At 44.5% G+C, this 244,296-nt stretch overlaps 1 protein-coding gene across 2 annotated transcripts; it reads left to right on the top strand.

Moving 5' to 3' along the window:
- The first annotated feature begins 704 nt into the window (after nt 1-704).
- BAK1 (BCL2 antagonist/killer 1) lies at nt 705-127,302 on the top strand. Of its 2 annotated transcripts, none has more exons than XM_044286309.1 (6): nt 705-809; nt 25,380-25,483; nt 56,821-56,938; nt 63,004-63,147; nt 123,682-123,862; nt 126,764-127,302. In XM_044286309.1, the coding sequence occupies exons 2-6, from the start codon at nt 25,432-25,434 to the stop codon at nt 126,872-126,874; spliced, it is 606 nt and encodes a 201-aa protein (XP_044142244.1). In that variant the 5' UTR covers nt 705-809; nt 25,380-25,431; the 3' UTR covers nt 126,875-127,302. The 2 variants fall into 2 exon arrangements, with proteins under 2 accessions (XP_044142244.1, XP_044142245.1); XM_044286310.1 differs by lacking the exon at nt 705-809 and adding an exon at nt 5,084-5,170.
- Nucleotides 127,303-244,296: the final 116,994 nt, after the last annotated feature.

Here is a 244,296-nt window from a genome sequence, read left to right as displayed (position 1 = left end):
CATATTACATGCTGATTTTCTGATTAGATTTTCTTTAAGCAAATCCACAGCATAATACCATACCAGCTAAATAGATGTGGGTTGTGGATTTTCAGTGCAGATTTAAACCTTTACAATGCAAAGGTAAGATCTGGTGCAAAGTTGTGCCAAAATCCGGTGTGAAAAAACTGCAGTATACATTTCACTGCTCTGTGCATATAGCCTTATTGTCCAAATTACTCCTGCATGCTGTAACACAGTGAGAGGTTTGGTCTGGGAAAACAGGTATATTCCTCCCAGCATGTGCTGCTGGGCTGATTTTCAGCGAGGTGAGGTCAAAAACCGGGATCTAAAGCCTGTGCTGGGCTGGAGGGCTGAGACCCGGGACGTTTTGTTTTTGGCACCATGTGTGAATGAATAAACACTCAAGTTTGAATTGCGAATTTGTATTTGCCTCTGTACTGCGCCGGCTTAGCCTAACCTACCAGAAAGAATCCCAACAATGCATAAGAGTTATTTCAATTATTTTATCAGGAAATTAAAATTTTAATAAAGTAATTATTAGTGTAGATTATCTTTAAAGTAATATAAGCCTGGTTTATATTAACACTTAATTTGCTGTAAATACCGTGTACAGTATTTCATTTATAGCTATTTCTTTATAATTGGGTTATAGTCACACCGACAGTTTTCATTTTTGTGCCTTACATGAGTTATATATTTCAGGATCCTTGGAGTACGTTGAACCCTTCCCTCGGTCTTGTTCCATCTATAAGTCATGGCAAATGGAGGTGGAGATAATACTAATGCAGCTGTAGTTGAGGAAGAAGGTGAGTCAGCAATCAAAACATGCATAACATAATGTAGGTTATATAAACACTTACCGTACATAGACAGGCAACATGTTAGGCCAGGTTCACATCTATGTGATCTATAATCTGTATCTGTTTAGTAACATTTTTGGTCTGTCTAAAAGCCGGCATAGCAGGAAATCGGCCAGTTTACCTCTGGATCCCATTATAGTGAATGGGGACCCGACGGTGCACGGTGGTTTCCGGCTATGCCAGATACGATGAACTCTGGCAGTCTGTTCCTCTGCCGGAGTTCATAGCACAGATCTGAATCCAGCCTTGTTTTCAAGCTAAACTGCTATTTAAAGTGAAACATATACTTTGTAACGTTGTGCTGATGAGTTATAATAAGTCAGTTTTAAAGCATTTAAATATTTTCATGTATTGTCATATCTACATTTACAGTAGGAGTATACCAGAAGTGGATCCAAAACAAGGAGATTTAAACACTTTTCCTTTCATATTTTATTTTTATTTGGTGGTTTATTTAAAGAGAACCCGTTGCCTTTCCAGACATTCCCTGTAAAAAAAAAAAAAAAAGTTGTATGTTTCAAGTGTTTTTACATACAAGATTATTGTAATATAGTTTTTTCCTGCCATATTAGAAGTTACAGTATATGTAAAAGCTCAAGAAAAAATCCCCATGCTGTGCATGGTCCATCTTAATACAAATTCCAGTGACCTCAAGATTCTGCAAAAAAAACAAAAAACGCATATAGAAGAATGTATTATTTTTGTACACCAGTTTTCTGGCATACAAAAGGCATCATTTTTGGCATAAGTTACAGTGGCTATGTGGTTTGCATTGCTGCCTTGCAGCACTGGGGTCCTAGGTTCGAATCCGTATTATGGAGTTTGTAGTTTCCTCCCCGTGTTTGCGTGGATTTCCTCTTGGTACTCCAGTTTCCTCCCACACTCCAAAGACATACTGATAGGAAACTGTCTGTAAAGCGCTGCGGAATATGTCAGTGCTATATAAGTATAATAAATAAGTCCTATTTTATACTCTCTCGACACTTTTACAAAAAATGAGCATGTAGCCCAGTGGGATGTCCTCAGCCCAACTAATTTATCAATATGCGAAAAGATGACAGCATTCCATGTTCACACGAAGATTCTTCTTTATTTATGTTATATCCATCACAACAGCAATGCAACTTCTCAACCCCTAGGGGTTTATCACATGTGGACCAGAAAAATGGTGCAAATTAGACCAGAAATCTACGAGGTCATTTATTATACTGAAATATACCTATAATAGGCATATTTCAGGTGCAGATGGCAGGGCAACTTTACCCCGCTCATGCCAGTCTAAAAGTGTGGGCGTGGCGGCAGCAGGCCCATCTCATTCATCATTTTCTACGCCTATTTTAAGCGTAGAAAATTGTCTAAATGTGAGACAGTTAGGAATCTGTCTTACATTTAGAAGTGGCGCTGGAATGCGCCGAAGTTATGGAGAGGCCTGTGCCTCTTCATAACTTCGGCAGATCCTCTGCCAGCACATGGTCCTAAGACGCCAGTCTTAATAAATGTGCCCCTATGTCTTTAGCCTTTCAGGACATTGAAGAGGAAAAATAGCAGCTGTGCCCACATAGTGCTCCCACACAGTATTATAACCCCACAGTGTCCCTTACACAGTATTTATGCACTAATAGTGCTCCCAACAGTAGTTATGCCATCATATTGTCCCCACACCGCAAGTCATGCCCCCATAGTGCCCCTATACAGTTGTCATGGCTCAATAGTGACCCTGCACAGCAACTTATGCCCTCCATTGTGCCTCTACACAGTATCTTTTCCCCCCATAGTGTTCCGCCACACAGTAGTTATGCCTGCATAGTGCCTCCACAAAGTAGTCGTGCCCCCACACAGTAGTCATGCCCCCATAGTGCCTCCTATAATGTTACTTAGTTTTCAGCTAACTGAGCAGACACTCTATGGTGTAGATGAGGAGGACATTAGCAGTATGGAAGACTGGGAAAGTGAGGTAGGTAGCTGGATTACATTTAAAAAGCGGAGTAGAGGGAAGAGTGCCAGAAAGGCTAGCCCTGATCTGACACACCTCACAAGTTTTCAATGTCACTGTTGCAGCAAGACACTTCCTCTGTCAGCCCTGGAAATGTCCGTTTCAGTAAGCAGAGGACCAGGAGAACTGGTCAGGCCAGACAGGTGCTGGTAGTGGGAGACTCCTATTCTTATGGGTACACATAAGACAATTTGTCGCAAAGACAGGACTCATAAATGGTGTGTTGTTTTTGTGGCCCTCAACAGGGAAGGTGCGCTTTTTTGGGGGGGAGAGATGCCTAGATGGTTGGAGGAATGTTTAAACTAGGGACTGGAGGGGGGTGGGGGGTAATTAATAGGGGTGTAATGGAGGCAGGGACTAGAAAAGATACAAACTGTGTAGGGTAAAAAAAAAACTTTTACTTGTATGTATACTAATACCAGAAGCCTGACTAATAAAACTGGTGAACTGGAATTAGTAATTAGCAGCAATTTTTTTGCCAAATCCTACTTGGCAGTTTATGACTACATGTGATGTGTTTATGTAAACTGCAAAATCAGGCTGAAAAATATTGAGGGTTGTTTGACTTTTAATCCTTGCTGTGTTACAGGAAAAATGAATCCAAATGGAAAATCTGGAAAAAAAATGAAAATGTCAAATTTCACCTCAATTTTCCGTTAATTCTTGTCCGTTAATAGTTAACAAAGTTTGCAAAATCAGTTTTGTAAAATCAATGTGTAGTTTATAAAATTCGGTCATTTATGGGTGGTTGCTGTTATGCAAGTCCCACAAAGTGACTTCTTAACTGAATTGTTCCTTTAAAAAGTGGGTTTTGGAAACATTCCAGAAAATGTTAGAGTGCTTCTAAAATTCTAAGCCTTTTAAAGTCTTAACAAAATAAAATATTTACAAAACGATGGCAACATAAAGACATATAGACATAAAGACATATAAGGAATGTTAAGTAGTAAATGTTTTATGAGGTATCACTCTCCATCTTAAAAGCAGAGAAATAAAAATTTCAATTTTTTTTTCTTTTTTTCAAAATTTGTGGTAAATGTTGTATTTTTTATTTATTTTTTATAATAAAGGTGAAACATATTGATTCAAATTTACCACTATTAAAAAGTACAATGAGTCATAAGAAGACAGTCTCAGAATAGCTTGGATAAGTAAAAGTGTTCCAAGTTATTACCCCATAAAGTGACACATGTCAGATTTACAAAAATCAGCCTGGTCCTTAAGGTGAAAACTGGTGTTAAAGGCTTCTTTATGAATAATCTTTTGTGGCTTACCCTCCTTGTGAAGGTAGTCAATGACGGTCTCCTCCACATGATTATGTAGCCTACTGAAACAGACTGAGGGACCAGGAAAACTTGGCAGATGTTTTGTGTTGATTAGCTGATTCAAATTTGACACCACGAGTCTACAATATTGAACATTTTCACAATATTCTAATTTTCTGAGATACTGACTGTTGAATTTTCATTAACAGCAAATAGGTAAACGATTGAATCTATATAATATGAGTTTCACTTTTTGAACTGTATTACTAGAATAAATTAACATTTCTATGATATACTAATTTATTATTATTAAAATTCTAATTTTTATTGAGATGCACCTGTAGTTATGCCCACATTGTGCCTCCTCACAGTAGTTAAGCTCATATTGTGCCTCCTCACAGTAGTTAAGCTCATATTGTGCCTCCTCACAGTAGTTAAGCTCATATTGTGCCTCTTCACAGTAGTTATGCTCACATTGTGCCCCCTTACAGTAGTTATGTTCACATTGTGCTCCCTTTACACTAGGAATGCCCACATTGCACCCCTTCACAGCAGTAATGCCTATATTGTGCTCCCTCATAGTCATAATACCCACATTGTGCCCCTTCACAGTAGTTATGCCAACATGGTGGAAGGAATTAGGTGGACATGATTTAAACTTAAACAATGCACTCTTTGCTTGACTCACGTGGGGTAACAAGCCTCTCCCTCTGGCTTGAATTTCACCTAGCTCTCAGAGTTGCAGCAATGAAGACGGCTGTATCTGCAGTTATCAGCATAGTTGTATCTTCATGTGCTGTTGTATCACACAATGTGGATCATTTACGAACAGTTTAACACCTATTTTTGAAGCAAATTTGTTACACAACCCCATTTTTGAAACTTTTTACACACTTGTGCCAAATATTTGTTGCATGGGCCTTTTTACGTTGCGGGTGTAAAAGTTCATATATATTTTGCAGGCGCAAAAGATGTGCCTAATTTATGAAGATGCCCATGCCCCATCATAAATTAGAATTATCTTCCGGCAGGAACTCCAGCGTAAAAAGGTAAAAAATGATGGTCTTAATAAATAACCCCCAATGTGCACAGTGTCTAACAGGTGTTTTCCCCAGTCGTCTCCATGACACCACATCCTAAGACTGACTTCCTCTGATAGGATAGGAAAAACACAAAGGTTGAAATCCGACCCCCTCCCCTCCATCACCAGTGTTTTTCCTGTCCTACCAGGAAGGAAGACTGGAGAGGTGCATGAAGGCTCACATGGGGCCTACCTTACTAATGAAGAGTCAGGCCAAGGTTGGATCCGTAGGTCGGTTCTCCCTCCTCTCATGGTGGCCTGGGCTCAGGCACCATTAGCTGGTGACCCCTGAGAAATGTCCTCCTGCGGCAGTCCCATAGGACTTCATGCAGTGGAGGCAATTTGGCAACCAAAGGGCCGTTGTGATGAGCTCCCTCCGGCTGCCGAAGTGTGACGTCAGATGCTGGGGGTGAACTGGACATTGGGACGTTACTTCCAGGTCCTTGAAGGTCACAGGAGCATAGAAGACCCCAGGACCTGCATAACGGCACCCGGACAACAAAAATTTATCCCCAGTGGTGGACGCTGTATACTTGGTGGAAGGGTGCGCTTTGAATATGAGTGCCCCTACCATGCCGGGCTCTGGAGCTTAGTCTGCACCAATCCAGGGAGTTGAGTAGCCTGGTATCAGGCCACTGTCTATATTGATATGTATAATAATGGGTTGACTGATCCTTCTCTCCCTTGCATGTTTTAGGGAGAAAAGGATACATCCTCAGCTCCTAAAAAAATTAGTAAATGTTGAATATGTTATAAGCACTTACCCAGTACTGGAATTAAGCCCTTAATTCGAGGACCAGAATAGGATATGTTCTATGTTTTGTGCAACTGACATACAGAAGTGGAAAGCACATGGATGACGTCCATGTGCTTTCCGTATCCATATATCCTTTCTGCAAAAGACAGAAAATGTCCTATTTGTTAGCATACAAGGTTTGTATTGTATAAGCAACAACCACTGTATGTCATTGCTATATGCCTAGTGTATTGTATGTTCACTAGATGGCAGTTAAGTGCTCGTGCATTTACCGAGCAGAGGTCAGTTAGACCTAAAAGACTGTCTGCCTGTTCTTTGTTTAGCCTCAGAAAGTATTTCTAACACTATTCGGGTCCTCAAAATGTGGAACTCAAACACAATAAAGTCAATGGGTCTGCAAAAAAATGTGGATCTTACATGGATGGTATTCTTATTTTATGGATCTGCGATTCACAGACTGCAAAACGGATACGTTCGTGTGCGTTAGGCCTTAGATACACACTTCAGCAGGCAGTATCACACATAATAATCTTTGATACAGAAATAGACTGTATCGCAGATGATAGTTTTAGATGCACAACACACCAGACATTATCATTCAAGATAATATTAAATGCACCACTAAGCAGGCAGTATCACACACAACAGACTATGTTACAGGCTCAGCAGATTGTTTCGCAAATGATAGGATTATATACAGATGTGTTTTGATGTGCTAGTTTATTTAAGCTGTTTATTGCACTCTGAAGATTTTGAGGGAAGAGTCTGTGTCATGTCAGTGATGTGATGCAGCAAGAGACAACTAAGAAATGGCAATAAGCGGGACACTGGGTCAGTGGGGTTGCTATGCAGAGGGTCAGTTTTATATGTGTATAAGTTCGTGACGCCAGTTGCAGCTTGCGCAGGTACTGTAGCAGGGCCCTTTTAAGTTGGAATAGCTCATACCAGGTGAGGAATGCCAGAGGGGGATAATGTCTTTATGCAGTGTCAACGGTGTATCCTACCTTGGTATGGCTGGACTCCTGTATCCCAGCTCACATGCAACAAAATGAGTGCTGTTAATAGGAGTTTTGATGGAATAATTAAGATCCAGACAGGGAATATCGCCCAACTCGTCTTTACTTAATGCAGCTTTAAATCCATACAAGTTACAGCTTCAGTCTTGGGTCCCAGCAGGTTTTGGAAATATGTGGCAGGAATTTATATATATATAGCTGTAACGGACCGTTTCAGCAGACAAGGGGTTAAAATCCATTTAGGCGATATGCCCCTTTCTGAGAGACAGGCACAGCTACTGCAGAACACCAAACTCCCGAACTGGATACAAAATAACACTCAACTGGAACCTCGCGAATAGCTGCTAGCAGACGAACAGGAAAAGCATACAGTCAGCTTACACTCCTGGCAATCAGTCTCCAACAGCATACAGGGAATCCCCCCAATGACGAGACAAGGCTCCGTGTTGAGGGTCAGCAGTGGTCTGACTGTACTTCAGATACAGCCTCTTTTATTCATAAAAAACAAACATGGTACTGCCCACAGGGTTTTGAAATCCAACCAATCAATATCTTACAACACACACAATGCAAGTACAGCAACCAATCGCTCACGCCCCCTAGAGGACCAGAAGGGAGACTGCGACACAGAACAGATACAACACATCCCCACAATGCATCATGGTTTCCTCCTCTCTGTCCCGGAGACGACCGAGGGCAATCCAATTATCTCTCAGGACAAAGGGGAGATCACCAATACACATGTGGAGACAACAGGACAGACATCACCATTTAAACTCACAATGGGACAATGGGACAATAGAAACACACCCAGCATATTCCTCCCAAGCTGACAAGTTACACTTGTTATAAATTGCTACAACTTTGTGAGATTACATTGTCCATACATATAACTTACATCAATTTAAACAGTATAACTTGGGGACAAACCTATCCAAAATTCACTTGAATAGGTTCAGGGGTTTAAAAGTTAGCAAAAGTATCTCAAAGGGCCCTAATCCTGGGGCAAGAGGCTGGCAAACCGTGGCGAGGTTGGTTTCACCACAATAGCAAAGAAAGGTTCGCAGCACTCCTTGAAAGATAAAATGTGCTCTTTTATTCACACATATCAAATGACAACGTTTTGGTTCTCTCACAGAACCTTTCTCAAGTCAGGTGAAACATAAAGTGCAATAGTGCCAATATAAATACATAGTAAGGTTGTTACCAATCAATTCATCAACCAATACAAAAATGGTACACTCCCCTTTTGTGGACATATAACAATTCACTCATCTGTGACTCATATCCATGTAAACAGGCTAACAAGCCCATTCTACATATATCATAGTGCTATAACCGTGCTATATAGTCATAGTGTATGTTTAAAGTGCCAATAATAATAAAGTGCACAGTGCATAAAAATTCCTAATTTCTATACCTTGCTGGGGGTATATATACAATAAGCTGAATAGATGGCTGGCGTCTTGTCTCGTGTAGGTACGCGGTGCCTCTGCGCGTCTCGTCCTCGCCACTACGCTTGTGCCAATCACTCACCAGCTGTTCGGCCGCACACAAACTATATGCGTCACCAACAGGCGAGGTTAAAGCGCCGTGGCGTACTGCGTCACTCACGACCCGTGCATCACGTGCCGGCACGTTCGTAAACGCATCAGCCAGCGTCACTTCACTTATCATTTCTGCCATTTTACAGCAGGGCAATCTTTTGGGCAATACCTCTATATACCATCCTACCCATCACCATTACTTTCTATAGCCCTAATTGCCATCCCAGCAAGTTAAGATAACAATGCTGCTACACAGTTAAACAAGTAACATAATCGATCATATTATAGTGTAATTAAACAGTATGATTTTCCACGGGATTCACCCAATACAGCGTTCTGGACATACAAGAAGAATGGACAACAGAGACAGGGTATTAACCCACCATCCCCTCTGTTACCCTAAATTTGACATTTAGTGCTTTCGGTTTCAAAGTGTCCAAACAGAAGATCCATCTGAGCTCATTTTTCTTTAAAACAGTTAGCCTATCCCCTCCTCTTTCTAATGGTTTAACATGATCCAAGATCATAAATCTCAAATCACTTTCTTTATAAATCTTCTCCACAAAATGTTTTGAAACCGGTAGATCTTTTATTTCTAATAGATTGTCTGTGGTTATTCAACCTCGTTTTCAGATCACATGTGGTTTCACCCACATAAAGCTTTTTGCAAGGGCACCATAGCACATAAATTACCCACTATGAATCACATGTGAGATAATATTTAATATTGAATATCTCTCCCATTTCGGGATGCGTGAATGCAGACCCCTTATGCCTGAGTCTGCAATTCACACACCCCAAACAGGGGAAACATCCTGTACATTTCGTTTTTAAAAAAGTTTGTCTTAATTGACTTTTCTCTGGAACTTTGGAGTGCCCCACTTTGTCCCTGATATTCCTTGCTCTTTTGTATGCCATCATAGGCGGTTCCTTAAAGGCCGCTATGGTAGGATGACCGCTGCTTAATATTCCCCAATGACGCCTAACTATGCGCTCTATATTTGGACTTAATTCATTATAAAATGACACAAACGGTAACCTCTCACTAGCCTGTTTTGGTTTAGTAGCTAACAACTCTTCTCTGGACATGCCTCTCACTTTATCAGCATGTCTTTTCACCAGATTTCTGGGGTATTCCCTATTCACAAACGATGAGCATTTGACTAAATGGTAGCTAACTCCTTACTCTGAGCATTTGACTAAAAGGTAGCGAATTTATCATTCTTCTTGGATGTCCACTTGCAAAATGTAACAATGTGTTCTTATCAGTGGGGTTTATATTCAAATCCATGTGTATTTGTTCATCTTCTACATAAACCTGGGTATCAAGATACTGCACCCGGTCCACCGATGCCGTTAATGTAAACTGGATCTCCTTATCCAAGGAGTTCAAGTGTACATGAAAGTCCATCAGTGCGTCCATGGTGCCGGTCCAGATAAGGAAAATATCATCTATGTATGTCCACCACGTCAAAACTTGGTTGAATTGGGGAGATACATAGACAAGACGTTCCTCAAATGACCGCACAAATATGTTTGCATAGGTGGGTGCGGCGTTGGACCCCATCGCTGCGCCCACCATCTGCAAATAGAACTGTACTTCGAACACAAAATAATTGTTCCGCAGCGACAGCTCCAATAGTGTCAAAATAAACTGGCGAGTATGGGCTGGATACTGCGAATCATGCAGCATCTCCGCGACTGCCAGTAAGCCCTTTTCATGATTGATCGAGGTATACAGTGATACAATGTCAAAAGACGCTAATATAGCCCCCTTCGGGATCCGTATCCCTCTCAATTTGGTGATGAAGTCTCCAGTGTCCCTGATATATGATTTAGCACCCATGGCATATTCTCTTAATACTTTGTCAAGAAAGACATTAATATTTGAGAAAATCGAGTTCCTGCCAGAAATTAGAGGCCGTCCCGGAGGGTCTTTTTAACCTCTTATGTATTTTGGGTAATACATATATAGTTGGGGTAACGGGAGACTTCACCACCAAAAACTCCTTAAGTTGTTTGTCAATAATGCCCTTTTCCTCTGCCAAACTCAACTGAGCCTCTATTTTTCTGACAATCTCAAACCTGGGGTCCTTACCCAATGGTTTGTACACACCAGGTTCTGCTAATTGTCTGTGTATCTCCTTTACATATTGAGAGGTGTCCATGACCACGATCCCACCCCCTTTGTCAGCGGGTTTTATGGTGAGATCGGGGTTCATGGACAGACTCTCTAGGGCAGACATTTCTTGCACAGTGATATTTGGTTTTACAAATGCATCAGATTTAGTTTTTCGCCTTAATAAAGCAATATCTCTTTTCACTGCCTCAATAAAACATTCCAGGGCATGTGAATTCACAATGGGAAAAAAAGTCACTTTTTAAATGTAAACCAAATTGTCTCAATGTTAAACCCATCTCTGATGAGACAGCCTCATCTGCAATAGAAGTATCAGTGGAACCAGAGTCGAACCACACCCTCAGTCCAAGATTCCTGAAGAGGCGGTTCAAGTCCAGTTCCAGCTGAAACCAATCAGGCTTAGCCTGTGGACAAAAGGAGAATCCTTTATTCAAAACTCTCAATTCATGTTCAGTCAATATATGTGAAGAAATGTTTACCACTACATTCTTCTCTATTTCTTCTTGGCATTCATTTGTCTGGAATTGTTGGTCCTCGTCAATCTTTGAGCTCTCGTTTTTCCCAGATCTTCTGTGTCTTCGACCTCCTCTTCTTGTGGGGCATCTCCCATATTGTAATGTGCTCCTAAAAAAGTCCCAGAAGGAGTAACATTGCTGTTCTCATTTATTATATCTCTATTGCTCACCCATTTCTTCATATCCTTATTCTGTCTGGGTATCTTTCTTGGAATTATGTTCCTGACGGCATGCCAGGGTTGTTCCCAAGTATAAACATGGCCAGACTTGTAAGCACTCTGATCTCTGTGCCACTTAGACCTCTTGATCTCCTCAAGGTCTTTTCGCATCTTCTCCAAAAATGCCTGTTGTTTTATCAGAAACGCTTCAGCATCGTTGGTAGTCAAAATAGATTTAAGCTGATGTTCGGCCTCCTGTAGTTTACATTTCAATGCAGCCATTTCTTTCTTTGAAAATTCAATGTTTAATAACATAACATCCATCGAATATTTGTTTGCAATAGCTTCAAATCGTGATCTAAAATCAATATCTTGTGAAAACATATTGGGTATTAGGTGGGAGCGCATTCCCCTTGGTATGCGCTTATTTTTATAATATTGCGCTAGTAAGCAAATGCAGCTCAATGGATACCAACTTCTTCGTGATACTTTCATAGTCCCTTTTTATGTTAATAGCCGAGGGAACATTGAGGAAGGCAGCGTCCCCCTCCACATTGCCCATAATCCTCTGTATATCCACATCGCTGTATGAAAAGACATGTGCGTCAATGTCCCTTTGTTGAAAAGTACTACCTTGTATTTTGGTAGGATTGGGTGCAGAGCCTTCAATCGTAAGTAGATCCGTAATGAAACTGTGGCAGCACTCCCTTGAGAACTTGTGTAGAATGTAGGGTGCTCGCGATAGTCCCTCGACTCAGGACAGCAAACAGCAAAGAAAGGTTCGCAGCACTCCTTGAAAGATAAAATGTGCTCTTTTATTCACACATCAAATGACAACGTTTCGGTTCTCTCACAAAACCTTTCTCAAGTCAGGTGAAACATAAAGTGCAATAGTGCCAATATAAATACATAGTAAGGTTGTTACCAATCAATTCATCAACCAATACAAAAATGGTACACTCCCCTTTTGTGGACATATAACAATTCACTCATCTGTGACTCATATCCATGTAAACAGACTAACACGCCCATTCTACATATGTCATAGTGCTATAATCGAGCTATATAGTCATAGTGTATGTTTAAAGTGCCAATAATAATAAAGTGCACAGTGCATTAAAATTCCTAATTTGTATACCTTGCTGGGGGTATATATACAATAAGCTGAATAGATGGCTGGCGCCAGCCATCTATTCAGCTTATTGTATATATACTCCCAGCAAGGTATACAAATTAGGAATTTTAATGCACTGTGCACTTTATGCACTGTGCACTACACTACTTTCACCGTTTATTGCTCGGTCATGCAACTTACCACCCAAATGAATTTTACCTCCTTTTCTTCTCGCTAATAGAGCTTTCATTTGGTGGTATTTCATTGCTGCTGACATTATTTTTACTTTTTTTGTTATTAAACGAAATTTAACGATTTTTTTGCAATGACATTTTTCACTTTAAGTTGTAAAATTTTGCAAAAAAAACGACATTCATATATACATTTTTCACTAAATTTATTGTTCTACATGTCTTTGATAAAAATAATTGGTTTGGGTAAAAAAAATTGGTTTGGGTAAAAGTTATAGCGTTTGCAAACTATGGTACAAAAATGTGAATTTCCGCTTTTTAAAACAGCTCTGACTTTCTGAGCACCTGTCATGTTTCCTGAGGTTCTACAATGCCCAGACAATACAAACACCAGACAAATGACCCCATTTTGGACAGTAGACACCCTAAGGTATTCACTGATGGGCATAGTGAGTTCATAGAACTTTTTATTTTTTGTCACAAGTTAGCGGATGATTCATTTTTTTATTTTATTTTTTTCTTACAAAGTCTCATATTCCACTAACTTGTGACAAAAAAAATAAAAAATTCTAGGAACTCGCCATGCCCCTTACGGTATACCCTCAGGTGTCTTCTTTCCAAAATGGGGTCACTTGTGGGGTAGTTATACTGCCTTGGCATTTTAGGGGCCCATATGCGTGAGAAGAAGTTTGCAATCAAAATCTGTAAGAAATGACCAGTGAAATCCAAAAGGTGCTCTTTGGAATGTGTGCCCCTTTGCCCACCTAGGCTGCAAAAAAGTGTCACACATCTGGTATCGCCGTACTCGGAAGAAGTTGGGGAATGTGTTTTGGGGTGTCATTTTACATATACCCGTGCTGGGTGAGAGAAATATCTTGGCAAAACACAACTTTTCCTTTTTTTTTTATACAAAGTTGGCATTTGACCAAGATATTTATCTCACCCAGCATGGGTATATGTAAAATGACATCCCAAAACACATTGCCCAACTTCTCCTGAGTACGGCGATACCAGATGTGTGACACTTTTTTGCAGCCTAGATGCGCAAAGCGGCCCAAATTCCTTTTAGGAGGGCATTTTTAGACATTTGGATCCCAGACTTCTTCTAACGCTTTCGGGCCCCTAAAAAGCCAGGGCAGTATAAATACCCCACATGTGACCCCACTTTGGAAAGAAGACACCCCAAGGTATTCAATGAGGGGCCTGGCGAGTTCATCGAATTTTTTTTTTTGTCCCAAGTTAGCGGAAAGGGAGACTTTGTGAGAAAATACAAAAAAAATAATCAATTTTCTCACAAAGTCTCCATTTCCGCTAACTTGGGACAAAAATTTCAATCTTTCATGGACTCAATATGCCCCTCACGGAATACCTTGGGGTGTCTTCTTTCCGAAATGGGGTCACATGTGGGGTATTTATACTGCCCTGGCATTTTAGGGGCCTGAAAGCGTGAGAAGAAGTCTGGAATATAAATGTCTAAAAAATTTTATGCATTTGGATTCCGTGAGGGGTATGGTGAGTTCATGTGAGATTTTATTTTCTGACACAAGTTAGTGGAATATGAGACTTTGTAAGAAAAATAAAATATCTATTTCCGCTAACTTGTGCCCAAAAAAAATTCTAAATGGAGCCTTACAGGGGGTGATCAATGACAGGGGGGTGATCAGGGAGTCTGTATGGGGTGATCACCCCCCTGTCATTGATCACCCCCCTGTAAGGCTCCATTCAGACGCCCGTATGTGTTTTGCGGATCCGATCCATGTATCCGTGGATCCGTAAAAATCATACGGACGTCTGACCGGAGCCTGACAGGGGGGTGATCAATGACAGGGGGTGATCAGGGAGTGTATACGAGGTGATCACCCCCCTGTCATTAATCACCCCCCTGTAAGGCTCCATTCAGACGTTCGTATGTGTTTTGCGGATCCGATCCATGTATCCGTTTATCCGTAAAAATCATATGGACGTCTGAATGGAGCCTTACAGGGGGGTGATCAATGACAGGGGGGTGATCAGGGAATCTATATGGGTGATCACCCGCCTGTCATTGATCACCCCCCTGTAAGGCTCCATTCAGACCTCCGTATGTGTTTTGCGGATCCGATCCATGTATCCGTAAAAATCATACGGACGTCTGAACGGAGCCTGACAGGGGGGTGATCAGGGAATCTATATGGGTGATCACCCGCCTGTCATTGATCTCCCCCTGTAAGGCTCCAATTAGACGTCCGTATGTGTTTTGCGGATCCGATCCATGTATCCGTGGATCCGTAAAAATCATACGGACGTCTGAACGGAGCCTGACAGGGAAGTGATCAATGACAGAGGGGTAATCAATGACAGGGGGTGATCAGGGAGAGTATATGAGGTGATCACCCCCCCTGTCATTGATCACCCCCCTGTAAGGCTCCATTCAGACGTCTGTATGTGTTTTGCGGATCCGTTCCATGTATCCGTGGATCCGTAAAAATCATACGGACGTCTGAACGGAGCCTGACAGGGGGGGTGATCAATGACAGGGGGGGTGATCAGGGAATCTATATGGGTGATCACCCGCCTGTCATTGATCACCCCCCTGTAGGGCTCCATTCAGACGTCCGTATGTTTTTTGCGGATCCGATCCATGTATCCGTGGATCCGTAAAAATCATACAGACGTCTGAACGGAGCCTGACAGGGGGGGTGATCAATGACAGGGGGGGTGATCAATGACAGGGGGGGTGATCAATGACAGGGGGGGTGATCAATGACAGGGGGGGTGATCAATGACAGGGGGGTGATCAGGGGTTCATAAGGGGTTAATAAGTGACAGGGGGGTGTAGTGTAGTGTAGTGTAGTGGTGTTTTGTGGTACTTTACACAGCTACCTGTGTCCTCTGGTGGTCGATCCAAACAAAAGGGACCACCAGAGGACCAGGTAGCAGGTATATTAGACGCTGTTATCAAAACAGCGTCTAATATACCTGTTAGGGGTTAAAAAAATGCATCTCCAGCCTGCCAGCGAACGATCGCCGCTGGCAGGCTGGAGATCCTGTCTCTTACCTTCCGTTCCTGTGAATTCGCGTGCCTGTGTGCGCGCATTCAAAGGAAGTCACGGCTCTCGCGAGATGACGCGTATATGCGTCACTCTGCGCAGAGCTGCCGCCTCCGGACTGCAGATCTGAGTTAGGCGGTCCGGAGGCGGTTAAAATGATGGGCACTGTGGAGTTCACTGTTAAAAGGCGGGCCTTGTGGAGGTCATTGTTAAAGGGGCAGGCATTGTAGAGGTCACTGTTAAAGGGGCGGTCACTATTTAAGGGATGGGCAATGTGGAAGTCACTGTTAAAGGGGTGGGCACTGTGGAGTTCACTGTTAAAGGGGCGGGCACTGTGGAGGTCACTGTTAAAGGGGCTGCCACGGGGGGCATGGCCAACTGCCGGCATGAGAGCACGCGTTTGAGAGCAGCTCCGCTTACCCTCTACAATCCTGCACCATCCTGACAAACTGCCGACTCCAGGCACAGAGTGGATTGTGTAGACGCAGGAGGAGACCCCGCACACAGATTATGGGGCCCAACAAAGCACAGACAGCAGCTGAGAGGCTGAAAGAGTTCGCCAGATCTGAGGCCCAAAATGGCGCCGCGACTGCAACTCCAACGCGCGCTGCAGTCACCCGCGGGCAGGCTGCCCAGCAGGCAGAGGCTGAGGACAATATCGAGCCAGAGTTTACCCTCAAAGCTGCCTACGATCAGCTGCTGGTGGCGATATCATCATGCCAGTCCTCGCTCCCCGGGAAGCTGGAGGAGGTGAGAGTGGATGTCAGCCTGCTCCGCCATTATATGCAGCAACTGTGGGATCGGGTCAAGACTACTGAGGACTGGGTGTCTGCCCTGGAAGACCTGACCAGACCGATGGAAGGGAGAGTGCAAGAATTGGAGCAATCAGTGGGTCAGTGGCAACAGAAATGCGATGACCTGGAAAATAGATCACGTCGCAATAATGTGAGAATCCTGGGCCTACCTGAGAAAGCTGAGGGCAGAGATCCGGCGGCATTCTTGGAGACCTGGTTTAAGGAGCAGTTCCCTGAGGCGCCCTTCTCTCCTACGTATGCGGTGGAGAGGGCCCATCATGTTCCAGCCAGACACCCCCCACCCGGGGCTCCCCCAAGACGACTCCTGGCGTGCCTTTGGAATTGGAGGTATCGCGACCTTATTCTTAGCCAGGCTAGGAGCAAGCAGGATATCATGCATGATAATGCAAGGGTCTCCCTATTCCCAGATTTCTCGGCCGATCTCCAGAAGAGGAGGGCCACGTTCGTGGAGGTTAAACTCCGTCTCCGGGAACTGAACCTACAGTACTCAATGGCCTATCCAGCTCGCCTCAGAGTAATAGACGGCGACAAAACAGTTTTCTTTAGCGATCCCAGGGAGGCTGAGGACTGGGCCTCGAGGAAGTCTGCGTGTCCTCCACAGCGTTGATCTACTCACCGTCTCTCCACAGCAAGTATTACTCATTCTCTCATGTCTATTACGGATGGGACTTGTCCTGTGACTCCCTGACTTTATTACGAGATATGGTGTTTTCCGGCCACGTTTTAAGAAGGCTGCTTCAGTTTGCTGGCTTCCAGGGAGGGCACACTTATTCCTTAGGGGCCTCTTTGAGTAAATTCGAGGACGCTATATCAACTTGTCCCACTATCTTGTGTTAAGGCTGGCAGTTTTTATGACTCAGCGGTAATGAAGAAAGGGGCACTACCTGTGTGGTAATAACACCTATCTACACTATGCAGGTCTCCGAGTTAAGGATCACTAAGTTAGTTGGTTCTGTACCTGACACACTCAGGTCACCTATGTTATTGTTATTTGTTGTGTTACTGCATGCTCAAGCTTACACTTTTCAAGTATGGCCGAATTCTTCCATGATGTTAGCAGAGGATCAACTGTATCATATGGTTCTGGTGTCTGCACTGTTGGTATATGTATTATGTGAGGGGATATAGGTCTTTGATTCAATACTAGTGTCACCATGGCCCCCTTGAGAGTGATGTCATGGAACGTGAGAGGTTTGGGCGACCCTAAAAAGAGGATTGCAGTGTTTTCCCAGATTAGATCCTTTAACCCACATATACTGGGTCTTCAGGAGACCCATCTCACCCCGGAAACGGGAAACAGGCTTAAAAAACCATGGGCCCAGCATTTTTTTGTGCCTACGGTAGCTCTCACTCCAGAGGAGTTGCCCTGCTGTTTCATAGAAGCCTCAGATGCGAGGTTCATCATTCAGTGGTGGACCCAGGGGGACAGTACATTTTCATATTTGCTCATATTGACTGTGTTCCCTATGTGATTGTTAATTTGTATAATTCACCTCCTGCATCTCTCTCCCTGTTGCAAGCAGTCGTGGGCTTCATGGCCAATTATCCCGCTGCCCGCTTCTTGTGTATGGGGGATTTCAACCAAGTGGAGAGCGAAGACCTGGACAGATTTAGCTGCAGGGCTGACAGAGGTGAGCTAGGTGGGGAAAACACCATCCTTGCTAGGATCTCCCAAGAGATGGGATGGATAGATATGTTGAGAGCCAGGAACCCACATACTAGGAAATATTCCTGTTTCACCCTCTCCAGAGGAGCTCTGTCTAGAATAGACTACCTATTCGGTAACTCCATAGTGTATACTGACCTGGTAGACATTCAGCATGGGCCAGTATACACTCCGATCATGCCCCGCTGCTGGCGGAGCTGGCAATCTCTACCGCACGGGCGGTAAAATGTGCATACAACCTTTCTGGTTTAACCGACAGAATCCCAGATCAGCTGAGCATGTTTTTTGAGGTCCAGGATGATTTTACTGATCCCTTACTGTTGTGGGAGACACTGAAGGCGTACCTCAGGGGGTGTCTTAAGTCCTCCATATCATATGTCAAGAGAGACGCACATCGCAGGGAGGATGATTTACATGCCAGTTGCAGGGAGGCTGAGAGGGAGTTTACTGAGATCCCCACTGAGGAGCGCAGGGTGGAGTGGATGTCTAGGGGAAGGCAGTACATGTTGGAAGAAAAGAGTAAGAGAAAACTTTTTTTCCTTTTAAGCAACAGTCGTTCGAAACAGGCAATCAGACTGGAAAGTTGCTTGCGCATATAGCGCGCACCAACACTATGGCTCCACCAGTACTTTGCTTATGAGCGGCTGATGGACGCATAGTGGAGACGGTGCAGGATATATTGAAATGCTTTCACATATTTTATGCGGATCTATACAGGTCGGCGGCTAGTTACTCGGGGCAGGAGCTAGAATTGTACCTCAGTGAGGTTTCCTACTCTCGGCTGAATGACCTGGACAGGGGTATTATGGAGGAGGATATCACTTTGGAGGAAGTGGAGAGAGCCATTAAGGAGTTACCGTCAGGGAAGGCTCCTGGTCTGGATAGCATTCCGGTGGAGGTGTATTCTAAGTATGGGGAGAGTCTGGGCCCACAGCTGTTGAAGTTATATAAAGCGGCGCACTCCTGCGGATCATTGCCGGACTTGATGTACAATTCCTCCATTGTTGTGATTTTGAAACCCGGCAAGGACCCGTTGGACTGCGGATCTTATCATCCAATTTCCCTTTTGAACTTGGACTATAAAATCCTGACTAGGATTCTAGCCAATAGATTGAACAAGGTGATCACGTCTGATTCTTTCTGACCAGTCTGGCTTTATGTCTGGGAGATCCACCTCCGATAACATTAGGAGAGCAGAAGTGATTGTGCAGGTGGGAGTTGCCGAGAAAGCAAGGTGGGCATTACCCTCCCTAGATACAGCTAAAGCTTTCACCTCTCTAGAATGGCCCTTCTTAACAGCTGTGCTGAGGAGCTTTGGCTTTGGTCCCAATTTTATTAGATTGATTGGCATTCTTTATAGTAATCCCTCTGCATGTATTCAGCTAAATGGTTCATACTCTGACAGGCTTTCCCTACTTAGGGGTACAAGGCAGGGCTGCCCGCTCTCGCCTCTGTTGTTCGCAATAGCGATAGAACACTTGGCCATTAGACTTAGACAGGATCCAATCTACACAGGGGTGTCTGTAGGAGGCAGGGAGGATAGGATAGGATTGTATGCGGATGACTTGATCCTGTTTGTCTGATCCGGAAGTGTCTCTCCCGAGAGCGATTGTAGTCATAGTCTTTTGGGCAATACTCTGGGTAACACATAAATTGGGGCAAGTCTGCCATTATGTCCCTATGGGAACACGACTGGCCGGAATGTCACCACAACCTGCCTGTAGTTGATAGGTTCAAGTATCTAGGGGTAATGATTACCAAGGTACCGCAGCTCTCATACGCTTTGAATATTGAACCCCCAGAATCCATGTTTCAAGATAAAGTAAGAACATGGTAGTCCCTCCCATTGTCAGTTATGGAAAGATTGAATCTGGTGAAGATGGTGCTGCTGCCCAAGGGTCTGTACCTGTTGTCCCACTCGTGTACTCCTGTCCCCCAAGGCTTCTTCAAGCGCATTCACGCTCTGATTGCAGCCTTTGTCTGGGGCAAATCCAGAAGAAAGCTTTCACTCTCGGTTCTTCAGAGATCAAAGCTGCAAGGGGGTGCTGCCCTTCCTGACTTTTTCCTATACTTTATAGCAAGCCAGATGAGATTTTGGAGGTACTGGTTCACTGAGGCTCCACGGCCTAACGCAGAATCCTATTTGCGTGACTATCTGCAGGTATCTACGTTGTGGCCTGTCCTAGAAGGCTCTTGTCATTTACAAAAGGGCACACTTCCATTTCACAAGCTAGCCCATCAGATATGGCAGGCGTCCAAACTGAATGCCTACAAGGATTTTCCCAGTGAAGTCCCCATATGGGATAACTGTATGTTCCCACACCTGTCACGGTTGGAAGGTGTGTCTGAGTGGAGGAGGTATGGGGTTCTAGTGTTGGGGGATCTATATGAGGGAGGGCAGCTGATCTCATTCTTGCAGATTCAGGAAAGATTTCTCGTGCCGCGTACCCTCTTCTACAGGTACCTTCAGTTGCGACATGCGCTGCAGGCCCAATTTCAAGGTGGGAATATGTGCATATCTAAGTACCCTATCATTGGGGTTTTGAAATGCCAGGGCCCTAGAGGGATAGTGTCAGCCCTCTACACATATTTGCTTGACTTTCGTATGCTGGTGACCCCGTTGGCTGTCGAGGACAGGTGGAAGTTGCTCATATCCTTTTTATCTTCTGGAGAGTGGGAGGAGGCTTTAATAGCCCTAACCAGAGTGTCCCCCTCTATTAACAACAAGATGATTCAGCTCTTTATTCTACACTGCAGCTATCTTATTCCCACTAGACTTTAAACGATGGGTAGGATTGACCAGAGTGAAACCCCACAATTGGTGGAGGATGCGGTAAAGAGCAGTGAGGCTGGCGTGAACGTCGATATTTTTGGTTTCTGCCCTTTTCAGGCACGGTTGTATGTCGTACATTAAACCAGCTGTATTACAACCAGTTCCCCAAGACAAAATGGAGGCTGTTGTGAAGGCTCTCAAGGAGGCTGATCTGCAGCATTGAGAGACAAACCTGCAGCAACGCGAGGCTAATAAGCAGCAGCAGGAGACTAACCAGTTGCTGCTACAACACGGCTTTGCAGACAGCAGGAGCAACCACGAGCGTCCACCATTCCCAGAAAGCAGTCTGTGCTGCGATTCCTAAGATGACCCCCGCAGACGACATCGAAACCTACCTGGCGATGTACGAGAAAGTGGCCATCAGGGAAGAGCTACCCCGAGACCAGTCTGCTGAGGTCGTCGCTCCATTCCTGGCATCCGATTCCCAGCGGGTGTATTTCTACTTGCCGGATGATCAAGCAAGACTGGGGGTGAATGTGCAGCATGCCAGACCTGCTGGGTATAGCGATAGTGAGGTCACGGTTATGGGCAATCGAGGGTTACTCACTTTTTAGAGCGGAACCCTGGGCAGGCATGCAACAGTGAAGGAGAGGTAGACACTAGTTCCTCTGGGGCACACTCTGTAAATAGGGACCAGGCCTGATGGTGTGTGAGGTGCCCTGGATGTTGCAGGTATTTTGAGTGCCTGAGGTAAGGTCCCTTTAAGAATCGTGATGCCAGTGCCTGTAACGGTGGCACATCGGTTTGCAGGAGGATTAATAGAGTACACAGATGGTAAACCAAACATTGCTTTACTTTGGAAAAGAGTCCAACTTTATACAGGCAATTTCAGTAGAGTATAATGCAGTCCTTTACAGTATAAATGCACAGCAGGTTCACTTTACAGCACGGCAGGTTTAAATCTTGCAAGATACTTGGAGGGTATACAGTTAATGCGTTGAAGTACAATGCTGCTCTATCCCCTCAGCTATTCTAGCTGGCTGGATCCCAAGGCCCGCATGCCTAATTGCTGGCTTGAATCCTTGGTATATATAATTCCTCCTCCAGTATTGGCACTTGCTTTAAATATTACAGTACCTCTGCCTATTAGCTGACTTCTCTGCTGGATTGGAAGGTGGCTGCAGGTTTCTCCCAGGAGGTCCTCTCCTACTACTGGGGTATCTCATCTGTGTTTGCTGGATTACTGGTCTCCAGGCAGGCTGTACTCCTTCTAGCCTCCTGGTGCAACTGGAAACCAGGACTATCTAGCTGTATGTCAGGAGGAGGCCCTCAGCATATCTCTGGCTGGTGCCTTCTCACTTCTGTCTTCACAGACTCCTGACTATGACCTGACCACTCCCTGTCTGGGCCTGGACATTTATCCTAGGGGCTCCATATCTCCCTCTAGTGTCTGGGATGTCTAATTACACCCAATAGGCCATCTGAGCATTAACAGGGGAAACATACAAATGTAAAACACAAAGAAAATACATTACAATGCATAGTTAAAAATAATATCGCTGTCCCTTGTGAGCAGAAGTAACACGTTACCCAATTGACCCTTGTGTAGTGCCCACTCCTACCTAGTGGGACACTACAAATGTTTTGGTCTGGGCCCAGTGGGTACATCAGTGGGGGTTTAAGCCAGCTGAGCCTGCGAGGACCCAGTATTATGACTTACAAAAGTGGCTACAGCCTGATGTGCTGAGTCCCACGGCTATGCTGGATAGACTATTGGCTGATATGTTCTGGGGGGCTCTGCCACCTCCTCTCCAGCACTGGATCAGCCAGTTGTCTCCTGGCAACACCTTTTCGGGATATTCAGCGGTATCCAGTACTCAAGACACACTCGTTCCCTCTGTAATACTCTGATTGCAGCTGCTAGATTAGTGATTGCGGTTAATTGGAAATCTATTGATCCTCCTACAAAACCACAATGGATACAGGAGTGTGATCAAATACACCGACTTGAACAGATAGCCCATTGGTATTCTAGAACCATTGGTAGATTTGAAGAGATTTGGGGACCTTGGAGTAAATACAGGAAATTCTTTGTCGCCTAAAGTGGCTGGGAGCTTTTCTAGTGATGAAAGTCTCAGGTCTGTGGTATGATATACCTATGAAATAGATTCGCCCTTAGCATATAACTACAATATCTCACAAGGTAAAATTGACTTACTACATTATTTTTACTCAAGGCCCCTAACCCATGAGAATGGTTTCATACAATGTCATACTTGCCACAATACGCTTGCACAATATTCTGCCTATAACTGAAATTTACCCTAAGACCATCCAGATTTCCAGAAGATTTTATCAATCTCTCCATCCCTTTCCCACCTCCTTTCCCCCTGCTCCCTTAAAATTCCATTATTTTGTTTGTTAATGTTTTGTGTAATTGTATTGCACTTTTGGTCTGTTGCACAATTTTATACAGTCCTGTGAAAAGATATTTTGCTGATACAACTGGATACTTCACTGTATTATTTCCAAAAATGATGTTATCAGTTTAATGTCAAAAAAGCATAATGTGTATGCGTGTTATGACTTAACCCAGGGACCTGGGAACAGATTTCAGTAGAGACATGTTTAAATCTGATCAAGAGCATGCCCAAAAGGATTCAGGCAATGTTGAAAGCGAAAGGTGGATTTACAAAATAATAAAAATGAAAATATAGAATTTTAGGAGCAAAATTGTAACATTGAGCAGGACAAGAATCTGCATAACTAATTGTATGCTAAATAGTTGCAAGTCCAATTTATTTATGAGATAGCCAAGAATGATTGTCTATAAAATGATGGTAGTCATTGATTTTTGGGCCAGTAAGACTATGGTTACTCCATGTGTACACTGACGAGCAAAAGGGTAACAATGTGTTTAACTTTTGACTTTCACATTGTTACCTTTTTGCTCGTCAGTGTACACATGGAGTAACCATAGTCTTGACCAAAAAATCTATATGCCATTTATAGCTTATGGTGAATGCCATAACCTCAAAAACCAAAATAGAAAACGGAGAAAAAACTGTTGAAGTGCCCCACTAACCCCCCCCCCAATAAAAATTCATAAAGCAAAAAAGCCCCATTGGTGCTCAAAATTGAATTACTTTTATTTAAAACACAAATGTTTTGGGTCCTATTCATAGGAAGACAATTAACTGTGGGGCAGATTTATTGTTGCAAATGTTCCAGAATTCTGGTGTAGATGCTTACACCGCAGTTAAGGGTTTTAGATACCGGTACTTACCACCGTGTGAGACAATGTGTAATTTGTTGATGGAAGGTGAGTGTATTTGGCAGAAACTTCTGGCACAAAGTAAGCCAAATAATAGGTGGTATAAATTTAGACTAGACAGTGGAAAGGCGCACCAGATTTATCATCCAGCATCAGCCACTGTTATAAATCTGGTTCATCATTAGACTGACTGTCAAAAGCTTAGCCGGTACTAATACATTTGTCCCACAATTTTTTTGCTGTGTGGGAGGAAACCCATAAAGTCTGAAGATGAACATAGAAACTAAATTCAGATATTATAAATTAAATCAATTAGAACCTGAAAAGTGAAAATAATATACTAATCAATTATTAGTGTTATTATGTACAGTCAGTTCACATAATCCAGGCTACAATAAAAGGAACATATATTCTGCCAATAAAACAGTAGGGGATTTGATTTCCACAAAGCCCTTTGGGCTACATTCATACAATGCATATTACATGCTGATTTTCTGATTAGATTTTCTTTAAGCAAATCCACAGCATAATACCATACCAGCTAAATAGATGTGGGTTGTGGATTTTCAGTGCAGATTTAAACCTTTACAATGCAAAGGTAAGATCTGGTGCAAAGTTGTGCCAAAATCCGGTGTGAAAAAACTGCAGTATACATTTCACTGCTCTGTGCATATAGCCTTATTGTCCAAATTACTCCTGCATGCTGTAACACAGTGAGAGGTTTGGTCTGGGAAAACAGGTATATTCCTCCCAGCATGTGCTGCTGGGCTGATTTTCAGCGAGGTGAGGTCAAAAACCGGGATCTAAAGCCTGTGCTGGGCTGGAGGGCTGAGACCCGGGACGTTTTGTTTTTGGCACCATGTGTGAATGAATAAACACTCAAGTTTGAATTGCGAATTTGTATTTTGCCTCTGTACTGCGCCGGCTTAGCCTAACCTACCAGAAAGAATCCCAACAATGCATAAAGAGTTATTTCAATTATTTTATCAGGAAATTAAAATTTTAATAAAGTAATTATTAGTGTAGATTATCTTTAAAGTAATATAAGCCTGGTTTATATTAACACTTAATTTGCTGTAAATACCGTGTACAGTATTTCATTTATAGCTATTTCTTTATAATTGGGTTATAGTCACACCGACAGTTTTCATTTTTGTGCCTTACATGAGTTATATATTTCAGGATCCTTGGAGTACGTTGAACCCTTCCCTCGGTCTTGTTCCATCTATAAGTCATGGCAAATGGAGGTGGAGATAATACTAATGCAGCTGTAGTTGAGGAAGAAGGTGAGTCAGCAATCAAAACATGCATAACATAATGTAGGTTATATAAACACTTACCGTACATAGACAGGCAACATGTTAGGCCAGGTTCACATCTATGTGATCTATAATCTGTATCTGTTTAGTAACATTTTTTGGTCTGTCTAAAAGCCGGCATAGCAGGAAATCGGCCAGTTTACCTCTGGATCCCATTATAGTGAATGGGGACCCGACGGTGCACGGTGGTTTCCGGCTATGCCAGATACGATGAACTCTGGCAGTCTGTTCCTCTGCCGGAGTTCATAGCACAGATCTGAATCCAGCCTTGTTTTCAAGCTAAACTGCTATTTAAAGTGAAACATATACTTTGTAACGTTGTGCTGATGAGTTATAATAAGTCAGTTTTAAAGCATTTAAATATTTTCATGTATTGTCATATCTACATTTACAGTAGGAGTATACCAGAAGTGGATCCAAAAACAAGGAGATTTAAACACTTTTCCTTTCATATTTTATTTTTTATTTGGTGGTTTATTTAAAGAGAACCCGTTGCCTTTCCAGACATTCCCTGTAAAAAAAAAAAAAAAAAGTTGTATGTTTCAAGTGTTTTTACATACAAGATTATTGTAATATAGTTTTTTCCTGCCATATTAGAAGTTACAGTATATGTAAAAGCTCAAGAAAAAATCCCCATGCTGTGCATGGTCCATCTTAATACAAATTCCAGTGACCTCAAAGATTCTGCAAAAAAAAACAAAAAACTGCATATAGAAGAATGTATTATTTTTGTACACCAGTTTTCTGGCATACAAAAGGCATCATTTTTGGCATAAGTTACAGTGGCTATGTGGTTTGCATTGCTGCCTTGCAGCACTGGGGTCCTAGGTTCGAATCCGATTATGGAGTTTGTATGTTCTCCCCGTGTTTGCGTGGATTTCCTCTTGGTACTCCAGTTTCCTCCCACACTCCAAAGACATACTGATAGGAAACTGTCTGTAAAGCGCTGCGGAATATGTCAGTGCTATATAAGTATAATAAATAAGTCCTATTTTATACTCTCTCGACACTTTTACAAAAAATGAGCATGTAGCCCAGTGGGATGTCCTCAGCCCAACTAATTTATCAATATGCGAAAAGATGACAGCATTCCATGTTCACACGAAGATTCTTCTTTATTTATGTTATATCCAATCACAACAGCAATGCAACTTCTCAACCCCTAGGGGTTTATCAACATGTGGACCAGAAAAATGGTGCAAATTAGACCAGAAATCTACGAGGTCATTTATTATACTGAAATATACCTATAATAGGCATATTTCAGGTGCAGATGGCAGGGCAACTTTACCCCGCTCATGCCAGGTCTAAAAGTGTGGGCGTGGCGGCAGCAGGCCCATCTCATTCATCATTTTCTACGCCTATTTTAAGCGTAGAAAATTGTCTAAATGTGAGACAGTTAGGAATCTGTCTTACATTTAGAAGTGGCGCTGGAATGCGCCGAAGTTATGGAGAGGCCTGTGCCTCTTCATAACTTCGGCAGATCCTCTGCCAGCACATGGTCTAAGACGCCAGTCTTAATAAATGTGCCCCTATGTCTTTAGCCTTTCAGGACATTGAAGAGGAAAAATAGCAGCTGTGCCCACATAGTGCTCCCACACAGTATTTATACCCCCACAGTGTCCCTTACACAGTATTTATGCACTAATAGTGCTCCCACACAGTAGTTATGCCATCATATTGTCCCCACACCGCAGTCATGCCCCCATAGTGCCCCTATACAGTTGTCATGGCTCAATAGTGACCCTGCACAGCACTTATGCCCTCCATTGTGCCTCTACACAGTATCTTTTCCCCCATAGTGTTCCGCCACACAGTAGTTATGCCTGCATAGTGCCTCCACAAAGTAGTCGTGCCCCCACACAGTAGTCATGCCCCCATAGTGCCTCCTATAATGTTACTTAGTTTTCAGCTAACTGAGCAGACACTCTATGGGGTAGATGAGGAGGACATTAGCAGTATGGAAGACTGGGAAAGTGAGGTAGGTAGCTGGATTACATTTAAAAAGCGGAGTAGAGGGAAGAGTGCCAGAAAGGCTAGCCCTGATCTGACACACCTCAACAAGTTTTCAATGTCACTGTTGCAGCAAGACACTTCCTCTGTCAGCCCTGGAAATGTCCGTTTCAGTAAGCAGAGGACCAGGAGAACTGGTCAGGCCAGACAGGTGCTGGTAGTGGGAGACTCTATTCTTATGGGTACACATAAGACAATTTGTCGCAAAGACAGGAATCATAAAATGGTGTGTTGTTTTTGTGGCCCTCAACAGGGAAGGTGCAGCTTTTTTGGGGGGGAGAAGATGCCTAGATGGTTGGAGGAATGTTTAAACTAGGGACTGGAGGGGGGTGGGGGTAATTACATAGGGGTGTAATGGAGGCAGGGACTAGAAAAGATAACAAACTGTGTAGGGTAAAAAAAAAAACTTTTACTTGTATGTATACTAATACCAGAAGCCTGACTAATAAAACTGGTGAACTGGAATTAGTAATGTCTGAGGAGGATTATGACATAGTGGGAATAATTGAGACAAGGCTGGATGATAACTGTAACTGTATGTTTAGAAAGGATCATCAAGAGGGTGAGGGGTTTGCCTTTATGTAAAGTCCTGTGTATATCCAACGCTCCGGGAAGATATATGTGAGAGAAATGAACACGTAGCGTCACTGTGAGTAAAAATACATGGAGGCAAAAACAATAATAAAATAAGGATAGGAGTTTGTTATATGCAAACTAATAAACCAGACGCCACAGAAATTCTACTACTAGAAATAGATGATGTGGCAAATCATAATGAGGTCATTATCATGGAGGATTTTACCTACCCAGATATAGACTGGGACACTGAAACCTGTACATTTCATAAAGGAAACAGGTTCTTGGCAATAACCAAAGACAATTACCCTTCTCAACTGGTTCAGGATCTGACTAGAAGGAGAGCCATACTGGACTTAGCACTTACTAATAGACCTGACAGAGCAACAAATGTGCAGGTTGTACACCTGGGAAATAGTCACCTTCTATTTGTCATTCAAAAAAGTGTTTCCTCAGGAAGGCACCAAAAACAGAACTTCAAAAAAGCAAAACTTGACCAGCTAAGAGAAGCCATTAGTCTCACTAACTTCTACAGTGTCCTCAAAAAATGCAGCCACAAAATGGGATATTTTTTAGAACCATCCTAAACTCTAATTGTGAGAAGTACATACTGTATGGGAATAAAAGGGTGAGGAACTAGAAAAAAACAATGTCGATAAATAGAAACGCAAAGGATGACAAGAAAAAAAAAACACTTAAATCACTAAAACAGGAGGGGGGGAGGAAGCATTGAAAAACTATAAGTAAAAAAATAGAATATGTAAAAGACAAATAAAATCAGCCAAGCTAAGACAGAGAGGCTCATTGTCAAAGAGAGTAAAACTAACCCTAAAATATTACAATTATATCAATCATAAAACTTGTAAACCTGAAAGTGTTGGCCCTTTACAGAATAATAAGGGACGAGTTGTAAAGAGCAATGAGGAGAAAGCAAATCTATTTTTTTTTTCTCCACTGTACAGTATTCACTCAGGAAAATAAACTGTCAAATGAAATGTAGAGTGTCAAAGTAAACTCCCTATTAAAAATGGCCTGACAAATCGCCAGGTCCAGATGGAATATACCTCCGCATCATAAGAGAATTAAGCTGTCTCTTAGACAGACCCTTATTTCTGCTATTTAAGGACTCTATAATGACAGGGAGTGTTTGACAGGATTTGACAGGATTGGCGCTTATAATGTGCTGCCAGTATTTAAAAAGGGGTCAAAAGCAGAGCCCGGGAACTATAGGCCAGTAATTCTAACCTCCCTCGTGGGTAAACTGTTTGAGGGTTTTCTAAGAGATGCTTCTCTGGAGTATTTCAATGAAAAGAAGCATATAACATTGTGTCATCATGGCTTCATGAGTGATCGGTCTTCTCAAATTAATTTAATCAGTTTCTGCGAGGAGGTAAGTTCTAGACTTGTGACATCCATTGGCTCACCCTGTTCATTTAATACTGTGAATAAGTAGAATAAGCCACGGCACTCCAAATGGATCCAATTGATTTTCTTTATTACACCTTGTGCAGCAACGTTTCAACCAAACGGTCTTTATCAAGCTTGATAAAGACCGTTTGGTTGAAACGTTGCTGCACAAGGTGTAATAAAGAAATCAATTGGATCCATTTGGAGTGCCGTGGCTTATTCTACTTATTCTCTGGCTATTACGGGAATCCTGGGACCAGGATTCAACGCTACGGGCACCACCATGCATTGGAATCATTGCAATAACAGTGAGTAGTGCTGGCCTATTTGCGATTTATGTACATTTAATACTGTGATACATAAAAGTACATTAAAATAGAATGCTTGACATAGGGGGGAAATGTGGCTCAGTGAAAACAGAGGGTGATTATTAACAGTACATACTCAGATCAGGGGTCATCATCACTAGTGGGGTACCTCAGGGTTCAGTATTTGGCCCGATTTGCTTCAATATATTGGGTTGCACAGGAAAATATAGATTTTTGCAGATGACACTATACTGTGCAAAGTAATTAACATGAAAAAGGATAGTACACTGCTACAGATGGATCTGAATAGATTGGAGGTTTGGACAGAGAAGTGGCAGATGAGTTAACACTGATAAATGTAAGGTTATGCACATGGAACGAAAAAGGGCACCAGTACATACTAAATGATAACATACTGGTTAACACTGACATGAAAAAGGAGTTAGGAATTTTAGTAGACAGCAAACTTAACTGTAGAAACCAAGAGGAGAGTGGTCTGAGAGAGATCTGGGGAGATACTCTGTGGAGTGCACCAGAGGAAATGCAGCTGCATTAATCAAGGCTAAATCTATTCTCGATAATGATGCAAAAGTGGAGGAATTACAGGAATGTATCCTCCAGATGTCTAACAGTCCCACCTCCGTCATTATATTATTAAGAGGAGACTCTCTTTGACACCTACCAACATCATGAACTCTGCATCTATCCATTCGCTCATCTGGGACATTATTAAAATCCCCAATTATAAACCAAGGGACACTAGTATATTGCGCTAAAATATCTAATATTTTCCTTAAAGGGACCACCGAAAATGGAGGAGGAATGTAAACTGATACCAGAACCATGCGTACCCCATCTATTTCACAGAATATACATATAAACCTGCCCTCTTCATCTACATGTTCCTGTAAACATAAAAAACGTATACTCCTATGGACCATTATGCTCACTCCCCTGGAATGTGAGGAGAAAACCGCGTGCGATGAAAAGCCTGCCCAGGCCTTACTCACAGTGTGCAGTGATTGTTTAGTCAAATGAGTTTCCTGCAAGCAGTATATAGCCGGGTGGAACCGCATCATATAACTAAACACACTTTGACGTTTCGACGCATCCAGGGCCGGCCTTAGGTGTTCAGGCGCCCTGTGCGAGATAACCTTGTGGCGCCCCCCCCCCCCCCAAAAAAAAAAAAAAAAACACTGCTTGTTGCTGGCATCATGGCATAGGCTGGCTGACTATCCAACCAAGTAGTTACCAGCCCTCACACCCCAAAGGCCGGTGTAATGTTATACTTCCCTAGTTCGTGAGATTTCCCTACCCTCGTCACTTCCGGTCGCACCGGACATGACGTGAGGAGGTGTGCAGCGCCGTGCAGGCGCACAACGACAGGTTAGGGAAATTTCACAGCAGAGTGCGCATGCGCCAGGAGCCTCGCCGGCGGTTAGGGTAGGGAAAAACTATGGGCCAATGCGCAGGCGCAGTGATCGGATGGATGTTCTCAGCTGAACACCGGCCGACACTGCGCATGCACTGGGAGCCTCACCAGCGGTTAGGGAAGGGAAAAATTACGTACGGGCCTGTGCTTTTTCCCTACCCTAACCGCTGGTGAGGCTCCCAGCGCATGCGCAGTGTCGGCCGGTGTCCAGCTGAGAAAATTTGTTTCCAATGTAGTATTAATAACTAAACAATTAAATAATAAACATATTGCATTGTCTACTTACCACCAGGACAATAAGATGATCTGGACTCTGGCTGCAGTCTGGCTCTGGGGACTCCATTGTCACTCTCTTCCCCCCCCCCCCCTTCCCTTGTCACTCTCATTATCCCCCCTCTCCCTTGTCACTCTCATTATTCCCCCCCCCCTCTCCCTTGTCACTCTCATTATTCCACCCGCCCTCCCTTGTCACGCTCATTATTCCCCCCCCCATCACTCTCATTATTTCCCCCCCCATCACTCTCATTATTTCCCCCCCCATCACTCTCATTATTCCCCCCCCATCACTCTCATTATTCCCCCCCCATGACTCTCATTATTCCCCCCCCATGACTCTCATTATTCCCCCCCCATGACTCTCATTATTCCCCCCCCATCACTCTCATTATTCCCCCCCCATCACTCTCATTATTCCCCCCCCCATCACTCTCATTATTTCCCCCCCCCATCACTCTCATTATTTCCCCCCCCATCACTCTCATTATTTCCCCCCCCCATCACTCTCATTATTTCCCCCCCCCATCACTCTCATTATTTCCCCCCCCCATCACTCTCATTATTCCCCCCACCATCACTCATTATTTCCCCCCCCATCACTCTCATTATTTCCCCCCCCCCATCACTCTCATTATTCCCCCCCCCCATCACTCTCATTATTTCCCCCCCATCACTCTCATTATTTCCTCCCCCCTTGTCACTCTCTTTCTTTCCTCCCCCTTGTCACTCTCTTTCTTTCCTCCCCCCTTCCCCCCTTCCCCCTTGTCACTCTCTTTCTACTCCCACCTCCACCTCTAGTGTAGCGTGGCCGAGCTCTGTTCGATCCGCGGTACAGGAGCATTTGTTTCCTGTACCCGGCCGGACTGACAGGAAGTGCACACTAAGTGAGCACTTCCTGTCAGTCCGGCCGGGTACAGGAAACAAAAGCTCCTGTACCGCGGACCTAACAGAGCTCGGCCACGCTACATTAACAGGCGCAGGATTCTTTAGAGCGGCAAGCGCTCAGCCTCAGCCACTCAGGCGGCGCAGAATGAGGGGCGCCGCCAGCCGCCCCCAACTTATATAAGCAACTTTTTTTTTTTTAAACCGCAACGGGCGCCGGGGGGGGGGGGGGCGCCCCGTGGGAAAACATAAGTGCCGCCTCGCCTGCCCATATTACATTGCGGGCTGTCGGCCGCCCGGCGCCCCTGTTGCTATGGCGCCCTGTGCGCATCAGCTAGGCCGGCCCTGGACGCATCAGCTAGTCCCCGCACATTCCAGCTAATTAATTTAGTCATTGGAGTCATTGACCAGGGCCGGCCTTAGCAACAGGGGCGCCGGGCGGCCGACAGCCCGCAATGTAATATGGGCAGGCGAGGCGGCACTTATGTTTTCCCACGGGGCGCCCCCCCCCCCCCCGGCGCCCGTTGCGGTTTAAAAAAAAAAAAGTTGCTTATATAAGTTGGGGGCGGCTGGCGGCGCCCCTCATTCTGCGCCGCCTGAGTGGCTGAGGCTGAGCGCTTGCCGCTCTAAAGAATCCTGCGCCTGTTAATGTAGCGTGGCCGAGCTCTGTTAGGTCCGCGGTACAGGAGCTTTTGTTTCCTGTACCCGGCCGGACTGACAGGAAGTGCTCACTTAGTGTGCACTTCCTGTCAGTCCGGCCGGGTACAGGAAACAAATGCTCCTGTACCGCGGATCGAACAGAGCTCGGCCACGCTACACTAGAGGTGGAGGTGGGAGTAGAAAGAGAGTGACAAGGGGGAAGGGGGGAGGGGGGAAGGGGGAGGAAAGAAAGAGTGACAAGGGGAAGGAAAGAAAGAGAGTGACAAGGGGGGAGGAAATAATGAGAGTGATGGGGGGGGGAAATAATGAGAGTGATGGGGGGGGAAATAATGAGAGTGATGGGGGGGGGGAAATAATGAGAGTGATGGGGGGGGAATAATGAGTGATGGGGGGGGGAATAATGAGAGTGATGGGGGGGGAATAATGAGAGTGATGGGGGGGGGGAATAATGAGAGTGATGGGGGGGGGGAAATAATGAGAGTGATGGGGGGGGGGAAATAATGAGAGTGATGGGGGGGGGAAATAATGAGAGTGATGGGGGGGGAAATAATGAGAGTGATGGGGGGGGGAAATAATGAGAGTGATGGGGGGGGAAATAATGAGAGTGATGGGGGGGGGAAATAATGAGAGTGATGGGGGGGGGGAAATAATGAGAGTGATGGGGGGGGGGAAATAATGAGAGTGATGGGGGGGGAATAATGAGAGTGACAAGGGAGGGCGGGTGGAATAATGAGAGTGACAAGGGAGAGGGGGGGGGAATAATGAGAGTGACAAGGGAGAGGGGGGATAATGAGAGTGACAAGGGAAGGGGGGGGGGAAGAGAGTGACAATGGAGTCCCCAGAGCCAGACTGCAGCCAGAGTCCAGATCATCTTATTGTCCTGGTGGTAAGTAGACAATGCAATATGTTTATTATTTAATTGTTTAGTTATTAATACTACATTGGAAACAAATTTTCTCAGCTGGACACCGGCCGACACTGCGCATGCGCTGGGAGCCTCACCAGCGGTTAGGGTAGGGAAAAAGCACAGGCCCGTACGTCGTAATTTTTCCCTTCCCTAACCGCTGGTGAGGCTCCCAGTGCATGCGCAGTGTCGGCCGGTGTTCAGCTGAGAACATCCATCCGATCACTGCGCCTGCGCATTGGCCCATAGTTTTTCCCCACCCTAACCGCCGGCGAGGCTCCTGGCGCATGCGCACTCTGCTGTGAAATTTCCCTAACCTGTCGTTGTGCGCCTGCACGGCGCTGCACACCTCCTCACGTCATGTCCGGTGCGACCGGAAGTGACGAGGGTAGGGAAATCTCACGAACTAGGGAAGTATAACATTACACCGGCCTTTGGGGTGTGAGGGCTGGTAACTACTTGGTTGGATAGTCAGCCAGCCTATGCCATGATGCCAGCAACAAGCAGTGTTTTTTTTTTTTTTGGGGGGGGCGCCACAAGGTTATCTCGCACAGGGCGCCTGAACACCTAAGGCCGGCCCTGTCATTGACAATTATGTTCCTAGAAATATGCCACACAGTTATTTGAACATGTTAGTTCCCTAATCTCTCTCCTCGCCACCACCGCCATTTAGTGCTGAAGTATGAGAACCCCCCTCCCCCCACATTAACTCCCCATTGTAACAACAGGAAAATTGATTCCTTATACATAACAACATTTCCCACCCTAGAAGGTCAGCTACAGCAACCGCTGCCTAGCTTGCGATGCGGCATAGTCTATCACCGTGTTAACTCCACACAGGCCAGAGTCCTTAGTAAGGTGAAGCACGCTGCTCGCGCTCCTGCAATCAAAGTGACGTCGTCAGCAGACAAATAACAATAAAAATGAACAGTAAAACTAAACAGAGTCCGCACTCCTTGATACCAGAGTTCTCACTCCCATCTTATCAAAAAAGAGTAGATAAGGAAAAAACTGCTTCCAAGCCTCATGGGAGGAACAAAACAAGGCCGGCCAGAAGACTGTCCACCCCATAGTGAATGCGGGATCTCCCCAGTTGCAAGGTAACCAGGAGTGCAAACAAAAGAGAAAAATAAATTTTTTGGGACAACATTACCACCAGCATTCTCCTCTTCAAGTGTCCGGTTCTTTATGCTTCAGACGCTTTTCATGTAGATCCAGCCACTTTAGCGCGTCTTCCGGGTTTTCAAAGAAATGAGTGTCTCCCATGGCCGCCACCCTCAATTTCACTGGGAACAACATAGAGTATGGTACTTGAAGGTTTCTCAGCCTTTGCTTGATATCCAGGAAACGCGCCCTGCGCTTCTGAACTTCTGATGAGTAGTCCGGGTATATTGAGATCATCGCTCCATTAATGGATAGCTCTGGAAGATCACATGCTTTTTTCAAAATAGTGTCTCTGTCTTTGTAGTGCAAGATCTTAGCTAAGATCGGACGTGGGTGCCTCCCTGGAGGAAGCGGTCTAGTGGGCACCCTGTGTGCTCTTTCCACAGCATACAATGGAGACAGCCCTTTATCTTGAAAGTTTTCCAGCAGCCACTTTTCAATAAAATCTGTGGAGTTAGCTCCCTCAGCTTTTTCAGGGATACCCAAGATTCTAATATTGTTGCGCCGCAACCTATTTTCAAGGTCGTCCGTTTTAGCAAATAGTTGTGCAATGTCCCGTCCAGACGTCTTGGCAGCCATTTTAAGGGGTGTCATTTCATCCTCCAGGCCAGACACTCTTTTTTCCACCTCAGTGGTTCTTTCAGATATCTTGTGGCGGTCATTTCTATAAATCACCAAATCTTCTCTAAGTCCCTCCACTTGCAATGTCAGGGACTTGAGGGTGCTGCTGCACTGTGTCACTGCTCTCATGACATCCTGGAGTGTTGGCTCTTTATCATGGGGCACTTTCCCCCCTCAGCTGCATGGCCCTGCTTACCCGATCTCACAGAAGCCTGGGCTCCCTCCAGACCGCTCTCCCCCTCCACTGAGGAGTCTCTCTCCCCATCTGAGGATACCTCCTCTCATTCTTTAAGGCCCGCTCGTGCTGCTCCCGAATCGCGGGCATACTTGCTGAGCCGCACCGCCACTTTCCGGCTCATCTCTTCTTGCGGGTCCTCCCCCTCATCCTCCTTGGCGCCATATTGCTGCCGTTCCTCCCGCTCCTCTCTTAAACTCATCCGTCTCCCTCTTGACATTTTCGCCGACTTCTGCGAACTCCGGACCATAGTCTCCACGTCCAGGCAGCTAGTACACCGCTGCAGGGGTTCGGTAAGTGTCCTGGTGACTATAGTCACCTCACGGAATCCAAATGCGTAAACATTTTTAGACATTTATATTCCAGTCTTCTTCTCACGCTTTAGGGCCCCTAAAATGCCAGGGCAGTATAAATACCCCACATGTGACCCCATTTTGGAAAGAAGACACCCCAAGGTATTCCGTGAGGGGAATATTGAGTCCATGAAAGATTGAAATTTTTGTCCCAAGTTAGCGGAAAGGGAGATTTTGTGAGAAAAAAAAAAAATCTATTCCCGCTAACTTGTGCCCAAAAAAAAAAATTCTATGAACTCGCCATGCCCCTCATTGAATACCTTGGGGTGTCTTCTTTCCAAAATAGGGTCACATGTGTGGTATTTATACTGCCCTGGAATTTTAGGGGCCCGAAAGCGTGAGAAGAATGATCCAAATGTGTAAAAATGCCCTCCTAAAAGGAATTTGGGCCCCTTTGCGCATCTAGGCTACAAAAAAGTGTCACACATGTGGTATCGCCGTACTCAGGAGAAGTTGGGCAATGTGTTTTGTGGTGTCATTTTACATATACCCATGCTGGGTGAGATAAATATCTTGGTCAAATGCCAACTTTGTATAAAAAAAATGGGAAAAGTTGTCTTTTGCTGAAATATTTCTCTCACCCAGCATGGGTATATGTAAAATGACACCCCAAAACACATTGCCCTACTTCTTCTGAGTATGGCGATACCACATGTGTGACACTTTTTGGCAGCCTAGGTGGGCAAATGGGCCCACATTCCAAAGAGCACCTTTCGGATTTCACAGGCTATTTTTTACAGATTTTAAATTTCAAAATACTTTGCACGCATTTGCACGCATTTCGATTAATAACAAAAAAAGTAAAAATGTCAGCAGCAATGAAATGCCACCAAATGAAAGCTCTATTAGTGAGAAGAAAAGGAGGTAAAATTTATTTGGGTGGTAAGTTGTATGACCGAGCAATAAATCGTGAAAGTAGTGTAGTGCAGAATTGTAAAAAGTGGTCTGGTCATTAAGGGTGTTTAAGCTAGGGGGGCTGAGGTGGTTAAAAACTGAAACACAAATACAAAAAAAAAAAACTTTGGAACACATACAATTGAATAGGTTCGCCTCTGAGTTGTCCTAGGATTTCTGGCACCGACACATGGACTCCGTTCACCCTAGTTAGACCTCAGGAAAAGAAGTAGTAGTGCGAGGAAAAGGGCTCTTGGCGACACAAAGCGGCCCTCAGAGTCTCCTAATGAGATATACCAGTCTCGGTTTTGGTTCTGAATAGTGACCTGACCACAGGATAGGACTTCCAATTGACCTGGAGTGCAATGTGTGTACAGGAAACACACAGTACTCCTGTGGAAAAAGGGGCACACAGAGAACACACAGTACCTTCTGCGGGGACGAGAGGCGGACAGGAAACCCACAGTACTCCCGTGTGTGGAAGGATTAACAAAAAACACACAGTACCAGCTGTTGGAAAAGGGGGGTCATCACAGAGAACACACAGTACCTCTGTGGAGACGAGGGGTGCACAGGAAACGCACAGTACTCCCGTGGGGAAAGGAGTTACTCACACAGCTATTGGTATGCCCGGATGATATATGCCACCTTGTCTCCTTAAAAAAAAACTCAACTCACTTTCCTTTGCCGATATGATTCTATATAGTCAAGCTGAACAGCACACAAAGCCCTTTTTGCAGTGACTAATCAAAAACGTCGCTCAGCAGCAACCCTTGAATTCAAACAGTAGTTCCCACACAATATCACAAGACCCCCAGTAACTAAAGGTCTCCCAACCAAATCTACAGAGAAGAGAAAGGGATAAAGAGAGGGAAAAAAGAGAAGGAAAGAGAGAGAGAGAAAGAAGAAAAATATTTTCTTACCTTATGCCGGCCTTTTTTGCTTTTTGAAAATTAAGCTGTGTCTCCTTTTAAGTTCTGCTGATAACTGGAAAAAAAATTAGCTCCCTAATTGTGCTCGCCAATTGATATCGCCGTTTGCTCCTTTGTCTCGTTCTCACAGCTGAAAACGACCGCCAGAAGTACAATCGGGAAATCCTTGGTGTAGTGTGCGTCGATGTGTGCGCAATTCCTCCAAAATAGCGTCACAGAGACGTTCTCAAGTAGGATCCAATAATGTGCCTGCTTCCAACAGCTAGGCAAGGTTTATTTATACCAGAAGATGGAAGTCGGTCTTACAATCGTGACCATTCGGGAGACAGGTGATTGGCTGGAAGGCGGTCTAACAATCATGACCAATGGGGAGGCAGGTTATGGTATGAAGTGATTGGCTGGCGAAGATGTGAATGATTGCGCAAACCTATGTTTGTGCGCTCGCACACCTATTTGCGCCCTCATTGCCGCGCTCATCCTCGTGGATGAAGAAACCTTTGTTCGACGGTCCCCATCCCTCCCGCCTCAGCCGCCGCCATGACACTGTTATCCTGCAGTAATACCAGGCCGGACACAAATCAGCTACAGGTCGAGACGACCACACCATCGTTCGAAAGTTTCTGCACGATGCAAACAAATCTGCGCATCTCCATAGGATAGATGGCGACCATACGGTGAACAATAATTTTTCCACAACAGTAGCCAAAAGCAGTAGTGGGTACAAAACACGGAAGACATGCAAAGATTCCATTCACGTGTCATCTCTGTTTTGCATCCACTTCTGTTTTTTTGACATTAGCAATACTGATAGTTCACTGACCAAATGCTAACTGAGTGAAGGCGGATGCTCAGCAGACAGGATCCTTTTTTGGGGGGTTATTGTTCTGACAGATCAGAGGATGGGTAAAATAATCAGTGATGTGAACACAAACTTACTCCTGACACCCTCTCCACTCTTCGCAGAAATTCTCTCTTGTGTCAATATGCTTGTTTTTATTCCATCAGTTCAAAGGATAATAGTATAAGGACGCCTTGATGAAGCTGATGAAGGCTATATGGGCCGCAACGCGTCCTTATATTATTATCCTTTGAACTGATGGAATAAAAACGAGCACATTGATACAAGAGAGAATCCACTCCAGAGCAGTCCCTGAGTCAGTGGCAGCTGGCCAGGGGGTCAGAGTACGCGGTGCAAGCACCGAGGGGACGTGCATTTCCAGGAGGATCCGGGTCAGTAAGCAGAGTCCGAGGTCAGAGGCAGGCGGCACACAGGCAAAGTCCAGGAGTTCAATAAGCAGAGTCCTGTACACAGTGAAGCAGACAAGAGAAACACCTTTGCACATGAAGATAGAAAAGCTAGAGTCCATGAGTTGCTCAGGCATCTTCCTGTGGTAGGAAGCACCTTTAAATACCTGCTGCCATCCAGCCATAGGCTGGTCAGACAGAGGGCATGTATGTGCTGCTTCTTCATAGGTGAAGAGAGACACATCTATGCAAGCTCAAACACCAGTACAGGTCTCCAGCAAGAAGGAAACTCTGGCATGGATCACAGATACCATATTTAAGTTAGGCTACTTTCACACTGGCGTTTCACGGATCCGTTTGAAACGCATTTAAAACTGATCCATAAATAAAATGACTAAATGGAGACGAATGGAAGCCATATAGACGGATCCGTACAAACTGATCCATCTGTAATGCGGATCCGTTTGTCACGTTTGTTTCCGTTTTTGCATCTGTTTAGCGGATCCGTTTTGTATTGAGTAGCATCTCTAATTTGCTATGACCCGTTCTCTAGCATGATCTTAAACTCATGCAACTGTTCGGGTGTCATTGAGTCCATGAAATTGATTATGCTTAGCCCATAATGGCAGTTAGGGCTGCGTTGAAGCACCGACTCTGCCCCCTCCCAGGGGCGACTCAAGTCAGCACTAAACTCCTTTTGATGTTTGGCAAAACCTTCCAGAGCGTTAGAAACTACCTCTACAAGGTCCACATAATCATTTGGATATGGCCTATGGGATCTCTGCCTGCTCACCAGGGCTCTCAAATTTGGCCAGAAAACTAAGAGCCTCTGTTGAGCTGAGGGATCCGGTGTCGATGCATGAGGGACAGTAAGACTGGCGTTGGCGATCCGTTCCGGTTCTGCCTCAGGAGGTTGTTCAGGCTCCTGAGTGCTGCTGGTAGTTCTGTAGTAAAAAAAAAAAAAAGAAGGAAAGTAAAGAATTGTCCTTTAAATACAGCATCCATGTTCTATGCTATGGCTACCTTATACCATAGGGGGCAGGCCAAAACAGAAGAGCAAATGCTCCACTGTCTCAGACAGCCCCTTACAATCATACGGAGAGAACAGTTGTACCTCTGACTGTAGGGGGCTGGCCAAAACAGGGGAGCCAAACTCTCCGCTGTCTCAGACAGCCCCTTTAAATATATATTTTTTTACAGTCCTTAAAAGAATTTACCTTCTTGGTGCCATTGTGCGTTGCAGGAACCCCAGGGCTGCCATATAGATGTATGTAGGCCCTTAGGTTGCTCCAGAGCCACTTGGGGCCTGAACCTCCTTGTTATAGTCCCTCCTGAAGCAGTCCCGGATAGATTGCCAATGAGTGGTAACCTGTTTGACTGTTTAAAAAAACATTAAATAAAAAATTTGCATGATGTAAGGTTAAGAACAATATGAATGTTGTAACATAGTAACATAGTACATAAGGCCGAAAAAAGACATTTGTCCATCCAGTTCGGCCTGTCATCCTGCAAGTTGATCCAGAGGAAGGCAAAAAAACCCTGTGAGGTAGAAGCCAATTTTCCTCACTTTAGGGGAATAAAAATTCCTTCCCGACTCCAATCAGGCAATCAGAATAACTCCCTGGATCAACGATCTCTCTCTAGTAGCTATAGCCTGTAATATTATTACGCTCCAGAAATACAACCAGACCCCTCTTGAATTCCTTTATTGTACTCACCATCACCACCTCCTCAGGCAGAGAGTTCTATAGTCTCACTGCTCTTACCGTAAAGAATCCTCTTCTATGTTTGTGTACAAACCTTCTTTCCTCCAGACGCAGAGGATGTCCCCTCGTCACAGTCACCGTCCTGGGAATGAATAGATGATGGGATAGATCTCTGTACTGACCCCTGATATATTTATACATATTAATTAGATCTCCTCTCAGTCGTCTTTTTTCTAAAGTGAATAACCCTAATTTTGATAATCTTTCAGGGTACTGTAGTTGCCCCATTCCAGTTATTACTTTAGATGCCCTCCTCTGGACCTTCTCCAGCTCTGCTATGTCTGCTTTGTTCACTGGAGCCCAGAACTGTACACAGTACTCCATGTGTGGTCTGACTAATGATTTGTAAAGTGGTAGGACTATGTTCTCATCACGGGCATCTATGCCCCTTTTAATGCAACCCATTATCTTATTGGCCTTGCCGGCAGCAGCTGCCTGACACTGTTTTTTGCAGCTTAGTTTGCTGTTTATTAAAATTCCTAGATCTTTTTCCATGTCAGTGTTACCGAGTGTTTTACCATTTAATAAGTACGGGTGACTTTCATTATTCCTTCCCATGTGCATAACTTTACATTTGTCAGTGTTAAACCTCATCTGCCACTTATCTGCCCAAGCCTCCAATCTATCCTGATCGCTCTGTAGTAGTATACTGTCCTCTTCAGTGTTAATTACTTTACACAGTTTAGTGTCATCTGCGAAAATTTATATTTTACTGTGCAAGCCTTCTACAAGATCATTAATAAATATATTGAAGAGAATAGGGCCCAATACTGACCCCTGAGGTACTCCACTAGTGGGATAAAGGAGATAAAAAAAGGAAGGGGGGGGGGGGGTTAATCTCTAGTCTTCCCAAAGGAAGTTCGAGAGCATCCAGCAGGGCGCCAAGGGAGGGACCTGAAAATGTATTTGACCAAGGCAAAAAAGTTATGTACTTTCGTATTAATGCTGTTGGAGGGATATTAGGCTGCCAGGGGGAAAAGAACCAACAGGGGAGCCCCCTAATGGATGAAGTATAAGCACGCAAGGTAGAATTTTTTTTTTTTCACCCCTTTAGACGGCGCCAACGTCCCTTAGATGAGAAATATGTAATAAAATGTCCGCTTATAAATAAGTTATTAGAATTTAGGGTTGGTATGTTATTAAAATTCATATATTCAAAGGCTCAAATAGCGGCTATGATGTCATATTATAAATAAATAATAAAAACAATTTTAACTCACTTCACCCAGGAGGTCCCGGATGGGATAAACTCAAAACACCCACCGGATCACCTCCTGCGCCTGGGTCGCCTGTAGGATCTCACGAAATGACAGCAGTCCAGTTTCTTGTCAAACGTCTTTATTTAAACCACAGGGTGGGGTGAAGGAATCTTGCTCTACACGTTTCGGGGTATAAGAGACCCCTTCATCAGGAGCATATGACATCAACCATCCTTTGAGGGGTATAAATACATAAAATGTGTGCAGAAAAGGCGCCAAAAAGCGATGGAAAACGCCACTTCCGGTTTGCGCTCCAGAGTGGAACGCACAGGAAGTGACGTCTCCCACTACATGCAGATAATGCTCTATAAAAGTCACAAAATATAATTCAATTATTACAGAATAAGGCCCAATTGTCAGAATATATACTATTATAGTTTTAGCATGGTTTGAATTATCCTGTAGTCTGGGCTGAGTCCTGGGCGTCACTTCCGGTTTGCGTTCCCTTCAGGAACGAACGGAGGTGGCGCTTCTCTATTTGGGCAGGTTTGGGGCTAAAGTAATCTAATCTCGGTGGCTCATACTTATAGCATTCCAATGAGTGCTGTGTCTTGATCTTGAATAACTATCGGCTGGCATCGGGGCGTCACTTCCGGTTTGCACTCCAGCGTGGAACGCACCGGAAGTGACGCTTTCCCCATTCTCGGCCAGAAAGATGAAACTACTTTTAGATTTTCTCTGATTTGATAGGATGAGAGGTGAAAAAAGATTATATTTTGCTCTGTAAACTCTCTCCATATATATTGCGATTTGGAATAAAACCAACTTCCGATTTGTGTCTCATTATTCTGCCATTTGAAGACATAATTATTTATATATTAGGGTCTATGTTTCCATATTTATATTTGCATTTTCCAGACATAGGAATACACTGGGGGTTATATACCATGGGCAGTATAGGCTAGAAACAATGGTTAGGTGTTACAGAGAAACCATGTATATATGTATATGCAAACACGCACATCTGGCCCATATCTACATACATGCGCACATATACATAGATACATCAGCAACAGAAAATGTATTTATAGTATATAAAATATACAGAAAATATATATAAAAGAACATAATCTACATATATCAATAAATAATTTGATACGTATTAAGAGAATGTGTAAAAAATAGTATTAAAAAGGTGTGAAGAAAATATACATATACACATATATAAATATATATAAAAAAATATATATATAAAAATGTAAAAACATAAAAATTATATATATAAAAAAATAAATTTTTATATATTACATATATATATACATACACATTCAAAAGGTGCTGCGAATATTTCTATAAAACATATTTTCCTAAAATGTGCTAAAAATATCTTGGATACCAGTCAATATTTTAGATGGCAATATAAAATAGTTTTCTACGGTGTTCTAATAGTTCGAGTATTCGAGGGTCTCATTAAGTCCAAAAGGGACAAGAGTATTAAGTTTGTATATCCAGTGCATTTCTTTGCGACAAAGTTGCTGATAGGTATATGTCTGTTCTAGTATTGATACTCTTAGGCTCGATGGGTCACTGTTGTGTGTCTCTGTGTAGTGTCGCAAGATACTGCGGGTGAGGATGCTACGTCTAATGTTTGAGCGATGCTCATTCATCCTTTCTCTAGCTGTCTGTGTGGTTCTTCCAATATACTTTAGACCACACGGACAGTAGAGGAGGTAGATTATGTTTTTTGACCCACAGTTTAGTTCCTGTTTGATGATCCAAAGGGACTCATCTTTGGTTTTAAGATTAGGGATACTAACTGTTTTAACTCCATGTGTAATCATAGGGCAACAGAGACATTTTTTTGAGGCACATTTACGTATTCCCATTTTATCTGTAGGGTCGGTATGGGTGGTCTTTGGATTCATGGTAAGTTTAGGACATGAAGGTGCAATTAAATTTTTTAGTGTTTTGGCTCTCCTAAATGTAATGGAGGGTTGTTTTGGTAAGATATTTTTCAGGATAGGGTCTTTGAGGAGGATGCCCCAATGTTTATTGAGGGTTTGTCTGATCTTACTGTGATGGATGTTATATCGAGTGATGAGGTTATATTGATATCTATCGTCTTTAATGATTTTCACTGGGGCAGGTTGCAGCGCGGTATCTTGACTAATAGAAACAGCTCGTCTGGCGGAGCTGTTGATCAATCCTTTTGGATAACCCTTATCCCTAAACCTGTCTTTCAGGGTTTTTATTTGCTTTTCCATTATTTTTGTATCTGAGCAGTTTCTCCTGACTCGTTTCATTTGTCCATATGGTATATTGTTTCTCCATTTTGAATAGTGACAGCTGGAATAATCTAAATAGCTGTTTGAATCTACTTTTTAAAAATGGGTTCTGGTAGTAATTTTATTTGCTATAATTTTAATGCTGATATCAAGGAAAGTTGCCTCTTTTGAATGGTGTTCGGATGTGAATTTTAGGCCCCAATTATTCTGATTAATTTCTTCAATGAATTTTACTAGAGCCTCTGTACTATTGTCCCATATGAATATGATGTCATCTATGTATCTTTTAAATATTACAATATTTTTATTTGACATCAGTCCTATTTTTTGTTCAAAGTGTCCCACAAACAGATTGGCGTATGATGGGGCAAATTTTGTCCATATGGCTGTTCCCTTCTTTTGTGTATAAAATTGTTGATTAAAAATAAAGTAATTATGTTTCAGGATAAAAGAAATTGATTCTAAAATAAACTCTTTTTGTATTGAGGACATCTCTACGTCATTGTCTAAAAAGTGTCGTGTTGCTTCCAAGCCTAGGGTGTGTTGAATATTGCTATACAGTGAAGCTATATCAAGTGTTACCCAAATGTAATGAGGCTTCCATACAACCTCATCCAATATATTAATCAGGTGGGAGGAGTCCCTGAGGTAGGAAGGGAGTTTCAGAACATATTTCTGGAGCTATTTGTCTATGTATGCTGAAAGGTTGGAAGTAAGAGAGTCAATCCCTGAAATAATTGGCCTACCAGGTGGACAGGTGATGGATTTATGGATTTTTGGAAGAAATAAAACCGGGCTATTGTGGGATGGGGGTTGGAAACAAAGATTTTTCATTTTTATTAAGAATTCCTGTGCTATATCCTGAATCAATCAGGATTTGCAATTCCTTTTTAAAAGATGGAGTGGGATCTTCCTTAATGATGCTATAGTACTCGGTATCTGATAGAATTCTCATTGATTCTTCCAGATAATAATTTTGGTCCATGATGACTATACCTCCTCCCTTATCAGCACTTTTTATTACCACTTCTTTATTTTGTTTAAGATTTTTCAGGGCTTTATTTTCCCGTCTAGTAAGATTGAGTATTGGTTTGTCTGTTTGTGTATCTGTAACTGTTTTTAGGTCCTCGAGAACTATATTAAAAAAACTCTCTAGATGCGGACCCCTACTTTCTAAGGGATAAAAGGATGATTTCAATTTTAGGTTGGATGGGATCGGTGCTGGTTCAGATGTTTCTATAGAGGGGGAGTTTATTGATGGTATAGTGTTGATGTTAGGAATGGGGCTTATACCGTTTTCTTTGTTCAGATTTTTTATAGTAAAGTGTCTTTTTAAAGTTAGTTTGCGTATGTATTGGTTACGGTCCACAAACAACTCGAAAGGATCAGGATATTGAGTGGGGCAAAACGATAGGCCTTTGCTCAAAACTAGTATTTCATCGGATGTTAAGTTTATATTTAGAGAGGTTAAATATGCCTTTCTTTTGAGCTATTATATTGGGCTCTTCAGTTAGTGTTGATGTCTCTAAAGAGGAAGTGGTGGGTCCTACAGATTGGGTGTAGTCTGGAGGGGAGGAGTGCGATTGGGCTTTTTCTTTTTTGGTGTTTTTTGGACTTTCCTCCTCTGCACCCTCATCTTCTTTTTTGGGTCTTTTTCTTGTTAGTGGTATGGAACTGAAAAATTGTGTGATTTTTTTGGGGGGACGGTGGTTTGGGACTGGTGTTGGACCTGTCGGAGTGAAGAATGGACTGAGGATCTGAATGCTGAATGTGTTGTTTCTCAATGGGGTATTCGAAGGTGTTATGGGCCGTACAGGTGAAAGCTTCCCTAAAAAAGGACTCTCAGATTGGGAGGTAATGTTAAAAACGTCTCGGATTGATCGCTGGAATGAGAGTGTATCGATGCATTATTTTCTGTATATTTTATATACTATAAATACATTTTCTGTTGCTGATGTATCTATGTATATGTGCGCATGTATGTAGATATGGGCCAGATGTGCGTGTTTGCATATACATATATACATAGTTTCTCTGTAACACCTAACCATTGTTTCTAGCCTATACTGCCCATGGTATATAACCCCCAGTGTATTCCTATGTCTCGAAAATGCAAATATAAATATGGAAACATAGACCCTAATATATAAATAATTATGTCTTCAAATGGCAGAATAATGAGACACAAATCGGAAGTTGGTTTTATTCCAAATCGCAATATATATGGAGAGAGTTTACAGAGCAAAATATAATCTTTTTTCACCTCTCATCCTATGAAATCAGAGAAAATCTAAAAGTAGCTCCATCTGTCTGGGCGATAATGGGGAGAGCGTCACTTCCGGTGCGTTCCACGCTGGAGCGCAAACCGGAAGTGACGCCCCGATGCCAGACGATAATTATTCCCAATCAAGAACTCGGCACTCACTGAAACGTTAAGTATTAGCCACTGAGATGGGACTACTTCAGCCCCAAACCTGCCCAAATAGAGAGGCGCCACCTCCGGTTCGTTCCTGGTGGGAACGCAAACCGGAAGTGACGACCAGGCACAGACTACAAGCCAGGCAAAACTTTAACAGTATATACCCTGACAATTGGGCCCTATTCTACAACAACCGAATTTTATTTTATTTTGTGACTTTTATGGAACATGATATGCATGTAGTGGGAGACGTCATTTTCGGTGCGTTCCACGCTGGAACGCAAACCGGAAGTGACGTTTTTCATCGTTTTTTGGCGCCTTTTCTGCACACATTTTATGTATATATACTCCTCAAAGGATGGTTGATGTCATATGCTCCTGATGAAGGGGTCTCTTATACCCCGAAACGCGTAGAGCAAGATTCCTTCACCCCACCCTGTGGTTTAAATAAAGACGTTTGACAAGAAGCTCGACTGGACTGCTGTCATTTCGTGAGATCCTACAGGCGAGCCAGGCGCAGGAGATGATCCGGTGGGTGTTTTGAGTTTATCCCATCCGGGACCTCCTGGGTGAAGTGAGTTAAAATTGTTTTTATTTATTTATAATATGACATCATAGCCGCTATTTGAGCCTTTGAATATATGAATTTTAATAACATACCAACCTTAAATTCTAATAACTTATTTATAAGCGGATATTTTATTACATATTTCTCAAGGGACGGTGGCGCCGTCTAAAGGGGTGAAAAACAAAAAAAAAAATTCTACCTTGCGTGCTTGTACTCCACTAGTGACAGTGACCCAATCTGAGTGTGTACCGTTAATAACCACCCTCTGTTTTCTATCATTGAGCCAGTTACTTACCCACTTACAGACGTTTTCTCCCAGTCCGAGCATTCTCATTTTATATACTAACCTTTTATGTGGTACAGTGTCAATTGCTTTGGAGAAGTCCAGATACACGACATCCATTGATTCGCCGCTGTCAAGTCTAGAACTTACCTCCTCATAGAAACTGATTAAATTTGTTTGACATGATCGATCCCTCACGAAGCCATGCTGATATGGCGTTATTTGCTTATTTCCGTTAAGATGCTCTAACATAGCATCTCTCAGAAAACCCTCAAACAGTTTACCCACAACATACTTACCGGCCTATAGTTTCCAGGCTCTGTTTTTGGACCCTTTTTGAATATTGGCACCACATTTGCCATGCGCCAATCCTGTGAGACACTCCCTGTCAATATAGAATCTGCAAATATCAGAAATAAGGGTCTGGCTATGACATTACTTAATTCCCTTAGGATACGGGGGTGTATGCCATCCGGTCCTGGCGATTTGTCTATTTTAATCTTTTTAAGTCGCTGTTGCACTTCTTCCTGGGTCAGACAGGACACTTTTAATGGGGAATTTATTTCAACATTCGGCATGTCATCTGACAGTTTATTTTCCTCAGTGAATACATTGGAGAAAAAATTATTTAACAGCTTTGCTTTCTCCTTGTCGCTCTCTGCGACTCCCCCCTCATTACTCTTTAACGGGCCGACACCTTCAGATTTATACTTTTTAATATTTATATAATTGAAGAACATTTTAGGGTTAGTTTTACTCTCTTTGGCAATTAATCTCTCAGTCTCTTGTTTGGCCGCTTTTATTTGTTTTTTACATGTTCTATTTTTTTCCTTATAGTTTTTCAGTGCTTCCGTGCTACCTTCCTGTTTTAGTGTTTTATATGCTTTCTTTTTGTCATTTATTGCTTTCTTTACAGTTCTGTTTATCCACATTGTTTCTTTTTGTTCTTTAACCTTTTATTCCCATACGGTATGTACCTCTCACAATGAGATTTTAGGATGCTTTTAAAGATATCCCATTTTGTGGCTGTATTTTTATTTGTGAGTACTTTATCCCATTTAGTTAGGCTTATGGCCTCTCTTAGTTGGCTAAATTTAGCTTTTTTGAAGTTTGGTATTTTTGTTCCTCCCTGTAGAAACGCTCTTTTGAATGATAATTGGAAGGTTATTACTTTGTGGTCACTATTTCCCAGGTGTCCCCCAACCTGCACGTCTGTTGTTCTGTCAGGCCTATTGGTTAATACTAAGTCCAGTATGGCCGTCCCTCTAGTCGGGTCCTGAACCAGTTGGGAGAGGTAATTGTCTTTGGTTATTGCCAAGAACCTGTTTCCTTTATGAGATACACAAGTTCCAGTTTACCAGTCTATATCTGGGTAGTTGAAGTCCCCCATAATAACCACCTCATTATGATTTGCCACCTTGTCTATCTCGTAAAATACATATTGCTCGTAAAATACATATTGCTGTACTTGCCACATTTCTTCTGAGCTGCTGCATTTAGATCTTCCCCAGGTCTCAAAAAGGTCAGAACATATGTCCCTCCAGAGCTACTGGGTCCGATGATGATCAGAGTGGTGGCGGTCGGAGTGGTCCCATAAAGATGGATGCGCCTCCACCAGTTGGATGAGAAGGTCTTTATCAATGGTAGGGACCCTGAACTCCTCATCATCTCTGGTGGAGCCTCTGGAACCCCGAAAGAAAAAAAATACAAAATTAACAGAAAATCAGAATACAAAATACAAATTACAACTACTTAATCAAGACTTACACGTCTACTACCGCCAAGCACACTCCCGCGAACTCTGGAGGCGACTGGGGGATCCTGGCCACTATACCTTCCTCTGCAAGATTGTGGGCATCTACCAGGCTGTTATGTGCACTAGTGAATTCCTCTATTTTCTCTTTAAGGTGCGCTGTGCTGTCACCTATAGCAACCAATTTAGATCATATAGAGGATAAGGCTCCTTGAAAGTCATTGTGTATAGCCTTTTGGAGATCGCATGAAAGTTCTTAACCATGTGATAACGGAAAATAACAAAATCTACATAACACCTAACCCAAACCCGAACTTCAGTGAAGAAGTCCGGGTTCGGGTCTGGGTACCACAATCAGTTTTTTCTCACGCACGTGCAAAACGCATTGCACCTGAGTGGAAAAAACTGAGCAACACAATGCAATCGCAGTCAAAACTGACTGAAACTGCGTACTCACTCGCATGATTTCTCCCTGATTTTGCCTAATCCGGACACGCTCGTCTGCAAGGGGCCTAAAGCTATGTACACCTTTTTGGAGTCAATTTTTCTTTTTCATGATTGCATTTAACTTGTTTTTGGCTACAAATAATATTTTCAATTGACCTTTATTAAAAAATATTGAACTGTTCTGTCACAAAAGGTTAACTTTTTCCAACTATGTGACTGGTACTTTCACTTTGTGATGGTCATCTAAGTACCTTCATATCTAAACTACTAAGAGGTCATAAACACTTATTTAAGCCACATTCTTATCAGTGAGGTAAGGATTGAGCTTTAACCCCTTAAGGACTCAGCCCTATTTCACCTTAAGGACTTGGCCATTTTTTGCAAATCGGACCAGTGTCACTTTAAGTGCTGATAACTTTAAAACTCTTTGACTTATCCAGGCCATTCTGAGATTGTTTTTTCGTCACATATTGTACTTCATGACACTGGTAAAATTAAGTAAAAAAAATAATATTTTTTTGCATAATAAAATACCTAATTTACTAAAAATTTGGAAAAATTTGCAAATTTCAAAGTTTCAGTTTCTCTACTTCTGTAATACATAGTAATACCCCCAAAAATTGTGATGACTTAACATTCCCCATATGTCTACTTCATGTTTGAATTATTTTGGGAATGATATTTTATTTTTTGGGGATGCCACAAGGCTTAGAAGTTTAGAAGCAAATCTTGAAATTTTTCACGAATTTACAATAACCCAATTTTTAGGGACCACTACAGGTCTGAAGTCACTTTGCGAGGCTTACATAATAGAAACCGCCCAAAAATGACCCCATTCTATAAACTACACCCCTCAAGGTATTCAAAACTGATTTTACAAACTTCGTTAACCCTTTAGGTGTTGCACAAGAGTTATTGGCAAATGGGGATGAAATTTGAGAATTTCATTTTTTTGCCTAATTTTCCATTTTAACCCATTTTTTCCACCAACAAAGCAAGGGTTAACAGCCAAACAAGACTGTATCTTTATTGCCCTGACTCTGCCGTTTACAGAAACACCATATGTGGCCGTAAACTACTGTACGGCCACACAGTGGGGCGTAGAGTGAAAGGTGCGCCGTATGGTTTTTGGAAGTCAGATTTTGCTGGACTGTTTTTTTGACACCATGTCCCATTTGAAGCCCCCTGATGCACCCCTAGAGTAGAAACTCCATAAAAGTGACCCCATCTAAGAAACAACACCCCTCAAGGTATTCAAAACTGATTTTACAAACTTTGTTAACCCTTTAGGTGTTGCATAAGATTTAATGGAAAATAGAGATTTCAAAATTTCAAAATTTCACTTTTTTGGCAGATTTTCCATTTAATATTTTTTTTCCAGTTACAAAGCAAGGGTTAACAGCCAAACAAAACTCATTATTTATGGCCCTGATTCTGTAGTTTACAGACACACCCCATATGTGGCCGTAAACTGCTGTTCAGGCACACGGCAGGGCGCAGAAGGAAAGGAATGCCATATGGTTTTTGGAAGGCAGATTTTGCTGGACTGGTTTTTTTGACACCATGTCCCATTTGAAGCCCCCCTGTTGCACCCCTAGAGTAGAAACTCCAAAAAAGTGACCCCATTTTAGAAAGTACGGAATAGGGTGGCAGCTTTGTTGGTACTAGTTTAGGGTACATATGATTTTTGGTTGCTCTATATTACACTTTTTGTGAGGCAAGGTAACAAGAAATAGCTTTTTTGGCATTTTTTTTTGTTATTTACAACATTCATCTGACAGGTTAGATCATGTAGTAATTTTATAGAGCAGGTTGTCATGGACGCGGCGATACCTAAAATGTATACAATTTTTTTTATTTATGTAAGTTTTATACAATAACTTCATTTTTAAAACCCCAAAAATGTTTTAGTGTCTCCATAGTCTAAGAGCCATAGTTTTTTCAGTTTTTGGGCGATTATCTCGAGTAGGGTCTCATTTTTTGCGGGATGAGATGACGGTTTGATTGGCACTATTTTGGGTGCATATGACTTTTTGATTGCTTGCTATTACACTTTTTGTGACGTAAGATGACAAAAAATGGCTTTTTTTTACACCGTTTTTTTTTTACGATGGTCACCTGAGGAGTTAGGTCATGTGATATTTTTATATAGCCGGTCGATACGGACGCGGAGATACCTAATATGTATACTTTATTTTTATTTATGTAAGTTTTACACAATGATTTCATTTTTGAAACAAAAAAAATCATGTTTTAGTGTTTCCATAGTCTAAGAGCCATAGTTTTTTCAGTTTTTGGGCGATTATCTTGGGTTGGGTCTCATTTTTTGCAGGATGAGATGATGGTTTGATTGGTACTATTTTGGCGTACATGCAACTTTTTTGATCACTTTTATTACCTTTTTTGGGAAGTAAGGTGGGCAAAATTGCAATTTTCTCATAGTTTTTATTTTTTTAATTTTATGGCGTTCACCGTGCTGGGAAAGTAATATGACCGTTTTATAGATCAGGTCGTTACGGACGCGGTGATACCTAATATGTGTAGTGTATTTTATTTTTTTAATTTTTATTCATTGATAAATGTTTTTTTTTATCTTTACTTTTTTCACATTTTTTTTACATTTTTTTTTTACCCAGACCCACTTGGTTTTTGAAGATCCAGTGGGTCTGATGTCTGTATAATACAGTACAGAACCCTATATAGGGTTCTGTACTGTATTTTACTTACACTGAACAGATCTATGCTTTTAGCATAGATCTGTTCAGCACCATGGACAGCAGTACGCCTGAGAAGGCGTCCTGTTGCCATGGGAACCTTCCCCGTCTGCCACAACTTCGCAGACGGGGAAGGGTAAGCACAGGGCTGAGGGGGGCTGTCGGGGGGCTCTCCCCCTCTCCATCGGGGGGCTGCAAGGCACAGCAGCCCCCCGATGGAAAGGGAGGGAGCTCCCTGACCGATGACAGTTAACCTTTTCCATACAGCGGTCCGTACGGACCGCGGTATGGAAAAGGTAAACGGCTGACATCTGCGCAGATGTCAGCCGTTTACACCAGGGTGTCAGCAATGTGCTGGCACCCTGGTATAACCCACTAGAAGCCAACAAATTTTCAAGGGGAGGCGGGCGGGGGATCGCGATCCCGCCTGCCGCACCGCACCGCCCGCCTCCCGCAACGCCCCCACCGCCTGCGACACCCCCCCCGCACCACCCACCGGCATAAAATCGTGCAGGGGGGGGGGTGAAAAATCTCTAATTTAGGCACTCAAAAGTCTCTGATCCCCGCGGTCAGGGACCGTGGGGATCTGAAACAGCAAAAAGCGCAGCAAACCGTAGGTCTGAATTGACCTGCGGTTTGCTGCGATCGCCGACACGGGGGGGTCACATGACCCGCCCTGTCGTTGTGACAGGATGCCCGCTGAATGATTTCAGCCGACATCCTGTTCAAATTAACCCCTGGGGCGCCGGAATCTGCATTTAAAGTAAGGACGTACCGGTACGCCCTGAGTCCTTAAGGGGTTAATGAGCGTTTATAAGGTCAGAGAGCAGAGATAAGATGTCCTGCTCTTCAGATGATGGAAAAGACAAAAAATCTGCAGGCAGCTAGTAGAGCATCTCAGCTATGTACACAAAAAAGGATTCCATATTGTTAATAAAAAATTTTTAGCTCAAAATAAGTATAATACAATAATTTAAAAAATTGCCCCCAAAGGTGTACATAGCCTTTAACTGCTCAATGTAATATGGATTTAAAGTAATTTTTGAAGCAATGGATCGCTAAGTGAAAGGAATCATTACATTCAGCTGAGCTAGCTCTACAAGTCATTGCACCTGGTTTAACAATTGAATTTCCTTTTGACAGAGTCCCTTTAAGGCACAAACCTCCATTTAACCCATATTTTTAAAACCAGCTCAACCAGATTTTTGGAAACAAAACTAGTACTATACTGTATATACTGTGTATGCTCTGCTCCTCAATACAGTACTATTCATCAGTTAGATACCTGGGCATTTAACTGAAAGATAGGTCACACGATACTTGTCACGTTCTTGTGATGCCTCACATGACTGACTCCATGGTTAGTCCTATCCAGCTCTCCTGTGTATGCATTTTACAGGACTAAAATGGGCTATGCTATTTTTTTTCTGTAGGAAGAGGCTACAGGATGGATATAATAAAAATCTGCGAGCAAAATATTAAAAGAATGTATATTAGTAAAATTGTTCAACATCCTAAATCTCTAAATAAATGCAATCATTAAAATGAGCGGAGTGGATTTGTATTAGAAAAATCTGCACTAATACAATACCAGCTAAGTATAGTAAATGAGACTTTAAAAAATCTCATCTACATGTTCTGGAAATTTTTCATGTGTAAATTGACTTGTAGTATGGATTTTCGCAGCATGTACATTTTTTCAGCAAATTTTTATTCTGGATTTTACCCTTTATAATGCATAAGGTGAAATCCTTGGCAAATTAACATCATGTGCATGTAAGGGGGAGTTCACATCATGGACGGATCAGAAGAACAGAAAAATAAAGAAAAAAAAATGATTCTTTGCATCAGTTAAAGATGACCTTTCGCCGATTATGACAATGTGAACTAAGTATACAGACATGGAGAGCGGCGCCCGGGGATCTCACTGCACTTACTATTATCCCTGGGCGCCTCTCCGTTCTCCCGCTATGCCCTCCGGTATCTCCGGCCACTAAGTTATAGTAGGTGGAGATTTCAGTCACTAAGTTATGGTAGGCGGAGTCTGCCCTTGTTCTGCTCTAGCGCTGGCCAATCGCAGCGCAGAGCTCACAGCCTGGGAGGTTATTTTCTCCCAGGCTGTGAGCTCTGCAATGCGATTGGCCAGCGCTACAGAAGAACAAGGGCAGACTCCGCCTACCATAGCTCTGTGACCGGAGATACCGGAGGGCATAGCGGGAGAACGGAGCGGCGCCCAGGGATAATATTAAGTGCAGTGAGATCCCCGGGCGCCGCTCTCCATGTCTGTATTCTTAGTTCACTGTGTCATAATCGGTGAAAGGTCCTCTTTAACTAGTTTAGTGCTCTCATTAAGAGCAACAAAATAAGAGTATTGCAGGTTTGATGCCTTTTTAATGGCTAACAAAAATAGCTTTATTGGCAGGACTAAATACATTTTTTAGCATTGCCAAAGCAAGTGGGAAATAATTGGGTAGGGTTGTGGGTGGGGACACGTCCAGGGTGGGGGTATAGGAGTCCATGGTATATCAGGCTCCTCTCAGTCTATGGCAGGCAGTGATATATTGTGCTGCTATGGCCGTTGTGTTTTCCTCTTCCCCCAGCAGTATGGAGAGTCTCTCTTCCTCCTCCATGTAGGTGAAGTCTGGGCAGAGATCAGACAGTCTCCTGAAGTGAGTCTCCCTCACTGCTGAGTATTTGGGGCACCGCAGCAGGAAAATGAGCCTCATCCTTCACGGTCTCCTGGTCGCACTGCTGGCACAGTCTGCTCTCCCTGGGCATGTACCTCTGTCGATGACGCCCGGATTCAATGAGCAGGCTGTGGGCGCTCAGTCTGTAGTCTCTTGATCAGGCGTACTACAAGAATATATGAAGAAACAGCAATATCTATATATATATATATATATATATATATATATATATATATATATATATATACAATAAGAACAGAGACATGGGGGAATGAATGGACATTTGAAATACAACAGAACAACAGAATATCAAAGTCCTTGAGAATGAGTCCTTAATTATCTTACAGATAAGGGGTGTGAAAGTTTTATGGTCTCTAAATTGATGTTCTCTCAGAGACCTGGTGCCCTGACTATGTCTGTAGAAGACTCTTTAGATCTTGTAGTGTGTCATAAATCCTGGGGACAAATTCAGTCCAGTGTTATACATTTGTATTCCCAAATTCTTCTAGCTTTTTGGGATTTGAAGTTACCTTTTAATATGAGAACTTTCATGTGTTCTTCATTGTGTCCTGGGCTACAGAAATGCTTAGCCACAGGAAAGTGTAGCTTCTTCTCTTTAATTGTGAGGGGGTGGGACCTTTCTGTCCTGTTTCTCCAACGTAGATGCCTCTAACAGGACATTTAGTGAAGAAAATCTGATAAACAACATATCAAAGATCTTGAGAATGAGTCCTTAATTATCTTACAGATAAGGGGTGTGAAAGTTTTATGGTCTCTAAATTGATGTTATCTCAGAGACTATGTCTATAGAAGACTCTTTACATCAGTTATGCACATTTGGCATTTCCGTCAGAGATCCGTTATTTTAAACGTAAAAAAAAGTCTTGCGTGCAGGACTTTTTTCTATCTGAAATAAAGGATTTCTGACTGAAATGGCTCAAATGGATGCTAAATGTGCATAACTGATGCACAGGATCCATTTTTTTACCAGATCCATTTTTTTTTTCTTCTGACAGATCGGAAAAATAACGGTCATGTGAACTCCCCCTTGTGTGGATTTTGCAAGAAATTTGTTGGAGACAATATGCATCAAATTCATTCCCATGCGCATATGGGAATGTTTCATTCTGTTTTGATAAAATGAAATATTTTCTGTACTACTGTAAACCATGTACTGAATTTTGATGACTACTAGTTTATTTTTTCATTATTTGTAGCAACATCATGATGATGCTTTCTCGACCCAGGGCTCATATATTTTCTAATGGTTTTGTTCTACAGAGCAGCATGCAGAGGCTGTTTTCCTTAGCTACACATTTCACATGACGGCAATGAGAAGTGAAAATGAGGAGTCGAGGCCACTAAGTTCTGAAATAGAAGATGCAAGACAAAGTGACCGGTACCTGTCTGATGCTAACATCTAAATGCTAACAATTATATATTTAGAAATGAAAACAAAAAATATAAGCATAATTTGCTAATATTATAGTGGTTTTCCAAATGCATTTATTGCACAGGCCAGCCAATATAATCTTTCATCAGGGATCTGCCTTCTCAAACTCAATCTCGGGACCTCCATAATCCGTCATCTTGTTTCTGCCTGTCACTGTGTGAGCAGATATTTGTATGTATATCATGCACAGTACAGTGGGCTCCCAGAACAAATTTTTGTGGTGGGCCCTAGGCACACCAGTCTGACAATGCAGTAAGTCTCTATTAGGGACATATACAGGTGCTGTTGATGGATACATGTCCTGTAAGTGACCTGGAGCAGATGAATATCCTGTGTAGCGGTGCTCAGACTGTCACAAAGGGATTTTTTTAGTTTTTGGACTGGATTCGATTATTGTGATAAATAATAATCACTTATTGTGTAGTATGTGAGACAAATGTGCTGCACATCTTTCTTTTTCTTAGAAGCAATATACTGTTACCTTAATGGGGTTGTATACTTCAGTAAGTGGCACTTATCATGTAGATAAAGTTAATTCAAGCCACTTACTAATGTATTGTTACTATCCATATTTCTTCCTTTGCTGGCTGGATTCAATTTTCCATCATATTATATACTGCTGGTTTCCATGGTTACAGACCACCCTGTAATCCATCGTGGTGGTCGTGCTTGCACACTATAGGAAAAAGCGTCAGCCTCTCTGGTGGCCAGGACCATGGGAGCGGACATAGGCTAGTGCTTTTTCCTATATTGTACAAGCACGCCCACTGGTGATGGATTGCAAGGTGGTCATAACCATGGAAATGAGCAGTGTATAATGTAATGGAAAAATCAATCCAACCAGCAAAGGAAGCAATATGGACAATTACAATACATTAGTAAGTGGCTTTTATTAGCTTTCTATACATGATAGATGCCACGTATTCAAGTGACACAACCCATTTAAAGTGCCATTTCAATAACATATACATTCAGAAAAATAAAAGCATGAATAAATTGGGACACTTTTTAGCTTGCATACAATGTATGAAATACACAATAGGTATAAAGTGAGCATTTTAAAATGTGCAATTTCTAGTGTTGATTGAGCACCAAAGTGCTCGGGTGCTCTGGCTCTACACATCGGGATGCTTGGGTGCTCTACCGGGCACCCGAGTATAATGGAAGTCAATAGGAGAACCCAGGCATTAAACTAGGCACCCCCCCTGCTCTGAAGAGGGGAGGGTGCCTGGTTCATATGGTTCATAGGAAAAGGTCAGAAATTGATGGAAACACCACCAAAATGGTTCAGAAACAGCATGGGGAAGATGTCTTGATGCATCTTGGACTCCCATGTCGCTGCTGGGAATGATGTTGTCTGAGTAGTACGCCACTTTGTTAGGAAACATTCTTTCCTGTATATTTACTTCTATATAAAGTGCAAGTGCTGCCAAAAATGGAAGAGGCACTCCGATACAACCTGTATATCACATAAAGGAGGGCCTCATTCACATTGTGGTACAATTGTTCTGGTAGTGGGACTCCTACACCCATAAAGCCTATGCAGTGAAAGGGCTGCCAAAAATGACAAGGAACTGACACTCCCATACACCCTTTGTTACACACAAAGGAGGGCATCATACACAGCCTTGAAAAATTATGATTGATGGCCTGCTGGTCACCCTCAAAAACATTTGGAGCAAGGGCCTGCTTATCTGACCATCTAAAACATTATGGGTGAGGGCCTGCTGCCGCTTTGGTGACTCTAGATAACCTGGGGCCATCCATTCGGATGTCTGCCCTATCAACTTTTGATGTTATTTTCAGCGCAAACCATGGTGACCATGGGTAACTCAGTGTTCGATTCCGGAGAAGGAGCCTGAGAAATGACTACATCTACCACATCCAAGCAAGGCAAAATGCCTGTAAATTACCTATTAAGTATAATTAGGTAAGAGCCTGCAGGTGAGCTTACCCTGTAAAAGATTTCAGGTGCGGGCCTGCTGGTGAGCTGACCCTGTAAAAGATTTTAGGTGCGGGCCTGCAGGTGAGCTGACCTTGTAAAAGATTTTAGGTGAGGGTCTGCTGGTGAGCTGACCCTGTAAAAGGTTGTAGGTTAGGTCCTGCAGGTGAGCTGACCCTCTAAAAAATTATATGCGAGGGTCTTCAGGTGAGCCTACCCTGTAAAAGATTGTAGGTGAAGGCCTGCTGGTGAGCTGACCCTGTAAAACATTGTAGGTGAGGGCCTGATGGTGAGCTGACCCTATAAAACATTATATATGAGGGCCTGCTGGTGAGCTGACCTATCTAAAAAAAATTATGTGCGAGGGCCTGCTGGCGAGTTGGCCCTGTAAAACATTGTAGGTGAAGGCCTGCTGGTGAGCTGACCCTGTAAAACATTATATGCGAGGGCCTGCTGGTGAGCTGACCCATCTAAAAATTTATGTGTGAGGGCCTGCTGGTGAGTTGGCCCTGTAAAACATTGTAGGTGAGGGCCTGCAGCTGAGCTGATCCTGTAAAACATTATATGCGAGGGCATTATATGTGACAAATAAGTATGTTGATATGATGGAAGAGGAGAAGGAGGATGAGAAAAGGAAGATTCAACCATATACCCTTGTTTGTGGTGGAAGGGGTGTATGGGAATACAGTGCATTCAGTACATTATAAAAGCCACATTTAAAGTGCCTTTATGTTCATCAGCCTTCCTCTGGTGGAGTTGAGAAGTCATGGTCAATCCAGGCCTTATTCATTTTTATAAGAGTCAACTTGTCAGCATTTTCAGTTGACAGGCGGATTCACTTATCTGTTATAATGCCACCAGCAGCACTAAATACCCGCTCAGACAGAATGCTGGCTGCAGGGCAGGCCAGCACTTCCAAGGCGTAGGGTTTGTGCCATGTGTCCAACTTGGACACCCAGTAGTTGTAAGGCATTGAGGGATCATTGAGGACGCTGACCCGGTCTGCTATGTATTCCTTCACCATCTTCCAAATTTCTTCCCTCCTTGTGACACTAGGCCGCTCATCAGGGTGAGGGTGCTGGCGGGGTGTCATGAAGCTGTCCTAGGCTTTGGAGAGTGTTGCCCTGCCTCTGTTGGAACTGCTGTGTGTTCCCCTTGTCTCCCCTCCTCGGTTGCCCAAGGAACTACGGATCCTGCCGCCAGCGTTGTCAGATGGAAATTTTTGGAGCTATTTTTCAACAAGGATCTTCTGGTATTGCACCGTTTTGCTCATCCTCTCCACCAGAGGAATGAGAGATGAGAAGTTCTCTTTGTAGCGGGGGTCAAGAAGGGTGAACAACCAGTAATCTATGTTGTCTAAAATGCGAGTAATGCTCGGGTCACGGGAAAGGCAGCCTAACATGGAGTCAGCCATGTGTGCCAGAGTAACAACAGGCAAGACTTCGCTGTCATCATCAGGAGGATCACTCTCAATCTCCTTATCCTCTTCCTCCTCTTCTGCCCACCCATGCAGAACAGGTGAAATTAAACTTCCATTGGTACTACCCTTTGTAGTGGTGGCAACTGTCTCTTGCTCCTCCTCCTCCTCCTCTTCATCATCCAATTTGCGCTAAGAAGACAAACTGAGGGTGTTCTGGCTATCACCCTGTGTAATGTCTTCCCTCATTTCCACCTCTTCCACATGCAAAGCATCTGTGTTGATTCCTCAAAGTTTCTTAAAACCTCACAGACGTCAGACATCCATGCCCACTCCTTGCTTGTGAATAGCGGAGGCAACACCAATGTTGCAGCTGGTATTCCACTACTGCCGTCTGCTGCTCACAAAGCCTGGCCAACATATGGAACATAGAGTTCCAGCGTCTGCTCACGTCACGCAACAGCCGATGAGCTGACAACTTCAAGCGCTGCTGCAGCATTGACAGACCGGCTGAAGCTGTCGATGACTTTTGGAAATGTGCACACACTAGTAGCTCAGGCAAATTGGGGTAGGTTTTGAGAAATCGCTGAACCACTAAGTTTAAGACGTGGGCTAGGCATGGGATGTGTCTGAGCTTGCCAAGCTCCAAAGCCGCTACCAAGTTATGGACATTATCAGACACAACCATGCCTAGTTCTAGATTGAGTGGCAAGAGCCACAGCTCAGTCTGGTCTCTTATCCCCTGCCACAGCTCTGCGGCGGTGTGCTGTTTGTCCCCTAAGCATATCAGCTTCAGCTCGGCCTGTTGCCGCTTCCCCACTGCAGTGCTACACTGCTTCCAGCTACTGACTGATGACTGATGGTGCTGCACGTGGATAATTTGTAGGTGAAAGTAGAGGAGGCAGAAGAGGAGAAGTGGGAGTTGTAGCCACTAACGTAGGTGGTGGTGGAAACCCTGATGGAATTAGAGCACGCAATCCTTGGCGTTTGTAGCACCTGTGCCATCCCAGGCTACGACTCACTCCTGGCCTCCACTACATTCACCCAGTGTGCCGTCAGGGAAATGTAGAGTCCATGGTTAAGTGGACCTTGCCAGGAACTGCGTTGGTCAGGGAACGTGTGATGTTACGGGACACATGTTGGTGTAAGGCGGGTACGGCACACCTTGAAAAATAGTGGCGGCTGGGGACTGCGTAACGTGGGACAGCCGCCGACATCAGGCTATGTAAGGCCTCAGTGTCCACAAGCCTAAATGGCAACATTTCCATGGCCAGTAATTTGGAAAGCTGCACATTTAGTGCTATGGCCTGTGGGTGGGCGGCTGGGTATTTGCGTTTAAAGGCCTTTGCTAAGGACATCTGTATGCTGCACTGGGATACGGAAGTGGATGTGGTTGCTGATGGTGCTTACAAAGGTCCAGGTGCAGGGTGGGAGACATCCGGGCCTGCATCTTGGAGAGGAGATTGGCCAGCACGTAACACAGGGGAAGAGAAGGCAGTGGCGTGACCCGCAGACACTGATTGTGGACCCAGGCGTTTGTCCCACTTTATACAGTGCTCGGATGCCATGTGGTGGATCATGCTGGTGGTGGTGAAGTTGCTAGTGTTCACGCCCCGGCTCATTTTGGTACGGCACAGGTTTCAAACTACTATTCTTTTGTCGTCCGCACTTTCCTCCAAAAAGCGCCATACTGCAGAACACCTTTCCCTTGGCAAGGTAGATTTCCACAAGGGGATGCTCCATGGAACAGTTGCGGGCCTGTTTGGATCGGGGTGAGGATTGGGTTGAGCAGACTCTTGGCTACTGAGACTGGACTTGGTGGAAGACAGGGTGGTGCTTAACCGACTGGAAACATTATCTGCTGCAATCCAACCGACCACCTGGTCGCACTGGTCTGACTTCAAGAGTGGTGTCCTGCGCCGCCCTGCAATCTGGGACATGAAGCTAGGTATCGTGGTCGATTGTTTTTCTTGTGCTGTGACAGCAGGCACAGTTTTACCGCGCCCAGGCCCACGGCCTCTGCGTGCACCATCAGCATCACGACCACTGCCACATCCCTTACCTTCTTCATATTAAATGTTATATATGATTGAAAGTCTGTCACACGTACAGTAGCATAGGATTTGGAAGTGTATGCGCAAATAAATTTAAAATGGTATTTGGGATGTGGAAACGTCACACAGGAGATATTCTGCGGGTAATGTCAATGCTGTCACCAGCAGCTAATGAAAAATTACAGGGAATGTCACAGGTATTTGGGATAAGGGAAACGTTATACAGGATGGGTACCACCAGTAATGTCACTGTCTGCAGCGTCTCCGCAAAAAAGTACATTGTGACAGATACATTTTTGAAGTGCACATGTTACACTGCAGATGTGGCCCTGGTAATATCACTGTCAGAAGCGGAGACCGTCTATTGACAAAGTACACTGGATGTCACAGATATTTTTTTTTTATGCGCACACTTTACACTAGAGATGTGGCACAGCTAATGTCGCTGTCTGATATGGGATGGAGGCAGTCACAGCGGTATGGAAGAGGCAATCCTTTTGAGCAAGGAATCAATTATAATTATTGGTTTCAGTTTATGAGTAACAAAAAATGCTTAATTCATAAAAATAATAATATTTCTGTTTTTCCCTTTCCATAGAGATTTAGACAATTTGGGGAAGCAATTAGCTGCAATTGGTGATGACATATATAAGCGATATGAGACAACATTCGACAATTTCCTTAAAGACTTGGACCCCAACCTGGAAAATGCTTACGATATCTTCAAAAAAATAGCTTCCAGGTAATAAAGAAAATCTATGAATCTGCATTGCAACTAAAAGAAACACATCTCTGCAGTTAAGCAGGTCTCAATTAATTCACGTTTATCCTGTTGCTTGAAATAATGATCTTGTAGCAGAATCTGTATGTATATAGCCAGCAATAGGTTAAAGGCTATTCTCACCACAGATATTTATTGTCCATCCACAGTATATGCCATATGTCTTACCTCTGGGACTCGCACCTTTCTCTAAAACAGGGGTCCCTCGCCTCATCTCTCCTCACCCTATCCTGCTGGCCACTGCATTCAGGCTGCGCAATGTGACTGGGTTTACAAAAAAAAGCCATGCTCACTATACCATGCTGTTTTTGTAATTGCCATTGCATAGCACATTGTGTCTCTCTGTAACTTGTGAGATAGGAATTACACAAACAGTATAACACAGCGAGCTCAGCTGTTTCCATAAACCTGGCCAATTCAGCCTGGATGAGGCATTCTCCATGAGGAGGTTATGGGACTACCATTCTAATGATAGATGTAGGTGCCCACGACAACATCTATCAGACATTTATGGAATATCCTGGGGCTAGACTATAAATGTCTGAGATGAGAATACCTTTAAAAGTGTAAAATAAAAAATATTCTTGTGGTTGATAGGTCATCAGCATCATATTGGTGGGGGTAGCAACACCCAGGACCCCTGCCAATCAGCTGTTTGAGAAGGCACCATTGCTTGTAGTAGCACCGCAGCCTTCTTGCAGCTAAACCTAGGTCATCGGTTGGACATGGATAGGTCATCAGTATAAAAGTCACGGAAAACCCTTTTAACCAGCAAACACTAATGCTACTGTATTATGTATGCAAATTACATCAGGGTTAAGAGTGCTTGTATAACTTTTCTTTTCTCTCTTCTGCCTCCCAGCCCACTTTATGGGCTAGAATTCTGCCTTCAGCTTCAGGTAATATTATATTATATAGTATCTGTTTTCTTGTTCCTTTAATTCTTTGTATTCTCGAGCCTATCATGCTTATCCTCACTATTCTTTTTAATTCTTTCATCTATTTCATTTATATATTAAAAGTACCGAAAGCCTAGAAGGAGCATAGCAGAGGATGGGAGTCATAGTGGTTCTGGCTGTAACAGTCAATCACACTGGTAATCCCCACAACAATGCTCCCTAGGGCCAGGGCAGTGTTTTTTTAGGGTATATTCCCTTAGGGCACACCTTCTTAGGGTATATTCCCTTATATATTCCAAATAATTCACAGTGCAAATCCTCCCAGATAGCAATGTATAGATATGAGTATGGGAGGGAATTTTTGCACTCTTTCCTCTATGTCTTCCGAGAGTCTCTCTCTACAGAATCTACGGCTGGCAATATTACACTTGCAATGGTTTTGTAATTTCCAACTGAGGGATACGAGTTTAAAGTTATGGTTAACCAGACTACGGTAGGTCCAAGTGTGAAGGGTGTATCAGCCATGTACCTCTCACAGTGGTAAAGTCTAAAGCAGTCTTAAACAGCAAAATACCTTACTGATTCCAAAGCTCAGCCATGCTGATTTGGGACCTTTTTGGTCCTTTCCTTTTTTTTTTCTGTTTCTGGGGTACTGTAGAAATGGTGAGGTCTTTCACAGTACATAACCCTCAGAGAAGGTGATTCTCTAACTTCGATCTGGTCCTGTCAGGAATGAAGCAAATGGAGCCTTCCTTCCTTCCCTTCCTTCCCTTCCCTCCCTTCCTTCCTTCCTTTCCTTCCCTTCCTTCCCTTCCTGTGAGTAATCCATGCAAAAGATATACTTGGCACAATACAATGCATTATTACATTAAATAACAGAAAATATCAAGAACAGTTTGCAAGTACCCTGTTCTGGGGTACTGCGAAAGCAGAATAATTATATATTACTTTTTGCATATTTGCCACTGATTTTCCTTAACAGATAAACAAATATAATCCTTGTACATGATTTAATAACATGCTCTTTGCTGTTTTGCCACAATATGTTTGTAAGCGCTCTAGGTATTTGGTGTGATGCAAATTGAGACCATTGAAAGGTAGGATTAAAACAGAATATAGTCAGCCAGGGTACCCGTGAGCATCACCTCAGAATAAGAATGAAAATACAGTGGTACAGAATGTCTTTGATTTTCATGCTGTGCACAGAGTTGGATTAATTGTGACAGTATTGAAGTTGATTTATATAGAACCCGGGGAGGGACTGTTCCTGTAAGTAATGTTTGTAGAGAGACACACACGAATAACAAACTGCAAGCAAGCGTAATGGGTTGATTCAACTACATAATGAAAAATAATTATCCCTTTTTAATTTGTAATTACATCCACACAGAAAAACTGAAAGGCTTTTGAAACATTTATGAGCTACATTAAAATCATGGTGATAGTTCTTAAAAAGTGATGTCTAGTCATTCTTTCAAACACAAGCAATTTACAATGCAGTATTCTCTTTATTTAATTGGAATTAGAAAAAAAAAGATTATTTTTACAAAATATGTCCATATAAACTGACAGTAAGTCTTTATGCTTGCTTCCCTCCATATAATGGGTCAGGCATACGGAAGTACAATTGGACACCATAGACTTCTATGAATGCCATATTATGGCTCATTGCCTCTAAGAATATGTTCACATGCCACAGTTCTAGTACAAAAAAATTGAGAAATGTTTGTTAAAGCTGTACATATTAGAAGAACATGGTACCAAACCCTGGGGTGCACCTAGCCTTTCTGCCACCTGAGGTGAAAAGTAAATTGGTGCCCACCACATTCCATATCACCACTGCCTGTGTTGTAGATTTCAAATGTCCAGAGCAAATGCTGTATATTTTGTGGAATTTTTATTAAAACCTGGCCTTACTTTGCATTGCAAAGTGTAAAATGTATCTTAGGAAGGGTGCTAAATTTCCTTATAGAGACCAATCCTGTATGGAGACTTAACAGAAATACTCAATGGAGACTTAGTGGTAATGCTCCATCTCTTCCCAAGGAAGAGAATTGGCTAATCAGCGCCACCTCTTCAAAGTGGCTCCCTATAAGTCAAGTTTCCAACAAGCCTTGGAATTTGACAAGGGAATATAGCCACGCCAGATATCCATCTGTAGACAGCTGTTTGTGACCGGTTGGGTGTGATGCCTTAAATGCAACTTAGACAGGGTGCTAAATCTCCTTTACTGGAATTACTCCTTGGTATGGAGACTTATTGGCTATGCTGTATGGGAAATTAATATGCAAATAGGTATCTCCCAAGGAATGGTACCATATTGCCAGCTCCACCTCTTGGAAGTGTCTCCCTATGAGTTAAAATCCAACTTTCCAACAAGCTTTGGGATTAATGTAGCCATCCCAGATATCCATCTGTTAGACAGCTGTTTGAGCTGCTTAGGGATGCTTGCTCCTCATCAGAAGGGAGTACAATTGTGGCTGGCTGGGTGCGATGCCTTGAATGCAAGGTGCTGAATCTCCCTAAAAAGACCAGTTCTATATGAAGACTTACTAGAAGTACTCCATGGTATGGAGACTTATTGGAAATGTGCAATGGAAAACGAATAGGCAGTGGCAAGATGGTTCTCTTCCTTGAGAGATGCCTCTTTGTACATACAATGCAAAGTGCAAAATCTGTTGTCAGATTTGGGAAAAACTCCATGGCAAAACCCAACCTAGAACATTCAGACTTTGCTGCATATTTATGGGTCTTGTCCTCAGCAAAACTTATACTATGTGTATTATTATATTTTGTATTTGTTGAGAAGGGGTTAAGGGTCTATGGGAGCCAAGTGACTAGTGTCCAGTATTTACTCATCTCAAGCTCTAGTGCTGTCTGCTGCTCCAATCTTTGGTCCACAACTAGGAGATGAATCCAGGGATCCTCCCATACAGACAAGCAGGAATATATTTGTCTGAGGGACAGTCTGTGACAGGCTTATACATGCAACAGGTATACACACATACCATATATCCCCTTAAGGACCTCTGCCATATATGTATGGCGGAAGTCCAGTCTCTGAATATGGCGCCCACTCGCATGTGCAGTGGGTGCCATAGCCGCAGGGTTTTTGCTATTTTAAATAGCAGAGACCCGCGGCACATGCTATTGAACCTTCAGAATCACAGGTGCATATCCATGAAGCAAACATAATTACAAAACCAAAATGGCTGCACACCATTATACATACAAACAATAGAGCTAAGAAATGGGGGTCATTCTAATAATATTTAGAATGACCCCTATTTCTTAGCTCTATTGTTTGTATGTATAATGGTGTGCAGCCATTTTTTTTATATAACTATGTTTGCTTCATAAATATGCACCTGTGATTCTGAAGGTTCTAGTCTAAATTCTCTTGTAGTATATATTGAGGGTAGAGCCTCTTTTAGACTGAGCAGAGTACGTATGTAGCTGGTCTCTACACTGCCCTGAATATTGTAGGCAAAGTAAGTCCAAAGAGAGGCAGTATATTTAGTGTTAGGCAGGGGTGGGATTCAAAGTTTTAACAACAGGTTCCCTACTCAACCGCTGACACGCGTCGTCATGACACATGTTTACCTATACATACACCATATATATGCCACACACGTACACATAAATACACTATATACATGGTACACATACATAAATACACCATATATACACTACACACACATACCACCCAACTTTTAAAAAGCCTAAAGAGCCATGACCATCACCCTGACGAAGGCCGCACAGCTTGGTTTTGGCTAGAAAGGTCCGATCCGGATCATCATAGATAAAACCCAAAGCTTCGAAAAATGTATCTATCAACCGGAGAGACTGCTATCCGGTCGGCAGAGAAAAAGCCCATGACTGCGCATCCCCCTTAAGCAAGGAAATGACCACACCGACTTGCTGTTTCTCATCCCCAGATGAGGTTGGACGTAGCCTAAAATATAGTTTGCACGCCTCCCTAAACAAAATGAAATTATCACGTCCCCCAAAAAATCTGTCTGGGAGGTCAACTTTATGCTCCAGATAGGCCTGGTCTCCACCACTACTACCAGGATCAACATCCTGTGATCTCTGCATCTGCAAGACAGTGGTTTGGAGGTCAGCTACCTCCAAAGACAGCCCAACAGGAGCAATGACTGCACACAAACAAAAAAATTACGGTTTTGGCAGTTTATAATGTCACGCTTTGGTGTGGGAGGGAAACACCACACTGAGCATAGGAGGGAAGGGGGGGACAGGGAATCAGGCCTGAGAACTAGGGAAGGAAGATGGACACCTCCTAGTGAAAACCCTAACCAAAATCCTGACTGACTACCAGTATGAACAGACCCCAAAGGTAGGTGAGTTTATATGCTCTCCCCTTCCCCATAAAATGTCCCCATAGTGCTCCTTCCCCTTTGCCATAGTGCCCTCATAATATGCCCATATATTATGCCACCCATAGTGTTCTCCCCCAACTCCATAGTGCCCCCATAATGTGCCAGAATAAGATCCCCCCATAATGCACCAGTATAAATGCCCCTTCATAGTGCCCCCACAATGTGCCTATATAATATGCCTCCATAGTGTTCTTGCCCCCCTCTAACACCATAGTGCCTCCATAATGTGCCAGTATAAGATGCCCCCATAGTGTCTCCACTGATGTGCCAGTATAAATGCTCCCCATAATCCCTCATGATGTGCCAGAAGATGCCCCATAGTGTCCCCCATAATGTGCCAGTAATGCACCAAGTAGATGCCCCCATAATTTCCCTTTTGATGTGCCAGTAGATGCCCACATAGTGCCCCCATGATGTGTCAGTAATTCCCCCAGTAGATGCCCCCATAGTGTCCCCCATGATGTGCCAGTAATGCCCCCATAGTGTCCCACATGATGTGCCAGTAATGCTCTCATAGTGTCCACCAGGATGTGCCAGTTGATTCCCCCATAGTGTCCCACATGATATGCCAGTAATGCCCCCATATTGTCCCCTATGATGTGCCAGTAATGCCCCCATAGTGTCTCCCATCATGTAGCAGTAATGCCTCATAGAGTCCCCATCATGTGCCAGTAATTATCCCATAGTATCCCCGATCATGTGCCATTAATGCCCCCATAGTATAACCCATCATGTGTCACTAATGCCCCCATAGCATCCCCCATCATGTGCCGGTAATGCCCCCATCATGTGCCAGTAATGCCCTCATAGTGTCCCCATCATGTGCCAGTATTGCTCCTATAGTATCCCTCATCATGTGCCAGTAATGCCCCCCATAGTGTCCCCCATCATGTGCCAGTAATTCCCCTAGTTGATGCCCCCATAGTGCGCCATAAAAGAAAAAAAAACACTAATACTTCCATGTTGGCAGCGATGCAGGCCTCTTCCGGCCTGTGTCCTGCGCAGTACAAATGTTGGCTCAGGCGGATACAATGATATCACTCCGCCTGCGCCAGCCTCTGATAGGCTGCAAGCGGAGGAGCAGGAAAGGGATACGCCTCTACCTTGCTCTGCTGCAACATTAATCTGTATCGCTGATCTCACCCTGACCTGCTGCCGCCACTGCCGAGCTCCGGATCGGGATTCAGCCAGCAACACGGTTCTCCGATCCAGCTGTAATTTTAACAACCGGATCTGGAGAACCGGAGGGAACCGGCTGAATCCTATGCCTGGGATTATGTATGCAAATTAGATGTCATCTAAATTTGTCAATGCAACTTTTTTTTTTTTTTTTGCAAAATCACACAGTAGGGGGTGATGCAGGATAACTGGCATAGCATCTCTAGACAAAAGTCTTAGATTTAAAGATGGTCTGACTTTATCAAACAATAATGCGACTTTTGAAAAATCTGGCGCATCGTTTACCAAGGCAAACTAAAAGCAAAACTGACTTCAAAAAGTCCCATCTATTCCCCACACAGTGTATAATAAAACATCCACATTTGTTACTAACCCTATTTTATCATGTAATCAGGCTGCCAGCTACAGTATACAGATTTCTGTTCAAGCAGGAGAAGAAGCTAGCTACTTCCTCACTCACCAATTTCTGTTCAAGGATGAGAAGAAGCTAGCTACTTCCCGACTCACTAATTTCACTCACATCACAGCATTCATTGTAAAGAAAATATGGGAATAGGAGGCTTCTTATAATGCTACTGTAAGGAAGCCAAGAAAACGAGGGTGGGTGACACTGCATGACCAGGGACAGGAAAATCAGCTGCAAGTAAATGATAGGTTTTAGACAGCTACAGTACTTTTTTGTCCTAGAAGCTGAAGGCAGGAAACGTCTGGAGTACAGATGGCTGAGCTTACGAGCAAGGGAATGCAAATACAGATATGGATTCAAGAGCACAGTGTGAATGTTGTATGTTTGGTCACACCATGTTTGGGGTCAGTATTCCACATATACCATATGCAAGATGGATGCCAAATTGGTGTCATTTTAGCATATGTTTTGCTGGTAAGTCCTCTCTTGTACTGAAAAGCACTGGTTGACTGCACTTTTCAATACAATAGTATATAAAAAAAAGTATACCACCCTATATTTTTTATGGATGCATAACTATAGGGGTACAGAGAATGTGGTTGCAGCTGAATCCATGAGCTAAAGGGTGCATATAAGGTCTCTTTCCCCCATATGAGAAGACCTGTACTATAAATAGCAGGATAGGTGGGGTCCCTCTTAATGATTTTGCATTGGTGTCCAGGAACTACAAGTTAGGCCTCATTCACAAGTCCATGATGTCATCCAAGACAAGATGGTCAGTGGTTCATCCATGAGGATGTCCATGAATGATCCATGTTTGGACCATGTGTCTGCTTATTGCCCTCCGCGTTTCCTCTATATTTGACAGACACTGCTAGGCCGACAACTGCTGGAATCGCGGCGGGGCCCTGTGCAGTCACTCTACTCTTACAGCGGGCCCTGCCGCTAACAGCAGTATTCATATGTTAAAACTGTAATCCTTAACCTCTTCTTAACTTTAGCTTCAGTAGCCCTATCCCGTGTACTACTACTTACTATCAATCTCCCGTAGCAGGCAGAGCGGCCGGCAGCTGTAACGTCACTCACTCACGTCATGTGCCTGCTCCGCCTGCTTCATTAATGAAGCGGGCGGATCAGGCTCGTGACGTGAGTGAGTGACATTACGCTGCCGGACGCTCTGCCTGCTATGGTAAGGGAGATTGATAGTAAGTAGTAGTACACAAGTTAGCGCTACTTTAACTAAAGTTAAGAAGAGGTTAAGGATTATAGTTTATATGTGAATACTGCAGTGAGAGGAGGGACCCGGTGTATTGGGGACACTGTTATGGGGGGATCTGTGGATGACACATACATAGCATACAGAGGCGGACATAAGTTGGTGCAGCTGCACAGGGGCCCGGCGTGTAAAGGGGCCCATTTATACTAGTGAGCGCTTATAGAAGCACTCACTAGTATCATACTAGTAAGCACATCCAGAAGTGTTCACTAGTATGCAAGAGATCGGCGATTACTTACCAGTCTGGCCTGACTGCGTACAGCGCGCACTATGACCTGACACTGTATGCAGTCAGGTCATGTGACTGTGCAGCACGGGCTGTTGAAAACCAGCAGGGCAGGCACTCCCATCAGGCCACGGAGAACAGCAGAGCAGAAGAGGTAAGTTTTAATTATTTATTTTTAGTCTGATGTGAGGTCTGATGGGGCCCTGGGGGTCTGTCACATCTATATGGGGGGCAACTGAGATATGGGGGGGGCTGAACAAATAAACAACTGATATTGGTGGGGTCCTCCTGAGTAACTGATATGTGGGGGTGGGGTCCTGGACAACTGACATATGGGGGGGCTGAATAAATAAGCAACTGATATTGGGGGGGGGGGGGTTCCTCCTGAGTAACTGATATGGGGGGGTCCTGGGCAACTGGTATATGGGGGGGTCTGAGCAACTGATATGGGGGCATGAATGGGCATCTGATAGGGAGGTCCTGAGCAACAGATATGGGGGCCTATCTGAGCAAGTGACATATGGGGGGGGGGCCTGAGCAATTGACATATGGGGGGATACTGCCTATTTTATATACTGTAATATGCAAAATAACTGTTTATATACTGGCAGACATGGGGGGCACTATGGAGGGGGAGGAGCACTATGGGGGCCTTATCTTATATACTGGCACACATGGGGCACTATGGAGAAGGGAGGAGAGGAGCACTATTGGGGTCATTATATAGGGAGATTATACAGGCACACATTATGGGGGCATTTTATTCTGGCACATTGTCGGGCACCATGGGGATAAGGGGAGGCGCACTATTGGGGAACGATACAGGAGTATTTTATACTGGCGCAAAATATAGGGCATTATGGGGACCTTGTCTCAACTGGGGGCACTAAGAGGATGTATTTTTTATACTGCCACACAACAGGGCACTTTTATTTTTACTGTAATACATTTGAAAGAGAATTATTATTACCAGGGGCATTATGGTGGGCTTTATTACAGTTGAGGGACTATGAGGAACATGAATACTAGTATGAGCACAATGGGAGCATTATTACTTCTGGGACACAGTGGGATTGTATTACTGTAGGGGCACTATTACTACTATGTGTTGTCTGGTAGATATTTATTTCTATTGGTGGGACTTTAAAAAGCAGTATTACTGTGGGGGGCACCCTGGCACGGTATCAGCTTAGCACAATTATTTCTGGGGAACATTATGTTTACACTATTAGTGTTTCCTGGGCACAGTTATTTTTTAGGACACTGTGTGCCAGTAATTATTGAAGGGGAACTATCTGTGTGTAACCTGTATAGGGAGCACAGTGGGCACAGTATTGGGGTGGCAGGATAGGGTGTTCAGAAGGTGGGAGGATGATGGGATCTTTCAAACTCTGCAGAGAGAAGAGATGGCTGAAAAATCATCATGGCGGTCTGGTCTGAAAGGAGAAGATGAGGATAGAGAACATCTACATCAAAGGAGACGTCACTGGATGTACGAGGCATGTGGACCTGTATTAGGCTACTATCACATCTGCGTTAGTGATTCTGGCAGTCTGTTCCAGCAGAGAACAGCCTGCTGGAATTCACTGGATCCGGCACTGCTGGATGCAGAAAGAATGCCCGCCGGCCCTATTGACTATAATGGGGTACAGCAGAGATCCGGCCACAATCTGGCAAAAATGCTGAGAATCAGCAGAACCACATGCTGCGCTTTGTGTCCGGCCGATTCCTTGCATTTTCAGCCGAATCAGGTGGCCGGAGTGTAGTGTCGCAGGTGTGAAAGTAGCCTTACCCTGTATGTTTTGCATTTCTCTAAGTAATGTTAGGATGGAATAGGTTAGGTTGCGAATTTGGCTTGGGGGGGGGGGGGGGGGGCAAAGGCACATTCTTTGCACAGGGGCCCTGTGCTATACGAGTCATCCACAGATCCCCCCCCCCCCATAACAGTGCATCCACAGATCCCCCTCTCCATAACAGTGCCATCCACAGATCCCCCTCCCCATAACAGTGCCATCCACAGATCCCCCTCCCCATAACAGTGCCATCCACAGATCCCCCTCGCCGTAACAGTGCCATCCACAAATTCCCCATAACAGTGTCATTCACAGATCCCCCATAACAGTGTCATCCACAGGCCACTATTAGTTCAAAACACACCAGTGAAACACATAAAAGGCTAAAATGGAAAATCTCAGGGTCCTGAAGAGGTTAAAGCATATACTCACACACTACATAAACACACAGAGTGGTGAAAATAAGTATTTGATACACTGGCAATTTTTCAATTTTTCCCACCTACAAAGAATGGAGAGCTCTGTAATTTTTATCGTAGGTACACTTCAACTGTGAGAGACAGAATCTAAAGAAAAATCCAGGAAATCACATTGTACAATTTTTAAGTAATTCATTTTCATTTTATTGCATGAAATAAGTATTTGATCACCTACCAACCAGCGATAATTGTGGATCTCACAGACCTGTTACTTTTTCTTTAAGAAGCCTTCCTACTCTGCACTCATTACCTGTATAAATTGCACCTGTTTGAACTCGTTACCTGTATAAAAGACACCTGTCCACATACTAAATCAATCACACTCCCACCTCTCCACTAGTGATTAGCGGCAGGGGTCATATTCGAATTCGGGATATTTAGCGAATATTTTGTAGACTATTCATCATATTTTCGCAAATTCGTATATTCATTATATTCTACATTCTTTTTTTTTTTTACGTGAAATTTGGCAAAGTAATGATCGCGTAATATGCGAATATTGAACAATCAATACAGGTGTGGGTCAAAAACAAATATATAGCACTATAGAATATAGTGCTATAGATTTGTTTTTAGAATATTCTGCATTTTTTCCAATGCAGAATATGACTTCATTGACCCACAAGCAAGAAGTAGGGAGGAATCATGTGTTCAGATTGAAAAAAATGATGAATATTCGTCATTACGAATATATAGCACTATATTCTATAAGTGCCGATATATGCGATTAAAATTCGCTATTCGAATATTCGCACTTAACACTACTCTCTACCATGGCCAGGACCAAAGAGCTGTCTAAGGACACCAGGGACAAAATTGTAGACCTGCACAAGGCTGGGATGAGCTATAGGACAATAGGCAAGCAGCTTGGTGAGAAGCTGTTGGTGCAATTATTAGAAAATGGAAGAAACACAAGATAATTGTCAATCGTCCTCGGTCTGGGGCTCCATGTAAGATCTCGTGTCGGATAAGGATGATTCTGAGAAAGGTCAGGAATCTGCCCAGAACTACTGTACATCTGGTCAATGACCTGAAGAGAGCTGGGACCACAGTCTCAAAGATTGCCATTAGAAACACACTACGCCCTCATGGATTAAAATCATGCAGGGCAGCACATGTCCAGGCCCCTTTGAAGTTCGCCAATGACCATCTGGATGATCCAAAGAGGCATGGGTGAAGGTCATGTGGTCAGATGAGACCAAAATAGAACTTTTTAGTATCAATTCTACTCAGAGTGTGGAGGAAGAAGGAGGAGTACAACCCCAAGAACACTGTCCTAACCGTGAAGCATATGGGTGGCTACATCATACTTCAGGGGTGCTTTTCTGGGACAGGACGACTGCACCATAGTAAAGGGAGGATGGATGGTGCCATGTATCATGAGATTTTGGCCAACAACCTCCTTCCCTCAGAAAGAGCATTGAAGATGGGTCGTGGCTGGGTCTGCCAGTATGACAATGACCCAAAACACACAGCCATGGAAACTAAGAGTACTTTCACACTAGCGTTTTTCTTTTCCGTTATTGAGTTCCATCATAGGGGCTCAATACCGGAAAAAAAAAAGATCAGTTTTATCCTAATGCATTCTGAATGGAGAGCATTCCGTTCTGAATGCATCAGTTCAGTCAATCTTGCGTTTGCATGCTGCGTTTTTCTCTCCGGCCAAAACTCCTAAACTTTTGCCAGAATGCCAGGGCCGGCATTAAGAAGCAGAAGAAGAAGAAAATCCCTTTATTGTTCCTCAGTGGGGAAATTTGGGCATAACCACAGCAATCACATTCACAACAGGATCAAAATAAGAGTAATTAGAAATTAACCCCTTCCCGACCTATGACGTGTATACTCGTCATGGAGCACTGCTACTTAGTGCTCCATGACAAGTATAAACGTCATGGCATTAAACTGTGACCATGTCTGCAGACATGGTGACAGCGCTGAGTGACGGCTGTTACACACAGCCAAGCACCCAGGGTCAATGCCGAGGGGGGGTCCTGTGACCCCCCTGTATCGGCGATCGCTTCAAACCGCAGGTCAATTCAGACCTGCGGTTTTTTAGCGCTTTATGTAGTTTCTAAACCCTGTGGTCCCTGACCGCGGGGATCAGAAACTTTAAAATTCCCCAAATAACATTTTTTTACCTCCCCCCTGCACCCCTGAATGGTATTATGTGGGCGGGTGGTGCAGGGGGAGGGTTGCGGGCGGTGCGGCAGGTGGGATCGCGATCCCCCGCCCGCCTCCCCTTGAATAATCGTTGGTTTCTAGTGGGTATACCAGGGTGCCAGCACATTGCTGGCACCCTGGTATAAACGGCTGACATCGTTGATGTCGTACGGACCGCTGTATGGAAAAGGTTGACAGCGCAGGGAGCTCCCTCCCTCTCCGATCGGGGGGCTGCTGTGCCTTTTCAGCCCCCCGATGGGAGAGGGAGAGAGCCCCCAGACAGCCCCCCGACACCCCAGTCCTCACCCTTCCCCGTCTGCGCAGTTGTGACAGATGGGGAAAGGTTCCCATGGCAACAGGATGCCTTCTCAGGCATCCTGCTGTCCATGGTGCTAAACAGATCTATGCTGAAGGCATAGATCTGTTCAGGCAAACTGTAAGTAAAATACAGTACAGTACTGTATAGTATATTGTACTGTACTGTATTATACAGACATCAGACCCACTGGATCTTCAAGAACCAAGTCGGTCTGGGTAAAAAAAAAGTTTAAAAAAAAGTGAAAAAAGTAAAAGATAAATTTTTTTTATCACTGAATAAAAAATATAAATAAAAAATACACTACACATATTAGGTATCGCCGCGTCCGTAACGACCTGATCTATAAAACAATCATGTTACTTTCACCGCACGGTGAACACCATAAAAATAAAAACTATGAGGAAATAGAAATTTTGCACACCTTACTTCCCAAAAAAGATAATAAAAGTGATCAAAAAAGTTGCATGTACACCAAAATAGTGCCAATCAAACCGTCACCTCATCCTGCAAAAAATGAGCCCCTACATGAGACAATCGCCTAAAAACTGAAAAAACTATGGCTCTCAGACTATGGAGACACTAAAACATGATTTTTTTTTTGTTTCAAAAATGATATTATTGTGTAAAACCTAGATAAATTAAAAAAAGGTAGACATATTAAGTATTGCCACGTCCGTAAGAACCTTCTCTATAAAAATACCACATGACCTAACCCCTCAGGTGAACACTGTAAAAAAAATTAAATAAAAACGGTGTCAAAAAAGCAATTTTTTTGTTACCTGACATCACAAAAAGTGTAATAGCAAGCGATCAAAAAGTCATATGCACCCCAAAATAGTACCAACCTAACAGTCATCTCATCCCGCAAAAATGATACCCAATCTGAGAAAATCGCCTAAAAACTGAAAAAACTATGGCTCTCAGACTATAGAGACACTAAAACATGATTTTTTTTTGTTTCAAAAATATTATTGTGTAAAACCTAGATAAATTTAAAAAAGTAGACATATTAGGTATTTCCACGTCCGTAGGAACCTGCTCTATAACAATAGCACATGATCGTACCTGTCAGATGAACGTTGCAAATAATAAAAAAATAAAAACAGTGCCAAAACAGCTATTTTTGGGGAAATTTTCCATTTTAATCCATTTTTTCCCGTAACAAAGCAAGGGTTAACAGCCAAATAAAACTCAATATTTATTGGCCTGATTCTGTAGTTTATATAAATGCCCCATATTTGGTCGTAAACTGCTGTATGGCCACACGGCAGGGCACAGAAGGAAAGGAATGCCATATGGTTTTTGGAAGGCAGTTTTTGCTGGACTGGTATTTTTGACACCATGTCCCATTTGAAGCCCCCCCTGATGCACCCCTAGAGTAGAAACTCCAAAAAGTGACCCCATTTTGGAAACTACCCCCCTCAAGGTATTCAAAACTGATTTTACAAACTTTGTTAACCCTTTAAGTGTTCCACAAGAGTTAGTGGCAAATGGAGATGAAATTTCTGAATTTCTATTTTTTGTTACTTTGCCTCACAAAAAGTGTAATATAGAGAAACCAAAAATCATATATACCCTAAAATAGTACCAACAAAACTGCCACCTTATCCCATAGTTTCCAAAATGGGGTCAGTCTTTTGGAGTTTCTAACCTAGGGGTGCATCAGGGGGGCTTCAAATGGGACATAGTGCCCCAAAAAACTGTCTAGCAAAATCTGCCCTCCAAAAACCATATGGCATCCCTTTCCTTCTGCGACCTGCCGTGTGTCCGTACAGCAGTTTGCGACCACATATGGGGTGTTTCTGTAAACTAAAGAATCAGGGCCATAAATAATGAATTTTGTTTGGCTGTTAAACTTTGCTTTGTAACTGGAAAAAAAATAGTAAAATAGAAAATTTGCCCAAAAATTGAAATTCTGAAATTTCATCTCTATTTGCCAATAACTCTTGTGGAACACCTAAAGTGTTAACAACGTTTGTAAAATCAGTTTTGAATACCTTGAGGGGTGTAGTTTCTTAGATGGGGTCACTTTTATGGAGTTTCTACTCTAGGGGTGCATCAGGGGGCTTCAAATGGGACATGGTGTCTAAAAACCAGTCCAGCAAAATCTGCCTTCCAGAAACCATATGGCGCACCTTTTCTTTCTGCGCCCTGCCGTGTGCTCGTACAGCAGTTTACAACCACATATGGAGTGTTTCTGTAAACTACAGAATCGGGGCCATAAATAATGAGTTTTGTTTGGCTGTTAACCCTTGGTTTGTAACTTGAAAAAAAAATATTAAAATGGAAAATCGGCCAAAAAGGTTAAATTTTGAAATTGTATCTCTATTTTCCATTGAATCTTCTGCAACACCTAAAGGGTTATCAAAGTTTGTAAAATCAGTTTTGAATACCTTGAGCGGTGTAGTTTCTTAGATTGGTACACTTTTATAGAGTTTCTACTCTAGGGGTGCATCAGCGGGCTTCAAATGGGACATGGTGTCAAAAAAACTGTCCAGCAAAATCTGGCTTCCAAAAACCATACGGCGCACCTTTCACTCTACGCCCCGCTGTGTGGCCGTACAGTAGTTTACGGACACATATGGGGTGTTTCTGTAAACGGCAGAGTCAGGGCAATAAAGATACAGTCTTGTTTGGCTGTTAACCCTTGCTTTGTTAGTGGAAAAAATGGGTTAAAATGGAAAATTAGGCAAAAAAATGAAATTCTCAAATTTCATCCCCATTTGCCAATAACTCTTGTGCAACACCTAAAGGGTTAACGAAGTTTATAAAATCAGTTTTGAATACCTTGAGGGGTGTAGTTTTATAGAATGGGGTCATTTTTGGGTGGTTTCAATTATGTAAGCCTCACAAAGTGACTTCAGACCTGAACTGGTCCTTAAAAAATGGGTTTTGGAAATTTTCCAAAAAATGCTTCTAAACTTCTAAGCCTTGTAACGTCCCCAAAAAATAAAATGTAATTCCTAAAATAATCCAAACATGAAGTAGACATATGGGGAATGTAAAGTCATCACAATTTTTGGGGGTATTACTATGTATTACAGGAGTAGAGAAACTGAAACTTTGAAATTTGCTAATTTTTCCAAATTCTGGGTAAATTAGGTATTTTTTTGTGCAAAAAAAAATAAAAAATTTTATTTCATTTTACCAGTGTCATGAAGTGCAATATGGGACGAAAAAACAATCTCAGAACGGCCTGGATAAGTAAAAGTGTTTTAAAGTTATTCACACATAAACGTACACTGGTCAGATTTGCAAAAAATAGCCTGGTCCTTAAGGTGAAAAATGGCTTGGTCCTGAAAGGGTTAAAGAGCAAAATAAGAGAAAAACATAACACAGAATTTACTTAAAAAATTCCTACTGGGTTTCTGGGAATAGTGGTGGTTATAAATCCTAACCGCTGCCGGGAGGAAGGACCTCCGATAATGTTCCTTCGTGCACCTAGGATGCAGCAGTCTGTCACTGAAGGAGCTCTCCATCTCCACAACAGCTTCGTACATGGGGTGGGAGATATTTTCTAACAATGATGTTAATTTTGTTAGAGTTCTTCTGTCACCCACCTCCTGATCTGGATCAAGGGGACAACCTAGGACAGAGCTGGCCTTCTTAATAAGCTTATCTAATCTCTGTCTCTCAGCCACAGATAAGCTGCTCCCCCAACAAACCACACCATAGAATATGGCTGATGCCACCACAGAGTCAAAGAAGGTATTTAGGAGCGTCCCCTGCACTCCAAAGGACATCAGTCTCCTTAACAGATAGTCTGCTCTGACCCTTTTTGAAAAGCGCATCAGTGTTATGGCTCCAGTCCAGTTTGTTGTTCAGGTGAACACCCAGGTACTCATAAGAGTCCACCACCTCAATGTCTGTTCCCTGTATGTTCACCGGAACCAATGCAGAGGGCCTGTGTCTACGGAAATCCATCACCAGCCCCTTGGTTTTGTCCGCGTTGATCTGGAGCTGGTTCCGCTGACACCAGTCCACAAAATCCCTGTGTCTGTACTCTGAGTTGTCCTCACATGTGATAAGGCCAACTATGGCAGAGTCATCAGAGAACTTATGTAGGTGGCAGCCTGGGGAGTTGATGGAGAAGTCTTCAGTGTAGAGGGTGAAGAGGAACGGTGCCAGCACCGTTCCCTGTGGTGCCCCCGTGCTGCAGATCAGCTTGTCAGAGACACAACCCTGAGATTTAACAAACTGAGGGCGTCAAGTATACAATGTGACATGTGGTGGTCCACTCCTGCCATCTCCAGCTTGTCCCTCAGAAGTCCAGGTTGAATGGTGTTAAAAGCATTAGAGAAATAAAAAAAACATGATCCTCACAGTGCTTCCAGACCTCTCCAGGTGAGTTAGAGCTCGGTGTAGGGGGTAGATGATGGCATCATCCACCCCGATGCCAGGCTGGTAGGGAAACTGCAGTGGATCCAATGAAGACCTCACCAGGGGGTGAATATGGTTAAGAACCAGCCTCTCAAGGGTCTTACTCAAGTGTGAGGTCAGTACTACCGGCCTGTAGCTGCTGGGGTCTTTTGGATGTGAGGTCTTTGGCACTGGTACCACACAGGAGGTCATCCCCAGCCTCAGACTCATGTTGAACATGTGGCCCATGATGCCACACAGTTGGTCTGAGCAGCACTTCATGAGCCTGGAGCTAATGCAGTCTGGTCCTGCAGCTTTACACACCTTGATTTTCTGTAATTCCTTCCTCACCTGGAGTGTGGTGAAGGACAAGGTGGGCATGTGGGGAAGGGGGTGAATGATGGAGTCCTCTGGTGTAGACGGGGAGAGTGGTGGTAGGTTGCTAAGAGGTGAGTGATGGTAGTGGTGGGGGGAGAAGATGGGGGGTGTTTGTAGCAGCATGGGGCATTGGGTCAGGGGAGGGGTGGGTATCTGGTCAAGCTTATTAAAGAACTTGTTCAACTCATTAACCTACCCCAAGTCACCTGCATTCTGGATTTGACCCGGTTTGTGACCTGAGATGGCTTTCAGGCTTTTCCAGACCCCGTGTGTGTTATTAATTTCCATTGAAATGTATTAGTGCCATGTATTGGCATTAAAATTGCCGCATTGATGGATCCGGCCTTCCGGTCCGCGCATGCGCAGACCTTTAAATCTGTGAAGAAAATAAATACTGGATCCATTTTTCCGGATAACACAGGGGAGACCGATCCGGTATTTCAATGCATTTGTCAGACGGATCCGTCTGACAAATTCCATCCATTTGAATCTAGATTGCCGGCTCCGGTAGGCAGTTCCGGCGTCGGAACTGCCTGCCGGAATCCTCTGCCGCAAGTGTGAATGTACCCTAAGAAGTGGCTCCGTAAGAAGCATTTCAAGGTCCTGGAGTTGCCTAGCCAGTCTCTAAACCTGAACCCAATCAAAAATCTTTGGAGAGAGCTGAAACTCAATGTTGCCCAGTGACAGCCCCGAAACCTGAAAGATCTGGAGAAGATCTGTATAGAGGAGTGAACCAAAATGCCTGCTGCAGTGTGTGCAAACTTGGTCAAGATCTACAGGAAATGTCTGACCTCTGTAATTGTAGACAAAGGTTTATGTACCAAATATTAAGTTCTGTTTTTCTATTGTATCAAATACTTATTTCATGCAATAAAATGCAAATTAATTAAAATCATAAAATGTGATTTTCTGGATTTTCTTTTAGATTCTGTCTCTCACAGTTGAAGTGTACCTACGATAAAAATTACAGACCTCTCCATTCTTTGTAGGTGGGAAAACTTGCAAAATCTCCAGTGTATTTATTTTTCCCACTGTACGGATAGCATATACATACATATATAGTATATACACACAGATACACCACCATTCACTATTTTTCACCAGTTGCATCAGAGAGATTAGATCAGAATGTGGGTTAGGTAATGCACTATGCCATCCATTTACATATACCCCAAACATTGCTATCTTAATCACAAGTGTATTCAGGAACAAACCCCAGAGTAAATACAGACTGCAGACAACAAAATAACTACAATCACTAAAACAAATAGACCAGACAGCAGTGCAGGGTTGACATCCTACTCAATTTTTTTTCTAGACAACTGAACCAAAAATCATGGATGGCCCAAATTTTGGACAGACATGCAACCTGGCTGATTTTAATGACCACAACCCCACATCACACCCTCAGCATAATGCCTTGAATAGAAAAATATCCCGAAATTAAAGAGGCTGCTCAGTAAATAAAGAAACTGGCATCGCCTATAAAAAATTCCTGCTCAGTCCATTTAATTCAGATCCCTTCTTTGGAGCCCTGGTTGCAGAAAAGGTGAAGCATCTGATTTGCACTGCACACGTCATGTATTGGCATATGCATAGTGGAACCTGAAATAGTAAATCAAGGATAGGATTTTTTTTTTCTCCTGCCAGATTGTACAGGCAGGGAAAAACACCTGCTTGTGGACTGTAAATTTACAAATGGTTGGCAGCCTTTCTGTGCAATGCCCCAGAATTTAACTAAGCAAATAGTTATGAGCCTCCTATTGGATAATTACTGCATGGGTGATTATCTTTCAGCTGGCAAGTTATTTAACCCCAACTGGTGCAATGAGTGGATTCTTATTTCTTAAACAACCATATCTAAAGACCCATCTCGTGGTCGTGGAAAATATAGTAGTCTGTCTGAGAAGGGTCAAATCTTTAGCATGCATCAAGCAGAGAAAACATCTAAGGAGATTGCAGAAACTACAAAAATTGGGTTAAGAACTGTCCAATGCATTAATAAAAACTGGAAGGCTAGTGGGGACCCATCGTATTCGAGGAAGAAATGTTGTGGGAAAAAAATCCTGAATGATCGTGATCCGCGATCACATAAACGTTTGGTGAAATCATATAGAAGAAAAACAACAGTAGAACTCAGGGCTATGTTTAATAGTGAAAGTAAGAGCATTTCCACACGCACAATGCGAAGGGAACACAAGGGATTGGGACTAAACAGCTGTGTAGCCGTAAGAAAACCACTAATCAGTGAGGCAAACCAGAAAAAAAGGCTTCAATTTGCTAGGGAGCATAAAGATTGGACTCTGGAGCAATGGAAGAAGGTCATGTGGTCTGATGAGTCCAGATTTACCCTGTTACAGAGTGATGGGCGCACCAGGGTAAGAAGAGAGGCAGATGAAGTGATGCACCCAACATGCCTAGTGCCTACTGTACAAGCCTGTGGGGGCAGTGCTATGATCTGGGGTTGCTGAAGTTGGTCAGGTCTAGGTTCAGCAACAGTATGTGCTCCAAGAATGAGGTCAGCTGACTACCTGAACATACTGAATGACCAGGTTATTCCATCAATGGATTTTTTCTTCCCTGATGGCACAGGCATATTCCAAGATGACAATGCCAGGATTCATCGGGCTCAAATTGTGAAAAAGTGGTTCGGGGAGCATGAGACATAATTTTCACACATGGATTGGCCACCACAGAGTCCAGACCTTAACCCCATTGAGAATCTTTGGGATGTGCTGGAGAAGGCTTTGCGTAGCAGTCAGACTCTACCATCATTAATGCAAGATCTTGGTGAAAAATTAATGCAACACTGGTTGGAAATAAATCTTGTGACATTACAGAAGCTTGTCGAAACAATGCCACAGCGAATGCGTGCCGTAATCAAAGCCAAAGGCGGTCCAACAAAATATTTTTGGTGGTGACTTTTTTTTGGGATGGGCAGTGTATATATAGTATAAAGGCAGATACTGAGAATTGCCACTATACAGGTAAGGAGAAGTAGTACTGTGTAGTGTCCATTTATACAAAATAAGAGCAGCTACTGAAAATTACACCAAGTATATAGGACAAGAAAAGTGGTACTATGCAGTGTCCATATATATACAGAATAAGAGCAGATACTGAGAATTACACCCAGTGTACAGGACAAGAGAAGTAGTACTGTCCGGTGTCCATATATACAGTATAAAAGCAGATATTGAGAATTATACCTACTACGCAGGACGGGAGAAGTGATACTGTGCAGTGTCCATACTTACGGAATATGAGCAGACCCGAATACAGGACAAGAGAAGTGATACTGCACAATGTCCATATATAAAAAATAAGAGCTGATACTGAGAATTAGACCCAGTGTGGAGGACAGCAGAAGGGGTACTGTGCAGTGTCCATATATACAGAATAAGAGCAGATACTGAGAATTACATCCAGTGTACAGGACAGGGGAAATAGTTACTGATGAGCGGACATGCTCGGCCGAGTACCGATTCGTCTCGAGCATCGCTATGCTCGGCAGATCCGAGCACTTGGCCGAGTACCACCATGCTCGAGTCTCCTCCCCGCACGTTTGGCGCCTTCTAAGCAGCCAATAAACATGCTGGTAAGTATTGCCATCACTGTAATGCCATTAGAAATGTTTTTTACTCGCATTACAGTGATTGGCTGGCCGGAAAACGTAATCGGGTGCTATATAGCACCCGGTCAAGCGGGTACGGCTCATTGCGAGTCAGGGAGAGCTGCTGTTAGGAAGGGACAGAGAGTGTAGAGAGAATTTGATCGCAAACTCTATACCATCTGAGTGTTCAATCCCATATATTGGGAAAAAGTGAAAATCAATATACAGGGAGTGCAGAATTATTAGGCAAATGAGTATTTTGACCACATCATCCTCTTTATGCATTTTGTCTTACTCCAAGCTGTATAGGCTCGAAAGCCTACTACCAATTAAGCATATTAGGTGATGTGCATCTCTGTAATGAGAAGGGGTGTGGTCTAATGACATCAACACCCTATATCAGGTGTACATAATTATTAGGCAACTTCCTTTCCTTTGGCAAAATGGGTCAAAAGAAGGACTTGACAGGCTCAGAAAAGTCAAAAATAGTGAGATATCTTGCAGAGGGATGCAGCACTCTTAAAATTGCAAAGCTTCTGAAGCGTGATCATCGAACAATCAAGCGTTTCATTCAAAATAGTCAACAGGGTCGCAAGAAGCGTGTGGAAAAACCAAGGCGCAAAATAACTGCCCATGAACTGAGAAAAGTCAAGCGTGCAGCTGCCAAGATGCCACTTGCCACCAGTTTGGCCATATTTCAGAGCTGCAACATCACTGGAGTGCCCAAAAGCACAAGGTGTGCAATACTCAGAGACATGGTCAAGGTAAGAAAGGCTGAAAGACGACCACCACTGAACAAGACACACAAGCTGAAACGTCAAGACTGCGCCAAGAAATATCTCAAGACTGATTTTTCTAAGGTTTTATGGACTGATGAAATGAGAGTGAGTCTTGATGGGCCAGATGGATGGGCCCGTGGCTGGATTGGTAAAGGGCAGAGAGCTCCAGTCCGACTCAGACGCCAGCAAGTACTGGACTGGAGGTGGAGTACTGGTTTGGGCTGGTATCATCAAAGATGAGCTTGTGGGGCCTTTTCGGGTTGAGGATGGAGTCAAGCTCAACTCCCAGTCCTACTGCCAGTTTCTGGAAGACACCTTCTTCAAGCAGTGGTACAGGAAGAAGTCTGCATCCTTCAAGAAAAACATGATTTTCATGCAGGACAATGCTCCATCACACGCGTCCAAGTACTCAACAGCGTGGCTGGCAAGAAAGGGTATAAAAGAAGAAAATCTAATGACATGGCCTCCTTGTTCACCTGATCTGAACCCCATTGAGAACCTGTGGTCCATCATCAAATGTGAGATTTACAAGGAGGGAAAACAGTACACCTCTCTGAACAGTGTCTGGGAGGCTGTAGTTGCTGCTGCACGCAATATTGATGGTGAACAGATCAAAACACTGACAGAATCCATGGATGGCAGGCTTTTGAGTGTCCTTGCAAAGAAAGGTGGCTATATTGGTCACTGATTTGTTTTTGTTTTGTTTTTGAATGTCAGAAATGTATATTTGTGAATGTTGAGATGTTATATTGGTTTCACTGGTAAAAATAAATAATTGAAATGGGTATATATTTGTTTTTTGTTAAGTTGCCTAATAATTATGCACAGTAATAGTCACCTGCACACACAGATATCCCCCTAAAATAGCTAAAACTAAAAACAAACTAAAAACTACTTCCAAAAATATTCAGCTTTGATATTAATGAGTTTTTTTGGGTTCATTGAGAACATGGTTGTTGTTCAATAATAAAATTAATCCTCAAAAATACAACTTGCCTAATAATTCTGCACTCCCTGTATATATGTGTGTGTGTGTGTGTATATGTATGTGTATGTATATATATATATATATATATATATATATATATATACCAAAAAAGAGAAAACCAGCAGCACAAGACAAAAAATAGAACGGGTGCAAAAAATCCTCAAAGCCGCAGGCTCAGACGGCTATACGTAGATATAAATAGCAAAAAAATGAGGCAGCACTCCAACGTCAGGTGAAAGAAATCGTGGATCCTTTATTCCCCTCTGCAACGTTTCAACCGCTCATTGCGGTCTTTATCAAGCATGGTTTACAAGTGTCATCCAGGGGTATATATACCCAGAGTGCATTGTGACAATACAAGAGAAAATTATTCAATTTGAGAGTCTGCCGCGTGGGGAGCCGATGCTGCCAGGCAGAAACGTTCAGGTGCGGTGGTGCTATGCTCCATCTTAACTAAAGGAGCCGACACACCGTCCGGCTGGACTGAGAGGACGAAAGACCGCAGCAAGTCACTTACCCACTTACTTATTCAATTACATCAGTGTAAACATAGAAAAACAGCTTAATATAACAAAAATTATCACTGGAATAAAGCCAGCATTTATTCCGGTGATAATTTTTGTTATATTAAGCTGTTTTTCTATGTTTACACTGATGTAATTGAATAAGTAAGTGGGTAAGTGACTTGCTGCGGTCTTTCGTCCTCTCAGTCCAGCCGGACGGTGTGTCGGCTCCTTTAGTTAAGATGGAGCATAGCACCACCGCACCTGAACGTTTCTGCCTGGCAGCATCGGCTCCCCACGCGGCAGACTCTCTCAGGTTGTAATGTATAGCCGTGCTCCTAGTAAGGCAGGGGTGCTTGCAAGGCTGTTTGCTTCTGGTAGGCTCTTGATTCATCTGGTCTGCTGGAGCCTCCAGGCAGCAGGTGATAGTGGTTCTTGAAAAAAAAAAAATATATAGCAGAACTATTTGAAAGTTAAAAAAAAAAAAAGGGAGAATATATAGGGGGTATAGTATTTAGTAGAAACGTGTTGGATGGGGGCACAGTGTGGGAGTTTGGGTTGTGAAAAATTTAAAAAACAAAACAAAAACCAGGGGACTCTTTAAGGTTCCGAGCATGTGTCGCAAGGTTATCGCCAATCATCTTCTTTTAGGTTGCAGCTTCACCTTTTCCGTGGCTTCGGTATTTCCGTTGCATCAGTTAGAAGGAAAAAAATATATATATCTCTGCATGTGCAGGTGCAGGGGCCGCTACTACTTCTTAGTTGCGTTTTTGTTGTTATCATGTCCGTTATAAGTTTTTTGTTATTTAATTTATGCAAGTTCTTTCTGAAGTCTCGGTAAGTCCACATCATGACCAACGTTGGCATGGTTGTTGTCAGTTCCTACTTCCAGGCTTTCCTCGGTCTTGGCTTCACGGTATTTGCCTCGTCATGAGTTCAGTGTCACATAGGTGGTTCTTGTGTCAGGGGCGAAGGTTCACGTCACGGTTCTACAAGTTGCTTCCGCGCCAGCGCACGCATGTTCCACTCATGATGGCACGCATGGTTGTTCACTCAGGTGACGGAGCACCTCAACGCTGTACCGTTCTAAAATACTGATGTTTGTCCACAGTCAGGAATGTCACATGTGTCTGCTATCGTGGAGGGTTCTGTGGATGAGAATGTCACCAGGATGTCTGAAGTGGACAGCATTCCATCACGGAGTTGGACTGTTCCTAGGCTTACTTCTGAGTTATTAAGAAAGGGGTATTCCCTTCTCGGCTTCGGCTAGGAAGGCGGAACTGTACCACAGGCCCACAGCAAGAGGAAGGGTCTATGTCGACAACTTGACTTCATCGATTAATAACATCCAGGCACAGTTAGAGACTGTAGAGGCCTGGGAGGTCCCCACCAGTAATCCCTCTCAGTATCTTCCAGTTGCCTCCACCTCAGCCACAGGTTCCTCAGGTATCATGCCCATCATCACACCGACTCATTTTATCCAGCTAACATCAAGAAAGACATTCTAGAGGGCAGAGATGTGAATCTTGCATCTTTATTGATTGCCACCAGGGACATTTCTGACAACAAGGTCATTGCCTGTGGTGATGTTTCCGTGGTACTCAGGAGTCGTGACCATAGGCTCAATAGGAAACTCACCATTCCTAAGTTTGTTCTGGCATTTAGTCTGTATCAAGATGTCATTTGCTCAGTACACCCAGATAGAAGAGAAGAGCTAGATCTGTATCTTTACAAAGTGATTCACTTGGGGCATAAGTATGGCGGTACCGCATTTTATGATTACCATTGCTCTTTTTCTGCAAAAGCAGCGGAAGCCCTTTGTCAGTTCCAGTTCTCCACTAACTGGGCCAATATTGACACTGAGCCTCAAAGCCCCATCTTGTGCTTGGTGTCAATCTATTTTTCACACCGCCGACTGGTGTCACCTGGCAGTATGAGGTATGGAGATAACCCCCAGTACCTCTGCTGCCGGCCTGTCAGAGGCCCACAAGGGCATTGGCACAGTCGACAAATTGGGTCGTCCTGTCAAATTTCTAGGTAGATCCCAAATATGTAAAAATTACAAATGGTGTTGCAGAAAACTAGAAGATACAAATACAGATCCGACTGACTTGATCCCAAACTAAGGAACATAAGGGTGAGCCCTATAAAAGCCCTAGAGCTCTCCCTGACTGCTCAGCCCATGCAAAGATCTTTATGATAGATAATTGCATGCCTAGACTGTGTGACACCTGAAAACCCTATAATAGTGAGGGGACACGACCACCGGCTCCCTACACTTAATACGGAGGGAGTCAGGGTCACCTAGGATCAAGCCAACAGGAAAACACAAATAAAGGAACAGACTTATCTGAGGAACCAGCAGTTGCTGCATCTGGCAGTGAGCACAATCCAGGAAGTTGTATACACCGCAAAGTGATGCAGTATGAGAGGGGATATAAAGGGATGCAATCAGTGCAACTAGATGACAGCTGAGAGAGGGAAACAAGATGACAAACGAAACCAAAACAAAAGAACCTCAAGCAAGAGGTACTGAAGAACGTCTGTCAGAGCTTTTCAGAGTTCTGGCGGTGACAGTACACCTCCTTCTACGCGTGGACTCCAGACACTCAGAGCCCACCTTCTCAGGATGGGACCTATGGAAAACCCTGATGAGACGAGTGGCCTTAATGTCCGCCACTGGGACCCACATCCTCTCCTCAGGACCATAACCCTCCCAATGAACGAGGTACTGGAGAGAACCGCGGATAATGCGAGAATCCGCAATCCTAGAGACCTGAAATTCAAGATTACCATCAACCACAATCGGGGGAGGAGGCAAAGAGGAGGGTACAGTGGGTTGGACATAAGGTTTTAACAGGGACTTGTGAAAAACATTATGGATCTTCCAAGTCTGAGGAAGATCAAGACGGAAGGCAACGGGATTGATGACGGACAGAATTGTGTAAGGCCCAATAAACTTAGGACCCAACTTCCAGGAGGGAACCTTCAATTTGATATTCTTAGTAGACAACCACACCAGATCACCCACATTCAGGTCCAGACCAGGCACACGTCTCTTATCCGCCACACGCTTATTTCTCTCACTCATCCTCTTCAGATTACCCTGAATCTTTTGCCAAATAAAGGACAAAGACAAGGAAAATCTCTCCTCATCAGGTAAACCAGAAGACCCCTCTCCAGAGAATGTCCCAAACTGTGGATGAAACCCATATGCCCCAAAAAATGGTGACTTATCAGAGGACTCCTGGAGACGGTTATTTATAGCAAACTCAGCAAGGGACAAAAAAGAACACCAATCCTCATGATTCTCAGTCACAAAACAGCGCAGATATGTCTCCAGATTCTGATTGACGCGCTCTGTCTGGCCATTCGACTGCGGGTGAAAAGCAGAAGAGAACAACAACCGAACCCCCAAGTAAGAACAGAAGGCCTTCCAAAATCTGGAAACAAACTGCCTGCCCCTATCCGAGACTGTCTGAAGGAATGCCATGCAGTTTGACAATGTGATCAACAAATGCCTGCACCAGCGTTCTAGCATTGGGTAACCCAGGAAAAGGAATAAAATGTGCCATTTTGCTAAAACGGTCTACCACTACCAAAATAACAGTCTTCCCCGAGGAACGAGGCAGGTCCGTAATGAAGTCCATGGACAGATGTGTCCAAGGACGGGAAGGAATGGGTAACGGGAGGAGAGGACCCAATGGCCGTGAATGAGGGACCTTGGCACGATCGCAGGTCTCGCAGGCTGCCACAAAACCCTCAACCGTCTTGCGAAGAGCCGGCCACCAGAATCTCCAAGCAATGAGATCCACAGTGGCTCTGCTCCTCGGGTGCCCAGCAAGGACAGTATCGTGATGCTCCTTAAAAACCTTGTGTCGTAAAGCGAGAGGCACAAACAACCTCCCAGGAGGACAAAGATCAGGAGCCTCTGCCTAAACCTCTGCCTCCAAATCAGTGTAAAGAGCAGAGACGACCACCCCTTCATCCAAAATGGGACCTGGGTCTTCAAAGTTCCCCCCTCCCGGAAAACAACGTGACAGGGCATCGGCCTTCACATTTTTAACCCCAGGGCGGAACGTGACAACAAAATTAAACCTGTATAAGAATAAAGACCATCTGGCCTGTCTCGGGTTCAGAAGCTTGGCTGACTCCAAGTAGGCCAGATTCTTATGGTCGGTAAACACGGTAATAGGGTGTCTGGCTCCCTCTAGCCAATGGCGCCATTCCTCAAAGGCTAATTTGATGGCCAACAACTCCCTATCTCCCACATCGTAATTTCTCTCTGCGGGGGAGAGTTTCTTTGAAAAAAAGGCACAAGGTCGCCATTTGGCAGGAGAGGGACCCTGAGACAAAACCGCACCCACACCCACCTCAGAAGAGTCCACCTCAACAATGAAAGGTAGAGAAACATCAGGTTGTACCAAGATGGGAGCGGTAGCAAAACTCTCTTTGATACTAGAAAAGGCCTTACGCGCATCTACCGACCAGGAGGAAAAATCCACCCCTTTTCTAGTCATATCAGTGAGTGACTTAACAACAGAGGAATAATTCAAAATGAACTTCCTGTAATAATTGGCAAAACCCAAAAAGCGCATCAGCTCCTTCTGATTCTCAGGAAGCTCCCAATCAAGCACCGCGCGGACCTTCTCAGGGTCCATGCGAAAACCAGAAGCGGAGAGAAGAAACCCCAGAAATTGAATTTCTGGAACCGCAAACACACATTTTTCCAGTTTAGCGTACAATTTATTCTCCCGCAGAATGAGCAAGACCTGACGCAGGTGGTCCCTATGAGTTTTGAAATCGGGAGAAAAAATCTAAATGTCATCTAGATACACTAGTACAAATTTCCCCATTACATGATAAAAAATGCTGTTCACAAAATTTTGGAAGGCGGCTGGAGCATTCATCAAACCAAAGGGCATAACCAAATTCTCAAAATGGCCCTCAGGAGTATTGAAGGCCGTCTTCCATTCATCCCCTTCCCTGACCAGGTTGTATGCCCCTCTCAAATCTAACTTAGAAAAAACTTTAGCCCCAACAATCTGGTTAAACAGATCCGGGATCAGAGGAAGCGGATAAGGGTCACGAATTGTGATAGTGTTCAGCTCCCTGAAATCCAAAAATGGTCTTAAAGAAAAATAAAACAGCGGCAACAGGTGACTTCGAGGGTCGGATTTGTCCCTTTCTCAGGCTCTCAGAGATATAAGTACGCATAGCGACTCTTTCAGGTTGAGAAAGATTGTATAAACGAGATTTAGGCAGCTTGGCTCCTGGGATGAGATTAATAGGGCAATCATACTCCCGGTGAGGGGGCAGCTCCTGGACACCACTCTCTGAAAACACATCCGAAAATTCAGAGAGAAAAGATGGAAGAGTCTTGGTAGAAACCTCTGAAAGAGACGCCGAGAGGCAATTCTCTCTGCAAAAGTCACCCAAATCATGTATTTGCCTTGCTTGCCAATCAATGGTGGGATTATGTTTAGTGAGCCAGGGTAGCCCCAACACTAGAGGCGTAGGTAATCCACTTAGGACGAAACACGAGACATCCTCAACATGAGCATCACCCACAGTCAAACGGATATTGTGAACTATGCCCTTTAAAGATTTTTGAGAAAGCGGAATCGATAGCAAAAACAGGTATATCTTTTCCCAAAGTGCATACCTGGAAACCATGTGTTATAGCAAATTGATTATCAATGAGATTGACAGCTGATCCACTATCTACAAAAATCTCCCAAAAAATGTTCTTGCTCTCTAGCGCCATCCTGGCAGGTAGGACAAAAGGGGAACTACAAGAAAACGGAAAAGCTTCAATTTCTGCATCAACCTTCTTTATTACCCTCAAAATTCTCCCTGAATCTTCTAGAGGGGTAAACATTTGCCAAATGATTTATACCTCCACAACAGAAACAAACCCTGCCCTGAGAGCTGAATCTTCTACTATCAGAGGCAAGCAAACCCATCTGCATGGTTTCCTGCTCAGAGGGGATTGAGAGAGACTGAGACCCCTGCAAACTGAATGAGACCGCCCCACTGTCCTTGGACTGAATATGACAGGAAGGAGTGATCTCTCCTCTCTCTAAGATGCCTGTCAATACGAACAGCCTGAGACATGGCAGACTGCAAGGAGGCAGGTCTTTTAATGAAAGGCAAATGCATCTTTCAATCCCTCCGAAATACCATAGCAAAATTGACTTCGGAGTGCAGCATGATTCCAACCAGTATCAGCTGCCCATCTCCTAAATTGTGAACAGTATATCTCAGTGGACTGTTTACCCTGGCATAAAATACGCAGTTTAGATTCAGCCAGAGCAATACGATCCGGGTCATCATATATCTGACCATGGGCTGCAAAAAATTCATCCACCAATCGGAGGGGCTGTGCCCCCACCGGCAGCGAAGCGGCCCAATACTGAGCGTTATCCCTGAGCAGCAAAATGATGATCCCCACCCTCTGATCCTCATCATCAGAGGAATGGGGAAGTAGGCGAAAATGGAGTTTGCAAGCCTCTCTAAATCGAACAAAATTCTCACTACCCCCAGAGAACGTATCTGGAAGCGAGATCTTAGGCTCAGAACAAACTCCATGAACGCAAGCTGGAGATACAGTTTTACGGAGATCTGCTACCTCCAGTGAAAGACCCTGCATGCATTCAGTCAAGAGTGAAACCGGATCCATGCTTAAGACTGTTTTGGCTGTTTATAATGTCACGGATTGTGAAGATACAAATACAAATCCGACTGACTTGATCCCAAACTAAGGAACATAAGGGTGAGCCCTATAAAAGCCCTAGAGCTCTCCCTGACTGCTCAGCCCATGCAAAGATCTTTATGATAGATAATTGCATGCCCTCGTACCTAGACTGTGTGACACCTGAAAACCCTATAATAGTGAGAGGACTCGACCACCGGATCCCTACACTTAATACGGAGGGAGTCAGGGTCACCTAGGATCAAGCCAACAGGAAAACACAAATAAAGGAACAGACTTATCTGTGGAACCACCAGTTGTCAGCATCTAGCAGTGAGCACAATCCAGGAAGTTGTATAAACCGCAAAGTGATGCAGTATGGGAGGGGATATAAAGGGATGCAAGCAGTGCACTAGATGACAGCTGAGAGAGGGAAACGAGATGACAAAACGAAACCAAAACAAAAGAACCTCAAGCAAGAGGTACAGGAGAATGTCTGTCAGAGCTTCTCAGAGATCTGGCGGTGACACTGTAACTATGGTCAATGTCGCCTTCTCCACGTGTGCACCAATTGTTTCCAGGCTCAACCCAAGGTGGTGTGTACATTAAAACCAGATAAATCCTACCTGAGCGTAGTGGACACTGATTATTTACAGCACTGTCTGCAGGGTCATCACGACCCTGAGTTGGTTCATTTTCTCATCTTGGGGTTCAAGAAGGGCTTCCATACAGTTTGATCACACTTCCTGAGATTACATACGAATGCGGCAACTTACAGTCGGCCAATAAAGCACCCAACGCCATAGACACATTGATTCAAACCGAGCTCGGAAAAGGTTTTCTTATAGGGCCTTTCGCGACCTCACCGTTCGATTGCTGGATGGTCAGTCTGGTAGGGCTAGTGACGGGCAAGTTCAGCAACAAAGAAAGATTAATTTACGAACGGTTCCCATATCCCCAGCCTCAATTCCCTAATCCCTTCCGAAGAAGTGGGCATGAAATGCTCAACCATTGACCACATTATAGCCACCATAATGCAGTGTGGGCCCCGCACCTACTTGTCTAAAGCTGACATATCCAATGCTTTCAAACTCCTCCCTATCATGCCTTTGCTATGGCAATGGCATGGCATCAAGTAGAAGGACCTTTACTATTTTGCCACCAAGCTCAGTTTTGGTTCCAAGAGTAGCCCCTGGCTTTTTGACCAGTTCGCGCAGAGCCTTCACTGGATCTTAGAAACCAAATTCTGCTGTGATCACGTCATTCATTACCTCGATGATTTCTTATTGATCAAACTCCCTAACAGACCTCTGCAGGCCCTTGACACCTTGTTGGCAGTCTTTTCCGAGCTACGGGTTCCCGTGTCACCTAGGAAAATCGAAGGCCCTTCCACTGTCATCACCTTTTTAGGGACTGTGTTGGACTCCGACAACATGGTAGCTAGGTTACCAGAAGAGAAATTAGTCAGGATTAGAGATGTCATTTACAGGTTCACGCTAGGCAGAGTCACAACCAAGGTGGATCTGCAGTCAGTCTTGGGCATGCTGAACTTTGCCATGCGAATCATTCCTCAAGGCAGGTCATTCATATCTCGGTTTCTAGCCCTCCTCCCCGATGCAGCCAACCAAGACAGTCCAGTTCAATTAGATGCGCACTGTGTCACTGAAATGGAGTCTCCTTCTTTATTCTGGCCGCCAGTAATACTTTCCTTATGGTCTTTTCAGATGCATCAGCCACTACAGGATTTACCGCCATTTTTGGTACCCAGTGGTTTGTCGGGACTTGGCTCGAGGAAATCAGAAAGATTTCTGGGTTCATGCAGACGTCAGCTCTCTTCGAACTTTACCCTATTGTAGCAGCTGCTCATGCCTGGGGTCACCTATAGTCCCATTCCACTGTTGTCTTCATTTACGATAACACTGCCACAGTAGACATTTTATTGAAGGGTAGGTCCAAGTCCCCACACATCATGTCTCTCGCTAGATGCTTGGTCCAGCTCTCCCTGAATTACAATTTCCGTTATTGCTGTTCGCATATCCGTGGTACCCAGAATGCGGCGGCCGACTCCTTGTCTCGGGCTAATTTTTCCCTCTTTTACCAGGTAATGCCGGAAGCACACGCCACAAGGACCGCAGTACCACCATTTTCAATCCTGTTTTTGGATTAACCAGCCATCTGCTCACCGCACATCGACTAGTTGCCAGATCCCTATCGGCCAATACCGCCAGAAGCTACTCCATGGGCTAGAGCTTGTTTTGCAAGTTCCAAGAGAAGTATCCCCAGCGAGATACCAATTTCATCATTTATGTCCAGGCCTTCATTGGCTACTGCCATTCGGAGTGTAAACTATCACACAATACCGTCCGTTCCTACCTCGCGGGGGTCCAGCGTTTCACCTTTGTTAGTAATACGGATAGGGGCTCCCTGTTTTCTGCGCACGTTATCAAGGCCGCTTTGAGAGCATTACAGAAATCCGGTACTGCGGAACAGTCGCGCCATACAGGCATTTCCGGCAAATTCCGAGACCTATCGGACATGCTTGACAGAGCTCCGTTCGGACTTCTCCCCAGTTTGGTGTTAAAAGCAGCTGTCTACCTTGCCTTCTACGGCTTCCTAAGACCAGGAGAGTTCACCTGAAAGAACTCCAACAGCAGGTTCATCAGAATCAATCAGCTGATCTGTAGTCCCGATGGTCTGGTTTTATCCTTACCGGTCACCAAGACTGGCCCCCCTACAGAGGTGACCTTTTTCCCGACGGCACATGCCTGGTGTCCCGTCATGGTCCTGCAACACTTGCTAACCACCCTAGCAAGTCATGATCCTCAGGGGCCGCTGTTGCCATTTCCCAAGCGGCCATTAACCACCTCACAATTCATTGAGCATGTCCGTGTTTTAGTAGTCACCCGTAGGATTCACGGTTTCCTGAGGAGCCACAACCACAAATACAAATTCCAATGAATCTGCACAGTTTTTTTTTTTCTGCAGTAGAAACCGGTTATCGCATCGCATTGCATTTCTATACCACCTGAGTGTTCCATCCCATATATTGGGAAATAGTATATATATACAAATGTCACTGAATCTGCACACAGTTTTATTGTCTGCGCTAGAAACCGTTTATCGCAGCGCATTGCATATAAAAGGCACCATCAATTACCCATAATGTGCCTCCTCTGGGATGTACCCCATCTCCTTAACAGTGATTTCCACATCACCCCTTAACAGTGGCCTCTACAGCAATCTGCCCCTTAACACTGACCTCTATAGCAGACCATCCTCTTAACTGTAACCTCCACAGCAGCCTGCTCCTAGGGTGGCCAAAGGTTCGGTTTTAGGCTGGAAAGTTTGGCACAGGGCCTGGATGGACACAAGGAGGTCCTTTTGAACAGCTAACTCTCAGACAGCAGCACTTTGTTGTCTGAGCATGATCTGCAGGGAGAAAGTCACCCTCCCTCCCACCCCTGCAGCTCACAGAAGTTGATTTTTACCTTAATTTTTTCAATCCCCGTTGGCTGTGGAGTGGGAGGGGCATGGCCTAACTGATAGGGGCATGGCTTAGTGGGACCTGGTGGTGGGGGTTTAAGTCTGTCTTTTGAGGGCCACCCTACCTGCCACCTGAACTGTGACCTCCACAGCACTCAGCTCCCTTAACAGTGTCATCCACAGCACCCTGACCCTTTAAAGGAAATCTGCAGCCAGGAAAGTCCCTATTGAAGTAAAGCCATGTGTGGCAGGCGCAGTACTATTAAGTGCCTTTTGCGCTGTGGCATTAGAAGAATTTTGATATCTCTGACTTTTAGTCTAGCCAGCTTGTCTATTCCTCTAGCGCCGTTCGATGGAAACAGTAGGTTTAAAGAGCACACCAAATGCTTGTAATAACTTATTTTTTTACTTCAACTTTTCTTTATATAACACTGCCGCCTCCGCAGCAGATAGTCCATGTACACAACACATGTTTAAAAGATATCACAAAATGGTGGTATGCATAATATGGTGGTTCAACTGTTCAATCTTGTCATTCAACATAAAATGGTGGATATATTTCTCTATTGAGTATCTGCACTCTCACTTTAAGTTATTTAAGCCCTTTGTGATCTCTCTCAGAGATATATCTGAGGTCTAACTATTAGTTCACTTGCTCAACTTGGTTTGCAGTATGCAATTCCTTATGATCTGGTATGAGCAGTTCACGGTTTGTATGCGATTTGTATAGAATCTGGTTTGTATACTTGCAATTTGGTGGAACTGTAAGTAAACACACATATAACTGGTTCAGTATACAGTTCCAATCACTATACTAACAGTAGGAACATTATATAACTGTTTTAAATACCTATTTTGGCCTTTTGTTCCCAGTGGATACTCTCAGTGGAGTGAATGTCTCTTCAGCTCCTGTCTCTTTGAATAATGATTCCAGCAGCTCCTGCTAGGGGAATTCCCAGACAGGCTGTGTGTGAGGCTGGCTCTGATTCGTGAAAACTCTTGCTGTGTGAGAAGCTGGCTGTGATTAGTCTAAACTTCTGCCCAGCAACAACAGATGAACACTATGCATTCTGTTGTATCTGCTGTGTCACTGAGCCTACCTTACATTACAAAATTAATCTTAAAGGCATATTATCTTTTTCTGCTTCTGTGAACACAAAATATAACAGTTGTATGACATCCAAAACGTGATGTCGCAGTAAATAACTCTGCTTTTGTCTTTAACACATAAACATAGGAACTGTATTAAGGCTATTGGCAGGTCTAGCTGTATATACATATAAGCTATACTAGTGCCCAAGCCCGCCCTCATGCTGGGAGCAGGGCAGGGGGGGGGGGGCCCAGAGCACATGGAAGGCCCCACTCCCTACATTTGTATTATAGTTATATCGGGCATTGAGGCAGCCCACTTCTCTTCCATCCCAGGCCCTGCTTTCCCTCTGTTCAGGTAGGTATGCGGGCCCCATTCATCCTCCCTCCCCTGAGGGATTAAAAATAATTAATAAAAAACTCACCTCATCCACTTGATCGTGCAGCCGGCATCCTCTTCTTTCTACTTTCTGCAGGACCTGCAAAAGGACCTGCGATGACGTCATCACGCTCACCGTGGTGAGTGCAGTGATGTCATGGCAGGTCCTGCTGAATGAAAATAGAAGGTCCTTCTATCTTCATTCAACAGGACCTGTGGTGATGTGTCTGCGCTCAGCACGTGGTGAGCGTGATGACGTCATTGCAGGTACTGCAGAAAGAAGAAAGAGGATGCCGGATGAACGATCAAGTGGATGAGGTGAGATTTTTTAAATTATTTTTAACTATTACTGATTTAAAATGTGGCTAGCTGCCAAAAGTGAATATATCTAAATGATGACTTTCACCCAGCTATGTATACGGTGCAGCATACAGTTACATACATATAGCAATGTACCTCCAGTGTAACCACAACCTAAACAGGCAACGTAGGATTTTCTATGCAAATGCATACAGACACATGTGTCCATTTAATCCATACTACATAAAGAACCATCCACAACTATAAGGCCTCTCTGTACATCCCCAACGTCATACCTTTCACCCATCATATATATATATATATATATATCACCATACAACACTATGACTTAAACCACACTGCCTCTGGAGCCAACCAACCATTGATCAATTATCCCTCTTATCAAATAGGTGTTTTAACAATCACAAAAACCTATGGTGTACTAACGATCACAAAAAATTATTTTTTATATATATATTTTTACCTACCATATCTTTCGCCCTATAAGACGCACCTAGGTTTTTGAGGAGGAAAATAAGAAAAAAAATATTTTTAACCAAAAGGTGTGCTTTTGGTGGGTTTTGAATTAATGGTGGTCTGTGCATGACACTATTATGGGGGATCTGTGGATGACACACTGTCATTTGGGGGATCTGTGGATGGCACTGTTATGTGGGATCTGTGGATGGCACTGTTATGGGGGATCTGTGGATGGCGCTGTTATGGGGGATCTGTGGATGGCGCTGTTATGGGGAATCTGTGGATGGTACTGCTATGGGGTGGGAGATCTCTGGATGGCATTGTTATGGAGTGGGGGGATCTGTGGATGGCATTGTTATGGGGTGGGGGATCTGTGGATGGAACTGTTATGGGGGGATCTGTGGATGACACTGCTATGTCATCCACAGATCCCCCTCATAACAGTGTCCCCCAATACACCGGCCCTCTGCTCACCGAAGTATTTATAAACATGAATCCTTATCCTGTTTTAAAGTTTAACTAACCCTGCGCTCTCCCATGTTCCCCTGTATCCCCACAGCACTTACGAACAAGCTTCCATAGCAGGCAGAGCGGATGGCAGCAGTAACGTCACTCACTGACGTTGCGCACCTGCTCCGCCTGCTTCATTCATAAAGTGGGCGGAGCAGGCGCTCAACGTCAGTGAGTGACGTTACTGATGCCGTCCGCTCTGCATCCTATTGAAGCTTGTTCGTAAGTGCTATGGGGATACAGGGGAACATGGGATCATGGGAGAGCGCAGCCTTAGGCTACTTTCACACCAGCGTTCAGGGATCCACTTGTGAGTTCTGTTTGAAGGCTCCCACAAGCGGGCCCGAACGCATCCGTACTGCTGTAATGCATTCTGAGTGGATGCGGATCCACTCAGAATGCATCAGTATGGCACAGTTTGTCCTCCGCTCCGCTCAGCAGGCGGACACCCGAACGCTGCTTGCAGTGTTCGGTTGTCCGCCTGGCCGTGTGGAGGCAAACGGATCCGTCCAGACTTACAATGTAAGTCAATGGGGACGGATCCGTTTGAAGTTGACACAATATGGCTCAATTTCAAACTGATCCGTCCCCCATTTACTTTCAATGTAAAGTCTGGACGGATCCGTCTGAGCAACTTTCACACTTAGAATCTTTTCTAAAATATAATGCAGACGGATCCGTTCTGAACGGATCCCATCGTCTGCATTATAGGAATGGATCCGTCTGTGCAGACACCAGACGGATCCACTCTGAACGCAAGTGTGAAAGTAGCCTTAGTTAAACTTAATAACAGGATAAGGATTCATGTTTATAAATACTTTGGTGAGCGGTGGGGTCTGGTGTAAGAATACAGTGACTGCCCCGGGCCCCGCCCCTAGTTCCGGACTCCAGCCCCTCCTCTCTCCCAGCTCATACATCGCAGTCTGCGATGTAAAATGGAAACATTCGCCCCATAAGACGCAGGGGCATTTCCCCCCCACACTTTTGGGGGGGAAAAGTGCATCTTATGGGGCGAAAAATATATATTTTTGACAAATGCTACTGGTTGCAATTTATCTACAACAGGACTTTTTCTTGACTATTTTAGACAAATGTTTTTTTTATTTTAGTATACCTATGCATGTTTTCTCTTCATATATAAAAATGTATTCATTTTACGATCCCTATTGATGTTTTATAACCAGATATTACTGAATGTCTATTCTATTTTATGCCATACAGATGGCATTTCCCCATCATTATCATTTTTTACTCTTCTCTCTAAAAAAAACCCACACTCATATTGTCGTACTTTTTGTACATGTCCTTCTGCTATGTTTTTTTGACTTGACAACGGGGTCAGAAGCACCCCGAAACGTGTTGTCGATCATCATCAAATAAAATATTAGTAATGCCCACATCCAGTGAAGTCGTGATTTGCGCTGAAAAGGTACCGCGTCTGTACTTATCTAGTACATATCCTTCCACTGAATATCGCAGCACTTCTCTGGAGAACCGGCCACTCCACTTACGAAGATTGAAAGGTACCGGCAGCACCGGCCTACTATCTGCACGAATATTGTGCCCTTTGATGCCAGACATCAAAACGTGAGCACAAAAAACTGACAACCTGCCACCCTTTTGTTTTAAATTACCCTTTTAATCTCTTAATATCCTCTCCCTCTCTCGCCACACGTACCTACAATCTGTTGAGTAGTGATGGACGAACATCGGCCTGGACGATACGTGATCTCGCGAACGCAATCAAATTTGCGCCGGGCCCCATTCACTTTAATGGCAGGCGGACCTGAAAAACCTTCAGGTCATTATTGCATTGCATTATTGCAGCCACTAAATACTTACAAGAAGTGCACAAATCGTCCCACAACATGGACAGTGACATACCAGAGGGGGATCAATGGCAAAAATGCCCCCCAAAATATGTATTTTAATCAGGGGCCATTTTTATGTGTCTTAAAGGGAAACTATCAAAAATGTGGCCTGCTGGAGCCTAGAAACATTTTATTTTAGGCCACGGGACTACAGGCCCCAAAAATTAGGCATTCACCTGACAGAAAACATCAAGTGATTGTGTGGCAGGAGGTATATTAGACGGTCATTGGATATCAATTTTACTGCAGGCCAGTACAAATAGATGTCAAATACATATGTTTAAAAGAACAAAAATATATAATTGGATTAAAAGCATGGCTAACGAAATCCTCCCTGCAAACAAAACCAAATGATAATTCCTCCTCCCCAGGCACCATCCTCCTCTGACTCCTCTTCAGACTCCTCATCTTCCTGCTCCTGCTCCTTGACAGCTTGATCTATGACATGACGCAATGCACGCTCCAGAAAGAAGGCGTAAGGTACGATGTTACTGATGGCGACCTGGCTGCGACTGACCAGTTTGGGGATTTCATCAAATGGCCGCAGAAGTCTGCATGCGTCGCGCATGAGCAGTCATTGGCGAGGTGAAAAGAAACCAAGCTCCCAGAACCTGCCCTGCCGCAGATTTCGTACAGGTAGTTGTTAACGGCACATTTTTGCTGCAGAAGGCTGTGAAGCATATACAAGGTGGAGTTCCAGTGCGTCGGGCAGTCACAAATCAGACGTCTGACGGGCAAGTGGTGTCGCCGTTGAACGTCAGCGAGGCGAGCCATGGCTGTGTAAGATCTAAATAGGGTGGAGAATTTCCTGGCCTGACGCAAGACGTCCTGGACCTCGGGTTATTTGGCAATGAATCGATGCACGACTGTTCAGGACGTGTGCCGTGCATGGCACGTGTGTCATTTTGCCCTGTTTCAGCGCGCTCAGCAGATTGAGCGGGGTCAGCTGTCAAATTGAGCGGGGTTAGCCACTGATCGGCCTGTGACCACAGAGCTGAAACCAACTCTGGTGCATCCTTTGACATGATCTCACGCACCTTCTCCAACTTACCACTTAGGCTCTGGCCTGGTGAACCTGCCTGACCTCTACCACCTCTGCGGAATGGCCGGCCTCTTCCTCTGCCTGTCATTTTCAAAATGACCCTGTGACAAAGTCCCTATAGAAGAGCAGTATGTATGGAAGCAGGTATATAAAAAAAAAACTTTTGTTCCATCTGTTTTATACACGGTCTATAATGTCACTGTATATCATTTCATTGTGTAATACTGTTGAGGGGGCCCTGACCAAATCCTTTAGTCCTCCTCCTCCTGGATGGGCCACTTCTGGGTCAGGGCCACAAAGCTGTAGCTTCCCCTGCTTTTCCTATAGCTACTCCCCTGGTCTGCATTAATCTGCAGGTGACTGTCATACAGCTCCACAGATTTGTTTCCATCTGCATCTTTATAAACAATCTGTGGCCTTAGTCTTTTATTCAGACTCAGTCATTGTGCCACTATGTGGCCTCCTCATGCTGCCATCCCCACACCATGTCACCTTTCCACTCATTTTTATCACCATGCTGCTGCTGATGCTGCTTAAAAGGCCTTAACCACTTCAGCCCCGCTAGGTGAAACCCCCTTCATGACCAGAGCACTTTTTACACTTCGGCACTACACTCCTTTCACCGTTTATCGCTCGGTCATGCAACTTACCACCCAAATGAATTTTACCTCCTTTTCTTCTCACTAATGGAGCTTTCATTTGGTGGTATTTTATTGCTGCTGACATTTTTACTTTTTTTGTTATTAATCAAAATGTAACGATTTTTTGGCAAAAAAAATGACATTTTTCACTTTCAGCTGTAAAATTTTGCAAAAAAAACGACATCCATATATAAATTTTTCGCCAAATTTATTGTTCTACATGTCTTTGATAAAAAAAAATGTTTGGGCAAAAAAAAAATGGTTTGGGTAAAAGTTATAGCGTTTACAAACTATGGTACAAAAATGTGAATTTCCGCTTTTTGAAACAGCTCTGATTTTCTGAGCACCTGTCATGATTCCTGAGGTTCTACAATGCCCAAACAGTAGAAAAACCCCACAAATGACCCCATTTCGGAAAGTAGACACCCTAAGGTATTCGCTGATGGGCATAGGAAGTTCATAGAACTTTTTATTTTTTGTCACAAGTTAGCGGAAAATGATGATGATTTTTTTTTTTTTTTTTCTTACAAAGTCTTATATTCCACTAACTTGCGACAAAAAATAAAAAATTCTAGGAACTCACCATGCCCCTCACGGAATACCTTGGGGTGTCTTCTTTCCAAAATAGGGTCACTTGTGGCGTAGTTATACTGCCCTGGCAATTTAGGGGCCCATATGTGTGAGAAGTACTTTGCGATCAAAATCTGGAAAAAATAACCGGTGAAATCCGAAAGGTGCACTTTGGAATATGCGCCCCTTTGCCCACCTTGGCATCAAAAAAGTGTCACACATCTGGTATCGCCGTACTCAGGAGAAGTTGGGGAATGTGTTTTGGGGTGTCATTTTACATATACCCATGCTGGGTGAGAGAAATATCTTGGCAAAAGACAACTTTTCCCATTTTTTTATACAAAGTTGGCATTTGACCAAGATATTTATCTCACCCAGCATGGGTATATGTAAAATGACACCCCAAAACACATTCCCCAACTTCTCCTGAGTACGGCGATACCAGATGTGTCACACTTTTTTGCTGCCAAGGTGGGCAAAGGGGCACATATTCCAAAGTGCACCTTTCGGGTTTCGCAGGCCATTTTTTACACATTTTGATTGCAAGGTACTTCTCACACATTTGGGCCCCTAAATTGCCAGGGCAGTATAACTACGCCACAAGTGACCCCATTTTGGAAAGAAGACACCCCAAGGTATTCCGTGAGGGGCATGGCGAGTTCCTAGAATATTTTTTTTTTGTCACAAGTTAGCGGAAAATGATGATTTTTTTTTTCTTCTCTTTTTTCCTTACAAAGTCTCATATTCCACTAACTTGCGACAAAAAATAAAAAATTCTAGGAACTCGCCATGCCCCTCACGGAATACCTTGGGGTGTCTTCTTTCCAAAATGGGGTCACTTGTGGCGTAGTTATACTGCCCTGGCAATTTAGGGGCCCATATGTGTGAGAAGTACTTTGCAATCAAAATGTGTAAAAAATGGCCTGCGAAATCCGAAAGGTGCACTTTGGAATATGTGCCCCTTTGCCCACCTTGGCATCAAAAAAGTGGCACACATCTGGTATCGCCGTACTCATGAGAAGTTGGGGAATATGTTTTGGGGTGTCATTTTACATATACCCATGCTGGGTGAGAGAAATATCTTGGCAAAAGACAACTGTTCCCATTTTTTTTACACAAAGTTGGCATTTGACCAAGATATTTATCTCACCCAGCATGGGTATATGTAAAATGACACCCCAAAACACATTCCCCAACTTCTCCTGAGTACGGCGATACCAGATGTGTCACACTTTTTTGCAGCCTAGATGCGCAAAGGTGCCCACATTCCTTTTAGGAGGGCATTTTTAGACATTTGGATCCCAGACTTCTTCTCACGCTTTAGGGCCCCTAAAAAGCCAGGGCAGTATAAATACCCCACATGTGACCCCACTTTGGAAAGAAGACACCCCAAGGTATCCAATGAGGGGCCTGGCAAGTTCATCGAATTTTTTTTTTTTTCGCATAAGTTAGCGGAAATTGATTTTTTTTTGTTTTTTCTCACAAAGTCTCACTTTCCGCTAACTTAGGACAAAAATTTAAATCTTTCATGGACTCAATATGCCCCTCAGCAAATACCTTGGGGTGTCTTCTTTCCAAAATGGGGTCAGTTGTGGGGTGTTTGTACTGCCCTGGCATTTGAGGGTCTCCGCAATCATTACATGTATGGCCAACATTAGGAGTTTCTGCTATTCTCCTTATATTGAGCATACAGGTAATGAGATTTTTTTTTCCGTTCAGCCTCTGGGCTGAAAGAAAAAAATGAACGGCACAGATTTCTTCATTCGCATCGATCAATGTGGATGAAAAAATCTCTGCCCAAAAAAAAAAAATGGAGGGGAAAGGCGTCTGCCAGGACATAGGAGCTCCGCCCTACATCCATACCCACTTAGCTCGTATGCCCTGGCAAACCAGATTTCTCCATTCGCATCAATCGATGTGGATGAATAAATCATTGCCGGGATTTTTTTTTTTATATATATACAAAGTGTTTGCCAAAGCATAGGAACGCCGCCTCCTCCTCAGCTCGTATGCCTCGGCAAACGTATCTGTCACTGCAGAGGAGAAAATCCCGTCTTGCAGCGCCGCATACACCGACTTGCGTGTAATCTGACAGCAGCGCAATGCTTCAGTCAGAATGCACATCGGTGCTGCAGCTAGTAGATCGGTTGGTCCACCTGGAAGGTAAAAAGACAAAAAAAAAAAAAAAAAAGAAAAAACCAGGCCACAACGCAATAATTTTATTAACTTTGGAACAGAACATGTAACTTTAACTTTTTGAACTAAACATTAACGTGTTTGCTTACTGGTGTTTTTTGTTTTTTTTGTTTTTTGTTTTTTTACCTTTATAGAACAAACCTCTCCTTCCCCATGGGTCAATGTGCAAAGCGCAAATCGCCCAAAGATGTGGCGAAGTGCGTTATGCACTTTGTCCCATGTGAAAGGAGACGTTTGCAGCAGCTGTGAGTGAATGGGCCCTAATAGCCCTGTGTGCCTATCCTGGTGAGATGATCCCTATGCTAATAGTGTACCTGTGAGTGGTACTTCCGGAAACACTCTCCAAAGCATAGGGCAGGGTGGTCAGGACAGTCAGGACAGAAATAGCGGGTGTCACGCCTTATTCCACTCCTGCTACAGACACGACATTTTTTTCGGGGTGGCGGTCGGTTTGAGGTACCAGGAACGACACTGGGGAAATGTCGATCGTGTAGACGGCTAACTACACTGGTGGATGGGGCCACGGAACCTCCTGGGTACAGGAGGTTCGCGATGATCTCTTCCTGAAATTTGAGGAAGGATCCAGTTCTCCCAGCCTTACTGTAGAGAACAAAACTATTGTACAGAGCCAATTGAATTAAATATACAGACACCTTCTTATACCAGCGTCTGGTGCGTCGGGAAACTAAATACAGAGCCAACATCTGGTCATTGAAGTCCACCCCTCCCATGTGGAGGTTATAGTCGTGGACTGAGAGGGGCTTCTTTTCAATGACACGGGTTGCTCGCTCAATTTGGATTGTCGTGTCTGCGTGAATGGAGGAGAGCATGTAAACGTCACGCTTGTCTCTCCATTTCACCGCGAGCAGTTCTTCGTTACACAGTGCGGCCCTCTGCCCCCTTGCAAGACGGGTGTAACGAGCCGTTGGGGGAAGCCCGCGCAACTAGTTCACGCGGTACCACAGGCGCCAATCCGTTCTAGAAACAAATGCCTAAAGAGGGCCACACTTGTGTAAAAATTGTCCACATAAAGATGGTACCCCTTGCCGAATAAGGGTGACACCAAGTCCCAAACTGTCTTCCCACTGCTCCCCAGGTAGTCAGGGCAACCGACCAGCTCCAGGGTCTGATCTTTTCCCTCATAGATCCGAAATTTGTGGGTATAGCCTGTGGCCCTTTCACAGAGCTTATACAATTTGACCCCATACCGGGCGCGCTTGCTTGGGATGTATTGTTTGAAGCCAAGGCGCCCGGTAAAATGTATTAGGGACTCGTCTATGCAGATGTTTTGCTCTGGGGTATAAATATCTGCAAATTTCAGGTTGAAATGGTCTATGAGGGGCCGAATTTTGTGGAGCCGGTCAAAAGCAGGGTGGCCTCTGGGACGGGAGGTGGTGTTATCACTAAAGTGCAGGAAACGCAGGATGGTCTCAAATCGTGTCCTGGACATAGCAGCAGAGAACATGGGCATGTGATGAATTGGGTTCGTGGACCAATATGACCGCAATTCATGCTTTTTTGTCAGGCCCATGTTGAGGAGGAGGCCCAGAAAAGTTTTAATTTAGGAAACTTGGACTGGTTTCCACCGGAAAGACTGGGCATAAGAGCTTCCCGGGTTAGCGGTTATAAATTGTGTGGCATATCTGTTTGTTTCGGCCACAACTAAGTCTAAAAGCTCCGCAGTCAAGAACAGCTCAAAAAATCCCAGGGCCGAACCGATCTGAGCTGTCTCAACCCGAACTCCAGACTGGGCAGTGAAAGGGAAAACTACGGGTGCGGCTGAAGTTGGGGACTGCCAATCAGGGTTTGCCAGCACCTCTGGGATTCTTTGGGCTCTACGGGCACGTCTTTGCGGTGGCTGCGACGGGGTCACTACTGCACTTGCCACCGTACCAGCTTCAACTGCCCTTCTGGTGCTCGCTACTTCACCAGGTTGTACGGCAGTGCTGGTACTAGGTCCAGGAAGGGCTGGGCTGCTGGTGTATGCCTTACCACGTAATCCGACAGCACCAGCCCCACTCTGCTGCTCTTGAAGCGGATCCTGCGCAACCTGCGGTCTAGCGACACGGGGCCGGGTACGCCTGCTGCTATCAGGGACCTCAACCTCCTCGTCCGAACTTTGGGTCAGAGAACCACTGCTTTCTACAGGTTCGTATTCTGACCCGCTGGATTCATCAGATGAGGGTTCCCACTCCTCATCCGACTGGGTCAGAAGCCTGTAGGCCTCTTCAGAAGAATACCCCCTGTTAGACATGTGGGCAACTAAATTTAGGGGTATTCCCTGAGACTACCCAAGAAAAAAAAAGCAAGCCTGTCTTACAAAGGGGAGGCTAGCGAAGTACCGGAGGCCGCTGCGGTTGATAAAAAATATCAAAACTGATTTTTTTATCGCCGCAGTGCGTGTAAAGTGAATGTGCAGTGATCAAAAAAAATAATTTTTTTGTCACTGCGGTGGGGCGGGCGTGGGCGAACGCACGTGTGGGCGACCGATCGGGCCTGATCGGGCAAACACTGCGTTTTGGGTGGAGGGCGAACTAAAGTGACACTAGTACTATTATAGATCTGACCGTGATCAGTTTTGATCACTTTCAGATACTATAAAAGTACAAATGCTGATTAGCGATACGCTAATCAGCGAATAACGGACTGCGGTGCGGTGGGCTGGGCGCTAACTGATCGCTAACTACCTAACCAAGGGACCTAAACTATACCTAAAACCTAACGGTCAATACCAGTGAAAAAAAAAAAGTGACAGTTTGCACTGATCACTTTTTTCCTTTTCACTAGTGATTGACAGGGGCAAGAAGGGGTGATCAAAGGGTTAATTGGGTGCTGGGAGGTGATCTGGGGGCTAAGTGTACTGTAGTGGGTACTCACAGTGATGATGTGCTCCTCTGCTCCTCTCCTGGAACCAACCGACCAAAAGAAGGAGCAGAGGAGCACAGCAGCCATATAACCCCATCATATTTACTAATATGTGGGGTTAAATGGCTGCTGATTGGATTTTTTTAAAATCATCAACCTGCCAGCCAATGATCGTGGCCGGCAGGTTGATGACGAACTTCTTCTTTGAATTTTGCCGGCCCGCGATGCGCATGCGCGGGCCGGCATACCCGGAAATCTCGCGTCTCGCGAGAGGACGCACCGGCGCGTCCACCCAGAGCAGCACGACCGCCGCGAAGACGCAATCCTGTGTACGGCGGTCGTGAGGAGGTTAATATGATCACTAGACCCACAATCTAATTAAGGTTTTATGCACAAAACCAAAGTACAAAATCTATTTTAGATGAAAAATTGTTAGGAAACATTCTTTCCTGTATATTTACTTGCATATAAAGTGCAAGTGCTGCCAAATATTACGAGGAAGAGGCACTCCGATACAACCTGTATATCACATAAAGGAGGGTCTCATTCACATTGAGTTGCGGGCCTGCAGGTGAGCTGACCCTGTAAAAGATTTGATTTGCGGGCCTGCAGGTGAGCTGACCCTGTAAAAAAATTATATGTGAGGGCCTGCTGGTGAGCGGACCCTCTAAAAATTTAGATGTGAGGGCCTGTTGGTGAGCGGACCCTCTAAAAAATTATATGTGAGGGTCTGCTGGTGAGCGGACCCTCTAAATAATTATATTCGAAGGCCATATATGCGAGGGCATTATATGTGATGAATAAGCAATGCATGTTGATATGATGGAAAAGGAAGATGAGAAAGGGAAGATTCAACCATATACCCTTGTTTGTGGTGGAAGGAGTGCATGGGACTACAGTCTATTAACTACATTAAAAACAACACATGTAAAGTGCCTTTATGTTCATCAGCATTCCTCTGGTGGAGTTGGAAAGTCATGGTCAATCCAGGCCTTGTTCATTTTTATATGAGTCAACCTGCGGATATGCTTATCTAATGCCACCAGCAGCACTAAATACCCGCTCAGACAAAACGCTGACGGCAGGGCAAGTCAACAAGTCCAAAGCGTAGAGCGCCAGTTCGTGCCACTTGTCCAGCTTGGACAACCAGTAGTTGTAAGGCACTGAGGAATCACTGAGTACTGCTATGTACTCCTTCACCATCTTCCAAAATGTTTCCCTCCTTGTGGCAGTAGGCCACACATCAGGGTGACGGTGCTGGCGGGGTGTCATTAAACTGTCCCAGGCTTTGGAGAGTGTTTCCCTACCTCTGTTGGAACTGCTTTGTGTTCTCCTTGTTTCCCCTCCTCGTTTGGCCAAGGAAGTACGGACTCTGCCGCCAGTGTTGTCAGATGGAAAATTTTGGAGCAATTTTTGAACAAGGATCTTCTGGCATTGCACCATTTTGCTTGTTCTCTCCACCAGAGGAATGAGAGATGAGAAGTTCTCTTTGTGGCGGCGTGTCGAGAAGGGCAAACAAACAGTAATCCATGTTGTTTAAAATGCGTATAACGTGCGGGTCATGGGAAAGGAAGCCAGAGTGTGCCAGAGTACCAACAGGCGAGACTTCGCTGTCATCATAAAGGAGGATCACTCCCAATATCCTCATCCTCTTTCTCCTCTTCTGCCCACCCACGCTGAACAGATAGAATTAAACTCCCATGGGTACTACCCTCTGTAACTGAGGACACAGTCTCCTGCTCCTCCTCCTCTTCAGCCTCCAATTCGCGCTGAGAAGACTAACTGAAAGTGGTCTGGCGATCATCAACCTGTGTAATGTCTTCCCCCATTTCCACCTCTTCCACATGCAAAGAGTCATCCTTAATTGTGAGCAGTGAGTGTTTGAGAAGACACAGAAGTGGGATGGTGACGCTGATAATGGCGTTATCGCCACTCACCATCTGCGTTGATTCCTCAAAGTTGCGTAAAACCTCACAGAGGTCAGACATTCATGCCCACTCCTTGCTTGTGAATAGCAGAAGCTGACTGGAAAGGCGATGACTATGTTGCAGCTGGTATTCCACAACTGCCCTCTGCTGCTCACAAAGCCTGGTAAAGATGTGGAACGTGAAGTTCCAGCGCATGTTCACGTTGCACAACAGCTGTCAGTGACATGCGGAAATGTGCACACGGCACACCTTCACCAGTAGCTCAGCCAAATTGGGGTATGTTTTTAGAAACCGCTGAACCACAAGGTTGAATACGTGGGAAAGGCATGGAATGTGTCTAAGTTTGCCCAGCTCCAAAGCCGCCACCAAGTTACAGCCATTATCAGACACAACCATGCCTTGTTCTAGGTTGAGTGGCAAGAGCCACAGCTCAGTCTGGTCTCGTTATCCCCTGCCACAGTTCTGCAGCGGTGTGCTGTGTGTCCCCTAAATATATCAGCTTCAGCACGGCCTGTTGCCGCTTCCACACTGCAGTGCTACACTGCTTCCAGCTACCGACTGATGACTGACTGGTGCTGCACGTCGATAATTCGGAGGTGGAAGTGGAGGAGGAGAAGTGGCACATTCACTTAGTGTGCCGAAAGCACTTGTCCATGTGTCCGTGATTAAGTGGACCTTCCCAGTAACTGCGTTGGTCAGGGCACGTGTGACCTTTCGGGACACATGTTGGTGTAAGGCGGGCAAGGCACACCTTGAAAAATATGGCGGCTGGAGACTGGGTACCGCGGGACCAGGCTACAGAAGGCCTCAGTGTCCACAAGCCTAAATGGCAACATTTCCATGGCCATTAATTTGGAAAACTGTGCATTTAGTGCTATGGCCTGTGGGTGGGTGGCTGGGTATTTGCGCTTGCGTTCAAATGCCTGTGGTAATGACATTTGAACACTGCTCTGGGACAGGGAAGTGGATGCGCTCGCTGATGGTGCTTGTTAAGGTCCAGGTGCAGGGCAGGAGGCATCCGGGCCTGCGCCTTCTATAGGGGATTGTCCAGCACGGAACACAGGGGAAGAGGAGGCAGTTATGTGACCCGCAGACATAGATTGTGGACCCAGGCATTTGTACCACTTATTACGATGCTTGGATGCCATGTGCCAGATCATGCTGGTGGTGGTGAGGTTGCTAGTGTTCGCTCCCCGGCTCATTTTGGTACAGCACAGGTTGCAAACTACTAGTCTTTTGTTGTCTGCAATTTCCTCAAAAAAGCGCCAGACTGCAGAACACCTACCCCTACGCAAGGGGGTGCTCCATGGAACAGTTGTAGGCCTGTTCGGTGGTGCCCACCTTCTACCTTTTGCCACCCCGCTGCCTCTTCTAGCCTGTTGCAGTGCAGCAGATCCCTCCCCTTCTGTACTGCTCTGCTCGCTCGGCTTGTTGCCACCTTCCCAGGTTGGGTCAGTGACCTCGTCGTCCAGCATCTCCTCTACCACTTCCTCACTCTGATCATCCTCCTGATTTGGTGACCTAACCACAACCTCAGTGATTGACAACTGTGTGTCATCCTCTTTCTCAACCTCTTGAGACAGTAATTGCGGTTGATTCATTGGCAGCTGTGTCTCATTATCATCAACCTCATTAAACACGAATTGCCGTTCCCCAGCGTCATGTTCTTGTGACTCAGGATGCCCAAGAGGTTAAGAATCGGGGCAAGATCTCAGGTCCCTTTTCAACCGTGCTTGGCGAGAGGTCCTCGGAATATCCGAGTGTGGGATCACTCGTTTGGCCAGACTGTAAATGATGGGAGGAAGGACGATCAGGGTGAGGATTGTGTGGACCCGACTCCTGGCTACTGAGACTGGACTTGGTGAAATACAGGGTGGTGCTTAACCGACTGGAAGCATTATCTGCTCCAATCCAACTAACCACCTACTTGCAATGGGCTGACTTCAAGAGTGGTGTCCTGCACCGCCCTGCAAACTGGGACATGAAGCTAGGTATCTTGGATGATGTCTGCTGCCAGAGCACAAGAAAAACTGTTTCATCGCGCCCAGGGCCACGGCCTCTGCGTGCATCATCAGCATCACTGCCACTACCCCGTCCCGTAATGCTCGCCTTCTTCATATTAAATGTTATATGCACGCTTGACACACAAGATGTGGCATGGATGTCACAGTTCACAGCAAGCACAGTATATGGAAAAAGTACGTAAAAGTATGGAAAAAGGAAAATGGATGTGGATAAATTCTGGAAAAAATATATTGTCAGTAATTTTTCCCAATATCTGGCCCTGACACACAGACGCTATTGCAGCACAGATGTGACAATTCACTGCAGGGACCGTCTATAGGAAAAATGTGGATAAATTATGAAAAAAAAATATAATTGTTTTCGGTAATATTTTTCCCAATATCTGGGCTTGAGACACACACGCTATTGCCGCACAAATGTGACAATTTACAGCAGTTATCGTTTATAGGAAAATTATGGATAAATTATGGAAAAAATATATTTTTTGTCAGCAATATTTTTCCCAATATCTGGGCCTGACACCCACACTGTATTGCTATTACAATAATATTCTTTCTATCTCTGCCCCTGACACACAGACTGTATTGCTGAACAGATGTCACAAGTCACTGCAGACACCCTCTATAGAAAAAGAATCACAAAGTATGGAAAAAAAAATCAAAGACTACAGGGAGTGCAGAATTATTAGGCAAGTTGTATTTTTGAGGATTAATTTTATTATTGAACAAGAACCATGTTCTCAATGAACCCAAAAAAACTCATTAATATCAAAGCTGAATATTTTTGGAAGTAGTTTTTAGTTTGTTTTTAGTTTTAGCTATTTTAGGGGGATATCTGTGTGTGTAGGTGACTATTACTGTGCATATTTATTAGGCAACTTAACAAAAAACAAATATATACCCATTTCAATTATTTATTTTTACCAGTGAAACCAATATAACATCTCAACATTCACAAATATACATTTCTGACATTCAAAAACAAAACAAAAACAAATCAGTGACCAATATAGCCACCTTTCTTTGCAAGGACACTCAAAAGCCTGCCATCCATGGATTCTGTCAGTGTTTTGATCTGTTCACCATCAACATTGCGTGCAGCAGCAACCACAGCCTCCCAGACACTGTTCAGAGAGGTGTACTGTTTTCCCTCCTTGTAAATCTCACATTTGATGATGGACCACAGGTTCTCAATGGGGTTCAGATCAGGTGAACAAGGAGGCCATGTCATTAGATTTTCTTCTTTTATACCCTTTCTTGCCAGCCATGCTGTGGAGTACTTGGACGCGTGTGATGGAGCATTGTCCTGCATGAAAATCATGTTTTTCTTGAAGGATGCAGACTTCTTCCTGTACTACTGCTTGAAGAAGGTGTCTTCCAGAAACTGGCAGTAGGACTGGGAGTTGAGCTTGACTCCATCCTCAACCCGAAAAGGCCCCACAAGCTCATCTTTGATACCAGCCCAAACCAGTACTCCACCTCCACCTTGCTGGCGTCTGAGTCGGACTGGAGCTCTCTGCCCTTTACCAATCCAGCCACGGGCCCATCCATCTGGCCCATCAAGACTCACTCTCATTTCATCAGTCCATAAAACCTTAGAAAAATCAGTCTTGAGATATTTCTTGGCCCAGTCTTGACGTTTCAGCTTGTGTGTCTTGTTCAGTGGTGGTCGTCTTTCAGCCTTTCTTACCTTGGCCATGTCTCTGAGTATTGCACACCTTGTGCTTTTGGGCACTCCAGTGATGTTGCAGCTCTGAAATATGGCCAAACTGGTGGCAAGTGGCATCTTGGCAGCTGCACGCTTGACTTTTCTCAGTTCATGGGCAGTTATTTTGCACCTTTGTTTTTCCACACGCTTCTTGCGACCCTGTTGACTATTTTGAATGAAACGCTTGATTGTTCGATGATCACGCTTCAGAAGCTTTGCAATTTTAAGAGTGCTGCATCCCTCTGCAAGATATCTCACTATTTTTGACTTTTCTGAGCCTGTCAAGTCCTTCTTTTGACCCATTTTGCCAAAGGAAAGGAAGTTGCCTAATAATTATGCACACCTGATATAGGGTGTTGATGTCATTAGACCACACCCCTTCTCATTACAGAGATGCACATCACCTAATATGCTTAATTGGTAGTAGGCTTTCGAGCCTATACAGCTTGGAGTAAGACAACATGCATAAAGAGGATGATGTGGTCAAAATACTCATTTGCCTAATAATTCTGCACTCCCTGTATTTTGCAAGCTTAATTTGCTGCCACCACACACAATGGTCCTTAAAAGTTTTAAGATTGAATAAATTGCAATCACAAACTCTCTACACTGTCTGTCCCTTCCTATGCTCAGCTTCCCATATCATCGGGTGCTATATAGCACCCGATGATGCTTTCTGGCCAGCCATTCACTGTAATTTCATTACTGGCATTACAGTGATGGCAGTACTTACCTGCTTGTTTATTGGCTGCTTAGCAGCCGCAAAACATGCGGGGAGGAGACTCGAGCATGGCCCTCGTGCACATGCGGTACTCGGAGGAGTACCGCCATGTGCCAAGCTTAACGATGCTCGAGCCAAACAGGTATTCGGCTGAGCATGCTCGCTCCAACACTACACACCAGTTGAAATTTTGTTCCAATAGCGTTTTTCCCTCTGTATAGCTGGGGTATCTCAGCAGAACCGCACACAACTGCTCCACAATACAAATGCTCTATGTGGAAAGTATATTATAGGTATATCACACCCCTGCCTCAATCATTTTTTGGGGGAGGCAACTGGTATGTCACAACAATTTAAATTATTTGTTCTAATAGCATTTGTCCCTCTTTATAGCTGTGGTATCTCAGCAGAACAGCACACAACTGCTGCACAATACAAATGCACTATATGGAAAGTATATTATAGGTATATTACACCCCTGCATGCAAGAAGAGGGCGGTTTGAAGATGTGTTGGTCACTTTGAATATGAGCTCATTCTTGCAGCCAACCCATCGACAGCCGACCTCCGGATCCAGCCTCAGGGAACGCCTAGACCAACAGGTGTCCGACTACATTGGGTTAACGGCTGATGTGGATGCTCTGAGAAGCGAGGAACCCCTGGACGACTGGGTGTGCAGGCTTGACCTGTGGCTAGAGTTGGCACAATTTGCCATGGAACTCTTGGCTTGCCCCTCGAGTGTCCTGTCCGAAAGGACGTTCAGTGCAGCAGGGGGGATCTTGACTGATAAGCCCATTTGCCTAGCTCACGACCGTGTGGACTACCTCTCTTATTTCTAAAAATGAATGGGGCATGGATCTTTGAGGAATTCCACACCTGTGGCGACCACAAGTAATTGAATTTCCTCATGCCAGCCCACACATATCCACCACAACCCAGAACAAAGAATGGTCCTTGTCTTATGTATATACAGTGACATAAAAGGCCTTTTCTGTCAGGTGAATGCCTATTTTATGGGGACTGAACTCCCGTGGCCTAAAATAAAATTCTTGTAGGCTCCAGCAGGGCACATTTTTGAGAGTTTCCCTTTAAGACCCTGATTAAAATGCATATTTTTTGTGGGAATTTTGGCCAATGATCCCCCACTGGTATGTCACTGTCCATGTTGTGGGACTATTTGTGCACTTCTAGTAAGTATTTGCTGGCTTCAAATATGACCTGAAGGTTTTTCAGGTTCGCCTGCAATTAAAGTCAATGGGGCCCGCCACAAATGCGCGGTTCGTGAATATTTGATCGCGAACGCACGTTCGCAAACTGTTCCGGCCGATGTTTGTCCATCACTAGTGTTGACGTCGCTGATTAATTTTCCCTTCATCTGATCCGTCAGAACAATAACCCACAAGAAACGGATTCTGTCTGTAGAGCATACGCCTTCACTTGGTCAGCATTTGCTCAATAATCCATCAGTATTGCTAATGCCCCAACAAAACAGGAGTGGTTCTAAAACAGAGATGACACGTAAATGGAATATTTGCATGTCTTCTGTTTTTTGTACTCATGCTTTTGGCTACCATATCATAAGCCAATTCTGATGGGACCATACAGGCCTTACAGCTGCTACACGGACAGGATCTGTTGTGTGTCTCATTTTCCCTTCCTTCTGACAGATCAGAAGAAAGGTCAAATAAATGATGTCAGCCAGGCTGAAAGGCAAAATAGTGGCCCAGTTATGAAGTGGGGAAGGTGGGAACAGCATGAGAAGTCCACAGAGTGGACCTATGACATAGTGGTGAGGTGGAAGCAGCATGAGGAGACCATAGAGTGGACCAATGACAGAGTCTGGAGGTGGCGGCAGCATCAGGAAGCCACAGAGTGGCACGGCGATGAAAGATTGTGGAGGTGGCAGCAGCATGAGGAGGCCACAGAGTAGCATGACGACACGAGATTGTTGAGGTGGCAGAAGCATGAAAAGGCCACAGAGTGGCACGATGACTAAAGATTGTGGAGGTGGCAGCAGGATGAGGAGGCCACAGAGTGGCATGAAGACAAAGTGTGGAGAGTCTGGAGTTGGCAGCAGTATGAGGAGACCACCAAGTGGTACAATGGCCAAGTCTGGAGTTGGCAGCAGCATGAGGAGACCACAGAGTGGCCCAATGACAGAGTGTGGAGGTGGCAGCAGCATCAGAAGGAGGCCACTGATTGGCACAATGACCAAGTCTGGAGTTGGCAGTAGTATGAGGAGGCCACCGATTGGCACAATGACAGAGTCTGGAGGTGGCGGCAGATACCACAGAGTGGCAAGGTGACAGTGTGGTGATGGCAGTAGCAGCATCATCAGGATACTACAGAGTGGCAAGGTGACATAGTGTGGAGATGGCAGTAGCAGCAGCAGCATCAGGATACCAGATATGGTGACGCTGCATATGTTGATGCAGGGCTGTGGTGCCAACATTGGCACCCTGGCCACACTTTACCTTCTGCCCACATATTCTACATATGGCCATGTTAACCTCCTCTGTTGGTTTAACAAAAAACTGCCACACCGCCAAGTAGGTAATTTTTTTTTACCAACAGTCCGCATTGACTGACTGACCGCTACCCCCGCTGCTTCTGTGAACCCCTGCACCACTACTTCCCGGGCAGGTAGGCTGCTGCAAAGCAGGTGGTCTACCCCAGGCACGTTTGGCTCCTGACCTCCCATTGCTGTCACCCTGCTGACTCCCAGCCATGCTTTCAACACATATAGCCGCCTAAGTAAACTGAGAATATATTTTTCTATTTGTACTGAAATAGGCCACTAAAAGCTTTCAACACATATAACTGCAAAAGTGAACTAAGAATATATTTTTTTCTTTTTGTACTGAAACAGACCACTAAACACTTTGACCACAAATAGCTGCAACAGTGAAGTGCATATATATTTATCTTTCTGTACTGAAATAGGCGACTAAACACTTTCAACACATACAGATGTAGCAGGGTTAACACACAAACTCTTAACTCAAATTTCTTAAGTCATTATCTTGAAACAAAAGCCATTGAAAAGCAATTGAAGGTGTTTGTTTAACGCATTTAGTTTAGATAACAAGTCTCAGAAAGCATGTGTGTTAACTCTACTCTACTATAACCGCAGAAATGAACTGAGAATATATTTTTCTTTCTGTACTGAAATAGGGCAATAAAAATGCTTTCGCCACAAATAACTGCAACAGTGAAGTGCGTATATATTTTTCTTTCTGTACTAAAATGGGCCACTAAAGGCTATTCAACATAGCACTTACACCACAATAAGAACAAATTACTGGAATGACAGAGCTGTGTAATGGCTATTTGGATCCCCAAATAATCTTGCCCTACACTTGTAAATTGGTTTTCTAGCAGTGTCCCTAGTGCCTTCTGATGTCTCTCCCTGCACTAAGATGCTGTGAAATGATTCCTCTCTTTCCTTTCCCTGCACTTATAAATCTTTTTTTTTTTTTTTTTTTTTTTTTTTCACAATGAGGTTTTTCCTATTCCTTAGCGCCTTCTCACTTCTGTCCCTGCAGTCAGAACACTGGAAAATGTCTCAATCTAAGATGGCCGCTGTAGTTACTGGGCTGGATGGCTGGCTGCTGATTGGCTGCATCATGCATGTCAGTCTGGGTGATCCCGCCTTCCCATATTTCCTTTCTCCATGTCCTCACACGTGCAGCAGCCATTCGTCACCACGAAGCGCAAGGAAATTCGGATCGAATTCCACTTCGTCAGCTTCGATTCGCTCATCTCTATTTTTAATTATAAATAGGGGATCACCCTTCTAACAGCTCTGGACAGTCTTCATTGCCGAGTGAGCTGAATTTGCTCAATGTGCCCAATAGAGACAGGGACAATTATATAAAAAAAATAGTCTACCCCTCTAGGCACGCGCTTCAGTAATTAATAGTAGTAGATAAAACAATATTGCAATAATGAATTATTATGGTTTAGAAACAATACATACTAAAACATATAAAATGTATATATAGAAAACCATATAAAAAATGTCAAATAAAATAAATGGCTTGTGGTATCCCTTGTAGATACTAGATGCAGAGATAAAATAGTCCTGGACATTGCAATTGGCAGTGAAACTTTACCAGAATTATGATTCTTTGTTTCAGATAATATATTGGTGCACCAATTTTTAACAAAATTATTGGGAACACAATTTTTTACAGTCGTTTTTATGGGCTAGTTTCATGTAGAGAAAATATATGGATACTTATGAGAAATATCAACTGATTATTAGTCAATATTATTCTCCTTAAGGCCTCTTGCACACGACCGTATCACTGGCGGATCCAGGGGGGGAGGGGCAATTGCTCCCCTTCCCCAGCTGGTGGTGCAGCCCTGGTGAAAAGTGGGGGGTGGCGGTGGCAGGGCATAGGGAGATGAGCGCTTCCTCAGGACAGCGATACAGATGGGTGTGCTGCGGCGGGACATCATTGCACCGCCTGAGCCATACAGCGCGGGACACAGGCCGGAAGAGGCCTGCATCGCATCGCTGACATGGAGGTAAGTATAAGAGTTGTTTTTTTATATGTACAATACTTTTACTGGCACATGATTGAGGGGGTTCTTGTTACTGGCACATGATGGGGGGCTCTTTGTTACTGGCACATGATGGGGGGTGCTCTTGTTAATGGCACATGACGGGGGCTGTTATTACTGGCACATGATGGGGGTGCTCTTGTTACTGGCACATGATTGGGGGTGTCTTGTTATTGGCACATGATTGGGGGGGCTCTTGTTACTGGCACATGTTTGGGGGCCATCTATGGGGGCACATCTTACTGGCACATGATTGGGGGGCATCTATGGGGGCACATTATTGGTGGGCATCTCTGGGGGCACTTATTACTGGCACATTATTGGTGGGCACTATAGGGGCATCTACTGAGGCCACAAAGGGGTATTTTATATGGGGGGGCTCTGTACAGTAACATTTTATACTGGGATACATTATAGTGGGTACTATGGGGAAGGGGGAGAGGAGTACTATGGGGTCATCTACGGGGGGCACTAAGAAGCAGTATTTTATACTTGCAAATTATGGGGGACACTGAGGGCATCTACTGGGTCACTATATATGGGGCATTTTATACTGGTACATCATGGGGGGCACTAGGAGGAAGGGGGAGAGGAGCACTATGGGGGCATTTACCGGGGGCACTATATAGGGGTATTTTATACTGGCACATTATGGGGGCACTATGGGGACATTAGCTCAACTGGGGGCATTACAAGCTGGTATTTTTAGTCACATTATAAGGAGAATTATTTCTACTGGGGGGGGGGGGGGGGGGCATTATGGTGGGTTTTAGTACTCCCCATTGTATGAGGCCCCTAGTAGCAACACCAGCCTCTCCCTGCTCTGCTATCCTTCTGCCCCTTCTCCAAATCCTTATTATGAAATCTTTATCATTAAGATAAAACACAACATCAGCTCAACCGAGTCCCCCAGCCAAAGTGTTGAAGTGGTGTCCAAGATCCCCAAGGGCCAAGCCAAGTAATTGTAAGTTTTCATGTGAAATATGTTTGTTATACACATGTAGCATACACTGTGCCACACAGTATACAGTATACCTCTACACTGTGTAGTCTGTTCTATAAGCACCATTGTTTTGTGGTGGCGGACAGAAAATAATCTGGAAGTACCCTCCCAAGACCAGGCTCTGGATCCGTCACTGGACCTTATGCCCTCTGAGACATACGGTCCATGAGCTGGCTATATGTTGCGGAACAGCATTGATCGTGTGCACGGGAGTACACAGCATCATAGATTACAATGATGCTGTGCACATCGGGCAGCCCGCAGGACTATTTTCTTGCATTCATATGATTTAAGCGTGCTGGGTGAAAGCATAAGTGTTTTTATTGAACATTTTGTCAGAGCTCATCTATTCTTTCCTTGTGCAATGACTTCTGCACAGGTCACAGAGCATCACATAGAAATCAATGAGGTCCGCTCCAGACAATTGTCCCTATGGCCCATGTATCTGCCATAAAGCAATTTTCTTTATGCTTTATATCTAAATGCTGTTAATAACATCTCAGGCAAGATGTAGACCCCATCACATAATCTTAAATATGGGTACTCTTTTGATCCGTGAATAATTTTTTTGCTTAATATGGCATAGTCTGAGAGTAAGTCAACAGTGTTGAAACATCTTGTAACGCGCCAGCACTAGAGTGCCTCGACACCTAGCTATAGCGCCCGCAGGGTGCAATGTTATTACTGTACTCACTGCGAGCTGCAAGCAGTATCAGCCAACATAATCCAACGTCCCCAAAGATGCATAGATTTGAACAGGAACCACTTTCAGCATCTTTTGTGACTTGTGGGTAATAAAAAAAACAATCCACTAGCTTGTGTATCTTGCCACACTATCGTTGGAGGCAGGCTACTTTTTTCTGAGCCACCCTGTAGTTACACCGTTGTACTTATGACCTAGGCTCTGCCGTACCATATACAGTACAAGCCAGAGCTTCTGATGGATTTAGTTTCATAAGCAGCGTCTGGCATATTTGTGAGCAGAGCTCTGCCATACTGCATACTAGCTGGAGCTTCTGGTGGGTTGCATGCTATCCGCAGTGTCTGGATGTTTTCTCAGCACGCAAACTGCACTCTTGTTGCTTAATGTATCACTTTTCTTTTGTTGAGTTGAATGCTGTGTTTTGATATCTTTTCAGCGTGTATACAGCATCGGTACCACTCCTGTGGATTCCTCCTTGCAAGTCTCAAATAAATTGCTGGCTTTTGTAGTCCTACCATTGTTCAAAGTATCACCATAAACGCTTTGTCAGCAATTGATATATAATTGTGTGTATATATAGGGTTGTGGTAGAGGACTGAGTGTTTTCAGCGGTCTAGAGACATTTCGGGGAGTCTGTTCCCCTTCTCAGGAGCTCATAAAGTCTTTCCAAGTACCGTTTAGAAGGAAGGAGAAGGAAACTAGTTGACACAGATGGAGGTACAGATACTCTCAGAGAAGCTGTTGCTGGTTTCACACACATTTTCCATCTCAAGCCAGTGCTGGATTTTGAGCTACACTGATCAGTGCTGCTGTATAATGCTCTGAATGATGCTGCTTCTTGCATGTGAGGGATAGATATAAAGGAGCAGGATCTATAGTAGTGCAATATCTATGTTGCTTCCCAGGTGTAGGAATACAGAGTGGTATAGTGCGGCCTAGAATTTCTCTTCATGTGTGCCACGGTGCTCCTACCTGGATACGGCTGGACTCCAGGCTTTGGCTCTGAAGCAATACATAGGGGAAGAAATAACTTGAGTCCAAACCTTGTAATAAAGTTCAATGGCAGCTTTACTTGAATAAACATTTCTCCAAACAGTTTCAGGCTTTGTCTTGGTTCCAGAAAGCTTTACCATTAAACTGGCAGGCAAACTCAACTCTGCTATGTCTTTGTTGCTGGCTGTATAACTCAGCTTCTTCTGTATGCTGCACTTCTTCTCTGTAGTCTGACTCTAGTTTATGCCAGGGAACTTTCCTCCTGGCTTCTGAGGCTTTAGGCTTTGGCCTCCATGGCCAGCAGAGCTTTGGGTGCTCTGGCTGACATGGGTACGTTCAGCAGAGATGTGCTCCTGCACCCTTCCCCTGTCTAGGGAAGACCTAAACTGACTCTAACTGGTCCCCACCCTACTGCAGGAAGTAGGAAAAGTTCAATTCTATCTAAGATAGCTCTGCCATATTTGCTGCCACCTGCTGGTGAACCAGGCATATTACATGAACATAACAGTTGCAAACAGATTAGAAATGCACAGTGTGGAGGACCTGGAATATATAGGTGACACGAGGTTAGACCAATAAAGACAATAGCAAGGTGCAGAAGTGGCAACACCACCCTGGGGTGTTACAGTAGTTAGTCTCTGCCCACTTTGGAGCTTTGTTCAGTGAAATGGACAATCAGAAATAGATCTTGCAGAAGGGAAAACTGGTGATAAATGCAAGATACAAGTCATATAATGGTCAGATGTAATTTGATCCTCATGTACGCATGACAAAGTATTTTGAAAATTCACCTGAAATGACATTTACTTAACTAAGGTATTTATGTATGAATTTAATGTTTTTTGTTCTGTCCCCACAATATTTCCCTCTTGCTTCAAGTATCCCTTTTTGCTACTGTATTTTCTAAATTACATGATTTTCCATCACAGAACCCATAAACTAATTTGATTATTACAAACCTATTTTACAGTGTTTTTGAAACAGAGGTGAACTGGGGACGTATTTTAACCCTGCTTGGTTTTGGGTATCGGATGGCTGTCTACATTTGGAAAAAAGGACAGCATGGATTTTTAAAGAAAATTGCTCGGTGTGTTGCTAGATATCTGGTGGAAAGTAGCATTGCACGTTGGATAGCCAGACAAGGTGGTTGGGTAAGTGAACACAAATTTGAAGATTTCAGTGAACATGGGATATATAAAAATCAAAAATACACAAGCTACTGTATTTGTCCAACAACGTAGCAGCCCCAGTTACAGGTGGAACACACTCCCCAGAGAGGCTGTACAGCACTATACTATGCTGTAGAGCCTCACCAGGCTCACTGCAGGGCTGATCGTGGTCTCAAGGAGAACCGACAGCTCCTGCACTTCCCAAGTGAACTCCAGGGTCGGGACAGGAAGCAGCACATTGCTTCCTTTGCTGAATACACAGTGATTTAGAAGGCTGGGACATAGAGGAATGGTCCCTGCATTGTCTATGGGGTGCTTTGTTGTTACTGACAGCGGACCCTCCGCTCACCCGCCTGGATGTTTATTGTCTATGGGTGGTCAAAAGAGTGGTTAACAAAATCTTGGGTAACTTTAATTGACCCAGCTATTTTGCTAAAATCTTGTATTGAACAGCTCCAGCACATGCCGATGAGTCCTGAAAATTCATGAGCTCCTAACTTTCTCCTGATGCTTATTCAGTTGGAAAAACTGTCAGATGTAGGAGGGGCAGTGAAAGCCCGAAGCTCATGAATATCAGGACTCATTGGCATGCACTGGGGCTGTTAGAATCTAGCAGCATAAAATTGGTGACATATTCTCTTTAAGCTCTCAATGGATTTTTATAAACTTTGGTCATACTTATATTTTAATTCCATTCCATTCTTATATTTTAATTCCATTATTTGCAGACAGCATTCCTAAAGAAAATTACAAAGCATAAGGAAATATAGGGAAGGGAAATGGCAGAATGGAGAAGAAATGAAAAGGAATCAAATTTTTTTAATAATTGTTTGAAAATGAAAAGTAGTTGAATATAGATATTTTCTAGAATGAATTCTGTTAAAGCAATACTAAACCTAGACGTAAATGAAGTAAACAAGAAATATACCGTTACTGTTCATCAGTCTGCAACATTTTCTGCATGATACTGAGTCTTGTAGAACTTGTTCAGAAAACCTAAGAGTTAAGGTACTTTCACACTTTCGGCAGGACAGATCAGACAGGCTGTTCACCCTGTCAATCCGTCCTTCCGCTATTTCGCCGTACCGCCGCTCCGTCCCCATTGACTATAATGGGGACGGGGCGGTGCTCCGGCGCAGTACGGCAGTTCCCGGTCAGAGTCCGCCGGACTAAAAAGTCGGACATGCAGGACTTTTAGTCCGGCGGCCTTTCACCGTGCACTGCAGTACTGCGCCGGACGCCCCCGTGCCCATTATAGTCAATGGGGACGGAGAGGCGGCACAGCGAAATAGCGGAAGGACTGATCCGACAGGTTGAACAGCCTGTCGGATCCGTCCTGCTGCAAGTATGAAAGTACCCTTAATCTCCTAACCTGTTTCATTTTTGGCTGGTGGTCTGCTAAGGGACAGAGCTTGGCAATGAGGGTGGGACTGAACAATATTTTTGTCCTGCTGCAGACAGGGCAGTGGGTGAGGCTTCTTTAGGCATCTTTCACATTTCCTTGTCAGTGTCAAATCCGTGAAAAAAAGTGTACGTGTTTAATTCGTGAAGCTGTCCGTGAAGGATACGTGGTTGGTCCTTGTGTCCGTTTTTACCATCCATGTGTCATCCATAATTCACTGACGTTCCTCAGCTGAAAATTAATTTCCAAAGAATCTCCAATATGTCTTCAGTGAAAAATGGACGCAACACGGACACAACACGGATGTGTGTCAGTGATTTTCACAGACCCATAGATTTCAATGGCCATGCTTGGTCCACATCACGGATCAAAGTAGTGCATGTCCTTGTGATTTTTTTTTACTGAACCACGGTCAATAAAAAATTACTGAAATGTGAACATTTAAATCAATGGGTACGTGTGCTGTCCGCAGAAAATGCAGACAGCACACATCAGTGAAAAACAGAAATGTGAACGAGGCCTCAGACAGTTGTCTTACAGCCAGTCATAAGATTGTTAGAAGTATAGGCATGTATGAAATATTTTCTTTTTTTGTTGCTTTTCCTGTGTTTAATGTTCCTTTAAAATACACATTTATTTGAAGTACTTTTAAAAATCATAGTTGGCAGATCTCCTTGTGGGTTAACAAGTTGCATTGAAGCCAGAAGGATTGAGGGCATGTTCCCATGTGGCAGATGTGTTTCAGATATTTCTGCTATCAAAATATAAATTCAGACCACCTAAATTAGGTAGTTCATAGACTTCTGCAAGTTTCAATGTAGTGGCCCACTGCTAAAAGCATCTTTCTATTAAAGGGATTGTCCGGGTTCAGAGCTGAACCCGGACATACCCTTATTTTCACCCAGGCAGCCCCACTGAGGCTAGCATCGGAGCATCTCATGCTCCAATGCACTTCCTTGCCCTGTGCTAAATCGGGCAGGGCAAGGGCTCTTTTGTTAATCATAACACACTGCCGGGCGGAAACTTACGCCCGGCAGTGTGTTCGGTGACGTCATTGGCTCTGATGGGCGGGCTTTAGCGCTAAATCCCACCCATCAGTGACGGTGACGTCACCGGGCTTCCTGGTAGCCCCACGGAGAGCCCCTGTACGTCACCGGATCTCCAAAAAATGCCTTTGCCCTGCGTGAATTAGCACAGGGCAAAGGATAGCTCCGATGCTCAATTTAGGGAGGCTGCTGGGTGTAAAATGGAGGTATGTGCGGGTTCAGCTCTTAACCCGGACAACCCCTTTAACTGTTTATGCACTAATATAGTATTTGAAAATACGTGCTCTTAAAGAAAGGTGGAGGATACATTATGCATGGAAATATATAACCCTAGCACAATAATGAGGTTTTTGCATTTGTTGTATTCACACAAATTACTATACATCTTTGTCATATACGTAATCATTTCCTACCTTCTGATCTTATTTTAAACAGGATGCTGTCCTTACACTAACTAATAACAGTATTAAATATGTACTCATGGCTTTGGGTGTCGTTCTGATCCTGCAATTTGTAATGTGTCGCTTATCGTCATCTGACCACTAAGGACTGGACAAATTTGTTGGAATATGTTAGGCCATCAATCAGGTGAACGTCATGAATTATGTCTATTCATACATCCATGAAGACTCCAATTTGTGAATAAACAATGTTCCTTTTTAACCCAATATGATCTATGGGTTAATTCTTAAAGACTAGATTATATATGTTTTGGAATTTTCATTTTAAAGACCAAGGGGAGATTTATCAGATTCCACCTTTCATTTTCCAGTGAAGCTGTGAAAAATGAAAGATGGAATCTGGTTGCTATGGGCAGTTCTACTTTGCACCAGTTTGATAAATCTCCCTCCCAAGCAAAGTCATGTAAGAGCTAATTTGTAACTTTTTGATGTTACTGTCTCAGGGAATAAAGGGAAAATTGTTATTCGATATCTTGAATTTATTCACGTTTTAATAAATGTCCCTTTTAACAATCTTTTGTTATTTTCTGTTATTACTACCCAGTATACCTATGAAAGATTATTGGATGTGCAAATCCTATGTGCATATATAGATATTTGAAGGTTCAAGTAAACTACGATTGAGCTACCCAAGCTGATGATCTGGGAAGATATTTCATAATTGCTACATCAAGTTACTCTGTTTTTGTAATAAATAATAGTACAGAGAGTTGTAGACTCTGTATAGTCCCAGTGTCTGTCTGTCTTTGCACCATTTATGTATTCAGGGTGTTCTTTCAAAGTTCCCAGCAAACAAGGATAGGGAGGGGCACATATTATTATTATTATTCATTATTTAAGCGCCATTCATTCCATAGCGCTGTACATATGATAAGCGGTGCACATACATAACACAGACAATTGTACTAATCATAAACAATATTCTATCCTGTTTGAGGCCTCATGCACACGGCCGCGGTCTGCAATATGCGAGCACTGGCCTTCTGCTCCCCGCATCACGGATGCGGACCCATTCATTTGAATGGATCCGCAATCTGGAGCTGCGGTGTGGAACGGAGGCACGGAACCCTATGGAAGTACTACAGAGTGCTTCTGTGGTGTTTCTGTCCGTGCCTCCACACTGCAAAAAAATAGAACATGTTTTATTTTTTTTACGGTGTGGACAGATCATGGACCCATTCAAGTTGAATGGGTCTCGATCCGTCCCGGCCGCCATAACAGAGTTGTAACTTTTTTTTATTTTTCTATCAACTCAGCTGTGTAAGGTTTTTTTTCATTACGGGTTGACATTTTCATTGATATCATATGGGATACATACAACTTTTTATTCTTTTGTGTGGGTGGCAAGTTGAACAAAAAAGCGATATAAGCAATTTTAATATGTATATTTTAAATTTTCCCCTTGCAGGCTAAATCGCATAATTTTAATGAATTTAAGGGTCCGCGGATCTGCAAAACACGGACACTAACAGAATATGCCTATTCTTGTCCACAATTGCGGACAAGAATAGGACATGTTCTATTTTTTGGGGGAACGGAATTGCGGACCCGGAAGTGCGGGTCCGCATTTTCGTAACCGGGCAGCACATCGTGCTACCCCATAGAAATGAATGAGTCCGCAATTCCGTTCTGCAAAATGAAATAGCAGAACGAAATTGCGGACGTGTGGATGGGGCCTAATGGTTTGGGTCATTACGGATGCTGCAATACCAATATTGTGTACTTAACATTTTTTACACCTTATTGACCCCTCATATGCCTTTTAATGGCTGTCACTAAGGGGCCTTGGGTTAGGATGCTGCTTTTTTAATGACAGCGGTTTAGCCCAAAAATAAAAGATTAAGGCCCCCTTGCAGGCCTGACCCCCCAGCACTGATGTTTGTGTGACGTGAACGCATGGCACCCGCACTGAATCCTGACCCATTCATTTCAATGGGTCTGTGTACATGAGCGTTGTTTTTCACGCATCAGTTCTGCGTTGCGTGAAAAACGCAGCATGTTCTATATTCTGTGTTTTCCACGCAGCCCTGGCCCCATAGAAGTGAATGGGGCTTTAGTGAAAAACACATTGCATCCGCAAGCAAGTGCGGATGCAATGCATTTTTCACTGATGGTTGCTAGGAGATGTTGTTTGTAAACCTTTAGTTTTTTTTATCACACGCGTGAAAAGACGCATCACAACGCATTTCACCCGCATGGAAAAAACTGAACGCAATCGCAGACAAAACTGACCAAACTTGCTTGCAAAATGGTGCGACTTTGTATTGGATAACACTGGAGGCATTATGTCAATGTCATCTAATACATTCCAGAACTGTAAGGATTACATAGCATCATAAATCAATATAATGCTATGTGACCCCATCAGTGCTGGGAGGCAGGCCGGGAGCTGTGCTGCAGACTCGCAGCGTGACAAATGATGATATTCAAGGGCCTAAAATCCCATTCCTTCAGCTTACTCCAGTGATCTGAAGGCTCAAGGCAATGATCAGAGACCATAACGAGCTGTCTCTGATCACCTGATTCCTGTGATACTGTACCTCGGCGATCACTGAAAATGCTAACAGCAGAGCAGGCCTCTGGTAAAACAAAATGATATAAACTTGAAGAACGTTACTGTACACAGTAACAATCAAGGATCATTACTATCTCCATGATAATCCTATAATAGCATCACAGCCAGGAAAGTGGCTGTGTTTCTCTTTCCTTTTAGCGCAGTTGTTCTGGTAGGAGAGAGATCAGAAAACTGTCCTGAATGTATGTTTTACACTGAAAAAAAAAAAAAAAAATCACAGTTGTAAATATATTGAGAGAGTTGTGACTCAAGCTTTTCTTCCATCTAAGGACACCATAGCCCTATGGTGGTAGAAGTCACCACCAAGTCATCACATTCATGGCGCAATTTTGTTCTCCCTTTCATAGCTTGGGATCCTGCCATTTCATCCACCATTCCTCCCCCAAGTACCAATTTTTTTTAGCAATTACACAAATAAATGTGGAAGTCACAAATTTCTGCCCTATGATTTTTTTTTCATTTGTTTTTGGAGGATAAAGTCCTGGAATTAATTGTCTATCAGATTAACTGTTATGTTATACAGTGTACTGTGTACTCCCACAAGTGTCCCTGAAATTGAAAATTGCTCAAAACTGTACAAGTGTTTTACCATCCAGATGATCGATTATAACATTTGAAATCTCAGTGAAAACATTGGAAATACTAATCCAAAATCAGACAGCTATTTTTTTTTTATGTTCAGAAAACTAGCATATTAGTGTGTCTTACAATACACAAGGTAGCTGACAATTATATTGCTGAGTGATACTAGGCAGAAATACGTGTCTGTACATCTCCACACAGTTGATTTTTTTTTTTTTTTGAGGTTTGGGTAAATAGCATACTTGTTTCTTATTATACACAGGGCAGTGGACAATATCTCTGAGTGATAACATAAAATACTAGGTAGAAATTTGTGTCGGTGCATCTCCACATCTTTTTTTGGTTGAATAGCATTTTAGTGTGTTTTACAATTCACAGGGTAGCAGACCATTATATCACTGAGTGACATGAAATACTAGGCAGAAATCCATGTTGGTGTATCTCCACAATTTTTTTTTTAAGATGAGAAAACTAGCATATTAGTGGGTCTGACAATACACAGGGTAGCAGACAATTATAACGTAAAAAAACTAGACTTAAAACTGTGTTGGTGCATTTCCAGACACTTCAAGTGTTGGGGAAGGAGAAAAATTGCATAGTAGGCTGACAACTTGTGTTTTACACTAGAGAAAGTTTTTTTCTAAATCTACATATTTTAATGTCCAAAAGACAATAGGCGTTAAGCCAAAATCTGCTAGTGACACCAATACTGCATTATTTGCAAAGTCAACTCTCAGTAGCAGTGTCTTCAGTGTGTTTGTTATAGAGAAGGGTGCTGGAAGTTAGATAAGGATAATCTGACCCAGAATTGACATCTGTCAGTTCAGTGACACAACCATTGGGTATGTGGAAAATAGTAATGAGCGGCAGGGGTCATATTCGAATTCGCGAATATTTTGTAGAATATTTGTCGAATATTCGTTATATTCTACTTTTTTTTTACTCTGAAAAATATTATGCAATCAATACAGGTGTGGGTCAAAAACGAATATATAGCACTATAGAATATAGTGATATATATTAGTTTTTTTTAGAATATTTGTCATTTTTTTCCATCTGAAATCATGATTCCTCCCTGCTTAAGTTACTTTAAATATTCGTGCTCAACACTAGTGGAAAAGTTTCTTTAATAAATAAACTAAAAACTAATAGACAACACAATTCAGAGCTGGTTGTGGCACAGATGAGATTGCGTCATTACTCAGTCCGTGACCACTTGCGGCTAATAATCTTCAGCTAGCTTTTTGCTTATCTCTGCCATCAGTGTGTTTGTGTAAGGCCTCATGCACACGACCGTTGTGTGCATCCGTGGCCGTTGTGCCGTTTTCCGTTTTTTTTCACGGACCCATTGACTTTCAATGGGTCCGTGGAAAAATCGGAAAATGCACCGTTTGGCAGCCGCATCCGTGAGCCGTGTTTCCTGGCCGTGAAAAAAATATGACCTGTCCTATTTTTTTCACGGCCAACGGTTCACGGGCCCATTCAAGTCAATGGGTCCGTGAAAGAACACGGATGCACACAAGATTGGCATCCGTGTCCGTGATCCGTGGCCGTAGGTTTTAGTTTCATACAGACGGATTCGAAGATCCGTCTGCATAAAAGCTTTTTCAGAGCTGAGTTTTCACTTCGTGAAAACTCAGATCCGACAGTATATTCTAACACAGAGGCGTTCCCATGGTGATGGGACGCTTCTAGTTAGAATACACTACAAACTGTGTACAAGACTGCCCCCTGCTGCCTGGCAGCACCCGATCTCTTACAGGGGGATATGATAGTACAATTAACCCCATCAGGTGCGGCACCTGAAGGGGTTAATTGTACTATCATATCCCCCTGTAAGAGATCAGGGCTGCCAGGCAGCAGGGGGCAGACCCCCCCCCCTCCCCAGTTTGAATATCATTGTGCGGCCCCCCCTCCCCTGTTGTTAACTCGTTGGTGGCCAGTGTGCGCACCCCCCTCCCTCCCTCCCTCTATTGTTTTAATACATTGGGGCCAGTGTGCGCGCGCACCCCCAACCCCCCCCTCCCTCCCTCTATTGTTTTAATACATTGGGGCCAGTGTGCGCACCCCCCCAACCCCCCCCCCCCCCTCTATTGTAATAATAGCATTGGGGCCAGTGTGCGCACACACACCCCCCCCCGATCATCGGTGGCAGCGGAGTAGAAGATTTTCATACTTACCTGGCTGCTGGCTGCTGCGATGTCTGCGTCCGGCCGGGAGCTCCTCCTACTGGTAAGTGACAGCAATGCGCCGCACAGACCTGTCACTTACCAGTAGGAGGAGCTCCCGGCCGGACACAGAGATCGCAGCAGCCAGCAGCCAGGTAAGTATGAATCTTCTACTCCGCTGCCACCGATGATCGGGGGGGGGGGGGGCACACTGGCCCCAATGCTATTATTACAATAGAGTGAGGGAGGGGGGGGGGGTTGGGGGGGCGCGCACACTGGCCCCAATGCTATTATTACAATAGAGGGAGGGGGGGGGGGGTTGGGGGGGCGCGCACACTGGCCCCAATGCTATTATTACAATAGAGGGAGGGAGGGAGGGGGGTGCGCACACTGGCCACCAACGAGTTAACAACAGGGGAGGGGGGGCCCACTGGCCACCAATGAGTTAAAAACAGGGGGGGGGGTCTGCCCCCTGCTGCCTGGCAGCACCTGCCAGGCAGCAGGGGACAGTCATGTACACAGTTTTTTTGTATATTCTAACCTGAAGCGTCTCCATCACCATGGGAACGCCTCTGTGTTAGAATATACTGTCGGAAATGAGTTTCACGATGTAGCTCATATCCGACAGTATATTCTAACATAGAGGCGTTCCCATGGTGATGGGGACGCTACAAGTTAAAATATACCATCGGATTGGAGAAAACTCCAATCCGATGGTATAACAGAACTCCAGACTTTACATTGAAAGTCAATGGGGACGGATCCGTTTGAAATGGCACCATATTGTGTCAACATCAAACGGATCCGTCCCCATTGACTTGCATTGTAATTCAGGACGGATCCGTTTGGCTCCGCACGGCCAGGCGGACACCAAAATGACTTTTTTTTCATGTCCGTGGATCCTCCAAAAATCAAGGAAGACCCACGGACGGAAAAACGGTCACGGATCACGGACCAACGGAACCCCGTTTTGCGGACCGTGAAAAAAAACGTCCGTGTGCATGAGGCCTAAAGAGGGAATCTTATTATGTATCCTGACTTTAAGTTCCCCAAAACAAATTTGCAAACCAGTAAATACTTTGTGTGACTGTGTGCATTTACAGTCAGGTCCATAAATATTGGGACATCAACACAATTCTAACATTTTTGGCTTTATACACCACCACAATGGATTTGAAATGAACCGAACAAGATGTGCTTAAACTGCAGACTGTCAGCTTTAATTTCAGGGTATTTACATCCAAATCAGGTGAACGGTGTAGGAATTACAGCAGTTTGCATATGTGCCTCCCACTTGTTAAGGGACCAAAATTAATGGGACAATTTGCTTCTCAGCTGTTCCATGGCCAGGTGTGTGTTATTCCCTCATTATCCCAATTACAATGAGTAGATAAAAGGTCTAGAGTTAATTTCAAGTGTGCTATTTTCATTTGAAATCTGTTGCTGTCAACTCTCAAGATGAGTTCCAAAGAGCTGTCGCTATCAGTGAATCAAGCCATCATTAGGCTGAAAAAACTAAACAAAACCATCAGAGAGATAGCAAAAGCAATGGGCGTGGCCAAAATTCTTAAAAAGAAGGAACGCATCAGTGAGCTCAGCAACACCAAAGGACCCGGAAGACCACGGAAAAAAACTGGTGGATGACCGAAGAATTCTTTCCCTGGTGAAGAAAATGCAACAGTTGGCCAGATCAAGAACACTCTCCAGGAGGTAGGTGTAGGTGTGTCAAAGTCAACAATCGAGAGAATACTTCACCAGAGTGAATACAGAGGGTTCACCACAAGATGTAAACCATTGGTGAGCCTCAAAACCAGGAAGGCCAAATTATAGTTTGCCAAACGACGTCTATAAAAGGCTTCACAGTTCTGGAACAACATCCTATGGACAAATGAGACCAAGATCAACTTATACCAGAGTGATGGGAAGAGAAGAGTATGGAGAAAGAAAGGAACTGCTCATGATCCTAAGCATACCACCTCATCAGTGAAGAATGGTGGTGGTAGTGTCATGGCGTGGGCATGTATGACTGCCAATGGAACTGGTTCTCTTGTATTTATTGATGATGTCAGAAATTGATGGAAACACCACCAAAATGGTTCAGGAACAGCATGGGTAGGATGTCTGGATCAGTGGTGGATTATAATTGGGGCATTTGGGTCTGTAGCCCCAGGCCTGGCATCGCTGGGGGCCCAACGCCGACCCACAAACTACGGCGTGGCACGGGAGTGCATAGTTCCTTGCCCCGTCGCCGTCAGCCGATTACCACCATAGGCTTCATGGTTCATAGTAAAAGGTCAGAAATGGATGGGAACACCACCGAAATGGTTCAGGATCAGCATGGGGAGGATGTCTGGATGCATCTTGGACTCCCAGGTCGCTGCTGGGAACGATGTTATCCGAGTAGTACGCCACTATTACAGACAATAATACGCACAAAACCAAAGAAAAATATCGATTTTTAGAGGAAAAATTGTTAGGTAACTATATTTACTTCTATACAAAGTGCAAGTGCTGCCAAAAATTACAAGGAAGAGGCACTCTGATACAACCTGTATATCAAATAAAAGAGGGCCTCATTCACATTGTGGTACAATTGTTCATGTAGTGGGACTCCTACGGTACACTCATAAAGCCTATGCTAGTGAAAGGGCTGCCAAAAATTACAAGAAACCAGCACTCCAATACACCCTTTGTTATACATAAAGGAGGGCATCATACACAGCCTTGAAAAATTATGATTAATGGCCTGTTAGTGACCTTCAAAAATATTTGCAGCAAGGGCCTGCTGATCTGACCATCTAAAACATTGTGGTTGAGGGCCTGCTGCCGCTTTGGTAAATCTAGATAACCTCTGGCCGATCGAACGTCCCTGTGACGGCAACTATCCATTCGGATGTCTGGCCTATCAGCTTTCAATGTTATTGTCAGCGCAAACCATGGTGACTACGGGTAACGGGGAATAAGGGTTTGATTCCAGAGAGGGAGCCTGAGAAACTGCTATGGCTACCACATCCAAGCAAGGCATCATGTGTGCAAATTATCTATTAGGTATAATTTGGTGACGGCCTGTAGGTGTGCTGACCCTGCAAAACATTTTAGGTGCGGCCCTGCTGGTGAGCTTATCCTCTAAAAAATGATATGTGGGGGCCTGCAGGTGAGCTGACCCTGTAAAACACTATATGCGAGGGCCTAATGGTGAGCTGACCCTGTAAAATATTTTAGGTGCAGGCCTGCTGGTGAGATGACCCAGTAAAACATTATATGCGAGGGCCTGCTGGTGAGCTGACCCTTTAAAAAATTATATGTGAGGGCCTGCTGGTGAGATGACCCTGTAAAACATTGAAGGTGTGGGCCTGCTGATGAGCTGACCCTCTAAAAAATTATATGCAAGGGTCTGCTGGTGAGCTGACCCTGTAAAACATTGTAGGTGAGGGCCTGCTGGTGAGCTGACCCTCTAAATTTTTTTAGGTGAGGGCCTGCTGGTGAGCTGACCCTTTAAGAAATTACATGCGAGCGCCTGCTGGTGAGCTGACCCTGTAAAATATTGTAGGTGTAGGCCTGCTGATGAGCTGGCACTCTAAAAAATTATATGCGAGGGCCTGCAGCTGAGATGACCCTGTAAAACGTGGTAGGTGTGGGCCTGCTGATGAGCTGACCCTCTAAAAAAATTATATGCGAGGGACTGAAGCTGAGCTGACCCTGTAAAACATTATATGCGAAGGGAATATATGCGAGGGCATTATATGCAACGAATAACCATGTTGATATGATGGAAGAGGAGGAGGAGGATAAGAAAAGGAAGATTCAACCATATATCCTAGTTTGTGGTGGAAGGGGTGCATGGGAATACAGTGTATTCAACACACCATAAAAGCCAAATTTAAAATGCCTTTCATGTTCATCTGCTTTCCTCTGGTGGAGTAGACAAGTCATGGTCAATCGAGGCCTTGTTCATTTATAAGAGTCAACGTGTCAGCATTTTCAGTTGACAGGCGGATACGCTTATCTGTTATAATGCCACCAGCAGCACTAAATACACACTCAGACAAAACGCTGGTGGCAGGGCAGGCCAGCACGTCCAAGGCGTAGAGTGCCAGTTTGTGCCACGTGTCCAGCTTGGACATGTGTCCAGTAGTTGTAAGGCACTGAGGGCTCATTGAGGATGCTGACACGGTCTGCTATGTACTCCTTCGCCGCGCATCAGGGGGAGGGTGCTGGCGGGGTGTCATGACACTGTCCCAGGCTTTGGAAAGTGTTGCCCTGCCTCTGTTGGAACTGCTGTGTGTTCCCCTTGTCTCCCCTCCTCAGTTGGCCAAGGAACTACGGACTCTGCCGCCAGCGTTGTCAGATGGAAAGTTTTGGAGAAATTTTTCAAGGATCTTCTGGTATTGCACCGTTTTGCTCGTCCTCTCCACCAGAGGAATAAGAGATGAGAAGTTCTCTTTGCAGCGGAGGTCGAGCAACCAGTAATCTGTGTTGTCTAAAATGTGTATAACGCGTGGGTCGCTGGAAAGGCAGCCTAACATGAAGTCAGCCATGTGTGCCAGAGTACCAACAGGCAAGACTTCGCTGTCTATTGAAGATCAACAGAAGATGGGTGTTGCAACAGGACAACGACCCAAAGCATAGAAGTAAATCAACAACAGAATGGCTTAAACAGAAGAAAATACGGCTTCTGGAGTGGCCCAGTAAGAGTCCTGACCTCAACCCAATTGAGATGCTGTGGCATGACCTCAAGAAAGCGATTAACACCACACATCCCAAGAATATTGCTGAACTGAAACAGTTCTGTAAAGAGGAATGGTCAAGAATTGCTCCTGACCGTTGTGCATGTCTGATCTGCAACTACAGGAAACATTTGGTTGAAGTTATTGCTGGCAAAGTAGGTTCAACCAGTTATTAAATCCAAGGGTTCACATACTTTTTCCACCTGCACTATGAATGTTTACATGGTGTGTTCAATAAAAACATGGTAACATTTATTTCTTTGTGTATTATTAGTTTAACACCTTAAAGACCCAGCTCATTTTCACCTTAAAGGGGTTGTCCGGGTTCAGAGCTCCCGTGCCCTGCGCTAGATCGCGCAGGGCACAGGCTCTTGTGTTTACAATAACACACTGCCGGGCGGTAACTTCCGTCCAGCAGTGTGTTCGGTGACGTCACCGGCTCTGAGGGGCGGGCTTTAGCTCTGCCCTAGCCGTTTTACTGGCTAGGGCAGAGCCAAATCCCGCCCATCAGTGCCGGTGACATCACCGGGCTGCCTGTCAGCCCCATAGAGAGCCCCGGTACGTCACCGGAACTCAGAAAAATGCCTTTGCCCTGCGCGATTTAGCGCAGGGCAAAGGAGAGCATCGGAGCATGAACTGCTCCGATGCTCATGTCAGGGGGGCTGCCGGGGTGAAAATGGAGGGATGTCCAGGTTCAGCTCTGAACCTGGACAACCCCTTTAAGGACCAGGCCATTTTTTGCAAATCTGACCAGTGTCACTTTAAGTGGTGATAACTTTAAAACGCTTTAACTTATCCAGGCCATTCTGAGATTGTTTTTTCAGCACATATTGTACTTCATGACACTGGTAAAATAAAGAAAAATAAATACATTTTTATTTATAAAAAAATACCAAATTTACCAAAAAATTTAAAAAATTGCAAATTTCCAAGTTTCAATTTCTCTACTTCTATAATACATAGTAATACCTCCAAACATATTTATTACTTTACATTCCCCATATGTCTACTTCATGGTTGCATCATTTTGGGAATGATATTTTATATTTTGGGGATGTTACAAGGCTTAGAAGTTTGGAAGCATATCTTGAAATTGTTCTGAACTTTTCAAAAACCCAATTTTTAGGGACCAGTTCAGGTCTGAAGTCACTTTGTGAGGCTTATATAATAGAAACCACCCAAAAATGACACCATTCTAGAAACTACACCAGTCAAGGTATTCAAAACTGATTTTACAAACTTTGTTAACCCTTTAGGTGTTCCACAAGAATTAATGGAAAATACAGATACAATTTAAAAATTTCACTTTTTTGGCATATTTTTCATTTTAATATTTTTTTTCCAGTTACAAAACAAGGGTTAACAGCCAAACAAAACTCATTATTTATGGCCCTGATTCTGTAGTTTACAGAAACGCCCCATATGTGGTCGTAAACCACTGTACGGGCACACGGTAGGACACAGAAGGAAAGGAATGCCATACGGTTTTGGAAAGGCAGATTTTGCTAGACAGTTTTTTTTGGACACCATGTCCCATTTGAAGCCCCCCTGATGCACCCCTAGAGTAGAAACTCTATAAAAGTGACTCCATCTAAGAAACTACACCCCTCAAGGTATTCAAAACTGATTTTACAAACGTTGTTAACCCTTTAGGTGTTCCACAAGAGCTATTGGCAAATAGAGATGACATTTCCGAATTTCAATTTTTGGGCACATTTTCCATTTTACAATTTTTTTTTCCAGTTACAAAGCAAGGGTTAACAGCCAAACAAAACACATTATTTATGGCCCTGATTCTGTAGTTTACAGAAACACCCCATATGTGGTCGTAAACCGCTGTACGGGCACACGGCAGGGCGCAGAAGGAAAGGAATGCCATACGGTTTTTGGAAGGCAGATTTTGCTGGACTGGTTTATTGACAATATGTCCCTATTGAAGCCCCCCTGATGCACCCCTAGAGTAAAAACTCCAAAAAAGTGACCCCATTTTAGAAACTACAGGATAGGGTGGAAGTTTTGTTGGTACTAGTTTAGGGTACAAATGATTTTTGGTTGCTCTATATTACACTTTTTGTGAGGCAAGGTAACAAGAAATAGCTTTTTTGGCACCGTTTTTTTTTGTGATTTACAACATTCATCTGACAGGTTAGATCATGTGGTATTTTTATAGAGCAGGTTTTCACGGACGCGGCGATACCTAATATGTATACAATTTTTTTATTTATGTAAGTTTTACACAATGATTTCATTTTTGAAACAAAGAAAATCATGTTTTAGTGTTTCCATAGTCTAAGAGCCATAGTTTTTTCAGTCTTTGGGCGATTATCTTGGGTAGGGTATGATTTTTGCGGGATGAGATGACGGTTTGATTCGCGATATTTTGGGGTGCATATGACTTTTTGATCGCTTGCTATTACACTTTATGTGATGTAAGGTGACAAAAAATTGTTTATTTAGCACAGTTTTTATTTTTTATTTTTTACGATGTTCATCTGAGGGGTTAGCTCATGTGATATTAGGTGATACTTAATATGTATACTTTTTTTATTTATGTAAGTTTTACACAATAATATCATTTTTGAAACAAAAAATAAATCATGTTATAGTATCCCCATAGTTTTTTATTTTTTGGGCCATTGTCTCATAGGGGCTCATTTTTTGCGGGATGAGGCGACTGTTTGGTACTATTTCGGCATACATGCGACTCTTTTGATCACTTTTATTACCTTTTTTGGGAAGTAAGGTGGGCAAAATTTCAATTTCCTGATAGTTTTTATTTTTTTATTTTTATGGCGTTCACCGTGCGGGGAAAGTAACATGACCGTTTTATAGATCAGGTCGTTACGGACGCGGCAATACCTAATATGTGTAGTGTATTATTTTTTTTTATTTTTTTATTCAGTGATAAATGTGATTTTATTATCTTTACTTTTTTTCACTTTTTTTTTTACATTTTTTGGACCCAGACCCACTTGGTTCTTGAATATCCAGTGGGTTTGATGTCTGTATAATACAGTACAGAACAATATATATTGTACTGTACTGTATTTTACTTACACTGAACAGATCTATCCTTTTAGCATAGATCTGTTCAGCACCATGGACAGCAGGACGCCTGAGAAGGCGTCCTGTTGCCATGGGAACCTTCCCCGTCTGCCACAACTGAGCAGACGGGGAAGGGGGGGAGGGGAGCTCCCTCCCTCTGTTCCCCCATCCATCTGGGGGCTGCAAAGGCACAGCAGCCCCCCGATGGCAGAGGGGGGGAGCTCCCTGACGTAACCCTTTCCATACCGCAATGATCGCGATCCCGCCTGCCGCACCACCCGCCTCCCGCAACTACCGCACCGCCCACAAACCGCCCCCCTGCACCCCGCCACATAAATGAATTCAGGCGTGCAGGGGGGGGGGGGTTAAAAAAATGTAGATTTTGGCCATTTTTAGGTTTCTGATCCCGATCCTGATCAGAAACTACATAAAGAGCTGCAAACCGCAGGTCTGAATTGACCTGCGGTTTGCAGCGATCGTCGATATGGGGGGGTCACAGGACCCCCCTCGGCATTGAGCCTGAGTGCCTGGCTGTGTGTAACAGCCGGCACTCAGCGCTGTCACCATGTCTGCAGACATGGTGACAGTTTTATGCCAGGACGAGTATACTCGTCCAAGGTCCTGAAGGTGTTAAAGGGGTTTTCTCAAGACACAGTTTTATACTTACCTGCTCCTTCCACTTCCTGGTTTCGGCAGGGGGCGGGCTCCATCTTCATTGATGTCTTCTCCCGGCCGGGCTGCGCGCTGTACTGAACGCGCACCCGAGTCCACGCATGCGCCCTGGTGACTTCTTCCTGGCCAGTATAGTATACTTGCCAGGAAGAAGTCACCAGGGCGCATGCGCGGACTCGGCGTGCGCGTTCAGTACAGCGTGCGGCCGGCCGGGAGAAGAAAAGAAGTAGTCTGCGCACGCGCGGCCACCGCTTTTCCTGAGAAGAGCGGTGGCCGTAACCAGGGGAGACGGAAGACAACAGTCAGGTAAGTATAGGTTTATTTTTTTTCTAAGGGGTGGGGATTTGTTAATGAAATATATTTAGAAAAATGATCACTGTTAAATCATTAACAGATTTAACAGTGATCATTAAGATGATAATACCCCTTTACGCAGACTGTGATTGTCTATTGTGACTTAGATGAAGATAAGATCACATTTTATGACCAATTTGTGCAGAAATCCATATCATTCCAAAGGGTTCACATACTGTATATTACTAATATCACACACAATAGTCCTTAAAAGGACTTTTGGGTCTCTGAAAAGTTTCTGTAATAAAAATCTTCCAATAACACTCCCTACACTGTCTTTCCCTTCCCATGCTCAGCTCTCCCTGACTAAGACTGAGCTGAACACGTGTCATCGGGTGATTTATAGCACCCAATAACGCATTTCGGCCAGCCAATCACTGTAATGCCAGTAGCCAACACAGCTATGGCATTACAGTGCGTGCCAGTTCCTCCCTGCACGTTCATTGGCTGCGTAGCAGCCAAGAAATGTCCGGGGAGGAGACACGAACATTGCTCTCGAGCACATGTGGTACTCGGCCGAGTACGGCCATGTGCCAAGCATCGAGATGCTCGAGCCGAACAGGTGTTCGGCCGAGTATGCTCGATCATCACTAATAGCTCCCTTTATGTTGACAAAACGGCGCCTTCTTAATCCTCTCTGTAATTATTTGAGATCTCAGAAGATTTTGTTCCGCTGGCTATTCCCTTTCAGATTACAATTCTCTAATTGTCACTATTGCTGTGGCAGGCGCAGCATTATGAAGTGCCTTTTGCGCTGTGGATTAGAAGAATTCTGATTTCTCTGACTTTTTAGTCTAACCAGACTGTCTATTTAAGCACTTTATGAACTCTCTGAGAGGTATATCTGAGGTCTAACTAATAGTTCACTTGCTGAATTTGGTCGCAATTTGCAATATGCAGTTAGAAGTAACTATCTGCAGATTGGTTGAGTATGATCTGGTATGGTCGTATGCAATTTGGATTACAATATGGAATTTGAATGGTTGCAATTGTGAACTTTGTAGTTTGCATTTGAATTTGGTGGAACTGTAAGTAAACACACATATAACTGGTTCAGTATACAGTTCTAATCACTATATTAACAATAGGAACATTATATAATGGTTTTAAATATCTATTTTGGCCTCTCTGCTTCCATAAAACACAGCTCTTAGTGGAGTAAATGTCTGTTCAGCTTCTCTCCTCTGGTGTAATGACTCTAGCAGCTCCGGCTAGGGAATTCCCCACACAGACTGTGTGTGAGGCTGGCTGTGATTGGCCAAGACTCCTGGGCAGTGATAACAGCTTAACTCTATGCTTACTGGTTTTAATTCTGCTGTGTCATAGAGCTTTCTTTACATTCATTTTACTGAATCTTAAAGGCATATTATCTTTTCTGCTTCTGTGAACACAATATGTAACAGTTATATGATATCCAAACATGAAGTCACTGTAAATAACTCTGCTTTTGTCTTTAAAGGGGTTGTCAGAGTTATTATTATTATTATTATTTATTTTTTTGTTCTTTCCATGTTCCTAACTGTGCAAATGTAACAGCTTTCCAATTAATTCACTTTATCTGCAGTGCCTGGTTTATCAGATTTCACTGAGGGTCACATGACCTGTGATGTCAGCTTCTCTCCCTGCTCTGATAAAGGTCGTTTACAAGCCTGTAAATTAGATGTCACTGTGCTGGCCACGCCCCCCTAAACTGCCGGCTGCCTGCTCTAGCCTAGGATTCTTAACCCCTTCAGTTGCACAGACTGGCTAGCAAGCAGTGAGGAGACCATTCCGGGCACTGGAGATGACAGACTAGAGAGAGCATTGCACAAGAAGGTAGGGGGAAGATCCTGTGTGTATTAGCAGTGTCATTATACAGCTGGGACTTGTAGTTCTACACTTACAAATTGCTGTTGATTCTCCCAGCAGGCAGACATATCAGTGTAGCTCTTGTATCCACTCCCTTAGCAGTTTTATTATACAGCTGGGACTTGTAGTTCTACACATACAACATGCTGCTGAGTCTCCCAGCAGGCAGACATGTCACTCAGGGCAGCACTTGTATTCACTCCCTTAGCAGAGCAGGGGGAGGGGCAGATGTTGTTTTTTATTGCATGTAAGCAAAGGGCCAGAAAAGAACCAGGGAAATTAAATTGATATATATATTTATTTGCATAAAACTTGCTTAGCTTAGTTATATATTGCGGCCCATCAGATTTTCAGTGCTATATATATATTTTTTTTCATAAATCGGACAACCCCTTTAACACACAAACATAGGAACTGTATTAAGGTTATTGGCAGGTCTAGCTTTATAAACGCACAAGCTATATTAGCAACCTAGGACAGGTCTTAGCTGGCCAGCTACAATTGCACTTTGATCCTATTGACATTCCATCATAGATGCCGCTGGCCCTGCCACATCCACAGCTTTCCCCATTGCTGAAGACCATTCTGTGGTCAGTGGTCCAAAGAACCAAGTCTCTGAGATCGAAGAAAGCTGCAGGCTGAACATTTTCCTCCTAGACATGGCGTTTGTCCATCATCTCCACCAATGGAAGTTCTACAAACTGGAGAACCTTTTCTTCTTTTTAGGTTGTCTTTTTTTTTTTTACTTTTACCTTTTTACATAGGTTCCAGGTGTGGTCATCTCCCCCGCTGCAGGTCCGCTTGTGATTTTTCCAGACCATATAATGTTTCTCGTCATCAGAGTGGACACTATGCAGAAGCCTGACTAAAACTGGGGAGATGGAATTAGTGATGTGTAAGAAGAACTATGACATAGTCAGAATAACTGAGACATGGCTGGATGATGGCTATGACTGGGCAGTTAATGTACAAGGTTCCAATCTGTTTAGAAAGGATCAGGACCTGACTAGAGGGATGGCCATACTGGACTTAGTATTAACCAATAGACCTGACAGAACAACAGATGTGCAGGTTGGGGGACACCTGGGAAATAGTGACCATAAAGTAATAACCTTCCAATTATCATTCAAAAAAGCATTTATACAGGGAGAAATATCAAACTTCAAAAAAGCTAAATTTAGCCAACTAAGAGAGGCCATAGGCCTAACTAATTGGGACAAAGTCCTCAAAAATAAAAATACAGCCACAAAATGGGATATCTTTAAAAGCATCCTAAAATCTCATTGTGAGAGGTACATACCGTATGGGAATAAAAGGTTAAGGAACAAAAAGAAACCAATGTGGATAAATATAACTGTAAAGAAAGCATATAAATCACTAAAACAGGAGGGTATCATGGAAGCACTAAAAAACTATAAGGAAAAAAATAGAACATGTAAAAAACTAATAAAAGCCGCCAAACTAGAGACCGAGAGATTAATTGCCAAAGAGAGTAAAACTAACCCAAAAATGTTCTTCAATTATATAAATGTTAAAAAGTATAAATCTGAAGGTGTCGGCCCTTTAATGAGTAATGAAGGGGGAGTCACAGAGAGCCACGAGGAGAAAGCAAAGCTGTTAAAAAAAATTTTCTCCAGTGTATTCACTGAGGAAAATAAACTGTCAGATGACATGCAGAATGTAAAAATAAATTCCCTGTTAAAAGTGTCCTGTCTGACCCAGTAAGAAGTACATCAGCAACTTAAAATTATTAAAAAAGACAAATCGCCAGGAACGGATGGCATACACCCCCGTATCCTAAGGGAATTAAGTAATGTCATAGCCAGACCCTTATTTCTGATATTTGCGGACTCTATACTGACAGGGAATGTCCCACAGGATTGGCGCATGGCAAATGTGGTGCCAATATTCAAAAAGGGTCCAAAAACAGAGCCTGGAAACTATAGACTGGTAAGTTTAATATCTGTTGTGGGTAAACTGTTTGAAGGTTTTCTAAGAGATGCCATCAACGGAAATAAGCAAATAACGCCATATCAGCATGGCTTTGTGAGGGATCGGTCATGCCAAACTAATGTAATCACTTTCTATGAGGAATTAAGTTCTAGACTTGACAGCGGTGAATCAATGGATGTTGTATATCTGGACTTCTCCAAAGCATTTGACACTGTACCACATAAAAGGTTAGTATATAAAATGAGAATGCTCGGACTGGGAGAAAACGTCTGTATGTGGGTAAGTAACTGGCTCAATAATAGAAAACAGAGGGTGGTTATTAACGGTACACACTCAGATTGGGTCACTGTCACTAGTGGGGTACCTCAGGGGTCAGTATTGGGCCCTATTCTCTTCAATATATTTATTAATGATCTTGTAGAAGGTTTGCATAGTAAAGTAATCATTTTCGCAGATGACACTAAACTGTGTAAAGTAATTAACACTGAAGAGGACAGTATACTACTACAGAGGGATCTGGATAGATTGGAGGCTTGGGTAGATAAGCGGCAGATAAGGTTTAACACTGACAAATGTAAAGTTATGCACATGGGAAGGAATAATGCAAGTCACCCGTACATACTAAATGGTAAAACACTCTGTAACACTGACATGGAAAAAGATCTAGTAATGTTAATAAACAGCAAACTAAGCTGCAAAAACCAGTGTCAGGCAGCTGCTGCCAAGGTCAATAAGATAATGAGTTACATCAAAAGGGGCATAGATGCCCGTGATAAGAACATAGTCTTGCCACTTTACAAATCGCTAGTCAGACCAAACATGGAGTACTGTGTACAGTTCTGGGCTCCTGTAAACAAGGCAGACATAGCAGAGCTGGAGAGGGTCCAGAGGAGGGCAGCCAAAGTAATAACTGGAATGGGGCAACTACAGTACCCTGAAGGATTATCAAAATTAGGGTTATTCACTTTAGAAAAAAGACGACTGAGGGGAGCTCTAATAACTATGTATAAATATATCAGGGGTCAGTACAGAGATCTATCCCAGCATCTATTTATCCCCAAGACTGTTCAAGAGGGGCCTGGATGAATCCCAAGAGAAATCAAGAGGGGCCTGGATGTATTTCTGGAGCATAATAATATTACAGCCTATAGCTACTAGAGAGGGGTTGTTGATCCAGGGAGTTATTCTGATTGCCTGATTGGAGTCGGGAAGGATTTTTTTATTTTCCTAAAGTGAGGAAAATTGGCTTCTACCTCACAGGTTTTATTTTGCCTTCTTCTGGATCAACTTGCAGGATGACAGGCCGAACTGGATAGACAAATGTCTTTTTTTGGCCTTCTGTACTATGTTACTATAGGTGATATCAGTTTTGGTTTATGCAACTTAGGCTACAGTTCCATTCGCATTCATGCAACATTTTGATATAATGGATGCTGGTCTGTGGTGGCAGTTCTGGAATGTTCATTCTTTGTCCTCCTGCCACCACAAGCCCCCTCCTTTGTGAAATAGCATGTGGAGTTCTCTCATTGCTCATATTTTTGCATTTTATGACTGTATTTCTATTTCTTTCTGTTAATATTGGGTTTTCATTAGGTTGTTCCCCTGTTCATGCTCTCTACTGCTTATGCAACAGCCGGTGCACACATACAGTACTTCCAGTACGTATAATATCACTTGATTGTAATTGCTGATGTTACAATAACCTATTTTAATGTTAAAGGATTGAATACACCCCAGAAGAGGTCACAGATTCTCACCCTGCCAAAAAAGGCAATAAGCTTATGTCCCATCTTGATAAGAAATGCAAAGATTCGTTATACATTCACTCTTTGCCTCTAGTTCAGGCTTGAAAAGTCACAGAACCAGGGATATAGCTTGTGCCTTATCAACACCTCTATAACTTGTCTATAACCTTTCCCAGATGCCTTGCTGAGGAGTGAGGACATAAAACGCTTTCCATCTAAAATTCACATTCCTTGTCTTTCAGTGGAGGAGGAGCAACAGCTTTTGCTGCCTATTTGCGCAGATGAGATTAAATCAATCATGGCTTCTTGGCAAGGCTCCGGGACCAGATGGTTTACCAGTAGGACATTATAAAACATTTTCTTCTGTTTTGATCCCCAGAATGGTGGCCTGGTGCGGCAAGTTCATGTCTGGAGATCACGAAACATGCTCTTAATGCCACCATTACTATTTTGCCAAATCAGGGGAAGGACCCTGAATAGTGTGGTTGTTATCATCGCATATCACACCTCAATGTGGACAATAAGATATGGGCAAAGATTCTGGCTCATCGTCTCTGCTCCTTTATACCTAATCTTATTCACTCGGAACAGACAGACTTTGTCAAAGGTAGATAGGAGAATCATAACTTTGTGTGACTTATTTACGCCATACAGTGTGCCTCTTCCACAGAAAAAGCTTTTGATTGGGTGGACTAGGAGTTTCTACAAAGGGCTTTATTGTGCTTTGCTATCCTGGCCTCATATGTGCAGGTGGTCATATCACTATACACACAACCGAGTGCACAGATCAGGGTCAGAGAGGCATTGTCTGACCACTTTGACATAAATAATGGGACCAGACAGGGTTGCCCGCTATCTCCCACTCTGTTCATCTTGGTCATTGAAACACTATTCCAGGCCATCAGAGAACATGAGCATAATATTCAGGGCATGAGGGTGGATGATGGCGTGCATCAAAATGCAGCGCTTGCAGATTATATCCTCATACTTATCACTAACCCAGCCACCGCCTTCCTGCATATCATCAACTTGTTCGGGAGGTTCTCAAACTTCAAAATCAACTATGTCAAATCTGAGGCCCTTGATATCCCAGTACCCCATGCGGTAGTAGATCCTCTTAAAGCATTAGTGCCCTTCAAATGGCAGGCCTCTCAATTGAAATATCTGGGTATTTTCCTAACTAAAGACCCGGAAATGCTTTACAAAGTTAATTACCTGCTACTGATTTGCAAGACTAAGGAAATGCTATACTTCTCTATACCAGATGTATCCTGGATGGGGCGCAAGAACTTACTTCGCACATATGTCTTGCCTAAACTCCTGTTTTTTTTCTTCAGCTGGTACCCATTTTTCTTATATAGTTAAATCTATTTTCTCTTCTTTTTCCGGAAGGGGAGAAAGCCTAGGATAGCATATAGTATAAAACCTGTTCTTTCTCGCTCTGAAGGGGTTTTTGGACTCCCAGACCTACTGTATTGATTTTATTATAGAGCAATTGAGCTGAAAAGATGGCTTTTCCTGTGTGTTACGGGTGTGAGGTGCTGGGAGTGGGCATTGAGCGTGCAGTACTAGGTGATCAACAATTAACGAGCCTGTGGTGCATCACAGAGCCGAAGACTACTCTGAACGGCCTAACCAAAGGAGTTTAAACCAATTTCAAACACCTCGACAATGTATCCCCCCCCTACTGTCCAAGCTTCCTCTGTCTCTACCTGCCTTTTTGATCCCATATTATGATCTTCCATCCAGTACTCATGCTCTACGTTTTTAGGTTAGATTAAAGGGTAGGACAGTGGGAGAGCTTTTAACTTAGAGGAACGTATTCCATCTTACTGCTCTATAGCACTCCCAAAAGGGAATTTCTTGGAAAGGCATTGTCACATCCCGGAGTCCTCTGGAACATCTCACAAACATGACGAGACAGATAACAGATCAGGACACCAACTGAATACTTTATTACAAACATGTGACTAGACTGGAACCCAAGCACATTTTTTATTCATTTTATGCACTTATATAGCGCTACTATGTTCCACAGTGCTTTACAGACATTAGCAACCAACTGTCCACAATGGGGCTCACAATCTAAGGTCCCTATCAGTATGTCTTTGAAGTGTGGGAGGAAACCCACACAAACACGGGGAGAACATAGAAACTCCATGCAAATGTTGTCCTTGGTCAGATTCGAACCTAGGACCCCAGCGCTGCAAGGCACTAGTGTTGATCACGAATATTCGAATTGCGAATTTTAATCGCGAATATCGGCACTTCGAGAATTCGCGAATATTTAGAATATCGCAAAATATATTCGTAATTGCGAATATAAAATTTTTAGTCCATGCAAATTTTTATGCGAAAATTTATATGCACATTTTTTGCGAATTTTTGCAATCAAGAAAATAATGCCTGCAGATCATGAATTTGCGAATTCTCGAATATATGGCGAATATTCACCCAAATATTCGCGAAATATCGCGAATTCGAATATTGCCCCTGCCGCTCATCACTACAAGGCACCAGTGCTAACCACTGAGCCACCATGCTGCCAGATGAACAGGATCCCAACTAAAACATAGGACACTATTCAGACAGGACAAAACAGAAACCAGACAACAAGACACAGAACCGGACTAGCAGATAGATGGACGAACAGACAGAACTACACAACAAGATATTGAACTGGCAGATGACTAGACCCTATGCAGATACTGTTACATAGCAGTTCTAGTCAGAGCTGCACACATGGACTAGGATGTCCTCCCCTCCCGACAACCAACATGACCAGGCTACAAATATGGCAAGTAAGTAACATTCTACAGCCTCTTACTGAAGCTAGAGCATAAACAAAACAAAAATAGAAGCAGTTAAGGACTGCCAGGCTATCATGGACAAGACAAGATCAGAAGCAGTTAAGCACTGCCAGGCTAGCATGGACCTAGACACTGAACAAACACAGAAGACCAGGCTAGACATGGACAAGGATACAGAGGCAAAACATTATACAGAGTAAGCAAACCTCAGACAAGGACAGATACTAAACAGGACATAGCAAAACACGGTCAAAACCAAAAAGGTTTACCTGGTGACACCACGCAGATGGCAAAACCCCCAGATCAGCAGCTGTGGTGCTGCCCACTAAACAAAAATAAATGAAGCAGTCTCTGATACATTGCCTGGACTTTAGATGCTGCAGGTCCCAAAAGTGACGTGGGTCAATTCACATTATAGTTCAATGTGTTACTATGTAAGACCGCGCTGCAGAGTATCTCGGAATCCTTTCCTCCACCCAAGGCTATCCTCAATCCATCCGGACACACAATTTCCTCGGGTAACCTCCCCTCTTCCAACAAAACCTGCAGGAGATCAAGGGGTCGCGCTGATAGTGAAGCACGATTTAAATAAAATTATTTATTCTACTCAAAAACGACTTGCAAAAGGCATATCATAAATATAAATCTTTCCGTTGCCCGATCTGGGTTTCGCTCTCGTGCTGACTGTCATGGGGGCGGTGACTGGTGCTGAACTAGTCAGAATCAGTCTCCTCTGAGATCAGGCAGGGGACTCCAGTGTCCAGACAATAGCAGTGCTATAGCAGCACAGGAAAGGGCAGACCCTGTCTGCAGGCAGCCATTCTAGCTGGTGACTGCATGCAGACAGGTTCTGTGTTTTTCTGTGCTGCTTGTTGGCTTTCTGGGACTTGTGCTGCACCACAACTGCTTACTGGTACCTGTGAAAAGAAAAGAAGAACATCTGGAACATCTGCTGCAGTGATTTTATTTATTTTTTGCAGCAGAAGATCCAGATCCCTAATCCCCCCCCCCCCCCCCATTCTCAAGCCCTAATTCCATTCCCTATGCCCCCCCCCCCCCCCACACACACACACTTTTTGTCACTTTTATCGGTCTCTTTTTTTTCTGCTCTGCACCACTTTTTTTGTGTGTGAGCTGTGATCCACTGTTCAGCACCTGGGCTATTTTGGTGCAGATATATATATTTTTTTCATCTGTGCTTTTTTAAGTAATAGTAGAATCTTATATATAGAAGTTGATTTTAGATAGTGTTCTTTTTTTTGTATCTGCAGTAAATGTTTATACTGCAGTGTCTGCACGGATGCACGTGAGCTTGCGTGCGTTCTGCAGCCCTGAGAACCATTAATAGCATTTTTTTACTGGTCGCTTTTGTGCTCAGTTTTCATATTTTGTTTGTGTAAAAAATACATTTAGTGTTAAATTGAAATCAATTTTAGGTAGTGTAAGTGTAAATTTTTGCATGCACATAATATCTGTGTGCGTGAGTGCGTCCTGCACCTGCTGAGCGCTGATCAGAAACATCAATTTTTCTGACCAGTCTGCTCAGTTTACTGTGCATATATATATTTTTGTGTAGTTAGTTATATCTATTAGTGATGATCGAGCACCAAAGTGCTCGGGTGCTCTAGCCGAGCACCCAAGTATAATGAAAGTCAATGGGAGAACCCGAGCATTAAACTAGGACAACCCCTGCTCTGAAGAGGGAAGGGTGCCTGGTTCATAGGAAAAGGTCAGAAATTGATGGAAACACCAACAAAATGGTTCGGGAACAGCATGGGGAGGATGTCTGGATGTATCTTGGACTCCCAGGTCGCTGGTGGGAACCATGTTGTCCAAGTAGTATGCCACTTTTACAGGCTGACAATAATACGCATAAAACCGGAAAAGTGCAAGTGCTGCCAAAAATTACAAGGAAGAGGTACTCCGATACAACCTGTATATAACATAATGGAGGGCCTCATTCACATTGTGGTACAATAGTTCAGGTAGTGTGACTTCTACACTCATAAAGCCTATGCACTAAGTGAAAGGGCTGCCAAAAATTACAAGGAACCGGCACTCCAGAACACCCTTTGTTACACATAAAGGACACATACACAGCCTTGAAAAATGATGATTGATGGTATGCTAGTGATCCTCAAAAACATTTGGAGCAAGGGCCTGCTGATCTGACTATCTAAAACATTAGGGACGAGGGTCTGTTGCGCATTGGTGACTCTAGATAACCTCTAGGTGACTGCGACGATCCATTTGGATGTCTGCCCCATCAACTTTCGATGTTCTTTTCTGCGCCTACAATGTTGATCACGGGTAACTGGGAATCAGGGTTCCATGCCGGAGAGGGAGCCTGAGAAAGGGCTACCACATCCAAGGGAGGTCAATGGCTGAAATCTGATTGGCTGTTGTTGCCTTGCCCTTTTTTTTTTCCTAATTGTGAACCACCCAGCAGGCGTGCAGCAATTACCCACTTCCGACTCGGGGAGGTAGTGATGATAAATAACAATACAGCACTCCTAAGCGGCCCTGTTATTGGAATGAGTACACTTGACGTTAACGAGGATCTATTGTAGGGCAAGTCTGGTGCCAGCAGCCAACTTACTCCTGGCTTCCACAACGTTCAACCAGTGTGCCATCATGGAGGATTGTGTTGACCAGACTCTTGGCTACTGAGAATGGACTTGTAGGTGAGGGCCTGCTGCCGCTTTGTTGACTCTAGATAACTTCTAGGCGATCGCACGTCCTCGTGATGGTGACGATCCATTTGGATATCTGCCCTATCAACTTTGGAGTGATTTTTCAACAAGGACATTCTGGTATAGCACCGTTTTGCTTGTCGTCTCCACCAGAGGAATGAGAGATGAGAAGTTTTCTTTGTAATATGAAGTCAGCCAGTTGAGCTGACCCTGTAAAACATTATATGCGAGGGCCTGCAGTTGAGCTGACCCTGTAAAATATTGTATGCGAGGGTCTGCAGTTGAGCTGACTCAGTAAAACAATATATGTGAGGGCCTGCAGTTGAGCTGACCCTGTAAAAAATTATATGCAAGGGCATATATGCGACAAATAAGCATGTTGATATGATGGAAGAGGAGGAGGAGGATGATGATGAGAAAATAAATATTTAACTATATACCCTTTTTGTGGTGGAAGGGGCTCATTAAACAACACATTTATACTGCCTTTGTTCATCTGCTTTCCTCTGGTGGAGTCAAGAAGTCTGGGGCAATCCAGGCCTTGTTCATTTTTATAAGAGTCAACCTGTCAGCATTTTCAGTTGACAGGCGGATACGCTTATCTGTTATAATGCCACCAGCAGCACTAAATACCCGCTCAGACAAAATGCTGGTGGCAGGGCAGGCCAGCACCTCCAAGGCGCAAAGCGCCAGTTTGTTCCACGTATCCAGCTTGGTCACCCAGTAGTTGTAAGGCACTAAGGGATCATTGAGTATGCTGACACGGTCTGCTAGGTACTCCTTCACCATCTTCCAAAAATGTTCCCTCCTTGTGATACTAGGCCGCGCATCAGGGTGAGGGTGCTGGCGGGGTGTCATGAAACTGTCCCAGGCCTTGGAGAGTGTTGCCCTGCCTCTTTTGGAACTGTTATGTGTTCTCCTTGTCTCCCCTCCTTGGTTGGCCAGAGAACTATGGACTCTGCCACCAGTGTGGAAAATTTTGGAGCAATTTTTCAACAAGGACCTTCTGGTATTGCACCGTTTTGCTTGTCCTCTCCACCTGAGGAATGAAAGTTGAGAAGTTCTCTTTGTAGTAGGGGTCTACAAGGGTGAACCCCCGTGTAATCCGTGTTGTCTAAAATGCGTATAACGCGCGGGTCGTGGGAAAGGCAGCCTAACATGAAGTCAGCCATGCGTGCCAGAGTACGAACAGGCACAACTTCACTGTCGTCATCAGGAGGATCACTCTCAATCTCCTCATTCTCTTTCTCCTTTTCTGCCCACCCGAACTGAACAGATGGAATTAAACTTCCATGGGTACTACCCTCTGTAGTGGAGGCAACCGTCTCCTGCTCCTCCTCTTCATCGTCGCGCTGAGAAGACTGACAGAGGGTGGTCTGGCTATCACCCTATGTAATGTCTTCTTCCCCCATTTCCACCTCTTCCACATGCAAAGTGTCATCCTTAATTGTGAGAAGTGAGCGTTTGATTAGACACAGAAGTGGGATGGTGACGCTGATAATAGCGTTATCGCCGCTCACCATCTGTGTTGATTCCTCAAAGTTTCTTAAAACCTCACAGAGGTCATACATCCATGCCCACGCCTCGGTTCTGATTAGCGGAAGCTGACTGGAAAGGCGACGACCATGTTGCAGCTGGTATTCCACTACTGCCCTCTGCTGCTCACAAAGCCTGGCCAACATGTGGAACGTAGAGTTCCAGCGCATGCTCACGTCGCACAACAGCTGGTGAGCTGGCAATTTCAAGCGCTGCTGCAGCATTGACAGATCAGCTGAAGCTGTCGATGACTTGCGGAAATGTGCACACACGCGGCGCACCTTCACCAGTAGCTCAGGCAAATTGGGGTAGGTTTTGAGAAACCGCTGAACCACTAAGTTTAAGACATGGGCTAGGCATGGGATGTGTGTGAGCTTGCCGTGCTCTAAAGCCGCCACCAAGTTATGGCCATTATCGCACACAACCATGCCTGGTTTTAGGTTGAGTGGCGAGAGCCATAGCTCAATCTGGTTCCTTATCCCCTGCAACAGCTCTGCGACGGTGTGCTGTTTGTCCCCTAAGCATATCAGCTTAAGTATGGCCTGTTGTCGCTTCCCCACTGCAGTGCTACACTGTTTCCAGCTACCAGCTGATGGCTGACTGGTTCTGCACGCGGATAATTCTGAGGTGGAAGTGGGGGAGGAGACAGAGGAGGAGAAGTGGTGGTTGAAGCCACTAACATAGGTGCTGGCGGAAACCCTGATGGAATTAGGGCCCGCATTCCTTGGCGTCGGTAGCACCTGTGCCATCCCAGGGTACGAATTGCTCCCGGCCTCCACAATGTAGCTCCCCTGGCCAAATGCACTTGTCCATGTGTCTGTGGTTAAGTGGGCCTTCCCAGTAACTGCGTTGGTCAGGGCACGTGTGACATTTCGGGACACATGTTGGTGTAAGGTGGGCATGGCACACCTCCAAAAAATAGTGGCGGCTGGGGACAGAGTACCGCGAGACGGCCGCTGACATCAGGCTGCGGAAGGCCTCAGCATCCACAAGCCTAAATGACAACATTTCCAGGGCAAAAAAATTTGAAAGGTGTGCATTTAGCCCTATGACCGGTGGGTGGGTGGGTGGTTATTTGCGCTTGCGTTCAAATGCCTGGGTTAATGACATTTGGACGCTGCGCTGGGACAGGGAAATGGATGTGGTCGCTGATGGTGCTTGCGAAGGTCTAGGTGCAGGGCAGGAGGCATTCTCGCCTGTGCCTTCGACAGGCGATTGGCCTGCACATACCATAGGGGAAGAGAAGGCAGTGGTGTGTCTCGCAGACACAGATTGTGGACCCAGGTGTTCGTCCCTCTTATTAAGGTGCTTTGATGCCATGTGGCGGATAATGCTGGTGGTGGTAAGGTTGCTAGTGTTCACGCCCCGGCTCATTTTGGTGTGGCACAAGTTGCAAACTGCTATTATTTTGTTGTCCGCACTTTTCTCAAAAAAGCGCCATACTGTGGAACACCTACCCCTTGGCAAGGGAGATTTATACAAGGTGGGCCTGTTTGGTGTGGCCCGCCTTCTCCCTTTTGCCACCCCACTGTCTCTTCCAGCCTGTTGCGGTGCTGAAGATCCTTCCCCCTCTGTACTACTGTCCTCGCATGGCTTTTCACCTTCCCAGGTTGGGTCACTGACCTCATCGTCCACCACCTCCTCTTTCGCTTCCTGACTCTGATCATCCTCTTGATTTTTTTTTACCTAACCACAACCTCATTGATTGACAACTGTGTCTCATACTCTTCCTCAACCTCTTGAGACAGTAATTGTGGTTGACTCATTGGCAATTGTGTCTCATCATCATCTAGCTCAACACTAATTGCTATTCCCCACCGTCATGTGCTTGTGACTGTGGATGCTCAAGAGGTTGGGAATCAGGGCACAAAATCTCATGTTCCTCTTCAAGCGTGCTTGGCGAGAGGGCCAAATCAAGTAATAGTGATGAAAAGAGATCCTCAGAATTTCCGACTGTGGGATCACTTGTTTGGCCACACTCTCTCCATTGTGGGAGGAAGGAGGATCAGGGAGAGGATTCTGTTGACCAGACTCTTGGCTACTGCGACTGGACTTGGTGGAAGACACGGTGGTGCTTAACCGACTGGAACCATTATCTGCTGCAATCCAACCGACCACCTGGTTGCACTGGTCTGAATTCAAGAGTTTTGTCCTGCGACGCCCTTGCGAAATGGGACATGAAGCTAGGTATCGTGGATGATTGTTTTTCTTGTGCTCTGGCAGCAGGCACAGTTTCAACATGCCCAGGGCCACGGGCTCTGCGTGAACAATCAGCATCACAGCCACTTCCCCATCCCTTACTGCGCACCTTGTGCATATTAAAAGTTATATGCACACTTGACACACAAGATGTGGCACGGATGTCACAGTTCACAGCAAGCACAGTATATGGAAAAAGTATGTGAAAATAGATTTCAGTTATATTTCTCCAATCTCTGGCCCTGACACACAGAAGGTATTGGACACATCTCTAGTCACTGCAGACTATTGATGGACGAATATTGGATGGTTCTCGAACGCGAATGCGGGGTTCACGCTCAAGTGTTCGCAAACCATTGACTTGAATGGCAGACGAACCTGGAAAACCTTCAGGTCATATTTGCAGCCACCAAAATATTACTAGAAGTGCACAAATAGTCCCACAACATGGACAGTGACATACCAGATGTATTATTCAAATTTGCAATCTCCATTCATTATTTTGTTCAATGCAAAATATTGGCAATGTAATTTTCGCGTATGCGCATGTGCAATATAGGCGTGGCCTGCTACAGCAACTGGTTTCCACCAGACCGAAGTTGGATGTGATCAGAGAGATGGTTGGCAACGTTCAGGAAGAACTTATCACTGTAAGTAATTTGACATTAAAGCTGTGTATTTGATTACATTTCACATGCATGTTATAACAATCGCTGTATATGCAGATTGAGTGCCATTGTGAAAATCCCTAATAATGCGATTTATTTTTTTGCGGTACACACAACTTCACATTTTATAAGGTCTCATAAGATATTCGTGATTGGTGCACTAAGTATTGCTGTGAGAACTTGTCAGTACAGGAACAAAAAAATTAGCCAATAGGCATTCACCTGACAGCAAACAACTTTGTAGGATTCTGTGGCTGGAGGGACATTAGGCGGTCACAGGATAAAAATGTAACTGTTGGCCAGTAAAAGCCACAAAAATTAGGCATTCAACTGACATAAAAGGCCTTTTATGCTGCTGTATTTTAACCGCCGCTGGACCGCCTAACGCAGGATCGCGGTCCGGAGGCGGCTGTCCCAGGCAGAGTCACGTGTCGGCGCGTCATCTCGTGAGACGCGTGACTTCCTGTGAACGCGCGCACACAGGCGCGCGCGTTCACAGGATCGGCCGGTAAGAGACAGGATCTACAGCCTGCCAGCAGCGATCGTTCGCTGGCAGGCTGTAGATGCAATTTTTTTTAACCCCTAACAGGTATATTAGACGCTGTTTTGATAACAGCGTCTAATATACCTGCTACCTGGTCCTCTGGTGGTCCCTTTTGTTTGGATCGACCACCAGAGGACACAGGTAGCTCTGTAAAGTAGCACCAACCACCACTACACTGCACTACACCCCCCCTGTCACTTATTAACCCCTTATGAACCCCTGATCACCCAATATAGACTCCCTGATCACCCCCCTGTCATTGATCACCCCCCTGTAAGGCTCCATTCAGATGTCTGTATGTGTTTTACGGATCCACGCATCCATGGATCGACTCCACAAAACACATACGGACATCTGAATGGAGCCTTACAGGGGGGTGATCAGCCCATATACACTCCCTGATCACTTCCCTGTCATTGATCACCCCCTGTCATTGATCACCCCCCTGTAAGGCTCCATTCAGACGCCCGTTTGTGTTTTACAGATCCACGCATCCATGGATCGGATCCGCAAAACACATACGGATGTCTGAATAGAGCCTTACAGGGGGGTGATCAGGGAGTCTATATGGGATGATCACCCCCCTGTAAGGCTCCATTCAGACGTCCGTATGTGTTTTGCGGATCCACGCATCAATGGATCGGATCCGCAAAACACATACGGACGTCTGAATGGAGCCGTACAGGGGGGTGATCAATGACAGGGGGGTGATCACCCCAAATACACTCCCTGATCACCCCCTGTCATTGATCACCCCCCTGTAAGGCTCCATTCAGACATTTTTTTTGGCACAAGTTAGCTGAAATTGATTTTATTTTATTTTTGTTTTTTTCTTACAAAGTCTCATATTCCACTAACTTGTGTCTAAAAATAAAATCTCACATGAACTCACCATACCCCTCACGGAATCCAAATGCGTGAAATTTTTCAGACATTTATATTCCAGGCTTCTTCTCACACTTTAGGGCCCCTAAAATGCCAGGGCAGTATAAATACCCCACATGTGACCCCATTTCAGAAAGAAGACACCCCAAGGTATTCGCTGAGGGGCATATTGAGTCCATGAAAGATTGAAATTTTTGTCCCAAGTTAGCGGAAAGGGAGACTTTGTGAGAAAAAACTAAAAAAAAATCAATTTCCGCTAACTTGTGCCCAAAAAAAAATGATTTCTATGAATTCGCCATGCCCCTCATTGAATACCTTGTGGTGTCTTCTTTCCAAAATGGGGTCACATGTGGGGTATTTATACTGCTGTGGGGTATTTATACTGCCCTGGCATTTTAGGGGCCTGAAAGCGTGAGAAGAAGTCTGGGATCCAAATGGCTAAAAATGCCCTCCTAAAAGGAATTTGGGCCCCTTTGCACATCTAGGCTGAAAAAAAGTGTCACACATGTGGTATCGACGTACTCAGGAGAAGTTGGGCATTGTGTTTTGGTGCGTAATTTTACATATACCCATGCTGGGTGAGATGAATATCTTGGTCAAATGCCAACTTTGTATAAAAAAATGGGAAAAGTTGTCTTTTGCCGAGATATTTCTCTCACCCAACATGGGTATATGTAAAATGACACCCAAAAACACATTCCCCAACTTCTCCTGAGTACGGCGATACCACATGTGTGACACTTTTTTGCAGCCTAGGTGGGCAAAGGGGCCCACATTCCAAAGAGCACCTTTCGGATTTCACCGGCCATTTTTTACAGATTTTTATTTCAAACTACTTCGCATGCATTTGGGCCCCTAAAATGCCAGGGCAGTATAACTACCCCACAAGTGACCCCATTTTGGAAAGAAGACACCCCAAGGTATTTCATGATGGGCATAGTGAGTTCATGGAAGTTTTTATTTTTTGTCACAAGTAAGTGGAATATGAGACTTTGTAAGGAAATAAAACAAATAAAAAAAAATCATAATTTTACGCTAACTTGTGACAAAAAATAAAAAGTTCTATGAACTCACTATGCCCATCAGTGAATACCTTAGGGTGTCTACTTTCCAAAATGGGGTCATTTGTGGGGTGTTTGTACTGTCTGGGCATTGTAGAACCTCAGGAAACATGACAGGTGCTCAGAAATTGAGAGCTGCTTCAAAAAGCGGAAATTCACATTTTTGTACCATAGTTTGTAAACGCTATAACTTTTACCCAAACCATATTTTTTTTTTTTTACCCATTTTTTTTTTATTAAAGACATGTAAAACAATAAATTTAGGGAAAAAATTATATATAGATGTCGTTTTTTTGGAAAAATTTTACAACTGAAAGTGAAAAATGTCATTTTTTTGCAAAAATGTTGTTAAATTTCGATTAATAACAAGAAAAGTAAAAATTTCAGCAGCAATGAAATACCACCAAATGAAAGCTCCATTAGTGAGAAGAAAAGAAGGTAAAATTCATTTGGGTGGTAAGTTGCATGACCGAGCAAAACGGTGAAAGTAGTGTAGTGCAGAAATGTAAAAAGTGGCCTGGTCATTAAGGGTGTTTCAGCTAGGGGGGTTGAAGTGGTTAAGACAGGGACCATGATTTGCTCTAGGTGGTGGTGGATATTTGTGGGATGTCATGAGGAAATTCAATCAAACGTGGTTGACTCATCACGTGTGTTGAATTGCTCCGAAAAACATGCCTCGTTCATTTTTGGAAATTTTAGGTAGTCCACACTGTCGTGAGCTAGGCGAGTGCGTTTATCGGCCACGATCCCCCCTGCTGTGCTGAACGTCCTTTCGGACATTGGATGAGGGGCAAGCCAAGAGTTCCATGGCAAATTGTGCCAGCTCTAGCCACAGGTCAAACCTGCACACCCAGTCGTCCAGGGGTTCCTCGCTTCTCAGAGCGTCAACATGGGCCGTTAACCCGATGTAGTCGGACACCTGTCGGTCTAGGCGTTCCCTGAGGCTGGATCCGGAGGAAAGCTGTCGATGGGTTGGGTGCAAGAATGATCTCGTATCCGAAGTGACCAACACATCTTCAAACCACCCTCTTCTTGCAAGCGCTGTTGGATTGGTACCCGCAACTTTTTCTCTGTGAGTGGAAATTCCTCTGACAGCGCCCACAAAAGCAGAATTTCTCAAAGCAAAGCCTGTAAGTGCTGCATTCTGACAGCCCTCTGTGATGGTGGTAACATGTCCGTCATCTTATGTTTGTACCGGGGGTCTAAGTACGTTGCCACCCAGTACTGGTCCTTGCCCTTTATGCTTTTTATACGGGGGTCCCTCTTCAAACACTGGAGCATGAAGGCCCCCATTTGCACTAAACTGGAAGCGGTGGAGTGGCCTGGCTCCTGCTCATCATCCAGGATAATGTCATCCTTGTTTTCCTCCCCCCAGTCACAGACAACACCAGGGATCCCAGAAAAGTTTAAAGCATGCTCTTCTTGCTCCTCCTCCGCCCAGGCAACATCCTCCTCTGACTCCTCTTCAGACTCCTGTTGTTGACTTGTCTCAGATGGAGTAGCCCCCCCTGGGAATTCATCCAGAATTGCAACTTGAGTAGGAGGAGAAGAAGAGGCAAGCTTGCATGCAATCCGTGGCGGTCGTCCCTAGGTGAGTGTTGGGCTTACCGCGACTTATGCGTTAACAGCACAGGCTGCAGATGGCAACACTATTGTCAGCAACGGACACGTTAACAAAAGCCCACACTGCGGAGCCATGTGCCGGCGTCCTGGGAGCGTCAGATGGAACCGTGCATGGTGGATAGCTAGTTTCAGATACATTATCAGTCTGCTTTTTGCCTCCTGTGCACTGTAAGTTCTGCCTGCTTCTCCTCCTTATCCTACCTGTCTGCTGCTCAGTTTCTCCCTCTGAACTCCCCTCCTCTTTGTCTCTTGTGGTCACCCATGTGACGTCCATCCTCGCGTCATCATCGACACCTTAACCACCACTGAAATTAGAGATCTCAGAGTAGGCAGCAAGAGTGGGGACCACCCTCCTTGGGCTGATCTGGGTACTGTCGTCAGACTGCTTGGTGGCGAACGTTGATACCTCCTCTTCCTGATCCAATGCCAAGAATGGCTGCGCATCGGTATGGTCTTGTAATAGATGGGGAAATATTTTCTCTGACTCGAGCGGAGGGGATATGGTGGTGGTGATGTTGTCTTTGGGGGTGCACACAGCAGAGAGTGAAGAGGGTGCAGATAGAGAGGATGAGGAGGGTGCAGAACACTCAACCAAGTCTGGTGCGTCCTTTGACGTAATCGCACACACCTTCTGCAACTTCCCACTTAGGCTCCGGCCTGGTGCACCTGCCCGACCCCTACCACCCCTGCCTCTTCCTCTGCCTGTCATAGCCTGCCTCTTCCTCTGCCTGTCATTTTCAAAATGACCCTGTTACAAAAGTCCCTATAGAAGAGCAGCATTTGTGTAAGAAGGTATATCACACTCCTGACTCAATAGCTTTTTTTTTTTGGGGGGGGGGGGGGCAACTGGTATATCACACCAGTAGAAATTAATTGTTCCAATAGCGTTTGTCACTCTGTGTAGCTGCAGTAATGCAGCAAAACCGCAAACAAATGCTGCACTACCTAAATGCACTATATAGAAAGTATATTGTTAGTATATAACATCCCTGCTTCGATCAGTTTTTTTGGGTAGAAACTGGTAAATCACACCAGTTTAAATTATTAGTTCCAATAGTGTTTGTCACTTTGTGTAGATGCAGTAACGCAGCAAAACTGCAAACAAATGCACTACCTAAATGCACTATATAGAAAGTATATTATTGGTATATAACACCCCTGCTTCAATCCATTTTTTTGGGGGGGCAACTGGTAAATCACACCAGTAGAAATGATTGGTTCCAATAGTATTTGTCACTCTGTGTAGATGTGGTACTGCAGCAAAACTGCAAACAAATGCTGCACTACCTAAATGCACTATATAGAAAGTATATTATTGGTATATAACACCCCTGCTTCAATCAGATTTTTTGGGGGGCAACTGGTAAATCACACCATTTGAAATTATTGGTTCCAATAGCGTTTGGCACTCTGTGTGATTGCAATATCGCAGCAGAACCGCACACAACTGCAGCACAATACAATTTCACTATAATATACTTTCTATGTTAGTAAGTATATTATGAGTACACCCCTCAGTGAGTCACACCTATCAATAGCACCCCTATACCAGTCCTTAAAAGGTCTTTGGTGGCACTATTAGCTAGCGTTTGATGTCCCTAACAGTCTGTGTGTCACGACCCTTGGTCATGGTCATGACTCCTTGGGAGCCGCATGCAGTTATCCGCGGTCTGGTGTTGTCGCAACCGCAGCTGGGGGCACTTAGTGGTTTGCCTCAGGTGCGGTTGCCGCGAATAACAGGCATGCGTGCGGTTGCCCTTGGCAACGTGTTTTGGTGTGCACGTCCTTCGTCTGTGTTTGTGTGCACTTCCTGGTCTGTTTGTTGTGCACGAGGTTGTATTGGTTGTATGCACTTGGACACCTCCCTTCACCTGCGGTTGTCTGCGGCAACGTCTGGTGTTGTGCATGTGGTGGCAGGGTCTCGGCCTGCTGGTTGTTCTGCAGGACACGGTTGCCACGCATGCCGTTGCCAGCGGTGACAGGTGAGTGAGTGTGTGTGCTATTCCCCTTTTAGTTGGTGTTTTCCCTTCTCTTCTGTGGTGTAGGAAGGGTTAACTCCCTTCCCAGTGTGTGTGAGTCACTGGGTGTGTCTGGCCGTTTGGGTGTGGCCACTTGGCCTATAAAGCCTCAGTCCCTGGCTGGGTTCAGTAGGTTGCTATCAGCCATGCTGGCTGGAGCAGCCTCCTGTCTCCTCCATCTGCCTGGTGGGGACCATCCTTCTGGTCATAAACCTTTGTTACCTTGTCTGATGTTATGTTTATGTGTATGTGGTTGCTGGCTTGTTGCACCTTATGGTTCCCTGATTCCCTGTGTGATGTATGGTGTGTGCTGTTGTCTTTTCTGTTGTTGTAGACAGACAGCACTTTTGCATGGGTTCCGGGCGGTGTGTTTGTGGCAGGTAGGTGAGGTTGTAGTTCCACATACCTGCCACTGCCATAAGTGGTATTGGATTCCCCTTATTACCAGCTTGGCCTTTCTAGGCTCCTGTTCCTCCGTGTTCTGGAGGAACAGGTAGTCTATCCAGCTCCTAGCCTAGGGACCTGCGGAGGGATAGTAGGGACCCGAGGTTCCTGCGCATGGGTCCTCCTACCCTAAAGATCGGCCCATGCAGGTTAGGAGTTAGGGTCAGATCAGGGAGACTTTAGGAGGTGACCTGCTCCCTGATCCTGTGGTCCTGGCCTTGCAGCGACCCAACATCTACGGGTACCGCACGGCTGGGGGTTTCCCCCACCGCCAGCCGTGACACTGTGCCTGCTCCGCACAGCAACCTTTGGGTCTTTTAAATGTTTTTCTATTGAATTGATTGCGACCAGACTCCCTGCAATCTCTCTGTCTCTTCCGAAGCGCAGCTCTCCCTGACTACAAATAAGTCGAACATGCGTCATTGGGTGCTATATAGCACTCGATGACGTGTTCCAGCCAGCTAATCACTGTAATGCCAGTGATTAGCTGGGCGAGTAGATCGAAAAGCCACAGGCTGCTTTTGGACTCAAAGGTTAAGCGATTTGCAAAGTAATAGTAACCTGTCACGAGAGGCGGGCGTCTTGTTTCCTGCGCCGCCGTCGGGCCCCGTTCTCGCGGTAGACAGGACATTCATGTCTCCTGGCTGCGCTCTTCTGTCTGCGGCGTCCCGGTTGCCATGGTGATGGGGGAGGCGGGATGTTTGGCCGCGCTCCTCCTGCAGGAGCGGCCGACACTCCCCGTCACCATGGGGACCAGCTGGGGATGAGCGCCGACCTAGGACCTCGGCGCTTGGCTACTGTCAGGGAGGAGGGATCATGTGACGCTGGCCATGTCACATGACCCCTTCCCTCCACTATTTAAACAGCCAACCTGCTGGCCACAGGTTGCCTGTGATTTTTGTCCCTTAAGTTGTGTATTATTATTATTAAGCTGACCTCTGGAATTTACCCTTGATCTGCTTCCTGACACCTCTTCTGCCTGCTCCCTGAACCTTGATGCTACCTCTCGGATTTTGACCTCTGCTTGCTTTTGGATTTTGTCTTTGCCTCTTCCCTGTTACTGACATGACCTCCTGGACTGACCTCGGCTAGTTGACCCGCCTCGCACTTCAATTTTTGGTGGTACCTTGCTTGTTCCACCTCTCTGTCCGCTCGAGTGCTACCTCTCATTGGCTGTCCGCTTCCCTGCTGTCTCTATCTCTCTGCCAGATGGGCCCTGTTTTTTACTCGTTTAAATTTTTCTGTTGCTTTCAGACCAGGAAGTAAAAATATTAAGGCAGATGCCTTGTCCCGGAGTTTTAATGCTGTCCAACCTCCTGACACTCACCCCGGAACCCATCTTGCCAGCAAGCATCTTTGTGGCAGCAGTTTCTGCGGATCTTTCCTCTGAGATTCAACGGGCTCAGGAACTTGCTCCTCCACAAACACCGGCAGATAAGTTGTTTTTCTTCCTGAGTGCTATCGTTTTCAATTATTGGGTGAATGTCATGTCGTGCTTTCTGGTCATCCAGGAATTGCTGCCCCTAAGGAATTGCAGCTGAGGTCTTTCTGGTGGCCCACTTTGTCTAAAGATTTATGGTCTTATGTTTTGGCTTGCGATGTTTGTGCCAGGTCTAAGACCCCCGAGAACACATCCTGCTGGTGAACTACAACCACTACCCATTCCCTACAAGCCATGGTCTCACATTTCCATGGATTTTATTTCTGATCTGCCCCCCTCTGAGGAGAAGTCAGTGGTATGGGTAGTGGTTGACCGTTTTAGCAAGATGGTGCACTTTGTTCCTTTAAGTAAGCTCCCTGATGTGAAGACCTTAGCATCCTTGTTCATTGAACATGTGGTATGTCTGCATGGTGTCCCTGAGAATATCATCTCTGATAGAGGCGTTCAGTTTGTTTCTGGAGGGCTTTTTGTCGAAGATGCGACATCTCTTTATCCTTTTCGTCTGCTTTTCATCCACAGACCAATGGGCAGACAGAACCGTTAAATCAGGCAGTGGAGCTTTTTCAACTCTTATGGGTGAGATACCTCCCGTTGGCAGAATTTGCCATTAACAATCGAGTTACTTCTCCCACGGGGGTGTCTCTTTTTTTTGTAACAGTGGTTTGCATTCTCGCTTTTGTTCTAGTCCTTCTGTATCCTCACTCAACCCGCAGGCAGATTATTTCACCTCTAGTCTGTGCACAGTCTGGGCATAGATTCAAATGAACCTGGAAAGGCCCAGGAAACCCAGTGTAAACATGTCAATAAGAGACGTTCCAAGGGGGTAAATTTGTACTCAGCGATAAGGTGTGGTTGTCAACTAAGAATCTTGCTTTGAAACAGTGTTCTAGGAAATTCTCCTTGCGTTTCATTGGACCATACAATATTATTGAGGTTATTAACCCAGTGTCTTTTAGACTTAAGCTACCCGACTCCCTTCGTATACATGATGTGTTTTCATAAGTTGTTTCTTAAGAGATATGTATCACCAGTGGTTCCGGTTAAAGAATCTCCTCCACCTGTGGAGGTTGAGGGTCAGGAGGAATTCATTATTTCTAAAATAATAGATGTCAGAAAGGTTAGAAATTCGTTTCAATACCCGGTCCACTGGAAAGGTTTTGGACCTGAGGAGAGGTCCTGGACAGATAAATGTTTCCAGATAATTACTAAATTTCACCGGGAACACCCTGAAAAACCCCGTCCGCAATTGTTGGGTCTGGAGGCCCCTCGTGGAAGGGGGGGTACTGTCATGAGAGGCAGATGGCGGGTGTCTTGTTCCCTGTGCCGCCGTTAGGCCCCGATCTCGTGGCAGCCAGGACATTCATGACGCCTGACTGCGCTCTCCTGTCTGCGGCGTCCCGGTTGCCATGATGACGGGGGAGGTGGGACGTTCGGCCGCGCTCCTCCTGCAGGAGCGGCTGACGCTCCCCGTCGCCATGGGGACCAGCTGGGGCTGAGTGCTGAGCTAGGCACTCAGTGTTCGGCTACTGTCAGGGAGGCGGCATTTTGTCTTTGCCTCTTCCCTGTTACTAACGTGACCTCCTGGACTGACCTTGGCTAGTTGACCCGCCTCACCCTTCCGTTTTTGGTGGTACCTTGCTTGTTCCACCTCTCTGTCCGCTCGAGTGCTACCTCTCATTGGCTGTCCGCTTACCTGCTGTCTCTATCTCTCTGCTTGCACTTACACAGGTCAGGGACTGTCGTCCAGTTGCGCCCCGTCACCTAGGGAGGGTGGTGCAAGTAGGCAGGGACAGGGAACTGGGTGGCAGCTCAGGGGGTGCACCCCCGCTCTATCTTTATATCCGTGACGCTACCCCATAACAGTAACCCATCCATTTGATCCCGTAAAATTTCCATAGCTGTGGGTGAATGGGTAGCAACTTATAGGCATCGGCAATATCAGCTTTGGACAACCAGGTTCCCCTGCCCAATTTAATGATAAGCTGAATAATCTATGGAGGAGTATTGCTTAGAGAATTCTTCGGAAGGGATGAGGGAGTTGAGGCTGGGTGTACCAGAAGCATGAGGCACTGACAGATCGTATATTAAGCGTTTTTTATTTGTGAATTTTTTGCTTACAAGCCCGATGGGACTCATCCTCCAGGAATCGAAAGGGGGCATGGAAAAAAGACCTATAAGGAAGCCCTTTTGTAATTTGGATTGGATTAAGGTATTGACTGAATCTGGGTCTCTGACTGCTGAAAGGAGGTTGGGGCCCTCACAGGGTTGGTAGCTCTGCCTCAATCCACCTGGATGAAAACCCTTCCTGAACCCGGACGCTAGGAACTGTACAAATTGGGATCTTGATGGTCCTGTAAGAGGACTGTCAACAGGTCCACGTTGACCCTGTCTAGTCACGCATTCCTAGATGACCTTTGAGGACAGGTGGAGGACGGGCCCTGAAATAGATCGAGCAGACATGGAGGGCCCTACACTTGTAATTACAGATTGACAAATTGTAATTATTGCATACCTGGGTTTTGCCAAGGAAGACTATGGGACTGCCTAATTTTTCTACTTTTGGGATGGGTTTAGGCGGTCCGGGAGGACCATAAAAATACCTATCCTGAGGGGCGGAACTCAGGTTGGGACACCATTCGGATGAATGAAGTATGAACTGGGAGGTAGCGCATGCTGGGCGAAATACCTGCAAAACAGCTCCATATCCATGGTGGCCCAATTGGTGACATGCTGAAACTGGGCCAATGCAGCGGAGCTTTTGCGGAGAAGGAACAATGGTAATCGTAAAAAGCATGGCCATCGTATTTGTGCCCCAGATCCGTGACCCTGTATAAATAAGCATCCACTTCCTCCCGTCTACCTGGCTGCGCTGAACATATGATGTCTCTGAAGACACTGAACGCCAGTACGAACCCTGGAATAGTGAGTTTCCTATTGAGACAGACATCTTTGGATTTGAGCACTATGGAAACATCGCCACGGGCGATGGTCCTGCTGTCTAGCGAGTCATGGGTGGCGATAAGGATGGATGCAAGGTTTACATGCTTGCCCGCCATGATGTCCCTTTTAATGTTGTCGGGGAAGAAATGTGACAGGGCTATGTTGGGTGCCCCAGAGAACCTCACTGGGGAGAGTGAGCAGGAAGTGGAGGGACTTGGGATGGGTGAGGCTGGACAGCTGGAAGCGGGGGCCCTAAATTCCACTGCGAGCGGTCTGTTCTGAATGTCGGTGACCGAGCTGGATGCAACTGCACCAGAGAAAGTTGTATTGTGGATATAGGAACTTGCTCAACTGCTGGAATGGTTGATTCTGTTACCAGAAGCCTTCTGGGCGGATGCTGGATGACGAATACCTCTTCTGTTCAATTCAGTGATCAGTTTGGGGATCGTCCAGCTCCTTAAAGACATGTTGCTTGTGGGTTGTGAAACTGCTGTTTCTGGGACTGATGTCAGACAGTTACGACATGATTACACTGCGGAACGAAGCCAAGCGATTATTGGCAAAAGAACCCAAAATGTCAAAGCACCAAAACGTGAAGAGAAGAATTGAAAACGTGATTTTGACAGCGTAAGACAGTGAGCCGGCAGCGTAGAAAGGTGGTGAATTTGGCAGGACGTGCCAGCGAGAAGGCACAGTGTATGAACAGGTAGTAAACCCTTTTTTTTTTTACCTGGATCTGGATTGCCTAAACCTGAAAAGCACGGATGCCGAAAGGGAAATTACCGTAAGCCTGAAAGACTACGAATGTGGTGTGGACATGCCAGATGACAGGTAATGATGAGGAAGCCTGAAAAGTACATAATAGGAGAAAAAATAATGTCATGAACAAGAGAAAAGTCTTAAAAAAGAGTGCCCGGCAACCTATCGGACTGGGGTGATTGGATTTAATAAACCGAACCTGAGTGACAACACTGGCTGTGATTTTCCTTGAATGAGAAGAGGGTGTCGAACAAAAAACAGCCGACATGCATAACCCTGGTGAATGATGTACCTAAGGTAGGGCACTAGGTGGATGGAATGTGACAATGAAAGTTAAATGATGAGCGAGGGGTCCTGAAAAAACGTGACAGGCGGAAGGCTATGAAATAAACAAACGTAAAGAAAACGGGCTAAAGGATGTAGATTCGACAAAAAACAAGAGCCCTGTGAACGTGACCGTGACCTTGGTATGTTTAAGCGACGTGGGCCTGGAATTGGCTAGACAATGACATGACAAACGTGAGTACTGGAAAAAACGTGAGCGACTAGACATTGATTTTAACAAACGTAAGCCTGGAAACGTAACTGGCTGAAACATTGATTTTACAAACATAAGCCTGGAAACGTACCCGGCTGAAACATTAATTTACCAAACATAAGTCTGGAAAATATGACCAGCTAGACATTGATTTTTAAACAAACTTAAGCCTGAAAACGTACCTAGCTGAAACATGATTTACCAAACGTAAGCCTGGAAAACGTGACTGGCTAGTCATTGATGTTAACAAACGTAAGTCTGGAAAGGTAACCAGCTGATATTGATTTTTGACAATGCGAGCCTAGAAGTGGGACCCGCTAGGCATTGACATTAAAACAAACGTGAGCCTGGTGACGTAACTGGTTAGAAATTTAAACTTGAGCAAAGTGAGCCAGGGACGTGACCGTGCATGCAGCAGTGAGTGGCACTACCGGGCTCTGGGAATGTGGGGACGCGGGCAGTGGCGCACGCTGAACACAGGCACTATTGGAGGAGAGACCCGGGTGGGAACCTGGAAACCTGCCCCGCTCCTCATGGACAGCTGCAGCCATTAGATGAACAGCCTGCTGCCGCTCCTATCTCCTGGATTGGGGCGGTCTTTGGGTGGGTAGGCAATGCTGTGCCGGACTCCGGGAAGTTTCCCTGCGGACAGGGACCGAGCCGGCATCCAGAAAAAAGGGGGCAGACTGTGATGCATGGCTGCGCTGTTTGGCCCGCACCATGGGTAAGGAGCTGGCGGAGTGTGTAGCAATAATTACAGGTATGCTGGCTGCAGGCCGAATCGTATTGCGGAGCGGTAGGGAACTTACCCAAGTAACTCTTGGAGGCTTGAAGCAGCACGCAGATTCAGCTCAGGGACACGCCTAGCACCGGAACTGCACGTGCACAGGTGAAAGGTAGGTGGAGAATATAAAGACCTTCCGCCCCTCCCACAATTGCAAGCTGAGTTTTCAGCCTTCCCTATATGTATAAACGAAAAAAATGACACGGCACATCCAGGGCGTAAAATTAGAATAGTTTCCTTTTATTCACCAGGCAGCGACGTTTGTCTACTTGCTGGAACCTTTCTCAAGCATTAACAAAGTGCAATAGTGCTATATGCAAATTTATAACGGTATACATAATTAACCGCTTGCCGCCACGCTAACGCCGAAAGGCGTCATCGCGGAGGCTCTCCCAGGTCACACTAACGCCAATAGGCGTCATCTCGCGAGACGCGAGATTTCCTGTGAACGCGCGCACACAGGCGCGCGCGCTCACAGGAACGGAAGGTAAGCGAGTGGATCTCCAGCATGCCAGCGGCGATCGCTCGCTGGCAGGCTGGAGATCCGAATTTTTTAACCCCTAACAGGTATATTAGACGCTGTTTTCATAACAGCGTCTAATATACCTCCTACCTGGTCCTCTGGTGGTCCCTTTTGTTAGGATCGACCACCAGAGGACTCAGGTAGGTCAGTACAGTCGCACCAAACACTACACTACACTACACCCCCCCCCCGTCACTTATTAACCCCTTATAAACCCATGATCACCCCATATAAACTCCCTGATCACCCCCCTGTCATTGATCACCGCCCTGTCATTGATCACTCCCCTGTAAGGCTCCATTCAGACGTCCGCATGATTTTTACGGATCCATGGATACATGGATCGGATCCGCAAAACACATGCGGACGTCTGAATGGAGCCTTACAGGGGGTGATCAATGACAGGCGGGTGATCACCCATATACACTCCCTGATCACCCCCCTGTCATTGATAACCCCCCTGTAAGGCTCCATTCAGACGTCCGCATGCGTTTTGTGGATCCGATCCATGTATCCATGGATCCGTAAAAAATCATGCGGATGTCTGAATGGAGCCTTACAGGGGGGGTGATCAGTGACAGGGGGGTGATCACCCTGATTACCCTGATCACCCCCTGTCATTGATAACCCCCCTGTAAGGCTCCATTCAGACGTCAGCATGCGTTTTGTGGATCCGATCCATGGATCCGTAAAAAATCATGCGGATGTCTGAATGGAGCCTTACAGGGGGGGTGATCAGTGACAGGGGGGTGATTACCCTGATCACCCCCTGTCATTGATAACCCCCCTGTAAGGCTCCATTCAGACGTCCGCATGCGTTTTGTGGATTCGATCCATGTATCCATGGATCCGTAAAAAATCATGCGGATGTCTGAATGGAGCCTTACAGGGGGGGTGATCAGTGACAGGGGGGTGATCACCCTGATTACCCTGATCACCCCCTGTCATTGATAACCCCCCTGTAAGGCTCCATTCAGACGTCCGCATGCGTTTTGTGGATCCGATCCATGTATCCATGGATCCGTAAAAAATCATGCGGATGTCTGAATGGAGCCTTACAGGGGGGGGTGATCAGTGACAGGGGGGTGATCACCCTGATTACCCTGATCACCCCCTGTCATTGATAACCCCCCTGTAAGGCTCCATTCAGACGTCCGCATGCGTTCTGTGGATCCGATACATGTATCCATGGATCCGTAAAAAATCATGCGGATGTCTGAATGGAGCCTTACAGGGGGGGGTGATCAGTGACAGGGGGGTGATCACCCTGATTACCCTGATCACCCCCTGTCATTGATAACCCCCCTGTAAGGCTCCATTCAGACGTCCGCATGCGTTCTGTGGATCCGATACATGTATCCATGGATCCGTAAAAAATCATGCGGATGTCTGAATGGAGCCTTACAGGGGGGGTGATCAATGACAGGGGGGTGATCAGGGAGTCTATATGGGTGATCACCCCCCTGTCATTGATCACCCCCCTGTCATTGATCACCCCCCCCCCCCCCCTGGTAAGGCTCCATTCAGACATTTTTTTTGGCACAAGTTAGCGGAAATTTTTTGTTTGCTTTTGTTTTTTCTTACTAAGTCTCATATTCCACTAACTTGTGTCAAAAAATAAAATCTCACATGGACGCACCATACCCCTCACGGAATCCAAATGCGTAAACATTTTTAGACATTTATATTCCAGACTTCTTCTCACGCTTTAGGGCCCCTAAAAAGCCAGGGCAGTATAAATACCCCACATGTGACCCCATTTCGGAAAGAAGACACCCCAAGGTATTCCGTGAGGGGCATATTGAGTCCATGAAAGATTGAAATTTTTGTCCTAAGTTAGCGGAAAGTGAGACTTTGTGAGAAAAAACAAAAAAAAATCAATATCCGCTAACTTATGCAAAAAAAAAAAAAATTCTAGGAACTCGCCATGCCCCTCATTGAATACCTTGGGGTGTCTTCTTTCCAAAGTGGGGTCACATGTGGGGTATTTATACTGCTCTGGCTTTTTAGGGGCCCGAAAGTGTGAGAAGAAGTCTGGGATCCAAATGTCTAAAAATGCCCTCCTAAAAGGAATTTGGGCACCTTTGCGCATCTAGGCTGCAAAAAAGTGTCACACATGTGGTATCGCCGTACTCAGGAGAAGTTGGGGAATGTGTTTTGGGGTGTCATTTTACATATACCCATGCTGGGTGAGAAAAATATCTTGGTCAAATGCCAACTTTGTATAAAAAAATGGGAAAAGTTGTCTTTTGCCAAGATATTTCTCTCACCCAGCATGGGTATATGTAAAATGACACCCCAAAACACATTGCCCAACTTCTTCTGAGTACGGCGATACCAGATGTGTGACACTTTTTTGCAGCTAAGGTGGGCAAAGGGGCACATATTCCAAAGTGCACCTTTCGGATTTCGCAGGCCATTTTTTACACATTTTGATTGCAAGGTACTTCTTACACATTTGGGCCCCTAAATTGCCAGGGCAGTATAACTACGCCACAAGTGACCCCATTTTGGAAAGAAGACACCCCAAGGTATTCCGTGAGGGGCACGGCGAGTTCCTAGAATTTTTTATTTTTTGTCACAAGTTAGCGGAAAATGATGATTTTTCTTTTTTTTTCTTTTTTCCTTACAAAGTCTCATATTCCACTAACTTGCGACAAAAAATAAAAAATTCTAGGAACTCGCCATGCCCCTCACGGAATACCTTGGGGTGTCTTCTTTCCAAAATGGGGTCACTTGTGGCGTAGTTATACTGCCCTGGCAATTTAGGGGCCCAAATGTGTGAGAAGAACTTTGCAATCAAAATGTGTAAAAAATGCCCTGCAAAATCCGAAAGGTGCACTTTGGAATATGTGCCCCTTTGCCCACCTTGGCAGCAAAAAAGTGTGACACATCTGGTATCGCCGTACTCAGGAGAAGTTGGGGAATGTGTTTTGGGGTGTCATTTTACATATACCCATGCTGGGTGAGAAAAATATCTTGGTCAAATGCCAACTTTGTATAAAAAAATGGGAAAAGTTGTCTTTTGCCAAGATATTTCTCTCACCCAGCATGGGTATATGTAAAATGACACCCCAAAACACATTCCCCAACTTCTCCTGAGTACGGCGATACCAGATGTGTCACACTTTTTTGCTGCCAAGGTGGGCAAAGGGGCACATATTCCAAAGTGCACCTTTTGGATTTCACTGGTCATTTTTTACACATTTTGATTGCAAAGTTCTTCTCACACATTTGGGCCCCTAAATTGCCAGGGCAGTATAACTACCCCACAAGTGACCCCATTTTGGAAAGACACCCCAAGGTATTCCGTGAGGGGCATGGCAAGTTTTTAGAATTTTTTTTTTTTTGTCGCAAGTTAGTGGAATATGAGACTTTGTAAGAAAAAATAAAAAAAATAAAATCATCATCATTTTCCGCTAACTTGTGACAAAAAATAAAAAGTTCTATGAACTCACTATGCCAATCAGTGAATACCTTAGGGTGTCTACTTTCCGAAATGGGGTCATTTGTGGGGTTTTTCTACTGTTTGGGCATTGTAGAACCTCAGGAATCATGACAGGTGCTCAGAAAGTCAGAGCTGTTTCAAAAAGCGGAAATTCACATTTTTGTACCATAGTTTGTAAATGCTATAACTTTTACCCAAACCATTTTTTTTTTTGCCCAAACATTTTTTTTTTATCAAAGACATGTAGAACAATACATTTGGCGAAAAATGTATATATGGATGTCGTTTTTTTTGCAAAATTTTACAGCTGAAAGTGAAAAATGACTTTTTTGCAAAAAAATCGTTAAATTTCGATTAATAACAAAAAAAGTAAAAATGTCAGCGGCAATGAAATACCACCAAATGAAAGCTCTATTAGTGAGAAGAAAAGGAGGTAAAATTCATTTGGGTGGTAAGTTGCATGACCGAGCAATAAACCGCTAAAGTTGTGGAGTGCCGATTTGTAAAAAAGGGCCTGGTCACTAGGGGGGTATAAACCTGTGGTCCTTAAAGGGATTCTGTCACCTCCCCTCAGCCAAAAAACGATTTAAAAGCAGCCATGCCGCACAGCTTACCTGGATTAAGCTGTGCTGTTTAATCTTGAAATCCGTCCAGCAGTTACTTTAAAAAACGACTTTGATCAATAAGGAAATGCGTCCTGAAGGTGCCCAGAGGGGCGTTTTTTTCTTCCTAGTGAGCCCAGTACCGCCCCTCTTTCAGTGCCCAGCCCGCCTTCCTTGTATTTTCTAACTGCCGCCCCCAGCCTGCCACAGCCTCTCCTGCCTCTCCTCCCCCTCCCTCACGCCGAACGAAGTCTCGCACAGGCGCAGTACCCACTGAGGGCTGCGCCTGTGCGATCATCAGGAGACTGAGGGCGGCAGCTTCATCTTCGTCACTGGGCATGCGCCGAGCCCAGTGACGTCCGATGCTCTCTCTTCCCTGCTGACTGAGGGAAGAGCGAGCATCGGACGTCACTGGGCTCGGCGCATGCCCAGTGACGAAGATGAAGCTGCCGCCCTCAGTCTCCTGATGATCGCACAGGCGCAGCCCTCAGTGGGTACTGCGCCTGTGCGAGACTTCGTTCGGCGTGAGGGAGGGGGAGGAGAGGCAGGAGAGGCTGTGGCAGGCTGGGGGCGGCAGTTAGAAAATACAAGGAAGGCGGGCTGGGCACTGAAAGAGGGGCGGTACTGGGCTCACTAGGAAGAAAAAAACGCCCCTCTGGGCACCTTCAGGACGCATTTCCTTATTGATCAAAGTCGTTTTTTAAAGTAACTGCTGGACGGATTTCAAGATTAAACAGCACAGCTTAATCCAGGTAAGCTGTGCTGCATGGCTGCTTTTAAATCGTTTTTTGGCTGAGGGGAGGTGACAGAATCCCTTTAAGTGGTTAATGACCAATCAATATAATTAAACAAATCAAACCTAAAAAACACTAAAAGTGTCTATACAAATATTTTTTTTACATATTATCCATACATGACAAAGTCCAAAAATTCATATGCATTTCAATAAGAACATATACATATTAAAACTAATATTTTGTATTATCAAACAAATTACTATCATAATTGTAAAGTGCAAAACACCTGCAACAAAATGCATAAAATACCTTAGTGCAGGTGCATATGATAAAATGGCCATAGATTCGGCGAGGATCCAGTCCACATGGATACTGGTATGTAAGACTTCTCAATGCGCATGCCTCATGTCATTCGGATAGGTACGTCATGTTTCCTCATTAATAAGAATTAATCTTTAATCTCTTGCAGATTTTGTGAGAGGAATGACCATTTGTGAAGAGGAGGCATTGATCTTTGGTTCCTATTGGATACTGACAGTGTTTACAATTAAAATTAGTTTGATCTAATAGGAATTTTTATATGCTACTTTCGTTTTATTCTTTACATTATGGATTTGATAGGTAATTGTTTTGACCATGATGTGGGGGATAACATATGTGTAGAGGATACTGAGCGAACGTGTATTTTATTAATGAGGTACAACTGGGGACCGACCCATGTGTGCGGCAAGGCAAGTGTATATATATTTACTAATAATGTACTTATACAGTGGGTTGAGGTCCCCGGAACTGAGTGGAGATTGGACCATACAGTGCTATTTTGGGATCCAGGGCTGGATACCCTGTGGCATTTGGGAGTTTCTATTGTGTCGTCCGGTGAGATGACCGCACAACATATTTGGAGTCTCCATAAGATTGATGGGGTACTATATTTGGGGTTTACTATATGTTGAAAATACATGGTGCATCCTTAAATGTATGCACGTGATTGTCAGCACACCCCTAACCCATGCCTTACAAATATTATTTTACATGCAGTGGGGTTTCATTCACCCACGGTCAATACAATTTGTGACCAGGTTGGATACAAGGTGTGATCAGTGGGTGATGGTCCCTCTTTGTATGTTAATTGTTATGTAACTTGCATATGGATCGGATCCCTTGATACCCGTTATAGTCTTCTATGGCAAATTTTTGCTGTACATGTGATTGATTGTCCCCTACATATGGCCGACACATATATTACAACCTTGATCATATATTTGTTTATACAGATGTAGCAGGGTTAGCACTTCCGCTGTTAACTCAAATTTCTTAACTCATTTCATTATCTTGAGACAAAAGCCATTGAAAAGCAATTGAAGGTGTTTGCTTAGATTAGATAACCAAACTCAGAAATCTCAGAAAAAAGGAATGCTAACCATGCTACATCCGTATTTACACATTATTCTTTTTTTGATCGAATGTGGTTTTGACTTGTGGAGTTTTGCGTTGCACGATTTTCTTCTCTGTGGAACGCAGTATACATCTCGCGAGAAGGGTTCGCATGGTCGGGAGTTGATCACAAGACCAGGGTTAACTTGTGATCATGTGACCGCGATCATGTGACAGGAAAACCCAGAAACATGACGTACCTATCAGAATGACGTGAGGCATGCGCATTGAGAAGTCTTACACACCAGTAGTGTTGAGTGCGAATATTCGAATAGCAATTTTTTTGAGCGAATATCGGCACTTTGCTAATTCGCGAATATTTCGAATATAGCGCTATAAATTCGTTATTTCGAATATTCTTTTTTTTATTGTTATATTTTTTTCTTTCCCACTTCCCAAAAGTAGTTCTTACCTGTTCTGAGGATTTCTGGCTTCCTGGCTGCTCCAGTCAGTGCCCGTTGCCGTTTCTGCCGGCTTCCGTGCTCATGGAGCGTCCCCATCACCATGGGAAAGCCTCCATACTAGAATGTACTTTTCGGATGTGAGAATTAAGTTGAAATCGCAATGCGATTAATATAACGAAGTAATCGCATTGCGATTTCAACTTAGAGCTGGGTTTCTAATGGGTCAGCTTGATAGAATTAATGAAGTTAACAAATATGGAATATAGCAGTGCTAAGTTAAAATCGCTATGCGATTACTTCAAGTTATTTTAATCGCATTGCAATTTCAACTTAGCACTGCTATATTCCATATTCGTTAACTTCATTAATTCTAGCAAGCTGACCCATTAGAAACACAGCTCTAAGTTGAAATCGCAATGTGATTAATATAACTTGAAGTAATCGCATTGTGATTTCAACTAAGACCTGGTTTACTATGGTTGGCTTGGTAGAATTAGCGAAGATGACGAATATGATGAATGTATTCGTCATATTCCTCAAAACGAAGATAACAAAATGTTCTCCATCTTCGTTTTAGCTCCAGATTTGTCAACTTTGCTAATTCTAGCAATCAAATGGGTAAGTTGACTATAGAGACAGCTGTGTTTAATTCGCTATGCGATTATATTGCTTTGCTTTTTTAAAAAAATAAATAGAATAATTATAATAATTATCCAAGTATTATAATTATTCTATTTATAAAAAAAAGCTAAGTAATATTATCGCATAGCGAATTAAAAACTTAGCTGTCTCTAGTCAACTTTCCTATTTGATTGCTAGAATTAGCAAAGTTGACGAAGATGGAGAATATTTTGTTATCTTCGTTTTGAAGAATATGATGAATACATTGTCATATTCGTCATCTTCGCTAATTCTAGATATCAAACCAATAGGAAAGTTGATTTAAGTTAAAATCGCAATACACGATTATTTAAATCGCATATTAATCGCGATAACTAGAATAATGATGAATATTCGATTTCGACGAATATGAGACGAATATTAGCGAATTTCGTCAAAATCGAATATGGCACCTCCTGCTCATCACTACACATCTGTATCCATGCGGATCGGATCCTCACTCAATCTATGGCCGTCCTCTCTAATGATTTTATCAAATGCACCTGCACTAAGGTATTTTATGTATTTTTGCTACAGGTGTTTAGCACTTTACAATTATGATAGTAATTTGTTTGATAATACAAAATATTAGTGTTAATATGTGTATGTTCTTATTTAAATGCATATGAAATTTTTCACTTTGTGGTATGGATAATATGTAAAAAAAAAAAAAATTTGTATAGACACTTTGTCTTTTTTAGGTTTGATTTTTGTTTAATTATATTGATTGGTCATTAATTATGTATACCTTTTTAAATGGCCCATTGCCCTATTGCACTTTGTTAATGCTTGTGAAAGGTTCCAGCAAGTGGACCGAAACGTCGCTGCCTGGTGAATAAAATAAAACTATTCTGATTTTACGCCCTGGATGTGCCGTGGAATTTTATTTGTTTATTGATTATTTGGAGGTGGATCGCCCCCACAGCTGCTGGCACTCCATACCTACATGTTGAAACTGCTGTGATGTCCAGTTTTATTGTTTGTACGGTGTGTGTGTATATATATATATATATATATATACATATATATACATACAGTGCCTTGCAAAAGTATTCACCCCCCTTGACTTTGTATTTTGGTACATTTTAAGTTCAATGTTTTGTTAATCTAAATTGTATGTGATGGATCAGAACACAATAGTCTAAGTTGGTGAAGTAAAATGAGAAAAATATATAAATAAAACTATTGTTTAGAAATAGAAAACAAAAAATTGGCATGTGCGTATGTATTCACCCCCTTTGTTAGAAAGCCCATAAAAAGCTCTGGTGCAACCAATTACCTTCGGAAGTCACAATTAGTGAAATGATGTCCATCTGTGTGCAATCTAAGTGTCACATGATCTGTTATTACATATGCACACCTTTTTTTAAAGGCCCCAGAGGCTGCAACACCTAAGCAAGAGGCATCACTAACCAAACACTGCCATGAAGACCAAGGAACTCTCCAAACAAGAAAGGGACAATGTTGTTGAGAAGTACAAGTCAGGGTTAGGTTATAAAAATATATCCAAATCTTTGATGATCCCCAGGAGCACCATCAAATATATCATAACTAGTGTTGAGCGCGAATATTCGAATATCAAATTTTTTTCGCGAATATCGGCACTTCGCTAATTCGCGAATATTTCGAATATAGTGATATAAATTCGATATTTCGAATATTCTTTTTTTTTTTTTTTTATTGTTATATTTTTTTCTTTCCCACTTCCCTAAAGTTGTTCTTACCTGTCCTTTGGATTCCTGGCTGCTCCAGTCAGTGCCCGTTGCCGCTTCTGCCGACTTCCATGCTCATGGAGCGTCCCCATCGCCATGGGAACATCTCCATATACTAGAATGTACTGTCGGATTTGAGAATTACGTTGAAATCGCAATTCGATTATTTCAAGTTATAATAATCGAATTTCGATTTTAACTTAGCACTGCTATAGACCATATTAGGCTAGAATTAACCAATATGGAATATAGCAGTGCTAAGTTAAAATCGAAATTCGATTATTATAACTTGAAAAAATCGAATTGCGATTTCAACGTAATTCTCAAATCCGACAGTACATTCTAGTATATGGAGTCGTTCCCATGGTGATGGGGACGCTCCATAAGCATGGAATATGGCTTCAATGGCTTGGTAGAATTAGCGAATTGACGAATATATTCGTTATATTCCACAAAACGAATATAACGAATGTATTTGTTATATTCCACAAAACGAAGATAACGAAGTATTCTGCATCTTCGTTTTAGCTACCTATTCGTCAATTTCGCTAATTCTAGCAATGATATAGGAAAGTTGACTATAGACGACAGCTAAGTATAATTCGCTATGCGATTATATGACTGCTTTTTTTTATAAATAGTATAATTATAATTATCAGGTATTATAATTATTCTATTTATTTAAAAAAAAGCAGTAATATAATCGCATAGCGAATTAAACTTAGCTGTCTCTATAGTCAACTTTCCTATATCATTGCTAGAATTAGCGAAGTTGATGAATAGGTAGCTAAAACGAAGAAGCAGAATACTTCGTTATCTTCGTTTTGTGGAATATGACGAATACATTCGTTATATTCGTTTTGTGGAATATAACGAATATATTCGTCAATTCGCTAATTCTACCAAACCATTGAAGCCATATTCCATGCTTATGGAGCGTCCCCATCACCATGGGAACGACTCCATATACTAGAATGTACTGTCGGATTTGAGAATTACGTTGAAATCGCAATTCGATTTTTTTCAAGTTATAATAATCGAATTTCGATTTTAACTTAGCACTGCTATATTCCATATTGGTTAATTCTAGCCTAATATGGTCTATAGCAGTGCTAAGTTAAAATCGAAATTCGATTATTATAACTTGAATTAATCGAATTGCGATTCCAACTTGGACCTGGTTTACTATATGGTTGGCTTCAATGGCTTGGTAGAATTAGCGAATTGACGAATATATTCGTTATATTCCACAAAACGAATATAACGAATGTATTCGTCATATTCCACAAAACGAAGATAACGAAGTATTCTGCTTCTTCGTTTTAGCTACCTATTCATCAACTTCGCTAATTCTAGCAATGATATAGGAAAGTTGACTATAGAGACAGCTAAGTTTAATTCGCTATGCGATTATATTACTGCTTTTTTTTAAATAAATAGAATAATTATAATACCTGATAATTATAATTATACTATTTATAAAAAAAAGCAGTCATATAATCGCATAGCGAATTATACTTAGCTGTCGTCTATAGTCAACTTTCCTATATCATTGCTAGAATTAGCGAAATTGACGAATAGGTAGCTAAAACGAAGATGCAGAATACTTCGTTATCTTCGTTTTGTGGAATATAACAAATACATTCGTTATATTCGTTTTGTGGAATATAACGAATATATTCGTCAATTCGCTAATTCTACCAAGCCATTAAAGCCATATTCCATGCTTATGGAGCGTCCCCATCACCATGGGAACGACTCCATATACTAGAATGTACTGTCGGATTTGAGAATTACGTTGAAATCGCAATTCGATTTTTCAAGTTATAATAATCGAATTTCGATTTTAACTTAGCACTGCTATATGCCATATTAGGCTAGAATTAACGAATATGGAATATAGCAGTGCTGTTAAAATCGAAATTTGATTTTTATAACTTGAATTAATCGCATTGCTATTTCAATAGGAGAGTAGCCTTTAAGTTAAAATCGAAATTCGATTATTTAAATCGCATATTAATCGCGATAACAAGAATAATGACGAATATTCGATTTCGACGAATATAAAACGAATATTCTATCGAATATTCGCGAATTTCGTCGAAATCGAATATGGCACCTGCCGCTCATCACTAATCATAACCAAATGGAAAGAACATGGCACAACAGAAAACCTGCCAAGAGACGGACGCCCACCAAAACCCATGGACCGGGCAAGGAAGGCATTAATCAGAGAGGCAGCACAGAGACCTAAGGTAACCCTGGAGGAGCTGCAGGGTTCCACAGCAGAGACTGGAGTATCTGTACATAGGACGACAATAAGCCGTACGCTCCATAGAGTGGGGCTTTATGGCAGAATGGCCAGAAGAAAGCCATTACTTTCAGCTAAAAACAAAAAGGCATGTTGTTAGTTTGCGAAAAGGCATGTGGAAGACTCCCAAAATGTATGGCGGAAGGTGCTCCGGTCTGATGAGACTAAAATTGAACTTTTCGGCCATCAAAGAAAACACTATGTCTGGCGCAAACCCAACACATTACATCACCCAAAAAACACCACATTTTTCAGCAGCCCGGGACTGGGAAACTGGTCAGAGTTGAGGGAAAGATGGATGGTGCTAAATACAGGGATATTCTTGAGCAAAACCTGTACAACTCTGTGCGTGATTTGAGGATAGGACGGAGGATTACCTTCCAGCAGGACAATGACCCCAAACACACTGCTAAAGCAACACTTGAGTGGTTTAAGGGGAAACATGTAAATGTGTTGGAATGGCCTAGTCAAAGCCCAGATCTCAATCCAATAGAAAATCTGTGGTCAGACTTGCTGTTCACAAGCGCAAACCATCAAACTTGAAGGAGCTGGAGCAGTTTTGCAAGGAGGAATGGGCAAAAATCCCAGTGGTAAGATGTGGAAAGCTCATAGAGACTTATCCAAAGCAACTTGGAGCTGTGATTTCTGCAAAAGGTGGCTCTACAAAGTATTGAATTTAGGTGGGTGAATAGTTATGCACATTGACTTTTTCTATTTGGTATTTTCTTAAAGTGAACCTGTCACCGCAATTTGATGTATAGAGCTGAGGACATGGGTTGCTAGATGGACGCTAGCACATCTGCAATACCCAGTCCCCATAGCTCTGTGTGCTTTTATTGTGTAAAAAAAGAAGAAGATTTGATCCATATACAAATATTAACCTCAGATGTGTCCTTTACGTGAGATGAGTCCAGCGTGAAGGAGCCCAGCACCACCCCGCATCCTCAGAATCTCGTCCATACTCCCTGACATCAGAAAGCCAGAGCTCGGTAATCTAGCGATGCGCGAGCTAGCGCATGCGCAGTGTCGTCTTAGTGTTCCTTCCCTGTGCTGGCATTAGCCTCAGGGAAGGAACTGTGCATGCGCTAGCTCGCGCATCGCGAGATTATGGTGCTCTGGCTTTCTGACGTCGGGGAGCATGGAGGAGGTTCTGAGGATGCGGGGTGGTGCCCTAGTGTGAAACTAGCCTAAGTATAGATTTTTTCGCGCACGCAAGATCTTTGTGCATGCGTGCATACTGCAATTTTTTTTCTACTCCTTTTCTCTATATTTAAATTTTATTACAAGCCCCTTCACGTGTGAAAACACAACATATACACCCCTCACATAAAATAAAGGTTTACACATTTCATAAATCACACTCCAATAAAATAAAAACCTCAACAGGAACAGAATCCTCAGATTCAGGGCCCTGCGTGCACCCCTGACTCTGTGGGTTCACAATAGGAGGCCAGCAACCCTGTGTCCTTATCTGCCATAAGTACAGCAAAAGCAGGATGTCAAATACAAATACCATTTCAGGTGGGGAATCAACAAGTTCCCTTTCTGGTAGACACAGGGGCAGCCAAAACAGAGATAAATCCGGATTACATCAAACCATGGCAGTTATCTGCGTGTACCCGTGTCTGTTTTCATGGGGGAAGTTGTGTTGGCTTCAGTCCTAGAAACTGGATATAAGTATTTCTGTATCCTCTCAATAAAGTCAAGAGATTATTCTGATACAACCTTGAGTCTGTCATTTTTCTCTTCCGAGTATTCACACCTTTACCTGATTTGGACCCCAGAAGGTCATAGAAGTAGAGGTTGTGCCCCAACACGTCCTGGTAATAACCCCCATTCACACTAACACCAGCTCCTCTGCTCCTGTACGAGGTACCACAACCACTACCCCCAAACTAGTTTGTATCCTGGACTACAACAGGCACATGGGAGGGGTGGATCTTTCAGATCAACTTCTGAAGCCCTACAGTGCCACACAAAAAATGAAAATGTGGTACATAAAGCAGGGCGTACACATTGTGCAGATGGCAATGTGGAATGCGTAAGTCAGGCCAGGGAGGGTCCCAGTACTTCAGGAAATCATGGTGCCCGTGTTTTACCAGGCCAGATTTTCAATGTCAAGTCCCCCAGACAGCAAGGAAGGGAAGGACCCAAAATAGATGCAGGGTGTGTTCCAAAAAGGAGGATAAGGAAAGACCCCATTTACCACTGTGAAACCTACCCTGAAAAACCTGGCCTGTGCATGCAGGAGTGTTTTAAAATCTACCACTCATCAATAGAGTATTAATTTAATTTCATCCATTATGTACCCTGTAGTTTTATCACCTTATATCTCTTATTTAGTCCGCATAGCTTACAGATCCACTTTTCAACAACCACTACATACTCATTTCTGTGAAACAACTGTTGGGTCAAAAGTGCCGTTTCCACCCCTTAAAATGTTCGTATGGGGGTGCACTTTCCAAAATGGGGTAACTTTTTGGGGTTTTTAAATTCTGGAGACCTCAGGAATTTTGTTTATGCGACATGGCACCTAAAATCAATGTCTGCCAATTCAGGCCTGCCATCAAAATCCATATTTTGCTGTTTGTCTGCTGTGTGCCCGTACAGCAGGCTACAAGCACATGTGGGCTGTTTCCTGAATGGGGAGAAAATGGGGAACACATACAGGGGTGCATTTTCTCCTTTATCACCTTGTAAAAGTGAAAAATTGGGGTCTGCTAGTAATTTTTCATTTTCACAAATGTGTGCTTTGGAATCCTTTAACAAGTGTAAATGAATCCTTTAAATCCTTTAAAAAGTGCCCTTTCCACCACTTAAAATGTTCATATGGGGTTGCTCTTTGGGGTCACTTCTTGGGGTTTTATATTTCTGGGGACCTCAGGAATTTGTTTAATGCAACATGGCAGCTAAAATCAATTTCTGCCAATTCAGATCATGACTCTAGAGCCCTGCTATGCGCCCATACACCATTTTTTGGGCACATATGGGTACAGTTGAGCGGACACCTGGATGTTTGGGTTTGATGGGTTCGGCTTAACTTGAGCACTAGAATGGCTGTAAAAATGTCACGGAAAGGGCTGGAGGGCTGCAAATTGCATCAAAATGTGGTTAAGAGCATGGCAAGTGCTCTGCAAACAAATGTGGATAGGGAAATGACTTTAAATAACATAATTAGGGATGAGCGAACCCGAACTATATAGTTCGGGTTCGTACCGAATTTTGGGGTTTTCGTGACATGGACCCGAAACCGAACATTTTCGTAAAAGTCTGGGTTCAGTGTTCGGCGCTTTCTTGTCGCTTTTTGAAAGGCTGCGAAGCAGCCAATCAACAAGCGTCATACTACTTGCCCCAAGAGGCCATCACTGGTGCGGATGATGCAGAGAATAATCAGGCATATATGGATGGCTGTAGTTTACTAGGATTCAATCATATTGAAGAGACTTACAGCAGAGAGCATGGATGCTCACATTAGCACAGGAGACATAAGAAAAAACAACAACCATAGAGAACAGGAAAAATGCTATAACAGATAGTCAACACATAGAACACTATGATAGAGTATTTGTGTATAGTGACATCTGGTGGTCAAACTCAATACTTCAAATTCATAGGCATAGAGTGAAATAAACCAAGCAATATATAACACAACATGAAACAATGTTCAGTCTCCAACAATCACAGCCATGCCTACTATTGGCATGGCTGTGATTGGCCAGTGCAGAATGTGACCCAGCCTCTATTTAAGCTGGAGTCACGTAGCGCCGCACGTCACTCTGCTCTGATCAGTGTAGGGATAGGATGCAGCTGCTGTTAGGGCGAGATTAGGCAGTGATTTACTCTTCAAAAACACTTAATGAAGTGATCAATATACAGCTGTGAATCATTCAACCTCTGCTATTTAATTGCTCACTGTTTTTAGGCTGCCCAGAGCGTTTTTCTGTCACTTTTTTATGGGGTGATCGGTGGCCATTTTGTGTCTTGTAGTGCGCCAGCACAAGCTGCCACCAAGTACATTTAACCATCAATAGTGTGTTTTTTTTATTTTTATATATCCTACATCAGGGGCTTGGCTGTGCTTGCTATTTTATTGAGGGGTGAAATACAATTGCCAAAATAGCAGTACCCTAAATCTGGTGTATCAGCTGTGGCTAGACAATTGCAATACTGTCTGCTGTCTGGCAAAGGATATATTTTTTTCTGGGTTGAAATACAATTCCCAAATTAGCAATTCCCTAAAGCAGTAGTTTCTGCTGTAGCAGGCCAAGTTTAAATCTATCCATAAAAGGGTATATTACATTGAAGGTGCTGATAGGGTCATCCTAAATAACTTCACACGCTACCGTGCATCTCCAAGTCTAATTCTGTCTGTAAACGTATACCTGTCATCCAGCGCCTAAATAATAGGCCTACAATTTATATTCAGCTAAATCTGTGTTTACTGCTGTGGTTGGTAAAGTTATTTAGTGTCCGTCAAAGCACAGTTTTTGTTCTGGGTTGAAATACAATTCCCAACTTAGCAATTCCCTAAATCAGTGGTTTCTGCTGTATCGGGCCAAGTTTAAATCTATCCATAAAAGGGTATATTAGATTGAAGGTGCGGATAGGGTCATCCTCAATAACTTCACACGCTACTGTGCATTTCCAAGTCTAATTCTGTCCGCAAAAGGGATACCTGTCATCCAGGGCCTAAATATTAGGCCTAAAATTTATATTCAGCTAAATCTGTGGTTACTGCTGTGCTTTTATTAGTGTAATACGGTACCTAAATAGATAGCCAGATAGTGTTAGGTGCCTGTAAAAAAAGGCTTGAATTTGAATTCAATACATTGGGCCAAATAAAAAATTTCTTATTGTGGTAAACGGTAACAATGAGGAAAACATCTAGTAAGGGACGCGGACATGGTCGTGTTAGTGGACCCTCTGGTGCTGGGAGAGGACGTGGCCATTCTGCCACAGCCACATGTCCTAGTGTACCAACTACCTCAGGTCCCAGTAGACGCCAGAATTTACAGCGATATTTGATGGGGCCCAATGCCGTTCTAAGGATGGTAATGCCTGAGCAGGTACAGGCATTAGTCAATTGGGTGGCCGACAGTGGATCCAGCACGTTCACATTATCTTCCACCCAGTCTTCTGCAGAAAGCACACAGATGGCGCCTGAAAACCAAACCCATCAGTCTGTCACATCACCCCCATGCATATCAGGGAAACTGTCTGAGCCTTAACTTATGCAGCAGTCTCTTATGATGTTTGAAGACTCTGCTGGCAGGGTTTCCCAAGAGCATCCACCTAGTCCTTCCCCAGCGGTGGAAGACATAGAATGCACTGACGCACAACCACTTATGTTTCCTGATGATGAGGACATGGGAATACCACCTCAGCATGTCTCTGATGATGAAACACAGGTGCCAACTGCTGCGTCTTTCTGCAGTGTGCAGACTGAACAGGAGGTCAGGGAGGAAGACTGGGTGGAAGACGATGCAGGGAACAATAAGGTCTTAGACCCCACATGGAATGAAGGTCGTGCCACTGACTTTCAGAGGTTGGAGGAAGAGGCAGTGGTGAGACCGAGCCAACAGCGTAGCAAAAGAGGGAGCAGTGGGCAAAAGCAGAACACCCGCCGCCAAGAGAGTCCGCCTGCTACTGGCCACCGTCATCTGGGACCGAGCACCCCAAAGGCAGCTTCAAGGAGTTCCCTGGCTATGACATGAAGCCTGAATCTCTGCTATGGGACCTCTCTCCTCTGTCTGGGTGCCGGGGCCTAAATATCTGACAGTGGCCTGTTCCAGTGGTGGGCAACGTGAAGCCTGATTTTCTGCTATGACATGAAGCCTGATTCTCTGCTATGGGACCTCTCTCCTCTGTCAGGGTGCCGGGGCTGAAATATATGACAGTGGCCTGTTCCAGTGGTGGGTGACATGAAGCCTGATTCTCTGCAATGGGACCTCTCTCCTCTGTCTGGGTGTCGGGGCCTAAATATCTGACAATGGCTTGTTCCAGTGGTGGGTGACGTGAAGCCTGATTCTCTGCTATGACATGAAGCCTGATTCTCTGCTATGACATGAAGCCTGATTATCTGCAATGGGACCTCTCTCCTCTGTCTGTGTGCCGGGGCCTAAATATCTGACAGTGGCCTGTTCCAGTGGTGGGTGACATGAAACCTGATTCTCTGCTATGGGACCTCTCTCCAATTGATATTGGTTAATTTTTATTTATTTTATTTTTATTTTTATTAATTTCCCTATCCACATTTGTTTGCAGGGGATTTACCTACATTCTGCTGCCTTTTGCAGCCCTCTAGCCCTTTCCTGGGCTGTTTTACAGCCTTTTTAGTGCCGGAAAGTTTGGGTCCCCATTGACTTCAATGGGGTTCGGGTTCGGGGTGAAGTTCGGGTCGAGTTCGGATCCCGAACCCGAACATTTCCGGGAAGTTCGGCGGAACTTCTCGAACCCGAACATCCAGGTGTTCGCTCAACTCTATACAACTCTATATATAAAATATGTAAAAATAGAAAATAATAACCTTGATCTAGGAGGGCGAGGTCCATATGGAGTAGGAGGTTGAGGAGGCGGTGGAAGCGGAGGTGAGCTGCTTTTTGGTTTTAAATTATTATTATTATTTTTTAATTAGGGTACACCCCAAAACATTGGGAAATATAACCTGTGATAACCCCCTCCAGTCGTGCTAAACACACGTCCAGACAATACACTAGCTGCAGGGCAGGCTAGCACCAACAAGACATAAAGGGCAAGATCAGGACATGTGCGCAATTTGGAGACTCATCAGTCAGTTCGTGTAGGCGTGTGCACACATACTGCCCCACCATGTCGCACGTCACCGTGACATCCACGATCCATTTGGATATCTTCTCTATCAACTTTCGATGTTCTTTTCTGAGCCTACAGTCGTGGCCAAAAGTTTTGAGAATGACACAAATATAAGTTTTCACAAAGTTTGCTGCTAAACTGCTTTTAGATCTTTGTTTCAGTTGTTTATGTGATGTAGTGAAATATAATTACACGCCTTTCATATGTTTCAAAGGCTGTTATCGACAATTACATGACATTTATGCAAAGAGTCAGTATTTGCAGTGTTGGCCCTTCTTTTTCAGGACCTCTGCAATTCGACTGGCCATGCTCTCAATCAACTTCTGGGCCAATTCCTGACTGATAGCAACCCATTCTTTCATAATCACTTTTTGGAGTTTGTCAGAATTAGTAGGTTTTTGTTTGTCCACCTGCCTCTTGAGGATTGACCACAAGTTCTTAATGGGATTAAGATCTGGGGAGTTTCCAGGCCATGGACCCAAAATGTCAACGTTTTGGTCCCCGAGCCACTTAGTTATCACTTTTGCCTTATGGCACGGTGCTCCATCGTGTTGGAAAATGCATTGTTCTTCACCAAAATGTTGCTGGATTTTTGGAAGAAGTTGCTGTTGGAGGGTGTTTTGGTACCATTCTTTATTCATAGCTGTGTTTTGGGGCAAAATTGTGAGTGAGCCCACTCCCTTGGATGAGACGCAACCCCACACATGAATGGTCTCAGGATGCTTTACTGTTGGCATGACATGGGACTGATGGTAGCGCTCACCTTTTCTTCTCCGGATAAGCGTTTTTCCTGATGCCCCAAACAATCGAAAAGCGGCTTCATCGGAGAATATAACTTTGCCCCAGTCCTCAGCAGTCCATTCACCATATTTTCTGCAGAAGATCAATCTGTCCCTGATGTTTTTTTTGGAGAGAAGTGGCTTCTTTGCTGCCCTTCTTGACACCAGGCCATCTTCCAAAAGTCTTCACCTCACTGTGCGTGCAGATGCGCTCACACCTGCCTGCTGCCATTCCTGAGCAAGTTCTGCACTGGTGGCACTCCGATCCTGCAGCTGAATCCTCTTTAGGAGATGATTCTGGCGCTTGCTGGACTTTCTTGGACCCCCTGAAGCCTTCTTAACAAGAATTGAACCTTTTTCCTTGAAGTTCTTGATGATCCTATAAATTGTTGATTGAGGTGCAATATTAGTAGCCACAATATACTTGCCTGTGAAGCCATTTTTATGCAACGCAATGATGGCTGCGCGCGTTTCTTTGCAGGTCACCATGGTTAACAATGGAAGAACAATGATTTAACCACTCCAGGACCGCCGTACGCAGGATTGCGTCCTGCCGGCGGCCCTGCTCTTCTGGGTGGACGCATATACGCGTCCTCCCGCGAGAGCCGAGATTTCCTGTGAACGCGCGCACACAGGCGCGCGCGCTCACAGGAACGGAAGGTAAGAGAGTGGATCTCCAGCCTGCCAGCGGCGATCGTTCGCTGGCAGGCTGGAGATGTGATTTTTTTAACCCCTAACAGGTATATTAGACGCTGTTTTGATAACAGCATCTAATATACCTGCTACCTGGTCCTCTGGTGGTCCCTTTTGTTTGGATCGACCACCAGAGGACTCAGGCAGCTCACTAAAGTAGCACCAAACACCACTACACTACACCCCCCCGTCACTTATTAACCCTTTATGAACCACTGATCACCCCTGATCACCCCATATAGACTCCCTGATCACCCCCCTGTCATTGATCACCCCCCTGTAAGGCTCCATTCAGACGTCCGTATGATTTTTACGGATCCACGGATACATGGATCGGATCCGCAAAACACATGCGGACGTCTGAATGGAGCCTTACAGGGGGGTGATTAATGACAAGGGGGTGATCACGCATATAGACTTCCTGATCACTTCCCTGTCATTGATCACCCCCTGTCAGGCTCCATTCAGACGTCCGTATGATTTTTACGGATACATGGATCGGATCCGTAAAACACATGCGGACGTCTGAATGGAGCCTTACAGGGGGGTGATCAATGACAGAGGGGTGATCACCCATATACACTCCCTGATCACCCCCCTGTCATTGATCACCCCCCTGTCATTGATCACCCCCCCTGTAAGGCTCCATTCAGACATTTTTTTGGCCCAAGTTAGCGGAAATATATATATTTTTTTTGTTTGTTTTTTCTTACAAAGTCTCATATTCCACTAACTTGTGTCAAAAAATAAAATCTCACATGAACTCACCATACCCCTCACGGAATCCAAATGCGTAAACATTTTTAGACATTTATATTCCAGACTTCTTCTCACGCTTTAGGGCCCCTAAAAAGCCAGGGCAGTATAAATACCCCACATGTGACCCCATTTCGGAAAGAAGACACCCCAAGGTATTCGCTGAGGGGCATTTTGAGTCCATGAAAGATTGAAATTGTTGTCCTAAGTTAGCGGAAAGTGAGACTTTGTGAGAAAAAAACATAAAAAAATCAATTTCCGCTAACTTATGCAAAAAAAAAAGAATTCTATGAACTCGCCATGCCCCTCATTGAATACCTTGGGGTGTCTTCTTTCCAAAGTGGGGTCACATGTGGGGTATTTATACTGCCCTGGCTTTTTAGGGGCCCGAAAGTGTGAGAAAAAGTCTGGGATCCAAATGTCTAAAAATGCCCTCCTAAAAGGAATTTGGGCACCTTTGCGCATCTTGGCTGCAAAAAAGTGTCACACATCTGGTATCGCCGTACTCAGGAGAAGTTGGGGAATGTGTTTTGGGGTGTCATTTTACATATACGCATGCTGAGTGAGAAAAATATCTTGGTCAAATGCCAACTTTGTATAAAAAAATTGGAAAAGTTGTCTTTTGCCAAGATATTTCTCTCACCCAGCATGGGCATATGTAAAATGACACCCCAAAACACATTCCCCAACTACTCCTGAGTACGGCGATACCAGATGTGTGACACTTTTTTGCAGCTAAGGTGGGCAAAGGGGCACATATTCCAAAGAGCACCTTTCGGATTTCGCAGGCCATTTTTTACACATTTTGATTGCAAAGTACTTCTCACACATTTGGGCCCCTAAATTGCCAGGGCAGTATAACTACCCCACAAGTGACCCCATTTTGGAAAGAAGACACCCCAAGGTATTCCGTGAGGGGCATGGCGAGTTCCTAGAATTTTTTATTTTTTGTCGCAAGTTAGTGGAATATGAGACTTTGTAAGAAAAAAAAAAATGTAAATAAAAATCATCATTTTCCGCTAACTTTCCGAAATGGGGTCATTTGTGGGTTTTTTCTACTGTCTTGGCATTGTAGAACCTCAGGAAACATGACAGGTGCTCAGAAAGTCAGAGCTGCTTCAAAAAGCGGAAATTCACATTTTTGTACCATAGTTTGTAAACGCTATAACTTTTGCCCAAACATTTTTTTTTTATCAAAGACATGTAGAACAATAAATTTAGTGAAAAATTTATATATGGATGTCGTTTTTTTTGCAAAATTTTACAGCTGAAAGTGAAAAATGTCATTTTTTTGCAAAAAAATCGTTACATTTTGATTAATAACAAAAAAAGTAAAAATGTCAGCAGCAATGAAATACCACCAAATGAAAGCTCTATTAGTGAGAAGAAAAGGAGGTAAAATTCATTTGGGTGGTAAGTTGCATGACCGAGCGATAAACGGTGAAAGTAGTGTAGTGCCGAAGTGTAAAAAGTGCTCTGGTCATGAAGGGGGTTTCAGCTAGCGGGGCTGAAGTGGTTAAGCATCACCCTCCCTTTAACAGGTCAAGTCTGCCATTTTAACCCAATCCGCCTGACATAATGATCTGCAGCCTTGTGCTCGTCAACATTCTCACCTGAATTAACAAGACGATTACTGAAATGATCTCAGCAGGTCCTTTAATTACAGCAATGAAATGCAGTGGAAAGGTTTTTTGGGATTAAGTTAATTTTCATGGCAAAGAAGGACTATGCAATTCATCTGATCACTCTCCATAACATTGTGGAGTATATGCAAATTGCTATTATAAAAACTTAAGCAGCAACTTTTCCAAATTTCAATATTTATGTATTTCTCAAAACTTTTGGCCACGACTGTACTATGTTTATCACGGTTATCGGCTAATCAGGGTTCCACTCCGGAGAGGGAGCATGAGAAAGAGAGACCACATCCAAGGTAGGTATATTTTTTTAATTAAATATGATCGAGAGGAAAAGTGGGACAAATTATTGAAGCGCAAATGTGGGACAAGTTATTAAATTAAGCATTGAATGAAAGGAAAATTAATTCCCTGTCACCTATGCAGAGCAGGGGGTTTTCTATACGGCAACATTTGTAAAATGTCACATTGTAATAGACGATTTTTAGAAATTTAGGTACCTATCACCTATGCAGAGCAGGGGTTTAATCACGGCAAAAATTGTCAAATGTCACCCAAGAATGTAACAGACAAATTTGTGATTTTTCTTTTACCTGTCTACTAGGTATAGCAGTGGTATATCACACCCAGAAATTGGTGAATTTCACCCAATAATGTAACAGACAAATTAGTGAAATGTTTTAACTGTTTACTAGGTACAACCGGGGTATATCACACCCAAAAATTGGTGAATTTCACCCGAATATGTAACAGACAAATTAATTTTTTTTTTTAACCTGTCTACTAGGTATAGCAGTGAACACACCCAAAATTTGCACCAAACACATGTATATACTGTATAAACATGAAAGTCTTTATTTAACATACATTAATTTAACATAATATAATATAAAAATATACTTTGTAAAAACAGCAGCAAGGAAGTGGGAAACCTTCAGTGAGGAAAAAACAACCCTAGAGGAGGCTGAGGGGTCAACACACAAGGGTATATAGATTGCAGAGAGAAGCCACACACAAGCAGGCCAATAAGACAATGGAAGCCATCAGACATAAAAATCCTAAGTAAGGCATAAACAGACCTATGTGTGGAAAGGATAAGCAAATAACTACCCAAGAATACATGTGGAACCCTCAGCCGCAGCCTCCTCCCGACGTCGTTTCGCCAGTAACACCTGGCTTTTTCCAGGGATAAGAAACAATTTCACAAATTCCTCTTTTTATAGTGTCTTTCCATAATCAAATAAAGTAAAATTGGTACCAGATGTGTCAAATTAGTGAAATTACATAAAATAAAATACATAAAAAAATAAAAATAAACTTGATTTATGAGGTGGAGGTCCATATGGAGTAGGAGTTTGAGGAGGCGGTGGACGTAGCGGTGTAGGTGGAAGCGGCGGTAAAGGAGGACGAGGTAGCCAACACTGGTTTTTGGTTTTAATTATTGTAATTTTTTTAAATTGGGGTACACTCCAAAAGAGTGTGAAATATCCAAAATACAACAATGAGCAATTGAGCTGTAGTATAACAATGGCTGGTTAAGGTCGGTATACATGTCTATTCTGCACAAGGTACGGACAAGTCCTGTGGGATCCATGCCTGGTTCATTTTAATGAACGTGAGCTTGTCCACATTGGCTGTGGACAGGCGTCTGCGCTTGTCTGTGATAACGCCCCCTGCTGTGCTAAACACACGTTCAGACAATACACTGGCTGCAGGCAGGCCAGCACCTTCAAGGCGTAAAGGGCAAGCTCAGGCCATGTGCCCAATTTGGAGATCCAGAAGTTGAAGGGGGCAGACCCATCAGTCAGTACCTGTAGGTGTGCTGACAAAGCTTTTCAACATTTTGGCCATGCTAACCCTGCCTTCTGAGGTGCTGGTGGTGCCCCAGCTGCATTGGCGACCTCTTCCTCTACCTACGCCTTGTGCTTCCACTGTGCCCCCGCTGTCAGGTGGGAATGCCACCAGCGTATGCTTGTACTTGCGCATGTTACGATCACGCTCCAGTGACGGAATTAAGGACGGTATGTTGTCCTTGTAACTGGGATCCAGCAGCGTGGCCACCCAGTAATCAGCACAAGTTAGAATGTGGGCAAATTAGCGGTCATTGTGGAGACACAGCAGCATGTAATCGCTCATGTGTGTCAGGCTGATTAGAGGCAATGAAAAGCTGTCCTCTGTGGGCGGTGTTTTGTCTGTGTCCTCTGTATCCCCCCAGCCATGCACCAGTGATGGCCATGAGCTGGTCTAGGTGCCACCCTGCTGTGAACATGGTTCCTTCTCCTCCATCTCCTCCTCCTCCACCACCTCATCCTCCAGAAGTGTGCCCTGGCTGGACAATTGTGTACCTGGCATTTGTGGGTGCAGGAGCCCACCCTTGGAGCCACTTGTGAATGACTGGATTCCTCTTCCTCCTCCTGTGCCACATCCAATTCCATCATCGCCAGCAGTGTTTTTTAAAGCAGGCATAGAAGTGGGATAGTAATGCTGAGAACGGCGTTATCGGCACTGGTCATGTTGGTGGAGTACTCAAAACAGCGCAACAAGGAACACAGGTCTCGCATCGAGGCACAGTCATTGGTGGTGAAGTGGGGCTGTTCCGCAGAGAGACTCCACTATCGCCTGCTGCTACTCGCACAGTTTGGCCAGCATGTGCAAGGTGGAGTTCCACTTTGCACAGTCGCATATAAGACTGTGAGCGGGTGCCACGGCTGAGGATGGGGAAAACTCTCAGCCGTGCAATGCCACGAGATGTTAGTTGCTGCTCAGCCAGGACAACAGAATAAGGGAGCAGGTCACCTCCTAACGCATCCCTAATCCGACCCTGACTCCTAGCTGCATGAGCTGACCTTGAAGGTAGGAGGGCTCATACGCAGGAACCTCGGATCCCTACTCACCCTCCGCCGATCCCTGAACTAGGAGCTGGGTAGACCACCTGTTCCTTCTGGACAGTGGCACACCTACAGGGGGTCCAGCGGGACCAGCCCAAATTTGTATTTTTTTATCCTTCAGGGCCGCACCACCAATCACCACAGGCGGTGCGGCCCTGGATGCAATTGCGGGCATTTGCGGCGGCAGCGGCGGTGGTGGTGGGGGGGCCGTAGGAGATGAGCGCTTCCATTGCGGAAGCGCTCATCTCCATATCTAATGCATCTGTATCGCTGTAGGACAGCGATACAGATGCATGTGCTGCGGCAGGGGAGGGGAGGTGTATCCCTCCCCTGTTCTTCTGATAGGCTGCAGGCACTAATGCCTTCAGCCTATCAGAGGCCGGCTCTGGTGGCGCAATGACGTCATCATCGCGCCACCTGAGCCGGGCAGCACACAGCAGGGACACGGGCCGGAACAGGCCTACATCGCTGCTGATGGAGGTAAGTATCAGTGTATTTTTTTATTTTTTATTTTTTGGGAGGGGGGGGGAGCTGGCACTATGGGGGCACTAAAGAGGAGAACGGCACTATGGGGCACTAAAGGGGAGAACGGCACTATGGGGGCACTAAAGGGGAGAACGCCACTATGGGGGCACTAAAGGGGAGAACGGCACTATGGGGGCACTAAAGGGGAGAAGGGCACTATGGGGGCACTAAAGGGGAGAACGGCACTATGGGGGCACTAAAGGGAAGAACGGCACTATGGGGGCACTAAAGGGGAGAACGGCACTATGGGGCATCTGGTGGTACTTTTTTTTTGGTGGCACTTCTTACTGGCACATTATGGGGGGCACCACGGGGAAGAGGAGCACTATGGGGGCTCTAAAGGGGCTTTTTTTTTTACACACTATGGGGGACACTATAGGGGAGAGCGGCACTATGGGGCATCTGGTGGCACTATAGCGGCATTATTTGGGGGGCACCATGGGGGAGAGGAGGACTATGGGGGCTCTAAAGGGGCTTTTTTTTTTACACATTATGAGGAGCACTATAGGGGAGAATGGCACTATGGGGCATATGGTGGCACAATAGGGGCATTATTTGGGGGCACTATGGGGAAGTGGGGGTTCTAAAGGGGCCCTTTTTTCTTATTGGCACATGGGGAATTATGGCATCTGGTGGCACTAAGGGGGCATTTTTTGCTGGCACATTATGGGAGGCACTATAGGGGAGGGCGGCACTATGGAGGAGTGGAGCACTTTCGGGGCATATGGTGGCACTTTGAAGCGGCATTTTTTACTGGCACATTATAGGGCGGCACCATGGGGGAGAGGCACTATAAGGGCATCTGGGGGGTGTAAAGGGGCTTTTTTATTATTGACACATTATGGGGGCACTATAGGGGAGAATGGCACTATGGGGCATCTGGTGGCACTATAGGGGCATTATTTGGGGGCACTAAGAAGAAGTGGGGGCTCTAAAGGGGCCTTTATTCTTATTGGCACATTATCGGGGCATTATGGCATCTGGTGGCACTAAGGGGGCATTTTTTAATGGCACATTATGGTAGGCACTATGGGGGAGAGGAGCACTATTGGGGCATTTACTGGGGCACTATATAGGGGTATTTTATACTGGCATACATTATGGAGACATTAGCTCAACAGCGGGCATAGTGGGGGTATTTCATGTACTGTCATATTGTAGGGAGAATTATTAGTACTAGGAGGTATTATGCGGAGCTTTGCTAATACTGGGGGGCTATGAGGAACATGATTACTAGTATGGGCACTATAGGGGCATTATTACTACTAAGTGTGTTCTGGCAGAGAATTATTTCTATTTTGGGGAGCCCTGTTACTTTGGGGGGCACTCTGCCACGTTATCAGCTTAGCACAATTATTTTTGGGGGACATTATCTTTATACCATTAGTGTCTGGGCGCAGTTATTTTTTTAGAGCACTGTGTGCCAATAATTGTTGAAGGGGGCACTATCTGTGTGGTAGTAGTATTTCCAGGGGGACTGTTTCTGCAGTATATTATTGGGGGCACAGCGGGCACAGTATTGGGGCACTATCTGTGTGGTAGCAGTATTTCCAGGGGGACTGCTTCTGCAGTATAGTACTGGGGGAACAGCGGGCACAGTATTGGGGCACTATCTGTGTGGTAGTAGTATTTCCAGGGGGACTGTTTATGCAGTATAGCATTGGGGGCACAGCGGGCACAGTATTGGGGGTGGCAGGAAAGGGTGTTCAGAAGATGTGAAGATGATGGAAATGTGGGAAACTAATGTCTGTTTGTTAATCTCTGCAGAGACGGGAGATGGCTGAAAAATCATCATGGCGGTCTGGTCTGAATGGAGAAGATGAGGAAAGAGAACGTCTACAACAAAGGTGACATCACAGGATTTTTAGAGGTATGAGGTGCTATGTAGGAGAGGAGATGCTCCGGCTCCTCCCCCTGCCATTTGCAGAAGGAGGATTCAGAGCTGGGTGAGGACAGCCAAAGGGGGCAGCAGGTAGATGGTGGGGGGAACCACAGGCCTTGAGCAGGATCTGGGGAGGGAGGAGAGCGGAGGAGCTTCCTGGCTGTAGCCGGCTGTTTATTAATGTGAAGCAGGCAGTGCAGCCAAGACAGACCTCCCCCTCTCTCCGTATGATGTGTAGAGACAGGCCGCAACTATAGAATGTCAGCTGTACAGTGTTTGTTGGGAGTGGCCTATTATATGTAGGAGGGGCTTTTAATAATGGGCGGGGCCCCCAAAAAATTGCCGCATTGTTATTTTCCTACAGAGCTTTTAGAATCGCCAAGTAAAAGAATCAGAGCAACACACTACACCCCTTCCCTGCAGTTTTAAATATAAAGGGGGCTTTGAAAAATTTAATTAGCACAGCGCACTACACATGCCCCATTTTTTTGCCTTTCGGACCCACCCCCCAGACAAAATTCCTGGGTGCTCCCCTGCTCCTGGATGCGGAGAAATAGGAGTCTAAACTGGCCGAGCTGCAAGGGGATGTAAAACATAAACAGACTATGGATATGGCAGGAGAGTGAAAGACTTCCATCCCTACCTGCCACAGACACACTGACTGGATCCCTGAGCTCAAGTGCTGAAATCCACACACAGACATAAAAGGACACAGCACACATAAACACGCAGGAAGCCAGAACCATAGCTGCAATAATAACAGACACCACATAACAATAAACTTAACATCACATAACAACATTTATGACCACAAGGATGGCCCTCACTGGCAGATGGTATAAAGTAGGAGAATGACTCCATCAGACCATGGCGGAAGTACCCCTCTGACTACTACTCTCAGCAGAGGCTAAATAGCCCACGTAGACACACCCAGTGCTCACAGACTAGGAAGGGAACTAACCCTTCTCACACCAGGGAAGGGAAGGCAGCCACTTAAAGGGGACGTGCACCCATAAACAAATACACTGCAGCTGTTACCGCAGGCAACGACATGCGTGGCAACCATGTCCTGGGAGTCAGCCAGGAGGCCGAGACACTGCCACCACATGTACAATACAAAACGTTGCCACGGGCAACCTCAAGAAAAGGGAATTGTTACAGTGCACACCTACATAAACCTCGTGCACACCAGACAAGGAAAGTGCACACAAACACACACACAAAGCCAAAGGCAACCGCACGCATACCTGTTGTCCACGGCAACCACACTTGAAGCAGACAACTAAGTGCCCCCAGCTGCGGTTGACACAACACCCAGACCGCGGGCAACTGCATGCGGCTCCCAAGGAGTCACGACCATAACCATGGGCGTGACAGCGGGAAGGTACCCTGCAGCACTGACAGGCGAGCAGCAGCAAGGTGAGAACCCCGAAAAGCCCGCACAGACGGCCCGCATTTTATGCTGCAGCTCTGACATATCGGGGTAATTTTTAAGGAACCTCTGCACTACCAAATTCACCACATGCGCCAGGCAAGGGATGTGCATCAAACCGTCTAGTCCCAGAGCGGTTACGAGATTTCGCCCAATATCACACAACACCAGGCCGGGCTTAAGTCTCACTGGCACCAACCACTCATTGGTATGTTGTTCAAGGCCCGTCCACAGCTCCTGCGCGGTGTGAGGTTTGCCCCCCAAACAGATACGTTTTAAAATTGCCTGCTGTCATTTACCCCTGGCTGTGCTGAAGTTGGTGGTGAAGGTGTTATGCTGACCAGATGAGGAGGGGGTAGAGGAGGAGGAAGCAACAGGAGGAAAACTGAAGCATCCTGCAATCCTCTGTGGTGGAAGGACATGCGCCAAACTTCTATCTGCCTCAGGCCCAGCTGCCACTGCATTTACCCAGTGTGCTGTTATGGAGATATACATCCCTGACCGTGCTTACTGGTATCCGTAGTTAGGTGGACCTTGCCACAGATGGCGTTGCACACCTGATTTTGTCCTCCCCTTGGTTGTGCAGAAAAGGGATGGCATGCCTGGAAAAGTAGTGGTGGCTGGGCATGACATACTGTGGGACAGCCACCGCCATAAGCTTTTAAAGCTCTCCGTCTCCACCAGACGGAATGACAGCATTTCAAAGGACAGTAATTTTGAAATGCTGGCTGTAACGGATCTCCTAGTACCCCGATCGGGTACCTCCGTTGATGGATGCTCCCAGTGCTTCCCAAGGATTACAAGCACTCCTCTCTACACCAAAACCACCACAGGAGCCAGGAACAGGAACAGCTCTTACAAGAGCTAGAAGTAATAGCCAGGGGAGTATACACGTATAGCAATCCCCACACACATGAGGCGAGGCTCTATGTTGAATGTAAAACAGCAGCTCTTTAATGGGTTATTTTTCAGCCTTTTATGCAAGTCTCCTAGCAAGGGACACTCCCCCTGGGGCCCTTGTAGAAGACTGTGACAGTTTATATTTTAGCCAATGACATGCATTTACAGTATTGAAACCTTCCCAGCAATTGTACACAAAACCCCCTTCCCTCTGTCTGTAACGCAATCAACAAAATACAATGAGCATTGTCTTTGACGCAATTAACTAACACACTGGCATTGTCTGAGATGCAATTAACTAACCCACTGGCATTGTCTGAGATGCAATCAACAAAATACAATTGCCAAGCATAATGGGCTAACTTAATCACTCACAGACAGAACACACACATTTTTCCCAACACACAGAAAACACCTCAAAATCCCACATATCCCCATAATGTATGCATCCATGTATAGCTCTGATCTGGGTGAACAACATATCCAAAAATCACCCAGATCCGGGCAGAGGTTCCCAAATTCCATGGAAGTCACATTTGGCCAGTCGCAAACATGGCTTTCCTGCCCAAAACAGTTCCACAGATTTAAGCTGTGCGGCCGGTCTGTCTTCTCCTTCAAAGTTAGTATGGGCCATAATCCTGGGGCAAGAGGCTGGTAGCCAGGCCCCTCCAAAACCCAGTGGCTAGGTTGGTTTTGCCACACATCTGCTCCTCCCAGGGAAGACTAACAAGATACCTGACCTCACGCCGGTCGGTACCTGAGTTAGTCTGGCAGTCCACCCACAACCAAATACTGGACCTGTTGAATTTTGGGGCCTGGCTCTGTTCTGTACGTCCCCAGCTGTTGAGTGGGCATCTGCTACTCCTTGCTTCATTGGTGTTCTCTAGCTTGGAGCTGTAGATACTTGGTGGGCAGAGGCCGACTGCGCTCTGCCCAGATGCCAGCTCTTCCGCTGGGGTAGCCAGTGGGGAGTCAGCCTCTGGACAAGAGGATAGGAGAGGGCAGAGGCTGACTGCGCTCTGCCCAGATGCCAGCTCTTCCGCTGGGGTAGCCTGTGGGAAATCCAGCTTTGGAGAAGAGGATAGGGGAGGGCAGAGGCCAACTGCACTCTGCCCAGATGCCAGGTCTTCCCCTGGGGTAGCCTGTGAGGAGTCGGCCTCTGGACATAAGGATAGGGGAGGGCAGAGGCCAACTGCACTCTGCCCAGATGCCAGCTCTTCCGCTGGGATGGGGTCAGGGAATCCTGCCCCCAAGACCTTGTTGCGGATCAGCTGTGGAGAGGAGGGATCGCTTACCTCCTCCTCCTGGCATTCCTGTGGGGTTTGTGGGGATCCATACCGGCAGTCCAGCATCCCAGTAGGCCTGGTGCAGAGACTGTGGTCCCATCTGCCCCATCGGAGTTAGGGGTGCTGTCCCCCTGTGGTTGGGGAGAGAGACTGATTGTCTCCTCTCCCTTCAAGGTACACTGCTGCTGGGGAATGGAGACGATGCTCTCCTCTCCCTGCAAAACATACTGCCGCTGGGGAGCAGGACCAACTGGGAAAAATATTGTGGTGTGCCAATGGCCACAAATTTTCTAAAGGCCTCCGAGTCCACCAATTTATATGGCAGTAGTTGGCAGGCTAGCAGTTCCAACAAGCCAGTGGTCAGCCGTTGGGCAAGAGGATTATCCGGCGTCATCTTTTTTTATGCTCAAACATTTGGGCCACGGAAGCCTGCCTTGTGCCAGATAAAGGCAACGACAGCACGGTGGAGTGGCGGACAAATGGGAGGAGAGAGGAGAAGGAAAAGAGGCAGGACGTGGAGCGCCAGGAGTGTGGCTTTGTAGGTTCTGACAGCATTGCTCCCAATGGGATCAGTGATGGGAGGCCACATGCCTTCTTAAAGCGGTCGTCCCTAGGTGAGTGTTGGGCTTACCACGAATTATGCGTTGACAGCACAGGCTGCATATGGCAATACTATTGTCGGCAGCAGACACGATAAAAAAAGCCGACACTGCAGAGCCATGTGCTGGCGTCATGGGAGCACAAGATGTGACCGTGCATGGTGACTGTCTCTCTCTAGATACATTTGCAGTCTGCTTTTTGCCTCCTGTGCACTGCGAGTTCTGCCTGCTTCTCCAACCTATCTGCTGCTCCGTCTCTCCCTCTGAACTCCCCTCCTCTTCCTCTCTTGTGATCATCATCACCTTCAGCACCACTGACATTAGAGATCTCGAAGCATTCATCACCAGCGGGGACCATCCTCCTTGGGCTGATCTGGATACTGTCGTCAGACCGCTGGGTGGCGGCCGTTGCTACCTCCTCTTCCTCATCAGATGCCAAGAATAGCTGCGCATCAGTAAGGTCTGGTAATGGATGGGAAAATAATTTCACTGACTTAAGTGGAGGGGCTATGGTGGTGTCTTTGGGGGTGCACACAGCAGAGAATGAGGAAGGTGCAGATACAGAGGATGAGGAGGGTGCAGAAGCGGAAGACTGAGTGAGCCACTCAACCAACTCTGGTGCATCCTTTGACATAATTTCACGAACCTTCTCCAACTTCCCACTTAGGCTCCGGCCTGGTGCACCTGCCCGACCCCTACCACCCCTGCAGAATGGCCTGCCTCTTCCTCTGCCTGTCATTTTCAAAATGACCCAGTGCCAAAGTCCCTAGAGCAGAGCAGTATTTGTGGAAGCTGATATATGGCAGGCCTTAATCAGTTGTTAGTTGAAGCTGGTATATCACCCTCAATCAGTAATTTTTGTGGATGCAGGTATAGGGAAACCTCCATCACTATTTTGTGGAAGCTGATATATGGAAGGCCTCAATCAGTTGTTAGTTGAAGCTGGTATATCACCCTCAAGCAGTAATTTTGTGGACGCAGATATATGGAAAATCTCTATTACTATTTTCTGGAAGCTGATATATGGCAGGCCTCAATCAATTGTTAGTTGAAGCTGGTATATCACCCTCAAGCAGTAATTTTGTGGAAACAGGTATATGGAAAACCTCTATTACTATTTTGTGGAAGCTGATATATGGCAGGCCTCAATTAGTTGTTAGTTGAAGCTGGTATAATACCCTTAAGCAGTAATTTTGTGGATGCAGGTTTATGGAAAACCTCAATCACTATTTTGTGGAGGTTGATAGATCGCAGCCCTCAATCAGTATTTTCTGGAAGCATACAATTGCACTATAATATAATTTCTTTGTTAGTATATTATAAATATATCACACCCCTCTATGTATCACACCTATCAATAGCACAACGTTACTAGTCCTTAAAAGGCCTATTGTGGCCCTATTAGCTAGCGTTTGGTGTCCCTAAGTTCCTAACAGCCTGTCCCTGCTCCAAAATGCAACCTCTCCCTATACTGGCAAAACACATAATGTGAAATGGCTGCCATATCGGGTTCTGTTATAGGGTTGGGGGTGTGTCCATGTCCTGAAACATCTCAATTGGCTGTCCTGTCCCACCTAATGGATGTGTCATGGGTCAAAGTTCTTTACAATGCAAAAGAATATGGCACACGCTGACATCGCCATACAGTGAGGAACAGAAGTATTTGAACACCCCTGTGATTTTGCAAGTTTTCCCACTTAGAAATCATGGAGGGGTCTGAAATTCAACACTGAGACAGAATAAAAAAATATTTGTTCAGGAAATCACATTGTATGATTTTTAAAGAATTTATTTATCTTGCACTGCTGCACATAAGTATTTGAACACCTGAGAAAACCAGTGTTAATATTTGGTACAGAAGCCTTTGTTTGCAATTACAGAGGTCAAATGTTTCCTGTAGTTCTTGACCAGGTTTGCACACACTACAACAGGGCTTTTGGCCCACTCCTCCACACAGATCTCCTCTAGATCTGTCAGGTTTCGGGGCTGTCGCTGAGCAACACAGAGTTTCAGCTCCCTCCAAAGATGTTCTATTGAATTTAGGTCTGGAGACTGGCTAGGCCACTCAAGAATCTTGATATGCTTCTTACAGAGCCACTCCTTAGTTATCCTGGCTGTGTGCTTCGGGTCGTTGAAATGTTGGAAAACCCAGCCACAACCCATCTTCAATGCTCTGACTGAGTGAAGGAGGTTGTTGCGCCAAATTTCACAATAAATGGCCTCATTCATCCTTTCCTTAATACAGTGCAGTCGTCCTGTCCCCTTCGCAGAAAAGCACCCCCAAAGCATGATGTTGCCACCCTCATGCTTCACAGTAGGGATGTTGATCTTGGGATGCAACTCATCTTTCTTTTGTGTGAAGTGCAGTGAGCTGTTGCATTGCTTGTTTTGTTTAACAGTCTTGTTCTCAGCCATAGCAACGTGCCCCTGCACTTTGGGATGTGCTGACTGACCCCCTTTTTTTCTGCAGTTTGTACTGGAGGTGTGGCTGCCTCCCCAGTCGTGCACTCCTGACCAGCTCGTTTGTCCCACAGGTTGATTTTAATTAGTGTTATTATATAGCCTGGCCTGCTCCCCCTCACTCACTGAAGCCATATGGCACCAGGAGAGAGATAGTGTGTGGACTCTCATTGCAGTCCTTGGTGACCATGTGGCGCCGGGGGTGGTGTGGAGTGGGCCCGGCGTGCATGCTGGTAACTGCTTTCCCTGGATATAATGGAGGCCATTTTGGCACCGAAAATGACAGAAATTCAGGCGGATCCAGCATGTAAGTGGAACCTGCACTTTCTGAATTATATGATAGCCACTATGGAACATAACAGGTATATTTAGTGTTAGGAACCCGTCTAACTAGAGATTGCCTTGACGTTCGGCAGACGGGCTCAAATAATTTAGTACAAAATGATTTGCCAAGTATCTCTAACTTATTAGTTCAGCATTTGATATTATGATGCAATTTTGTACTTTATTTGGTTTGCAGTGAGCTGTTGCATTGCTTGTTTTGTTTAACGGTCATTGGCAAACTTCAGACGGGCCTGGACATGTGATGACTTGAGCAGGGGAACCTTCCATGCATCGCATGATTTGAAGCCATGAATGTGTAGTGTTCTACCAACAGTGACCTTTGAAACTGTGGTCCCAGCTCTCTTTATGTCATTGACGAGCTCCTCCCTTGTAGTTCTGGGCTGATTCCTCACCTTTCTTATCATCAGTGATACCCCATGAGGTTAGCCTCTTCCATTTTCTAACAATTGCTCCAACTGTTGATCTATTTTAACCAAGCTGCTTGGCAATTGCCCGTAGCCCTTTCCAGCATTTTGGAGGTCCACAATTTTGTCTCTGGTGTCTTTTAACAGCTCTTTGGTCTTGCCCATGGTAGCAGTTGGCGTCTGACTGACTGTGGGGTGGATAGATGTCTTTAAAGAGCTCAGACAGGTGCTACTAAGTTAGATTATTGAGTAGGGTAGAGGTGGACTTTTTAAAGGCACAGTAACAAATCTTTGAGAGCCAGAATTCTTGCTGTTTCTCAGGTGTTCAAATACGTATGTGCAGCAGTGCAAGACAAATAAATTCTTTAAAAATCATACAATGTGATTTCCTTTTTATTTTTTATTTTTATTCTGTCTCTGAGTGGGAATGCACCTACAATGTGAAATTCAGACCCCTCCATGATTTCTAATTAGGAGAACTTGAAAAATCGCAGGGTGTTTAAATACTTCTGTTCCTCACTGTATGTTCGCACGTTCAGCGGATCGTGAACGCGCAAAGATTGCTGTGAACCGATCGCCAGGCGAACCGCAAGGCCATCACTAGGTGTAGTTTTTAAAATGGGGTGATTTATGGGTGGTTTCTAATATGTAAGCCTTACAAAGTGACTTCATAACTGAACCGGTTCCTAAAATATTGGGTTTTGGAAATTTTCCTAAAAATTTAAAAATTTGCTTCTAAATTTCTAAGCCTTCTAACGTCCCAAATAAAATGTAATTTTCAAAATGATCCAAACATAAAGTAGACATATGGGGAATGTAAAGTAATAACTAGAGTTGAGCGAACACCTGGATGTTCGGGTTAGAGAAGTTCGGCCGAACTTCCTGGAAATGTTCGGGTTCGGGATCCGAACCCGACCCGAACTTCGTCCCGAACCCGAACCCCATTGAAGTCAATGGGGACCCGAACTTTTCGGCACTAAAAAGGCTTTAAAACAGCCCAGGAAAGGGCTAGAGGGCTGCAAAAGGCAGCAACATATAGGTAAATCCCCTGCAAACAAATGTGGATAGGGAAATGAATAAAAATAAAAATAAAATAAATAAAAATTAACCAATATCAATTGGAGAGAGGTCCCATAGCAGAGAATCTGGCTTCACGTCACCCACCACTGTAACAGTCTATTGTCATATATTTAGGCCCCGGCACCCAAGCATAGGAGAGAGGTCCCATAACAGAGAATCTGGCTTCATGTCAGCAGAGAATCATCTTCATATCATAGCAGAGAATCATGCTTCACGTCACCCAACACTGGAACAGTCCATTGTCAGATATTTAGGCCCAGGCACCCAGGCAGAGGAGAGAGGTCCCGTAACAGAGAATCTGGCTTCATGTCAGCAGAGAATCTGGCTTCACGTCACCCACCACTGTAACAGTCCATTGTCATAAATTTAGGCCCCGGCACCCAGGCAGAGGAGAGAGGTCCCGTAACAGAGAATCTGGCTTCATGTCAGCAGAGAATCACTCTTCATGTCATAGCAGAGAATCATACTTCACGTCACCCAACACTGGAACAGTCCATTGTCAGATATTTAGGCCCAGGCACCCAGACAGAGGAGAGGTTCATTCAACTTTGGGTTGCCTCGCAATATAATGGTAAAATGAAAATAAAAATAGGATTGAATGAGGAAGTGCCCTGGAGTACAATAATATATGGTTAAGGGGAGGTAGTTAATGTCTAATCTGCACAAGGGATGGACAGGTCCTGTGGGATCCATGCCTGGTTCATTTTTATGAACGTCAGCTTGTCCACATTGGCTGTAGACAGGCGGCTGCGTTTGTCTGTAATGACGCCCCCTGCTGTGCTGAATACACGTTCAGACAAAACGCTGGCCGCCGGGCAGGCCAGCACCTCCAAGGCATAAAAGGCTAGCTCTGGCCACGTGGACAATTTAGAGACCCAGAAGTTGAATGGGGCCGAACCATCGGGGTGTGCACACGTACTGTTCCACCATGTTAGTGAAATGTTGCCTCCTGCTAACACGTTGCGTATCAGGTGGTGGTGCAGTTAGCTGTGGCGTGTTGACAAAACTTTTCCACATCTCTGCCATGCTAACCCTGCCCTCAGAGGAGCTGGCCGTGACACAGCTGCCTTGGCGACCTCTTGCTCCTCCTCTGCCTTGGCCTTGGGCTTCCACTTGTTCCCCTGTGACATTTGGGAATACTCTCAGTAGCGCATCTACCAACGTGCGCTTGTACTCGCGCATCTTCCTATCGCGCTCGAGTGCAGGAAGTAAGGTGGGCACATTGTCTTTGTACCGCGGATCCAGCATGGTGGCAACCCAGTAATCCGCACACGTTAAAATGTAGGAAACTCTGCTGTCGTTGCGCAGGCACTGCAGCATGTAGTCGCTCATGTGTGCCAGGCTGCCCAGAGGTAAGGACAAGCTGTCCTCTGTGGGAGGCGTATCGTCATCGTCCTGCGTTTCCCCCCAGCCACGCACCAGTGATGGGCCCGAGCTGCGTTGGGTGCCACCCCGCTGTGACCATGCTTCATCCACAACCTCCTCCACCTCCTCCTCATCCTCGTCCTCCTCGTCCTCCAGTAGTGGGCCCTGGCTGGCCACATTTGTACCTGGCCTCTGCTGTTGCAAAAAACCTCCCTCTGAGTCACTTCTAAGAGACTGGCCTGAAAGTGCTAAAAATGACCCCTCTTCCTCCTCCTCCTCCTCCTGGGCCACCTCCTCTTCCATCATCGCCCTAAGTGTTTTCTCAAGGAGACATAGAAGTGGTATTGTAACTCTGATAACGGCGTCATCACCACTGGCCATGTTGGTGGAGTACTCGAAACAGCGCAACAGGGCACGCAGGTCTCGCATGGAGACCCAGTCATTGGTGGTGAAGTGGTGCTGTTCCGCAGTGCGACTGACCCGTGCGTGCTGCAGCTGAAACTCCACTATGGCCTGCTGCTGCTGGCACAGTCTGTCCAGCATGTGCAAGATGGAGTTCCACCTGGTGGGCACGTCACATATGAGGCGGTGAGCGGGAAGGCCGAAGTTACGCTGTAGCGCAGACAGGCAAGCAGCGGCAGGATGTGAACGCCGGAAGCGTGAACAGACGGCCCGCACTTTATGCAGCAGCTCTGACATGTCGGGGTAGTTGTGAATGAACTTCTGCACCACCAAATTCAGCACATGCGCCAGGCAAGGGATGTGCGTCAAACCGGCTAGTCCCAGAGCTGCAACGAGATTTTGCCCATTATCGCACACCACCAGGCCGGGCTTGAGGCTCACCGGCAGCAAACACTCATCGGTCTGTTGTTCTATATCCCGCCACAACTCCTGTGCGGTGTGGGGCCTGTCCCCCAATCATATGAGTTTCAGAATGGCCTGCTGACGTTTACCCCGGGCTGTGCTGAAGTTGGTGAGCAGGTGGAAGAAGAGGAGGAGGAAGCTGAGTAGGAGGAGGTGGCAACAGGAGGCAAAGAATGTTGCCCTGCGATCCTTGGCAGCGGAAGGATGTGCGCCAAACAGCTCACCGCCTGGGGCCCAGACGCCACTACATTTACCCAGTGTGCAGTTAGGGAGATATAGCGTCCCTGGCCGTGCTTACTGGTCCACGTATCTGTGGTTAGGTGGACCTTGCCACAGATGGCGTTGCGCAGTGTACACTTGATTTTATCGGATACTTGGTTGTGCAGGGAAGGCACGGCTCTCTTGGAGAAGTAGTGCTGGCTGGGAACAACATACTGTGGGACAGCAAGTGACATGAGCTGTTTGAAGCTGTCTGTGTCCACCAGCCTAAATGACAGCATTTCATAGGCCAGTAGTTTAGAAATGCTGGCATTCAGGTCCAGGGATCGAGGGTGGCTAGGTGGGAATTTACGCTTTCTCTCAAATGTTTGTGAGATGGAGAGCTGAACGCTGCCGTGTGACATGGTTGAGATGCTTAGTGACGGAGGTGCCACCACTGCCTCTTTCTCCGAACTGTGAAAGTCAGTGGCACGACCTTCATTCCATGTGGGGTCTAGGACTTCATCGTCCCCTGCATCGTCTTGGTCCCTGACCTCCTGTTCAGTCTGCACACTGCAGAAAGACGCAGCAGTTGGCACCTGTGTTTCGTCATCATCAGAGACGTGCTGAGGTGGTATTCCCATGTCCTCATCATCAGGAAACATAAGTGGTTGTGCGTCAGTGCATTCTATGTCTTCCACCGCTGGGGAAGGGCTAGGTGGATGCCCTTGGGAAACCCTGCCAGCAGAGTCTTCAAACAGCATAAGAGACTGCTGCATAACTTCAGGCTCAGACAGTTTCCCTGGTATGCATGGGGGTGTTGTGACAGACTGATGGGCTTGGTTTTCAGGCGCCATCTGAGCGCTTTCTGCAGAAGACTGGGTGGGAGATAATGTGAACGTGCTGGATCCACTGTCGGCCACCCAATTGACTAATGCCTGTACCTGCTCAGGCCTTACCATCCTTAGAACGGCATTGGGCCCCACCAAATATCGCTGTAAATTCTGGTGGATACTGGGACCTGAGGTAGTTGGTACACTAGGAAGTGTGGCTGTGGCAGAATGGCCACGTCCTCTCCCAGCACCAGAGGGTCCACTAACACAACCACGACCATGTCCGCGTCCGCGTCCCTTACTAGATGTTTTCCTCATTGTTACCGTTCACCACAATAAGAAAAATATTATTTGGCCCAATGTATTGAATTCAAATTCAGGCCTTTTTTTTTACAGACACCTAACACTATCTGGCTATCTATTTAGGTACCGTATTACACTAATAAAAGCACAGCAGTAACGACGGATTTAGCTGAATATAAATTTGAGGCCTAATATTTAGGTGCTGGATGACAGGTATACGTTTACGGACAGAATTAGACTTGGAAATGCACGGTAGCGTGTGAAGTTATTGTGGATGACCCTATCAGCACCTTGAATCTAATATACCCTTTTATGGATAGATTTAAAGTAGGTCTGATACAGCAGAAAACACTAATTTAGGAAATTGCTAAATTGAGAATTGTATTTCAACCCAGAACAAAAACTGCTTTGACGGACACTAAACAACTTGACCAGCCACAGCAATAACCACAGATTTAGATGAATGCAAATTTGAGGCCTAGTATTTAGGCGCTGGGTGAAAGGTATACGTTTACAGACAGAATTAGACTTGGAAATGCACAGTAGCGTGTGTGTGAAGTTATTGAGAATGACCCTATCTGCACCTTGAATCTAATATACCCTTTTAGGGATAGATTTAAAGTAGGTCTGATACAGCAGAAACCACTAAATTAGGAAATTGCTAAATTGGGAATTGTATTTCAACCCAGAACAAAAACTGTGCTTTGACGGACACTAAATAACTTGACCAGCCACAGCAATAACCACAGATTTAGATGAATGCAAATTTGAGGCCTAGTATTTAGGCGCTGGGTGAAAGGTATACGTTTACAGACAGAATTAGACTTGGAAATGCACAGTAGCGTAGGTGTGAAGATATTGAGAATGACCCTATCTGCACCTTAAATCTAATATACCCTTTTAATGAATAGATTTAAAGTAGCCCTGATACAGCAGAAACCACTAATTTTAGGAAATTGCTAAGTTGGGAATTGTATTTAAACCCAGAACAAAAATATATCCTTTGCCAGACAGCAGACAGTATTACAATTGGCTGGCCACAGCTGAAACACCAGATTTAGGGTACTGCTATTTTGGCAATTGTATTTCACCCCTCAATAAAATAGCAAGCACAGCCAAGCCCCTGATGTAGGATATAGCCAAAAAATAACCACACTATTGATGGTTAAATGCACTTGGTGACAGCTTGCCCCTGATGTGGGATATAGCCCAAAAATAACCACACTATTGATGGTTAAATGCACTTGGTGACAGCTTGCCCCTGATGTAGGTTATAGCAAAAAAATAACCACACTATTGATGGTTAAATGCACTTGGTGACAGCTTGCCCCTGATGTAGGATATAGCCAAAAAATAACCACACTATTGATGGTTAAATGCACTTGGTAACAGCTTGCCCTTGATGTAGGTTATAGCCAAAAAATAACCACACTATTGATGGTTATATGCACTTGGTGACAGCTTGCCCCTGATGTAGGATATAGCCAAAAAATAACCACACTATTGATGGTTAAATGCACTTGGTGACAGCTTGCCCCTGATGTAGGATATAGTCAAAAATAACCACACTATTTATGGTTAAATGCACTTGGTGACAGTTTGCCCCATATGTAGGATAAAGCCGAAAAACAACCACACTATTGAGGGTTAAATGCACTTGGTGACAGCTTGCCCTTATATGTAGGATATAGCCAAAAAATAACCACACTATTGATGGTTAAATGCACTTGGTGACAGCTTGACCCTGATGTAGGATATAGCCAAAAAATAACCACACTATTGATAGTTAAATGCACTTGGTGACAGCGTGAACCTGATGTAGGATATAGCCAAAAAAATAACCACACTATTGAGGGTTAAGTGCACTTGGTGACAGCTTGCCCCATATGTAGTGTATAGCCAAAAAATAACCACACTATTGATGGTTAAATGCACTTGGTGACAGCTTGACCCTGATGTAGGATATAGACAAAAAATAACCACACTATTGATGGTTAAATGCACTTGGTGACAGCTTGCCACATATAAAGGATATAGCCAAAAAATAACCACACTATTGATGGTTAAATGCACTTGATGACAGCTTGCCCCATATGTAGTATATAGCCAAAAAATAACCACACTATTGATGGTTAAATGCACTTGGTGACAGCTTGCCCCATATGTAGGATATAGCCAAAAAATAACCACACTATTGATGGTTAAATGCACTTGGTGACAGCTTGCCACATATGTAGGATATAGCCAAAAAATAACCACACTATTGATGGTTAAATGCACTTGGTGACAGCTTGCCCCATATGTAGTATATAGCCAAAAGATAACCACACTATTGATGGTTAAATGCACTTGGTGACAGCTTGACCCTGATGTAGTATATAGCTAAAAAAATAACCACACTAATGATGGTTAAATGCACTTGGTGACAGCTTGACCCTGATGTCGGATATAGCCAAAAAATAACCACACTATTGATGGTTAAATGTACTTGGTGGCAGCTTGTGCTGGCGCACCACAAGACACAAAATGGCCGCCAAGCACCCCAGAAAAAAGTGATTGAAAAACGCTCTGGGCAGCCTAAAAACAGTGAGCAATTGAATAGCAGCAGTGTTTTGATCCACAGCTGTAGATCGATCACTGAATTAAGTCTTTTGGAGGAGTTAATCACTGCCTAATCTCGCCCTAACGTCGCAGCTGCAACCTCTCCCTAAACTGATCAGAGCAGAGTGACGTGCGGCGCTACGTGACTCCAGCTTAAATAGAGGCTGGGTCACATGCTGCACTGGCCAATCACAGCCATGCCAATAGTAGGCATGGCTGTGACGACCTCTTGGGGCAAGTAGTATGACACTTGTTAATTGGCTGCTTTGCAGCCTTTCAAAAAGCGCCAAGAAAGCGACGAACACCGAACCCGAACCCGGACTTTTACTAAAATGTTCGGGTCCGTGTCACGGACACCCCAAAATTCGGTACGAACCCGAACTATACAGTTTGGGTTCGCTCATCCCTAGTAATAACTATTTTTGGAGGTATTACTATCTATTTTAAAAGTAGGTTTTTTTAAATACTGTAAATAAAAATGAAATATTTTGACTTAAATTTACCACTGTCATGAAGTACAATATGTAACGAGAAAACAATCTCAGAATGGCCTGGATAAGTAAAAGCATTTTAAAGTTATCACCACAAAAAGTGAGATGTCAGATTTGCTAAAAAATGGCCTGGTCCAGAAGTGGTTTATCCTACCCCAAGCTCTGTTTAGCTTCTACACTGAACAAGCATACTGCCACTGCAAACGGGCCACCATTTCCGACCATACCAACAAAATACCAGGAAACCAGGACAACAATTAACAAATGGAAATGGCTGTCGCTAAAATATAACTTTTATTAAATGTCCTTAAAATGTGGATAATTCTACTAAAATACAAGCATATTACTGGATCCCACTAGTATACGTTAAGAGTGTGATGTTGTACACTCAAACCTAATCCTAGGACAACAGGGAACAAGTGGTGTGTCTGGAGATGGGGTAAACATGTACGCCCCCATGCACAATCCTCCAGCACAATGTGGGTTAACCAAGTGAGAGTGCCTAAAAGTAAGGACACTGTAACTCGACCCTAGACGGTTACCCTTGATACATCTACTGAATAGAGACTGGATACAATGTGGTATGGCTCCCTAATGAGCTTCTGCAACACTAAAGGCACATAAGCCTATCTGCTTGACGCATTTCTTTAGCTGTTATTGTCATGCAGCTTAGTCATCAGGAGCAAAACTGGAAGCTTAGCAATAGACAAGCAATAGAGCTGCACGCTCTCATGTGTTTAGCATGCAGACACGTAGCCTGAGGCACTGGGGCAGCCGTAGCACAGCCGCACCAGTGCTGGTTCTAAAGAAGAAGAAGCCACACACCCTGAGCCGGACAAAGCAGCGTGGGAGCCAATGAATCAGGGGTGCTGCCGAGAATCGGCACTCCTCTGCCCCGCCTCATAACATCGCTGAAGAAAGCACAGGAGGTAAGTATCAATAGAGGAGTGAGTAAAGGCAATTATTACCAAATCCGGACGCTTCATCGTCCAAAGATACCAGGAATAGGTAACTTGGCCCAAGAGGCATCTTGAGGAGTACCCCAAAGCATATAATAATATTAAAAAAATATATCAAAGAACACATAACCCCCTCGAAAACAAATCGCTAGATGTGACAGATGAATGTCACCACTCAAAGCGTGTGAGATTGAGGTAGAGATTGTAACCTATTTATAGGGATCAGTATCCCTCTCTGCAGATACTTGTCACATGTTAAATATAGCGTGTGACAATAAGACAGCAAAACATATGCGGCACGTTGTCACTTACTACGATGCATAAACTAAATGACACACAATAGCATATCAGAAGGTCAACAGTACATCAGCATATACTGGTGAGAGAACGACATCCCAACTTGCCTATCAATGCGTAGTAGAGTCCTAGTATGCAGTGTGAGACAGTGACAGGTCTCACTCAGGTTAGAGGCAAGGAAGGGGTGGATAGTTCGGTCCACACCCCTGTTCCACCACAGGTGAGTGAAGCTGGAGGTAATCAGCCTGGCACAAAGCACCTCCCAGAGTGTCAGAAAGGGGGGAGTGTGGTACCTGTGGACAGAGGCCTGGAGGCTCTGTCTGTGTGGTCTCAGCTGGGCAAGGCTGAGGGACCACAAAGCTGGGCGATAGCCTGGAGTTGGGGGACGCAGCGACGCCTGGGAGGGTCGCAGGGCCATAGTCAGGCAGACTACTGAGCCCCAATCCCCACAAGAAATACTGAACTGGAGACAGTGGGCGTACTGTGCTCTGTACAGCCAGGAGGCTGTGGGACATTGGCTGACAAAGCCGCACGAGTTCACAGGGTGTGAACTGGGACCTAGGTGAGTCAGGAAACGTTATGTTTAGTTAGAGCCTGGACGGGCGAGTGTTTATTATTTTGTCATTTTATTGTTGCTGGTGTTGAACAATAAATACACTGTTTGGACCTGAAACCTGGTGTCCTAAAGGCGTATCTGTGAGAATGACCCCCAAATAAGAGGCGATCCCTTACAATTGGTGTCGGATGCGGGCAGTTGTCCATGAGAGAAGGGCAACGGTCGGTTGCTAGGGGCAACGCTGAGACTGCAGGTGCTGCTAAAAGCTGTTTTTTTGCCGTGTGTGGCGTTAAAGGAACGGAAGCTTTTTTTTGTCCAGTGGAGCAGGTGCTGCTCATAAGAGTGTGAACTATTTTGCTGTGGTGCAAGTAAAACTGCAGTGAATTAAAGGGCCAGTAGCCCAGCAAAAGTGGACTTGTGGCTGAAAGCTTTTCCTGCTACCATGGGTCTCGGGGAAGAGTATGTCCGGCAGCGCTGGCGCATACAGCAGGCAGAAGACATGGCCATAGCAATTGGCTACACTAAAAATGAATTGGCGAAATTTGATGCAGAGCGAGAGGCTTTGGAGGCGCAGTTGCAGCTGGCCTTGAGAAATGGGTTCTCAACACTGTATGGACCCTGTACAAAGTTCCAAGAGGTTGGTGGTGTGCCGGGACTATCAGGGGAAAAGCAAAGATATGCCGTTGCCAAGGGCAACCGTCGGGAAGACAAAGAGGTGGAGAGCGGTGCGGTTCTCAGGAGTGCATATCTTCCCTGCGACTGTGTCCGGAGTCCTAGAGAGGAAGTGCGGAGGTGCGGTAAAGCTGTTGCTAGGAGCAACCACAACCTTGATGAGTCCGCGGGAGAGGATGTCACTGCTTTACCAGACTGGTTGATTACAAAGGGTAAGACTGTTCCTGTTATTAACCATGTGGCAGAGCCAGTGACAGTGAGCCGGCGGCAGGGGATATCTGCTGGGCCGGTAGGTGATAAGTCACACAGAGAAAAAACTGTGTCTGAACAGGCGGATAAGCCTGCTGTGATTGCTCCCTCGCAGAAACCTGCAGGGGAGAAGGTTTCTGTGTTTCCTCAGTTGCCCATGACCAAAGCTAGTTTTGGGATGACTAGGATCCGGGATCCCATGCTAGCCCGGGTAAGGGGTAGCACAATATTGAAACCTGAGACTGGTAAAATAATAAAGGTGCTGGACAGTCGTGCGGATAAGAACTATCCACTGATTTTCACTGAGCGTGAGACTCCAATGAGAACAGAGACTGATGAACTTGATGTTACAGATACACTCCTCATGCATGAGGGAGTGTTGGGCCGTGATATCGGTTTATTGCTGTAGGGTAAGGTAGACACTTCTGCAGATAGTGACGAAACTCCTGCAGAACCTGTACCTGTCCCTTTAAGTGAGGCTCTAAGGGAGCTGCACTTTGACCTGCATGGGGAAAGAATATTGACCATTGGAAACAATGGTGCTGGTCAAGTGCAAGGTGATGGTGACAAAAGTGCGGAAATGCATAAGGAAAATATGATGTCATATGAAATATGTGGTGACAGTGATATAACTTTTCCGTTGCAGGTTGTGGTCAGGGGAGAAGCGCCCCCTGGTGGTAAAAATGTAAATGATGATGAAACTTTATTTTCTGCATCTGCTATGTTTCATGAAGCGCGATATGACGTAATCAAAGGTTTGAAGACATGCCTATAAGTAGTGTGGAGCAAAGCCCAGCTCCAGCTCAGTGTTTGAAGGTGCAGGAAAATATGATAGGGTTAGAGGGTGTACCGCACGTACCAGAGGTGGAAATGCAGTCTCCACAATGTTGGTCGGTTACTAAGGAAGTGTCCCAGGTGGGGATTAGCTCATCGGTGCCCCTAGAGGTCAGAATTAATAATGACATGAGCGGTATAGGTGACGTATGTGCTGTGACCGACTCAGAGAGTGAAGCTACCATGTCAAGGTCCTGCGAAACAAAGGTGGTTACTAGTAGCGACCAGACAGTTATATCTGACGAGATGGGAATTAAGTCGGGTGACATCAGCCTAGGTTCTGAATCCCATATCCAGACAGTTGTAGGTGACCTGACACGACACTACAGCTGCAAACAGGAGGATGATCTCTCTCTCTCCTCACGCTCCCTAGAAACGTTAGAGACGGGACTAGCTGTCTTCACAGAGCAACTGAAGAAAATTTCAGAAAGGGCAAAGAAAGAGAATGGTGATACTCCTACATCTGCTGCAGCAGAGCCGAGCAAGGAGCAGCTGGAACCGGAGGCCAAAAAGCGGGGCACTTCCCACAAGCTTGTGCAAAAAGCTGAAAAGAAACTGCTGAAAAACATGGAGTTGGTGGTTCAGCGCCTGGAGAAACAGGGTGTGACTTACAAAAAGGTGGAGAAAACAAAGAACAAACTTCAGCGAGGATTGGATGATCTGATGGTGGACCTGGACCACCAGAAGCAAGTTATGTCTAATCCAGCGAAGAAACAGGAGAAGTGTGACTGGCTCCTAGCTGAAGAGAAATGCATCTCTGCTCGATATGGTGAAAAAAGTGACCAAACAGAGACTGATGCTTGGGAAAAGGAGACCAAGGCCCTCTCCTTGGCTAAAGCCCTGGAAGAAGCGCTTGAGGAGCATGCTGAATTGGAGAGGCTGAACAAGCAACTCAGAGCAGAGACTGAAAATCTCATGAGCTTAAAAGATGAGTTGGAGAAATCTAAGTGTGCTCTCGAGCAGCAGGTAGAAGGTGAGAAACCTGAAGAGGAGAGTTCTCTGGAAGACGTCAAGAAGCCAGAGCCTGTTAAAAATGGGACTGGAGAGGGTGGCACTGTGGTGCTGGCTGTGGCAGAGAAGATGGAAGATGCTTCTGCTAAACCAGTTGATGGGGCTGATGTGGATGCCGAAGACCACAGACCCGTGGTAGCGTGTAGCCTAGGCCTGGAAGATGTCCCCTCTGCATACAAGGCCTTCCAAATAGCCAGCAGGCTGCTGGGGAAGAAGTACAAGGAGGTGAACGATCAGTTTTCGGATCCGGGCTATTACAATGGCCTGTATCTCCTGACTCCTCCACAAAATGAGAACAGGGTCCTGGGTGAGCCTCTGGAGAAAATAAAAGAAGACGAGGAGTCTGCTGAAGACCCTGGTGCCTCCTGCCTCAATGAGAAAGAGGGGGAGGGGTTAACAGGGCAAGTGTATGGTGCCATGTCCGAGAAGGATGAGAAGGCGGTCAAAGAGACTGGAGACTTCAAGAAGACAAAGACTGAAAAAGTTAAGGCCGATATGTTGGTTGACATGAAGTCCCCAGGTTCTACAGGGACCAAAGTTAAGCCAAAGGGAGCCGCGGCCGAAGTGGAAAAAGCCGCTAAAGAAGCAGAGGTCTCTAAAACTGCCATAGTAGCTGGGGTAACTACTGTTGGAAAGAAGGAAGAAGTGACCCAGATGCACTTAAAAGAAGCGAGTAGGGGCAAGCATGCTCTGCTGAAGGAGCCCTGCAAAGCAAAGGAGAAAGTCTCGGGATATGACCATGACTGGGAACAGTTCAGGCAAGAGCTGCAGCAGTCCCAGAAAGGACGTGAGGCGCATGTACAGGAGCCAGAGGATCTAAAAAGAGAGAGAGAGATCAAAATATACGACAGCGCATCACCACTTGGGAAAGAGTAAGAAAAGAGTATCTGGCCATGAGATGGGCACATGAGGCCTTTAGGCACTTTCGGTTAGGCAAGATGTTGGTTTTGGTGATAAACCAAGCTCTGATGGCGTGGGTCTGGCAGAACAAAGGGAAGGTACGTGTCACCGAGGTTCCTGGCCTTGGTAAAATAAGAACCGGTAATTTTCTGTGTCAGCGGCAGCTAGTGCTCGCTGACACTGGGTTACTTAGTGTGGCTGTAAAGCCAATCTGGGCCGGTTCTTATTGGGAGCAGCCAAAGAGCAGGGTGGGTGGCTGTTCCCCACGTCCAGGCCAGGTCGATACCCTCTCACCAGCCTCCCGTGGTTATGCAGGTGTTCACCCTCACGGGCTTGAACAAAGGGGGGGGGATATGTGAGACAGTGACAGGTCTCACTCAGGTTAGAGGCAAGGAAGGGGTGGATAGTTCGGTCCACACCCCTGTTCCACCACAGGTGAGAGAAGCTGGAGGTAATCAGCCTGGCACAAAGCACCTCCCAGAGTGTCAGAAAGGGGGGAGTGTGGTACCTGTGGACAGAGGCCTGTAGGCTCTGTCTGTGTGGTCTCAGCTGGGCAAGGCTGAGGGACCACAAAGCTGGGCGATAGCCTGGAGTTGGGGGACGCAGCGACGCCTGGGAGGGTCGCAGGGCCATAGTCAGGCAGACTACTGAGCCCCAATCCCCCACAAGAAATACTGAACTGGAGACAGTGGGCGTACTGTGCTCTGTACAGCCAGGAGGCTGTGGGACATTGGCTGACAAAGCCGCACGAGTTCACAGGGTGTGAACTGGGACCTAGGTGAGTCAGGAAACGTTATGTTTAGTTAGAGCCTGGACGGGCGAGTGTTTATTATTTTGTCATTTTATTGTTGCTGGTGTTGAACAATAAATACACTGTTTGGACCTGAAACCTGGTGTCCTAAAGGCGTATCTGTGAGAATGACCCCCAAATAAGAGGCGATCCCTTACAGCAGACACAGGCAGGGAATATAAGTCACCATTACTAATAACAATACTAATTCACTAAATAAAACCGGTGTAAGAGATAGTCATTTAGCCCATCAGGTTTGGTGGTCTGCAGAGTAAAGGTCCATTGGGCCTCTTTACGGAGGAGGAGATTATCGATGTCCCCCCTCGCGCCGATGTTTTGACGTGCTCAATTCCCTGGAACCTGATGAAATTGGCCCTATCCGAATGATATTTCAACACGTGCTGGGCAATCGGGGTATCAGATTAATTGGCAATATCCCTAAGATGTTCACCGATACGCCGCCTAAACTCCCGTTTCGTTTTACCGACATATTGTACATTACATACACAGGATGCCACATAAACAACGCCCACGGTCCTGCAGTTGATGAATGACTGAATCATATATCTCTTCTTGGTTACAGTGCTCTCAACCACCTTTCCCTTGCATGCCATGCATCTGCTACAGTTGTATGTGCCCGGTGGTAACCATGGGGTAACCATGTCTCCAGTGCTGCAGTGAAAAAAGCACTGTGTACTAGTTTGTCCCTCAATTTCCCACCTCTACGGAACGTAATCAACGGATAGTCCCCCACCAGGTGTCCCACTACAGGGTCCGACTTATAGAGACTCCAGCTATCCCTCAGAACCTCTCGTATCTCACTATGCGCCGCATCAAAAGTACCAATGATTCTCATTTTAGAATCCTCCTCGGTACTGGCCTTTGGATGTAAAAGACTTTCTCTGTCGCATGCAGCTGCATAGGCCCTTCGGGGCGGTTCTGCTGGATAGCCCCTCTGCCTTAATCTGACCTTTAGGTCATTCTCCGCGACCCGGAAATCAGCCCACTCAGAACAATTCAGTCTTGCCCTCAGGTATTGTGCTTTGGGAATGCCACGCTTCAATGGGAATGGATGACTACTCTCCCATTTGAGTAACGTATTTGTGGCTGTGGGTTTTCTAAACATGTTCATTTTTATTCTTCTATCCAGACCGATATTATTAGAAAGGTCAAGGAATGTTAGTTTAGTGTCATGAATTTCACTTGTAAAAAACAAACCCAGATCATTGTGGTTGAGGGCAGACACAAACTCTTGAAAGGCAGAAACCATGTCACCCCAGAGGATAAAAACGTTGTTGATGAACCTCAGCCATAATGCAATGGATGAGGTCCATCGACTCATGCCATCTTCAAAAACAACCTCCCTCTCCCACCAGCCCAGGTAGAGATTCGTGAACGTGCAGACTGCCCATCGCAACTCCCCAGAGCTGGCGGAAGATCTGTCTGTCAAACAGGAATATGTTGCTTTGTAGGATAAAGATCAGCAGAGTGACGATGAAATCATTATGTGATCTTAGATGCACACCCCTTTTCCGCAAGAAAGGCCCCTGCAGCCTCACATACTTTCTCATGAGGGACGGAGCTTTAGAGAGCCTCCACATCCAGACTTGCAAGAAGGGTCCCACTGTCACATACCACATAATTCAGACATCGGAGCATGTCCATCGAGTCCCTTACATACGAGGGTAGGCTCTATACCAAGGGACGTAAGATCACGTCAGCATAATTTTCTGTAAGGCTGCCAACCCCAGACACTATAGGCCTGCCTTTAAGGGGATTAACCCCTTTGTGTATCTTAGGCAGCCCATAGAATACTGGTGTAATGGGGTTACCAGGCAACAGGTAGGCATATTCGGTCTGACTGATAAGGCCATAATTTTTGCCCTCATGGAGAATATTCATCAATTTCTTTTTAAAGGTGTCAGTCGGGTTAGATTCCAGTTTGGCATAACATGACCTATCATTAAGGATACGTAGGCACATGTCCCTATACACTTCCCTATGAAGGACCACAACATTCCCTCCTTTGTCCGAGGGTTTAATAATAATCTGCTTGTCAATTTGTAGTAGTTTCAGGGCCTCCAATTCATCTCGGGTTAGATTGTTTAATCCTTGCCCCTGAACATATAATGTCCTCAATTTTTCTTTTGTGGTCGTAAGGAATGCATTGAGGGGACAATACTCACTGACAGGTGGGTTCTTTTTAGAGGGGGGCCTCAATTGGGTGAAGGGTCCAGTGCCAGCCAGCCTCTGACCTTCATCTAACAAATCTGTCAAAAGGCGCGCGTCATCTAATTCTTCCTCCCCAATGCCTAACCTTCGGCATTGATCCCGATCCTGAGTTAGGAAGATTTTTCTCCATTTAATTTTCCCAATGAAGAGATTAATATCCTTCACCCAATTAAATGGGTTGTATTTGCACACTGGGACAAAAGACAGACCTCTGTAGAGGAGTTTCATCTCAGCCGCAGTAAGGGAACGATTAGATAAATTAATTATCTGGAGGTCGTCAGTGTGCCCTACCGGAGCTATTGATTTTTCCTGCTCCTCAAAGGATATTCTATGCCCATTCCTAAAAAAAAAACCTCTATCACCTCTGTCAGTCCTGCCTCTACCTCGATTTATATTTGGTCGCCACCCATGTCCTCTCCCTCTATTTCTGACACTGACAGTTGTTGACGAGAAGTTTGTTTCAGTATCAGTATCGCCCTCTGATGATGAAATATCCGTCTCACTCTCTGTATTGATTTTGCTTTTTCTACCTGTATAGTTAAACATGGTACCCTCTTTGAAATCACGGGTGTCACGTACAGACAGTTTATGTTTCCTTTCCCTGATGTATCCAGTGAATTTCCTAAATGACTGTAATTTCCCTTCTCTCAAAATCTGGGGATTGTGCAATTTTTTTTTGCTGCTTCTATACTTTCCTGCAACTCAGTAGTTGTTTTTGCTAGTATATTTTTTTCCTCTTCTAAAAGGAGTCTCATGAGGCGGAGGGAGGATTCGATGGATTCTTTCTCCCACTTTTTCATGAGCTCTTCTGATTTTACCCTAGCATTAGGTAATACTGGGTTTCTAAGCCCTTTCAGGACTATTTTGTTCTTAAGATAATTCTCAAGGGTCTGGATCTCCCACCATGAACGTACAAGGTCCTTGCACACTCCAATCAGATTTTTTAAAACTGAGGAAATACTAGCGAACTGTGATGCGGTGGGTAACTCCTGTTCTGAAAATACCTCCGGTGGGTTACCTAGCCATTTATCTGAGCTGATGTCACTGAAAAGAAAACCTGCCATCACTTATCAAGGTTCACTGAAATAAATAAATGGCTCACTATATTTTTTAGAAAAGGTAGGCGACAAGAAACCAGGACAACAATCTTAGGATATCAAACTTAATATCCCAGATGAACTGCCTGAAATACCAAATGCCAAGGTCATTCCCCCCAGCATGCAAAACCAAGACATGAGGTGCCCTCTCTAACCGGGAGTAAAAATGCAACTCTGGAAGCACTCTATCCCATAACAAGCCTCACACTCCAATCCGTGCAGGCTCAGCTCACTCCTAGGGAAACCAAGCTGCTTGTCACCTGGGTGTACATCGGCACACAAGGCCCCCGAATAAACATGGGAGTGGGCCCACTTCCGAACCAGACAAATTGCAGAGACTAAAAGAAGAAAAAAGGAAAACGTAAACCCAGGAACATAATATACAACAACATTTTACAAACTAGACAGACACATATAGGACCTGAATCTCCCAGATTCCCACGTACCAATCATGTGAACAAGCCCATCGGATAAACCCCATTTAGCTGCTTCCTTGGCAGCCCCAATCCTGAATGAATGAGAAACATACTCCCTTGCCTTGCCTAGCAATAGAAAATGAACAAAAGCTCTAAATCTGTTTAGGCTTTAGAAGCACTTCAATATCAATTAGGCAAAAAGATGGCCCCGTAGGGGGGAGTGTCATAACTTTTAATGTTATATAACAAATACAAAATTATGTGACCCACTGTGATACACAAACATATAGTAGAGGGCCAGGAATGGTACCCTCGCTGCTGGTAGAATAAACAAACCTGCTCCACCTAGTGAAAGATGTGAGCAGTCTTACCAGACCCTTGTAGACAGTGGGATCAGCCAGGAAGGATATCCAAGACACACTGAATGTGAAACCGCATGGGAAGTCGCAATCTATGATTGGGGGAAATTACAACAAAATCTACCAGCCGCTGTTGTAATTTCCCCCAATCATAGGGGATCTATTACACATAGGATTATTACATCCTCACAACTTTGCACCTCATCATCTAGGGGCAGCAGATGCAAGCTTAAGTGCTTGATACAGTGTTTTAGCAACAGGCTACACACCTGCGGTTTTTCTCAGTCTTTTTCCATTTTTGTGCCTACTCCCCTGAAGAGTCGACACGGACAGAGGTGCCACGTCGGGAGGTCATCGGAATTTCTTTCACTGGCCATTTCATGAGACCAGGATCAGGTCCAAGGTAGGGACAGGTATCTGGACGAGGTCGCCCCTTTCGGGGCGGGTGCTCTGTATAGATAGGCAGTTGTAAATTAGCCCCCTCCCCAATTGGTAGGGTTATACAGGGCCCAGATCTGCATCTGCTATACAGATACCAAGTAAGATTGCGACTTACCGTGCGGTTTCACATTTCAGTGTGTCTTGGATATCCTTCCTGGCTGATCCCACTGTCTACAAGGGTCTGGTAAGACTGCTTACATCTTACACTAGGTGGAGCAGGTTTGTTTATTCTACCAGAAACTAGGGTACAATTCCTGGTCCTCTACTATATTTTTGTTTGTGTATCACAGTGGGTCACATAATTTTTTATTCGCTAGATAACATTAAAAGTTATGTTTTAATACAATGACACTCCCCCCTCCGGTGCCATTTTTTGCCTTGCCTAGTAATAACCTTTTCCTTTTTTTTTTACTCGTTGTATTAGAATAAAACAATTGAGGTTGGGATGTTACATACAGTACATTAATAGAGTACAAGCATCAGCAAAAGTTCACATACAAGTTCCATGATGAGTCACATACATATCTTTTCATACAGCACAAATATTTCTCTGAGATGACAATAAAAGAAAAATAAACCACGGGACGCGATGCATCCTTATCTTGGCTGACTACAATGCGGTTGCATTCCATCTAAAGGGGGTTCATTATACAGAATACATGTGAGCCAGTGACACTGTCAGTGGCGAGGAACACCAGGCCCCCCAAACCTTCTCAAATTTCTGAGGGCATTTTCTATGGAAGAACATAATTTTTTCCCAGGGAATTATTTGATTCACTAGGGCTTTCCATTGAGCAACTGTAGGCGGCCTCTCCGCCATCCATCTGAGAGCCACTGCCTTTCTAGCCATGAATAACGTCTACCTCAGGAATATACAGTTGTGGTGTGTGAGTGCATCATCATCAACCACTCCAAGAAGACATTTTTTAGGACACAACTCAAGAGCTCCCGGAACCAAGGAAGATAACACTGACACTACATCCCTCCAATAGCTCTGAACATAAGAACATTCCCATATCAGATGCCAAAAGCCCGCACCTGACTGTGCACACCTGTGACACCTACTATGTGTCAGCCTACCCATCTTATATAGTCTGACCGGGGTAAGGTAGCTCCTGTGAAGTATAAATAGCTGAATTAGCCTATTGTTAAGGGAGGGTGATACCTCGGACGAGGCCACTAACGCCTTATTCCATTCGCCTGTAGTAAGGTTTGTGATGCACTCCCTCCATCTGGTCTCCGCCAGCAGAGAGCTTGAGCTCATTTTGATATTCAAGAGGTGCGTATATAAAGCCGATATCATGCCCCTAGGACCCTGGCTTTTCAAAATGCCTATGAGAGGGTATTTCGAAATAGCTTTCTTTAAGGATCTCAGTTGTGACTGTAGTGTGTATCGCAATTGCAAGTATCTAAAAAAGTGAGGACGCACCACACCCACCTTCGCTTGGAACTGAGTAAATGAGAACAAGATCCCATTCTCATAGAGGTCTTTCAACGTGAGAACTCCATACCCTCGCCAAATACCCCTACCCTGCTGCAGCATAGGTAATGTTGGGTTATCCCATAGTGGCATCTCATCTGGGAGGTCAGTGTACTGTTGGAGCTTGGCAGCACTCCAGACCTGGTGTGCCAGCTTATGAATAGGCAGTGGATGCCCTAAGACTGTTAAATCTTCCAATACAGGCCACAGATTAGGCAACTGCAGGTAGTATTGCAGATAGTATTCAGAGTTAGGGAGCTCTACACTTGAGACCCACGATGCCAGATATCTCAATAGCCCGGCTAGAAAATACAGGAACAAATCAGGAAGGGCAGCCCCACCTTGTTGCCAGCTCATTTGTAGAATCCCAAGCACCAGCTTCCTTCTCTCCTTCTCCCACACAAATGCGGCCATCAAATGATGCAAACGACTAAAACAATTTTTGGGAACTGGAGTACATGCATGTTCCAGTAAGTATAAGGCTTTAGGCAGCAATATCATTTTGATCAAATTCAGCATCCCCATGACAGATAACGGCAAGGTTTTCCAGGATCTAAATTTATCTATAAAATAAGCCTCTAAGGGTGTTATGTTTTGGTCAAGAGAAAGGCCTGGGTCCCTTGTAATAATGACCCCCAAGTATTTAAATTTATCAACTACCATGAGATTGTGAAATACAGGAGGCCATCCTGCAGACCACAGGGGCATAAGGGCTGACTTAGTCCAATTAATACGGAAGCCTGAATAGTGACCAAAATGCTCAATAATGTCTATTACTCTTGGCAATGTTGTCTCTACCTCGTCCATATAGACTATTATATCATCTGCATAGAGGCCGATCCTCTCTTCCCTATTGCCCAAAGAGACCCCATGAATCAGTGAGTCTTGCCGAACTCTAAGCGCCAGGTGTTCTGTTGCTACCGCAAATAATAGGGGAGATAAGGGGCACCCCTGCCTAGTTCCCCTGTTCAATGAAAATGTCGGAGATAAAGACCCATTAACTAAAATATTAGCGGTAGGTTTAGCATATAGTACCGAAACCCATCTTATAAATACAGGGCCGAAGCACTCTAAAGCTTGTAGTAAATAGGGCCACTCAACTGAATCAAACGCTTTAGCCGTCAAAGCCCATCTTTTATTACCTGCGTAACCTATTTGCTTGACCACCTGTGCTCTCCGAATGTTGCTGGAAGTGGAACGACCTCGAATGAAGCCCAATTGATCATCATGTATTATGGATGCTATTACCTTATTCAACCTGTCCGCTCGAATTTTTGTTAGAATTTTATAATCCAGATTTAACAAGGATATGGGACGGTACGACCCACACTCCAAAGGTGGCTTATCCTGTTTTAACAGTATAACAATAGATGCCTCATATGATGACTCAGGAAGGAGACCACACTCCAGGGAGTTGGAGTACACTCTGAGGAGCTGAGGAGCAAGTATGTCTATATATTTGGAATAGACCTCCAACGGGATCCCATCCGGACCTGGGGATTTCCCTGAAGCAAGTCGTTTAACCGCTTCCTCAATCTCTTCAAGTGTGATTTCCTCATCCAGGAGCTCCCTATCTGGGATCGCCAATTGGGGATGTTCCACCTCCTGCATGTGCTCCCTCAATTCGGCTTCAGTAAACTGTGCCACAGATCTATATAGATCCTGGTAGAACTCAGTAAATCTATCTAAAATCCCCGTTGGCTCATCAATCACCTCAACAGCGGCACTAGCAATGCGCAATACAGGGGGGACTCTATTATTTCTATTTACTACCTGAGCTAGTACCTTCCCAGTTTTATTACCCTGTTCAAATGACTGCTGCTGCAGGAAAAAAAGTTTACGATCTCCATTTTCTTTAAGATGGTCCATATACGCTCTCCCCTTAAACATCCAATCTACCCTATTGGCCTCGGTCGGGTCAGAGATATATGTTCTTTCCGCATTCCTGCAAAGCTCCTCCAGTTCCTCCTCTCTGCGCTGCGTAGACTTTTTTATATATGAGATAGATGACTGGAGGCTGCCCCGCAAAAAGGCCTTTAAAGTATCCCACAATAGAGAGACATTATTGTCTGCCCCATTCATCTCCAAGAATACTCGAATTTGATCTGGGACACGGTCATTTATACCCATCAATGACAGCCAAAACGGGTGAATGCGCCTCTTAGGCCTCATGCACACGACCGTTGTGTGCATCCGTGGCCGTTGTGCCGTTTTCAGTTTTTTTTCGCGGAACCATTGACTTTCAATGGGTCCGTGGAAAAATCGGAAAATGCACCGTTTGGCAGCCGCATCGGTGATCCGTGTTTCCTGGCCGTGAAAAAATATGACCTGTCCTATTTTTTTCACGGCCAACGGTTCACGGACCCATTCAAGTCAATTGGTCTGTGAAAAAACACGGATGCACAAAAGATTGTCATCTGTGTCCGTGATCTGTGTCCGTGATCCGTGTCCGTTTTTTCCTATCATTTCAATGGCAAACTTGACTTAGATTTTTTTTTCATTTTTCATGTCCGTGGATCCTCCAAAAATCAAGGAAGACCCACGAACGAAAAAACGGTCACAGATCACGGACCTACGGACCCCGTTGTGTGCATGAGGCCTTAGTAGTGTGCAATTGCTTGTCCGACTGTGACGGACAACGCTATGATAGGCGCATGATCAGAAGGCCCCTGCGCACCATAATAAATATCTTGCAACGACATATGCATATTCACTGTACCAAACATGTAGTCGATCCTCGAGGGTGTAAAGCAAGAATATACCAATTGAGCCGGGTTTTTTTCCCTCCACATATCCAACCATCCTATTTCAGATACGAATCTTGCCAGGATGGTGCCAGACGGTCTAAGACTAACGTTCTGCAGAGGGTTATGAAATCTGTCTAAAGAGTCTTCCATCACCGTGTTGATATCCCCCATACATATGACCCCCGCTGCAGGAAACTGAGCTGCAAACCCCGCTGCTGCCTGCAACAAAGAAATGTTAGCTGGCGGAGGATTATACAGGTTCAACACCACATAAGGGATACCATTGACATGCGCATAGACAAAAACATATTTCCCCTCAGTATCAGCCACCACTTGGTGTGGCTCCCATCTGACTGTGCGATGGATTAACAGCGACACTCCTCTAGAGTATGAGGAACCGTACGCACTCTCCACCCATTGAACCCAGGGCTTATTAACTCTACCTCCCGTCTCTTTTGTTAAGTGTGTTTCTTGCAGTCCTAAAACGTGAGGAGAATATTTTCGTATATGCGCAAATACCGCCATATGCTTCTTAGGACCTCCCAGCCCCCTCACGTTCCAGGACATAACCTTAATGGACATCATATGACATAACATATTCCCACTAAGTCGTGACCCACCATACAAATTATAGAAGCTGCCAACCTCGTGATATTTGCTTGAACATACCAATCCCCAGTAATAGAACATAACTGATAGCAGTACAAAGGTACCCAGATTCTTAAACATAGAACTGTTAACAAATAGTTAACCATAGTGGCCATATGCTCGGGGGACCTGTGTAGTGTAGATAGGTGGAAAACTGAGACAGGTAGCGAAACATACTCCCCCCCCCCCCCCCCCCCCCGCAGTAGCATATTAAGTAGTGACAAAATACAATGCTATATCCCGTGAAACAGTGCCTATAAAGCATTTAAACATAAAATTAGAAAGGAGTACCATTCAGATTGCATATCAGTAGCGTTAGACAAGGTACTCTGTCTTTAACTATAACAGTCCCGGAGACAAAACGGACAAACATGACCTCTTGGAAAACCGCAACGCAGTTCATCTGGGAGGTGACCTTCTTGGCCTCATAGAAAGCCATTCTTCAGTTTCTCTGGGACTCATGATGCAGTGTTACTGCCGCCGGGTAAGTCAGGGCACTGTCCGACGGTGTCTGCTGAATCTTTAGAGCACAGGATCGCTCAGGATAATCGGCGGGATGCGGAGCAGCGCTCAGACGCGTCCGGCCATGCCGGCAGTTGGCCACGCCCCCAGTAATAACCTTTTTAAAGACCGCTACAAATTGAAAACGGGAAAGGGCCCTACCATGGTCATGCAATAACAAGGAACCTCCATGGCGATCTGGCCGGACTGCCAAAAACTCCTGGACACGTCGCACAGGGCAGACGTCTGAACCAGCGATAGCAAACAGCTCAATCATTCACCCCCTCCCCTACTGATCTCCACAACCAACACAACACAAACGATGCAGAGAAAACAATAGGCTCTCGTAAACAGACATGGAAACATACTGTAAATCCAAGATTAGGGCCACTAACAAATCAAAAGAAACCAGATACTGACCATCCAGGGAAGCCACAGACTTGTGGTAACCATTTAAAGATTGAATCCCCACAAATTCCTTTGTGATATCAGGAATATTCAAAAGTTTAAACCAGTATGCTAAACCTGCTACCTGTTTCGATATACTGGAACCCGAGAAACTCGTCTTGTAGACAGAACCAATGAAAAACAGCATCAACTGGATTAAATCCCCACTAATCCCCCCATCATGACCAAACTGACCACAGAAAAGCAACCATTCTCTGTGTGATAAGAGCGCCTTGTTGAATAACATGACCCATCAAGTCAAAGGCTCCAACAGAATACCAGCTTTTTATATTATCTCTCAAACATAAAATGTAATACAACCGTCTTGACGACAATTATAAAAAATGGATCCGAAGAAGGAGAGATACCCCGAAACGGGTATGGTACATTTGGATGGAGTAGCATGCAACAAATGATTATGGTCTTTGCTATTTGTGGCTTTTTAATGGTATAACACGGCCATTTACCACCCATTCAAGACCACAGGAATACGCTGCATAGAAATTCTCATTGGAAGATGCGGGATTGACAGGCGCATATCCTACTACATACAACTTCCTGATTATGAGGACTGACTATCACGTGTCACCGCCGCAAGTCACGTGGGACGCCATGTTGATATCGTGAGACTACACGGGACGCCGGTGGTAAGACTCTTGAACTACAGTGTCTAAAGGGAAGTGTTAACTAACTTATTATATGGTGATCCAACATATGGTTACCTGTAAGGTCTCCTGACAATTGGTACAGAACTATTTTTATACTCATCCATTTCATTAGACCTCACCAATAGGAAATAACCGCTGCAGCGGTACGCCTCTGTTCACCTACATGGGACACTTGATCACAGTATATGTCGACCAGATTACAGCTTCCTATTTAGGTGACATTTGGATACCTATGGTGCTTTAGTCAGCTTATATGGATGTGCCAATATACATCTGACCAATATCAGCCACATTTTAGACGTCCATTTTTATTCTATTATATGTCATCTTTATGATGCTCTGGTTAATTAAATTTTATTAGTGTTTAATAAACAATATTGTTCATATATCTGCTATGCAAGGCTCCTTTATATTTGAGTGCCCCTCCATTTCTATTTTGACATATTAAACATCCTTGAAAATATGTGCGAACATCTTGAGGCCAATACGCGTAATCCCGAAATAATTTATACGTTAACTTCTCACCTCGATGACCAGCCGTTGGGTGCTGTAACATCAAACCTCGGAATGCCGCGGGTACCACTCATTGTGAGATACCATTCTTCGAGGTTCTTACCAACAATCCATCCTGTAACGAGAATTGGGATTTACCTTTGATCAAAATCCATAACTCTTCTTTGCCTACACAGTCTTCCTGTCACGGCGGGCGTGCACTCAGACTCACAGATAACCCACCAACCAGGCTCTGGGCGAGACAGGGGAAGGGTCACCTCCTAGCTAATCCCTGACCTCTTTCCCTGCACTGCTCAGCCCACATGCAGACCTTAATGGTAGGTATCATGTGTCCCCGTGCCTGGGCTGAATTCACCCTAAATTCCCTGAGATGGTGAAGAGGGGAAATAGGAGCAGCCTGCTCGCACAGAACCTGGATGGGAGAGCTAACACAAAACAACCAAACTAGAAATCACACTTATCTTTCAGAGCTGGAACAGACAACCTTCCTTCCTAGCTTCCAAGACCACAATGATTCCTATAATCCGCTTAGAACACTGGGCTGGTGTGCTATTTAAACTAATGACCCCACCCAGTGCCCATGATGAGAGGCGGATCCAGCACGGCTCCAAAACAAATACTAAACTCGTCCTCCGCACATCGTCGGAGGGGGGCATGGCACTTCCACAGTTATGGGACAATTCTGTGGATCTTCAATGTGTTTGTAAGAGATACCAATGACTGGATCTCCCTTTTGACTCGCGATGAGATCCTCACTAGGGGAATCTTGGCTCCATTGCACCACTTTGGCTTCGGTCTCTGTCCTGTTCTCACAACATGTACCCCCGGGGTCTATATGCAGTTCAACAGACAGATATCACCATTCTACTAGTTAATAAGACTTGTTTCTGTAGTCTGTGGTTTTATTAACCAGCAGTAGATAAAGTAAACTATAAGAAAATGAACATACAAGAACTGAATATACAGCACAATGTACACAAAACCTATACAAAAACATTAGTTAATACCTTACCGACGATGCTTTAGTAAGAGACACACAATGGGCAGCTGCTCTTTCCATGAAGTGAAGGGAAGAAGGTGCCTGTCTCTTTCCCAGAAAGCACTGTGAGCAGGAAGTCAGGTGACCTAATGAATATGCATAGTTTATAACAAGGCAGACGATGCACTTACAGCTAAAGGTCACTAGATGGTGCTGTAGGAACACATATGAACACACACATTAACAAACTATGCAATGGTTAGTGAAGGGAAGACAGTACAGTCTTCTTTTAGGCCTATCTTCTTGTCGTTGCCTCTACTTGAACAGTTCCCATAAGGTCATCAACGTTCAGGACTTCTCCATTATTGGCTCCTTGTTTGGCAAGGGAATCTGCCAAATCATTCCCATCCTTATCCACACCTAGATATTTTGAGTGGCCTTTTACCTTTTTCCAGTAAATAGTGAGACCGTGGGCGGTAACCCTATCATCAATCCTACAAAACATTTTACCATGCTTGACAGGCTTGTTGTTGCTTCTTACCATGTTAGACCTTTCCATCCAGGAAAGTACTACACAAAGCTGTTGCGAACATAATTATAATCTGTGATTATAACAAACTCTTTAATACCAGATTCGATAGCCATTTGTACGGCTTTATACACAGTGGTAAGCCCTGCGACCTGGCTACTTTTGGGACTAATTTTGTACCCCACAGACACATCTGGGAATATATTATTCCACACAACTCCGATACCTGCAAACAGTGTCCATTCAGTTCCTATGTCGGTATGGAAAGAACAGCCGTCTACATATACACATGACACGTGGTATGGTTTTGCAATACTCTTTTTCATAAGACTTGAATGGAGATACAGATTGTTCTTCCAGGACATCATTTCCAGTTGATTTTTCTTTATGTCCTGCATTGGTACATTCGTGAAATTCAGTTAATCCTTGAACAACTGGATTCTTATTATTTTGTTTGTATCTGACTTCCAATTGCCATCCCATTAAGGACATCGTCCAAGCGGTTATCCTGCTGTTTGACAGATTTCCATCCTTGATTCCATCACTTTGCAAATATTGCAGTTTTTGTGCAGTTTCCACAATGATCTTTTTGCCTTGGATAAAACTACAGAAATATTGCAAAGCCCACACCGTTGACAGTATTGCTTTTTCACAGTCATTGAGGTTTCCCTGTTTTTCGAAGAGAACTGCACTCACGATTTTTTCAGTGAAGCCTGTTTCAATGAAGAAAGGTTTTCCACCTTATGGGTAAGCAAGTCATGGGGCTTGGGTGAGTCTGGCGTTGAGCTCATTCACAGCTTGCTAGTGGCATTCACTCCATTTCCATTTCACTCCTTTCTTCAACAACTGCATAAGAGGTTTCGTAATATTGGCATAGTTGTCTGTGAACATACGTGAATAGTTCATTATACCCAGGAAGGATCTTAACTCCTTGAGATTTGTAGGTGATTTCGTATTGGTGACTGCTTCTACCTTCTTTTTATGTGGGTTGATTCCATCAGCAGTGATTTCATGACCTAGGAAATTGACTTTGGTACGACACCATTTAGCCTTCTGCAAAGAAAGTTTCACACCAGCTTTCCTCAGTTGGGTTAGCACATGCCTCAGTTCAGCAATGTGTTCCTCAAAAGTCGTGCTTTTGATCAGGATGTCATCCACATAGGATAAGGTACCTCTTTCAGTGGCATCAGGCATCGCCTTATGCATGAAAACAGCAAACTCGTGGCCTGCATTAATGTACCTGAAAGGCAATCGGGTCCAGGCACATTGTTGCTTCCCAAATGTGATGGCCAATTTGTATTAATCCTTCTCGTCCACCTTAATCGTCCAATATCCTTGCGCACAGTCAGGAGCAGTGAACATTTTGGACCCCTGTATTTGCACCAAACACTGGTCAATATATGGCATGGGCCTTCTGGACATATATACCCGCTTAACTGCCTTAGGTCAGAACAGTGGTGAAATTGACCATTTCGTTTGAGAATCCCAAGTATAGGATGGTTGAATGAGCTGTGCACCGGACGGATGATTCCTCACCTCTCCAAGTTCTTGTCGCTTTCCGATAGCGACTCGTAAGCTGCCAGTGGAAGTTTGTACTGTTTGACATATACAGGGTGTGCATTGAGATCTGTCTGGATTCTTGCAACCTGCAGGTCAGTTTACCCACAGTCATAAGAGTCCTTAGCAAACATGTCCTGGAATTCTGCGAAAAGCTCCTTTAGCTGTTGATGCTCCGACTCATCAGAACATGCGTAAGCTACAGAGATTTGCTCTTGCACCCGTACCTGAAATTCTGGAAAGATTTCATATTGACTTAACTCTTAAGCTTCTTCAAATTCACTAGTTAAATCGCTTTGAGTATCGCGTACCTTCTCTTTTCCCTGTTGACATGACTCGTACTCATTCTCATCGATTTCATGGTTGAAAACCAAAGATGATTCTTCAATGTGGCATGTACCTTCTTCAGGACTGAAAGGATAAACAGAGTGGATATTGAATAAATCCTCAAGCGTTGAGAAAAATTATTGTTCCACTACTTGCTCTTCTGTCAAGTATTCATCCAGAATAAGTACAATGACATCATTCTGGAATCCAAAAGTGTAATACTCCGAATCCGCACCTACCGTAGACCAATTATGGTAACTTTTTGTTACTCTATGGGGAGCCGTATTTTGAATTACCATATGCAATGGATACTGATGGATGTTTACCATAGGAGTGGGCTTTACCTTCAGGCCGAGTTGCTGTATCCGGTTAGACAAACAGATCAGAGCATCTGCATTCTTCAATTTTTTCCCCTTCTTTACTTGAATGGGAAGAATAAATGGCTTGCACCCTTCAGCGATTTTAACCTCATCAGCAACCATGATACTTACGGCATAGGGCATCTGTTGTCCCCATCTCAAGTCTTGCTCATCCTGGGACCCCTCCAGGTTTACAGGTAATCTGGACAATAGAGTATTGTTGACTAGATATGGCCTTGCGGTTCGCCAGGCAGTTGTTTTGCGGTGAACTTTGCTTGTTCGTGATTCGGTCGAACATATGGCGATATACGCTGGCGCCATATTCTTTTACATTGTGAAGCACTTTGACCCATGACACATCCATGAGGTGGTACAAGACAGCCAATTGAGACGTTTCAGCACATGGACATACCCCCTACCTCATAAATAAATCCGATCTGGACACCATATTACATTCAGTCTTTTGCCAGTGTAGGGAGAGGTTGCTGTGTGGAACAGGGACAGACTGTTAGGGACACCAAAGTCATTTAAGGACTGGTATAGGCGTGCTATCGATAGGTGTGACTTACTGAGGGGTGTAATATACTTATAATATACTTTCTAACATAGAAAGTATATTATAGTGCATTTGTATTGTGCAGCAGTTGTGTGCGGTTCTGCTGCGATACTGCAGCTACACGGAGTGCCAAATGCTATTAGAACAAATAATTTGTACTGGTGTGATATACTAGTTGCCCCCCAAAAAAACTGATTGAAACAGGGGTGTGATAAACCAATAATATACTTTCTATATAGTGCATTTAGGTAGTGCAGAATTTGTTTGCGGATTTGCTGCATTACCTCAGCTACAGATAGTGACAAACGCCATTGGAACAAATAATTTCTACTGGTGTGATTTACCAGTTGCTCTTCAAAAAAACTGATTGAGGCAGGGGTGTTATATACTAATCATATACTTTCCATATAGTGCATTTGGGTAGTGCAGCATTTGTTAAGTTACAGGTGTGTATGCAGGCGCTAGGGAGAGTGAAACAAAAACTGTTTAAAAAAAAAAGGAAAACCAGTGATTTAAAAGTGCAGGGAAGAGGGCGCATGCGCGAGGCTCGCATGGCGGACGTGTTCCCCTGAGCTCCGCTCCTAGCGCCGAACTGTACCCTCATTTAGCGCTGATTCGTCGGCTCCACGGGCTTGACTCTTCATGCAAGGGACCCCTATGATGACCCGCAACAAGGGGAGGACAAAATTGATGGGAACACCCGTGCCTTCTCAGACCTTGCCGGAGCTCTTCAGGAACTCAGGCCGCAGCAATATGGCGGACCCGGCCACCGCACCCAGGAGCCCTGCGTCCTCAGAGGCCAGCATTACCTCACAGCCCTCGGACATACAGGACCCAGGTCAGGCTGAACTTTATAAGAATATTGTTTCCCTATTCCGCTCAGAACTGTCCCAAGCAGTGGACGAGTTTTCCCGCCAGATTCACGACCTGGGCACCCGGGCCTCTGACTTGGAGACACGCACCGATGATTTATCGGACGCCCTACATGCTGACAAAGCAGATATAATATCTCAAGCTGCCCAGATTGCAGCATTGGAACTCAAATTGGAGGACCTGGAAAATAGAACCAGGAGGGGCAACCTCTGGATCAAGGGCCTGCCTGAAATCTTTACTGACCTCCCGGCCACTTTGTCGGCGCTGTTCCAGGCCCTGCTGCCGCAAACAGAACCAGCGAGACTCCTGATGGATAGGGTTCACAGAGCCCTAGGGAGACCTCGCCCAGATGCCTCACCAAGGGATGTTATCCTAAAATTTCATCATCCAGGTACTCGGGATCTAATTTTGGCGGCTGCCCGCAATCTCACTGAACTTCCCGGTGTACCCTCATCAGTGCATCTGTATGCCGACCTGGCTCCCTCCACTCTCCGCAGACGAAGGGATATGAGACCGGTGACCTCGGCCTTGCAAAACGCCCAGGTGCGGTACAAGTGGGGATTTCCTTTCTCCCTCTCGTTTCGACTGAACTCTCGGGATCATACAATCCACACACCCAAAGAGGGAATCGAGATCCTTCGGAAGGCGGGGATGCCATGCGATCATGATCCAGCTCCAGAAGCCGCCTCAGAACCGCAACTTCCAGCCAGGATCTGGAGGAAGGTGCCCTCATCATCGCGGAAACCGGCTTCTCCGCCACCGGTTTAGGTCTGGGACTTCTGCTCCTGATCATTCTAACTTGCTGTGACGTCCAGACTGTCGTTATTTTCCCAACGAATCCGACCCTTACCCCTTTTCCCGTCCCTAATGTTGTGGGACACTATCCTTCTTTTATAGTCCCTTCATTATTGGCTGATATTTCCCCAAACATTAACATCTAGCAGGGACTCGGCGTGAAGGACTGTCATGTTTGACCCCATGTTTGGGTTCTTTAGGCTGGGTTGGGAGACTCAAGCCTGTTTAGGCTTAATTCCATATTGTTTTGTATGTTTGCAATTTCTTTTAATCTTTTCCTTTTTTTCCTTTTTTTTTTGTTTTTATCACTGTATCAGGGGAGACGATTGTGCTGCTTTGGTGTTCAGGTGGCGGTCAGAGGTGGCACTCCTGTGGCGGATCACTCGGGCTTGCCTTGCCTTCCCTACATCCTCCTTATTATCCTACCATGTGTAAGTTCCTTTGACACAATGTGAGGGGATTTAACTCTCCCAGAAAACGTAAGTCGGCCTTCTCTAATTACATCAAACATGCACCTGATGTGATCTGCCTACAGGAGTCCCACTTCACGCCCACCTCTCATCCTAAATACTTTCATCCACACTATTCGCGTTTCTACTCATCTACTTATGTCTCGAAAAGTAGGGGGGCTATTATACTATTGCGTAACTCCTTCCCTTTTACTCTACAGAGTTCTATGGTTGATCCCAATGGAAGATATGTCATTCTCCTAGGCATGTATAGGGAAGAGACCCTGTGTATTGTAAATGTGTATGCACCTACTGAGGACCCTATTCCCTTCTTTGCTTCTATGCACTCCATTATTGCGCCCCTCACGTACCACAAGATACTGTGGTGTGGTGACTTTAATTTTGTGCCCAACCCTGTTCTCGACAGATCCGCTCCCCCGTCCCAACCGCAACCTTTATCCCATAATGTTAAAATTAAACATGTACTGGAATCCCTGTCCTTGGCGGATACCTGGAGGGAGCACAATGGCCCCCAAAGGGGATATACCTACTATTCTCCTTCTCATCAACTTTACACCCGGATTAATTTAATCCTAGCTTCCTCCTCTTGCCTCCCCTCACTAGCTTATTCCAGACATATTGTATCCTCACTGTCGGATCATGACATGGTCATAGCCGATTTCACATTTGCCAATAGCTCCAATACTCCTCTTGCCTGGCGCCTGAATGAGTCATTGCTGACCCGTCCGGCTGTGTTTGGTGCGCTATTAGATGAACTTAAACAGTTCTTTCTGTTGAATGACACGCCGCCGGATACTGATCCTATGAACCTGTGGTTGACCCACAAGGCCTTCATGCGGGGCAAGCTCATTCAGGTGGCATCAAGACTTAAAAAAAAACAGATATTCAGCTCAAGTCACCCTAGAGTCTAGATTGGCTAAACTAGTGAGGGCTCATCAGCAAACCCCATCTCTTTACCTACTGAAGGAAATAAAGGACACCAAGTCACAACTGAATACCCTACTTTCAAACAATACAGAAAAAGCACTCTGCTGGACTTCCTCCTACTATTACAAATATGCTAACAAACCTGATAAGATGTAGGCTCGCCAACTTAAAGCCACGCAGAGAATAAAGCAAGTCTACCAAATCCGTACACGGACTGGTAGAACCACCACTCCCCCAGACATCATTTATGACACCTTCCAATCCTTCTATAAGCAACTATACTCAGAGCACAATGGTGACCCCAGCAACAGGGCGGACGACTTCCTTTCTCCCATTCCTCTTCCTAGGGTCTCTTCTGCTGCATTGGCAGAACTTAATAGCCCCATTACAGCGGAGGAAGTGACCTATTCAATCAAAGCCCTGAAACTGGGAAAAGCCCCAGGCCCAGATGGCTATACAGCACTTTATTTAAAAAAAATTGCAGACCAATTAATCCCTTTCATTACTAAATACTGTAATCATCTGCTACAGGGCTCCACACCCCCAGCCGAGTTCCTAGCGGCCAAAATAACAGTAATTCCCAAACCAAACAAAGATCCTCTTCTCCCTTCCAACTATAGCCCTATCTCACTCTTGAACTTAGATAACAAGTTGTTCACTTCCATCCTGGCGCGCAGACTTAACGGACTTCTCCCTGGTCTGATTCACAAGGATCAGGTTGGTTTCATCTCCAGCAGGGAAGCTCCAGATAATATAAGGAAGGTCTTGGGTCTAGTACATGAGGCAAACAGGACTGTGACTCCAGTGGCTTTATTAGCACTGGATATAGAGAAGGCCTTTGATACAGTTTCTTGGACCTATCTCTGGCAAACTCTCTCTCATTTTAACATCAGAGGCCCCTTCCTTTCCGCCGTTCAGGCCCTATACTCTTCGCCTCAGGCTAGCCTCAAATTGCCCTCCTCGCGCCCGTCATCTATGCCAATTTTTAGGGGAACACGTCAGGGTTGCCCCCTTTCCCCAGCCCTCTTTGCCTTAGCTATGGAACCATTAGCGATTAAGATTAGATCTCATCCGGACATAAAACAGATCTCGGTTGGGGGTGTGGAATATAAATTGAGCCTTTTTGCTGCCATCTTTTGTTAACACTCACCAACCCTGTCATCTCATTTCCCTCCCTTTTGTCCGTACTCAAGTCTTTCTCAGCTGCGTCCGGCCTACAAATTAATCAGTCCAAATCCGAACTTCTGTTGAGTAATGTCCCCTCTCGGGATTCCGAGATACTTCAAAGTGGGTTCCCATTTCTACATAATCTACATTTCCTCCCATATTTGGGCATATCGCTGACCAAAACACTTGACACCCTATATAAATACAACTACCTCCCCATGTTTACTCGGATACGGAAGGACCTGCAGTCATGGGAATCCCTTCCAGTGTCCTGGGTGGGCAAGATACATATAGCACAAATGGTAGTCCTCCCCCGGCTTCTATATTTGTTTCGCACCCTCCCTATCCCAGTTCCAGTGTCTGATCTAAGGGCTCTTCAGGCGGACATCCTTAAGTTTATTTGGGCCCATAAACGAGCTCGTATTTCTAAACTGGTCATGTGTCGTCACAAGGCTCATGGTGGCCTTTCAGTACCAGATTTAGCCCAATACTACAAGGCAGCCAGATTAGCGCAACTGTTCCTGACGCACCTCTCTGCACAAGCTCAACCTCTATGGGTTACCCTTGAGCAGTCGCTGTTTGACCCGTTCTCCTGGAGAGCCCTTATTTGGACCACATCCCCTCTACCCTCTTCCCTCCGCTCCAGATCCCAGCTCTCCTACTATGCCTTGCTCCTGTGGAGATCCATCAGGTTCAAACGCTCTCTCCAATCCAAACCGTCCCCCTTGGAATGTCTTTGGGGCAATCCTGCCTTCCCTCCTGGGCTTCATTCTAGGGCCTTCTCATGGTGGGTTGAAAAAAAATTGTGCTTCCTCTGGGATTTTCTTGTGCGGGGTAAAATACTAACCATGCCAGCCTTTCTTGAGAAATTCACCCCCCCCCCAGCCTGTGAACAATTCAATGTCCGGAGAGTATTCTCCTTCCTCCACTCCCTGAAGACTGGCTCTCACAAAATTGACTATGCCCCTTTTGAAAGACTAATGTCCTTCTCTTTATATAAACAGGGTCTACTGTCCCGGATATATTCTATCCTCACTGCACCCCCAGAGGACACCAAACTCTGCTATATGTTGGAGTGGGACGCGGATGTGTCGGAAGAATCAAGTGTATCTAGATGGCACCAGTGCTCCCAGACATTGACTAAAGGGTCATGGCAAACTACTCTGGCGGAGACTTCTATTAAAATACTCCACCGGACATACCTAGTGCCGGCCAAATTGCATCACTTCTACCCAGAGGTCCCCTCTGCCTGCTTTCGGGGGTGTGATGAGGAGGGCACGATGCTCCATATCTGGTGGACATGTCCCATAGTTTCCAGGTTGTGGGCTCGCATCTGTGACTTACTATCAGCCTTACTGGGGCGCGCCCTCCTCCCCACACCCTTGGTCTTTTTACTTGGCGACAAACCGTCTAAATTAACAAATGCTAAATTTAAACTGGCCCAGTTTATCCTGCTGGCAGCAAGGATCCACATTGCCTCTCAGTGGCGATTCTTATCATTGAGCTATCAAGCTGTGATTGATAGAATCAATAAGATTTACCAATCTGAAAGGCTGTCGGCTATCCGCTCGGACACATTTGCCTTGTTTGAAGGAGTCTGGGAGCCCTGGGTGTCCTCTCCCCACTCTACTGATCTTTCCCTCTATCATGAACTCTGATAGTGTCGTCCTAGATATGTTGTGCCCTGAGAGATGGATGTGAGGTTTAACCCTCAACTTACTAGTCGCCTCCTGTTACCTAACTTATGTCCCCTGAAGCGGTATGTCTATTACCCCTGATTTTTTATTTTATTTTTTTCATTTTATTATTTAAGCTTAATTTTCTGTATGTCTTTCTGTTCATTATTTTATTTGTTTGGAAGGTCCAACTGATTGGACTCCTTGTCCTTTATTTTACGCACATTGTATTGTGTGCCTTATTATTGTGAAAACATAATAAACACCATTGAAACATAAAAGTGCTGCGAAAGGACAGTGAGAAGAATCATTTCACAGCCAGGAAGAGACATGTGCAGATCCTAGGGAGAGTTATAGTAAATTCTTCATTGTGAAAACGATCGATTTACAAGTGCAGGGAAACATTACTTGGGGATCCAGATAGTCTCATAATACCTCTCTGTCATTCCAACAATTAGTTATTGGGGTGCAAGTGCTATGTTGAAAAGTCTTTAGTGGCTTTTATCTGTGGAAAAAGATAAATATATACGCAGGTCACTTTTGCTTTTAACTGCGCTGATATCATTTAGTGGCCTATCTCAATATAATACAAAAAATATATATGCAGGTCATTTTTGTTGTTATTTACGCTAAAATCATTTGCAGTCATTTCTTGTGAAAGAGCATAGGGCGGCATTTCAGTAATACACAAAACATTTAAACGCACTGCACCGCTTGCATTTATTTCTGGTGAAAGAGTATAGGGGCGTATTTCATAAAAATAAAGAAAAATAAATTCGCACTGCTAGTAAAAGCGTATAGTGGACTATTTCAGTCCAAGAAGAAATGTATATTTTCAGTTCACTTTTGCACTTCTGTTGAAAGCGTATAGGGATGTATTTCAGTAAACAAAGAAAAATATATTCTCAGTTCACTTCTGCAGTTATTTCTGTTGAAAACGAATAGAGATGTATTTCAGTAAACAAAGAAAAAATAGATACGCACTGCACTGTTGCAGTTATTCCTCTTGAAAGCGTTTAGTGGCCTATTTCAGTCCAACAAAAAAAAAACATTTTCAGTTCACTTCTGCAGTTATTTCTGTTGAAAGCCTATAGTGGCCTATTTCAGTCCAACAAGAAATATATATTTTCAGGTCACTTCTGCAGTTATTTTTGGTGAAAGCGTATAGGGGCATATTTCAGTACTACAAGAAAAATTTATTCTCAGTTCACTGTTGCAATTATATCTGTTAAAGCCTTTACTGGCGTATTGCAGTATAAAAAGAAATATACATTCGCTATTCACTGCTGCACTTATATCTTGAAAAAACGTTATTCACGTATAGCAGTAGAAAAATAAATATACATTCCCATTCGCTGCTGCACTTATATGTTGAAAAACATTTATTGACATATATCAGTATAAAAATAAAAGATATTCAAAGTTCACTGTTATATGAGGTAAAGCCTTTAAGTGGCATATTTCTGTACAAAAATCAAGATATATTCAGCATTCAGTACTGCAGTTATATGTGGGAAAGTCCTTTTTGCGGTATGGACTGAATTACATTGTGTTGAAATTTAGTATTTACGTTTCACACACTGCGCACTTATGTGACGACGTCCATAAGAGCTGCGCACCAATACAGGTGAATACACTATGCACTAACCCTGCACAAAATTTTAAATAATTCACACCAACATGCATCTATCTACGGTATTGCTTACTGGACACTACGCAGACTTTTCTGCAGCACAGAAACTGCGCGAGGTCCGTGTCTCACTCTTCCAGCGCGGACCTACTTCCTCCGCTACATCCCGTTCACTTCAGAAAAAAATCTTGCATTCTGCGTTAAGCGCTGCACTGATATGCACTAAAATCTCTTTTTAAATATTTGGTTGGAAAAAGAACTTGTATTCAGCGTTAAGCGCTGCACTGATATGCGCTAAAATCTATTTTTAAATATTTGGGTGGAAAAAAGTCTTGTATTCAGCGATAAGCACTAAAATATTGTCACGGTGGGTAAGATACAAGATACAATAAACACACAGAAAACCTCAAAACAAGAAGCTGGGGATAAATGTCACCTCCTGACAATTCCCTACCAGCTCTCCCTGGACTTCTGTGCCCACGTTCAGACCCTAATGGTGGGAATCAACGTGCCCCCGTGCCTAAGGCTGAAGATTCCCTAAAATGAGATGGTGGAAAGGGGGAAAGAGGCAGCCTGCTTCCTCATGTCCTGGAGGAGGCAGGTGTCTCTCTAACAGACAGAGCAAAAACTCCAAACCCAAAACAAACAAAAAACTACACACATGCTGCTAACCTGGTAGACCTGGAAAAAAGGCTTCTAGATAATCTGGAGTTATAGGTCACCAATGTTAGTCAAATACAAAAGAAGGTTGAAATGGTGATCTTGTTAAACTTAACTTTTAATTAATGCAAAGATAGAAAAAAATCCCTAAACTTAAACAAACAATAAATGGTGCACATTTACACAACAGGTAATAGGTGCGCGGCGGCACCTGAGAGATTAACTGGTTATCCTACCGTTACCCAGGTGTCTTCCGGTCTTTAGAGATATTCAGAAGATAATGGTCTTGCTGAAAGAGAAATCTATTTTTCTTTGGGAGGAAACAGACATAGATGACAATGAGCTCTAAGTCCCTATTACATCCTATTATAGGGATACTGACTTGTCCCTGGTGTCCTAAGCACAGAGCACCCGTCCTAAAAAGAACGACCCTGTCCGGAACCTTACCCTAAGACTATTTGGCCCTGTTGTGCCCTAGTGCAGCTGATCCCTACATGCATGTTTCATGTAACAATCATCAGGGGAACTATTGAGCAATCGAGCAGGGCATAAATCACAGGAAAAGTTAGTTCAAATGATTCAAATATTAACACTGAGGGCATTCAAGTGTGACACAATGAGGACACTCATAAATGGTAAACCCATAGTGCAGGTTCCATTTAGGTATAAGGGCCAAAATAGGCTTAGGAAGATGGGGCCATATATCTAACAGGGCAGTCTGCTGGCGTACAGCTACCTGTGATGCAGCGTGCCGCGATATGTCCTGAGGCTATGATGTGCCTACCTCAGGACTCTCGCCCGCGCTGTTTTGAATCGAAGCAAGCCTCAGACTGAGGCTTGGAGCGCAGCACAGTGACGTGAGGAGGGATGGGTCACGCACTTGCGCATGCGCAGTCCGTGCTGTGGATCGTAGCTCTTCCAGGACTACATACTGCAATTTAGACGCAGCCGAATGGGCATGCGTCATTTGCGGACACCAGTGGAGTGAGTCATCAGCCCCAGACACATGTACTCCATTGGCTAAGGTGAACGCTGTTGCCACAAACCCAGAATTGTTTATAGCAACCGTCACCAGAGCGGCGCTGTCATAACCTTAAAGGATAACTGTCACATTTAGACCCTAATTTCCATTTTCATATATATAGTTACTAATAACATGATATTCCAGAATCAGTTACTATTAGACTGACTTACCCTATATTTAATAAGATTCAGCCCTTAGCAACTAGTCTGCATAAAACTGCAATTTCACTATTCGGTTAAGATGGCCGCCACTGCCCTCACCCTGAGGCAAATTCCTCCTGCCCTCACTAGCCAGAAACAATATCCCCCCAAAAGTGTCAGTAACCAGAGCCCTCCCCCCTAAAGGGTTAATCTCCTGCAGCACAAAGGGGTCCTCTCACCATATGTTACTTTAATTTATACACTGAGCAGATGGCAGATCTCCCTTCCCTGGTCTGTGCTGCTTCAACTCTGCATTCTCCAGCTCTGCTGAGTGAGGGAGCGTCAGCCAAGCGCAGGGACAGGGAGAAGTGCACAAAGCCCATGCACTGTTATCAGCTGTAATCATTTACTTACAGTCCCTGGCTG

The sequence above is a fragment of the Bufo gargarizans genome, chromosome 3 (assembly GCF_014858855.1).
Source record: "Bufo gargarizans isolate SCDJY-AF-19 chromosome 3, ASM1485885v1, whole genome shotgun sequence".
In the NCBI taxonomy this organism is placed as follows: domain Eukaryota; kingdom Metazoa; phylum Chordata; class Amphibia; order Anura; family Bufonidae; genus Bufo; species Bufo gargarizans.
This window is presented reverse-complemented; position numbering and strand designations above follow the sequence as displayed.

Excerpts from the sequence above, each read along its gene's own strand:
- BAK1 (XM_044286309.1), top strand. The coding sequence starts at position 25,432 with ATGGCAAATGGAGGTGGAGATAATACTAATGCAGCTGTAGTTGAGGAA. Across the intron at positions 56,939-63,003 it reads GATGCAAGACAAAGTGACCG|AGATTTAGACAATTTGGGGA; the intron begins GTACCTGTCTGA and ends CCCTTTCCATAG. Across the intron at positions 123,863-126,763 it reads TAGCCAGACAAGGTGGTTGG|GATGCTGTCCTTACACTAAC; the intron begins GTAAGTGAACAC and ends TATTTTAAACAG.